We start from the raw sequence: 288358 nt of genomic DNA on the forward strand, positions 1-288358 counted from the left end.
TACAAGAATGCTTTATTGCAGCAAAGAAATTATTCTTCAGCAGAACACAGCAGCATCAGAGCAGCATTGGAGGACTAGCCTGTGAGCATCAAATCCATCTGGGTTTCACTTGGTGAGCTACAGACTACGGCAAGGCCAACTCAGTCAATTCACAGGCCACCATTAAAGGTCTCTGAAGGTTCCTGTCATCACCTGAACTCCACCTACACGAGTTCACCTGTCATGCATCTGGATAAAGGCACTACTGGCTCTTTACCCATCTCTAATCCAGTCCACATGCTGGCAGTAGGAATTGTTCTGCACTGACTCTGCCCCACCAGGGGATTCCCAAGCCCATGGAAGATCTCTCCCTTAGCAGTTTAGCCAGTTTTTCTGGTTTGCTCTGCACTGACATAGAGGTATGGAGCAGCTGGTGTGGCTCCTCTGGCTGACTGACTCTTACTCAGCTGCTTAGGAAAACTCTACAATGGAAGCAAACATGGACATGAAAAGATCAGATTCAGGAAGATTTGGCCTGGCTTGAGAAAAGCCAGAGAGCTGATGTTGGAAAGAGCTGGGCCAACATCCAGAAAAGCCCATGTGGCAGACGTTACCTCCTCCTCACAGGAGAAATTTCTAACCAGCATTTCAACATTTGATCTATCTGCCAGCCCAGGTGCTTTCATGGATCCCCTTAGCAGAAGATCTGTGCATTGCAAAGATATGCCTGCATCAGTGCTTTCCCTTGCCTTAGTTTCAAAGGTGGTAGTTGAAATACAGGCAAGATTTAATAAAGGAACAAAGACTCTAAAAGATCCTGCAGCAGAGTGGAGATGGCAGCTCAGCTGAGCTCCACTTCAGAACCCCCACCTGAAATCCACAACTGAGTGCCTGAGCACATGGACTAAATACCTACACATGGCATCCAGTCTGTGGACCCAAAAAAGAAAGAGTTCTCTCCACTCTTTCTGCTTGTAAACATAAGCAAACCCTGCATTCCTTACTATTAAAAGACATGAGCTGGTGAGTTACTGCATGGATACAGCCCCTGCAGGCAATCATCTCCCTTTGCTCTCTGAGACTTACTCTTGTTTACACCTGCAAATCTTTTCCCCCCTGACAGGTATCAAACATTACCAAGAGGTCTTCAGAGCTCTCAAGAGACCAGAGCTCCCAGCCTGCAAAGCCAGAAAACAAAGCAAATTTAACTCATGATCTTTGAAACCCTGGGGCTTCACACAACCCCTTATCCCATCTCCCACCTCCTAGCCACACACAGACTATTCCATGATCCTATTTGATGCATTTGACCAGCAGAAGACTAGTCTACCTCTCAAAGAGCTTGCTGGGCTAGCAGTGAACAGCTCAGAGAGAGGGCTGGCAAGCCCCAGAGCTCAGGAAGGGCCAGGAGACCACACAGCCTAGGGCACAGGTGGAAGGAAGGAGTAGAGTAAGCTAGGGATCTGTCCTAAATGAGCTCCTGGATTGTCCTTGGATGGGCTCTTGGGTTCTCCTGTGAGAGGATCCTGGACTGTGCTGGCAGGGGCTCTCCTCTCCCTTCAGCTGTTCTCCCTGTACATGGATAGACAGGCCAGATTTACCAGCCTGTGCCATTATTGCCATGCCAGGGGCAGGGATTTTCCCTCTCTAGCTGGGAACAGAATGGGAGGCAAGAAGCTGCATGCTTCAGGAGGAGCTTGCAGCCTGAATCTGATATGCAAAGTGACCCCAAAAGACATCAGAAAGTGTCCCCCAGCATCAGAAACAGCAATCCCAGAAAAATCTTTGCAGTCATAAGTTTCAAAATTATTTCTATCTGCATTGCAATGAATTTGCCACTGGCAGGAGTTAAAACTCAGGAATTCATGTAGTGCAGGTTTATGGTTCTGGCTTCTGGAGCCATAAGTCATGTTAATTGACAGGAGCTGTCTACACGGCTATGAAATATGCACGTCGTAGCTGCAAAACAGGAATCCCTGTGAGCATCACAAAACAAACAGTGCCTTTTGCTTCCAAGCACCATGATTGCTGCTCCTTCTCACATCAAATAAAAACTGGTAGTTACAGCCAGATCTGAAATGACGTGTGAATAGTCAAAGATGCATCTGCAGTAAACCAATCGAGCACAGGAGCTGCGAGAGGAATGTACGTGAGGAGCAGCAGAGTATTCCCATCCATGCCTCACTTTGATCACAAAACACACAGAACCACCAGTGAGCTCAGGGCAATGAAAATCATCAGGCAATTATCATTTGTGTCACCCATTTTCATCACTTCATTTTAAAATAGGAGCCTACGGGGGCAAACTGGCTTAGCTCCATTGACTTGAGCACAATCGTCCCCCTAAGATTAATCTGTTTGAAAAATGCATCTGTTCTGTGAATGATCTGCCTTTAATGGCTAAAGTGGACTTACAGCCTTACATATATATTTAGAAGAAGAAGCTCTGTTTCTTAATGAGGGAATTAGTGAGGGGATGTACCCAAGGATCTTTACTGGGGTTGCTGAGCCATGGATAAGTTTGTTAGAAATAAAGGTTTGTGATGTGAGATTTCAGATGCTGTATACAGAGGACTTCAAGGCAGCGAGGGAAACACCCTGAAAATCTTTAGTTTCTCAAAATGTGTCACCACATCAAAGCACAGCCATCCTGTGAAGACATTTGGGTTTGACAATGTATTTGTGGTATTTATATTCTCTGGAAGCTGGAAGAATCTATATCTTAGAGGAATGTAATGGTATGGTGTAGATTTCTTTTTAATGAACTTCTTGACCCAAACCCAGTAATGTTTAAAAATTCCATTTTAGGAGACCACTCTAAAACAGTTCTATCCTCCTCCTATGCAAAATGAAAACTATCTTTGAACCCATGAAAGCTGAAACAGAGTTATCTGCTTACATCAGTAGCTGTAGGGGACAATGCTAGAAAACCAATGAACCCAGCCAATGCCAGTCAATTCTCACTGCAGTTGTAATTAGAGAGGATTTTTCCCCTCATTCCCTTCCCTATTAATGCTATTGAACACTAATATCTTCAAGGAAATAAATTGGGAAGCAAAGTCTTCTTTCTAGATTATACACAGTGAATGTTTTTTATTCCACCACCAAACACATGGATACAAAACATGGCCTTTGGGAAGGAATGTTCGCCAGGTTTCTTGTCTTTTGGCAGTGATAAGAGACAACAACCCCACCTGGCCCCACCACCCATCTATCCATCACCATCCCCGAGACCTCTGAAACCCCCATTCCTAGAGGAGTTCAAGGTCACATTGGATGGGGTTCTGAGCAGCTTGGTCTGTGAAAGTGTCCCTGCCTATGCAGGTGGGTTAGAACAAGACCAGCTTCAAGGCCCCTTCCAGCCTGAGCCATTCTAAGGTTCTATGGATCCATGGCTTCCCCTTGGCTGTGTTCTCCTCCCAGCACAGGCTTCCATCTTCAGCAGAGCTCCCACCAAATAAGGTGCTGTGGAGCTCCAGGCTGGCAAAGCAAGGCCTGGGGAGATGTGGCTCGGGGCATCGCATGGATGGGGACAAGGCAGGAGGTGGTGCTGCTAAATCTGAGTGACTGCACAAGGTTCTACCAGGTTTTTTCCCTGAAATAAATCTTGACATAGCCTTGCCTAAATTTTTAGACCCAGGATCCAGGATATTGTACATTCCTTATGCATTGTGAGGAGCACAATGGAAGGGGCCTTGTTGTTCATTTCCTAAACTAATGGCAGGACTCTGCCAATCTCCTCCACATTGAGCAGTTCCTTACTCTCAAGAAGGGACTTGCTATATAAAACATGATCACCTGAGGTGCTGTCAGTGAGCTCAGTCAGTGGGATTCAGCCCAGACAGGACATCATGACTGAGCCCTAACTCATACCTTTTGTTAGCAGAGCTCTTCTGCTGGTTGGCTCATGTATGAGTAGTGAAGAAAGAAGTGAACCATGATTTCTTCCCCTAAAAGCCTGGAACTCCTGAGCCTGGCCCTGCAGTCATCACTCCCACAGCTCTTCCTTTACTTACACATCCACGTGTGGACGAGGTTGGAGGGTTTTTGGGATGAGACCTCAGGTAATCCTGACCTGACCTGACTCACAAAGCAAGAGGAAGGAGTTCACTCCAATTGGCTTGGGAGGCAGTGCACCTTGCCAGAGATACCTGATGCCAGTTTCTTTGAAAATAAAGAAATAATAATCTTTCTGATTAAGTTTAGATACTCTTAGATGGGCAAGGAGCAATGAGTCAAAGCTGAAGAAGTAGAAGAGGAAGATAGAGGTCAGGACAAATTGTTTTCATTTGGAAGCTCAGCTGAAAGAGGTTTTAAATTGCGGGAGGTCTGTGTTTGCAGCTAATGGCCTTGCTTGTGAAGCTTTCCTCTCCCACTCCAGCCCGGATGCTAAGTGAAAGCAAACAGGGCTCTTCACACTCTTTTTGAACCTGATCCTGCACTATTCACATCAGCCAGGCTTTGTTGTGAGCCTCATTCCCAGGTGGGGACAGAACATAGACCACAGTGCACTGCCTAGTCTGATGGCAGCAAAAAGAGCATATCTGAAATGTGTCAGCTAAAATATTTGAACAAGCAGGTTTTCAGATCCCAGTGTGGACAGAAGGAGCTGCTTTTTAGCAGGTGTTAGCAGGAAAAGATAAAGCTGCTCAGTTGAAAATATGTCATCTTTCATTTGGAAATGTGTCAGTACCAGCATGTTAGCACCTTTGTGCCAAGTCTGGACAAGCCCTGGAGGAGAAGAATGGCTGAACTAACAAGGAGAGGGAGGTGGAATATCTCTGGAGGCAGCTGCATGATGCAGTACTTTGGGTAGGAGAGAGAAAACATCTATCCTGTAATGGGAGCATTTTTAAAACCAAGGGATTTAGGAGGTCACAACTGCCAAGATTTTTACACTTTCCCCAAGCAAAGTCTGAGGATGCTGTTTGAGGCAGACCACATGGAGATCTTTCTGCATTAGGATTCCTGAGGCTGATGCTGCTATGGGCCCCACTGGGTTCTGCAGCAGTGGGACCACTGCAGGAGCCAGAGACAGAGAGGAAAGGGATCACCCCTCAAGAGCTCAAACTGGTCTCTGCCAGATGCTGCTGCTATAGCTCTTTTGGCATCCAAGCTGGCATTTTGCATCCTATACAACCATTGCAAAACCCAGCCCAGGCATCTTCATGTCCTGCATCAATATCCATAGCAGAACTTCAAGCACAGGGTTAGCTTGGCTGGATTTTCTCTCTGCTTATCCCCACTCACTTGGAACTTACCCAAGCAGCTGCTGATACAGCCCCGAAGAGACATAATAAAAAGGCAGGGGAAATGTACAAATTCTGCTTAATATGGAACAAGGGAGCAGTTAATCTGATCCCTGAGGAACTCAAATATATTTATTTTCATGACAGTGTTCCAAAAAAAGAGGTCTCCTACCTTGGATCCACACTCCCTCTGTGCAGACTTGCCTGAATACCCAAGCCAGCTCTCAACTTGCTGCTTGCAACCAGATTTTGTATATTTTGAGCTATCTTTCTCTGTGGCATAAAAAGATGGGTGTAATCCCAAGGTACAGAGACATCTAACAGCAGCAAAGACAATGTGAGTTGGGCTGCTCTGATTTCTGTTCTGTTTCCCATGGTTCCACTTCCATCACAACAAATCCAGTGCAACACATCAAGCAGGGGATTAAAAAACACATTCTTGAAGTCTGAATGGAGTTACAAGTAATAAATGGCTAAAGTCAATGCCCCAGTATCCAGGACAGATTTCTAGAGCTATATCCCAACCCACAGACACAAGAAGAAATATTTAATTTGAGTGCAGACTGAGCAGAACTCTGAGAATATTAGTCCTGATGGTCCTCTGATTATTAGTACAGCATTAATTACTGTCATGGCAGCTTTCAGTTCAGCTTGTCCCTCCAGGTCTGCACATTATCTCACAGTTTCCCAAGCAAAAGCATTGCAGCCTTCCCTGCTTTGCTGCACAGCACTGCCAGGTTTCCTAACCCTCCTCTCCATCCCCAGTGCCACGAGTATCCGGATCCTGCTGAGCTGACCCCACACTGGGGCAGCTGTAATTGTGTTGCCACAATATTGGATTAACAACAGGGTGGCTCTGAAGGTACAACTTGTTTTTAATTTCCTATTTGATTGAAAAATATTTGCTGAAATCAATTACTTTTTCATCATATTGAAGAGGGTGATCAAAGTTCTGTTACTGTGTGTGCCCAGAGCTACCTCCTCCTTGGATAAAACAGGAAAAAACAATTTCCTGCACAAATCCATTTGGGATACACAAGTTTCCTGAGCAGGGAATTCTAACAGCATGAAATGTCAGGGCCAATTGAATATGGTGTGCTAACATGATGCACAGCAGCCACTGGCACCTACACCAAAAACACATCCCAAGGGAAGCTCTCAACACCATGGCAGGCATGGCAGCAGGCCAAGAAATAAAAAACTAGGATTTGGCTGCTTCCTCAGGGTGAGGGAACTCAAAGACATTGCATCCACGAGCCTGCCTCAACCACTATCCTGAAGAAAAGCCTAAAGACGAAACCTCCAGCACAGGAGACAAGACCTCTTTGCAGCCAAGGGACCATCAAAGCAAGAGCAGGAAAGGAAGAGCTGCCTGCAGCCTCCTGACTGCAGCACTCAGCCCTGAAGAAAAGGAAAATCAAAATAGTTTTTAAAATCAGCCCTTTAGGAAATATAAGATATCCTCAACTCTGCTACGGTGGTTTTAATGGAATGACTCAGACAGACACCAAAAGCCCCTGAAATATTTTGTAAAGGTAATGCAGGGGACAGTTTTCAAAGAGCAGGTAGTGAGTGTACTGGGTGCTTAACCCTTTCAGAAGGTCTGATTTCCACTACTTTTAGGAGTAAAAAGTAGTTTTCAGAAGCAAATGAAGCGACTTCCAAAGAAAACCCTTCTTCCTGGGGCTGTGGAGGGCCAATTCAAACAGCTGCAATGGCAGCAGTGGCACTGCAGAGGCACAGCAGGGTGGCCATGGGGACCAGCAGAGCAGGGCCAGGCTGGCCATGCTGGCTTTCCTCTGCCCACAGCCCACAGCTGGCAAGGATCCCCTGAGAGCTCTGGACAGGCCATTGGTGTCACTGTGAAGGAGAGGAGAAAAAAGTCTGTGGTTACCCCTGAGCCAAAATTGCCTTTTCTCCACATAGAAAAAGTTCTCAGGACTTTTGGAGGAATGGTATAGGAGGATCATGCCAACAACTTGAGCCCAGATAAAAGAACACAGCAGTGCCAGCTCAGCCATGGATCCAGGCCAATCTGCAGGACCCTACAGAAGAGGGAGATTTGAGTCTGAGCACAGGTACCAACCTATCAATACATTCGTGATGACAAAAGACCCACACCACCTCCCTCCCAAGCACAAGGAGACACTCTGACCCCCTGCATTAGTACAGCATGTCCAGGCAGCCTCAAGCACACTGAATATATTCTCAGTAGAAGAGAGCCCCTGTTTTCAAGTTCTTCACTGAAATGCACCGTACAAAGGGTGAGCTTCACACCACAATCCATGGTGGGAGGTTAAGTTACTCAGCCCAAACACCAATCCCACACAGGAGGTCACATTGGTCCTCCAGAAGTCCAGTGACTCAAGCAGATAACAGGAGCTCCTTCCCCTGGGACAAGCAGTTCTTCTGAGCTATGCAGGGACAGATTTAAATATGTGCAGAGGGCCAAAGCCAGTGTTTCATCTCTGTGGCTCTGTGTCAAGGCAAAGCAGCTTGCCCACCACTCTGGGACCTGAGAAGGGGCAAACCCTGTTATCACACCAAGCCATCCTGGCTGCAGGATGAGCCTCAAAGGACATAACTGAGCAAGTTGTACCTCCCAGAGTAAAACAAGACCTTTGTGGCCTTTGTGTGGCTCAGTCCTTTCCAGTGTCCACGTGGTGGAAAGAAAGCAGGCAGATTAAGGGTCTTATTGCTGACAAGGCAAAGGAAACTTACAGGGGCTGAATGAGAAAAATGATGCAGCATGAGTTGTTTAAAGCAAGGATCATCCTTATCCTTTGCTGTACAGGGGGGCTGCAACTCCTGTGGGCAACAGTAATTCCATATGTACAGGGGACCACTGTTCCTGACGGGCAAATATAAATACTCATGCAATAAAATGAGAGTAGTAACAACCAGTATGGCCATTTTAAGGAAATAGAATTAAATATAACTCATTTAGACTGAATATCAGCTGCTGTCTTTACAGTTTCCTTAATAATGGAATAATTTGTCAAAGGAAATTAAAGAAGTCACATTTCAGAAGGTTTTATGGACACTGGATGAAAGAAGACAGAACATATATTAAATAAATTGTTGTATTAATAGAGGGGAATGGAGGTGTTATTTCTTTTTTCATGCCCGCTTTCTGTGCATGCTCAGCCTTTTACCCAGAGGGATTATCTCTCTCTTTCCATGTTAACATTAAAACTGCCTACTTCTCTGAAAGATAAAATTCAGTGAAACACAAAGTACTGAACTTAATACAGAAGTAAATGGATGAAGTTCTGTGACCTCTGTATTTTCAAGGGATGAGACTGGATGATCTAATTCACCCTCCTGGTCCTACTGACTGTAACTCCATCAATTAATTGCTTTTTAGAAGGGATTTTTATTTTTGGTTCCTCTGCAATTCTCTTTACATCTTTCCTAGGGGATATGAGATTTAGAGAGACCAAGCTGAATTAAAGATCCATATAACAAAAAATAAACAAATATGCAGTATTTTTGCTGACAAATTGAGGGTATCATGGATCAGCAGTTTTATTATAGTCTCAGAGAGAAAAGATCAAAAGACAAATCAATTCATCAGCTTTTAGTTGGTTTTAGATGGCATGCTAAGGGATTAAGAACTCAAAGGATTTCCCTTCAGTCTCAGAGAGTCTCCAGAACATGCAACAGTTTTAGGTCAAATTATAATAATTAACTTGAGCTAGTGTGTTGACTGGAGAGGAACTTCGCCAAAAACAGTTTTGCACATCACTAAATACTGACGTTCAAATTCAGAAGGGAAACTTGCCTTAGCTCTCCCACAAGTTTATACAGGTTCAACCATTAAAAGCGAAGTTGGTCTTTGCAAAAAACAAGAGCTGAAAGTTGTAACGATTCCTGAGTCAGATGGGGAGAAATCCCAAGAAGATAATATATAATGTAGCAGAAAGAATGTTTAAAAATACATGGGATCATGTTGCTGTATGGATATCCATGGCCTCTTAAAAGTCTGATAATTAATTAGCAGCATGATAGTTAATCAGTGCTTCTGTATTCTTTATAAGATCTTCAGGAAACAGGGAAATGTAAATTCCAGGGCTTATTTTTAGTAGGCAACTCATCTTTGATAATGAATAACTGGACATCTGGGAGGAAAAGAAAATACAATCTCAGCCCAAAGTTGAACTTCTACATTCTTATTGAAGACCTGATGTATATCAGCCAGGTGGAATGACCTGGCCACAGGATTCACTGGGTGATACCACACAACCTGCATTAGATAGGGAAATGGGCTCTATTAAGAGGACAAACAATTTTAAGGTCACAGGTAGCAGTTTTTTTAAATAGAAAATACCTTTTTCCTGTTGTTTCATACCCTAATGAGCAAGCACAGGGGAGGTCAGGTATCTGCATTGGCCAGACCTAACTTGATTCAATTTTATTTCAACCCACATTCCTCAAACTTCCAGCTGCCAATACGTCCTATCACCCCTTTAGAGGAGACGAGGCAGCTGGAGAAAGTAATTTCATTAAAATAAAATAAAAAAAAAAAAAACCCACAATAAAACCCACAAGAAACCAAGAAACAGGCTCCAGCTTGAAGAATTAGACAGTCCAACAATCGCTGGGTCAATTCACATTAAGCTGAACAAAGGGCGGACGGCCGCAAGAAGATGAGTTAAATGGCTCGGTGGCTGCTGCCTGTCCCTAATTCTCTGTTGACTTTGGGCAGTGCCTTGTCACGGGGGGCTGCAGCGTTTGACCCCCGTTCCCAGGCGCGGGCAGCGGGCTGGGGACACATGCGGCAGCGCTGAATAGGCGCCTCCGTCCCGCGTGCCCCGGCCCCGCCATGGGTGACTGCTCTCCCAAGTCAGCCTATCAGGAATTTATTGCCTCTTCTCCATCACCCGGCAAAGAAACTGTCTCACAGATGTTGGCATTGTAGCCCATTCAGTGTCACCGTGGGGTTCTCTGCCATTGTGTCCCGCACAAAGGGCGGCACTCAGGGCAGGGCACGGCGGAGCTAGGCTGGGCCGGGCCGTGCAGGGCTCTTTGTTGGGGCTCCGCGCCCGGGGTACCGCCTGCCCTCGCGCTCCCCTGCGCTGGAGGCGAGGCCCGGAGAGAGGCTGGCAGGAAGGAAGGATTTGCTGCCTTTTGTGGGCTCCTTCTGTGCTATTTTTGTTCTCCGGGACAGCTTTTGTTGCCCAAGGTAATGATCCTTGGCCCTTATTCATATCTCTGCTTTTGTCCGGGCGCCTTTGTGGGCGCTGGGGGTGAAACCCGGCAGACACAGCACCAGGGCCGGCCCCTGCGATGTATAGAGCTATAAATAACTGTCTGTGAGCTATCTGCTGGGAAAGCATCCTTGTCACAGCATCGGCAGCAGGTTGTGTGAAAGGTTCCACTGAAACACAGCAGATGCATCCCAGCTGAGGGGGGCATCCCCAAAACACACACCACTGACCCCAGAGGTGACCCCAAGGTGATGAGAGCATCCCAAAGGCTGTACCACAGCCATGGGCTGGTGTCCCCTGGGCTCCTTTGAGTGCAGGCACACTCCTATCTGTAGGGAATGAAAAAGCAGTTCCAGGAATGATGTAAACCAAAGCAAAATGCTGCCCTCAAATTTCTGCTGAACCCCCTGGGATTGCATTCTCACTCCTCCTAAGTGCTCCTCCCCTGGTGCCTGCAAAGGGATGAGATGGCAGGAAACACATACACACTGGTCTTCAGGCACATTCATATGTAAATCTATAAAATAAATATAAAAAAGTAAAACCAGCTTTAGTCTTTAAACAAGGAAGAGTCAAGGCCTCATCTTTCCTCTCCATGTCAGCACCATTTGCATCCTCACCACACTCAAATTAGAAGGGCAAAATGCAGGGGACACGCACTCCTCACTGGAGCCGCCCCAGATGCTCAGGGCCAGCATTGCTCTGGATCCCTGCACAGCTCTCAGAGCTCCCCCCAGGCTCCAGACCTGTGAACAGTTATTCAAGTTCTCACATGCATACTGTTAAGCATATTTGTTTTTATTTTTTCAGGTTCAAGGCCTCAGAGTGTAAGCTCCGGAGGGTAGGGAGGCTCTGCTGTTCAGACATCTAAGCCACCACACCCACCTGTGAGGAGGAGGGATTTTTTTTTTTTTTTAATATATATTTCTTCTTCTTCTTTTTTTTTTTTTAATCTCCCATCCATCAGCTCAACAGCAAAAATGGTGCCAAATGAACTCTTTCCACTCATGCAATTTTTGTGGTCTAAAATTTACCACGTGTTTAACCACGACTCCTCGGCCAGTCCCTGCAGCACCCAGGTTCCCAGGTGGTCCCCCAGCCCAGCACCAGCCAAGCCTGCAACTGTTTAGTTTCTAAGTTCAGGGCAGTCAGGCCAGAGTGGATACAGGCCAAATATAATATAGAGACACACAGGCCTATATTATATAAAATACATACACACACACACACACACACACATATTTTATGTATATGCATATACATATGTATATAAAAATATATAAACTCACACACAATGTGAGTGTTTATAATAGAAACCCCCAACCAGAAAATAAAATATTTTACTGCAAAGTGAATGGATTTTTTGAATGCTTAGAAAAACTGTTAAAATATAACTAGAACATTAATGAATCCCTGTTCAAATGCTGATGAAATACAGGGCTTCTTACTGACTGCGCAAAAAAAAAATTACTGGTTATTTATATCACTTCTAATAGGAAAATATAATTTGGAGTGAAATACTATACTTGCTACAGAATGGGCCTAATTCTTCATGGCTCATCAAGCTGTCCTCAGTAGCAAACCTGTGGCACAGAGGGTCCAGAAAACTCATGGCCTCACTCAGTGCAAGCTTGAAAATCAAAACTGAGCTGGAGCACACGAGGTTCACCCTCCTGGTGGGATCCTTTTGCCCTCATGAAACTGTGGAGCTGGGCAGTTTCCTCTGAGCCTGATCTGGGGGAAAGCTTTCCCTGCAGACCAGCACCTTTTTTCAAGCTTTCTCTTTGAGCAGGTGCCATCCACTAAGGGGAACTGCCTGGTGTGCCCAGAGGAAAGGTGACCTCCTGGAGTAAGGCACTTCTCTGGAGGTCCCAAGCTGCTGTCCATGATGCTTTTGTTGGACTGTGCTTAACAGACCCTGTCTGATGGACAGAGCCTGGTGGAGGTTGGTAACCCAGCCAGGAAAGGGTTCTTGGCACAGGTAGGCTTTGAGATCTCAGACCTTCAAACAAAAGCCACAGACTGTGTGGGCAGGTTTCCTGAATCACTACACCCTGTTATTAGGGCTTTCAGCTGGGAAGGGGAGAGACCTGGACTGCTCCACTGGCAATTTAATTATTTTATACAAATGGGAACATCTTTAAAAGTTTCACTCTGGGAGAGGTTTTGAGAGCTTTGTTTGGACATTTTTTTTTTTGGGAAAAGCAAGTTCAAGTCCCATCAAGCAAAGGAAAATCACTCATGGGAGTCTCCCATATCCCACATGGATACTTTATAGGTCTGGGCATGGGGAGGAGTGAGGAAAGCACAGCATTACTGCTTTCTCCAGCTCTTCAGTGGACAGAAATTATTAACTCTTCTTGTGCATCACAGACCAAGTCCAATCTTTGAGCATCCAGACATAACAGACACCTCTAGCCCTTGCAGAAGTAACTTCCAAAGGTGATGGCATACACTTCTCTGAGGCGGTGAGTGTGATAAGGGCTCCACTGAGCTTCCCATGTGGTCAGTGGCCAGAGAAGGGCTTCTCCAGAAGGCAAATACAACCACTGAAGGTACAAATTTCCCTCCAGAGGGGTGTGTCTCTCCTTACTGAAGGACAAAGGATTCCTGGCCACCAGAGTGCAAGTAACGTTCTCTGGTGCTGAAAAAAAGATTAATCAAATGGTTTTGGTTGGAAGTGAGCAATCTGGGCACCAAGTCTGAGTGTTTCCTCTACCCTTCCCCTCATGAAATTCATTAATATGACCCTGCACAATTCCCAGTGCAGCATGTGGATGTTTGGTTTTCCTGCATAAAGATTATTCACACACTGACCCGTAACTGGCCAGAGGAGAGCATTAACATATGGAAAGGAATGAGCCAAGCTCTTGGAAGCTAATGGGAAAGAAAACAAACTAATATGCTGACATAGTACTTTAATAAGGAGTAATCAAGAAAAAAAGCAATGTTAACATGGCTTGAACAATACATTAATTATGTAATGCTGACACTGAAATGTCTGGAAAATGGTGGGAGAAATCCCTTTTCCTCAGAGTTCAGAAGATGGTGCTCTGGACTAGCTGGGAGGGACAGCCTGCCAGGACAGGACAGGACAACAGAACCTTTCCAAGTCTGGTGAGTAATTCACCACTTCAACAAAGAAAGCTTTCAGCATGTAAGTACAAGGATGGCACAACCTGAGGAGATAAAAGGAGAAGCCCAGCATGAACAGTAGAAACAGGCCAGTCTGAGTCAATTTGTTATGGTGGATGTGATCTGAGATCAACCAAAGGTGATTTGGAGATTGCTTAGGTAATCTCAGGCAGCAAACCTAGCTAATGGCTGTGCTCTGGTTTTGTGTAAGTAATAATTGATTATCACAGCTGCATTGGGAGGAAAAATACATTAAAAATAATTTTGCTTTGTTAAACTTAATCTAGAACAGCAATGTAAATAGTGAGATTCACTGGGGGAGAAGTTTTTTAAGCAAATTTACTGATCACAGCTCACATCAGTTGGGTTCTCCTAGATCCCCAAGAAATCCAGGATCAGTAACTCAGGCTTTTCACCAGCAGCTCTTGCCAGGGACCAGCATGTGACCAAGGGTGCAAGGAGAGCAAAGGTGTCTCAGCCATCAGTGACTGGGTGACAGTCTCTCCATCAGGAACCAGAGCAAAGCCACTGAGTTACTGGAAAGAATCTCACTCACTTCAGTGGTCTTTGGATCCCATCCCAAAGGGAAAAACAATTTCCATCACAGAAATATGCCTGCCTCCAAGCTCATTTATTCCTGCTTTGTTAAATGTGTTGTAAAGACTCACATAATAAAGTTCCAGAAATCATCCAGTATCAACAGGTTTCAGCTGGAGTGATTAACCAAAGCACAGGAACTTGGAGAGCAAGTGTATTAATGTCTCCTGGCCACTAAATCTTTCTTGCCAAGAAATAAAGGAGCCAAAAAAAGATAAATAATTAGGAAGTCAGAACAATGACTCCAAATCCCAGAAGGGGTTCACTAATTGTTTACAGAAGATAGACTGCAATGAAGGGATGATTAGAAATATGTCAGCTGCAGGACTTCGATAGCAGCAAATCTGTCTTGGCAGGGGGTGGAATAGATTACAGAGAGGAACAACAACAGCAGTCAAACAGTCAGAGGGCAAAATCCACAGTCTCACAGATTTTGCAGTCCTGCAAGCATCTACTATATGGGTCTAAATGTAAGATGGCATTAGACATATGCCTGAAATTTTTCATAATGAGAAACAAATTAAAAAGAATTGGACACATCGTGGAGCCATGGTGTTGCCTTTCAAGCCAGCTGGGACCATCCATCCAGCTGATAAAGCACAGCCTCTCCTTGGGAGCAGCACTGCACACAGCTGCTGCTGCTGGAGCAAGTGCTGGGCAACAGGGACCCAGGGCAGCTTGTGCCAGTGCAGCCCTGGAAAATGAAAGCAGATTCTGGACCTTCTTGGTGTCTCTCATATCAAAGGGAAGGGGGCAAGCACAACATCTGGAGTGCTTTGATAGGTGTCACCTGTGACTACACAGTAAAGTCAATTTTTACAATAATTTTCACACCTTTGGGCCAGTGTAATATATCCACAGTGATGCTCCTCAGTCCCTTCTTTTGCCTGGCTGCAGCCCAGTGGTGTATTACCATGTGTTACTGTAGAGAGCTTTGCAGACCATTGCAAACTAAGCACAGGACAAGCTTACAGAAGCAGGTAGAGGGTGCAGGGTCACTTTACCCATCCAAAAGGTCAAGACCAACCAGAAGCAGTCTTGTCATGTGTGTTCCTCTGCCTGTTGCATCTCTCCAGCCCAGCTGTGCCGGGCACCATGTACAGAAGCTCAAGGCATCTATCAGAAGCACAGCCAAGCAAACACACACAAACGTCCCCATGCCAAGAAGCTGATAATGTTTCTTTCTTTCTCTTCCATGGCTTCCAGATCCAACTGGCTCTGTTTCTATGACCTTTATTTTTCTAATTTTCAACACTGCAAACCCTGCCTGAAGCCTGTTAAACTATTTCCATACATGCCAGGACTCAAGTGCTGGTCACAGCAGTAAAGTGTGGGCTCTCAGGAGGGAAAGAACACAGGGATGAGTTGTATTAAATTCTACCAGGGTGCTTCAAGGAGTCCTCTGGGCATGGATCCATGAAGCTTATTGCACCCCAGCCTGACCAACCCAGCTGGTGTGCCCCATCTTGGCCCCCCCCAGACTAAGCAGTCCCAGGCTCTCCAGTTAAACTGGCCAGACAAGGCATTTTGCTCTGTTGTAGCCCCTTCAGCCACACAAACCTCATAGCTGGTGCTGGGAATTTCTGCCAGGGACTTCAAAGAGAGCAGGATTCAACTCATCGTTTGAAGCCCAGCCCCGTTCCCTGTCCTTAGGCAAGCGGAGGAGCCATGAGAACAGCTCAGAAACCTCAGCTGCTTCAAAGCACATCTGCCTACCTTGGGAATTAAGAAGTGACCTACAAACACATCTCCCCCCTGCACCTGCAAAGCAGGAGACCCTGGGAGCTCTGCTGCCTGAGATGAGGTGAGTGCCCCTGCACTGTTTGCCAACTGCACAGTCCTCAGATGTCTGAGTCCCTCCGATTCCACATCCCATGGCAGCTCTTCCTACTGCATACTGCCACAAAAGCTGTGCCAGTCCAAAGGCTTTACCTGAATAAAGGCATAATCCTCTCCAGGATGCATGGCCTGATAGCTCAGCTTCCCTGAGAGCAGTGGTGGAAAAACAGCACAGAAATATTTTAGTAACATTATGGCAATCTCCTCTCAATTAATAGTTTATTGCAGTAATTTGGCCTGTTCTGCTACTTGCAGGTCGTCAGTATGAAGTCACTCGCCCCCAAAGGGGCTCGTAATTCAGATGTTTTCCCTTTGTGCTGTGTTCTCCTCACATCCTGTCCCACCCAAGCGTGAGGTCAAGCAGCATCCTCATTTCCCTGGGAAGTCCATGGGAGCATTTTACAAGTGAAGTGATCTGATGCCTAAAAATCCAAATAAAACAGGACAAGGGGCTGTCCTCCAGGCCTGGGCACACATGAGAGGCTGGACAAATGAATGTTCTCCTCATGCCAAGAGGATGAGTTTTGGGAACAGCTCTGTGCTTGTGTGTTCCCCAGATGGCTCGTGTGTTGCCCAGGAGATTCTCTTGGCGAGAGCGAGTTAATGCAGACCAATCTGTGCCAAGGCATTTGCTCACACTGAAGCTGTGGAGTGGTCACAGGCCAGGGCAAAGACCATGTGTTGGCCATTCATGTCCACCATGGAGTGGCCATGGAGCAGTGGGACCTGCCCGTGCTGACCTCATGCTGCCAGGTTAGCGCGTGACCCGTTTAAAGTCTAGAAAAGCAAAGGCACCACATTTTCTGAATGAAAAAGGCCCAAAGGGAAATTCTAAAGGAGTCTTGAGACACTTCATGACTCCTTGGAGAGCTGGTCCAGGATGCCAGTGCATGAGGCAGAATGTAGCCTTGGGGAAATCTCCCTTTTGTCTCTGGGATTCTGCTCCCCATCTGCCCAATGGGAAAAACCAGCACATTCCCTTCTCACAGGGGTTTTTAAGAACTGTACATCAAAGAGCACAAGGTGTCCAGGGACTGTGGGGATGGGAACCACGTGAGCACCCAACCTGAGGTGGAAACTCAAAGGCATTTTCAAGCAGAAATAATCCAAGTAATTTTTGTCATCTACAGCTTCAAAGATACAAGCTCCAATATTTTGTCTGCTTGGGAAGTGGAAAAACATTCTTCTTGCCCAATACAGATCCATGCCAACAGCAGGCAAAATTTTGGCCTATTGAATTAATTAACATAGTTTTTAATTAAGACTCCAAATTTCACCCAGCCTGGTTTAGGGCATGTCTGCACAGATGGGAGCAGACACACACGGGCTCCTCTGTCTGCCTTCCAAACCAGCTTGACTGAGCTGGCTTCAGCACCACCAAGCTTGCATGAGCTCTCTGGCTACTTGAAGAGGACTAAAACAGGCTCCTAACAGGCAGGGTGGAACATTTAAGCCCAGCACTGCATGAACATGGCTTCATGGCTTCTTGATGAAGCTGGCTTGTGCCCAGTTGGCTTGCAGAGCAAGAGATTTCACATCTGTTTGCATCCATACAGGCATGTCCTTGTATGCCCGTTTTCAAGTTTACTAAATATCTTTCTATTTGGCCACCCACTATTGGAAGTATTTTCATGACAGCTTTTAGGAATTGCAGTTTTCCATTTTACTTATTCTTTGTACTGTACAAAGCCAAATGATTGTGGTGTTCTCAATAATAGGAAAAAATCAGGAATAGAAGCATATATTATTATAACAGCATTAGATAGCAACAAATTAATTACATTTGTAAAATGTTTTTGTTTCTGATAATCACAGGTGTTGTTTACAACACAGGTTTTATTTCATATGGGGGTGTATGCAATGATCTGTTATTTTGTCCAATCCTTCTAAAAATAGGACATTCATCGATACTTACTTCAATAAAACAGAACCAGAGTCAAATGTACATGACATGGAAATATCCATGGAATGGATGTAGTCACAGGAAAACAAACCATTCCCATTTCATCTGTTTTAATGTTCAGCCAAGCTTTGGATAAACATGACAAATATACACACGAAACACAGCTGAAACAATCTCAGCATTTACTATGATTAGTTTTCAGCACAGGCCATGGGTTTGCTCAGAGTGAACCCAGTCATTGGGAAGGAATCCTCTGGACACAAAATAATAGGAAATACACAAAGTGTACAGAGGAAAAACCTTTACAGAGGAACACAAATAATTCAAAATTTGCAGGGACATAATTTACAATGAATGAAGTAATTTACTCAAGGAAGGAGGAAATTTGCAATAATTCATTTGAAGTGGCTTTCTTTGCAAGAACACTGTCCAAGATAAGGCTTATCAGAGGCATTCTTATAGCTTGTGTGTGCAATTGAAGTAGTCTGTGCAGTATAAGCTTGCAGTTATTCTGACAGAAAACATACAAGCAAATTAAATAGATTTAACCATTTGCTGTCCACTGCTGGAGTAATGTCAGTGTTCCTTGTGACTCTCAACCAAAGGTTTTGCTAAACACATTGATATTTTGATAATATTGCCAAGAAAATGCAAGATTATTGTTCTTACACAAATAACATTGTCACCAAAAAGAGAAATTATAAGGAGAAGTTTCTGGGAAAAAAAAAAAAGCCTAGAACATAAAACATGCCAAGTAGCACTATGACTTTCTTCTTGACAGCAGCATTTGCAGTCCTTTATTCAAGGCAGCCTCATAAATCCAAGCACACTGTCGTTCCCAGGGCACAGCAGCTCAGAGCTGTTTTGTAAGCAGGAGGTTGGGCAGGTTCACCAGTCAAATTGGAATGTTCTGCTGCTGGTGTCAGTGCCAGGGAGCAGCAATGTGCACATCCATTGGGGAGAGACATCAACCATCAACCTTCAGCCTTCACAGTAACACAAATAGGAGCTGCAACAGTGGATCAAAGCAACATCCAGCTGTTGAAATTAAACAGATGCTTCATAGAATGATAAACAGAACAAGCCCACCAAAACTCTCCTGCTTTATTTTCCTCTATAGCCTATTTCTCTGCTACATGCCTGTACTATTCAGCCTACCAAGACCCTCCAAAATCAGTTAGAACCGTGCAGAAGTGATCCTATTGGAGATCTCCCTCCATCCTCATATACTGTGTGGACAGATGTAGGAAAGGTTAATTGCTTGAGCATGTGTGTAGGGGCAGGAGGTGTTTCTGCACTACCAAGCCCTGACACAGCCCCCAGGCCCAGAAAGACAGGGAAAATGAGATTTACTCTTCTCTCACGTTTGCTATGGTTCATCTCTTGGAGCTTAATCCAAGGTCTTCAGGGCTCACAAAGAAATTAACAAGGCTGGACACTGCAGCTGCCAAAACAAAAGTTTATTCCACAGTCATGAGAATTAAAATTATTTATGGGCTGAGCCAAAATCTTCCCTAAACAGACAAATTTTCTGATCAGGAAAATACCCCAGTTATAGAGAGTACTGTAACTGAACAGTTATTCAGGTTTGGATGAAAGGATTTGGCCTGCAGAGAGTATTGATTCTTGTTTGGAGTTGATGTGCCTTACAAGACTGGGGGTTTGAAGGGCTGGGGGTGAAGATAAGCAAGAATACTTGAGACAGTTCAACCAACATTTTGAGAGCTGCTACACACACTGACAGAAGCTTAGTAATGCCTCTTACTGGGATATCCAATAGGTTTGATGAATTTCAGCTTTTGGCCTGGGACACAGAATAGAGGATGCAAGGGAATGAAAAGACACTTGCTTAAACTAATTTTTCCTTTGAGGAACCAACCCTATGGGTGTCTTCCGGGGACACTAAGTATTGGTGTATCTGTATTTTCATTATCTTCACTGTACCTTCAGTCATGTCCTGTATCAATCTTTCAGCTGGGCATCCTGTGCAGGCTGAAGCCCACACAAGCCCAAGCTCAGTCTTAATTGCACAGACTCCAGCTCACTATCAGGTTCAAGACAAGTTTTTGGGAGCAAAGATTCCAGTGTGTAACTACTCACAGCATAGGCAGCCCATACAGAGTCATATCAAATCCACATTTTATTCCTCCATCAGGGTTAATCAGTCTCAAGGACCTCAACAGCACCTGCCACTCAGATGACTAGAAAATACAAATTAATCTGTATTAAAACACAAGTTTTCAGACATTCAGGTCTTGTAGCTGCCATTTAGAGGTGCATTCTAAAACACAAGTTTTCAGACACTCAGGTCTTGTAGCTGCCATTTAGAGGTGCATTCCCAGATGAAGAAACAATCTGGGATTTGCTGATAATTTGTTCCCTGTACCAAAGGATGGTCTGGCCTGTCCTGCCTGCTCAAGGGACACAGATGCTCCTGTGATATTTGGGCTGTTGGACGCTTCCTGCTACATCATCTTTGTTCCTGTGGCCCAAGCAATGGGGCTGATCCAGACACACTCAACTCCTTTGTCACAGAAAGGGACATGAAAAAAGAAAAGCAGATAAAGTTGTTTCTGCAGCACTCCCATAAGCTTTTGCAAGAATATGCTGTGACTGTTAGTTCGGATTAGTTCATCAAAAGACCTTTGTAAGATGCCCATTCTTTGAACATTAAGAAAGAGTGGCAAGAGGTGGATTATTTTGATGCTGTACTTCTTTCTGAGTTTGATGTTTGTCCCCCATGAGCATGTAAAGTATGGCTTTTCCCACATTATAGGCAGGTGAGTAGGTATTTGTTGTCCACTATCACCCAACCCACAAATGCCTTTCCTTGCTGCCTCTCAGAAAACCACATCTGTGGCTTGTCTCCCTACAGTGTCTTGCAGTGATATCTCTGACACTCTCTGACTGCAGAAACAATTCTGTCCTTTCTGGAACTGAATGTGGCTCCACATCCACTGTCAAACTCTACACAAATCTTCCTCCAGGATTAATTACACTAGAAAATACTTGTTGGCAATTTTCTGTCTGCTGTCAAGCTTGGAAGTTTTACCATGGTTTTGTCAGGAAAGTCTTTTCCTTCCATCCATGGACTCTATCCATTGCCAGACACCCTGCCCTATCCCATCCAGGCAATCCTCTCCAGATCAGGAAAGATATACAATACTCACAACTGGAATACTTGAGGGTTTTTTAATGTTCCACAGTTGCCAAAATAAACTCTCCATGAGATAGAGTCAAAAAAATTACTAACAGAGTGAGTTATGCTCTGATTGCTGCATTCCTCTCATCTTTCCCTGGGGCTTGCTTGCTGCACAGCCCTTCGAGGAAGGGTTCTGCATGCTGAGTTTGTTTGTGTTCCCTTTTCAGGATTTAACTCTAGCAACACCTTAAGGCAGCTCAAGAATGAATGGGTGGATTAACGAATACAAAATATGAGCAAACAGTGTGCTCAGCACAGCTCCTGATTTGCTTTATCCCACACTTGTTGGGCCAGGCTGAGGGCAGGGGGATGTATTTGTGACCCACCAGACTCATCCTGCATGAAAGCATCCACACTCCTATGGGTTTTGAATTCCCCACCGCTTCATTTTACTGAGTCTTTCCTTACCTCTCTTTGCCAGCACTGAAAGGAAAACCAAAAGCTCTCTCAAAGTCATGATGTTCCCCTTTCTTCATCCTCCAGAGTCCCCTCAGCCCCTCTCCAAGGCACTTGGCCAGCACCCTGAGTTGTGGGCTATATGAGGCCACACTATTCATCCCACTCATATTTTCTTCCTTTAGTCTCCACCTCATTCCCTTCCCTTACCTCTAATTTGTTTTCCCAGCTGATGAAAACATGGACCAAAGCTTTTCCTCACCTGCAACTCTTTCTTGGTTAAAGCAGTCACTGAAAACAATTTACATTACCTGTTTTAACTAGAGCTTCCCATGTCATCATATTCAGCTTTTTCATTCCTGTGGCTTTAGTCACTTTTTCAATACCTGCTGCAGCTCTTTACATGTACAGAGACCTGGCTGACTGGTTCACTCATTCCCTAATCACATTAATGGGTTTTTTTAGGCTGTAGTGCAGTCTGGGCCACACTTTTCCTCTCTGGGGTGACATGGTGAAAGACCCACACAGTCTCACTGCTGCTGGCATCTTACTCAGCTCTCCTGGGAACTTCCAGCCATTCAGGGGCTTTTTGGACAATAAATTGTATTTTAGTGGCTTGAGAGGCCATCCTATGGAGAGATGTCCCAGGTGTTTCTCTCTTCTACAGGCCTAATGTCCTGTGCTGGACCAATCTTATGACTCTATATTCAATATATTTTATGGACATCTCTTACTAAACTCATGATTCAAAGCGTAAGGATTGAGGGCATATAACCACCACTCCCCTGTACCTTCAGCAGATTCAATACAGGTTTCAGGTTTATAAGACCAGTGCCCTAGCATCAAGCAAATACTAAAATCTGCTTTGTGCTGGGCAAGAATAGTGTGATACCACATGGATGTGACAATCACTCCCTTGTCATGGCAAGGTGACCTCTTCAGCACTCTAAAGCACCTAAATATGACACCATTCTTCTACAAACAACTTGTAAAACTCTCATATTAAATGAAAAGACACTGGATTATGCAAGCTTGGGAATATCCTGGATATCCAGTCACTACAGGGTTAATATGAATTGGAACCAAGATAAATTTTACCTGCTCTATCAAGACCAATCAAATGAACTCCTGAAATAATTCTGGGGTTTGAATATGGGATAATTAGAACCAAAGCAAGCATTTCATGCCTGAAAGCTCATTTTCTTCAGCCAACAGATTTTCTAAACCCAGAAGCAGTGTTGTACCTGCAGTGTCAGTGGCTTTGCTAATAGCAGTTGGGTTAATAATCCATTTCTTGAGAAAACAGCAAAAAATTTGAGCTGATAAAAGATTTTGAGCTGATTAAAAAAATCTCTGCTTATGAAAAAAAGCTCTTACCTTTGGCAATAGTAAAAGAAGCTCTGAAGATCAAAATAGTTGTTTAGGAGCATGATTGTGCTGAAGCAACTCTTTGAGTTGTCTGAGGATTATAAAATTTGCAAAGCTGAACTAATTGAGGTATGTGACAGCACAGAGAGCACAGAGACATTACAGACAGGCACACTGTCACTCCAGTGGGCACAGGGGGGTTACCTGAGGTGCTGAAATGCCTGAAACTGTCATTGGCAGAGCACAGGATACAGTTTACAACGCTGCATTTTTACCCATTAAATAGAACAGTCATGCTACTACCCTGGCTCTCTCTGGTTTGATAATTAGACTGTGATATTTGCTAGTGGACCTGAGTCAACAGGGAAAATACATCCCAAGTTTCCAGTTGTAACCATTTGCAGTCTGGGATCCAAGCAGGAGCCCCTTAGTAAAACATCTTCCTACAAATGGAGCAAGAATGCTCCCACCAAGTGTGTTTAACCAGTGTGCAGGGACTGTGTAAAAGGAAAATCAGAAACTTAACCAAGGCAAACAAAATGAATGGCAGATAGAAAATAAAAACAAATATGAAGGTCTAATTTTACGTATCACTGGAAAATTCCACCAGCTCAAATGTCAAGATCTGTTTATAAATTAAGTAGAAGCAACAAGGGGCTGATTTTCAAGGCTGCTCTTGCTGTTTTTACCATTGCCATTTGAGCATCTTTTATTGGGTTTAAAACTATGGCACTAAGAACACAATAAGTCCATGAAATTAATTCTGACTAGATTTGATACACTAGAAAATATACCTTTTTGCAGACATAAATCTGTTTTATTACAGCAGAAAGACAATTTTATTTTAATACACACACACTGAGCCTTGCTGAGCCCCAGGGCAGGAGGTGAGTTAGTGCCAGTTCTGATGCACCCAGGGACACAGGTTATTATACAACTTTTTTACACCAGGTGAACTAAATCACCAGTCACAGAATAGGTCATAGAAATTATTTAGTTTGGAAGGGGCCTTTAAAGATCATCTCCACCCCCAGAGATCTAATTCAGTTCTGTGTCTCTTCTTCTTTAGTGGCACACTACTGGTAGTCACAAAGCAAACTTTGGGGTTGGACTGACAGAAATGAGCTTTACCAGTGCCACAGGGCTGCCAGACCTCTCTGAGGCACCACAAACTAGTTCCTGTCTGAGATGCATCCAGAGAAGGAGTACAGGCACAGGGAAACTGGGTGAGAATTTCCTGGCATTAGTCTTTCTAATATAAATTACAACAATTTGAAAAATCCTGAGTAATTGATGCAATTCTCAAATCAGTTTGGCTCATGGAACTTGCTAGCTTTGCAGATCTAAAAATAAAATAATAAAATAAAACCTTCAAAAACTCACGAGGCCATAAAGAACAGCAACAAATAGCTCATTATATGGCTATATGAAGTGGCCCACACTTCAGATGTGTAAAACCAGCTGTGGCTGCTCTATCAACATTTATTGAAGAACTCACAGGAAGTAATAATGGGAGAAAAGTTTCCTATCTCTCATTCAATGCAGAGATTATTTTATAATATTTAATAATATTTAGCTTAAACAAGTTTATACACATTCATGTGGTTTTTCCCCAGTTTGAAAACAAGCCCAGAAAATTTCATCCCAAAAGCTGAAAATTGTAACAAATTGCTAGCCAAGTTAGAATGAAAACCATTATACAACTTTATCTTTGTTATGTTAATTTACAGCTACTATTCCCTTAGGCCTAGCAGAATGCCAGACTCTAATCTCTTATCAGTCTTTCCCCAGGACAAGAGGTTCCTGTGGTCCTTCATGTTTAGATATCATGCAAAAGTGATGCTGTGAATTTTGGTTCAATTTTGAAATCCTGTGTGTTCAGCTCCTCTTCCTGTAACATGGTTTAGAAGAGCAAGAGCCACCAGGCTGACATTCCATAAAATTTGTCTTTCCCTGAATTCATGAGTCTTGAATAGATGTGTAGGTACATCAAGGCATGGTTATGAGGAGCTGCAATACAGAGAGGAAAACTGCACCAGTCAGAAGCTTACAACACATTGTGGATCAGCGATATACTTTATATTAACATTTTAACAAATATGTTGTGACATGAACTGCAATGAGGGGAAAAAGGGAGCTGGTTAAATCTACCCAAGGTACCACGTTCATGGAGAAAAGCAAATTCTGGTTTATCACAACCCTACTGGTGCACTCCCAAAGGCTCATCCACATCACCGTTCCCTGAGGGAATGTTCCCATCCACATCTTCTGGACTACTCTTTCCTTGTCCACCAGGGGCTTCCTGTCCCACCTTTCCCTGGCAGCAGCAGGAGCACTTCACACCTCTAAGACTTGCTCCAGGTGGAGGGAGTAACAGGGATGCACAGCCCCCAGCTCCATCCTCAGCCCTTTGCCCACCATCTGACACCCAGCAGAGGCAAAATGCTCTGGGTTCGCTCTCTTGAAGGCATTTCTCCCCCAGAAGCTCCCACCAGGTGTTTCTAATCTCTTCCTTTCCTTGCTGTGCACGTTATATGCACACATTTGTATTCATGAAAAATGAATCAAAGCCTCTGTATCGAGCAAGGCATGGGTGAGAGGACGGGGAGTGGGGAGAGAAGGGCGAGTGTGGAGCAAGACTGCAGTGCCTCTCCATCCAAGGGGGCAGAGAGTGAGCAGTGATTGAACATCTGTTATTCAGCAGCGTGGCTTCCTCCTGAATCTGCAATTTACTTGGTGTTGTGTGGGAATTCCCACTGGACACATTTTGCAAGGGTTAGTGAACAAGTGTGAGCAGCTGTACATGCTCACTTTGAAAGGTTATCCTTTCCTCTCCAGGACTTTACACATATTTAGATTTAACTCTATGTCATCATCAACTCTCTGCTATATGGGCATCTCTCTCTGGCTTTAAAATAACCATTGGCTGTTACATAAACACTGGGTTGACTTTATGCAAGCAATTTAACTCATTTCCCCCCTCTTTTTCCCTACCATTTGAACACAAGAGAGTTACCCCCTATGTGCAGCTTCTCAGCAGGTGCCTGGCCCCTCCTGTTTGCAAACCCACAATCACAAAATCCAGCCCACATGCACTCAGCATTGCTCCAGCCAACACCTCATGCAGTCTCTCTGCTGAGTATTCCTTCCAGCTGCTCCCTCTTCCCTTAAGCTGAAGCAGAGCCTTTTTCTGCCCTTCACAAGGAGCTCTTGGACCTGCAAATGAAGTTTCTCCACCCAGTACTCAATGCCAGATGAAGGGTTGGGTTCTTTTATTTACCTTCATTTCAACGACCTACCCAGGACCACCAAATGACCTTCAGCTGTGATAATGCCACAACAGTGGCAGCATTTGGAACTACACACATCTTAAAAGGAAAGAAGACTTAAAATTGACTTAATTTTTTTCACACTGCTGTAATCATACATGTATCTCTGTGTGTCTGGGACTCAACAACAAATATCAAACCCTAGATATTTTGAATAGTATAGACTATTTCAATTGGAAGGGACCTTCAACAGCCATCTAGGTCAAGTGCCTGACCAATTCAGAGCTGATATCTGGTTGGGTGCTTCCTTTTTTTCCTTTAAAGCCACTCAAACAAAAATTACAGCACTGTACTCTCTACTACACTCTGATCTTGCAAATACTTCACAGCCAAGCCCAAGAACATTGCAATTCCCATTACCATTGAGCATGTGCTGTGCCCACAGTGGACTGAATTTCATACAATCATAGAATAATTTGGGTTGGAAGGGACCTTAAAGATTATCTATTACCCTGGACATGGGCAGAGACACCTTCCAGAAAAACAGGTTGCTCAAGTCTCCATCCAGCCTGGTCTTGAATACTTTCAGGGATGGAACATCCACATCTTCTCCATGCAACCCATTCCAGTGCCTTACCACCCTCACAATAAAGAATTTAATCTTAAAATCTAATCTAAACTTGCCCTTTGTCCTACCATGCCATGGCCTTGTCAAAAGCCCCTCTCCAGCTCTCCTGGAGACCCTTTAGGTACTGGAAGGTGCTGTAACATCTCCCCAGAGCCTTCTCCAGGCTGAACCACCCCAGCTCTCTCAGCCTGTGTCCATAGCAGAGGTGTTCCAGCCCTTGGAGCATCTTTGTGACCTCTTCTACAACTTGCACCAACAGCTCCACATCCTTCTTATGTTGGGGGGTGCCAGAGCTGGATCCTACCAAGATCCAGGTGGGAACTCAGCTGAGTGGAGTCAAGGGCAAGTGTGGGAATCCAGGGCTTCCCTCTGGCTGCCCTGGAAGGTCTGGGACCCTGGCAGGGGGTCAGGAACCCCCCTGTACAGAGCTCCCAGAGACACTGTCTGTGATCTCTGTCCAGGGAAAAGAGTTTTCAATCTTACAGGATGAATTACAAGCTCTGAGTGTTTGATATGAGTAATAATTAAGTGTGGCATGGGTGCAAAAGTAAAATTTTAGGATTCTAGATTAGGGGTCCAAAGGGAACAAGATGGAGGAAATTGGGTGTGTCTTGTCCTTTTTCTCCTCCTTCATGCCCTCCATGTTTCACTGTGGTGTTGGCATTTTTCTGTTGGTTCAGGCTGGGGACACACTGTCCAACGTAGGTGACAGATATTGGCACGTTATTGTAAATCCAGCCCAGGGAGTTTCTGGTATTTAATGTTTGTAACATCCCACTGAGGGCAGAGCCCCACACACTGCCCTGCAGGACAGAGCTGGGCAGGGCAGCAGAACATGTGAGAGATAAACAGAATAAACAACCTTGAAACCAGCACAGACCAATTATGACTTCTTCTTTGGCAGCGGGGCAGAAAGACAGAGACTTTCTACAATCTCAGAATCATCAATACCACAGATTCTGACAGGCAAGAATCAAATTGAGCTGTACATTGTATTGTGGACTTAAAACCAGCATTTTATAGGAACTGTGGAAGGTGAGAGCCTGGCAGAGGACAAACCTAGACATAGCGTTCCACATTTAATCCAATAGCTCCTGGTGTTAGGGGGCACAAAAAGAGATGTTTCACCAGAAATGCATTGTGGCTCCCAGGAATCCCAGACCTTTGGGGCTCCAGGGCACAGGTACAGGTGTAGCAGGGCACTGGGAATATCCTGCCCTGAAGCCCAGGATGTAACGTGAGATAAACATCACATAATCACAGTAATCCTGGGAATTTGTCCCAATTTACTCACATGAAGTGACTGGGCTGCACTTGCTGCAACTCCCCATAGCAGTGGTTTGAGCTCTTGATGAAAGGCCAGCCTGGGAACACCATGGTCTGTTGGTCTTTAATTTGTACACAACCCAGAGCCACGCAGCATGAGGAAGGAGAGTGGATCCGAGTGGCTGCCTGCCCCCATGAGAAAGGTCTGCCTTCCTGAGGAATAATCACATGAATACTCTCAAATTTTTAACCAAATTCTAAACAGGATTCATCCTGTCTCCCTCACACGCATCTATCATTCCACTTAATTTTTACTGTTTTTTCCTCTGCAAAATATACAATAAGGCAAAAAAGTTATAGAAAGAAGTTTTTCTTAAGAGACCAATTCCTAGATTGCATTATTTTCTTTCTCTGTCCTATTTCAGGGAAAGCCACATTCTTATCCCCACTGCTGCCAACCTCCTACTTACAAGAGAACGAATCCAAAATAAACTCATTAATTCCAGTGAAGATACATTGGAATTATTTCAATATAACTCCAAGAATAAATTTTCCCTGATACTCCTTAACCACTGCACGGATTCCTGTTATGTGCTCACATTTCAGTTTCAGCCTGTCCAGCACTCTTAGTAGCCCAATTTACGTCAAAAAACCTCAGTTATACTAGAATTTAAAGAAGGAACAAAGGCCTTGCACTGTCTTGTCTCAGTTAACAGTGGGTATTTGCCTGAAAGAAAGAAAGAAAGTGTAAGGCTTTTCTTTCCTTCAATTTTTTAATTTAAAAAGAAACAGTCATTAATTCATTAAAAAACTCAAACAAAAAAAAAAAATCCCAAAATTCCCTGAGGGAAACCTAACCAAAACAAACAAAGAAAGAAGATTCTCTAGAACAGCCTTAGATTTCAGCTTTATTTCCTAGCAAATGGCAGTGTGATGTGGGAAGATGCAGGCAACTGGACCAGGCTCATGTGAGGATAGTGAAAGAAACATTATTTTTTGAGATGTAAGTTCTACATTCTTGTATCCTCATTTTAAAATCATAGGTATAAAATAGAAATATTTCCATAACAGTCATATTCCCAACTAAGAGAATGCTAATTAAAGGCTTTAATTTATTTGTTTTAACCTTTATCATGAAAATACATTTTTAAAAAATCAAAGGCAATAATCCACATGACCATTCAATCTAATATATTTAATTTATACCGGTCTAAAATTTCCTGTAAGAATATTCAAATATGTTGTTAACTCCTGTGTTGGCACAGGGCTCTGAAGCCCTCATTTATTTCTCTTGTGTAAAATGTTAGGTACTGAAATTTGTCCCACTTTTTATTTATGAGCACACTGCACTGCAAAGCACACAGGATACCAGCAACAGCTGCATTTCAGCCACATATGATCCCTATGGAAATTGGGATTGCTTAGAAGGACGTGTACCAACACACAAAGAGGATTTTTTCTTTCTAATTACCCACCCGCATGCGGGAAGGCAGGGTGTGTATATCAGTAAATCTCTGAAGTTTGGAGGAGAGGTAATACCCAGGATTAAAACTATTACAGACACGTTATTTCTTGCCATACAGTGTGGAAATATCAAAGTTCACACCCTGTTTTTTGGAAGATCAAACCAAGTGGATGGCAGAACCTGCCTGGCTAAAAAGTGCCAGTTTGGGATTCATGCTCACTCACATGCTCACTACGCTGAAGAACTTGAACTGCTTTTTTAACACCAATTTTTAATTCTTCCGTATTATCTCTAGGCCATGAGCTAAGAAAACCCAGTAACTGCAAGGACACTGCACCTCAGTGAGGATGAGGAAAGTGAAAACATCCCTCTGAACAAGTCACCATAGTGAGGATGAGGAAGATGGAAACATCCTTCTGAATGAGTGATGGGTATTTTGGGACATGCCCCCAAAGCTCATTCCTGATGCTCCATTTCCAGCCCTGCTCCACCCAAATCCCACCCAAAGCCTGTGGACAGCTGAGCATCACACACAGCATTTCTGCATTGCACTGTGCAACCTTTCCCCACTCTCAGAGAGTTTTATTTCCTCTTCTTCCCCCAGCTCAGGACAGAAGAGCAGGGAGCAAGAACATGTGATCAATGGCCTCTTACCTCAAAATCTGTAAGCTTATGTCATTGAGGCCTTGGTGCATAAAAAGGTTCTTCCCAAAAGACTGTGGAGCCTGACTGACCACCACAGTGTGTTCCCAGAGCCACTGCTAGTCCTCTTGTTTTGCATTCATCATGGTGGCACACGTGATGAGCAGCTACACACACAGCTTTGGCTGGTTCGTCTGTCACCTATATCCATTCTCCACACTTTCCCTAAGATCCTGTGGGGAAGGTGAGCTTTAGTCCATAACACATGGCTGTGCAGAGAAATCCACATCCATAGAAGTGCTGGGTGTGGTGGTGGGAGCTCTCTGAAGCTCTCCTAAAGCACAGTCTCCCCACCTCGTTGTGACATGTCTCTGAAATATCTAAGAGCTTAGGTTGAGTGGGATGTCCAAATGTGAACATTAGTACTGATCCCTGTTTGAAACCATACTCCTGTCCCTGCCTGCTCTCACAATCTTGCCAGCTTTGCAGGAACACTGTGTCATGCAATCCGAATTCTAAGGGAGGCCCCCAATGCTGTCTGGGGTGAAGCTGTGGGATGGAGTTGCTCTGATGTGTCCAATCCTCCCAGGAAATAGACACCTTTATTTCTTTTAGTCTGGGGTATGTGTAGGGTTCTCTTGTCCTCCTCTTTCCCTTCCCAACCCACTGAACCTTCACTGGTGGGATAGGTCATGCTGCCACATCCCTTTTGTCTTCAGAGGTGTAGCAACCTTCTGGTGCTTCTGCATCTCCTGCATAGAACTGGATGTCTTTAAGGCGTTGGATAAACTGCTGTATCTAGGGTGGAAAAGAGAGATGGCAGAGCTTAGGGCAGGGATGGGAAAAGAAGTCACAGGGAGGCTTGTTGGCTCTTTCAGATGGCAAATATCAAACTGAGCAGCAGAAAAGGGCATTTGCCTTGCTGGATCTGCACCACCAGAATGGACTTTTGTGGGTGAGTCTGAGTTCAGGGCAAGGGTGAATAAAACTGGTGCTGGCCATGGCTTGATCTGCATCCCCTGCCTCAGCCTGCCTGGCTCCCACTCCTGCCAGGCAGGGACTCCTGCTCTACCTCCTCAGAAGAGAGGTTTTGTCTGGTGTGCCCTGCCCCTTCCCCCATGGCTGAGAGAGAGCCCCAGTGAAAAGGAAGGTGTCTGTGGGGTGTGTGGGCTCTCCCCTCCCTTGGGGCAGTGGAGACTCCTTGATGCTCCTCCTTCTGGCTTGGCTCTACCATGCTCAGCTGTCTGCAGCTGCTACACTCCGACACGTCCCACTCTGCTTGCAGCTGTGTGTTGGTGGACTGGAAAAGGTTGTGGATGGCCAGCTTGATAGTCCACAGCTTCCTAGTTTTCTTGGAGGTCCTGTCCTGGATGTCAGACCAGTGAGCCTCCTGGAAGGAGAGAGAACATGCAGCATGGAGACATGCCCTAGAAAAGGTCATGCTTCAGCACCAGAGACCCTGACTTGGAGGCCCTAAGTTCCATACTCCAGACTGGTCTACCATTCTTCCTTCTCCAACCCCACGGAGGGAGATGAAATTAGGAATCTCTTCCAATCCCAGAGAAAGTTACTGGACTCTGCTGTGACCCCATTGCTGAAGGATGAGCCATCAGCCAGTCTTGACAGAGCCAAGCTTGGTGATCTTCCCCTGCCCACCACACAATTCCTTACCCAGAGGGGGAGGTCACTTTGAGCCTGATAAAAACGTAGTTTGAGCTGCACCAGCTCAGTTTTGTACTGAAGCATCTCAGCTTCTTTCTGTGCTTTGTACTGCTCCAGCAACACCTTGTCTTGATCACTCAGTTGCTTGTGACCCTGTTGTGACTGCAGAAGGTCCTTCCATGTCCTCACAAGCAACTTGTACTGTGAAGTGACTTCTGAGATGTCCTCAAACTGCAGCACAGGGTTCCTGGTGTTAGTGACTCTGCCTTTTCCTCACCAGCTTGCAGCTCTCATGTCATTTGGCACCCTGCCCTTACCTGGGCCAACGCCCCTCCCTCCTGAGAGATCTTCCCACCTTCCCCAGCCCTAACTGTTCTGAGATTCTGTCCTTCCCATGAGACTATTGCCCCAGCTGGCTCCTGAGCATTGCTGCATTCCCGGTGTGGTGGCCTCCACTGTGCCACACCCACAGCTGTCACTGCCATAAGCAAGGGGATGTACTGCACCTTTTCTCCAGGCAAGCAGTGCTCTGATAAAGCACAAAGAACAACTGCACTGTCCAGAGCCACATCCCCAGGACTTGGGAGGCCACAGCTGGGGTAGTTGGAGTATGAGTGATGTCCTGACATCCTCCAGAGAGAGCACAGCTTTTTGGCAACTGCCTGGGGACACCTTCTGAGCAGCTTTTCATTTCTCGCAAGCAATTCATCTGACCTGAAACAGTGACACAAAGGTGTCCCCATTCCCCCCAGCCCTAAAATTTTCTGCCTTCTTATAGTTTTTCTTTGCTTTTCTCAATCTTCCACTTGCTGTTCCAATTCTCCTACTGTAACTCTGCTCCCTGTGGCTCACCTTGGTTGCAGGTTGGTTTTTCCATCCCATCTGAGGTCTCTGGGTTTGAGCAAATGTCCAGTGTCCTGGACTTGCCCTATCTTCTCTAGTTTTAGCATTTATCTAAGGCTCTCCCCAAGGCCATGATCTGTCTCACTTATGTCCAAACTCACCTGTGAGACCTCCACCACATCCTCCAGGTATTTCTTGAAGATGGAGTACTTCTGCACTTTTTTGCAGAGTTTCTGGTGGTTTTTTTTGAGGGTTTCCAGTTCCGCCTTGGCTCTCAAAAGCTCACCATCCTTTTTCATTTTCTCCTCTCTCTGTTTGCTGTTTATCTTCAGAGCTTGGATCCGTAACTCTTCATGTTTCTGGTGGTTTTCCCCAGCAGCACACATACAGAGAGAGGGGAAGGAAGGCTGGGTAAGATGGAGCTGGATTACTTACCAGCAGTGGTAGAACATATCTTCAGAGAGGAGAGATCAGTACTGGATCACCCTGGGAATATTTCCTCTCCCTGATTCACAGGGCCATCCCTCTTGCATTGACCCTTTAGTCCTGGAGACCAGTACCTGGGATGGCAGCCTGAATTTCATACCTGCTTGGATCTGCACCCTGGAGACATCTGGATATCAGCAGTGGGTGCAAGGCTAACACTCTTCCTGGGGGACATTTTGGGTCTGAAGGAGATCTCTCTGGTACAGGATAAGCTCTTTTCCACCCAAGACCTATCAGGGTTTTCCATATCTGTGATACAAAACCTTGTGCCCTGCCATTCCTGTTCCTCACAGCTCCAGTCTCAACAGAACAGGAGTGCAGGCCCAAGACCCCCTTCCCCAAGGGAGGGGAGGAGATGGTGGTGCAGCTCAAGGTCATTTGGTATACCTGTACAGCCCTTCCAGATCTCTCCACATGGGCTTTCAGCTGGGTCCTCTTGGCATGCAGGTCCCTCCACCGGTCAGCAATGACTTTCATCCTCTCCCTAAAGGCCTGGTAGCACCAGAGTGAGTGTGACATGGCTGTCTGCACCCAAAACCTGTCACCTGCCTCCCAAAAAAGCCTCCAAAAACCCACAAACCATCCCAACCATGCACCAGCACCCACCCATCTTTCTCACCTCTTCTTTCTCTGCCATGGCCTTTTCCATCTCTCGGGCTTCTTTCTTCTTCTTCAAGAGTTGAATAAGTGAAGATTGGGAGTCCTCCTCTGTCACTGTGAGTTCCCTGCCACAGGAGTTTTCCTTGAGGTTACACACTGAGTTGGGCTCCTTGGCAGGGTGCTGGGTTTCTCTGGATGTTGGACTGTGTCCCAGGTAGGGTGATGGGGCAGAGCCCCCCAGCACCATCTCAGATCACATCTGGCAGCATGGCATCCCCACCCTCCTTAGCAGGCATCCCCCTGGCAGAACAAGGAGGTGCTACAGGGAGGAACAGAGCTGGGGAAGAGGGTAGAAGAGGAGGCAGAAGTGATGGACATGATAAGGCATGGGAGTTTCCCATGGTGAGGGATGGGGGCATGGAGAAGGCAGGAGAAGAGAATGCAGGCTGGTGGATGAACCCCCTCACCTGAGGAAGGATGGGAGCTCCACCTTGCACATCCTGAGGAAATGGGCTGACATCTCCTCTTTTCTCCAGGTCTCCTCTTTGCTCCAGGTCTCCATCACTCCAACCACCAGCAGCAGAGAGCCCAGGTCCTGCTAGCCCTGCTTCCTTCCCAGCTCAGCTCAGGGGCTGCCCTCCAACCCTGGGGGCTCAGTGTGGGAGGCACCAGGCAGGGGATGAGCCCTGGCAGCCTCTTGCCTCCACTTTCCTGAGACCTTCCTTGACCTCTGCAGCCCCGTGGCTACCTCAGCCCTGGAGAGAGGCCCTAAGGCTACTGCAGCCACCATGAATGTTTACTGGGCAACTTAATAGTTGCTGGGCAACAGAACGTTTACTCTGAGTCAGGGGGACTGACCACTCTGTCCAGGACCAGGAGTTATTTCATTCCCTTCCTCACATTTTTTTGTGTTCTTCCTCTGCTAAAATTTGACCTCTGCTGGGTGTTTCAGTGCCCCTGACAGCCACATCTCACTGTCCCAGCCCTCAGAGCACTGGGCTTGTTCCTTCTCTTCCCAGCACCAGATGGAAACACCATTTACAGGCACATCCTTGGGGATGTTTGACCACTGTTCTGCCACGGTGCAGTGCCCTTCCCTTACGGCTCAGCTCACTGAGATCAGCTGCACAGCACTTCCCCTCTCCTAAGCAAAAACATCCTCTGGGCCCACCCTCTGTTGGGCCTGGCAGCTCCTGTGCACAGCTCTAAAAACACTGGCTGCTCACTTCATAAGACCAACAAATTTCTCCTGCCTGCTCCCAAATGGGTTATTTAAATCCTCCTAATCAAGCAGTGGCAAACTATCACTCCCTGAGGCTGGTTTTCACTTTCCTACTTCCCTTCTTCCCCTTCCTGAAGCCCAGGCCTTCCTGCAGGAGGGTGCCCAATGCTTGCCTGCCATGCATCAGGCACCAGGCACATTGATACAGCCAAATTAAACAGATTTAATGAGTCCTGCAGCCAAAGCACCAGGGCCATGTGCACGTGCTTCACTTCCAGAGTCTAACAAGGAGAATGTCTCTTCCATTCAAAAGGAATTCTTCCTCCTGTTATGTAAGATAAAAGCTCAAGCTGGAGATGAGCTACAGAGATTGGGCTGAATACTTGAAGGGCTGATAGTCAGATTAGAGAAGTTGCTTCAACAGGGAGGAACCTGGGAGGAACCAGCACAAACAGACTCTATTAGCCTGTCCTGCAAGCTCCTCTTGGTGGTTTTACTCTCACTCATCCCAGTGTAACATCTCTACAATTGTTAAGATTTGCTCCAGTGACAGGAAAAGATGTATTTGAGAAGACATAGGAACAGCCTTGGACATCATCTGGACTCCAGCACTCTGCTAAAAGTGCAGTTTCTAGCCTTTTTTCGCACTAGGGTTAGAGAAACTGGAAGAGGAAAATTAAGTCTTGGAAATCTTCAGAAATATTACAGGCTAAAGACCACACACCATCATGGTGTAGCTCCAGCCTCAGCATGGATGACTGGTAGGAATGACTTCAAGAAATTTTGACCAGTGTCATGGTTTTTAAAACTTAGAAGTCTATAAATCTTCTGCCTCCAAAACACCACTTTTGTCTATCAAATCCTTGCAAGCAGTCAGCAAAATTAAAAGGCATTGAAGAGACACAGAACATGACTGAGCTGCTGGTGTGTTCACCTCCATGTGAACATGATGGTCACTGGAATGGGATGTCCCATGATACCACTGGCTTTGCAAACTTCCCTAAACATCAGCTTGTCAGTTTGCTGATCCCATCTGTCCCGCAGGTATTGGATCCAGGCACTTTCCCCTGAGCTAAAGAAGCTGCCCTGTGCAGCACCCCAGGGCACCCTCAAAGGACACTTTCCAATTTAAGAAGAAACTTACTCCTTAAAGCTAAAAGCAAGCAAACAGCATCCCACAAGGTGCCCACAGAACCTCAGCCTATTTTATTACCTTCCTGACAATTTTGTCTGTGCTGAATAAATAAAAGCTCTCCTGACAAGTGGAAAGGGATCTGGATGGAGAGAGCAGGTCATTCCAAGGACCAGCTGATCCTCCAAGTCCTGGTTTTCTCTCCCATGCCCTCCAGCATCTCCCTGAGAAACTTCCCCAGGTGGGACACAGTATGCTCTGCCAGGGGCTGCAGGAGAAGCTGCTCACTTGCAGGTGGAGGCATGTCAGGAAAAATGCTAGACAAGGCATTAAGCAATGACCCACAAGCAAACAAGAGTGCAAAATGCCCACCAGCTGCAGCAGGAGCAGTGTTGAGGAGCCAGCTAATATCCTACATCTGCTGTGTGTTGCAGTAACCCCAGCTCCTCCTCTGCTTTCCTCTGCCCACATCTTACACCTCCATGGGGCTGTGGCTGGGATTTGGAAATCCTAGAGGTAGGAGTTTTGTCTTGGTTTGCTCTGGTGTGCTATCACAGGCCCCTGGGAATATTTGGCCACAAGCAATGACCAGCTACCCTTGCCTGACCCAACCTGTGGCTGGCAGGCAGCATGACAGCACATCACCTGGAGTAGTTCTCACCATCACAGCCTCTTCCTGTAGCCAAAATCTCAGCACTGGCAGAAACAATGGATGGAAACCAAGCTTATACATCCCAGACACATGGTCAAACAGGCTGGGACACCACACCATGGAGATCCGGGCATGGGGACAGGCTGAGTGGCCACAACTCTGCCCACAAGCTCATCCTCATGCTGTGACCTCTAAAGAGCACGAGTCTGAAATGGGGCAAACCAGGCCCTTCTCTAGTTTGAGTTCTGCTAAAGAGCAGATTGAGCCGGATTCAGTTGTTTCTGCCGTCTCTTCTCCACACCTTTTTTGGGAGGCACATGGACACTTCTAGGGCAGAGAGGAGACCATGGAGGTAGAGACTTGCTGTTACCATGCTTGGAGCTGAAAGTTAGAATGAAAAACTCCAGAGATCACTTCCAGCAGGTCCCCTAAATTATCCTACATTTCTAATAACTCCCCATTAGGTTTCCACCCCATACTGCCACCCTTGGCAGGAAAAGCCCAGCTCAGTGAGGACAGGGGCACTTGGCAGCCCTTTCCCCACAGTCTGGGCATATGAGGCAGGGCTTTCCTCTTAACCCCTGGTACTTCTAGAATTTCATTATTTTTTTTATCAAACTCTAATGATTTAATTCCTTCTCACATACATAGAAATCTTGCCATGAGTCTGAGCTTTTTGGGAGGGTTGTTTTGGTGGTTTTTTAACTTTATAATAATTTTAATTTTACAAGTTCATAAATCAGCTCTTCTTCCTTGCTCTGCTCTACACCTCCTGTCTAGGTGTGGCTCTAAACAAATGAGACCCTTGAATGAAAATTCACTTTTTTCTTTTTCTTTTTTTCTTCAAGAATTGTTCATGTCTCCTCAGCCTCAAATATTTAATGCAGGTTGTGCCATGTATTTCACAAGCTAAGCCAAGCAAAACACCGCCTTCCATATACACAGCAAAAAAAAATGTTTTTCAAGCTCAAAGCATTTCTGTCTTTGGCAGAATCTTTTCTCAAAGCATACCAAAGAAAAAGTATGGAAATGAAATACAAAGAGTGGTTAAAATAATATTTTGGGTAGAGATGAGCCCAAACCAAACCCCAGATTAGAGAGCCAGATACCCCCCTAGATACCATGCCTAAGATGAGGAGGTTTGTTGTGATACTTGAAGAACAACTGGAAAGCATTGCAGGACTCCCACTGAGTTTAATTTCCTAATTGAACTTATAAAAGACTTAACCCCTACCAGTCCTCACAGCTAACAGAGATCCTTTTATATTTATACCATAGATTATTTTTACCAGGCTGGTCCTGTTTGGATTAGATGTGGGTGGATGGGCTGTGGGGAGGCAGAGAGGGGTCTGGCATGGCAGAGAGGATCCACAAGGCCAAGGGGCTCTGCTGAACGTGGGCAGGGGACCCAAAGCTTCCCTGGATTTCAGTGTGGTTATTTCTGCTATTTGGATCCAGCCCATCACTGACGTGGGCACAAACTGCGGTGTAATTTGGGGTTTCAGACCCAGCATTTAGGACTGGATCCAAAACTCAAATGGAAGAAATTTGGGAAAGAGGCTTTTAAGAGTTTAATTTGAAACAGAAAACCCATGAAACTATTTTTGCCCTGGTCTTTAATTGAACTATTTTTTTAATCCCCTAGTATGCCTGGGCTCTTCGGTCATCCAGCAGCAATGTCTCAGTATTAAATAGGACACTTTGTGCTGTAGGAGCAATGGATGACTGACAAACTCTGCTCCCTGTGAACCTGCTGTTCTTAGAGGTGAACAAACAGCATCTTACAGCTCCATGTGTGCACTCAGCAGCAGCCATAAGAAAAGCTGACTTTAAGGAAAGCCTATCTTAACAGCAGATTTCAAGAGGATAATTGTACCTACCAATCTATAAATTCTCTCAGAATCTGATAATGCCAGTCTTAGAGGCATCTTTACTTTCTGTATCTCAACAGAGACTCCAGGTATGTGACTGTAAATAGGACAGTTTAATAAAGTGTGTTTTACTCTCTAGCTTAATATTTTTATAAATCTTAAAATAACCTTAAAAATATTTGTCCTAGTACTCAACAGGATTTGGACATGTTTTTCTATCAATTTAGTGGTTGTAACACAGGTCTTAAAATAGAGGAGGAGGGAGAGTGTTGTTTTGCTCCAGAAGCTGAGTGTGTACCCAGCACGTCAGCCCCATTGTACAGAGCTCCTGCCACCATGAGCCAAAAGGACATGCCCTGGGCTCTGCCCACTGCTCTGTTCCATCCTGCACTGTGCCAGGGCTGCTCCTGTCTGGTACCCACAGCACAGGCTCGTGCCCAGCCAAATCCTCCCCCATCATCCATAAGCCAGGTAGCTGCACCTCTGTTCCTCCACCCTAAAACCAGCACAGGACTTGGCTAAAATGCTGAATAGTCAGTGAAGCACCTGCTGCTAGGCAAAATGAAGCCTCTTGGGTATGAAGGGTCCACAGTGCAAGAGAAAAAACTTATTAAAAATCTTTTGTTTTTAATGTAAAATATCCTGTTTATAATGTTTCAGGCCGTTGAATCCTTGCCTGTCACAGCTTGACACTTGTTGTCTGCAGGGCTCACATCCCACCTTTAATGCATACAGCTCACCCAGCACAGTCCCAGCTCTGCCCCAGCAGTGGTGCCAGCATCTCCCTACTCCCCTCACGAGATTCTTGCTGCCACTGATTCACAGGGACAGCTTCCTGTTCCTCTCTGCCTTCCCAAGCAGTTTTGGGAACTGCAGGCACCCAGGCAAACTCTGGAAGGTAGTTTAGTAGCAGAGAATGTTCCTGGACTCCATCAGCAACATCATCAGACTCAGTCACCTTTCAAAAAGACAAACTCCATGAACGCTGCTCTCATATACATACATGCACACACAAAAACAGTTATTAGCTTAATAGAGTGAGTATCAAAATGCAACAATAAATTATCTGACATCTTTATTGCTTAGAATGACAGATTCAAACAAAGCTAACCCTTTAATTATGTTTATATAATGTAATTTGGCAGAAGTCATAAAGCACTCCTTTGGCAATGCCAGATTAAATATTTTACATTTGCTTGGGCAGCACATTACAAGACTGGAAGCAGCATTTCTGCCCAATGCTCTGGAGCAGTGACTACAGTAGTGTGGATAAGAATAAGGGCACAGAGGTTCTGGTCCTGAGATCAAGGAACCCCAACCCCATATCCCACTTTGTAGAGCTCCCCTTCCCACCCTCACATCCAGGAGAATGGCACCACTGACATTTGCCAAGACTAAAACAAAAGGCACTGCTGATGCCAAGGGCACCAGGGGTGCCTTTGTTGTTGCTGGTGGGGTTTCCTTGGCCCCTCACCTTCCTGCCCACTGCAGTTTCTCTGAGTCCTCCTTCTGTGTACAACAGGAGAAGGGGTCCCACTTTATGCCACAAACATTTTGGCTAATGGTCCTTCGTACCTGGGATTTCAAAGAGAGGATGAAGTGTGTCAAGCACATTTCTCTCCCTCTCAGGATTTTTCACAGAGGTGCACAGAGAGAAATGAAAGAGAAAACAATTTCTATTTCTGCTCCTTGTTTTTCCTATGTGGAATGTGTTTGGAGAATTGTTTACCTGAAGTGAGTGCTTGATTGGATTCTGGTGAGGATTGTTTGAGCCTGATGGCCAATCCAATCCACCTGGGGCTGGACTCTCGAGAGAGGGTCACGAGTTGTGTTAGAGTCAGAGAAAGTAATATGTAGCTTTAGTATCCTCCTTTTATATAGTATATTAATGTATTTTAGCATAGTTATAATAAAGAAATAATTCAGCCTTCTGAATTGAGTCAGACATTGTCATTTCTTCCCATTGGGTTCGCCTGCGTTTACAATAATGAAGCACCATGAGCTGTTCTGCAACAGGGCAGGGAACAGAGAGCAGCCTCAATGTCCAGATCACCAGAGCCCATTTTCCCATCACTCCTAAGTATCTTCCCAAGAAAAACTAGTTCCCACACCAGGCTTGGTGTCTGGGTTCCTTTGTAGGAAGCTCCCCAAGGATCTCACAGTTCAAGCTCCATGGCTCTGTTCTTCACTGTTGAACTAGAAATGTTTGTTGTCTGTTTCAAAAGGATGCAAATAAACACAGCCCTCACTCCCAGAACAGGTCCCATGAAACTTCCCCTCCATGGCCAGTACATCAGGAATGTAGATGGAGATGAAGGCAGAACAAAGCCCCTCGAGCTCCAGGATAGCCACTTTGCTGGCAACAGACTGGTTCCCCTTCCCAAGGGATTTTCCATGCGTCACCACCACCATGCTGGGAATCCCAGTTCACTCTCAGCCCTCTGAAATCCACATGCCTCCTCTGACTATGGCCACCTACTCCAACATATCTGAATCCTCCACTGCCAAGGACCACCCCGGCCTTGCAGGCCTAGAGAGGTTTCTCTGACTTGGTTCTGCTGCTACGGTGGTAGCACAAAATTGATTTTCATAAGCAATTACAGCACAGTAGAATTCAGTGCAGGGAAAATGTGGTTGTATCTTTCTGCAGCCAATGGGATGGAAAGCTGCGTTCACAGTGTGCTGGAGCAGCCAGAATAACTTACTGTAGCCCTACTACTTTGTTTAAGTTCAGACCATTTCACACACACACTTGGCCCAGCATATTCTTTGTATAATGTAAAGCAGGTATCAGCTTCAACTGCTCACTATGAACATTAATTTGGATGCTGTAAGAGGTACCTAAACCTCTCTTCACAGTTAAAATGAGGTGATGTTTGTGAAGATATCAATAATGAATGAGGATACAGGATACAGCCAACAGGAACTTGAACTTCTTCAGTAACATGTAGAGCCAGATGGTATAGACTAAGATTCAAAATTAAAAAAAAAAAGTCAACTTAAAAATAATTAAAGTCGTCCACAAAACAATGCATAATATCCAATTCAGTGCAGAACTTTGACTAATGTAAAGAGACAAGACCTTTGGAGCACTAAGCAGAGCAGTTTACCATTTCTGGAGTATGTCATGTTTGCATCAAAGTTTTAATTACAGAATGAATAAATCCATGCAGACAAAATTTCTTTGGTTTCTTCAAAGACAGACTTGACTGTTTTGCCAAAGCGCTTTCCCTTTTTTACCTTCATATAAATTACGGTGAGCAAAAAAATAAGTCAATTAAGAGAGAATAGGCATTATGAAATACTTCCCTTTGCATAAGCACACAGGCTTGCAAATCTCATTGAAATTCTGTCAAGTTGCATTGCCCACACAACTTGCAATCTTAGTGAAAGCCACACAAAAGGCTTCCCTCCCCATTGTTTACAGGAGCGTTTTGGGAACGGGGCATATATTGCTACGCAGGAAGGGAAACAGAGACAGGAGTGAAATGTAATTTGTTGAGCTAATAAAACAGCAAGCCTTCCATTTGTTTCCTTAGTCCTATAGAGCCATTCCTGTCTAAGACTTACACACTCCACTGTTTGCAGGGCTGGTGACAAGCATTTTCACTGCTGACTGTTAAAGTTTCTGGGCTGGTCATGTTTTAACTATGAGAATGTTTCCCAGCCATTATTAGTGGCTTAATTCATGATTTAAGAGGTTGATATATGACAACAAAGGGACAGAAAGCCCTAAAGAGACCTGCTGTACCTAACTGGCTAAACTCCTCAAGAGATTACTGCAATCCCAGAAAAACATGAAATTCATCTGAATTCAGGGGATTCTGAAGTTTGCAAGGCATTTGGCCAAAAGCAACCCAAATATTTTCATAATCCTTTACATAAAGTTACCAGTACTGCCTAATTACATGAGTAATAAGAGACAACAAAGTCTCCTTCTCACACATTCAGAACACTCTTTCATGCAGCAAGAAATGGTATATATAAAATAATTAAGATGGACATCAATGAAAGCAAGAAGGGGCATGAGCCTGGAAAATCTGCCAAACCATTGGGGCTTCTGGCAGAACACCCTGAATGCCTGGGATCTGCTTTTTCAAATGTGGGCATCAAACTTTTCCAGGGAGACAGCCCATGCAGGTCAGCAGTCACACAGACCACAGGACAGCAGCTGCCTCCTGCTGCCCTTGCAGGTGAACTTCCCACTTCAGCTCCAAGGCAGCTATGGCAGAGAAACTGAGCACAGAGGAGGCAAATTCTGTAACAAATAGCTCAGAAAAAAAGGTATCAGAGATTTCCATGCTCATGTCCCAGGAACTGGGGTTGCTCCAGCTCCATCCTGCCATTTCTAGGGGGAGCTACAAATCATTTCTGAAGACACAGCTATATACAGATGGAAAGAAAAGCCCAGGTGTGCAGAGGTTTATTGTTTCCCCCTACTCCAAATATTCAGATGAAGTGAAAGAGGAAAAATCTAACTTTACTTGTTTAGTGACCTCAGACCATCATGGCTGCAGCTGTGCAACACTGCTCCAACAATTTGCAATGCCAATTCTCTGAAGATTTTTGAAGGCAAAGGATACCTTCTGCTCAGCAGAAGGTCAGCTCCAAACTGCTTTTCTTGTCTTTTGGAAATGCTAGTTTAGTCCTTCACTTTTTTCAGTTTACTCCCTCACTTTGCTCCTGTTGAGGAGGAAAGAGAGAAGGGATAAAGAGATCAATCTAGACCTTCAGCTGATTTCAATAGGACAGTGATAATTTGCAAGAGGGGATAATGTCACCAACAGGTGAACTCTGGTTTTTCCCTGATTTACACTAGGGATGAGATTCAACATCAGCAGGTGCCCTACTCAATAACCAGGTGACTTCAGGGTAGTTTATTTCTGAACCCCACATTTACACCAGAGTAAGAGGAGAAGGTGTCCTCTTCTGCAAAACCTCATCTTTATGTGGTTGTGTACCTGGAGACTCAGTGAAGCTTCTTGAAGATTTTCAGGGGAAGACCTAAGAAAAGTTCTCCTTTCCACAGGAGCAAGACTTTGAACACAGCCCCAGGTAAAAGCAAGGCGTGTTGAATTCTGCAGCTGAGCTGGTGGAGGTCACAGGAGGAAACTGGGCCACTTCTTTGGGCTGTGCACTCACACACCAGCCTGGTCTTCCAATGCAGCCTCTGCAGAAAGACCTCCCATGCAGCAGTACTCAGAGCTCAGTGTCTGAACAAACTTATATTTTCTTTGTTCAGTCCTCAACTCGGTCAAACCTCCCTTCCCCTTCTTTTTCTTCACTAACTCCCACCGTGGGCCCAGCTGGTCTGGCTCAGGGCAGGCTCAGGTGGGTGGTCACCCTCTGCCTGAGGCTGTGGTTTGCTCCCATGCCTGCAGCCATGCCCAGCCTCAGCAGCTCTCTGACTATCAGGAAATCTGCAAACCAGAGGGATGAATTGTAGGACCTCTCCAGGGAAAGCATTTCTGGTGCACCCACATGCTCTTTATGCAGCTGGAATTAAAATCAGGTTTTATTTCCTCTCTGGGTCAAGCAGAGTAAATCATCAATTCCCTGGTAAGCACAGAGCCTGGGCCAGCAGTGCCCAGCAATGAGCCCTAGTGACAGGGATTTGTACCCACAGCAGTGAAAGATCTCCTTTCACTCACAGTGTGTTTTAGCCTGTCCCTTCTTCCCCCACCCCTGCATGTTTTCTGCCTATAGCAATTAATTGCTTCATTGCTGAAGGCAGCATTTAATCCTGCAAGCATAAATTCTCACGTACAGCGATGTGATCAGTGAGGCTTGTGGGATTAAGTCCTTGGGTCCACCAAAAGTTTTCACAGGGGTGTAATTATAATCAGACATGCAGCTACATGAGTGTTTCAAGAGAAGCACATGTGCAATTGCTTGTAATCTGTTGCAGTTTTTAAAATCAGAAAAATTGTTCAGGATCAAGCTGAGTTGCCTGGGCAGACATGCACAGAATAAAACTGTTTAGAGAAATCATTTTTAGGGTCCTGTTGGTCCTCTGTGTGCCTTCAGACCCCAGATCCTTTCTGAAGAAGTGCCTTTTCTCCACCAGGCTTTGCCTTGTTGCTTTCCTGACCTGAGCCCCTCCTGTCACCTTCTACATTAGCCCCAAACTTGAAGTTTCAGCCAAAGATGCTAAGATTTCTATCTGCACATCTCACTGTCTTTTCCTTGCAGCCCAAAGGGCAAATAAGCACAAACATGAAATTAAGGGTTTATTAATGGCAAGTGTGTTCAACTGAGACAGCCCATCAATGCTGAAATTGGGAAGTAAATATCTTTATGTTACCTCTGAGATGTCCTGCCTGGGACAGTGTTTCCTGTGGCTCAAGAAACAACTTCTTGTCCTCTCCTGAGGGCACATATCTCCCACACTTTGTTCAGATAACTTCTGATCCCTCTGCAGCTCTGGTGATACCCCAACCTGAAGCAGCTCACTGCTAACTACAGCCCAAACAAAAGGCAGTCATGGCAGGAGGGAATGCGCGGGAGGAATTCCCACCAATGATCTAGAGCTTTTCATACCAAGACCATTGAAGAAACCACTCATGAAAGATGTGTTCCTCACAGCAGACCCTTTTGCAGAACCTCTTCAGCCAGCCACTGTCCCTTGTTGCCCTCTGCATCCCCAGGAGTTGCTCCTGACATGCTACCCAGCTCTGCCACCAAAAACTTCCACATTAAACTTCCTACATCACTGTCACAACTCCTGTACTTACAAGAACCTGGCAGTGCCAGCCCACGCTGTGCCTGGCTGGGTGCCTAATGCTCAAACAACCTCCCAGATGCTTTTGATCTGCATTTGCAGCTGCTTTAGAGCATTTCCCATAAGGGCTGCTCTGCAAGAAGCAGCCCTGACTGCACCCCTGGGGCTCTGGGGTTTGGAGCTGAGCTTTCTCCAGGCAATTCCTGGATGGATGAGGATGAGACATTCCAGCTGGGTAGAGCCCCACTCTCTCTCTGCTGCAGCTCTGGTGAACACTTCCTGAGACCTGTGACTATTGCTCTGGGTTCTTCTTCAGCTTCACAGCAGGAACCAGACCCTTGGGGTCATTCTTTCCCCCTAACCCTGGCGTTGGACCATCAGATGTAAGCCATGGACTATGCAGTCTGTGTTCTGGTTCCCTGCACGAGGTCTCAAAAATAATCAGCTGTACCAAGTTATGCGAAAATCTCACTAATTGATGAGCTACTGCAAGTGGTGACTTCCAGGTAAGACAGACCTGAGAGGGGGTTGTAGTGAGATGGGTGTTGGTCTCTTCCCTCAGGTAACAAGTGACAGGATGAGAGAAAATGGCCTCAGGTTGTGCCAGGGGAGATTTAGATCAGATATTAGGAAAAACTTATTTACAGAAGCCTTGTGAAACATTGGAACAGGCTGTCCAGGGAGTCCTGGAATCACTGTCCCTGGAAGGGTTCAAAAAGCATTTGATGTGATACCTGGGAGCCTGTGTGAACAGCCAGCTGCAGATGGACTGAAACTATAATGGGAATAAGGGGAAACCTCCCTCCATCACACAGATTTTGCCCCCTCCTGGTGGTGTCACCATCAGCCTGTTTCATGGGCTATGGGTAAAATCTTTAAATCAGACAAGGAGCCAACTAAATTTGATTTAATAGCAAGCAATTTGCTTAATGAAACCGAGTGCCAAAGAAGGAAATATTAATTCTTCTTACAAGAAACACAATACTAATTAAAACTAGGGTAATGAAAGAGGGAAACATATATTTAATGTTTCTCCATCAGTCTAAAAAACACTTATTGTTTGGATGCTTTTAGAAATATTTGCTTCCTTCAGACCATGCTGGGTTTTAAATGAAAATGGACTGAGATAATCAGTATTTAAACCTCTATATAGAAAGTTTAATTCCAAACCCACAAAAATACACTTAAATATCACCTCTCCAGTAATGCAGTGCATAAAATTTTTCCTTTCTTAAAAATGGAATTATTTATTTCTGTACTGAGTGGCAGCTGCTTGCATAGTTGATTCTACTGAGAATTTATGCCTGGTCCAGGCAGAGGAAAGGAGCCTGGAATTAACCTCTTGCTCCCTGCTACTGGTAATTACCTTTGCCAGAGTAGAGAGCACCAGGAGCAGAGAATCCAGGCAGGGCCCTGCCATCAGCAGCAATGAAATAAATCTAGCTGTGACAGCATGAAGGGACAAATAAATCACCAGGAGAGAGGTGGCATGGGGAAGAACAAGAGCTATAAGCCATACAAGCAGATGAGTTTGTGGCCAATGCCAGCTGTGCAGGAGCTGCTTTGGTTGGCATCAGTTGAACATCTGGAGCTGGGCTGGAATTGAGGGACAACCTGTGCTTTGAGGACAGGAAAAATGAGACACAGAGAAATAAGATCTAGTTCCCAAGACCTCTGAGGGAGCAGAACACCCTGTCCTTTGTCTAAGCAAAGTTCCCACAGAGAGTTAGTACCTGATCTAGAGACAGTTCAAAGGCATCCCAGATCTTCCTCTTCTGGCACAGGAATGCACTTCATCCTTTACCATTCAAATAGATCAGAAATGTTTATACAGAAAAAACTTATTGTTGACCTTCTGCTGCATTCTTTGAAGAGAAAAAGAAGCCTGTATTAAGATGCATTACAGATACTAATAAGGAAATGTCCTAAGAGAAACTACTTGCTTGGAAAGCAACATAGAGAAGGGCTCTTGCACCTTGGTGTGGGGAAATAAAGAGAAAATCTGCTTTTGTGACTTTTTTTTGATTGGTTGGTGGGTTGGGTTGGTTTGATTTTTGTTGTTGTTGTTGTTATTTTCTTTTATTTGGAGGAAGAGAGAAGGAGCAGCAGAGAGGGATTTGGCTGTCAGGGTACCTCATAGCAGTAGGTGGTAAAGATGCCTCAGTGCTCCCTTGTGACATTTTGGTGAGATGACGTGTTTGGAAGGAAAGTGAAATGAATGTAGCTGCTTCCCAGAAATAATATCCCAAGGTTTTATCTTTAATCTCTTTCTGTCCATACAGCAACATGAACTACATGGAGAAAGCCCCAAGGTCAGCACAGCAGCCTTTGGCTGATGCCACAGTGTGCAACCACATCCCAGCCCCGCTCAGCAGAAGCATCTCCTTTCCTGCAGGGTCTGGAGCAGGCTCTGGCTTTACTCATGTCCTCCTTGCCATCAAGCCACGATGGAAACACCCACACTGGGCTGCAGGTTTCTCCAGCAGGGAGGACACAAGCCCAAGCCTGGGATATTTTAGCAGGAAGGGGCAGCTTGGTAGGTAGGGAAGAGAAATTCCTTCTTTTCTGGAAAAAGTGAACATGGGCTTGCTCAGCTCCTTTCCCCTTATCCCACCAAGGCAATGACTGGCTAGTTTTTTGTACCACCAAGATGTTTCTGGTTTGGTTTCTCATCAAGCACCTGAAGGCCAGGACACACCTGTGGTGAATAGCAAATACCAATGATCATGGCAAGGATAGAAGCCACATAAAACAGGGGAAGAAGAAACATGGCAGCAACTGAGTGAAGAAAACCCATTAAACATCTGGAGGACAACAGGGCCAGGATCCATTAAGAGGCCAACAGGGAGCCAACATAATGTAAAATATAAAACAAAAACAAATGAAACAACAACAAAAAACATTGAGTGTTTTGGGTAAGACTCTCACTTTAGTTTTGTGCCACAGGACTATTGAGATCAACAGCTCTTAAAGTCCTAAGCAGCATCCAATGATTTTGTCAGTATTAGGTCTTGAGAAGATTTTGTTAATCAGGAATGGGAGGAGAGGATGTTTTAAATTATTATTAGTTTTTTCTTGTAACTACTTTGAAGAACCCATCTCTAAGTCATAGAAGTCCCCTTGGAAGCTGGTATGAGCTAAGAACCTTAGGGCCAAAATCATAAGATGCTTCAGAAAACTGCCTGTGAGGGACACACACTTCCACACTGGAGAATACATCAGCCATTAATTATGGATAAAAGAGCATGCAGAAGTAAAGAAATCCATCTCACTGACCTGCTGCCCTGCTCCAGGAAAATATTTCTTACCCTCCCTCCAGCTGGCATTTTGGTTTTGTGGAATCAAAATCCTTCCAGACTCCAGCTTTCTATGCCCTTCCCCCTGGCTCTTTTGGAGAGAATTACAAAATGATGGGGTTAATAGAGCACAGAGCAGCTGCAGTCTATTTGGATTTCACTGAAGGGCTCAATACTGTCTCCTGAAATCTTATGCTCCAAATTAATTCAAGTTGGCTTGGGCAGGAAAGCACTGTCATGCTGGCCAGAAGCTGCCTGAGCAGACTGTAAACAGGGGCAGTGACAGGCAGCAATTCCCTTGCTGCAGCACCAAGGGGCTGAGAGCTGCCTGCTGCACTTCAGACATCCAGTGAAGGAAAAGGAGACTCCAAGGAGCACTGACAGAAAGTCCCAGATGCAGTTAAAACAAAAGGAGGTTGCATCCAATTGAGCAGAGGTCAAGGGAGTTAAGAAATGATGGTAAAACAAATCAACTTTTCCATGGGAAGAGGAGGGGGAGGAGGGTTGCATACCTGTGCTGGGATAGAACAGTTCATAAGTGTAACAGAGGGGAAAAAACCAGCAGGGAGCAGTGTTAATACCATTGCAGCCACCCAGCTGCCTGTCTTCCACAGTAATAGGCATTTTAGGGTGGAATAATTACTTTTCTCTTTCAGAGTGAAATAATTGCTCTGGAATACATTCCCTCAGTAGGGTTCAGAGAAGCAGAAACCCCAGAGCAGCTCTCTCAAAATAGAATATTCTGGGAAATTTTGGTAGACAAGACCCAAAATTCAAATACTCTTGATACACAGGCAGAAAATCCATGTGGGAACAAGGAAAAGGAGTTTTGTAGCTGATGCAATCAGTAGTCTGCTTTTCTTGGTGTCAAAATCTACTGATCCATTCCACTGCTCCTAAAGTCTAGGGAATTTTGCTGCTTTAATAGGAGGGGATTTGGTTATGGCCAGTTGTATGGTTTTTCAAGGGAAAGGAAGGCTTTTCATATGTTCTTATATGTTTTGTTTGTGTTCATCACACACAGCTTCCACATTCTCCAGCAGAAAATAAAACAACAAAAACTTCCCAGGCATAATCTGCACAATGTATTCCAGGCCATGTACAACAATCTCACCTTTGGATTTCCTGGTATTTCAGTTTTACAGTATCCCATGTGAAGTTCTTCATCTTCCTCCTACCCATCTTTTAGGAGAAAATCACTGCTGCTCTGGAGGAGCTGGTAACTTTTCCTGATCCTGATTTGAAATATTCACACAATGCAGTGACAGGCACTTCCCAAAGCACCCAGGTGGCTGAGGAAATCAATTGTTTAAACTGCTTTTTTTGTCAATCAGCCATTTGTGTTCTTCCAATAGGTTGTTAATAAATAAATTCTCAGCTCCATCACCTCCCTGGATTGAGCTGTGTGTCCTGGGAGGAGTTTTGGTCCCCTGTTCTGGGAGACTGCTGCCATCATTATTTCAAAGACTGAGCTTAAGCCTGTTTGAATTAACTGTAGGAGTAATTCCAGTTTCTCTTTCCAAATCCAGAAGCCTTCTACTGATACCAAGGTAAGAAATTTGGATGAGGCAGAGCTGGGATGCAGGGCAGAGTGGATGGCCCCTGGTGGGAAAAAAGCAACCTTAAAAAGGGCCTGATTTTGAGTTAATGCCAGCTCCATAACCAGCCAGTCACTGGGAATGTGAGACTCAGCCTTCATCTCTTCCTGCCTAATATGAAGCAGATGTCTTCTGTTAATGAACCATTTGCTAATTAGTAACCACTTCATTTTCCTTCCATCAGTTTTCTTCTCCAGCTCAGACACAGAGAGGGCAGGCTGTGTAAATAAGGCAGTTCCCATAGAAATGTTCTGCACATAGAGCAATTCAAAGGCACTGAGATAGGGAGTGAGCAGGACAGTTCCTCTTAAAAGATGGGATGCTTGACAGGGATGTGGGACATGTCATTCACTCCTCTGTATGTCTTTTGACTCACCAAGCTGCTTTAGCCTCTGTATTTTGAACTCAAATCCTTGCTCATGCCTTATCTGTCCACATCATAAATGCCAAAAAAGGGGCATGTCTCCAATTTCAGTGTTTAGCAGAAACAAACTGATATTTTCTACCACCAGTGAGACTAATAGGGCAAAGCTTTACAGCAGTGACTTTACAATCCTGTGACTCTGGATATAGGTGGTAAAACTCAGGCTCCAGAGATGAAAAATTATTCCCAGTAAATGTCCTTTTTTCCTGGTGAGGGTTGCAGTGCATCTGGGACAACCCCCAGAACGACAGGCTGCAGCCCCTGATCCTTCTGGCACAGGATCCTCATCCCTTTGCTCCCGAGATGCTCAAGTGGGAGTGGAGAGCACCCAGCAGCTGGGACCCACCATCCAGGCCCCCTGAACTTGGGACCTCTGAATTCCAGTCCAAAATGTTGCATCCCAGTTCAATCAAGAGATATTATTCTCCTCTGGGCTCTGCGTTAAAAACACAATGATGCTTATTAATTATTTATAGGAAAGGGATGACATTTAAATTCTGTCTGGGTCCCAGCCATCACATTGCATCTTTCTAATAGTTTCCCAACAGAAACAGATTCCTGTTCTGGCTGCCTTTCTCTCCTTTCCCCTTTCCCCTTGATACTAAAGGGTCTTAAAAAGCTTAAAAAGCTATAGCCATGCTAATTTTGTAATACACTGGAACTCTCCTTTTGCATCATCCTCAGGGGGACTTACTCTAATGTGGTTCTTGGAAATAACTTCTCCCCTCATAAAACACCCCAAACTGTAAACCTTCCAACAAACTCCTTACATTAAGGCATTTTAAAGTTTTATTTCAGTAATCATCATAATAAACAACTCCAGTCTTTATAGAGCTTTTCAATCCCAAGGATCCCAGAGTGCTTCAAGCCACTTCACATCAACTACAGGCAGGGATGAATCCACTGCCCTGTGAAAAAGTGGCTGTTCCCAGGGCTCCAGCCAGCCCTGCTGTGAGAGAGAAGCTTTGATGCATCTCTGCAGCTCAGCTGGTGCAGAAGTCCTGTTTGGATGCTCAAACCTTGCCAAAGCAGGAATGGTGCATGTCCTCCAATTCTGCAGCATGAAATAGAACCAGAGTCCAGTAGCTGGTCACCAGGAAACAAGCTATTGATTGTGGGATGTAATAAGTAACAGCTGACAGTATTGACCACCCCGTGACAGGAAAGTGGACACAAGTTGCAATGTGGGAAGTTACAATTAAATACCATTTCTTTAAAGTCTCTATAAAAGTGGTTAAAAGAGTTGTCCAGAGGGCTTGTGCAATCTTCATCCTGGAGCTGAGTCTTTGAATTCAGCTGAAGCCTTGAGCAACCTGGTCTTGCTGGAACCTGCTCTGTGCAGGGCACTGGATGAGAGAGGTCCCCTGGCCTCATCCCAAATTCTTCTGTAGTGTAGCCTGGCTCAATAACTTAAAGCATGAGTGGTGTTGGTTTAAATGAACACATCAACTGCTGAGTTGCAGCAGCTGCCACAGCTGTGAGCTACAGCCCCAGCAACCTCCAGCCAGCACCAGAAACTGAAATGCCTCAAGGTGTGCTGGTGAGTCTGTGGAAGCCCCACTGTTCTGGCAATTTCATTGAAAATGAAGATGATTGCTCTTGTCTCATCCCAGCAGCTGTTGAGGCGAATGGAGCACTGGGCCCCGTGCAGCAAACATTTCCAAATGCGGGTGTTCCCTGCCTCCAGTCCTGTATTTTCCACATTAAAGTCATTCAGTGCTATTCACTCTTCCTCACAGCAACCAACCATTTGTGATCCTCTTTAACCCAGGCCTGCTCCAGCTCACTGGGTCTGGGGCTGAGGAGCAATGCCCAAACCTGGCTTCAACACACTGTACTTCAGACCTCATCAACACCCAGTGTAGCCACCTGACGTTCCCCCCTTGCACAGCCCCCTAAATATCCTAGGCTAGCTCAGAGGTAAGCAGGCTGTGAGGGGAGGAATATCAGGAGATGGCAAAGATTTCCAAAAGAGGCTCTTACCCCAATATATTTTGGTTCAGCTCTCTTTATTCTCTCTCTTTATTCTGTGGTGTCCAAGGGGAGAGCGGGGCAAAGAGCACAAACAGGAAATGTCAGGCGTCTGTATAGACTTTGGACAGGGTGGGCTTCCCTGGCTCTCCACTAACCCCATTGGGGCAGGAAGGAGGGGTCCAGGGTTATCTTGATCAGAGTCACAGGGTCCCAGGGAAGGGGAAATAGAGTGCCCATGAGCTCACTGTAACAGCCACTCCCTTATCTCATATCCAGCTTCCCCAGGATAGGCCCCAAAAGCTCTTTTGGGGCAGACAAAGAGCAGCACACGGTCCCACTTGGATTAGAGTCTCCCACAGCTCCCAGATGTTTCCCCAGCATGCTGCAGCCTCACCAGCTGCTGCCTCCCCTAGGAATTTGTGTACTGGATCAAATCTTCTTGCTCACACCTTGCTGGTGGCAGGTTTGTGGTTAACTCCTGCACAGTAGCATTTCCTCCCCAGGGAGAGGAGGATTCCCCATGCAAGGAATGGCAGCTAGACCTCAGGTGGAAGACAGCAAGCAGGGAGACTCCACCTGGGGAGTCTGGGGGTTACTCCAATAGCTAACTTCCAGCTAAGCACTTTTCAGCTCACCCTGATACCCAGAAGGTTACAGCATGATGTAAGGGCTTGGTAGCCCAACAGCAGCTATGGGCAAAATCATTGCATAAACTGAGCCTTCCGGGGCTGGGAGCCAGGGAGTGTGGAACTCAATATGGAAGATATCATTGTATTTTTTGTTGATATCATTATGGTTTATATTCTGTTTCATTACAGTCTGAAAATACTTTTTAACCCACTGCTCTCACTGTGATCTGCAGTCACCCAATTGCATTGTGAAATTGCATTGAAAGAAATCTTCACTAGGATCCAGGCTTGTACTGGACTTTGTTCAAGGGTTTAGTAATTTTTTTATAACCTTTAGGTATCACTGGGAAGCAAACAACCCAACAGTCCCTATGGCTGTGAGCCCTTTTTAGCAAACTGATGCTCTGAACTATTGAGGCAACATTTAAATATCCTCTGTAGGACATAAACCTGAGGCAAACAGTGTTAAGTATCTATAGATCAAACAAAAACCCTGAAACCCACTGACTTTGGACAAAGGTCTGGCAAGTTCCAGCTCTGCTGCACAGCATTTTCTAAACTGAAGTTACCAGCTCTGATAAATACACTGAAAAATCTAGTTATAGTACACATCTAGAAAACAAGTAGCACAGAAATCAAAAGTGGAGAATGAATTGAAGAACAAGTCTTTTTTTAAAGTTTCACTCCATGTAGTGTAAATAGGGAACAGGTAATTTTTAACTTGTAAGATCAGTATGTACAAAAATCACATAAACTTTTAAACTTAAAACATATCATGGTGATAGGAATGTCATTACTGTTAATCATCATAGCAACTGAACACACACTACTGCTTAACAGAAATGGGGGGTGAAAAATAAAATTTCCCACCAGAAAGTAATGAAAATAAAGTTAATACAGGACTTCCAAAAAATAGTTTTTGGACTTCAGCCAGAAAGCTTTTTGCTTGGACCTGATTAAGTCTTCCTAAGGGAAGCATTATTTTTTTGATGCAGAGGCTCGTCTCTATTTTTAGAGCACATCATAGTCGATGAATTTAGCACTTTCACATTTGAACTAACAGTTTATTAATATTTTTTCAGGCCTTCTGTAACACCACATGGTAGTTTATTCACTTAATAATAATTTTGTAAATTGTCATGCCTGTCATTAAATGGGGTTTACCCCAAATAACCTCTTGGAATTGGCATGTAAGACTCAGTTATTCCACATTGTGCATTAACTGTGTGACCTCCTTGTTTCCTTTCAAGCCTTCCTGTTCAGTGGAGTGTTCAGCTCTGTGATCACAGCAATCCTGGTGTGGGAGGGGAGGGAGAGCTGCGTGTAGAGGAGCTCAACAGGCTGGAGAACTGGCTAATGGGAGCATCATGAAGTGCCACAAAGGTGACTGCAAAGCCCATCAGATGGGAGGAATGACCCCATGCCCCAGTACATGATGATCATTGAGCAGCCAGGCAGAATCTCTGCAGAAAAGTCCTGGTGGAAGTGGCCATGAGCTGGCAGTGAGCTCTGGCAGCAGGGAAGGCCAGCAGGTCCTTCCCTCAGCACTGGTAAGGCACAGCCTGAGTGGTGGGTCCAGCCCTGGGCTCCCCAGCACCAGCCAGAGGTGAACACACCAGGATGGACCCAGCAGAGGCCACCAGGGCTGGAGCACATGGAGAGAGGCTGGGCCACATGGGCCTGCCAGCCTGGAGAGGGGAAGGACTCAGGGGGACAGCCTGGATAAGGGAAGGGAAGGCTTCAGTGGATCCTGCTGCAATCTGCAATGAGAAGTTGTGGAGAAGATGGAGACAAATTCTTCCCCGAATTGCACAGAAATAGGACAAGATGCAGCAGACATAAGGTGCAACATAAAACACACCCACCAGCTTTTAGGAAAAAATCATCTCCCTGTAGGTAGTCAGACACAGGGTCCATAAATCTGTGTCATTGTCATCCCCAGAGACAAGCAAAACATGGCTGGACAAGGCAGGAGAAACCTGATCTAAATTTGGTCCTGCTCTGAGCAGAAAGTTCAATGACCTCAGGGATCTCTTCCACCCTGAATTATTCTGATTCTCTGATTCACACCTCTTCACCAAGCTATGGGTTTTTAACACATACCCAAGCCACTTGGAGCATTGCATCCAAGCCCCTGAATCACATCTGTGTAACCTACTCTAACCTGACTTATCATTTGATCCTAAAAGTGCCTTGTAGCAAAGAAAATAGAGTGGATTTTCAGTTTTTGCTGAATATTTATGGCACTGAGTATTTAATTTGTTAAGAAAAGAGCTCAATCTGCCTTTGCACAGGAGTGCTCACCGGCACTGCTGCTTTTACAGCAATGGGAAGGTGCCAAGCTCTGTGGGGAGATGCATATCCAGATTAACACTTTAATCCATCACAAATGGGATGGGTGTCTTCCTTGGGGCTTAGATGTCAGCACTCTATGTGGTGCTCTGCAGTCTGCTCTGCAGTCAGGGCAGACAAAACCCCACCAGGTACAAGTGAGCACTTGGCTCTCAGGACCAAAGGGTTAATAAGCAAATGCTATGCACTACCAGCACCGAGGGAAGGGCTCTGGGGAGGGCAGGACACAGGTCACTGATGACAGGGTCAGGAAAGTTTTGGAAGAGCTGAGCAGCTCTGGAGTTACCCACGGTAATACAGCCCATAGCAGCCCCACAAAGAAAACATTGTCAGGAGCTTTTCCACCAGCCAGATGAAGGCAATATAGAAATATTGAATAGAAACCAGTGTTAGACAAATTCACTAGAGACAGCTTGGCTTTTTGTTATTTGATTTTCCAAGGGTGGGGAGTCAATTTATTTTTATATTTTTAAAGACTTTTTCCCCTCCACAAGAAAACTTCCACAAACCACAGAGTGATAGCAATAGCACAATACATAAGCACAAGAGCTCCCCAATGGTTTGTGGTGGATTCCCTTTCACTGTCAGATTTTAAACTGAGTTTGGAGAATTTAGAACTGATGCTGTGTTTTAAAGAGGGGTTAATTCTGGGAAGTCCAGTGCCTGATTATACCAGGTCATTTGATCAGATAGCAAAGATTTATTCTGGTTCACAAGAAAAGGTTAGCTTGTTGACAGAGAGATGAAACATGGGAAGAGGGAGTGTGGGGGCACCAAGCACTGAGGCAGAAACAGCCACACACCCCCTTGAGAAAACAGAATCCTCAAGGGGAGGAATGAAGGATTTGAGAAACAAGACCTGGTATTTACAGCCAGAGAGCAAATCATGTGCTGGGCTGCAGCAGATGTGGTGTGGCCAGCAGAAAAGGGACCTGGTCCTGCCCCTCTACTCTGCTCTCATGAGCCCCCACCTGCAGTGTCCAGCTCCAGGGTCCTCGCCACAGGAAAGCCACGGACCTGCTGGAGCCCACAGGGACCACAGAGATGCTCGGAAGGCTGGAGCACCTCTGCTGTGGAGACAGACTAGAGAGCTGGGGTGTTCAGCCTGGAAAAGAGAAAGCTCCAGGGAGACTTTGGAGCACCTTCCAGTATCCAAATGAAGCTTATGAGAAAGAGTGAGACAGAATTTTCAGCAAGGCCTGCAGTGATGAGGGAAGGTGTAATCATTTTCAATTAAAAGAGAGTAGATTTCAATTAGACATAAAGTAGATTTTTAGCACTTATTGCTATGGTCTTGTTGAGAAAGTGATGACTGGTTAAAGGTTGTACTTGATGATCCTGTAAGTCTTTTCCTACATAAATGACTCTGATTCTGTGATACCAGGAGCATGGTGAAGCCCTGGAATGGGTTAACCAGGATGCTCCATCCCTGGAAGCGGTCAGGGCCAGGCTGGATGGGTGAGGCTGATCCTGCCCATGCAGGGGGGTCGGAATGAGGTGATCTTCAAGGTCCCTTCCAGCAAAACCATCCTGAGAGTGTGTGAAGCAGAGCCCGTGAGGGTCGGACAGGATCCTGGGGACGAAGGAGATGCGGGATCCGGGCGGGATGAGACGGATGGGATTAGACGGGCGGGATGTGGGGGGATGAGATAGGACCCGGGGACAGATCCGGGTGGGATCAGACAGGATCAGGGCAAGGATCCGGGCAGGATCAGATGGGATCCGGGCAGGGACCCAGGGGGGATCAGATGGGATCAGGGTGGGATCAGATGGGATCGGGGATCCGGGCAGGGACCCGGGAGGGATCAGACAGGACCTGGGCAGGGAGCCGGGTGGGATCAGACGGGATCGGGATCTGGGCGGGGACCTGAGTGGGATCAGATGGGACCCGGGTGGGATTGAACGGGATCCGGGCAGGGACCCGGGTGGGATCGGACGGGATCGGGGATCCGGGCGGGGACCCGGGGGGGATCGGCTGGGATCGGGGACCGGGCGGGGACCCGGGGGGGATCGGTGGGATCGGTGGGACCGATGGGGTCGGTGGGATCGGTGGGATCGGTGGGGTCGGTGGGATCTGCCGGGGTCGGTGGGATCGGTGGGATCGGTGGGGTCAGTGGGGTCGGTGGGGTCGGTGGGGTCGGTGGGGTCGGTGGGGTTGGTGGGGTCGGTGGGATCTGCCGGGGTCGGTGGGATCGGTGGGGTCGGTGGGGTCGGTGGGGTCGGTGGGGTTGGTGGGGTCGGTGGGATCTGCCGGGGTCGGTGGGATCTGCCGGGGTCGGTGGGATCGGTGGGGTCGGTGGGGTCGGTGGGGTCGGTGGGGTCGGTGGGGTCGGTGGGGTTGGTGGGGTCGGTGGGATCTGCCGGGGTCGGTGGGATCGGTGGGGTCGGTGGATCTGCCGGGGTCGGTGGATCTGCCGGGGTCGGTGGGATCGGTGGGATCGGTGGGATCTGCCGGGGTCGGTGGGATCGGTGGGATCTGCCGGGGTCGGTGGGGTCGGTGGGGTCGGTGGATCTGCCGGGGTCGGTGGGGTCGGTGGGGTCGGTGGGATCGGTGGGATCTGCGGGATCTGCCGGGGTCGGTGGGGTCGGTGGGGTCGGTGGGATCTGCGGGATCTGCCGGGGTCGGGCGCCGGGCGGGGACGCGCGGGGCGCTCCCGGCGGGCGGCGGGCGCCCCCCAGCGGCGCGGCGGGCGCGGCGGGATCCCGGCGGGACGCTGCTCCCGGGGTGAATTGAAATTGAAAGCCCAAACTTTAGATAGCCAAAAGGGTCTCGTTTTCAGAGTACAAAGGATTTTCTGGGAAGAAGATCCCAAGTGGTTCAGGTAAAATTCAACTTAAATCACACTGAACCACTTAGGGATGGCAGTGTTAGTTTAATCACAGAATTTGATGGTTGCAGAAGGCAGGTCTAAAAATAGTCACGCACATGGCTTCCTCTCAGTGTCACTCTTGATCTTGAAGACTCATCCTAGGAACGTATTGTGGCTTACACAGCTCCTGATGATAAGAGCAATGCAGGATTCAAAGGGAAGGATAAAAGCATCCTCCTCTTAGGAGCAGAGACTGCACAGGATCCATAGAGGAGCTGGCGTAGTTCTGACTGAGGAAGGTGAGAGCAGAGCTTGATGAAGGCTGCTGGTTACTGGAGTTTGCACAGACCAAGCTCTGAACGCACCCAGTGAGGAAGGTGTTCATTGGAATAATTAACATTTCAACTCCACTTCCACCAGGGCAAAGCCAGGTTCTGAGGAACTGATGTGCAGCTCCATATATCTTTTCTAATTGGTCCTGCATATTAAGTAAAGGATAGAGAAAAGGAAAAGGTTGGGGGATGGGAAGGATGGAGAAGAAACACACGCTGATTTGCTCACTACTTTGGGATTACATCTGTGGAAGAAAACACAAGTCTAGAGTAGGCTGCTAAGATTCCCAGGTTTTCTGCACAACAGGTTGTTACTTCCCATCTTTAGTAAAACTATTGAGACTTCTCTCTCTCTCTTTTTTTTTTTTTTTTTTTTTTTTGTAATTATCTTTTGTTGCTCATCTCCCAGTTGCCCTTCATCTCCTTGCTGAAGCTCTCTTTACAACAGAGTCTGAAAATCTTGCTTCATCAAGAACCTGAAAATGCAGTTAGAAAACACTATGAAAAAGCTTGGATGGCTTTTGGGCTGGAGCTAAGACAAATCAAGGGATGGAGAATCCAACATGCATGGAAGAGCTGACATCTCAAATTGCCGGCTGCAGCATTCCCTGGGACATAAATCAGGCCATTCATGAAGGGGCTGCTCTGCCAATATACATAGAGAGAAATACTAGACAGAAAGCAGCAAATCTGCATTAGATCCATCTCTAGCACAGCAGAAATCCTTTATGCCAGTTAGATGAGAGAAACTGATGTTTGCAAACCACAGAAGGTTTGGCAAGGGTAAAATTGTACATACTAATGAGCCCCCAAAGAATTTTGACCTGTGAAGGATATTTAACTACTGAGAAAGATTTATATCCAATAACACACAAAAGTGGAAGTGAACACAGCGTATAGGGAACTAGAAACATCCTCCTGCTCACATCAGCATTGAGAAATAATTCAAGAAAATACCAAATATATAAGCAGTGAGAAAAGTGAGAATCCTTAGCCTGAGAAACTCCTTAGTATAACCTGTCACTGTCTGTATGTGGTATTTAAAATCCTTATTGCTACAAAATGCTGTACTAGGTCCTTGCACAGACTCTGCTCTGGAGAACTTGTCTGCCCAGTCACTATCAAGGAGGTTTTATGTTACAGTGGCACAAGAGCCAAGTGATGTATTATTGATAGACTGGGCATTAACTGAACACAGATTTCTCAAGCCTCAGGTCGATGAAACAACCACAAGGCCATCAATCTCTCACCACCACTATGCAGATGTGTTCACCCTCTAAATGACATTTCACCAAAATAGTTTGCAATCAACCTTTCATATTAATCCTTTTCAGACAGCAATGTCATGAAGCCAAGAGGTTTTCCCAACCAGTTTTCCACCTGCCTGCAACACCAGCCTGGTGCAAAAGGAGATTCCATCCAGTGAAGTCACAGCAGTATGTTCATTACCCGCCATTAGAGCAGGCAGTTGCTGTTGCCTCTGTGCATATTTACAGACAATGCACAAATCCACATCTGTAATTGCATTGAGTCTGGCTGAGCTGGCCCTCACAGTGCTGTGCTTTGCCCTGCGAGCTGGAAAGGTGTTGCTAGCACACCCATGTTTTGGCTGCTGCTGAGCAGGGCTGGCACAGCACCAGCACTGTCTCACCATTCCCCCCATCAATGGGCTGGGAGTGGGCAAGGTCCTGGGAGGCTACAGCAATTAGCAAAGAAAATACCATTGTTCCAGAGCACACAATGTCAGCTCAGCTATACAGCCAAGGAAAGGAGGAGGGAGGAAGGACATTTGTTATTTACAATGTTTGCCTTCCAGAGCAACCCCCTCACCTGCTCAAGCCCTGCTTTACAGGAAGTGGCTGAACATCGCTTGATGATGGAGAGCAGAGAATAAATTTTTATTTTCCTCTTTGCTTGTGCATGCACAAACTTTTGCTGTTGCCTTAGTAAACTGCCTTATCTCAATCTACAAGCTGTCTTCATTTCCCCCTTAGATTTTAAGTTACACACAATTGTTATAAAAATGTCATAAATATTAATTAAAGAGTTTCATAACCAATCTATCTCAGCAAAGAGAACAGTGGATCCAGAAGTCAGCCTCTTTCCTGGGAGTTCAGTAAATATGATCAAGGACACTTGCCAGAGTCCACATTTAATTCACAAACTCAAACCCCAATTCCTCTGCTAGTCAGTTCGACCAGTGCTGCACACCACACCTGTTCACCCTAAATTAAGGGTCATTTAAGGAAATTCTTAAAGCAAAAGCTAAAAAGGAACAAGTTCTGCCACTTTTAAATCTTTTTATTTTGTATTTGGCTTTAAGCAGAAGGAAAAATTTGCAACACAACCTTGCTCATTGATTATTATTTTAAAAGCATGTCAAGGCAGAAGGTTGTCTTCAGCCACCTGTTGAAACACTTGACACTAGACAGCAGATTCAGCATTGGCATGTTCCCAAATCCTGTTCTAAAGCAGACAGGAGATTACTTTCATGGACACAGCTCATCAGCATCCAGCCCTGTGCCTGGCATCTCAACTGAAGAGCAATAAATTAATACTAAATAATCCAAACCAACAGAAAAATAATGGAGATATTAGGTTTAAAAATTATACTTTTATTGTAACTAAACAAAGGACACAAACTCCAATTAACATAAAAATTTTATACTGAGCTATGGCAAACACAGGACCAGTATGCTCAGAGCACAGACAAATGATTTTCAACTTAAATTTATAACACAGGCTGAAATTCATCAACTGAAAAGCAAAATTTGGAATACATACGAAGAACAGAATATGGGATTATTATTTTAATTAAGTATATCCAATTATTTGATATTAACAATTTAAAAGTATTTAAATACATGCTGAAGTAGCTAAAGTTAAAATTATTAGCAAGGTATGCAGATATAAAGTTACAAGAAGTATTTTGGAGTTGTATAAAAGATGTAACTTTTTCCCCCCGGACAAAGCCTACATTAGTGTAAGGTACTATCCTGGCAAAAGATATTCTCTACCTGCATGCAGTCCTGCTGACCAACTCCAGCTTGAACCAGCTTCCTGGCACTTAACCTGCAGGCAGATTGACTCTCACAGTATGCAGTCAGTGATGAAAATCTCTGTGAAAACCATCTTTTGGGCTAAGATGAAAAAGAAAAGTGTTTCAATAAAACAGCTCCTATAACAAGCTTGTTTTGAAGGGGGAAAAGAAATCACATCCTACTCTACTTCTCTTCCCTGTTGCTAAATGGATTTTTAAAAAAGCTTTTTGCATGTTTTACATTTTCCCCCTGAACAGTTTATAGTCAAAATTTATTTGAATCTGTAACAACCCCATCAATGCTCTTACCAGTCACCTAAGTCTGAGCTCAGAGGCTTTGCCTGTGTAAGTCACAAAGTCATCGAAATTTCACATATTCTTTAAATTATTTAAAGAAATATTTACATCTCCTGATTAAATATTCACTCAGGAATAAGTTCTGACCAGTTAATGTACATTTGTACACTCATCCTTCTCTGAATGTACTGCAGCTTCTGGTTTTTTTGGTCAACACCAAAGGCAACCAAGCACATTAGCTGGAGCCATTCCACTCTGCTGCAGTTGCCTGTATCACCAGTACAGAGCTGCTTGTGAGGTTCAAAGTTGGGTAAAAGTGGATCTCCAAGGGCCTCCTAATCTTTTAAAGCTTGCAGAACATGTGTTGTTCAAGTCCAGCTGTCATGGGTTTGCCTGCTTTCAACAGAAGGAAGGCATTCCCCATGAAAGTCCTTTCTGTGGTTGGTGTGCACGTCCTGTCATTGCTTTAGGTCACAGCAAAAAGTTGGCATTTCTGACTGGCATTTAAAAGAATTTAATGTAATCTGTAAAGAGGTCACAATATGCCCTATTTCATGCAAATACAAATGTATCCAGATTACTTAAATCAGAATATTCTTCATAAAACAAACAAAAAAAATCAGCTGTTTTTGGCTCCCTTCTTATTTAATCCACAGAAAATTTAAGTGAACAGTAAACACAGAACAGCAGCAAAGTGTTTTAAACTCCCAAATACTGCAATCAGTCAATTTACTTTCAGGACAGTTAAAGCTCTGTAAAACTTTAATCAATAAATATTTGAAAACAGATTTTTCTGCTACTTCCCTGGTTTAAATCTGCATGCATTCAAGTGCACACAATTCTTAGGTTTTTGATATTACATGAAAGGTAGCAGGCAATTTTAGAGTATCTTTACCATGTTTCAGGAATGTCAAGTAATATTCTTATACATTGTTTTAAAATTGAAAATATGCCACTGTAAAAACTGAGCGTACTTCAAAGCCCATAAATTCTAGCTGTAGATTATAAAATGGAAAATTAGTTTCTAGATTGTATTCTTGTGAAATCAGTTTTATTTTTGAATTTTCATCTAACACAAGCGTTGGTCTAAAAAAAAAAAAAGCACAGTGAAGTCGCATCTTCAAAAATCTATAAAGTGACTTCCTTGCCGAAATCTCCAAGGTAATCTTGATTTATGAGGAAGAGAACAGCCCCCTTGTTTTGGGATACATGAACCATAAAAATTGTACTGATTTGAAATTCCAGCTTCACCACCAGCAATTTTGCACTTCAGCTACAATTACAGTAATTCTCAGGAGGATCTTGCTGTAAGCAGCTTTCTTTGCAAACTGTACAGAATATGAACTCAATAGTTGAACTAGACACTGACTTTTTCTAGAACTGTACATCTCACTGTACATATTGCTTTGGAAACAACTAAATACAATGGTCCATATCATGCAAGCCATGAGACTGTCAAACTTCTTTTGTTCCACTAACTGCAAATAAGTTTGTACAAATAATTTAGCCAATCTAGATAAATACTGCACATGGAACTATGCTGAAATATGCTCGGGAGTTGGTATTTTCTACAAAATTATGCTACTATTACTAAAAGCATTATGTACTAACTGCCCACCTCAATACCATCATGTACAGTGCCATTGTCAGATGTGCTCTGTAATGTACACAAAATCAAGAATGGTCATATGTTTTATAATACTGGGTGAAAAAAAAACCAACAGAATAAAAACCCCAAACCACAACCCTGCTGGTTCAAGCCACACTACATGTATTTCATAATAGATTTTAAGAAAAGTGTAAAATTTAGGCTACCATGGATTATGGGACATCCCAGAGTTAGTACTTTAGTTTTAAAACTTTAAAATTTACTGCTAAGAAGAAATATTATTGAGAAAACCTTGACCTACTGCCAGTCACACGTTTAAAGACAGTGACTATAAACCAATAATGTAATCAAAGCACTGGCAATACCAAAAATGACTTGTTGACTGCACAGTAAACAAAGCCATGAGATGAACATATTTATGTACTCTGACTATACTTGGTTAATTACTTTATACCTGAGATGAAAATTGAGAAGTAAGAGAACTAGTTATGGTGTAAATAATTATCAGATGAGAAACAAGCACACAAAGGTAGCTACATTTTTAAAAATGTATATGCAAAAAGATCACAACTAACATTTTTCCCCTTTTGATTATTTTCATCCTGCTATTCAAACACTTTAACTCACTTTACCATGTGATATATTGTGTTCTGAAACTATTTTAAAGGCTCCTGTGATTCCAATGCTTCAATAATTCATGGAGTTTTGAGTAGAAGCCACATACTCTACTCTGTAGTCCTATGAAATTTAAGGCACCCATAAGAAGCAAACTTCATGCCAAGTTTCCATTCTAAGGAAAAATAAAACTGATTTTTTCCCTTCAACAGAAAATAATAATAACCAGGTATTCATAAAAGTGATCAGAATGCCACATTCTCTGTCAGTGAGGCAACAGCTTAGTGATATTTAGCTTAAAAACCCCTAAATCTATAGAGCTACTACTAGAAGCCATGGAATCTCTACTAGCAGATTAGAAAATGTGTAATATTGTGATGGAACAGAAAGATCGTATTACATTTTGAAAAAGCTAAAAGGTAGAAGCAGAGCAAGTTTGGGTCCCATGTAATGATGGAAGAAAATAAATGAGAAACATTTCTCCATGATAGATACTCTTAATTTATACAGCAAGCTTCCAAGTTTAATGGATCACTGTACCACAACGAGTGCAAATACATGTTTTTGTGGGCAGGAGCACTGCTACAGAAGCCTATTCTGTTTTCATCAGTATGGAATGACACTAAATCACTTCTTTGATGAACGGAAATTTCATTCCATATGTCAGAAAACTTATCTACGATTTATTACCAGAATCAGCTCAAAACACTTCCCATAATCACAAAGCTCAAGTAATATGTAGCCATTAGACACAGAAAAATATACAGGATTTTGGTTACAAATGTGATTAGCTTCAGATTCTGAAGCTTAATTCTTTGCTTCTGCAGCTTCCTTGTCATGCTTTTCCTTTGCTTTCTCTTTTTCCTCCAGTTTTTCTTCTTTTTGAAGCAGTGACATAATCTCAGCAACCTGGCTGGTGCCAATATCAATATCTTCTTTGTCAATCAATTCTACAACCTACATGAACACAAAAAGAAATTGAGAGTGCATTTAGGTTTTACATGATAGAGGTCTTTTCCTATAATAAATTTTGTTAAGATAACAAAATATTCAGTTCTCGTGTTCAAGAAAAACAGTATTTTTTCCTTACATGGAAGACAAATTCAAACCACAACCAGCATCTCAAACACATCCAGAGTACCAAAAAAACCCTAAAATGTACACTAAAAGACTTAGAATATTTTACCCTTGTGTGTGCAGCACACAAAGATACTTTAAAGCATTAGTAAAACAGACCCATGTATTTTATCTGTTTCAATGGAAAGCTGAGATTCAGTACCTGTTGAAAAAGTATTTAAGACAGTAATATAGTCTTAATAGGCTTTATAGACTTAATTTTATTTTAATATTATTTAAGATGACCTACTGTACCACTCAGACACAAATTTAGAAAAACTTAAAAGTAGAGGGGGTGGGCTTTTCAAAAAGCAAATTAAAAAAAAGTCTAGTAAATGATTCCAAATTCCTTTAAATAGCTTTTTGTACAAATGTATTCTTGGCATATCTGCTCAAGTTCCTAGACTTATTGTGCAATATATGCAGAATTTACAAGTACATTTTATCTGTGTTGCTAAATGTGCAACGGCTGTTTAGAGTAACATGGAAGATAATCACTGCTGCGGCAGCAGAGAGGAAAAATGTGTTTCAAAAGGCTGATACTGTATTTTCTACTTGGCCAGAGTTTAAATGCTATTTCTGTATCCAGTAGCAGAATGACTTGAGGGAACTAACTTTCAGGACAAATCTAAATTTACCAAGTGAAAAAGAAACAAGAAAATGAGGGTGAAAGGGAGGTAAAACCTGAGAATGTTCAGCAAAATGAGAAAAAGGACAAATCAGGCAGCAAACGTAACTTGTCTTTCAAGCACAGGAAATACAGATCTCAATTAAACATCTAAAGTATACAAATAGGCAAGAGAAGCTACTATTTTGTACTGATATGAAATATATCTATGGATGTTATGTCGAGACTTTCCCTAAGAGTGGTAGTTTTATCCCTCCCATTTTTAAGTAATGACAAAATTACTATATTTTGCAGAACTTGACAGAGACCTAGAGAAAACCCTACAGCTTTAAATGTAATCTAGTAACGGACATGGATTTACCCCTCTCCGCCCCTGCCAAAGAAAAAACCTCCCAGTCATACAGATTCTCAAGATGATGTTATATAAGATCTATTTACAATACAAACCAAAAACCTCTCTGGCATCAAGTAAAGACCCTTGCAAAAGACTGCACTATGAATTTATTCCCAAACAGGTGCAATGTTTGAGGGATGCTTAGCCTTATTTTCTTTAAGAAGTCCCTTGACTTACCTTAACAACATTATCTATATCAACTTGGCCATCCTTGTTTTCATCTAGTGCCTCTGCAATCTTTGTTAGCTTCTCCTCTGGAATCTTCTGAATTTGTTTCATTGCATTAATTAGCTCAGCAATGCTGATGAGATTCTTCCTGAAGAGAAAGCACAAACTCTACATGACAAGCAGTTACTCCAAAGGAATAAGGCTGACAAAAGGCAGAACTGGAAAATACTATACTGTAGGATGCTTGTAAAATTATAAATTAATTAATTAATTAATTATAATCCTGAACAGAATGCAAAAAAAACAAAAAGGAGTTACTGATCAGAAAGCAGATTTTTATCTTACCATTGAATCTCATTTTTCTAGTTTCCACATGTTTTACTGAACCAATATAAGTACCCAGAAGCATTTGAAATAAAGTTTTCTGTGCTTCCCAGACTGTTTATCTAATGCCCTTTGTCCCTTCACTCCCTATTTACCAAAGATATAGTGCCATGTTTCTGGCATCCTTTTACATACAGAGGCTAGCTGACAGAAAATCAATGAGTCACAGGAAAACAAAAGCTGAGAACTAATCACTTGAGCGATTGAGCTGTTTTGTTAAATCAGCTTCACTTGCTCCTGACAAGGACCAGACTCTGGGGGAGGAAGGACTACCAGGTTTCAGATGTTACTCCCTGCTCACTGATCCCATGATGTTCAAGTTGTCTGCTGCAACCTAAAGCCCTTCTTTGCCTATGTATTTTGCTACTTTGAAGAAACATCTTCCAGCACAGATCCAGCTGAAATGCAGGAGACAGTGAAGCCAATAAATACTAAACAGAAGGGCTTTATCAGTGTAGTCATAGCTCTTTTGGGCACAGACAGACTTTTATGCAAGGAGCATTTCTCATGCTGCTGCTAAATATCCTGGACATGGCTTGATAATGATTGCACCATCCTGAAGGTTAAAATACAAGCCTTTGACAACTAAGCAATATTTAAACTAGTAATTTTCCAATCGTCCACAATCACCTACAAAATTATCCAGAAAACCATCCATTACAAAGTATAATTACATTCAGTACAAGCAGATTCTACATTGTATTGTTAGTTTACAAATTCAGATGGTTTTGATCAACAACTTTTCTGTAGCACCATTCATATGGCTGCCTTATTGCACAAAATTTGCCACAAATGACCGTTTGGCCTGGGGACTGGAAAACACAGAGCTCAGAAGCAACAAAAGCAGAATACTTATTTCTGTTTAGTTATGCTCTTTGGGAGCTGGCATACTCTCTTAATGAATCACATAAAATGGTGCAAGCATAAACCAGATTAATACAGCATTCATGATAACAAACTATGAGAGTTTGTGTCACAGTTTCCAGGTATTTCAGTGTGTGCAACAAACAGTGTATAACCATTTAACACGGGATTGCCTGAAAGACTCTACAATAATATTAAGACCTGGATAAGTGTTGATAAATTAATTTTGTAACGAAACTATCAGGAAAGATCTTTCATAGAAAATCTGTGTGTTAAAAAATTGAAATTAAGTAAATCTCTTGGAAAGGGAGTGTGTAAAATGATCTCCTCACTTCCATTAGCCACATTTTCTCACTTGTCTCAAGACACCATAGATCCTTGCAATTTTTTCCTCACTAACATCTTTGTTATGAAATAACATAAAATATGGACACGCTTACACTGTTGTGCACCTTTTCAGTCAATGGCACCGGGCAAAATTACTGTGTGAGGAACATGACTAAGGGGATGATTTCACCTGCAATCCTGTTGGAGCCAAAGACATGGACAAGATGGTAAGATTCTAATCAACACTTTGACTTTCAGAACACCCTCAGGATCTGGGGAATTATACATCCTTTTTTCCTTCACCAGTTCAACTATATTTAGCCTTAGAAGAGAGAAAATCTGCAGCACAATTTTGTTAGTTTTAATGTTTTAAAATCAATTATATAAATTCTAAGCAACAAGTTATTCACCAATTCTTTTCTAACCACACATCAGATAAAAGCAAGAATGAAGGTGAACAGCCAGAGACACATCCAGTGCTCCCAGTCACTTACCCAGCAGGAGTATCCTCACCATCCAGCTTTGCATCTGCTGCCTTTTGACTGGTTTCTAATTCTACAATAATTTTGTCTATCTGACCAATCATTCGGTTCACTCTCTTTGTCAGTCGCTTGCTTGCCTTTGACTCTTCCACTGCCTCTTCCTCACCAGTTTTAGAAAGCTCCTTTATCTCTTGCAAATCCTAGAAGAAATGGTCAAGAGAGAGAAAAGCTTTTACTGGTGTGAATTTGCAACAGACACTACTGACTTCAACCAGCACTTCAAGACAGGAGCCATTTGTAGATGAAATACAAGTGAAGAGACATACAAAGGCAGATGGAATTAGAACAATAAATTCTAACACTGCTGCCTTTTTCATGCACCCCTTAAATGTTATTTCCTACACCTTTTATAAGACTGGATAAGGTTAATTTTACTTATCTTGGAAATTTCTGTAATACTGACACCTATACTTGCTGAGAAAGAACTGCAGCATGCAGCAGTGAGCTCCTGTTACCCCAGTCCCCTGGGAACAAGAGCAGGAGCAGGAATCTCATCTACTGGGAACTACTCTAGTGATAACAATTAGGCTAACAATTAGGATTTGAACATGTTACACAAATGAGGCTCTGCATTGTCACAGAAAAGTTCATTCACTCAGCTTCCAACTTCAGACAAACAGACAACCAAGAAATATAATCTTTAAACTTGTGCATCACTGTTAAAACTAAACATGAACAGAAAAAGAACTTCCATGACTCATTTTTCACCTCATTATACTCCTGGATATCATCCTTCAATTCCTCAAGCTCCTCCTTTTCCTTTGTTAGAGCTTTTTTCTGTTCCTGTAGCTTGGTGCAAGCATCACTCAGCACATCAATCTCCTCCTTGGTGATTTCCTCACCCTGTAACAGAAAACACAGACAAATTAGTCTTCTAGCAGAAAAAGCCTCAAGATTCTTTTTACATGTTTGGAATCACTACTATCACAGTGATTTTGAGACTAATACAAATATTTTAAATGGCAAGGCAATTAACTTGCTATGGTACTGTTTTTTGAAGTGCATCAGTAGTAAGTTCAGCTAATGTGATTGACACGTGAGTTTTTTAAATTCCATACCAAATCATTTAATTTAAGAATGCTTAACTTCATTACTGGGCTAAGCAATTAAAACCACTGAGAAACAATTCACTATGTAAGGAAAAGATAAATTACACCCCAAAAAAAGGTAAAGTTTGGGAAGTTGAGCTGCAGAAAAGTTATCTTCACTAAACTTTGTGAGAATGAGGATGAACATCCATAGGTTGTCAAGTACACCTGTCTCCTGAAAAACTGAGAATAAAATATGCACAGGCCCATTCCATCTACAGACAGTGCAAATGCCCCCCAAAACAGGTATATTAACTTCAGTAATGCAGATAAAGGATTATTTGTTCTGACTTCAGCTTCTGCATTGGTGAATTTTCAATCCACTAAGTGGTTGCTTTTAGCTGATAGAATATGATGAGAGGGTTAAAAGTGAAGGGCAGACAAGCAATTTATCTTGGTTCTCACATGAATGCTCTGAATCTTTACATTCAAAATTATGAAAATGTGTGGTTTACCTTAATGCCTTCCAGCACTGGTGCTGTATCTATCAGTGCCTCTGAATGCACTGCTGCACCTGCCCGTGCCAGTTCTGGTTCAGTGTCCATCACCACCTGGCTTTTTTTAGCTTGCAGAGCAGTTGCTTCAAGATCTGCTGCTGGTTCTGCTGCTTTCTAAATTTAAAACACCTCATTAGGTTGCATTTAAAAAAACCAAAACATTAGATATATTAGCATCAGTAAAGAATGACTTGTCGAAATAGAAATAGTTGCCAAAGTAGAAACACATTTTTATGAAAAGAGGTTAAAAAACTGCAATATATTAAGTGGTTTCACATTAACATACCCTCTTGTATTTAAAGAAATACTTCTGTGAGCTCCTGAGGCTTAATTTACTAATGAAGCAGGCCAGCAGCTTTTATAGTCAAATATTATAAAGCAATGTTATCAGCTTAATGACAAATAGAAAGAGCCAAAGATGAGAACATTTAAAGTGTGGGGTGCAGAAAATTAAGAAAAAACAAACAAAACCACCACCTTTACTACAGAAAAAGAGGTCTTCTCTTACTGCTTTAATTAAGAAGGAAGAGAAATCAAAGATAAGTAAGACTGAGCCAACATTTTACAGTAAACTTTTGTGTTGCAGGCAGTTTAAACATTCTCTCACATCTTCCATACATGGATTTAAAGTCCAGTTTCTTGCAGACAATACCCAGAGCAGAGGCAATAACTCATAACATGCTAGTTTTCACATCACTTGACATTTACTCCTCAGTAGTTGTGAGCAGAACTTACCATGGCTGCAATTTCAAGGGTTTCTTTGGCCTTCTCTGCAGCTTCAGACATTTTCTTTTCTTCATTTTCTTTTCTGATGGCTTCCTCTTCCTGAAGTGTTGCTTCCAGCCGCACTTTGTTATCTATTTTTTCACCTTCAACTTCTGCCACTTTCACTTGAGCCTCTTTGGCCTAAAAATAACAGAAGTAGTATAACGGAAGTGTGTATATCTACATACATAATGTAAGTTTAGATAGCCTGATTGAGATAGGTAGTACAGGTATGCTAATGAATAAAGTCAAAGCTCTCAAGTGTTACCCTATTTTTGCATTTCTCAGAAAAAGATGACCCTCTTTCCTGAGAAAGTTTTCCGTTTTGGTGGAAACATGAACTCTTCACCCTGAAATCATACATTCTCTTTCGCTCAAGACTACCAACAATTTACTCTGATAATTTCTCTGGCTGCATAACATCATTTATTTTAAAGTATTAATGTCTTTCTATGGCCCAAAGCATTCACTGTTTTTTTTGTATATGAAAGGTGTATTCTAAATCTTCTTATGCTATTACTGTCTGCAGTCATGTAATCCAATATTGCCCTGTATTTGCTTTATCCTCATATCTCTCCACATACAACACAACTTCTGTGTTTGAAGGTCACTCAAATAAACCTATCTGTGATTTAGTTATTCAAGGAAAAGCAAGGAACTGAGAAGAACATCTACTTGTCTGGATGGATTTTCAGTCATGACACTGAAAGTTAGTTACACACTATGTCCATCAATACTTACAACACTGTCTGGTAGCGTCTGAAGGGTTGTTTTGAGCTGATCAGCTGGAGAAAGGGTATCTGGAAGATACATGGCTCTGGATAAAATAAGCAATGAAGTAGGAATTTCCTGGTTCAGGTGCAGATCTAACCACTGTAAGTGCAATACAAAAAAATGAGTCTTTAATTTCAGGGTGTTTTATTCTTTCTTACAAATAAAATCAAGCAAAAGTAAATACAATTTTTTTTTAGCACTACTTATCAGTCAATATCCTAACATAGGAACTACAGACTATAAAAAGCTAAGAATTACAGCCATTTTAATGAAATATAGGAAGATGTATTTTGTTTGAAGAAGTATTTCAAGAAATACAAAATGACTATTTGAACAAGTGGTTTGTTTCCCATGCATCTTAAAATCACAGAAACATTTGGGTTGGGTTAAAGATTGTCCATCTAGTTCCAGCTCTGCCATGGGCAGAGACACCTTCCACTGAACTGTTACTCAGAGCTCCATTCAACCTGGCCTTCAACATCTCCAGGGATGGGGAGTCCACATCTCTGGGCAACCTGGTTGCCAGTGTCACACCACCCTCACAGAAAGTAATATCTTCCTAATATCTAATCTAAAGCTGCCCTCCTTCATCTTAAGGCCATTCCTCCTTGTCCTATCACTACATGTTCTTGTGAAAAGTCCCTCTCCAGCTTTCCTGTAAGGCCCCTTTAGGTACTGAAGGTGCTAGAAGATGTCCCTTGAGCTTTCTCTTTCCAGGCTGAACAACCCCAACTCTCTCAGTCCATCTTCATACAGGTGCTCCAAGCCCCTGTAATCAACTTAGTGGCCTCCTCTAGACACGTTCTAATAGAGCTTCCCCTAAACTAGGCAACAGCAGAGACAACTGATCTACTATGTGAAAACTTCCTTTAAGCAAGATAATAACTGACAAGACAAACTTTCAAAATTGCAAACATATTATGGATACGTTAAATGTGAAGTATCCATTTGTATCATCAAAGCATCATGGTCAAAAGGCAGCAATCCACAGCTACTGCATACTTACAAAGTACATGTGACAAAAGCTTATTAAGAAGGAGGACTGTTTTAACCAAGCCTTTAATGTGAACAGAATCAAAATGACTTCTCGGATTCATAACAAAAACCAGAGCATCAGAGCTAACAACTGGAATTAGGGTTGTGTATTCAGTCTTGCCAAACCATACCTGTTTAAGCTGTTCCTTGAGACGCTCTTCTGTCACACCAAGAGCTCTCATCCCTCGGGCACGACAAGCTGCCTGCAGTTCTTTAACAGTCAGGGTATCAACTCCCTCTTCAGCAATCATCTGCACAATGGAAAGGAAATCTGACCGTGTTAGAGCTCAAAACAGAGGCACAGCCAGCACAGCACAGCCACGTGTTACAACAGCCACTAGAGGCTGCTGCGCTAACACAAAACAGCCTCAGCTGCTCCCACAGCTCCAGCATGGCCACCCAACCCCTGCTACTTCTATTAGCTCCCTTATAGTTTCATACAAATGTTTTTGTTTGTGATAAAATTATTTTCATTTCAATTAATGGTAGATTAAAAAAATATCAGTTTTTTCTTAACAAATAAGGACATTTCTGATTTTAAGCTCTTCAAGCCTTTTTGTTAGAAGTTCTCAAAAACGAGACAATTAAAACAAAAAAGGGAAATGCCTAGAAAAACAAACATACATATATCCACACACACTCATTACTGTTATGTGTCAAAATTATTACCCAGTGCCTATTCAGAATGACTCACCTTGTCATCTGCTTTTATGCTCCTCAACCTCATTGTCAGCTGGAAGCGGAGAAAGTTGTTTGTCCCAATTGACTGAAGTTCCAACAATTTACAAAGTGCCACCAGCTGAGGCCTGGTCAGATTGTCCAGGGTCAACTCATCTTCAAACAGTTTAGAGAACCTCAAGATCTCCTCATTACTGGGTCTTTCACCAGTTTCCCTGATCTGTGAGAAAAAAACAAACACACACCAAGCTTTTAAAAACAAATGTTATGGTTGGGCATTATTTTGAATACAAACACCCTCCTCGTTTGTCAAGCTCTTTGCAACAGTTTTGGGATAAGAAATAGCACATAAGGAAGGAATGAAAAAACCTTTTAAATAAAGAAACAACTTACTTACTTTGGGCAAAAGAATTTATAGTGCTGACAGTTTCCAACAACACTGCATAATGTATTTAAGACAAAACTAGCAAAACAAAAATTAGATGTACCTGTACACTAAGAAGCAGGTCTAGCTGAATTGCACTGCCATGAGATACCTCAAGAAATACATATATATACCTCTGAGTTAATAAATAGTTGCTACAGGAGTCACGCTGGCAGATACTTGTATTGGTCCCATATTTACTAAACACAGAAACACATAAGATAAGGATGGGAAGATAAAGTAAGAAGTTCACCCAATGGCAAAAATTTTGCAATACTAGTGTCTCCGTGAAACACAGATTAGTACACTTAACTACCTACTTCTCTCCACCACCACATTTGTTACAATAGCCTTGCTTTCAATTCTGAGATGTTCTGCAGCATCTCAGTGCAAATGTTTTTGTACTTGAAGCTATTCCAAAGTATAGAGCACTGTTTGGAAAAGGACTCCTGCATCCTTTGTGATGGCAGGTTCTATGTAACTGCTTGCACAAATGCAAAGTTAAGCTCTTTAGTGACATGCTACTTCCCAATCATTAAATTAATGACTTCCCAATCATTAAATCCAATTGCTGGAAGCTGAAATAACAGTTCAAAACAGGAGAAAAATTTCCTAGTCTCATCAGGTCACAGATCAGGTCACAGTAAAGCATTATCACCTGTATAGATGTTGATTTTTTTTATTTTAAGTATGCCACCAAAAGCAACAAAAAACTACAGAACTTACAATTACATACTCCCAGTCTTAGTAAAGGAAACATAAAACTAGGTGATATCAAGTACAGTTTGAAAACCTAACATTATCTGTACTGCATGATTTATCATGCCTACCTGTTCTACCTGCAAACTCAAATATTTTAGTGAACAGCTACTGAGTACAGGAAAAGGTAAAAATCAAGAGACAAGATGGCCTTGAGCCCATTAACATCCAAGATACTTTTGTAGCAGAGAAACCATCTTGAAGAAAGAAAGGTCAAAGGCCCTGTTGTTCCACTTTGCCAGTGCCTTCACCACAGGAGCCAAAAATGGCACTTCAGAAACACAGGAAGTATTTTCTCCCTTGTTTAAAGATGAATTTTGACAGAGCCAAGCATGTGTTTCTTGAAAGTACCATCTGAAGCTTTCTGGTATATCTCTAGCTACAAAGCAACAGAGACAAATTCTGGAATTATGCAGCAGACATATTAAGCCTGTAATCAATGCTTCTTGCCGCATCAAATACTTCACCACAGAAGCTGCTGTTAAAGAATAGCAAAAAGGTGAGAACCATTGAAGCTGCTTCTTGTTCTGACATTTATTAGCCGGTGCAGCAAAATGAGATCAATGAAGTTTGTCTCTGTGGCACAAATGAGAAATATAAAGCTGTAAAAAGCACACCCACACACATGAAATACAGGGCTTGAAACTTCTTTTTTAGTCATCAGAGGAACTTGGGACTTCCTCCAGCAAATGTGGAGTGAAACATAATTTATTTCCATGAAAATTAACGGCCAAATGTAAATTCTCAGTAGCAGTTCTAGAGGAAAATGAAATGTTCTGAACATGAAGCAAGAGTGGGAAACTTCCCAGAGCCTGCAGGGCAGTGCCTCAGCCACTAACTGCTACACTAACCACTTAAAATGTTCTGCAGATTCAGAAGAACAGAAACAGATGACTGCAAAGAGGCTTCAAAGTAAAAGGACTTTGCAAGAAGTTACTGACCAGCAAAATTTGCCACTATGATTATGTGAGGTAATCTACGTGGCACTATCAATATCTTATCATCCCACACTTTATTCTTAGCCCTGACATGCAGGAAAATCTTAAGTTATTTGACAGGGCTTGTATGAAACTGCTGGATTTAAATGCAAATACACATTCTCTCCAAAGGAGACCACTGCCTTTCTCTCAACAAAGCACTTGGTGATGTTGTTGGCTCCACCTCTTATTCAACAGCCCCACAGTTAAGAGAAATCAGAGGTAAGTACTGTCCGGAGAAGACTTAAGAATGCAATTTTCATCTCTCCAAGGAGTATCTTACTCTCACCTACAGTTTGATGAAAGGAAATTCTTGGTGAAACCTAAAGGCCATTAATGTAGGAGGCAGATGTCTGACACTTAAGCCTCTGTCAGCCACTGAACTTAAATAGAAAAATTTTGCACAGCAACCACATTCTAGCTAAACCTCAGATTATACCACATTCTAGTCAGTATAGCAACTGTGCACTTAAAAACTGTTTTTACAAGCAGAATTAAATTTGACTAAAAGAATTTACTTCTCCCCCCATTAAGTTTCAATCAGTTAATTGGGAAGGAAGTCCTCTCACAGTATTCATACCCCATGTTGAAAAAAAAAAGAGGTCAAAACCAATATGAATAACCACTGAGCACACAATGTTTCATGTTAGAGTTAACTTATTAACAAACAACTTAACGAGAAACAAATGAGCAGAAATACAGTGCTTCTAGAATTAGAAAGCAAAAGCACCAGCTAGAACACCAAAGTTAGTAATAGGAAAATTTCATCACACTGACAAAAAAGAAACTTATTCTAAAAAAACTACTACATTCTGATTCTTCCAGTTCAAAAAAATAAAGGTATGTGATAATTACCATAGACCAAAAAAAAAAAAAACCAACACCAAAGTCTTTTTTTTTGTGTAGGAAGAGAAAAAATATTTTCCAAATTTTTTACCTTTTGAAAGAATGTTGAAAAATCTTTTGTAACATTTCCCTTGGCTGCTTTATTTTTTAAGGCCATCTCCTCAATGGTGTCTTGAAGGAATTTAGCCAATTCAAGCTTTACTCTCAATTCTTTCTTCAATCTTTCCTCCTGTTAAAAAAGTATTTGTTTTTAAAAGTTCCTGCCTGAAATACATGGACTAAACATCACTTCTGCCCCTAGACAAATTATATGGAGTAATTCTGGACTTCTGCTATAATACACACATTCCAAAGGGCAATTCACTCTTTACACTGAACAAGCTGAAGAACTCACTGTGTGCTCTGAAAGCAAAAACCTGTGGGACTCTTTTGGTGGATTTTTACAAAGCTCTAACAATTCTGAGAAAACATAACTAGTAGAAATACAGTTTAAGCTAAAAAAAGTGTAAGAAGCTATTTTAAAAATTAAGTATACATATGAAAAACCTTGTATCAAGGTTTAAGACTACAAATGTTACAATGTCTATTTCATACAAGCAGAAAAATAAAATAGCTTTATTTCTCCTTTGTAGGAGTCATAGCAAATAGAAATGAGGATGGCAGAAAAGATATGAAAGGCTTTCAACCCTGATAACTTGGCACCTGCACATACAAAAACCAGGATGGCACTGGTTCATTATTATATGTTAAAAAGCAACACCTTCAAAATAAGGAAGATAAAAGCATTACCCCAACACTGAAAAAAATTCCAACGTTTTTAGACTTTTTCTAATTTTTTACCAAGAAGTTTCTAATTTTTTAAAAAATACCACTGGATTACAAATTCAGACTTGCTTACCTTTTTAGACTTTGTCTCAAATGTAGAGGGAAGCATATTAGGGAACAACTTAAGAGCTACTGGTAGTAAAAACTCCATAAATGGGACAACAAGAAAAACCAAGAAAGGGACCAGGCGAAAAAGATCAGCACATATTCGAAGAAACTGGAAGGGAAAAAATATATCCATTAGCTAATATTTAAATGCTTATTTTAAAAATACTTTTTTTGATCACCTAATTGTCACTTAGACTCACATATATATATTCACTATGAAGAAATTTTAAAATAACAAAATAAAAAGATGTGACAAAGTCAGGTTTTAAGCTTTTTTTTTTTCAAGTTGCTACATACTAGAGTGCTGGAGTTTCCACCAGTTTTCAACACTACAGAAAGTATTTCAAAAGCCTCACTGTGTCTCAATAGGATTATTGAACAAGTATCTCATTTAAACCTCTTAAAAGCACCTGAAAACAGGAGGTGGTCATTTGTTGTCATTAAAGCTGCTTAACTTCTTTTATGCATCTTTATTTGTGCTCCACCACTTCTTACATGCATGAGCTACTATGGAATAAGTAATCAAGAACCAAATGAAAGATCCCTCCCCCTCTGCCTTACAACAATTGTAATGTACATTTAAATCCAGGGTAATGAGCCCAGCTTGGCAGATTTTTTTTTTTAAACCACTGCTTTTCCAGAGTAGTAATCCTCTGAAGCAGGCGGTGTTCATTACTGAATGAAATAAATACTGCATGAAATAAATACTGTCTCTGTCATTTCTGTACATTCACAACTATATATATTAGGCTATTATCAAATCTTTCAGTGATTGTTGAAAGCTTCATAACTCGGTTTTTATTGGGGAATGAAGATCTTGCTTGACTCTACCTCCTCCTACAAAGGAAAAAAATTGGTTGTTGGGAATCCCATCAGTTCCTTAATCAGAGATACACTCTGATACTCCACTGCCACTGCACTGTCATTCCACATCGAGATTAGATAAACACAGCTCTGAGTGGCAAAACCTGGCAACATCAACGCTACTACAACAGGAAACCCACGCTGCCCACTCCAGCCCCTCCCCACAATTCATGGCAACAAGGGGAACAGCAGCAACAACCAGCACAGATCCCATGTCCTCAGGGCTGATTTGCTAGAATACAAAACCTGTAAAACTTCATTCAGAACTTTCCTACCATAAAACCAGCCAAAATCTTAAGCACTACTGTATGTGGAAGGTACATGTACTACAGATTCAAAGTCTGGCATTTTTCTTTGATTATAAAAAAATTCAGTTTCCCAGAAGGGATGCTTTGGTCCATTGTTTACAGGCTCAAGGATTTTTCCATTCATTCCAACAATAGAAGGCAAATGACTACCATAGAGTTAAACAACAAAAAAGAGTAAGAAAGTTTGAAAGAAAATTTCAAAACTCAGAAGAAAAGTACATTTTCCCTAAAAGAAAAAACAAAACAAAAAACCCTCAAAAATTTCTGTAAACTACAGTGTTCCCATTTTTCCCCAGTCTCTACTCTCATACAGTGAGGGCAAGTATTTCTACAAAATCCATATCCAAGGAAGTTTTACCACCAGATTAAGCCAGCTTGATGCTAACCTGAGACAAGGTATAAGGAGCCATGAAGGTGCACTGGCAGCCACACCACTGATCCAGCTGAAACTGACCCATAAATACATATACAGACAAGGGAAAAAGGATCACTACAAACCAAGCGGGGGTGATGTGTGTCACTATTGGACACAAAATGAGTACACAGAAGTTTGGTAAGGTCAAAAAAGAAAAAGAGCTAATTTTATTTCTGACCTCACAATATATAGAATTTTAAAAGTGACAGTGGATTGAAGGATGAAATTGCTACCTCTCTAACTACACTGGTCAAACTAACAATCCATTAATTCTCTCCTCCCACAAAGAAGAATGCAAAACAATCATTGTTATCATGAACAAAGCATGAGAACTCTAGCAGAAATATGTAAACATCAGAAGGTATAGAAAACTTTTTTAAATAACTTTAAAACTTTGAAAATAACTATAAAAGAAAACAATTTTAAAAATCAGGGCAACAGGGAAACTTGATTAAGGGAAAACTTGATTTAAAGCACCAAGCTTTTTACAGCAGCACTGTCCCGGATCAGCTTTCACAAATCATGGAACTGCACCCTCGGCTACCTCAAGGAAAACAGCTTTATGCAGGAACCTAATACAATGGTGTACGATTACACACACAGTATTTGGCAGCACAGCACCAGAACCTTGTGACTACCCTGTATCTGCTACTACAGCTGGGTATTCCACTGTTCCCTCCTCTGCAGGGAACCGTTTGTAAAGCTGGTGGACTTGCCACAAACTCCCTTGAGTTTGCCACCTCACCATCACGTCCTGAACCACCCTGCTGCAGGAGCCAGCACTAGAGCAGTTAGTTTTTTAAAGTCAGTATCATGTTTTACTTCTTCCTGCCTTCTCTCTTAAGCGTAGATATGTGACCCTGCTGAATCCAAACCCTGCCAGCAACTGTAGGAGCAGAATTTTGGAATTGACTTTTAGTTTACATAAGCAATAGGTCCCTTTGCATTAGACATGCTGCAATTGCTTGTTCATGTGGTTAGATTACTTGGATAGCTTTCCATTATTGCCTCCAAAGAGGAAGGAAAGGGCAGGCAGAAATAACTCATTTGTCAGTCTGCATGAAGATAAGATTTCTCTAGGACTGTCAGCTCATGTGCAGCTTAATACTTTTAAAGCAGTATATACATCAATTTTTATTTTCTATTTTTTGAAGTTCAGGAGGTAATCACCACCAAAATGTTAGGACTTCTTTAAATCAGTCAGTATACTACAATTTAAGGTTGAACTGATAAAAAAACTGAGCTGTGTTGAAACAAACTTGAACTAAGGTTTAAAAAAAACCCCAAAAGGGTTTTTTCAGCTGCAGCCTGGTTTGCTTTCCAACTACCCCAGGTTCTGAGCCTACCATGCCCTCAACTCCAGAGACACAATGTCTTCTTCCTCCAAATACAGAAAACATAAAACCTAGATTGACAAACTAATATTACTGTAGTTATTAAAACTATTTTCTCTGTATCTCCTACACTGGATTTGCATGCATATAAACACATACATACATCATTAGATGAGAGACAGGCTACACCAATGTAAACATTAATTTATATCTTAAATCAAATAAGTGGCCATTTCATTTAAAAAGAGAATTAATACTGAAAATTAACATTTGCACAAAAAAACAAATCTAGGAAGGCCAAATGCTAGATCACTACTTAAACATGAGCAAGACAGCTCTATCATCACTAGATTACAAAATCAAAAAGTAATCAAATGAATAAATCCATCAATTGATTGAATATTATTTCTGTTTATATAATTTCTCAGAAATATGGCTCAGTAAACATGAAAGAGGCAGGAAAATCAATGGTTCCAATCTTCCCCCTGGAGAATTTCCCATTCTGTTTTAAACCATAAATTAATCTGTCTCGCTCAGCTTTCCAAGTTCTCCAAAGCTCTCAATAACCCAGTATAAGCCAGAACTGCTACTTCAAGAAGTCCTGCAGTCCTCACCTTCCCCTATCCTCAGTTACCCTTTCTGGCACTACATAATCCCCTCTCACGTCAGCACAGACTGTTTTATTTATTGCTCAGGCCCATCTCAGCTGCCAAGCATTCTCTTGTAGCAGCCAAGGAAGATGGCAAAACTACAGGAGCCCGAAGATGCTGAGACCATCAAGCAGAGGAGTCTGACAGGAAACCACACCTACCCAGAGACAGCAACTGCTACACGTGCCTGTAACAATTTTTGTTACTTGTCTAACCTTGTGAATCTAGGAAGAATTTTCATACTGCATTTAAGATGTGATGGGTGAGGTTTTAATTACACACCAAATTGTTCAAATGTGACCAACTTTTATCAGGAAATTTTAAAAATGAGCAGATACTTGTATTTTTGATCATTTACTGGAAGTTTTGAGGGCAGAGATGTGAACTCAGCACATTGTGTGTGCAGTTGTACAGACTGCAGAGAGCCACACAGCCCACAGGCAGCACTGTGCACTCCTGCCCCAGAGCACAAACACCTTCTGCTCTCCAGCTCTTCTTCTAGAACATCTTTCCAGCAACAGCTGAAATGCTTTCTTTTTATAAAGGCAGGAAGACAGACTAGAATCTTTAATCTCTTATAAACTGCTTAAACAGCTAGTCCTTGAAAACAGTAAAAATGAGAACTGTCAAATCATCATGTTTGATATTTTGCCAGTGAACTGAAGTTGAATATCAATGCATTCTTTACAAAAAAAAAAATTAAGTATACCAGCTTATCTTTTCATACATGAACTCACACCTAATGTATTTAAATACCCATATAATTTTCCATTCTAATTAAATATGCCTATTTCATCCAAAACCTGAAATTACTATTGAAATACATATATATTATCCAAATTTGAAAGCACTCACATTTTGCACTCCAGATTTCATTTCCCTTTTCTTTAAAATTATCAGTTGCATTTTTAGTTTCATAAATGTAAGTAACATGCCATAAATAAAGGAAATATATCTGGGATAAAATTATTTCAGATATATTAATAACTGAGATAGTACATCATCAAGCATGCATTTCAGCCTGCAGCTTTTATCCCATTCAAAAGAATCCCATTAAGCAACAAATGGGAACTGAACTGGCACAGATACAACCTTTATTAGCAGTATTTACTAGCAGTGTTTCCTGTTACTTTTCCAGCTGGAGTGAAAAAGCAGAGAAAATGACTGTACATGGCACATGGCTGGGAACTTGAGAACAAACCCCAATTGCTGCCCATGTGACAAAGCAGAAGAATCCTCTGCTGCTTCAACAAGAAAATAACAAATATATCTTCAATAATGGGGACCACAGGAAAAAAGTGCTGGGGTAATACCCAAAAATTTTAGCATCCATGTAGTGAGGAGGAAGGAAGCACACTGAGGAATTTTAATTCTAGGAACAGAAGACAACAGAAACAACTAACTCAGTTCTAATAAAACAGAGAACTCACTGAGGACACCCAGAGGAAATTGGTCTTTACTCAGTACCTGTCTCCGTTCCCGACGAGACAAAGTGTTTCCGTGCAGGATTCTCCAGAGCATCCTCGCAGCTATTTTTGTGTCAATCCACAGCAATCGAAACCCGTGGTAATAGTGCTTCAGTTCATCCACAATCCTCTGCCCAATAGATTTTTTTACAACTTCCACTTCTGTTGGACTATATACAGGACCTCCTTCTTCCAGCTTCTTGTTTTTGTCCTTTAAGGACTTGAGTGACTTTTCAACTATGGAGTCATCTTGAAGGGGACGTGAAGAATGCCACCACCTAACTGGAAGATACTGGGGACCTAAAACACCCACGGTTGCCAGTGGCGTCCATGAGCCAGAAGAGCTCGTAAGAGTGAAGTGTATTTGCTCAGATCCTTTAGTCCAACAACAATAATGAGCTTTTTTGGAGTAGGCGTAAACAGGAGGGACACTAGTGCAATATTTAAAGTGTACAGTCCTTCAAAAGAAAAAAACATTTAAGAATTAGCAGCAGATCATTGGCTATTTATATATATATATTTACACAGATATTTATGTATTTATAAACCACAAAATTTGAGAAATACCAACTGCATATTTAAGGGGAAATAATTTTTGATTATTAAAACCAATGTCTACATGAAAGGAACATTTGGTTTTACTTTATGACAAAAAAAAAAAAAAAATAACCTGCAGGGAATTTTCCATGATACGACTTTGAAAAGGTAGTTTACTCCAATTAAATAAAAAGCACCCACCACATGTGCTTTCCATTTAGAAAGCTACACTTGAAAACCAATATGTAAATTCATAAGTAACATGAAGTCTCTTCTATTACTTCTCCTGTTTGTGCAAAACACTCGAGACAAAAAAAATGTAAGTTGTATACTTGGGGATAGCTGCTGAGTCAGAGATTTAGTACCAGAGGAATCCAATTTCATTAGAGTTCCTCTCTCACTATCTCCATGCATCCAGTTTTCCTTATTCAGCAGAACCTTTTGTAAACCTTCCATCACGGTACTGAGCTGAGACAGAGAGAACCAACACTCTTCTACCTTGCTCAGAACTTTGTTCTTTTCTTTAATTAAATGTAAGCTGAAGTTAGCAGGGAAGCACTGCTCAAACACCACTAGCACTCCTTATATACACCAAAGAACCACTTGTTACACAAAAGTAGGATTGTACATGCTTTTAATAAAAGATGGGACAAAAATAAAACAGTAGATAAAATATTTCATATAAATGAGGTCCATTAGTGTCCCTCAAACTGAAATACAAGTAGTAAGACATTTACAGGACAGAACCGACTGAGGTGTTTTTTTCATGGATACAGTGTACTACCAAAACAAACTCAGAATGTATTTTTGTCTTCAGTCAATGAACATAAAATAGGTGCAAGTGGCTTTATGGGTCTTAGTAACATTTTAAGGAAAAAAAGGTTTATCATACACTTAAAAATTATAGCCTCACTCAATTTTCAGACAGAAACACTTTTTAAATTTAATTTTTACATGCTCAAATGAGTTTTAATTTACTTAAATGGTTCTGTCTACCCAATGTTATTCAAATAGAGCTTTGTATAAAAAAAAAAAAAAAGATGGAAGTTATTACTTTTTAAAGACACACTATTTTCTAGTTTAAACTGAAGTTTTAGCATCTGACCATTCAGTGGTCAGAGAACTGCTGGGACATATATAATTACACAAAACAGTCTCCTGGCTAGCTAGAAAACTACAGCTTTGCACAGATATTAACTAATAAGAATTGCAGTTTAATTACTTTATGAAAAAAATTTTATCTTCAAAACCAGATTAAAACATCTGCATAAATCAATCCACCCTGACTCCAAGGCATCTCCCAAAAGGAGAGTTCCAGGCCTACAAGCCAAGTTCCACCTACATACATTGACACTCTTCTGCATGCAGAGAGGAAGAAAGCTCTGACAGCAGAACTGGTTCTGAGTCTGCAGGGAATAAAAATATTGCAAGAAACGTGCCTCTCCAAACATACTTTCATAAGAAGGATGTCAGACACACAACTCCTATCCCACCTGTCCTCAGTACTTATCACTAGAATCCCCTGCATTCAGATCTGTGTCATGTGGAGTGTGGGCATTAGTTTGTTATATTTTAAGCCTCAACATTATATTAATAGCAACTTTGGTTAGGGAAAAAAAAACAAAAACAAAAAAACCCTAAACCAAAACAAACAAAAAATCCAACCCCAAACTTTCTCAATAGAATAAGACTTTCTGTCCCAATATTCTGCTGCTCATACCATCAAAGAATCATAGAATGCTTTGGGTTGGAAGGGGCCTAAAGACCACACAGTTCCAAGTCCCCTGCCCCAAGGCAGGGACACCTTGCACTTTACCAGGTTGCTCAGAGCCTTGCTCAGAGCCCCATCCAGGCTGGCCTTGAACACTTCCATGGATGGAGCATCCACAAATTCTCTCAGCAACCTGTTTCAGTGCCTCACCAGCACAGAGCAAAGAATTTTTTCCTTATATCTAATCTAAACCTACTTTCTTTCATTTAAAGCTGTTCCCCCTTGCCTTGTCACTCCATTCCATTGACTAAAGTCCCTCTTCAGCTCCCTTGGAACCCATTTAGTACTGGAAGGTGCTGCAAGGCTTCTCTGGAGCCTTCTCTTCTCCATGCTGAAGAACCCCAAATTTCTCAGTCTGCCTTCATTGGAGAGGTGCTCTAGCCTAACAGGTTTTAAACCATAATTTTCCAGCTTCCTAAAAAAGGTCTTATACACTAACATGCTAAAAATAGATACTTGAAAAGGTTTTATGTATTAAAAATTAATCATCATTAATTCTACAGGAAGTGATATGGAACTAACATGTCTAAAAAAGAATTGGTTTGTTTTGTATTAGAGGGTTGTGTCTAGAGACACATCCTTATGTTAAAATGAAAACTCAGGAAATCAAAGAATAGTCCCTGTATCCTGAGCAGTTAGTTTATAAATGAACTACAGAACAGTATGGCAACATTCCAAGGAAAGGTGTTAGGAAATTCTTATCTACAAGTATGTCTCGTGAGCCAAGTCAGGAACAGAGAATGGATTCTGCCAATATTCAACTCCTTCAGCTCCATAAGGAGACACAACAGTTGGATTTGTTTTCAGAAGAGGATGCCATCATCCAAGGCTGCAACATACAATAAACTCCTTTCTTTGGTTTAACAGAGATCCCACACAGATGCTCTACATTCTTATCTGTCAGCTGTGATTTTCAACTAGCTGCAACTGAATGTTTCCTCTATGGAACTCCATGGAGAAAGTGTGCAAAAAGCTTATCAGATCCTGTTATGACACCTGGAATCACCTAAGATAGACATTAATATTCTACTGCTTTCACAACAGAAGTAAAACAAAACAGAGGAAGTAGGCAAAAAGGGGAAGATTTCACTTTCTTTCTCCCACACACAACCAACCAGGTGAAACAAGTAAGACTCAAGCTTCCTTTAATCTGTCATTAACACAAGATGGAGCTAACATTTTAGCACTTTGTCTAGATTTCAACCTACATTCTATGACATTATACTAACTGATAGCTCAGAAAAATGTTCATATTTACTCACAGTTTGTTTGCCAGCCTCAGGGATGTACAGCTAAGACACACCCGATCTCCCAGGTTACCTAGAAAAATACCAATAATTAGCAGCAATTCTGAAATTCAGGAGAACATTTATCCATTTAGTGAACTGCACACAAATATAAGAGTAATAAGATTGATCTTTACATAGAAATGGCTACTTCTGAATGCACAGAAAAGATGTTGCTTAACACAGAGTTGAACTCTGTGGATGTGTGAGGTTGGTTTGCTTTTCTTCAACTATCTGAAGGTTTCCAAGTCACTCAGGCAAGAAACTATATTGCAGAGGAAATTCACTGAAAGCAAATGTAATTTTTTAACAGCTCTATAACAACAGAGTATCAGATTATCCAAATGGAGCCCCTGCCAAGTGTTTAGGATTAAAATGGCTTTTTGTTTTGTTTTAAGCTAAACAAATAAAACATAAGCAAGAAACTGAAGAGGCTTCACTAGAGAGATGGAACCATGACACTGTTTCAATATATTGCTGCCCATTTTGATTAGCACCTGGTAAAAATAGCTCTACCCCATGATCTCTCTGCAAAGGAGAGATACAAATTGTCTTGAAGGGAGGGGTGAGAGCCTGATCCAAAACATGTGGAAAGTTAACTTTCCAGAAAACACTGTATCCCTCAACATTAATTTACTTGAAACACTATATCAGAATCAGTCCTAATAAAGCCCAAAAGAAGGGCTGACACCTATAGACAAGCACCCTCTATCCAAGTACACAAGACAAACAGCATCCATTCTGGAAATAAATTGAGAAATCATCAAATCATAAATCATCTAAGTCACATGCTGCAGTAAAGGGTTGTGTCTGAAAGTCTTCCAACCACAGAAGAAGCATAAACAACATAAAATGCTACCAATCTACAATCACTGAAAGTTATCCCTGATCCCACTAGAAAGGAATTAATCTTCCTAAAGCAACTTAAAAAAATAAATCTTGTATTCACACCTTGCTACAGTAACTCAATAGGTACCTACTGCCAAGAGCAAAAAGACTTCTGGACAGATCATAAAAAAAAAATCACACAAGCAAGACTTCAAACATGTTGACTCTTTTTGGCCAATCTTTTCAGAATTCACTGTAACCAAAATAAAATTGGAAGGCTGGATGGAGTAGGCATACTGTAGTTTGTTTCTCCCACCTGGAACCTAGCACTTCTGGTGAATCCTAAGAGACAGCAGGATACAAAGGTCATTTGAGTGGTCCATGGTACCCCTTCCTACCACCAAAACCAAGACAGAGCCTATGACAGAACCTAAAATAGACACCTGTATCATCTATGAGATGTATCACCTGTATGACACAGGTGAGAAAACACAGCATCCAATGCTGATGTCCAAAAGCCCTCCCCAACAAAATACCCTAATTATTTGGGGAAAATAGATGCTGCCAAAATCAGATGGGACAATCGGAAGGTATACAAGATAAGTCAACTTATCCGAGGAAAATCTTGATAATCAAGTCATGTCCCAGGCTCTGAAGAAATTACAACAAAAGCTGTGGCATTATCAAGTCAAAGGATTTACCAACGTCAAGTTGTATCAAATTCTAACACTCACTGCCATGGCAAATGGAGCCAGGGAAAACTTGTCTCTGGCTCAAAAAGCAAGTCCTGAGAATTTGTGATACTCTCCAATATTTACAGAAAGAACAGTAGCTAAATTACTTAACCCAAGAGGCCATGCCAGAAGGACATCCCTGACCTCAAGGAGCAGCTGAGCAAAGCAGAGAAGTACTGGAGAGATAAGTCACAGCACAGTAATCTGTCTCATCCAAGTGCCAGGAAGCCCATAAAGCCTTACATGCTTAAAGCAAGGGTCCTAACTAGGAGAGCACATTGCCTGCTATGGACAGTGTCCCTAGAACTAGGAGGGATGAAACTGGCTTGGAGTTTCTTAGATAAAACTTTATAGCAGCAAGTCACTTTCACTTCACTTACCTTCTTCCCAACCAGGCTCATTAAATGTTAAGGAAGGGGTCAAAGAACAAAATTCCAAGGTTACCATATGAAAACATGCTAAGTTCATTGTTGTACAGCATGTTCAGAGTGTGAACAGGCTAACAGAAAATGTGAATTCCAGCTTTGCCAGATCTGATAAGAGCTCTTTAGGTTTTGAAGTGTTTCTTATAACCATGTACCTAGGAGTAAACCAGCCCTGAAATAAAATATATACTTCCTTCAAAAAGGGGCAAAGTCCATAATCCTTGCTTCTGGGATAATACAGATATCCAAAAGCATCTGAATAAGGTGAATGTTGCTGAACCATACTCACTACTGCTTCTTAAGAAACCTACATTGGCTTAAAGAAAAGAAGGGCAGTAGTGCTCGAGAAGCTGTATGTCAACATGTTCTTCATGGAAAAGTAGTCATAGGAAACTTTATGCTTGAACTTAATGAAGCATCAAACCCAAAGTTTTTAATGTAGAATAGCCATACTGTTACTAAGTTTAGAATTTTTAAAAATAAAATGCTATCATGAAGTCCCTAGAGAAGTGTAAGCTTGCAGTACTTAACAGTCTGATCTTCACAGGAATAACATTTAGGATTCTTAGAAGCACTTAGCTTTAACTTAATCTTAGACTACTTACACGCACAGCAAAGAAGATGAGCTAAGTAAAGCAAAACAATACAAAAAAATACAACATACAAGAATGTGTTAATAATAGATTAACACCCCAAATGTAAGTATTAGTTGTATCATAACCACAGTGCACCACAGCACACTAATTATTAGATTCTATCACAGCATTTCAGCCTAGGTTGTCTAAGATTTATAACAACCAAAATTGCAGCGATCATTAGCAGTACTTTTTACGCTATGCCACAAGAATAATCAAAGCTCCCATCTAATTTGAAGGTACAAGGATGTGCTTTTCCCCCATTTTAAACAAATTGGGTGGTTAGGATACCCCAGTTTTTGTTCAGGACACTGTCCAGGCTTAACCTAAATAATGACTCTGCAACAGTAGCTCACAAAACCCATCAGTGAGAGGAAGATTCCACACTTGAGTGACTATTGGTAAGCAAGAGGACAGCTGTTCTTTGCAATGAACAAGCATCCCTACAGCTCATCATGGATGTGAGCGTGCAGCTGCCTTGCTCTCAGTGACAGCACTCCCATGACAAGTCGAGGCCCTGTGTCAGGGACAGCAATTCCTCCTTCGCCCCCTGCCATTCCAGCTCAGGGCCCTGTGTCAGGGACAGCAATTCCTCCTTCGCCCCCTGCCATTCCAGCTCAGGGCCCTGTGTCAGGGACAGCAATTCCTCCTTCGCCCCCTGCCATTCCAGCTCAGGGCCCTGTGTCAGGGACAGCAATTCCTCCTTCGCCCCCTGCCATTCCAGCTCAGGGCCCTGTGTCAGGGACAGCAATTCCTCCTTCGCCCCCTGCCATTCCAGCTCAGGGCCCTGTGTCAGGGACAGCAATTCCTCCTTCACCCCTGCCATTCCAGCTCAGGGCCCTGTGTCAGGGACAGCAATTCCACGTTCACCCCTGCCATTCCAGCTCAGGGCCCTGTGTCAGGGACAGCAATTCCTCCTTCGCCCCCTGCCATTCCAGCTCAGGGCCCTGTGTCAGGGACAGCAATTCCTCCTTCGCCCCCTGCCATTCCAGCTCAGGGCCCTGTGTCAGGGACAGCAATTCCTCCTTCGCCCCTGCCATTCCAACTCAGGATGTAAAGAGCAGCCACAGGCCTCGCGTACCTCACAAGTTATCAATTGTTTCATATCACAAACCTTCAGCAATCAGAGATATTTAAACTGCCAAATTATCTTCACTATTAATCATTATCACACAATGTGCTTCCTTTTCATCTTCACAAGTTTTCAAAGCCACTTGGAAAAAGGCAAATTCATGTTTTGTCCCTAACATAAGACTATGAAAACACCCCCTTGTGCTTTCATAGAGAGAATAAGCACATGCCTAGTGACAACCCCACTTCGCAGCCAAGCCACGCCGAGATCAAGGCAGTCAGGACCGAGACGTAGTAACGCGTTCCTGCACTTTAACAAAAAACACGTGTTCCTCCGTTGCCCAGCCAGCCGGCATCCAGGAGACACGCGTGTCCCACCGCCCCTAGGGTAAGCCATCCCCTCCAGCCAGGCTGCCGCGGAAGCACATGGAGGAGGCCGCGGCCGCCGGCGCCCAGCGTGGGCCGGGCCGGGAGCAGCGCCAGCCCCGGCAGACGGAGCGGCGGGGACTCGGCCGCGGCCCTCCCCTCCCGCAGCGGCCTCTCCGCCCCCGCCCGGAGCCCCCGGCCGCCCCCGGCCGCCCTCCCTCCCTGCTGCCCTCCCGGCCAGGCCCGCGGGCCGCAGCCGGCGGGCGGCCCGCGGGGAGCCTCACCGGGCTGCGGCGGGCGGCGCAGCGCTCGGGGCAGGCGGCAGGCGCGCCGCCCGCAGCTCTGCAGCAGCATGGACGCCATAGCGGCGCTCGGTGGGCCGGCGGGCGGCTCCGGCCCCGCTCCTGTCCCGCCGCCCGGGCCGCGGCGATCCCCAGACGCCCAGCAGCGCCCGGAGCCGCGTTCGCCCGGCACCGCCCCGCAGCGCCGGGCACGCCGGGAGCCGTAGTCCGGGAGCGCACGGTGAGAGCGGCGATGGCGGCGGGGATGGCGTCACCACGGGGCGGGCGCGGCTGCGGCTCTTGCCCGCAGCCGCCCGAGGGGAGCGGCAGGAGCTGCGGTGGCGCTGGGGGCTGTGCCTGTGCTGGGGTTTCTTTCTCCGAGCGTGGCTCGCTTGCAGCCCCCGGTCCCCGCCCCGCCGGGAAGGCCACGGGCCGTGCCCGCTGTGGAGGGCTGGCGCCGGTGCCGCACGGAGCCGCCCCGGGCGCCGTGGCCACACATAACCCCGGCGCAAAGTACAGCGCTCCAGCGGCGCACGGTGCCTTCCTCCTTGGCAGAGGTTGGGTTGGATGATGCCCAGAGGTCCCTTCTAGCCATGAGGACCCGACCCGGTGATCCTGCGGTGGGTGCGGCCGTGCTCCTGCACGCCAAGGTTGGCGGCAGGCGTTCTGCTGCACACACGTGTTTGCTTGTGGATCTCGGGATGTGACAGAAAAAAATGGCTTTCTGGTGGAGCTGCGATGGTTTTGATAGGAAATAGCACATAAATCGGTCGTTGGTTAGATGTGCCACACTAGTGCTGGTTGATAGTTGGACTATAAACTGCATGATATTCTTCACATGCTAGCAGAGTCCTGGCCAGCAGTAGGATCTCTTATCAAATACTTCAGTACTCAGTTAATGCAGTATTATGTGGTACTTTCTTTATTTTTAACTGTATTGACAGATGCAGTGAAAAATGAGAATCAAACTGCAGAAATTATTAATTTAATCCGAGAATAGTGACAATTTTACAAACTGCGTACGTGAGGTTTGGGTGTTAATGCCTTCCTTATTCCAGAAAAAATGGGGGAAGAGCTGCTGGGACTGTCTGTGGACAAGATGGCTGCCAGCCCTGCCAACAAGATGGCTGCCCCAAGGACAGGGCTCCAGGGGCACGAGGGAGCTGTGGCATCAGACCTCTCTGACTCACAGGTAACTCACAACACCAGGCACTTGCTCACCTCTACACCTGCCTCAACCCCAAAGAAAATACATGTTACTTAACCTGATATATATAAGGGGTAGCAGAAGCGTTCAGGTTTGACCCAAAACGTGACTGAAAACAGTGCCTCATAGCAATAAAAAGCAAGTGAGTTTGCAGTTTATCTCTTCATGCTTAGGACTAGGCAAATGCAGGAAATTAGTTGGTAATTTTATGGAGTTCTTTTATTTATTTAAAGAAAATGTTCAGGGTTTCTCCGAAGTACAAAAAATTTTAGATAAAATTTGTATTACTTATATTTTAAATTCAAAAGTATTCGTGAAGATGGAATATGTGATTGTCTGAACATTAAAAAAATCACAACACTTTTCTCACTATGGCTAAAGAAATGCTAGTGTTGTTTACATGTAGTGATAATTAACAAATTAATGGGTATTACTATTTATATCCTTATTAGAGCTGCTTTAAAATGTTAGGCTCTCAAATGGACTGCAAGATTTTTTAGCCAGCTATGTTTTTTTACAAGTATTTAAATACGTACTGCATTTAAATGGTTAAAATTATTTAAAATGTGCAACTTGACAATAGTGCTTTACATTAATGGCATGAAAAAAACCAACCAAACAACATCTTCCCAATCTACACATCTCTCACTAGACTGCGTTTGTATCTTTCTCTTGTTATTCTTTTTTTCTTTCTGGTTGGCTGATAACAAAACCAAATGAAATGGAGCAATTAATGGCAGTTCCTCTAACAAAGCTGCTTAATTATGTAGAAACATTATATGAAGCCTATACAAGAAGAATAATATGCTCTGAAGTCATTAAACTATTGACAAGAGGTTTCAGACAGCAAACAGATGATTACAGAGGTCTCAATACATTTATGCAGACAAGTAAGCAGCCTTTCAATAGTTTCATTAAATTCATTAGTATTCAGGGTGGCAGACAATGTAGATGCATGGGTCTTTTCAGAGCTGAATTCGTTATGTTTTTGTACAGTCTTTTGTTCCAGATTTGTTTATACCTGGAAGTTACAGGGTTTGCTACTGTATATGAAAAGGATTGATTATACACTCTGTGAAAATTTCCCAAATAGATACAGTTTAAAAATACTAATTTATTGTGTTCCTTTAGCAAGTATTGTGAAGTAATGCTTAAGACAACACTAAGAATTTAAAATCTTCAAGTATTTGTACAAATTGCTCCCACAGAAAAAAACTGAGTGACTATAGGAGGCACATGGGGTTTCCACAGGAGTCAGTTTTTGTTTTAAAGAAAAACATCTTCTACTCCAGCCAGAGCAACAGCCTGTGAGCTCACAGAGAAAACACTCATCCCCAGAATATAACACAATACACATAGTTACTAGGGTTTTGGGGTTTTGTAAAAAAAAAAAAAAAAAATGAACTGCTACATAGCCATTTTAGATCTGGTTCTTAAAGCAACCATGTTGTCTGGAAAAGTTGTCAGCCATCTTGCTGAAAAATCTGTTTTCCAGCAGGAATAGGATAAGAGAGACTAAAAGGAAGAAATACAAAGCCTTCTTTCTAGATGGATATAATAGGGATCTGAGAATCATTAAAATAAATGCAATATTTGAACAAAACGAAGATTATTATTTCATGTTAAATGTCTCTTTTTTCCCCTGGATATTAAATAGAAGCAAAAGCAAGGCAGGAGTTGTCTAAGCCAATTCAAAACGACCTCCAAATAAAAAGAAAATGTTCGTGGTTGTTACAGGATGTGTGAATACTGAAATATGTATTTTATTGCTGTATGAGCAGAGCCCAGTGATATCACAAAGCCAGGACTGTTTCACTTGTCTGAAGGAGGTATGGTGCATAAGACCTATAAAAGCACAGAACAACCCTAGGGCTCTGCACTGATTGCACAGACATGACAAAGGAGCAGATGAATCTATAATTCTTATTGAGGAAGTTTAGAAATCTAGAAATTAGGGGGCAAATGTTTATATGAACAAGGAGGAGAACTGTAAGTCAGTCACCCCTCCCCTGAAGACATGGCCCGGGAAGCTCTCCTGCATCCCACTGATGTTTTTGAGGATTCATAGCAGCTCCCCCCACTCCCAGCCTGAGGTGCCCTGTAGCTTGTGACAGTGGCTGTGTGACAGGACCAAATCTGTGACACTCGTGCCAGAGACACAGACACGGCCTGGGTTCCCCAGTACGCCCTGAGGACAAACGGAGCTGGCAGGAAGGGCCGGGAAGATGGGATTCAGGACATGGAGGGGGAGGGATGCAGTGTTTAATACTCTGGGCTCTAAGTGGGAGGAGGTGGGGGCGTAATTAACATCTGATGAGCTGGGAGTTACCTTTGCCATTTCACTGCTGCAACATCGTGTTTGTGTACACAGTGTGACTCGATAAGCTACGTATCAGTACAGGTCCATTGCCAGTCCCTAAGAGTAGAATTATGCTTTTAGGCTGTAGAATCTGTTTCCATGGAAACCTCCAGGTTGTCTCCTTGAATAGGTTGAACAAAAAGGGATTAACCTCATCTTTATTCACCAGTGTTAAGCGTAAATGTGAAGAAAAAGGGGGAAAAAAAGACGTTACTGTGTAGCAAGTTGCATTAAGTTTCTACTCCAGGGAGAAAACCAACGGATTATTAGTAGTTTTTTTTTTTAAAATACTTCCATTCATTATCAGGGATTTTTAGGAGAGATTCATGGGACACTGAAGCCTGTTGCTCTGTCAATGTTACACCCAAAGGTAAAAGTTCAAGTGGTGGCTGGATTACAGATTTGCTGCATGTACGTCCAGGTCACAAGTTCACTTCTGTCTGTAAATGTGCCAAAAATAAGCAGCACTGGCTACACATTAGCACAGAAACAGGCTGCCCTGGGTGCCTATTCAAACACTGCCCTGAAAAACCATGCAGAGAGTGCCTGGATGGCAATAATGTGCTGCAAACAGTCATTCCCCATCCAAGGATAATTAGCTACCTGCTCAAATTCAAGTCAAAAAGTGGTATTTTAAAAGATTGCATAGGCTTGACCCAAATTAGCAGCACAAAATGCCATACAAATAACATATTAGGTTGTCATTAGTTAAATTTGGCATGCAGGTGGGCAAGAGCACAGCCAGGGGAGCAGAAACAGGTAATTTTGAAAATCTTTCCAAATTGAGGGAAAAGCATTTGCAGTTCAGAATGAAAACCACCGAGGTTCTCCCTTTTCCCAGCAGATGGAGCTTATGTGAAACAGGAGAAGCTGCACAAAGAGAGATTGGGGCACTGGAGGAACACATGGGGATAAATCCACAAGGTTCTGGCCAAGGCAGGATCAAGCAGAGGGAGGGCAAGCAGTGTTCAGGCTATGTGCACAACCAAAAAAATAGGTGAATGTAGCTATAAAAAGCAAATTGATTTAGACTTTGAGAACTGCAGAGAGAGGGGGGAAAAAAAGGAGTCTCTAGTGTTACAAACACACCTGTTAGCTCCAGCTGATATGAGAAAGACTGAGATTTTGCTGCAGAATCATCAGTGCTGTATTTAAGTAACCTGTTGTGTCTCCAAATGAATCAGTTTGATTTTATGAATGACAGGCTCTAAAACTATGCATTTAGAGTTATTATTGGTCTCCAGGATTTTTTAGGCTGTAGTGTTTGCAAGTTCCTGTCTGTAATCAGAAATGCAGAAAGCCAACAATCTTATGTCATTATCTGCCTCTCAGAGTTAGGTCTTTAAGAAAACACTAAATGTTGTGTTACCATCAATAAAAGCCCTAAATCTGCCACCACTGCTTTTATGTACCCATCAGAAAGCAAGACAGGAAATGCATGCAAGAGGCTCTCTTCCACCCCATCCCAGATTTTGTAGACCTGTTCCTGCATTTCTTGTATATCACAAAATTCTTGGTGAAGTCAAGCAGTGTTATAGGAGTACTGGAAAGACAGGAGGTCCCTGCAAAACAGATACCTTTCAGTCTGTGTCCATTAAAGAAACAGCAGAAGGTTAGCACACCATTTTAAGAGAATTTTTACCTTTGTATTCTAAAAAGGAGAAAAATGTGCTACTTCCAAGGACCATTTTAATGGCAGCAATGTAACTTTAGCAATTTTGCAAGGCTGAGGCTTTTTATGGTAAGTACTGGTTTGGAGGGGAGCAGGTTACAGCCAGCACATGCACACAGCTGTATATGACTTGGTGCAGGCAAAATGCAGCATTGTCCCGTTATCCCAATGGCATATTTGTGTTTTCTCAGCCTTAGAGGAGGTGAGCAGAGCTAAGCATTTCTGTTAAAAGAGAAAATGAAAAATATTGAAGATGGATATGTTCGTTTGCTGAAGCCTGATGCTTAAAATTCCTGTGTAGAATTTAGCCCCCTTGGGCCTCTGCTGTCATTACCTCTTTCTTGCTGGTTTTGCTGATGATCTTATCAGTCCTGGCTCATATTTTCCCTTACATTCAGCCTGAATAACCCTACCAGAATGTGTCTTTCCAACCTTTGAATTCACTCTCTCTTATTTACCTTTCAGCTTTAAACCTTCTACCTCTCATAATCCAGACCAAGCCTGTAACACAGATCTCACACTTTTTCATCCTGTTCTCCTTGACCTGACTGACACTCCTATCTTCTGTGCTGCTGTACAATGACCTCCCCATTCCAGCATGCAAGCCCACAGACCCTCCTTTATTCAAGTCAAAGAGCTGCTTTTCTCAAGAGGCCTCCCCACAGAGATAATGAAAAGCAGATTAAGAGATTTTAAAAAGGAGTTGGTTCCTTTGGAATGGTCAGTGCACTTTCTCTTTCTACAACCATCCTCTATACTGTAAATTTTCCAAATCAGTGTTTGTCTGTATCTCTGCACCTTGACCTCAGCAGGACCTAAGCTGTTGGGCCCCAATTCTAACAGGCATATGCATGCCATGTCCCTTTACTATCAGAGGCATTCACACAGAGTGGTAAAGGATCAGTGCAGTTATGTACTTGTAACATCAAATCCTATTTCGTGCCAGATAGCATCATAAAAGTCTTGGACAGAGATAAAAATTAACATTTTCATCTTTATTTTTGTGAGACAGAAAGAATGGTAATCTCCAAGTCAAGTGAAATGGCAGATCTGTTGACAACACTTGATTTGTAGCTATATGAGAATCTTGAGGGGAAATACCTGTTAAAATGTGATGTGAAGCTATAGAAATACAACAAAGAGCCATCAGCACAAGTACATCCCAGTGGTGCTTTGCCAGTATCCTGCCTTTTTCTTGTGCGGCTGAATTTCAGGCACCAGAAACAGAAGACGCTTTGTCTGGGCTTTCCCATGTAATCAGCAACCTCTCTCCAGCCTGTCTTAGGCCTCTATTCACTTTATTATTATTATAGTATCCCCTAGAGACAGACTTGGGAGGCATTCACCCCAAAACATCCTGTTACCTTCAAGCAATTAGGTATTTTCTCAGTAACACGTTATATGCTTTAATCCAGGTTGCATGTGTGTATAAAGCGTGGCTAACAAGTCATGTATGTAAGAAAATACAAAGTTGACATAAAAGAGCTTTACCATTGCATTTGATCAGTATCCAGGGGAAGTGCAGTCCCCCAGAGCAGGCGCTCTCCTCTGAAAACAATTTCAAGAGGGAGTTTTGTGTACAAACAAGTCTTAGCTGGGGTCTACAGATACCTAGCAGTTCATCAGCTGGATAGAGCGAGAGGAGCTCATTGAGACTAATCTGCAGCAGGTAAAAGTGAGCCATCCAGCCTGCTCATCAGTCAGGGCGGCAAGCCTCACACTCATTCCTATATGACACACATCAGTCATTTTCTTTTCTAATCACTAATCCAACAGTTGAAAAAGGAAATATGCCCAACAGATATCAACAATAAGCTGGCTTAGCCAGCAGAGCTTCCCTGTTGTGCCAAGGGAACAACGTTCTCCCCTCTGCGAGGCCTCTCCTCCCAGGAACAGACATCTAACTCTCCCTGAGCGGGAAGCCTCTTTCAGCATGCCAGCTGGGAATCAGGGCCCTGGGCACAATCCCAGCACCTGTGCCTAGTTTTCTTATAGAGCACAGCCAGCTGCTCTGCTAGGTCTGCAAATGTCCTATATACCCTATTTCTTTTCTGTGGATTGCTTTGGATAAGCAACGCAAATGTCTTTCTTTTATTTGGATTTTTGCAAATTCATTGCTTTACATTTACCTTTACCTGATTTGTTTAAGGATCATATCAGGCCACTGCTAACTGAAGTCATGCCATGTTTTTAATAATTATTAAACCAGGGTTATTGAATCAGTAGTACCCAGAACCCCCTGTATTTTTGAGGGAATTTGAAGGTAAGCAGGATGTAATCACAGGCCACTTAGGAAACTGTGACATGGAGTCTGGGAGGAAGAGGTGTTTTTGATGGCTGGTGTTTGTCAGCAAACTTTTCTGGCATTGCACATGGTAGCAGAGACTATATTTGACCCAAGGGTTCACAGGCATTAGATAATTGTTTTGGCTCTTACTTAGTTCATGGTATTTTAGACTAGTCATTTCTATCTGTGACACCAAACTATCAACTGCAAACTTCCTGTGTGGAAATAATTATGCATCTTTTCCAAGTTCACATTATGTTCTCCTGTATACAACAGTTCTTAAGCACAAAGGCAAGGTTAGGCTTAAGACCACTTTCACTGCTCAGAGCTTGATTCTGAAAAGACTTCATATTATTCAAAAATCCTAGTATAAGTGGAGCCAGAGTGGGGTTAGAATTCTGCACTGCAACAGGAAGGGGATATACAGAGGTCTGGAAAATAATGAAGGTGGGAGGAAAGTGAATAAAAAATGGTTTTTATTGCTGCTCATAAATGCCATATTAATTAAACCAGTTTATCTGGGAGCAGGGTTTAAAAAAGAACAGAAGGAAATATATTTTCATATAAACTCATTGCCACAGGATGTTCTCAAAATATAAAGAAATAGGCTCAACAAGAAACTAGATACACTCAAGGGAGCTGGGCTTAATGAAGTCCCTGACACATGCTTGTCTAGCTGCAGTGTCCTCTTTGGAAATCAGGAAATCCCTGAACTACTGATTTTCAGAAGCAGGAATGACACAAATGAGTAGGAGCTACTTTTCCTATGATCTGTTTCCAATTCTAAGCATCCATTACTACTTCCTTTCTTGGTTTCCCTTGAGGAAAGGACATGCCTAAGCCTGCTTTGAATGTTAAAAGCTTCCTCTCTTCTGCACAAATAGAGGTGAGAGTAAGAGGCCATAAATGATTACCCATGGGCAGCCAGTAAAAGCTGTGAGATGGAAGTCCTAACCTGGAACCAAGGAGGTGTTTGAGGTGGACCAAAGGGTCACTGTCAGGGCTCTCAAGGCACTTGACTGAGTCATGCATGGCTCACCCCATGCTGGGGGCCTATGGCAGTGTAGTCCTAACAAGCACTACAGCACTACACTGTTTCTGCCACCCTTAAACTCCACGTGTTCCTCTCACCAACAGAACAAACAGGTTAATAAGGGTGGGGATTTTTTGTGTAGGAATATAATGAAAGCCAGGTCAGAAAGAGAAGCGATCTCAGTCCGCTTGGTAACTTACACAGAACAAAACTCCACCAAGGAAAGGAACCTCTATCTTCTCTTGCTTTCTTACCACAGGGTTTCCTCTTTGCACTTTATGAAGTCTAACTTCTGCCATAATCCACCTGGCAACAAGTTACAGTCGATCTCCCTCTAGTGGGTAATTAATTACCCATAAAAGCCACAGCAAGACTGAGATGTGTTAAAAATCTGCCTTGCACTTACCTTCCTTCATCTCCTTTTTTCAGCTGGCTTTCTTCTTCCTTCATCTGTGATCCTTCTCACACATGCATTACGTGTTTTCTTCATACCCTCCCTGAACTTTGTATCTGGTCTGTCTCCATTCTTGTGCTCTGTGAAGAGTTGGGCTGTTTGAGGGGTTTCTGTTTGACTTTGATGTAAGTGGAAATGAAAGTAAAGAAGCGCCAAAGAATGAATTTAAAGTGAAATATTCTAGAGATTAGTGGTATTTGCACAGAGGCACAGGGTATGCAACCTTCAATATGCCAAAGGTGTAGACTACCTCAAGTTTGTAATTTTTTTTTATCAGGAGAAAGTCAAAGGAAATTTACATTTGGGGTTTCTTATGCTTAAAGTTGATTTATTTGGGTTGAAAATCTTCTGATTTCTGCTTAGTAGTTTGCTCCCCTTGCATTTGTTGTTCCATTACCAAAACTATTAACAAAACACATAAGCCAGCTGTGTTCAATCTGAAGTTAGCTCTCTAACAGCAACAGTTAATTACCAAAGAGTATTCCCAGAACAGAGCTGACGTTAATTGAGAAGAATAGTGCTCTGAAATATGTGGAGACAAGATGCTATAGAAATTGATTTAACCAGACCATGCCTTTTGTGTATGGAACTGTATTTCTCTCCTTGCAGAGCATATAGGCTGGATACTATGGCTGTTACTCCATTTAGATTAATGGAAATATATTAGGGATGATTCTCAAAGGTATCTCCTTTCTCTGACTACTCTGGCATTTTTTTTTTGTGTGTGTGTGGTAAAGCACATTTCAAACAAAAAGATGAACAAGTCAGTATTGTCCAAATGAAAAATGACAGATCTGGTTGAAAGAAATTTTTAGGACAGGCTTTGATAATATATTCCTTCAGTGATAGAAGGCATCAGATTAATCATTATATGTTACCTTTTTGTTTAAATCTTTGAATTATCTAAATAAACCAACATGAAATACATTGTGCACAAATCCAAGTATTTTCCAGGTTCCTGGAGGCACTAACCTTTATCTCAAATCACTGTGGTAAATGGTGTTCCAGAAAAATCACTAATTAGAACCCCAAGAGTATTTATTATGGCAAACTTAGGTATCACAAAGCAAATTAATAAAATGAAGATAAACTGGAATTTTACTGAAACAAAATAAGATCACAGCTCATTTATTGTGAGCAAATTCTGTGCCTAGAAACACCTATGCAATTCATATATTTACATTATTTTGTGAAACAGTATCATACAAAAATAATTTTTCTATGCAGCATATCAGGATTATCAAGTTATTTTACTAACGGGTATAAAAATATTGCAGCTTTTGCTCCCTTCAAAACTGAGTTGTCAATATAACTAATTTCATTTCACTGTAATAACAATGAAATTAATTCCAATCTTTCTCCTATATCAGTTACAATATAATTTTATTCAGCTGAACATTTCATAAACCTGCTGAAGGTAGGAATTGCAGACGGTGCTGAGGCAGGGAAGAGCTACTGCAGAAGAAATTTACAGGTTTTGTCTCCAAAGCTTTCTTTGCATTGATGTGCAGGACAAAAAGAATTCAGTGACTATCAGTTTTCAAGACCAGCTTGTAGAGCTGACAGTAAGAGAATGTTCTTTTGCATCCCAATTGAGTACATTTGTTCTAGAATTTATTAAGACACTGTAAACAAAGAAACTAACAGTGCCACATCCTGTTCTTTATTTAGGTTAGATGAAGGCTTCATTTGGCATCATGGAAACTAGAATGACTACACTGGGCTAAACCAAAAGCCTGTGAGTCCCTTTATCCAATCTCTGGTCATAGTCAGAAATGAGTGCCTAAGGAAGGAGTATGAGGAGTAGGGTGAGCGCAGAGCGTTGCTGCCTGCAGCAGTGACTTGTATTTCATCGCTGCTGATAAACACACAGAGAACGGAGTCTGGGGGTCTGAGCACAGAGCAGGGAGCTGTGAATTCGCTGTTTCAGTCCTTCCTCTGTCACCAAGGTTACTTGTGCATCGCTGTGTCCCAGCTCCTGTGTGCTGGTGGCAAACCTGCCTTCAAGCCTCTGCACTGCAGAGACACACGCAACCCATGCTCAGATAGCCACACTCACATTCAGGCTGATTTTGATCAAGTCTTGTATTATGGAGAGATTTGTTCCTTCCTAATGAGCTGCTTAACATCTGTGATTGTTTCCTGAAGAGCTGCATAATATCCCAGTACACTTCTTATTGTGCCCCTTTATTTCTTCCCTATTCCTTCTGGCTCCTCTGTTTTTCACATGGCTATCATCACTGGCCTTTGTGGTCCTTGTGCTTTGTCCTAAGCTTGTCATCCCTCAGTTCCTATAATCAGGAACAGCAGGCTCGGTGCAAGGTAAAAACTGCAAATATTTTCCCTGTGTAGCCCAAGTCCAGGTCAAGGTAGCACAGAGAAGCCAACTCTTTCAAATGTTCCTGCTGAAGCTGCTAGTTAAAAGGGGATGCTGTTAAATTTCCAGTAAAACCAGAAAGATAACATTGAAGACACCTCCTTAAAAACTCCTGTTAAAAATTTTGTTTAAAAGCTATGTTTCACATTGCTTCAGGGCTACCTGCAATTCCCAGCATGATGGATGATCCTGAATGGATCCTCAGAAATTGAATCCATCAGCTGCAGGCCCCCTTCTGGTGAGTTCACAGTTTCATCATTGATCCTGGAAGTCTGTCACCTCCTCCTCCACAACCATCGTTCCCACCTCCATTGATGGTGTTTCCATCTCTTCAGAAACACCAAGTGGAGGAGGACTGCAAGCTCCACACTCAGGGCACTACTCAGAACATCACAATTCATGCAGGTAAATAAGGAATTGTCAGAATTCCCTTTTCCATTTTTAACCTTGCAATGCAGAACCTTTACCAGTGTGGTACTATTGGGGGTTTCTACAAGCTGACTCAAGCTGCTGGATTGAAGGCCAGGTTTGAGGAACTTCTCCCCAGATCCTTGCATCTCAGGTTGAGCAGAACCCTGGAGAGCTCCTACTCCTCCTCCTCCTCCTCCTCCTCCTCCCTGTGGCCTCCAGCTGCACTTCTGCACAGGGCAGGGGTGCACAGGAACTGGAGGAAGCCACATGGAAGTCAGGGCTGAGTGGTAACCAAATATGTCTAACCCAGGGGGAAGCTGGTGGGAGTGCAAAGCTAGTCAAAGGGAAGGGAGCAAATAGACTGGAACATACAAGCCCTGGAATATTGGCATGTCAGTGGAGGGCTGTGTATAGTAAATAAATAGACATATGCATATTTTAACAATTTCCCCAGGGTAAAGTGAGTGGGAGTGTGTTCAAAGAGTAGTATTTCCTTTATACTATCCCGTGAGCACAGATTCAATATATACATTAGGAAGTACATATAGGGTGTATGTTTGATCAAGGAATTTAGACAATAACCTGAGTAATTGGCAGCATACAGCAAATTCCATCAGTCTGATTCCAACGCCAAGTTCTTTCTCAGTATTTCAATTCTGCAAGCAATCAAAATGGCTACATAGCTACATTATGTTATTAGAAGCAACATCACTTGTCAATATTTTAAGCAGGAAAAGTGATATTAGTTATTGTGCATTATTACCCAGGTAAAAAACACACCCCCGTGTTAAGCATGCACAACAATATACCATTAACCTGTTTATCATGATAAAAGAGTGGTGTATTTTGCTTTTACATTTCTACTACAAGTCCTCTGTTATTACTTTGCACATTAATTTTTTTTCTGCTATACAGAGGATTCAATGATTTTGTAAACCAGTCTCATCCCTAGAATGCTATAATTTGACAATTTCAAGGCTTTTCAACTCAGACCCTTGCATATATGTCATATATCGCATTGCAGATTTCATCCAATGGTTGAAAATGTACTCTGAATACAGTATCATCTTATCAGCATTCCAGCACCATAAGCTTTCTCACTGCAAGCAGGGGACTGTTCATTACAATGAAACTGAAAATGGAATAACTGAAGGATTGATTTATATGACCTTCACTCAGGAATGTTCTAATTCTGACATAATCCCTCTGACTGAAATACTAAACACTGTATAATTTTGATTTATTACCCTTAGAAGAAGGAGCCTGGATCTATAGATAACAGAATACCTGGTATGAAAAAGAATGGTGCAAAAGCTCAGGAAGACTGCAAGAAAATGCAGATTGATCATGTGACTTTACTCCAAACACTGTCTCAGCCAGCAAATCCATGAACGGAGCTGAAAGCAAGTGGAAAAACATTATGCGGATGTTTTCACAAATCCACTCTGTCACTCGGAAATCTCTCATGATTATATACATTTTATAGCAAAGATAAGAGCATGTTAGAAAGTTCAAGCATGAAACAGTCTGTTTACTGAAGGCTGCTGGGAATGTTTATTAAACCAGCTAATTTATGGCAAAACAGGGCCAGAACTTGATATACTCCACAAAAAGCAGCTTTACCAGGCAGCTGTTTCTCTCCCACACCGACAGTATAACCCACTCCATGCTACTCTGTCCTCACATCTGCTGCCATGGGAGCCAGGAGAAGGCTTGTATGAGGGCACGCTGGACCTGACTGCTCACAGGTGAAAGCTAGAGCAACCCTTCAGTGTGCTGCTTAAATTTAACAGCTGATATCTTTAAAGCAAAGCAGCTGGATCCAAATCAGGTAGAATCTTCTTATATTGAAAGGTGAATCAGGCTGGTTGTAACTTGGGTTTTTTTGGTGAGGTAAAGAGAGTAGTTAGAAGGAAGAACAGATAGTAACTATTCACAACAGGCTGGTTGATAAATTAAGCCCACTGAACACAGTCTTAATGCCCTGCAGGAACTGAAATCAACAGGTCAATTTAAAGCAGAGTAACAAAAAGAAACCTGCTCTCCACCCATGTTTTTTTCTGTTCTTAATGTTTGGTGAAATGAATGCTTGCCTCCTTTCCTCCCACACACTCAGCTCACAGTTCCCACTTAGCCATTTCCCAGTCCTATTTTAGACAAATCTTTATCTTATCATGCTTCTCCTGCAAATCCTTCTCCTCTAGAGCACTTACATCCTCTTCTTTCATAAAATTTACCTTTTACAAGTGATACCTAATCAGTCTTATTTTATCCTAGCCAGAAAAAGGAGGGGTTTATTTTGGAAAAAAAATTATTGTTATTCAGTGAATTTTGTGGCTAGTATGAATGGTTTTATTCTACCAGATGGTAGCCTCCTCTATGCAGGAACATTTGTCTGCTTCACTGTACTGCACAATGCATATTATTCTCACGTATGAATGGGCCTGTTCCTTATTACTTCCAAAGATCAAACATTACACAATTCCTCCAGTATGGAGCTACAATCTGAGCTACAGCTACTGCAGCCACTGTAAAAACACTACAGCCTCAGAAAGATTATTCCTTCCTTCCTGAATACGTTAGAGTTGCTATACCAGGAACTAAATTTGTGCTTAGGGATAGCAGGAAGTGCTTGATTCTTTTTATGTACTTGCAGAAAGGGAGGGGAAAAAAGGAGAAAAAAAAGGGGGAAAGGAGGAGATAAAAAAAGAAGATAAAATAATAAAAAATAAAAAGAGAGGCTTGGGTGGAATAATATTTAGGACATTTATTCCCTGAACTATATATGGACAATTTTCAAAGTAAAACAATAAAGTATTTGTATCAAAAACTCTGTTCTATTAGAATGACATAAAGCCTTGTAAGTGGAAGACAAAAGAGAAAAAAAATAAATATTATATCTGTTATCAATTAGCATATCAACATGTAGTAATACAAGGCAGATAATATTTGATTCTTTGGACTAGAAAACTTAACTTAAAGCCCAGTTCTGCAAACCAGTCCTGGCATACTTTATTTTCAGCATGAGCCGTTTATTGAATTCTCAAATGAATGTATTTATCGTTAGGAAAATCAAAATAGCAGAGGAAGTAATATAGTCTTAGATTTCCCAATGGTGAATTAATTAGCGGAGTCAATTCTGCCCTCAGCCTGGTATCTCATCCACCAGACAACACTCACTTCCCACTGTAATGACAGATGATTGTAAAAGCTTAACAGTGTTTTGCCAGTGCTGGTAAAGCTGATAGGGATGGGAGTGAAGGACAGTTTGGTATCTTCCTCAACCAATAGCAAACTATTCAGTATGAGAGGTTAAGAACTACTTTATTAGGATGATTATCATTACCCTCAACAACAACTATAAAAAGCTCCAAGTCAAATGGTTCTGACTCACTTGTTGAAGGATAATACCATCTGTGGAGGAAATTCTGGGTATGGGCTGTCACCAGTGGCTAATCCCCCTGGAACAGGTGCACAGCAGTTTGCCAGTCCCACATCACAGCAGGGCTGGGAGCCAGGGCATCCAGCTCACAAAGTGGATGCCCACTGGAAAGGAGGTGGAACAAAAGAAGAAAAGGCCTGTCTTCATGTTTCTCCCAAGTGGCTTCCTCTTATAAAGTTTTGGTGACTAGAAAAATTTGGGAGCCATTCTCCATCCAGTGTTCATCACCACTGATACCCTACTGCATTAGTAGGGTATTTGTGCATCACCACTAATACCTTACTTCTTCACTAGCAAGCTCTCCTGGGCCACTGCAGCAGCTCTAGAGTGAAATACTTTTGCAAACATGTATGTTTGCAATTGGAAATTCAGCAGGTTCTAAACTGGTGACTGTTAATATAAAATATTTTACAATAAAATGCCTAAGTACCACATCAGTCCATCCTGGCTAAGGTCAAAAAACATTTGTTGAGTCCTATCAGGACAAAAGGCAGAAATATTCCAAAATTTCCTTTTAAATGAATGAGCAAGGAATACAGACTCAAAAGCTCAACTCTGGCAGACCCTGAAGTCGGTGTCATTTGATCTGCAGTAGCACTTGGGTGTCTGAGTAGGTCTGCTGAAACAGAAGGAAACCTTTCCCAAAAAGATTGTTCAGCTAGTGCAAACTGGTTGCTTTTGAGTAAAAGGAAGACATTTTCTTACATTATAAGGAATGTAAGAAATAAAATAACATAGTCTTTTCAGTGAATAAGATACACCTATTAAAAATTACATATTGGAAAGTTAGAAAGGACCCTATAATAAGACCTGCACTAGACAGACAAAAGGACTTCTTAAAGGGATATTTTTTTCAATCAGTAATACAACACACCTTTCAATATAATAATTCCGTCCAATTAAAATTATTCTATTAATGATTAGTCGATCATAGTTTTATGATCATTACAATTTATTGTAAATTTATTGTATTCATTACTAACCTCAGCTGTAAAAAATGTAAATACTAGTAATTATTAAATTTGAAAACAATGCAAAAAAAGAAAAAAAATAGCAAAAAAGAGGGAAATTAAGCTGATTAAATGTCTGGTTCCCATTGATTGCCAGTAGCTGCTAGTGTTAAATTAAGAGGTTATTTTATTGTCCCCTACAGCCAAGCTCAGCCATGTTTCATTCAATAACCAATAATTTATGTCTTTGAGTTAATAATAATTACAATAAAAATATTCCCCATTTTCTAGCATGCTGTGTTTATTTTAGGATATTAACACAGCAATCCAAATACAACACATAAAACTCCCTCAGGGTTTTCTGTCTCACATCCCAGACCTTCTGTTTCTTTATAAGCTTTAACAGCCACAGTTAGAAGAGATATAAATAGTCTGAAGCACAAGAGAATCTCTCTTCCCTGACAGAATCTTTATTTACAAGCTGTACAAACCCAAGCAGGTCAAACAGTCCCTTGCTGGCAGGTTAATAAGGCCCACCTGCCAAAGAAACCCACCAGTGAACTCCACAGGGCCTACATAAATCCAAAGCGCTTGCAACAAGATTTTCTCCCTAGGAATCATACTGAGATGGGAGGCTTATAGTTCAAAAGGGCTCATCTTTCAAACTCCAGAGTGTTTGTCTGCCTGGCATATGCACATGAGTGTTCAAAAGGTTTGCAAAAACCACAGCTCTTACCTTCAGAAGGTATCATTATTTAACATTTATATGTTAATATTGCTTACAGGACACCCACATGCTGAGGTCTCCTCTGCTCATTCCATATGAACATGTAAAGGCTTGTAAGTCTCTGCCCTTTGGACTTTTTTTAAAGGGCAAGTATAGTTGGGTCATAAATTAAATCTTTAAAATTATCCAAGACTTAACATACAATGCAATGAAAATATAATTAATAAATATGGTAACTGGTTATTTAAATGAACCTAGAAAGTAATTCTCAGATGCCAAAATAAGTTTTTTAATGAATATTGACAATTGTCAAAGTGGAATTCCATTCTGAGACCTAAGCTGCTCAAACACAACTCTTGGGTAAATGTTTCCCATTGAATCAATGACTTCTTTATGTTCTTTCCTGAATCAGCTAGGCCCAGCAACTATCCAAGTGTGGGCATATCCACAGACTTCTAAAGAGGCCCTCTCACTGTGTTTATATTGCATTGCAAAAAGCATCTCCAAAGCATCCTTCAGATTTCTGCTTGCTGTTCATACAGTCAGCAAAGCGGTAAATTCTGAGCACGTGCCTCACAACTTATTAGGATGGCCCCAGGCAGATGAATGCAGACAATGGATCATAGCTGGCCAACAGAAGCTCTCTGGTTCAAAACACTAGAGCAGAACTCATGATCCACTCATGAAGGGAACTGGTTTTCCTTTGCACACCTGGCTGTGAACTGCAGGAATGCCTGAAATGATTCACAAACAGATATATGCCCCAGCCTTAGAGGTGACAAAGGTAATGTGGAAGGGCAATATGCCACTGGAGAGGCAGCATGTGTGTCCTGGGCAGGGATAACAGGTCCCACTCTAATGAGCCATTGAACATCTGACGAAGTTCTTTAGTTTACTGTGAGGGACATGTCCATATCAGGCCTACGGGCTGCTTGCCTGTAAAAATCCTTGAGGACAGGTTACAGACAGATCAGGGAAAGCATAAAAAGCCTTGCAGCTCTTGGTTTCTGCACTAGATCAGAGTCCCCACAGGCACTGGGCATTACAGCTGTGTCAGAGCATACATGATTGGGGCTGCAGATTAGTTATTGATAAGTACAGCTATTTGCCAGAGTCATTCCAATACAAGTCAAATGTAACAGTTTTACAAGCATAGGTGGAGTAAGGAACACATGTAGAACATATATTTAAGACAGTATGTTGTGGCAAAGCACTTGGTGGCACTTTGAAGGCTTAGAATGTCAGATTACCAGAGGGAATGCTCAGTTTCAGGATCCTGGTACTGCTGCTCTTGGTGATGTTATCAGTGGTGTACTTTTACTAAGACGCAAAAGTACCTCTTCTGGGGGTACTTTTGGGGCGAGACAGAAGTTGGGGCTTTGAATCACAGACCTCTTGATCCTGAATGCCATTCAAGTGCCTATCACATCCTGTGGAACCAGTGCAAACAGCTTTGAAGAACCAGCTCAGACCCAGCAGATGCATGTAACATCAGCCCTTCAGCAAGCACTACATGCCCAGTTGCTGTAGCAATTGCAAAAGGAGTGTTCAACTCCCAGTGGTTTGTGTCCATGGGAATGATGCTATTCTTAACACAGCAGTACCACAGCCATGCCCAGCTTCAGCATGAGACAACAGAGAGTGAGTGAATCTTCATGTAGGCAGTGTCCTACACCCTGGCCAAGCCCAGCACCTTTCTTCTCTGCTGGGTACATTCTTCATTTAAATCATGGTTTAATTCAGCTGCTGTAAATGCAGCTGAGACAGCTCAGTGTTGTCCTGCTATTTGTGAGCTGGATGCAGATTTGGCACTGGAGGCAGACGTGCCTCTGCGGGGTCAGTGCTGTGTGCAGGGCTGAGCTGCTGTCACTGGAGCAGTGTGACTGCTGCAGGCAGCCCAGCAGCCCCTGCTCCCTCCAGGGCTGCCTCACCAAGCAGGAGCCTCTCAGTGCTGCACGCCTGGCACTGCACACGCTCTGGCTCATTAGCAGTGACTGACACGAGCAAACAGAGCTTACAGCAGTGAGCACATCCAGCTCGAGTGCAAGAACATTGTAAAACGTGCAAGAAACACATCCCACACCTTTCAGTTTTCACAGCACTGACAGCATAGGTGGTAATTTAGCAGATAGGCCTGCATTTGCAAACCTGCTCATCCTGGCCTTACATCCAGTTGTTTCAGCCCTCATTCGTCAAGTACTTTTCCATATACTGTACACCAATGTAAAACAAGTGCTAAGCATCTTCTATAAAGTGTCCAACCAGATCTTGAAATTAGTGGCAATTTCTGAAAATGCCTGTCAGTGAGCATTTTTCTTAAGGCATATACTCAGAGTAAATAGGATATGACCACAACTACAATTTCTCAGTACAGGAAATTGCCAGTCACCAAAGTAATTAGAAACAGTTCATGTGATCAAATTAATCATTCAAAAAAGAGCAATTACTGTTAACAGAATAATGGTATGCCTTAAAAAAGAATGAAATTACCCTTTAGGACCAACATAGTTACCCTCACCACTCTGTACTGAGGCAGCAAAGATCAATACATATGCAAAATAAAACACTGCATTAGCATCTGCTGAAAACAGTAGTAGCATTATCTATCTGGCCTATTCAACCCTTAACAAACTTTATTCTTCAGCCCTGGCAGAGAGTGAAAATATCAATAGTCACTTCTCTGCCAAAATGAAAAAAACCCCACTCTTCAAGGTTTCCATTGCTATACAACTTACCACATTGTGATTATCGCTAACCAATAATTACATGAAGATTAAACGTAAGTCAGCAATTTGAAATGAAGAAGAATTTAATGTTCAAACCTACATTACAGCTCCTCAAAAGCTAAGACTTGGCTGGTTAAGGCTAAAGCTTAAATCTGTAAATCTTAAATATGCCAAACATATTGCAAAAGACTATATTTTTGCTCTGTTGTGCTAAACATGAATTCTGATTATAAATGTATTTTGAAATTTATACTTCTAAGTGAGATTAAGTTTATGTTTAAAAACACAGAAATACTATAATATCAATAGATAGCAGAGTTAATAGGTTTGGAATCCTCCAGCTGTGTGTTTCTACATAGATTAGATTTATTTTATTCTGAATGTCAGCAATGTTTAAATTAAGTCATACTGATGGGGAAGATAATTAGAGACATATAACTTCTATAGATAAATTTATTGATTCACTGAAGTTACTTATACCAAGCTGAAGCACATTAGCTGCTGAGAATTGGTATACAGCTGGTTTTTATCATCCCAACACTGGAAAACAGCAGGGACATGATTCTCAATTTTCCTTTCTCGTGGCCTCTGTCTTGCCCTGAAGATGTATCTTACTCCCTCATGTGTTCAACTTTCCTCTTCCTTTTGCTCCCTCAATTACACTTCCCTTTATTCTGCTCAACACAAATGATGCAAACACAAATAAGTATTTGCAACAAAAGTGACATTTACTCCATTCTTCTCCTATCTGAAAATGTACCTGGTAAGCAGGCTGGTGTAACTTGTAGTATGAAGAAGATTTACATTTAACTATTTTTCATCAGGTAATCATATTTTACTCTGATCAGTATTTAAGCCCTAATTTAGACAGAGACTAATTCTATTTAAAATTCTTTAAGTAGATTATTTTTTCTCAAGGAATCAACTTTTTATTAAAAAATACCATTACTCCATTTTTATATATCAGTGCAAAGGTGATGCCAGCATGAAAGTGTCATGGTAATAGTAGGGATAACACTAAACAGGTATCTCTGCATCAGTGCTACATCAAATCAGGACAATGGGCAGCATTAACTTTACCAGTGTATTTATGGTTTGAACTGTTAATGCCTTCAGTGTTCATCCCTAATACATGGAAAAGTCTGTGAAACAAGAAAAAACTACATCTGCAGATTCTATATGGCCTATTACAGTACTTATTCAACACCTTAGTACAATAAACACTGCAAACATGCTGTGCTGTTCTGCTAATTTGGGAATATCTGATTAACACATGGACTACACTCATGTAACTTCACCTTAGCACTACTTTGAGTTAACATTGCCAGCAAGAAAACCTGCATGCAGGAAAATATACACTAGACAGGTTCTTATATAAAATCCTAAAACAAAAGCAAAAATGGGTACAAGAAAGGATTTTAGAAAGCAATCCTTAGCATCCACATAGAAGAGAAACATAGACAGAAGGCTCCTGTCATGGAGATCTACCTACAAGATTAAATGTGCTCATGAACTGCACTGTCTTTGTTATTTGCCTTTGCCAGGGGAATGGCAAAGCTTCAGCACAGGGACTGCTGGTCCCCATCACGTCTAATGGCAACAAGTACCCCAAAATGTGCCCCATCCCCTTATCAACAGCACTGACCCAGCTCTCCAAGAAGGGAGCTCTGCACTGAGTAATGCCACACACGCTGCCTGCTCCTGACCTCTGTCTAACACAGTGGAACTCCAGCAAATGCAGCACAAGGCCTCGGCTTGTCCAGCACTCACTGTCCCAGCTGCAGCAACAAATAAAACTTCCTTCACCTTCACAATTCCAGCACATGCCTAAAGCCAGGGGCACTGAATTCAGTTACTGCTGAATACGTGATCTTGAAAAAGTGCCTGAAATGAAATTATCTTTTGGCCGAGTAACTAATTGATAATATCCAAAATATTTAAATCTTTCTAGGACAGCATGCTACCACTACATCTATTAAATGCCTTTGAGTTGAAAGAGGGATACTAATTGTGATACTGTGTTACACAATAAGTAACAAGTAATAAAATTTTAGACACCAAATGAAGCAGGAATCACTAATAAATGAATACTTTTATTTGCTCTAGTTGTGCATATTTGATATTTCTTTGATAGGCCATTGAAACCAAAACTGCTAAAAAATATTGACTAATTAAAAAACACAAGGAAATACAATGAAAGAACAAAATCTCCAAGACGTTCAGCCTGGGAAATTGTAGCTACTAGAAAGTGATTAGAGGATGTTTCCTTCAACTCCTTCAAAGCTATTGCTCAAGTGTAATGCAGCATGCCTGTGATTTGTCAGCACAAGCTTACTCTGCACTGCATATGCATTTACACCTTGAGAAGTTACAGCTTTTTTGAACTCAGTTTTCAGAAGTGTCATGTAACTATACCCCCTTGCAAAGGACCAACCTCTTTGTGTACTTCAGTGGAAAAATGAGGTATCCACAATAAGAGCTCAAGGAAATGTCCGATTGTTTTGAAAATTAAAAAGCCTGCAAGCACAATTTTTATTTAAAGGGTCAAGACATTGGACAAGTTTACACCATTGCCTATCTACAATATAAACTGGTAGTATTCCAGTTAAAGGTGTTAAGTCCCAGCATAAGCTTTCCTGGAAATCTGCATGGTGGGTTTATCAGGAGGTAATTACATGGTTGCAAATCTTGATCTCGCAGACAAGGCCAGTGATCTACAGGAATTGTAAGGACTAAGGAAGATTTGTCACCTTGACCATGATAACAAAATCCTTCCACTTACACCTTAAAGACCTGGCACCGATGTCAAACATAGGAACTGTGTTATCTGTAGGATATTATGCATTAGTGATAAGTACAAAATTAAAATATTTTTCTCTTTTTAAGTCATACAAAAAGATAAATTTATAGCATTGGGCCTGCACAAAGTTTATTCCTAAGAGAAAGTAGATAAAGTATTTGTATCATGCAAATTTTTGATAATGTTTTTTTATGGAAGTTGGGGTGGGTTTTGGGGGAGGGGAACAGAAAACACTCCCAAATACATGGTATGCTTTGTACTTTTAGTATGTTATTGTTCGACTATGAAGAAAAGCAAGCCTGTCTATTCCCTTAAACAACAGGATTCATATCCTTGCACTTCTATTTATTTGTATTGATACTGGTGTCTCTATTTTTAATTAGAAAAGATCTTTAGCTTCTCTGTGACTGCATTTAACTGAACTTCAGAAAGGAAGCTGGATAAAATTTTCACGACTCCTAATCCAAATTAGCTATTTTAAAATGCAATGGCACTTTATCTTTAGTGCTGTAAACATTGACATTCTGAAACTAAATCTTGTTTGTCTAACACCTTAAAGATAATGTATTTTCTTTTTCACAGAAAGGTTGTAAAACAAGTTAAAGTACCTTTATCACTGCAGACAGATCTCCTCCAGCCACCTTCAGCCAAAGGTTTTAATCAGCTAATGATTAAGATTTTCACTACTAAGTACTTAGCACTAAATTTGCACTGTTCAACTGCTAACTGCCGTGCAGCCACCATTAAACACTCACGTAAAAACATCAACAAACTTTAACATATGAAAGTAAAATAACGATCACGTAAAAAAAATAAACAGTCTGAGCCTTTCTGTAACAGATGGCCTAATTTCACCATTATCCATGAAGTATGATGCTGGTGTGTTCCCCTCCCTCAATTATCATGTTTACCTTTGGCAGGAGTTGCGACAGGTCGTTAGCTGCCAGGTTAATACAGTATCCATAGCACCGAGGATCTCTATTCTCTGCCTGGTACACAAACACAGCTTCTCAGTGCTCCATAAATCCTTTATTAAACCATTGAAAGCTTGAAAAACCTGGCCATTACCTGCTTTATATTATCTGGCGCAACGGTTCATGAGAATATTTGTTCCTATTGTAACATGATGGCTATTTAACGATTTGACCTAAAAAAAAAAAAAAAAAAAAAAAAAAAAAAAAAAAAAGCTGTGTTTTCAATTGGCAAATTACAAGCACATGCACTTATTTTGATGCAAGCTTATAAAAAAAAAAGCAACCCAGTCCATACTTCCAGAAGAGACAGCCCGGATAATTCGCAGCCAGGCACACTCCGGCTCTTACAACCATTCGACAGCCTCCAAATTGTGTGCAGTTGTACGGAAAGTCAAAACATTTGGCTTAAATCAGGATTTTCAGAAAGCGCACGTGTACGGTGGCTCAGGCCAGCGGTGAGGAGAGCACTTTTCAGCCGGCCAGGAGAGAAATAATAATATAAAGATATTTAAAAGTAAACCTTTTTCACCAACCCCTGTATATTCCTTTCCGTGAGGGAAGGGTGGGTTCAACACGTTCTTGCGCACCTGGGGACGGCTCACGGCCACATCCCCGTATCCCAGGGAAGAGAAATAAAAACAACAAAAAGATGTTTTAAAAGAAAGCGTTTCCCACCGGGGTGGGCGGGCTCTGAACGCGCTCTCGCCCACCTGGGGGCGGCGAGCCAGGCTCCCCCGAGCGGGTCTGGCTCCCCCGAGCGGGTCTGGCCCCACCTCGCCCCGTGGCCTCCCCTCCCCTGGCTCCCGGCCCCGCTCCCGGCCCCGCTCCCGGCCCCGCTCGCGGCCCCGCTCCCGGCGGGCGCCGCTCCCGGCGGCCGCGCGTGCGGGCGGCTCCGCGCGGGGGGATTTGAAACGGCCGCTCCGGGGGCCGCGCGGCGGCGGCGGCCAATCAGCGCCGCCGATTTTTCGCGCTGGTTCTGGCCGGAGGAGGGGGCGGGGCCGCCGCGCAGGACCCGCCGGAGCCGCCGCCGCCGCTGTGTCGCCTCGGCTCCCGCCGCTCCCCGGCACCGTGATACCGCCGCCGCCTCGCCCGGCTTCCCGGGGAGAAGGATGCGCTAGGGCACAGGTCGGTAGGCCGGCAGCGCGGCTGGCTCTCCCCCGCGGGAAGGGAGGAGGCACCCGGGGCACGTTCCCGCAGGCCCCGGGCGGGAGGCGGGAGCGGCGGCGAGGCTCGCCCGCCCGCCCGCTCGCGAGGATGCTGCCGCCCGGCCGCGCGCCTTGCCGCGGGCACCGGGAGCCCCCTCCCGGGCCGGGACCGCGAGCCCTGCCCGGCAGAAACGTAGCGGAGGCGGCGTGGGGGACGGGGGGTTCCGTGGCGGGGCATCCGCGGCCCCCCTCCCGCCCCGGCGCTTCTCCCGGGGACTCCCCCTCCGCCGAGACTCCGCTCCCTTCAAACTTACCGTCTCCATCTGCCCGGGCAGCCCGCAGCTCCCGTTTCCCCCTTCCCTGGAGGAGGGCTTTTTGTTCGCTCCCCCCTCCTCCCCCCGCTACCTGGCCCTCGCTGCGGGGCCGCGGGTCCCCCGCCTGCCCCTCGTCCCCCCCCAGGCTGCCGCAGGATTTGTGCCGCTGCCTGGGCCTGACTCCTGGGTGGCGGAGGAGCGGAAAGGAGCGATGCCTAGCCGGAGTCCCGGCTGTTGCAGCTTCATCCTTTCCCCCCGACCGCCTCCTCCTCCTCGTCGGCGCTGCGGGAGGTCGGGGGCAGCATAAAGGGGTAAAGGAGAGGTGCCCACCCGTCCCACCTTCCTCCCGGGCAATGGGGGATCAATCAGTGCAAATCAGAAAGAAAACCGGAGCGGGGGGCACGACCGATGGGAAGGGAGAAAAAAACCCTCCCCAGGATTTAAACCGCCCCCTTAAGGGGTAGTGAGGCTGCAAATGTCCCCCCGTGGCGGTGGGGGGAGGTGGAGGCTGCTCCTGCCCCTTCCCGCCGGGTAGGACTGAGATTGTACGGCAGCAGGAGTGAATGTAACTCTGGAAATGTATGGAGGGGGAAGCCATGTTTGATTTATTCCTCCACTAAACACTGGTGTGATGATCCTTCTACTTACACCCTTCTGCAGTCCATCCTGGACCGGCATGGGAGGAGAGCCTTGTTAGGAAAATGGAAAGAAAACATTCCTGCGAAGGCGTGCGGGCTCATTGGCTCAATATTCATTAAGTATAAGGGGACAGGGCTCTTGTAACTTGAATTGATATTTGTGTGGTAAAAGAGCCTGGGGAACTTGTATTCCCAAGGCCATAGTTACAGCTCATCTGCTGTGGCTTTACCGCTCTGGGGGTGGAGAAGGGAATTTGCCATACTTCTTGAACGTATTTATACTTGCTTTTTGGTTTTGGCTTTTTTTAAATATGTCGGCTGAAAGGAGGAGTAAACACTAGTAGAAGTACAGAGACAGTAAACACCATATTTAAACACATTTCAGAGAAAAATGGGCTTCTTGCTAACAGACATAAGGCAAGTAAGAGGCTGGTACCAGTCATTGCCCGTGTATTTTATGTGCGTGAGTATTTTCATATTGGCATTTACATTAAAATTGGTTTGTAATGGTTGTTAAATTTAGGAGCTAGTGTACCCCACACTGAGTAAGCTAAATAGGTCTGCTTAAAAAAAAAGAAAAAGGAAGATATGTTTGGCTTTTAGCCTTTGCATACATTCAAGGAAGGTAAACACTGGGGTGGAAGTGAAGTTTGTAATAGATTTTGCCAAGAGTCCTTGCTAGTGACTTAAGCAGACATATATTTATATATATATATATATATATATACACACATATATATAAGGTTACTAACATTCCTTACACATGGAATGTGTGGCTTCAGCTGCAAGAATAAATTGGTTCTTCACCGAAATGTTGGTATGTTAGTTGAATATCTGCAAACTTATTGCTGAAGCTATTATTTGCTTGTTTGCTGTGGGAATTTCGCTTGGGAAATGCAGCGTATCAACGTTAATAAACTCCTCAGTTTCACAGTGTGGTGAATTTGACTGTGGATTATTTGACTGTTGGATGAAATAATTGAATTAAACCACTGTTTTGCAGGGCTACTCAGGGCTCAGTACTTAAAGTATATGCAATTTTTGGTTGCTTCAGTAACTATCTATATCCTGTATATTAAATCATACAGTGATTTTTGTCCAGTATGCAACCATCAGAAAATCTGACCCTTTTTTTTCTGTATGTAATAAAAAATGCTCTTAAATATTACTGGAGACAGTGTGAAGCTTATAGGACTGTCCACCCTCATGCATGCTTGGAAAAATCCAGATATTAAAAGTACAGTAAAACCTACTACTTTATCAACTATTATTTTAAAATGCCCAAAGAAACTGGGTCATTATACTTTAAGGGTCTAGATTTAAAGTAGTTTAGAAGATGGAAAATAAAAATAAAATACATTTTTTTTAGCTCAATATGAATCCAACAAATGGCTGGTAGGAATTAAAAAAAAAGTGTTTTATTGTCTGTAGAGCTATGTGCCTTTTCTGAAGCCAGTGGTAGTTTTGCAGGTGAGATTATTGCATGTAAATTACTGCCTGCATGCAATAGACTGGATATTACAGCAAAACCAACCCTGCTTGGGTTTAGACTGGAAGCAAAAATGACTGTTGATGGGTGGCTTTCTAATATTTGGGTGGTGCATGTACACATACATGTGAATTTGTGTCCAAAACACTGCACTAATAAAATAGCAAAGGAGTGGCAAGAAGAGATTCCTTTTCAGTGTCCTGTTGTTTGTGGCCCTTTCACCTCTCACTGTTGCACTGAGCCTGCTTTTTGTTCCACCAGTGTCAGTGCATTTCCCCAGCGAGGTCTTGTTTCTGCAGCCTGATAAATGTGTTTCCTTGTGGTCGATCCAAGCCTATTGACTGCATTGGGGCTCCATGTGCATAAATGTTCACCTGCTCTGCTCCAGATTCCTGTGTCAAGGATCTGGTGTGTGATGAGTAGAAGATGCAAAACAAGAATTCTCACAGTGATTTGGTTACTGCTGGTCATCCCTGCTTATATAACCACACACCATTTCTTAGGTTTTAAGCATAGAAGATGGTTTAATGCATGAAAATTATTTCCTGTACAGAGCAAGGTGAAGGGCCAGGCCTTTTCTAGGAAAAAAAAATTAAACCTCTCCTCAAGCGCAGTGTGCTGCACAGTGAGAAGCATCCATTAAGTGGAATTGCTGAAAACAACAGATTCCCTAACAGTCGGTAATCAGGCATGATAAAGAACTGCTTGGGTGGGACTAATAATAATGCTGTGGATGATGACTGCATGTTTTAGTGCTGTGTTTGTGGCTATACTATTTGAGCTCTTTCATTACTTTCCTGCTAAGAGAATTGAAATGGTCTTATGGCTGAGTAGATGTGATAGATCTGGTATAATTATCAAATCCGGCCTTGGGATGAAGAAAGAATGGAAATCACAGAATGGTGTAGGTAAGAAAGAACCTTAAAGATCATCTAGTTTCACCCCCCTGCCGTGGGCAGAGACACCTTTCACTAGGGCAGGTTGCTCAGAGCCCCATCTCAAGTGGATCAGTAAGTCCCATGTTTCTAGGGAACATCACTTCCCAGTTGCTGTAGCTTTGAGAAATGGCTTCACCTAGGATGTACTAGAATCTTGGTGGTAAATGAGAAGTGGAGATGGAACATGGCACCAGTATAAGTGCTCAGGTGGTGAAGTGAAGAGAGAAAATAATTTCTCATCAGAGCTTGACATGTGAGTCCAAATTTGCTTTGGTGCATAATTGCAGAGAACTTGGGAGAAGAGTGGGCTAGTAAGGACAGCCTTGTTGATGTGCCAGTAGTCACCCTGCTGGTTGTAAAATCACATAGTTTGAATGGGTCAGTCAGCTATTTTATACAGTTAATATAGTCACTTGGAAGGTTTTGATTCTGAGAACATTTCTGAAGGAAGAGAGAGGAACTTCTCTCTACTTTAGAGGAACCTAAATTTTCTGCCTTCATTGCACCTTGAAATTAGCTTCTCTATGACCTGCAGTCATTGGAGGTAGCTGTATAAATGTATTTGCCTTTTTCCTGTCACTGACAGAAATTATTAAAATGACACATCAGGTGCTTTTTTTTTTTATATTTTAGCCAAGTTTGTTAACATCTCTAATAGTTAATTTATATTTTCTAGCATCAGCAGGAAGAGAAGTTTTTGGAATCTGTAGAAGGAAAATGTAGACCATATTCCTTTCTGGTGCCCTTTTGATTGAATAGCAAGCTACAAAAATACTCAAAGTTCATGGTGAGCAGGAATATATACTACTGTATATTCATACCTTGTGATGATAAGTAGTGCATGATGGACTATGCATTAACCTTCCTGACAAGCAACTCTAAACTTTAGCACCAGGTAATCTGTTGACTCTCTGGTACATTCAACAAGCAACTTCTGTCCAAAGCATATAGTAGATTATAACATAAATGGAATTTTTAAAAATGCATGTTGTGTGCAATAAACAAATACCTGTGAATCATGGTTGAACTAAAAGCAAGATTTGTACTATCCTTGCTAATAAGAAAGGAAATTTCTTATTAAGAAATTATACCATTAAGAAATAATACCATTGCATGGAAGTTGTTCTTAGGGTACCATGGTGTGGAAAGCAGGTGTTTGAAAATGCATTTGAATGTTTCACAGCAATCAGATTGCACTTACTGAGTATGGAAGAGTGAAGTACTAACCTAATGTACTTCACAGTTTTCATATGTTGGGCAAAATGACTTTGCCCTGGGGCACCACTGATCTCGTATATGACTTATTGTGAAACTAGTGAAGTATATAAGAGACTTAAAGCATGTTTTAAATTGCAAGGATTGCTCAACAGGTGATGGCTCTGTTTCTAGTTTTGTTCCCATTCTTTTAGCTTGTCCTTTTTTCATCTTGGTGCAAGATAGGAATTTGATCTTCTTTTGAACTTTGGTATTCAGCTTCCCAGCACAAATTGGAGCTATTTGGGCTGAGGATACATAAGTGGCAAATGACTGGAAAACTGCAGTATGATGTGCTATTGAACTTGATTTTCATGGATGCTTTACCATTTTTCCTCTGCTGTCTGTGAAGGATACTGTGTCTCTTTGGAGAAGCACAAGGATGTCTTGTTTGTTGGCTGACAGAGAACACCATTTAACTGTCTTTGTGACATCTCTTTGGCATGTGGCTTATACAAAATATTAAAATACTAGCATCTCTTTAACACATCCATGCTAAAATACACATTTAAAATGCATTTTATATAGAATCATAGAGTATTCTGAGTTGGAAGGGACCCCCAAGGACCATTGAGTCCAGCACTGAGGTGAGTGGCCTGTACAGGGACTGATGTTAATAACCCCACGATGCTGGGATTATTAACACCGTGCTCCAACCAGCTGATCCAGACTCAGGGTATACAAATAATCTTCAAATGTATTTGGCCTTGAGGGCTAAGATCAGAATTCCATGTTTTCTTTGCCAAAGTCAAAGAACATAACAGGAATGAGTTCTGTTCTCTGAGTTCTGCCATGGTAAACAAGAGATACACAAAGGAGCAGATGAGATATTCTGTGACAAAAATATCTTTAAGAGAAAAGGAAGGCTGAGGTTAGGGAAGATCTCGTTAGAAATGTGATTTAAATGGAATTTGAAATATTTTGAAAAGCTACTGATTAAAGAATAAAAGAAACATTAGAAAGAATATGTAGTAATGCAGCCTTCTGTCATGGTGTTTGGGAACCATTTCACATATTTACTCATTCTCATAAGCAGAAGTGCAAATGTTCATGCTGTGGCATGGGTTAGTCTCCAGAGCTGAGGTTCCCAAGATCACATATCAGATAAATTAATTGTGCAACTTGCCAATCTTTTGGTGGGAGATTCCATTGGAGCAGAGATCCTGACTGCACTGGCATGAAACATCTGAACTGGGGAGTTAGTTATCTCTGCAATAAAGAATACCTAGATTCTAGTCTGATGATAAAGTCAGAGGGATTTAAGCCAAAGTATGAACCTTGTAGAACAATGTAGGGTAAAAGATGTGAATATGGATCATTTCCCTATATGAAGTGGTTGCCACCAACTTTCAAGGAAATACTTCAGAATGAAATTAATGTTGTGATTTTTCTGTGAGTGCAGAATGCAGGCTATCAAATGCTGCTTTGTAGTAGCACTCCTGAGCAAACTAGAAACAAATGCTGGGATTAAATGTGGAATGTGACTGAAATTCAGCAGCAAAAAAACAAGTTCCAGTCATAAAATGTGTAGCTGAAAGTGCATGTGCAGTATTTATTCATCAGGTGAAAGCCTGGCTCAAAATGGTAGTGATAGCTGAGCCTTCAGAAACTGCAAGTAAGGAGAACAACTACAATTTCTTAACACTAATTTCTACAGTCAGAACTCGATTTTCCCATGAGAAGTATGTACAACAGAATTTGTCCAACAAACTAAATTTGATAAGACAGTGAAGTAATGCACAAAGCTAGTACTGTGCTGAAAGGAAAGCAAAAAATTGCAGGAGATACCCACTGCAAACCTCTACACAGAAGTTTTGGAAAGTGGACAGGAAGGAATTGGTTTGTTAGACAGGGAAGTGTTATATCTTTCTGTCTTCAAGTGGAATGGATGAGGTACACTATATCTACAGAAACTTAAAGCTCAAATTCCAGACCTTTTACCTCTAACAGTTACATTAATAAATTGCTGAGAGATTTTTGATGTAGATGTAGCAAAAGAAATAAGAAAGGAATTAAGAACTCTGAGAATTATGGTAATGCATTTTGACAGGAGCATGGTAAAGCTCCAGCACAGAGAAATAGTTCAAGTAATGTCCAAACCAGAAAGGCCACTTCATAGGAAGTATTTGGATTTGTTTGAAGAGTGTCTAATGTTTGAAGTCTCAGGCCTTGCTTGAGTGTTCCTGGCATACATCTGCCAGTTCCCTCTGTGTGTTTTGCCCCAAGGTAATACATTGATAGAATTATTAATGTAGTTGCATGTAAATGGTTATGGTCTGTGTTAAGTAGATCAGAATTAGCACAGTATGGCCAGGATCACATTATAGTCAGTTATGTTCAGATGTGGGTATGTGCAGTTTTTAGTGAATGGTGCATAACTGTGAGTTAAACTCCAGCTGTAGAGTCAGGATTAATTACCTGTGACCTTCACCCTCCAAATCTTTTCCTAATGCTATGAGATGTGAAGCTGAATGTACTGGGTGAAAGAGATCAGCTATTTGTACACATTACCTGTCCACATCAGAGAGGTGCATTATGAGTGCAATGTGTTGCTGCTTCTGTAAACAGAAGATGTGGCCAAATGCTGCTCTAGGATTATTTTACCCTCTCTACAGCTGGGCCCTCGTAGTGTTGGCAAAGCCTCACATATCTCCAGTGTCACTGCCACTTCCTAGAATGATTCCAGTGCATCAAGTGTGCTTCTGGCATTTAAATGCACCCACTTGGATGAACAAGTTTTAATGCTGTGATAGACAGAGATAGCACACTTGTCAGGGTCTAAACAAAATGGTTGTAGCCTCTGGATTAGAGTTAGCTGCTGTCTGGTCAGATCTGGGAAACACTGATTTCTGTAGAGGTGTAGCAGATAACATCTTGTTAACATTGGCGTTTGATTCACTGCCTTTAATATTTTGTGGTGTTATCCCAGGTTTGATCTTCCCTTCCTTGAATTCCCTCAGAATTCGAATGATCAGAAATTTTCATGATTCTCTTGGTGAAGCTTCAGGCAATTGCAGTGCTGTCACAATTACATATGGGAGTAAGAGCAGAATCACTGGCCACAGTAAAGAGGAAGCAGATTATAGTGTGTTTATCTGCTGCAGTGAATATTATGTAAGCCAGAGGATCCAGATCCTGAAAGTGTGGTGCAAGGAGTAGAGGTGGGATGCTGACAAAATAAAGGCAGTGGGATGGGATTAAAAAAGGTATGGGAAATTAAAGTAATGTTAGACCAGGTGAAAAAGCAGTATAAATAAGGAACTCTGCACTGAAGTGCTGTGCTATTTGAGATTGATTGATTGTATTTGGTTCTTTGTTCCCAAGCTATGTAGATGCCAGATGCACAACTTTGGCCTACCTGAAAGATAGGAAAAGACATTATTTCATTAGTGAGCAAAGATATAAACTGAGCAAGTACTAAATTGTTGAGTCCTATTTTGCTAGAGAGGGACCATTCCCTTTGGAGCTCTCCAGGACACAGAAGAGTCTTCGGTTTGGGAGCTGCCTTTTTGTATTTATTAAATATTGCTGGTATATTCACTAGTTCCTACCATTTTAGGCACCAGTGTTCCTCCCTGCTTATGTGCAGAGGAGAAGCCTTTCTTTTCTGTTTGATCTGTGGTCCCACCACAGTGGTATGTGTAGTCTCTCTTCAGACAGAATTACAACATCTTAGAAGAATTTGATTTTACTCAAATATATCTCATTGCTTCACCCACCTCCAGCAGCATGAGTGGAACTGACAACATTAAATTTCTGCAGCAGTGGAAAAGAATATTTCTGTAATTTTATGTAAAGGAACTCATGCAGAGGAATCCCCTTAGAGGATCTTCTAGCCTTGTCCACAAAAAAGGGTTGGTTGCAAAAGCTTTTCCCAAGGAAGAACAAGAAAGCAAGTCCATCCATTTTGTAAGCTTGCTTTCTGCAGTAGAAAGTGACATTTAATGGGAAGAAATTTCTTTCTATTCTACAGCTGCTAATTGTACTTGATAAAAAGGCAGTAAATACTTGTTTTGGTTCATGAAAATAGCCTGTGACATTGAATTTAGAAATTTTATCCATCAGGGGAAAAAAAGCAAATCCAAAACAAATTTTAAAAGATGGATACTTTCTTTTTCCCCCTCAAAAAATTTGGTGACAAGTAGTATTAGGTAGTAAGTGCAATTGTAAGTACACTAACTTCTTTCACAGAGTTTTCAAAATGTACTTTTTCTTGTTATATCTACTGCAAGATTAATAAAGTCTTCAGGTGCTTTTACATTAAAAATAATCTCCTTTGGATAAACGGTTTTTTTTCAGAAATTTTCCTAAGACTCATAAATTTTTAGAACAGTTTGGTATATTTATTTTCAATTTTATCTCAGCTACTACAGTAGTACAGAAAACCTACTACTACTATAGGTTTTCTTCATGAGTGATGCTGCTTTTAAATTTTCTGGCTAGAACTGTTTGTGACAACTTTTGGCCAATCCTGCAGTGCAATTTTTAGTTGTGTTTTCTTCTAAAATAAAATTCTGTTTAGATCCTGTATTAATTTTTCATTGTTTTAATGCAGGGAAGAACAGTTAACAGTGTACTACACTACAGTAAATATTCATCTACTCCTATTTGATATTTTAGGAGTTTTATACAAGATAATATGAATAAGTATACTCAAGTTTTCAAATGTATTAGCAAAAAAGTTTTGTAACATGTTTAATCTCATTAAATATTTTCTCTGATTCTGATCTGAAAATACCAATAACCTTTTGTCTTAAAATTGATGAGACAATGGAGAACACTTCTCAGAAAGCAATCTTAATGCAAAAAAGCAGCAGCCATCTATTAGCTTATTAGTGCCAGCTGAAAGCCTGATTTGTAGGTAATAAAAATAGCTTTTGTGGATAAAGTTCTCTTACTGTGAATTTGTATTGAGGTGTGTCATTCTCCCCTTCTTTCTCCCACCTTCCTGTGCCTTCCCCAAGTAATTCACCAGAGTAAAAACGCTTGGATGAAACAAAAGTGATATTTAATAGAGATACTTGTTGATAATTACTTACTCAGTTCCCTCCCTTTGGCAGAATTGAAAGGAATGGAGTACTCCATTCTTTCTGACACACCAGAAAAGCATCTCTGAAATTACAGCAGATGTGGAAGAAATAGCTAATAAATATCACATAAAAGGTAGTGGCTTGGACAGTGGAGGAGGAATCTGACATGCACAGTAACTGTATTTGACTCATGACTCCTGTCAGATGATGAAGTTTCAAGTAATTAATGCATGATTTAAAATGTCTGCAAGATAGTTTGCCTTATATAGAACCTGTTATTTTAGTATGAAAATGTGTACAAAGCCATTGCAAGGATTGTCTAGTTGACATTGTTTAAATTAAAAATTCTAGAGACCGTCATCTGATAAAAAATCTTCTCTTCCATACTGAAAGCTATTTGTTCACAAGACAAAATACCATGTTTATTCAGCAGACTCCTGGTTATAATTTTTTTCCCCTTTGTTAGTGAAAATGGTACTTGTTGGGTCACCAGACATTCAGTATGGGACGATACTGGCTTAAGCTCATTAGCTGCTACTAGCGTGAGATGCTTTTGTCCCCTTCTTTTCCCTGCCCTCCCCCTACTTTCCTTTTCAATAGATACAGAGTCATCTAGAAAAAGATAGGGGATTGCTTTTGCTTCTGTGTGATGCTGTGGTCCAGCATGAATGCACTTGATTTTAGCTACCAAATCTAATTGTATGCTCAGCTGCTTCAGGACCTTATTCTTACAACCTGAATCAACCAGATCTTGTCTGTGATCTATCTTATTTCATTCTTTCATGTCTTCTAGATCTCCTTGCATTAATTCTAAACTCACAGCAGCACTGCTTGGTTGGTGGTTATTTTCTCCTTGCCCCTTCTTTTCTGCTCTGTGTCCTCCTCTCACAAAGGGCCTGGTCCTTTTTCTTCTTTTTCTTATAGTGTTACTGTGAAGTTATGTATAGTTAAGGTGGTGCAAAATGTACCTGGCTTCAATTTTGATCTTTCCTGAAACCCTTTTTGGTACTCCCATGTGTAGATTTTTCTAACTTCTTTATTTTACCCAGACCCCACAATGTAGCTTATTTTTTGCAAGGAGGACTGAGATGTGTATCACTGATACCCATCCCACTGGTTGTCCTAGAGATGGTGACTAACCTGCAAATTGCTGTCTACATGTCTCATCTCCCCATGGGATTATATTTTCTGTTCAGTAATCACATCTGTTATCTTAGCCTATTATTCTGCCTCTTACTTTAAGCCTCTACTTATTTGGTTCCATTAAATCTTTGTACAAACATGGTCTATTTTCCATGTTTTATAATCTGTATCTCCTTGTTCTGATACCTTACAGTTTCAAATTACTGCCTTTGTCTTCATTTCCCCATTTACGATTGTTGTGGGAACATTAACTTCCTTTTACCAGTATTACTCCTGGATTTGTTGTCTCTAGGCTCCAGTGATTTGAGGAGCCTTTTTCAGTACTTTCAGCTGTTTTTAGTGACCTGTATTAGTGAGAATCATTAACTGAACCTTCACTCACTGAAGTTCTTGAAATCTGTATTTTCAGATGGATCGGGCAAATCAAGGTAGCTGCTAAAAGGTTCAGGGTCTTTAATTTATTGTTCTTTTTGTTTTGAGGTGGTTTTTTTTGTTTGGTTGGTTTGGTTTGGCTTTTTTGTTGGTTGGCTTGGTTTGGTTTTGTTTTTTGTGATATGGAGCGCATACTATTAGTTGTATTAGCTAGAAAGAGAATAGCACATTTTTTTTTTTAGCTGTAGCTTTTAACTTGGTTATCTATGAGTCATTGTTCAGATGAAGCTTTGAGAAGTTTGATCTGTAAGAGGTTGGAATAGATGATCTGAGGAAATCCCTTCCAGCTTAAGTTATTCTGTGGCTATGGCGACTTTTATGTTTTGACGTTCTTAAGATACCCATCCTAATTCATCAGTGTCCTGAAATTGAGTGCACCAGTAACACAGACTAACTGATTATCTACTGCTTTTTGGAGGTGTGCCTCCAGCTTGATGGCTTTGTACCTTCCAGACGTATGCGACGAGAGTAAGAGTTGTAATTCAGCAGCACAGAACGCGGCGGATGAGGAAATGCAGAGATCCTCGCCCTGCGCCGCGCAGGTCGCGGAGCCGGCCCAGAACCGCGCCTGGGCCGGGGCGGCCGCGCCGAGCCCGGCGCCCGCTGGAGGGCGCTGCGGCCGCGCGGGCCGCTCTGCCCAGCGGGACCCGGGAGCCTCCGTGCCCGAATCCAGCTCTGCTTCTTTGCTCCGTGCGCAGTCCCTGCTAGGAGCTGCGCACTCAGCAGCAGCGCGCTGTTTTGGTTGCTCTGTTCTTGGTTTTGGCGGTTTTTCTAAGGAATTTTGCACTAAGTAACTGTGTGAAATGCTTCCCAGCAGGTTTGCCTTTTGCCCAGGGATTTATAGAATTTGTTACTAGTTGTTGCTTAAGAGAAATATGATTTCAGTTAAATCTGCTGAATCACAGCTTAAAACACTCTCATGTTATTAATTGGGTTGAGAGTTTGTCTCATGTCCATGTTTTCAGAGAAGGTATTGTGAAAGGTTCTCTTTAGGTTTAGTCATTTATTCTGTTCTTGTTGAGTTTTGAGTTTCCTTTTATCTCTGATTCCTCTTAAGAAGAGTTAATATAGTTGGCTGCTTTCTACTAATTTTATCAGAGACTTTATTAGTCATTCAGACTTCATCTGGCTAAAGAAAAATTAGAAATTTTATTCTTGCAGATTCACTTGGAGTTCAGGTACATTTGCTGTCCCTGCCTTGTTTAATGCCAGATTTTCAGCCTGGAGTGAAAAAGGTTTTCATCTCTCAAATGAGTTTATACAGCTTGTGTAGAAGGATACCGTTTTATCTTGTAGATATTTTAGAGCAGGCTGTTGGGGAGATGGGAGCATTTGCTAAGGAGTGATGGAGTTATGATTTGTAATTTTTTTTCCTGCATCTTTGTAAATGAAAAGGTTTCATGTTCGTCAGCTGCTTTGAATTCAAGCTTGACATCCTTAAGAAGCTTTGCCAGGCTACAGCAGTGCTCAGTTATGAACGTGTTTACGTTGCCACTCCTGATATTGAGCTATCAAAAATGCAAGTTGGAGGAATATGCCAGGTGTAAGCATTGTAACCGTGTGCTTTAATAAACAAAGTGGGATTCAGAAATTATTTCTACCATAGCAACTGATAATTCAATAGTTATTCATCATGGTTTTTACTGCACTTTTTTGGAAGCACATGAGACTAGATTTGATGAAATTTTGATTCGATGTGTTAGTCCTTGGACTTAATCATATATGAAATTGGTTACCTTGAGCATGGATATGATGATTATTGTGCTGAGCTTTCATAATATTTATGATAGTGTATTTTTCTATATCATGTATATACCGGACCTGGTAATATGAAGAATATATGCATGTGAATTGTAAAAATTGAAACCATCATATTGCCTGGTCTAGGAGCACAAAGGAATCATTCTGCCAGATTGATTTGTTTGCTACAGTGATATGATGCTGAAATAGGCAGGGTTAGTTTTTAGAATCCTTGGAGAAGCTGTTAAAGGCAGAAAATAGTGCAGTTTTAGCTTGTTGCATATTTGCAAATTTCTGTATGAAAAGTGGGTGTAAGAGGATATTGTTGCCATGAAAAATCTAAAATTCCAGGAGTTGCTTTGATTATTTAAATTTGTCCAGTATGGTCACTGGCCTGGAGCATTAGCTGTTTCCCAGTGGGCTGGTGGCTGACCCAAAAGACTCACTCTTTAGTCATTCTTACAGCCAGAATGCTTTGGGAAATGTGTGGAGACTGTCTGAGCTGTAGTGTTTCTGCAGGGGGTGTGTTCTGATGGATGACTGGAGGTCTGTTTGTAGAGTGAGGAGGGGAAGTTTGTGATGCTGCTGTCCTTAGTGTAGGTGCTATAGGAACACAGCTGTGGGGTTTCTGTGCTGGCACAGCCTCTTGGAGAGAAACTCATCTGGTTTATGTTGTTACTAATGGTATTATCTTAGGTCTAATCTCTTACTTGTTTTATATAGTGCAATACCTTTGTGTAATTATTGTAGGCAACACTCATGCTATAGATGGTTAACAAATGGTTAAAAAGAAAGCTGTGATTTTGCTTTCCACTTTCGCTTTAATAAAATTGATGATTCATAGATCTGTTTTTCTCGAATTTTTTTTGTAATGCATATTAACAGATACTGAGGCATTTTGCCTCTGAAGATTGTAAACAAAGCTTTTTTTAGTAAAACTAATGAAGTACATTGAGTTTTACATTAGTGCTGATGTCTATCTGAATACTTAATAGCTTTTGACATTTCTTATTAAAAATATTTTTTGTCTTAATATAGCAGTGTAAGACTGGAAACATCTGGGCTGAATGGACTTTAGCATCAAAAGAAGTTCTCAACTGTTAACTCAAAAAATTAACTGCATCAAAATGAAGCAGGTACCAGAGATCCTTGGAAATACCAATGGGAAACCTCAGAATTGTGAAGTGAATCGTGAATGTTCTGTCTACTTGGGCAAAGCACAACTTTCTGCCACTCTACAGGAAGGTGTCATGCAAAAATATAATGGCCACGAGACTCTTCCATTTATTCCAGCTGATAAATTGAAAGATCTGACCTCTCGGGTGTTTAATGGCGAGTCCGGGGCCCAAGATGCCAAGCTGCGCTTTGAACCTCAGGAAATAAAGGGAGTTGGAACACCCCCCAACACTACTCCTATCAAGAATGGCTCTCCAGAAATAAAGCTGAAAATCACTAAAACCTACATGAATGGGAAACCTCTATTTGAATCCTCCATTTGTGGAGACAATGGTGCAGATGTGTCTCAGTCGGAGGAAAATGAACAAAAGCCAGTAAACAAGGAGAGGAGAAGCAGAAAAAGAAGCATAAAATATGACTCCTTACTTGAGCAGGGTCTTGTTGAAACAGCGTTAGTATCAAAGACTTCAAGCACCACTGAAAAGAAGGTAGTACCTTTTAAATGTTTTCTGTGTTTTGTGAAATTGGTTAATCATACAGTAATTTCAGTGTTTGCTCATCTTCAGGCGTTTAGTAGGTGCCCTCACAAACAGGAGTAATTTTCTATGCCTCTCTTTGTCTCAACAAAGGACAGATGCACTCTAGTTCTGGTACCTGTTTCTTCCCCAGGATAGGAATACCCCATAAATTCAGCTTCCATATCAGTAAATTAAGTCTCCAGAGCAAATCAGGGCATGTGGAAGTGCAGGATGCATGAAACAGAAACTTCCTCTAGACATGTAGCCTAGACCAAGTCAGGATGTGCATCCGAGCAAGGGAGCTCAGGACACCTCTACATTTAGAGATTGTCTTTAACTCCTGGAGAATGAGGTATTTTGGCTTCTTAATGAGCAGATGTTTCAGAAAAAAAAAAACCAAAACCCTACCTTTTTTTTCTATTTCTGGTTCTGAACTAAAACAAAAATGTACTCAGCAGTCAGTTGGCTGATCAGCCAGCCTCTTTGCCATCAGATTTTGGTGATTGGAATGTAGTCCCTATGCCTATTTGTCATCTGAAAAGAGCTGTTTTTGCTTGCTATAATCCAGTGACTTGTTTTAATTTAAAATATCTTGGTCTTGTATTTGGTGTCATTAATTTTGTGGTCAAGCTCTTTGGTTTTTTACTTCTTTTAAACATTGACATAAATGTTAATTTTTTTTTTTTTAATTTGCCTTACCAAGCTGTAAATAAGAATGCTGCTGGGAGCCCTTTCCCCCCTTTATTTAGCTTTTGTTGCTAGACTCCATTTAAAGGAATGTGGTTTGCAATAACTTTATCTCAGAGGAAAAACCCTACATAGCAGGCATACTTCTATGTATATTAAGTTTCTCAGTGAATAATTCAGAATGGTGTTGTATAACAATGGTGAATGTTGATGAATGCTTTGGATTGTTAAAAGGTCCTGGTTTTGCACACCTTAAACACGGAACGTATGTTACGGTTTTCTGTCAGCTGCAATTAATCATGGAATCGTGGGCTGAAAAATACCTCCGAGACCATCCAGTCCTACCATTAACACAGCCCTGTTGATTGTTACTTTCTTTCAAGGTTGCAGGTACAGAGAAGAAACACAGCGTCTGTATTGCTGATTTTATTTACAGTTCTTTTCAATAGAACTAATAAATGAGTACACAGAACTGTGTAAATGTGTTTCTGGGTATCAGAAATATTTATCATTTGTTTATGGTTTGAATGTATAATTTATCCTAAAATTATCAATACTCAGGTGTCAGGAATGTTGTTCAAGAGTTTGTTTTCCTTAATTTAGTTAAGGAGAATGTTTTAATGCTAACTGGTTCAGGCTTTTCTGAATCATTACTCAGAGGTAAAAGGTATGGCCAGCGTCAATATTTCGAGTAATTCTTTGTCCAGCTCATTGTTAATAAGGACAAATTGGACTAAAAGGTGGCATGTTTAATAGCATTGACAACTGGAGCATATTTGTGTGAGTTTGTTAGTTTGTTTTTTTTTGTTGGTTTTTTTGTTGGTTTTTTTCAGAAAGAGGAGGTGATATTTAATGTGTCCACCAATGCATTTGTTCTGAAGCCTTTTACACTGGTTGTCCATTGACAGTGGCCTTTAATTTTTCCTACTGCGCAGTTAATTTAAAATGAAAAGAAAGGTTTGTCTGGCTTCTTTGAGTTGTCTTTTGGGCAGAAATGATCAAGAGAAAACCACATCAACACTGTTTCCCAGAGTGGTTGGGGCTCAGTGGCTGCTGAGTGATAGGGTTATTTTCTCCTGTGCCAAACCCCTGAGTTACCAAACCACCTGCTTGATCTCAGACCTTGCAGTATTGCAGCCCTGTTCTTTTCAGAGGGTTTGAAACAGAGAGTCACATTTCTGCCTTCTTTTTTTCCTAGCATGGTGCACTGTAAAGCACAAAGGTCAAAAGGAGAAGCATTTAAAGGTTGCAAGATGTTATAAAATAACTCCTTGATTGTAAAAAACCCGGGGCTTTTCTTTCTCGCATAGGAAGGGTTTTGCAACTGTGCAGGTTTAAAATAAGGAAAAACAAATACGAGGGAGCATGTGAAGGAGATTTTTCAAATGTTTGTCCACATGTACTTGTCAGGCTTGTGACATACATGTGTTTTCTGTGATAATAACTGTAATGTCTTAGTATCAGTGTTCTTTGGTTTCAGGCTCTAGCTGTTACTCCATGGCCAGCATCCAAAGCCTTACTGTTAGCGCATCATACTGTGGTTTCATGTAGCTGATTGTGGCTGCAAAGTGGAAGTTGGGTAGATATCCTTTGAGTAAAAGCTGATTAATTTTGCTCTCAGGTACCTGTTTATTGTAGGTTACAAGTTAATGCAGAACCTGTTTGGTTTTATTTTTCAGCTGGTTTCTCTCTCAATTTCATGTTGTCCAGCCTATTACCCTTTTGATTTAGCAAAAATCACCATGTTTCAAATGCTGCCTTTTGTGTAGGGTAATTATATCTCTCTCTGGTGGACACAGCAGATTACTATTGCACTGAGGTGAGAGGCATATCATGTAACAAATGTTCCAGTGCTCTGCTGTTGGTGTTCTTCTCATTTGGGCATTTTTTGTTAACAGAAGTGAAAGCTATTTAAAACACTGTCTGCGAGTCAGTTTTCAGCTGGGGATAAATGCGATCTGCCCAGCTCTGACGTGAGTTAGATTTCTGTTGATAACCACCCGCTTTTCCAGGCCTCTGAGGAACAGCTGTAATGCTTTCATTTTCCCAAGGTGAAGGAGATGAAGTGGGAAAACCTGTGCCTCTTCCCTCCTCCCCTCCCTCTTTTCACCCTTCTTCCCTCCACCCCAGTATCTCTCCCCCTGAGGAGTTTACTTTAAAATCCAGGCCTCTGGTGATAAGGCTTGGTTTCACAGCTTTAAAGCCAAGGCAGTGCACCCCTGGCTGTTCTATGTTATGGGTGGTGGGTATCCCATGTTAGAGGTTCGAATCAGTGCCAGAATTCTGGGCTCCTGTAGCTGCTCATGTGCCAGGGTGCCCTGGGACTGGGATTTGTTCTGACTGCTTTTCCAGTCAGTTTCCACTACCAGTAAGGAATGAGATTTTCTTACTCATTGCTTGTATTAGAAGTGAAGCAATCCTGTTTGCATTGCAGAGGTTTATTTCATATATTAATGTGAAGTAATCCCAGTATGATCCCTCGAGCAATGCAGAGTTTCTGTACAGGACACAGAGAGTACATACATGTGCAGCTCTCATGCTGGGGGTCCCAGGGTAGGTCAATGCTCTCTGTCCATGGGAGCAGCCCAGTCTGTGATCCTGGCACATCTGAGCTTGTTCTGCAGAAGCTGGGATGGGCCTACAAGTGGCAGTTTGCCCTTTTGGCTGGGCTTCCTGGCCTGGCTTCCCAGCACGGGTGCAGTAGTTCACAAAAGCAGCAGCACTATGTCCAGGACAAACCTGGAAGTCCACACTCTGCTCTGCTTGCTAGTTTGAGGTTTCCAGCTGTGTGATACATGTACATGATTCAGAAACTATACCTTCCACATAGCTTCCTATCCACTTTTCTTGTAGTTCTTTTCTAGTATTGTACCAGAAACTTGGCAGGTTTTTGCTCTCTCTCTGCAGGATATGGCCTATAACGACCTTGCAGTAGCTACATGGGGAGAAATTGCAAATTGCTGGAGAAATTCCACTAGTCCTTGTCATATGTTTATGTTGCCATTTCATCTTCATAGAGAAAAACTTTCTGGCTAGCTGCATTATATCCAATACCTACATACTGGCAAAGATTTAAAAACCCAGTAAGGGTAGAACTGAAACAGTTTGAGGATGATCTAATTGTGTCTGTGGTAACTAAATACAGGAAGTTGGGGACCAATGAAGGTGATGATATTTCTCTGATGTTTGCATCTAAGCAGTAGAGGCCAGCACAAAGCAACAAGTTCCCTTTGTTATATTAGAGAATGGAATTCATTGAATGTTTTATTATCCCATTGCAGATGGTACAGATAGATCCCAAGATTGCTCATTTTGTCTTAATTTAAAAAATAAAAAGAAAACCAAGTAAAATAAGTATGTGTTTTCAGGGGAAGGACTTGATTGTTTCTTATCATCAGTTGTTAGGAATTCCAGGTAAATTACAGTTACTGTACTTGTTACAGAATGTGCAGCTAAGCTACCACAGGAGTCAGGATCTGTAGTTGTAGGATAAAATGAACTCAGTTATGTTTTCCTTTTTAATAGACTGTCTTGGGGTATCAGATCCTGACTTCAGGCGAGTGATAACACAGGCTGTCTGGCTGATGTCACCAGGATCCTAAAGGAGAAGGAGTAATTGTAAAAAATCTCTTCTGGGTGATCCCTTCAGGAACAAGAAAAATAACTTCTCATCCTTTTTGGAAGAGTTTCTGAAACACTGTTTTGCATTAGCCCTTAGTAAAGGATTAAATTTAGCTAAGCCTTGAGAACTTGTTAGTGCTAAGCAGCTCATGATGTGCAACAGTAATTGTTACTTCAGTACTTTAAATTGTTTTTTTCTTAATGCCTCATTGGAAAAGTATCTTAAAGAACCACTTGTTCTTTAAGAAGCATTAAAAAGCATCCAGCATTATAGTGGTTTGAGGGGAGATTAGAAGCTGTGAGTATTCCCAGAGTAGCTACAAAATTAATTGCAGAAAACCTGAGTATTTGTTCAAGCTTTCCATACCAGACTTCCTGTTCTTGTGTGTAAAAGTGGCCGAATTAAGTGCACTTTTTACGTAAAACTGTTGTCTCAATCAGTGTTACCTAAATAGTTTTTGTGCTCTCTCTTCATAAACATACTGGTGGGAGAATCCAAATCGAGTATGAAATAATACCTTGAAGTGTTGACAAAAATACTATCTAAGAAGAGCACTACCAGGTTGGATCAAGGAGCCATTTAATTCAGCACCTCAGCTCGGGGTAGGGTTCAGTGGGGGAGGCATAATGGAGAGTACAGATATCACAAATCATAGAGGGATGCTCCTTTTGGATATACTCAGCCTCCAGCAGTTTGTGACTCAGAAGTTTCTGGAATTGGTCATTTTGTATTTAATGGCTGTGGGTGGCTAAATTCATGGAAGGAGACCTCGGGTTCTTTTTGAACCAGTGTGAGCTTTTTGCATCCTGTACATGAAGTAACAGGGCAATAAGGCACCTCTTTCACCTTTTCAATTTGCTACCTACTTATTTTGCTAGATTCTCTCATATTAATAGAAACAGGGGTCATGGGCTTCTGTTACTGGTCATTGTGTAGTTTTCTCACAAACCTGCTCTGTTTTGAATTCCAGCTTGTCCAGTACTAGTGTGTAGTTCCATATATTATAGAAACAATTCCAGAATGCTGCTTTGTGTTATCCTTTTTCTGCACTGTGCTGCCCTTTGGGTTCTGCTGTCTTGTGGTGTTTGTTTAGAATAAGGAACCAGAACAGTAGAGGACATTCAAAATATAAATGTCGTGTGAATGCATACAGTGGCATGTTAATGATTTTCTATATTGTTCTCAATTTCATTATTTTTCATTATGAATGACACTTAGGATATGATTGATTTCTGACTGCTGCTGAACATTGAGCCAGCTTGAAAAGAGCTGTGGAAAAGAGCTGACCAAGTCAAATTGAAAGAATGTCAGCATCTCTTGCATTTTTTCACATTTATCATTGGTTTGTGCATTCCAGATATTTTTCTATTTTATTTTGGTCTTTTGGGCATTATGGTGGACATGACAGATGAAGTAAAGTGGTGAGTAAGCCACCTTTTGAAGAACTAACTTCCCTTTACATGTCAGCAGCAGATGGTGTTGAGAGATTAATGGCAGTTTCTGGTTTTATAAGCTGACCAGATTTATTCTCAGTTGTTGCACAGGTAATATCATTATTTAAATGATTTAAAATCTCGGCTTTTCCTTTTCCTCCAGCTGTATTGACCACTATGGGTTTGTTTGGCAAGGAATTTGCTGCTTGTTTCACAGTTTTTGTTGTTTTTTTTTTTTTTTGTCTGAGATATGGCAGAGCCTTTCTGTTGCTCTGCTCAGTGTTCTGCTTAACCAAAATAATGCATGTCTAAGTCTCACATGTAGCAAGGAGTTAGATCTGCAGTTCAGGGTTATGTTATTTGGATGGATTTACAGGCAGATATTTGGGAAACATTAGTGATCTGTACCAGATGTAATTTCTGGCCCTTACAGCCCCCCTTCTGTCAAGAAAGAAAGATATTTTGTAGTAACCCTTAGGCAAAGTAGCAAAAGCAAAATATTTTGATCTGTCTTGGAGCAGTGGATTCAAACTCCTTTACAAGTTTCCTTGTTTTAGAGTAGATTTTATGTAGGGCAGATGAACTTTAGGTTCTCCAAAAGTGGTCTTTGTCCACAGACACTAATTTTATGTATGTCTGTTACCATCTTTCATCATCTATATTATAAATAAAGAGATCCAACTGGGCTAACTTATATTTTTGCTTTTTGTGAATACCTAAAGAACCTACAGGAGTTGTGCTCCCATGCATCATAAAATACTAGTAGCTAAAAATGTATGTTATCAATAATCAGAAATTAATTCCCTTTTCAGAAGGACTGTTTTTAGAAATTACTATTTTGAAAGCTTACTGGAAGAGGGAAAACTGAGTCTTGTATATATTTTTGTTAAACAAGCCCTGCTGTGCTTGTGTGAGGAAGGGAATTTGTGACCTCATAGCAGCAACTAATGCTATAAAAGCTTGATTTTGTTTATTTTTTGCTGTTTTGTTTGTTTGGTAAATAAATGCCAGCTTAAGTGTATGTTGTGAATGCTTGTGATAAAATGAAACTGTTTGAGATCTTAGTTCTGGTGGAATTGGCAGCACTTTGGTTACATGCATCATGATTTTGCACTGCAAAGATTGCCCTGTTTTAATATTCATATGGGGTTGGGGTTTCCCAGGTTTTCTGTACATTTTTACTGCTGCAAATAAGGGATGTTTCAGAAATAAGCTTCAGCATTGCCAAGTTAAGGTAACATCTGTTCAGGATTTTCTTGGTTGTCTTCCCCCACCTCTCTTAGTCTTAGAAGAGCAGGACCTGCCAGGTGAATCTAAGAGCAGAATTTGTGAAACTTCTTGTGCCTGCCTTTAGGTATGGGAATTCATTTGAAAGGTCTGATCTCTAAAGCAAGGTAATACTTGGATTATGTCAAAATATTAGTTAACTAACAGAGTCCTTTTATGCCAAGTAATTGTTCTGTTTAAGCTTAATCAGCTGCCTTCAGAAGTGTTCTTGTTTAAAACAAACAAAAAAAAAAGATAGAGATAAGTCTCTGCCTTCATCAGAAAACAGTGTCCTGTAAATCTAGTGGCCTTTTGGCAGTGCTGTCTGGACTTGGGTTTTTCATTATTTTAGCAATATTAGGATTCAGAGTATATACCCATGCTGTCCTGGATGTTTGTGAGCTGCCAAGAGGAGGGATACCTGTTCAGAAAGTGTCTTGGAAAAACTGTAAGGGTGTAGAAGAGTGCTAAAGTCCTGTTACAGATTCTTAAAGAATGTGAAACATGGTACATACAGATAACAAGCTACATATGGATATGGCATTCTGAAAATCTGTAGGTATGCTGAGATGATTTAGCTTTCACTCTGTTATCCTGTGTGAAGTTCATATGGAAATTGTTCAGAAATAATCATTTCTCATGCCAGAGTTCCTCATGGCTCTACAGTTATGTTTTTACAGGTTTCTGTAGCATCTTGTATCCACACTGTCTTATATACCCAGATACCACATCAAAAGTTTAAACCTGTGAGGGTGAGTGAAGGTTAGATACACAGGATATAGACAAAAATCTTTTTCTAATACTCAGTATAAAAGGTGGGCACACTCATTATGATCAAACATTATCTAGTTTAAATTTCTGAAACATGGAACCTTTCATTAATAAGCCAGTAACTTAAAATTTAGGAGGTCATCTAAATGAAAATGCAGAAATTCTGTAAAACAGCTGAAAGAAACTAATCTCCATATTTTTAAGAAAGACCGAGGATTGGGAAGTGCTCCAGATCTCACATTTTATTGAATCTGTGAGCGATTGAATCTGTTTCTCTTCAGCTCCTTACTCTGAAAGAAGAGTTGTGTTCTAGTTACTAAAATACCATGTTAAGTTTATGTCTGAAATACTTGCTTATGTAGTGTTTGGGTAAAGGAAGACTGCTGATTTGAGTAGACAGATTTGCTTTTAAATGAAATTTTCTCATCTGCTAAAGATTTGCTAATGAGGGAACCAAAGCCAGAAAAAAAAGAAAAAGCTGAAATGGAACCAGGAGTTTACTGCTTGATTTGAAAGACAAATTTGAACTTCTGTCTTGTTTTAAAATCCACAACCTACATTCTGAATCCCTGTCTAAATTTATATGAATTTTATTGTCTTTTGTTTGCTTTCCCTCCTGGAGAGAAGGGTCCTGCATGGTGATACTCAACCTGCTGTTCACAAACTGCTTTAGATGAGACAGTGGAAAGAAACTGAGGAAACAAACCCATTGTGATAAAACTTAATATGTGCTTCAAACAGCCTCAGCCAGCACAGAAGAGTTTTCAGATCTGTAATGGTTTTCTTCAGCTTGTTTGACAGTATTTTATAGCTTGGCATCTAAGCATGTTGAGGGGGAAAAAGTAATCTGGGTTGTGGCAGGAAGATAAGAATATACTGTCTTCTGCAAACATAATTTTTCACACTGTCAGATTTGACCCCCTTTTAGTGATAGAAGAAATTAAGTGGTTAGTAATAGAAGAAAGTGAAAGATAACTTGATGAAATACATTTAATGTCATTGTTCTCAAAATTTAATTTCGAAGATTTTAGTTAAATCTCTAGTTCAGTATAAAACAATTACAAATCTGAAACACTTAACAAGCCAATTCAGAATAGAGTTTGTTTGCTTTTCTGTTTAATGTAGTCATTTCATGTCCTTTTCCCCCTCAGTAGTCTTTACCTCCCTGTATATTTTATGAGGTTGTTGCAGATTTAATTGTGCAGATATGGATGCAATGGCCTTTTGGGAGCTGCAGTCTTCTGAAAGTTCTGTTGTAGTGTCCTCTTCTGTTTTACTGAAGATGGAACATAAAACTTTGCCAGTTCACGGCATCTTTTTTTGTTTCCTCATCCTTCTCCATTTTGTAGTAATAATTCCACGTTTTTTCCTTAATCATGTGAGGTTCTGGTTTACTCTTTACTCTTCTGCCTGAAACATTCTCTCTGTAGGCAGTGGTTTGCAAGTGTGTAATTGCACAGCATTCTTCCAATACAAATTGAACACAATATAACAAGTGAAAAGCACTTCAGTTTTATTCTTAATGTGTTCAGTTATTTGTCATTTACTATTTAAATATATTCCTCTACATCCTAGAAGGTGGGAGATACTTGGACAAACTTAGGGCCTCTCAGGCCCTTTGGGGATAAACAGATTCACTATAGTGTCTGAATTATAATCTTAAAAAAATTAAAACCACTTAGGCAGCTAGGGTTGTGAGGCTACTGTATTTTTATAGGCAGAATCACATAGAATGAGCTCTGGCCATTTCTTAACAGACTTAAGTGGCCACTTTCTATTTGAAGCAATAGTACATAGAGGGGAGTTTGCACTGCTTTTGATCAGCTGTAGTTGTAGTTTTGGGTTTTGAAGTGATTTGATTTAATGAGACTTTTGTCACGAGAAGCAGCCATTTCTCTGTGGAATGACAGGGCATCACTCTTGGGGACAGTACCTGCATCCCTGGGTGCCTTTGGCTGAAGACTGAATGTGGATTTGTCTTTTGGCATATAAAATTACTGAATTTTTCACAGAACAAGAGCTCTTCTAAGAACATAATTATTCTAGTGGTTTTCTGAGGAAGGAAGGCATGGGGTTGTTATCCTGTTACTTTGTTTTTTCGTGTTTTTAGGTCATGATGTCCTTTGTCATTGGGGAATTCAAGCTGTAAAATATTACAAAAATAATATTTTCTGTTCTGTTGCTCCCTTCTCCAGACACACCAACCACATCTCCTAAATCTCTGAAAGGAATGAAGTTTTTTCTACTACCATTTCCTTAGCTCTCTATCTGTGCTGATAGACAGGGAAAACAAAACAAAACATTTTCACTTTTATTTTCATTACACAGGTCCATGAGGGACAATAGGAGTTTAGCTGACAAAGCACAGCACAAGTAGATAGCAGGAAGAGAAAAATAATGTGTGTTTGGTCAGCAACCAATCTTAGCTTTTTCCATAGGAAATAAATAGGTTTGACTTAAGTTTGTGTGTTCTAACTTCAATTCAAAATACATTTTAATTGTGTATATTCTGTTTAGGGGCCTTGATTATTTTGGCTTAGTTTCTTTGTAATGTGAGGAGCTTGGTTTTTATCCTGGTTTGCAGCTGGACCTCCAGCAGTCTGTGTTTGTAGCAGGGCCTTCTGTTATAGTGAAAGTGGAAGTTGTTTGGAACAGAGTGAAACTCAGTTGAAAATGAAAATGGAAATACCAGATATATGCAGCGTAAGCTGTTCAATATGTACTTCCTAGTTAACATTACACAGAAAAGAACATTTACTGTCTTCACTTGTCTTAATGGTTCATACTTTTTTTGTTCAATATTAAATTCTTATGATGTTGTGAAGAGTTGAGAACTTCACCAGTTATCAACATTGTTCTTTGTATAATCCCATTGTGACAATTAGCAATGTTTTTTTATTGTTATTGTTATTTCTATAGCTTTTCACATTTATAGTGAAATAGTAGCTCTTTGATGCTCAAGGTAATTTGCAATAATTTTGAAGGGTTATAATTCCTTGCATATGTGTGCACATGAGCATATACACACAAAATAGTTGAAATACAGACAAAACATCACTGTGTCTTTCAAAAGAGTTAAAGTAATCTCAATCTGACACCACCTAATACGCCTTCTAGGTATTTTTTAAAAAATTACCTTACTCATCATGGTGTCTTCATAGCAGAGTCTACAACAAACCTAAAGCTCTCAATGGAGTAAAGATGCTGTCCTTAAATGAGTTTGGTTTTGGTCAATTTAAGATACTTTTAAGCTTTGAAATTACATATTATTCATTATGTGTTCTTGTCTCATCATAGTCATGCAGATTAGAACTAAACAAAAGTTGACTGAATTCTTTAGAGCAAGTGTAGCCAAAGTTAATTAAATAGTAGTGTTTTCTATGGCCAAGCCACTTCTTTGGGCTGGTAGAATGCTGACAGCAGTGTTGTGAATTCTTGTCAATCTGCCTGTCACTCATTGCATGTGAAAGTGCTGAGAGAATGACAAACAAATCTGTCATATGTTAAGGAAATAGGAAAGGCATGTTAAATTTTATTTTATTTTTCACTCCTTCTCAGCCTATTGCAGCTGCTGGCCCAGATGAGTTTTTGAGGATGCTGCTTCTCCGCAAGTTATAATTTCTCAAAGGAAAACTCAGTTGCTGTAAAGAAATTACTCAATTTTCACACTCCACATCCTCCTGGACAAAATTAATTTGAAATTCATCTAGCTGCCTTTCCAAGCAATTGTTTCATTACTCCAGAAAGTCAGGAATTTCAGTGTCTGCCATCCTGAGTAGTGCAAAGCCAGTGGAATGGTTTGTGTATCCAGTGTTAGGATTAGTCTGCGTGGCGTCATCACCTCCCCCTCAGCACTGCCCATCTTTGTAAATTCTCTGCAGTCTCATGTTTGAAAGGGGAACAAAATCCTCAAATTCCTTAAAGCAGAAAAGTAATCTGATCCCAAGTTGTTTCCTTGTGATGTTTAGTGTGACTGGTTTCATGTTTGGAGCTATGGTGACTGAGTTGGGAGTTCCTCAGGCTGCAGCGCTTGCCTATAATTAAAGATGGAGAGGTGAAGGAAATTGTATAATTAAATGGTTTTAATTCTGGGAAAACTGCAGTTAAAGGTAATGGGATGCTGCATGTGTAGGGCAGTCCAGACTTAGCAGTGGCAGAACCAGAGGGTGTTCTGTGCTCCTCTGCAGCACAGGAAGCCTGTTGACATTAATGGATAGGAGATCTAATTACAAGTGAGAACAATTTCAAGAAAAGAGAAGTCATGAAAAAGACACAAAGGAGCCACAATTTAAGGGGAAGGTATTTTAAAACAGTTTGATTTTGTGTGGTCTTCCCTTTCTTTACAGTTGGGCTCTAAACCAGGAGTTTCCCATCTTAATTTGTTTGCTTAAGTATCATCTCAGGAAGAACTGGTCAGGCTTGGCAGGAGATGTTCCCTGCATTCACACAGCCCACAGGACTGTGCTTCTAGTCCTGCCTCTCCATCTTCATGGGTGCAGTCAGATGCCCTGTGCTGACTGACCACATATTGTTATGAGTTCAGACTTCCCTAATCAACAATTTCTGTTTCCTTTGGGAGGAAAAAGAAACTGTAGGACGAATTACTTTTCTTCTATATCATTTTGTAACTTGAGATTGATCTCCTGTTCTTTAAAAATGCGGAGAATACAAGTGTCTTATAAAGGAGCTTCAGTCCTCAGAGGAGATAGCATGAGGGGATTGGGTGGCAAATTTGTTTGGAAATTATTTCTTTCCCCCCCCTCGTATTAGTAATTAAAATAACCCTACCTGGATACTGAAGTAAAATCTATACATGTAACTGCATTTGTTTTGCAAAAATGTTTCTGAGAGGAAGTATTGAATAAGCTGCATGTCCAGGAATTGCACCTCATTGTTTTCTGTTGAGATACCTATTTAACACATCAGGGCAATTCCCAGAATAAGAAAATCAAACTAAAGCAGAATGGTGCAGGAAAGTAAGATGGAAGTGAGAAAGTGGTGATATTTTCTATAGACTTCTTAAAAATCTAATATGAGAGCTCCATGGATATAAAATGCTGTGCTGTATTTTGCCATTCTTTTCAAGTATGAATGTTTTATCAATAGAAAAAAAAACATAAGTACTTCAAGCCCACTACAGATAAATCTAGCAGGTTTTGTCAGAGTCTGTCATATTCAAGTTTTTTATCATGATCCAGTATAGTAAGAGAATTCTGGACATTTCTAAAATTTTGTGAAGTGCTTGTAGACACATTGGAATGCAAAATTCACCCCTGTACTTGCCACCCTTTTATATTATACTGCAGTTAGAAGCACTGCTAGAGCCTTTTCATTATTCCAGCCAGCTCCCTCTCAGACTAGAGTCATAAATCTTTGTAGCTTACTTGCACTTTCTGAAGAATGCAGGGAGTCATAAATTAAAAGTGAATTTCAGGCTTCTGATTAACTTTCACATTTCTGAAAAGTTGACTTATTGAAAAAAGATTCCAATGTATCTCTTCAGCTGAAATGCTGAAGTTGGTTTGTTGTGCTAGGATTAATGTTTTTCCAGACCTGCCCCTGACATATGGGCTTCTTAATTTTTGCCTTTTAAGCATAACTTTTCACATCATGTTTAATTGCCAGAAAGAGCATTTGATTTTTCACAGCTGCTTGGAATCTTTTAGGTCTGTTAAGAGTGATGGACTTGTGGCAAGCTTGCAGGAAGGGTTCTCTGACAGTCTTAGATCCTTAGAGAGCCAAAAACCTTGAGACATGAGAATGTAGCTCCTCCTGGAGTCACATGAACCAAGTCTGTATTCATCAGAAAAGTTGAATCACTACATGAGTAATTGTCCCTAGCAATAAGAGGACATGCCTTCATGTATATTTACCAAGTAGAGTTTTAAAAGCTTTGAGAATGGATTTCTGAGTACATTGAGTTTTAGGGATTTTGACTGGTTGTGCCTCTCTGTGTTTGCAAGTAAATCTCTATGCAGTTGCAGCACATGAAAGATTTTAGTTGTTTGTGTTTGGAATATAATGTGTAATTATTTATGGGAGCATTTTCTGGATTTGTAAATCTATACAATGTGAAGGGACTTACTCTGACTCAGTGTAATGCTCCAAGTACTTGTTTCTAAAATATCGATTTCTACTTTCTTAACTGTCTCCTTTCTTTCTTTCCTCTTGCCTCTTGTCATTAATTTTAAGTGCCTTCTGAATGATGAGCTGGTACTGTACAAGATGAATGACAAATGTTGCATATAAATTTAGTACTAGAAAATCAAAAAGGAGGTTCAGAATGCGTGATTTTATAAAATACGTGATATGTCTTTAATAAGACACCTTCTGTGCTTTTTTACAGTTAGTGCTTACCTAGATAAAGGTGCACTCTATTTATATTAAATAGAACAGATGAAGCCAAAGAGACAAAATGCAGCTAACTCTGTGAAATGGTTTAATGGTTTTATTTGGTAAATAGATGTCTGTGTTGCTGAACTTTGTTATGATGTAGTAAAAATATGTCTGTCATAGGGAAACATGAAACACCCTTGTAGCTAAATCTGTCCCTTGAAGTGGAAATAGTTCTGTAATCATTTTCCAATAGCTAAAATAGCTTTACAGCATCAATGGAGCACTCACAAACTTTTACTGATAGAGCTGGAACATAAAAAAAATCTCAGAAAAGTTATGTGGGGAATGGTTCATGTTTACAAGTTCTCTGTATGTGAAAAAACAGCTGAAAGATGGAGGGCTTGGGGTTTTAAAACTGTTTATTTTTGTAGTTTCTATTCAGACATAAAGACAGTATTTCAGTCTGTTCTAGTCTGGAGATTTTGTTTGGTTTTGGTTTTTTATGTTGTTGGGTTTTTTTTTTAATCTGATAGTACATTTGTGTGTATAGCACTTAACTGGATTAATAATACTCAATACAGAGGGAGGTTGACTTTTCCACATCTACATCCAGTGCTCAGGTAATGTATTTGAAATCAAATTAAGCCTTCCTGATGGTCTCTCAGAAGTTATTTGAAAAGATAAAGGTAAACCACAGCTTACTTGCTAATATTTCAGATTAAAACAAAACTGTAACTGCAGTGTGGATTTTTTTCACTGTTAGAGAACAAAAGCTATGACTTAAAGTTTGAAGTTTTCATGACACATGAAATGCAATTATTGTTTGCAAACATGACAGCATTTTATTCTTATGTACTATTTCTTATTTTCCTCCTTCTATTACCACTGGTGCATATCTGAATAAAAGATGATGATCAGTTTGGCTTTTCTTTTTTTCTTTTTAAGGCTCCTGCTAAGAGAGATCCAGCTCAAAGTACCATCAAAGAGGAAAAAGTCCATCTGTTGAAGTATAATATAGGAGATCTAGTTTGGTCAAAAGTGTCTGGCTTCCCATGGTGGCCGTGTATGGTTTCTGCTGATCCTGTTCTCCATGCCTACACTAAACTAAAAGGTATGTCATTCAGATTTCTTCAGGTGATAATAATAATAATAAATAATAAATAATAATGATAATAGGATTCTGTGGGCCAAAAAATTAAGTTTCCTTATGTAACAACCAATAATGAATGCCATTATTTTATCAAGGAGCACTGGTACAAATTGAGCTCTCAGAGGATACCTGAAGATTCACCACTAGGTTCAGTGACTCTAGTGGCAGCACTAAGTCTCCTTAATTAGGCAATTACAGCTGTCCAGCAGCACAGTGCAGAAGGAGCACAGTGCCTGTCTGCTTGGCAAATGGGCTCTTGGCAGATCTTTAAGGAGGTTGGAAATGTAGGCTCTGGCATCTCTGTATGCAGCCAGGCATCCTGGTAAAATAGATTAAGTCAGAGATTAAGTCAGAAGAGCTCTGTAGTCACTACTTAAACATTTTCTTGATGAGCCCAAAGTAATTGCTGAGCAAGAGAATTGATCCTGGCTACACAACACTGGAACATATGTTAGACTACAGATTGGATGTGTGATGGTTACAATCCCAAGACTTTCCCTCTGCCCTTCCTCTAGATTCTCATATCTGATCTCAGATGAGTCATTATAGTTCTTTCAGCTCTCATAGATGTTATTATATATAGTGTAAGTTTGTAATTGTTACAAAACATTACATGTATATGTTAAAATTTTTGCCCATACCTTTAATTAGGTTGATTTCATATTACCCTTCCAGAAGCCATATTTTACAACAAGATTAATCCCCCTATTAAAGTAATCACCATTATTGGCTGAATCACCATGAAAAGAAAGTTCTTTCTAACTCTAGAAACTCCAAAAATGGAGTATGAAGCCATCAGCTAGATCTGTTTGGTGACTAAGTCTAAGATATGCAGTGTATTAATAACCTAATGGAATCTAGACCTAGTTTGAAGTCACCTGTAACAGAATTGTGGCTGTTATTTGTACCTGCTGGGTGTCCATCCTGACCTGAGTTTGTCCAGTCTATGTGTTGGACAAAGTGGTGTGGTGACACTGGGGGGGAACCACAGGTACTGTAGGGAGCATATTTGATCTAGCAGGATTGAATTGGCAAACACAGAAGTGCAGGTTAAAACCTTTCCTGTTTCTAAACAAGACCATAATTTGAACACTTAGCAAACCTACAAGTTCATTGAACAAGGTGTTGGAGGACATCTTAAGTGTGATCTCTTACCCTCTACCTTTTAGAAATTCATTGTTAACTATGAACCCTTTGAGTTTTGAAAGTGGTTTCTATCTCCATCTCTGTCGAATAGCTGAGACCTTTGGAAGGCAAAGGTTATATGCCTGTATTGTGCCACAGTGAGACAATATTCCTCCTGTTTTTCTAGGGGAAAAAAGGGAATATTTTTAGTTTTAGAAGAAAAAGATGTTTCATATTTAGATGTCAAAATGGTAGTCTTCATTCCATTCTCCCTTCTGCCAGACAAATCCTTTAGTGATTTCTTTGATTCCTGAAAAATCTTGATTACTATGAAGCTTTGAATGCAGAGGTTAAAACCAGATGAAGTATGAGTCTCTGTTTAAGAATATTAAAAATAAAGTTTAGGAGACTTAGAGAGGAAGCTGAGTGCAAAAGCTCTCCCAGCTGTGGAACTTTCTCAGTGTTCATTGAGAAATTAATACTAAATTCATTTTCAGAAACACCCAGACCTACATGTAAAGTTAATATACTTGGAAAACTGGCAGGTGATTGTAACCTCGAATTAATTTAGCCAAACATGTTCTTGCTGGGAATGAAACCATTGAGATTTTGGGTCAGACTTCATACATTATATCTTAGAGACTTTCAGGCTGGTTTAAGTGGGTTTTTGAAAGGTTATCTAGTTTTATTGTGCTTTTGTTATGGCAACTGTAGCAGCTTACAGACTTCAAGTCTGAAAGTGCAGAGGCTTACCAGAGTCTGCATCTTAAATACATGTGGTTTTTTTAATTTTCAGGACAGAAAAAGAGTTTTCGTCAGTATCACGTTCAGTTTTTCGGAGATGCCCCAGAGCGAGCCTGGATATTTGAGAAGAGCCTGGTGCCCTTCAAAGAAAAAGACCAGTTTGAACAATTATGCCAAGATAGTGCAAGACAAGCCCTCAATAAAGCAGAGAAAATAAAGGTAAGAGGTTATCAAATCAGACAAGATTTGGAGCTTTTTATTTTAACATTACGGTATCTACAGCTTTAACAGATATAAACAGGTATTATAAAAAGCTTAAAAACAGCTTGTTTTACAGGGGTCTTACATTTCATTTGCAGATGCAAAGGATGGGGTGATTTACCACTGGTTGTTATTCAGCAAACATTAGTACTCTTCTGCTTTGTCTTGGATTCATCTGTGGTATTAGAGTTATCAAATACAGCTCCATTTGAACTCTGAATTACAGATCTGCATGACAATTAGTCTCCTGGGGGTTTGTTTGATGTTACTGTCAACATTTTGAAATCACAAGTGGGCAGATTGTTCACGGAGCTGTCTCCTCTTGCAGATGCTGAAGCCGGTGTCGGGGAAGCTGCGGCCGCAGTGGGAGATGGGTGTGAAGCAAGCCAGTGAAGCGGTGGCCATGCCAGTGGAGGAGCGCAAGGCCAAGTACACCTTCATCTATGTCAGGGACAGGCCTCATCTGAATCCTCGAGTGGCAAAGGAGGTTGGCATTGCTGTGGAACCCTTGGAGGAGATGGATGAGTCGTGCTATTCAAGTGAAGAAACCACTCCCAGTCTGAAATCAATGAAGGAGTCTGGCATTCCTAGCAAGAGGAGGAGAAGGACATCAAAACTCTCTGCTGCTGATGATACGCAAGAGAGCAGTCAGTTGCAGGATAAGAATACTACTCCTCAAAAGTCATCTGAACAGGCAGAATCCAAAAGAGGGATAGGCTCCCCTCTCAATAGAAAGAAAACGCCAGCATCTACTCCACGAAGCAGAAAGGGCGATGCAGTATCTCAGTTTTTGGTCTTTTGTCAGAAGTACAGAGATGAGGTTAGTCTCTTTTAGCTGTTACTATTGTTGATTGCCTCTTCTCATTTCTGTACTTGAAGAAACTACTTTACTTTGGTAAACAAAAATTAAGTATTACTGCACAATCCATAATATTCTGGGTCTGACTAGTTAAGCCTGCATCAAATCTTACTCTAGACAGAAATGGAGAAAGAAGGGAATGCAAGTGAGCAATATAAACAAGATGGTGATAACTGCCTTTGTATTTCAAGCGAAAGTTATGTTAGTATCTTCCCACATAAACCAGTAGTCCTTTGTATTAGCCATATTTTGTCTTTAATGTATGTACAATATAATACATACACATACATATATGCTCAGGCAAATATAACAAAGATTATGCTGTTCATGGCAATCTGCTTGTAGGTAGCTTTTACATTCTTTCCGAGGACATGGCTCAGTTGATTCTGTGTGTTTCCTTATCTTTGAACACCTCAAAACTTAATTTACTTATCCAGAACCTTTTGCTGAGCTTCGAAAGAAGCTGCTTACCAAAGCTTGTAAAAATCACTGTCAGTGTGTACAATCTTCTGGGACAAAAACTAGGTCCTCTTGAGGCACTTATACTCCAATACAATATAGAATAAATAAATATCTTATTATCAACACTTTCTAGGAAGACTTAAAAGTGTAAAAGCACTACTGCTTGTGTAGCTCATTACTTTAAAATCAGGACTTACCATTTTTCTTCCTTACAACCTTTTGCTCCATTTACAGTACTGTTCCATGATCTGAAACTAGTTTGATAGCTTATGTTTTCTTGTACTTGTACTATTACACATTGTTCAGAGAAGGATCAGGAAGTTAGTGCTGACTTTGTCATACTCTTTAGCTACTGAATGGTTGACATCATTGTAGCATATTTGTATTAGAAAAGAATTGATAGATGTAAACTTTATGAAGAAATACTGGAAAGCAGATTCTGTTGGATGGAGGTCAATTAGTTGTGGTTCAACTTGGGATCTTATTAGATCATTGAAACTTAAGGTAATATTGAGAATGAAAATGAGCACAGTGTTAAATAAACCTTTTAGTGGCTTTGGAGAAAAGTATAGGTGTTGCAGTTTGCTGGCTATGGAAAGGAAATAGTTTTGTAGCCATACCATTAAATACAGGTTTTGACATATTAATTATGAAAAGCTGTGTGGGTAAATCATCTGTCTCATGTTGGAGACACGTGAGTTCTATTCACAGTTCCTCTGTAAGTGACATTGCAAGGAGGAATTTCCTTGGCCTTCAATGTAAGTAGCAAGAAGTCTTTTGCAATATTTAGGGAGGTACAATTGCTTCTCTGGAAGAAATGAGATTATGATGGCTGGCTTTATGGACTCTTAGCCAAACACACCTGGCAGAGAAGAGATATGCTGAATCTCTGATATTTCTATTTTCTGTGCCAGTTGTCAGGCTTTGTTCCCTACTGTGGTTATACTGTAATTCTCAAATTAATAGCTGGAAAATATGAAGACTATTCAAATATATGAAATTGAGGAAATACTTTTTCTTTAGTGTAATTTCAGGAAATTGAAAAACTTTCTTAAACTTGAAATTCTCACTGATGATAGTGGCCAATGTTGCACAAAGTTTAAGTAGAACGGAATAAGTTTAAAAATATTACATATTTTTAGAGAGGGGTCATCCTACCATTTCTGCCTAGAATACCTTTTAATAAGATCTGTCATGAAAACCCAAATCTGCCTGAATGTGTGATCCATTCTAACAGGTACAGAAACACTTCTGTGGGTAGAACAGAACTAGGTTGTGAAAGCTGCAGATAACTCTAACTGATCATGAGAAGAAACTGTCTTCCCTTTGTCTTAATTGGAACTTGACTGGCAAAGTGAAGAAATATCAACTTAGATATTTATGCTTTTGGCCTTTCGTGTTGTTTTTAAAATGGCAGGTTCATGCCATTGGTGGAAGGTGGAGATTGTATCCAATCTAGTATTTGGAGTGCCCCTTCCTTTAGGCTTATCTGGTTCAACTTGCATGACTTTCACCAAGAGTTTGTTTTGCTGTCTTGTAGATGTTCTGATGCTTTGGAAAGAGTGAAAATGTTGGCTAAAAAACAAGCCTGGTTTTGAGCTGCTTGTAGTGGTAGCATTGGAGAGTTTAGTGTATGGCTTTCTTAGGATATGCATGTAGAGACTGGGAAAAAAGGAACATTACAGATCCAGAAGAGGCTCTTTGTCCCCAGCCTTGGGAAGGGATGGAAGTGAAGGGGGTGGCTGAAGACTCACTCCTCTTGTGGGGCCTCTAATAATAACAATCTCTCTTAAAAGTAGAGCCATTTCTGTAGTGTTTTGCTTGGAGTCTTGCTTTGTGTGGTAGTGATATTCATATATTTTGATTTTATTATTATTTAACTGGATAATGTTTTTAATTATTTAAGAGACACACTTCCCACATCCCTGAGGGAGGTGCTGAAAGCTTGGAGCACTTTAGTGGTTGTAGTGATGCATTAAGTATTTTGTGCTGTTACCAAAGGAGTAAAGATGTATTTTGTACTATTGTATTGTGTGCTTCCCCTGTGAAAAAATACAAGGCTAGTAAGCATTGGAAGGAAGTGTCTGAGTGGAGATAAAAGTATCATTCAAATGAGAGGCAGAGAGCTACACTGTTTACATTAATTGATTTGGGCCTTGAGTCTGTTGTGAGGAAAATTAAAGAATAATTTCATTAACATGGAGACTGGAAAAGATTGCTGAGCATTTTTCTTGGAGGCCTTACTTTCAAGGGTCCCTTCACCATTAAGAATTCTGAGTGTCTTTTCCTTGTCATTTCACAGTACTGCTAGTCAGCTGAAAGTTATTTTTATTCTTATTTTGTTGAGACTGGAGGTTATGATAATGTGTATCTCATTTCTCCAAATAAATCTAGTTATTTCTTGGAGAATTAAATGGCTCTGTGCCCTTATTGAGCACAATGACCTGTACATTTGTGACAACAGTGAAAATTTATGCTAATTTCATGTTCTGAAGAAGTGAGATTTGTGGAAGGGAGGTGTCTTGTGGGTTTATGTTCCTCCCTTTCATTAATGTGAATCCAGTTGTTGAATTTTAATCAAATTTTGAGTAGAGGCTTTTAAAGCTAGTTGTACTCCTCAAGCTTTATGCAGATGGATTATGCCAGATAGAAGAAGCAAGACAATTCTTAGTACTCCGCATGGATTTCCATACTAAACACTGACCAATGGAAGGGAGATACTGCAACTATTTTAACACCTGGGAAAGCAACAGTCACACTTGCATCCTGTTTGATAACAGGAAATGTAATTTCAATACCCTAAATTCTATGAAATTAGGTTTAATCATTTCACCTTACCAGAAAAATTGTTTTTGTGTTCTGTTGAATGGTGTTACTCTTTGAACAAATGGCTTTCTTGACTTACTTCTTACTTTGCTCTGTGTTTTTGTGGTATCAGTTGCATCACTTAGATAGGATTCTGGAGAATGCTCGTAATGAGATGAGGACTGTTTTTAAACTTACCGTTTCACTTCTGTAAAAGCGTAGATTTTTTTTTTTACTTGTATGATTAATCAAATCTGATTTCCTTTAAGTAGAAGTCAGAGTATGCTGAAGGAGTTTGGGAGGATTTTTTCTTTCTTTTTAATACTGGATTTTTTTGTTGTTGTTGTTGAATATACTCCTAGAAACTCAATTATAAACTCCATGTTGATGGATATTATGTGTCCTCCTTATAACATTAAAAAAGATGCACAGCTTGTGTGTTCCTAGTGTTCATATGCCTAATACAAAAATGATGAATCAATACAGGAAAATGTTGCATCAGATGCTAACTTTGTAAATCTCTCTGCTGAGTTAGGTGTACTGAGTTCTATGATTAATGAGTTTTGCTCTGAATTGATGGGGCAAACGTATATTCCAGTATTGCTAACCTGTTGTTTGTGGGTCTATATTTAAACTTCATTGAGAAACAATACCTGGGTTTTTTTAGTGACCACAGGACAAGATTTATACTTACTCCACTTACTCCATTTTTTGAATGGTAAAAGGCAAATAGATACTTCCAAAATTAGTCTTAATACCTCTGAATAAGCTAGTTAATTTTTTTTAAAGACACAGAGAGAGAAGTGGTTATTCAAAGCAAAACTGGATGCAGTAGGTTTTATTCTAGTTCTGTCTACAGCAGAAATACTAGATATCATATCACTTTCCAAAATGATGGAAGTGTGTACACCATTCTTTCCAATGGTCACTCTTTTTTAATTGAACCCTATTTCTGCATGTATAGGTGGTTGCTGAACATCCAGATGCTTCAAGTGAGGAGATTGAAGAGCTGCTCGAATCGCAGTGGAACATGCTTAGTGAAAAACAGAAAGCTCGCTATAACACAAAGTTTGCCATAGTGACCTCTCCCAAATCTGAAGAAGACTCTGGTAAACGTAAAACTGTGCTAGTGTACTCTAACTAAATTTGATATACATAGTGGCGTTAAACTAAGCACATATTTGAGACCCTGTAGGGAAAACAGCTTTCACTGTTTTCCAGTTTTAATTCTTGGTGTTTGTGCCAATAGCAAAGGAATGCCAATGGTTACAATAAACGCAACCCACGAAGTCTACATTTCTTGCTCATTGTTCTGAAAAGTTGTTATATGTAAACCTTCTGCTGTTTAGACATTGCTGATTTCTCATTCTTCTTCTGCCCATAAGCAGCTGCCATTGCATCCACTGCTTGTTACAAGTGGATGGTGGGAAGGGAAGATGAAATGTTAACTGCTAGTAAAATTTGAGATGTTGTTTTTATAGAACAGTTAGAAATGGTTTAAAAAATTTAATCAGTGCTACACCTTTTCTTCATATAAGCCTAAAGTGTATTACTTCACATCATCATGAACTCAGGAAGAACTATTCCAAACTTTATTCTGTACCCTTCAGCCATTTGGCATTTTACTGTGCTACTCAAAGTTTTTAGGACTTTGTGAAAGTTTGCAGATACTTTATTTTTTTCTCCTTGTATTTTTGTTGCTTTTTTCTGGTGTTTGTTTTTGATGAACAGTCTCAATTATTTTCCAAAATATATGAGAGGATTTGGAGTCGCTTACTTGAGAAAGGAGGAGGAAGAAGATAGTTTTCCATTTGCATGAACTTTATCAAATTTAACTAGCTATCATTTTTCAAATTTAAATAGCTTTACAGCACTGTAAGAGGACTTACTATGGAAGTATTAGAAGCCAACAGGTGCTGCTTTGGGCAATGACAAGAATGAGAGGGAGTGTTTGAAAGTTTGTGAGATCTGGAAAAACTTGTATAAAATGGCAGTCAGTTTTGTTAACTATCTCTGTGTGTGTGTGTGTGTGAAATAACATCATTTTGTGGAAAATTGAAAAGTTTTTAACTTTAAAATTTAAGTGTTAAATATTTGGATATCAGTTTAAAAAAAAACCACGTTCTGTATCTCTCAAGGTTCATCATTGAAGAATATTGGAGAGGCCAAACGTAAAGTGTTTCAAGACTCACCTAAAAGGAGATCAAGATCCAGAAGTAATTGAAATTTGTGTTCTGTGCAAATAGCTCATCATTATAAGTAGCTGTTGAGTGTATTTTTTTATGTAATCGCCCACGTATCATAATCTCTTTATTTTATCTCAGATGTTGTCTTCCTTGACGTTAGAACTTCAATGGATCCCAAATTAAATATCTTAACACTGTAGTGCTGAATTTTGTTCACCTTCCTCAGTGTCATATTGCAAGAAATGTAATTGAAATTGTACCTGTACCAGGTGTTTCTAGTACATATATTGTGTAAATTTATAGTTACCTACAGATGAAAATATGTCAGTTCACTTGTTCCCCATCTCAAATCCTCTTGTCTTAAACTTGGAAGAATGTTGTGGGATTTCTTTTGCTGGCTTTTTGTAAATAGCAGGTTCTCCTGGAGCCATTTCAGTCTCCTTTGTGGATTTAGTTGGTTCATAGAATATTTCTTAGATTGTTTAGATAAGAACATTAATTTGAAAATTATTCATATTTTCAAGTTTCTTTATTTTTGATATTTACAGACATTTTTTCCCATTGGAAGAGAATGCTTGTAGATGTAGGGCAATTTTCAGTTAACATATTTGTGCCCATGGAGCTTGCAGTTTTCATACTAATAATACTCTGTAGCTTCATAAACTAGAGAGTACTGGAGAGTCTAATTATGTTGTCAATTCATCTTGATGAAACAGACCACTTCCCAAACCCTCATCTATCTTTTTGAGGTGCAGACAATAGTGGAACATGTGGCAGGGTTATGTAGATTACTCACTGACCTTTTGTATTTAGCAGCTGCTTGAACTTTACAGTGAACAGCCATCTAAATACATGAATAACTTTGTTGTCTAAAATGGCCAGTGTGGTTCTGTTCATAGGATTCTGGTCCATAAAGGCAAGGGATCTTATGGTCTCATGTAAAATAAAATCAGCTTGTTAGAGTCTGGAATTGCCATACCAGAAAGAGAATTAATCTGTACAGTTGGTGATATCTTTTTAGAGGCCCCTTAATAGATGTCACCACTTAAAGTAGGCTTTAGGAGCAGACTTAGAAAGTAATTTTAGTGGTAAGAACTGTCACAAAGTGGCAGGAGAGTTAAAAGCTGCATAGCTCAGTCACATGCAGTCTGATGATACATAATAAATGTTGGGCAGTAGCATTCAGATCTTAAACTAGTGTTCCTATAGGTAGACTCATCTTTGTAAAATAACTTGAGTATGAAGCAGTTGATTTAGATTTGTTCTAGACTTAGTCTTCAGCATCAGAAACCGGACCCTAAGCATTAAGAGGTCATCAAACTGTGTTAATGTTTAACCATGTTTTAAAAATAATGACTGAAAGAAAAGTACCTTAAATAACTAGATCAGTTCAAATAATTTCAAAATGGGTTTTAGATTATTTTTCATATGAGTTTCCCCCATCCCCCATCCCAAGGTAATTTACATGGAAATAAAAGAAACCAAAAAAAGAGGACAAAGGAGCCTACAGAAGATTTTGAAGTTCAGGAGGCACCTAGGAAAAGACTCAGGATGGATAAACAGAATAATCGGAAGGTAATTATGTCGTTGGTTTGTTGGGGTCGATTTATAGCAGCACCAGTCACATTGCTGTAGTTAAGTTTGTCAGCATTTCCATTTTCAGGATTAAAAAAGAAATGTCCATATATCATACCAAACTGTTGTCAGTATTCAGAGATCCATGTGAGCTTACCACTGTGGTATTTTTTCCTTTGATTCTGAGGATGGAGGTATGACAAGTTCCACTTGCTACTTAAACTATTTCCCAAAGGAATGTGCAGAGGGAGGCATGACCTCTCTGCATTGTTATGCTCTGTAGTTATTTTTCTTTCCTCCTGATGTGGAGTTAGTTTTGCCAGACTGTGAAAGAAATACCTTTAGTCAATAGTTACTTTAGACAAAAGTCAGAAGAGAGGAAAGCAATTAAAACAAATCAGAAAAACTACTTTCCACAAACAGGAAGGCTATAGGACGCGTTAGAGTGGCATGCTGACCATTTTCTTGGGTTAGGAGACTGCAGTATATTTATATTTCTGCAGTAAAAGTATGTTTATCACACAAATTGCAGGCTCCTTTTCTGGTTAGCTTGCTTGTGAGAATGAGAATTGCCCTTACATACGTCACTGTGTATGCAGACACAGCACAAACCTTGTGGAGACTCGGGCACAGGTTTATGGTCATGCATGTAGAGCAGAGAATTTCATGGGTTTTACTTGTGTAAAGCTTAGCTCACACATGTGTTCAGATGTGTTAGTTGAGTACCATACTGTAGTGTGAGTACCATAGATCTAAGCTCAGAACTTCAGTGGTGCAGTAATCAAAAGAAACAACCTAATAGAATGAAAGGTAGTAGATTTATATTTTAAATAAGTTGTGGAGGACTTATTTGTAAGTGTCAGTTTGTTTGGTGGGCTGGTTATTTTGCTACTTCTGTTGATATTGTAGATATTAAGATAACTTTTTGTCTTAGAGTTTAATATTTAAAAAAAACCCCAGAATTTCAGATAGGCTTAATGAGCTGATTAGCAAGGGACAGAAATAATTCTTAATGTTGTTACCTCTGCAGACAGAAGGGCCAAAACTGGTTTTTGCACTTCTTGCTGGAATGGGTTAGTCATTGCATATTCATGTGCAGTTTTTCAAACATTTTAAAACTTGTCTAATTGATCTGAATATATTATAATACACTAGATGCATGGAATAATGAAGTTTACTTATAATTAATTTCTCCTATAAAGTCCTTGATTTGACTGTTCTGAAGGTACTTTCCTGTCCCACCAGCATTTGCACACTACAGTTAGCCTACATTCTCAGAAGTAGGATGAAAGGTGGTTGCAGTATAGTTCATGCTTGAGAGGTTCTGGTATCTTTGGTGCTGTGACTCAATGTGACTATACCAGCAGGAAAATAAATAACTAAATGAGATTAATGATCCCCATAATATTTATGGCACTAATGGTGCTGACTTTATAATGTGCATTTTAAAAATGTTGTTCTCTCCCTGGTCAGTTTATCAGAACTTCTTACAAGGGGTTTGTTGAGTGTATATATTAGGTAGTTTGGAAACTCCTAATTGCATATAGCAGGGTTGTGCTCCACCGAAAGGTCACACTTTGGTGTGACCTTTATGGTTTACACTTTGTTTTAGGAATTCTTTCTTAGTCTTTTTCCTGCCTTCAAAATCCCAAGGCACTTCCAGGTATATATGCTGCTGCTTAGTAGAACATTCAGTGAATGACAGTGAAAATATCTATGTAATGATTCAAAAAGGCAAACACTAACCAGACATCTTCTTTCTGCTGTTCCCAGTTACCTGCAGGTTTTTGTTACAATCATTTGGATAGGAGGAGCTTTAATTTCATGACATTTTAATTCTTGCACAAGAGTTGTGGGTTATACTCCCTTTGTCCTTAATTGTTATTTACAAGATCAGAATGTTTTCATATTAAGTAACCAAGCCATAAGTACCCATATGGAAGTTTTGAAAAACTAATTTATTCGTTGTTGCTTTGATGATGTATATAAAATGCACATTAACAAAATGGGGGTTCTGTAAAGTGTGCTTTAAGAATGAACTATCCTGTACATTTTCACAGAATCACAGAATCCTTAGGATTGGAAGGGGCCTCTGGAAATCATCCAGTCCAATCCCCCTGCCAAGACAGGGTCATCTAGAGCAGGTTACACAGGAATGTGTCCAGGTGGGTTTGGAATGTCTCCAGAGATGGAGACTCCACGACCTCTGTGGGCAACTGTTCCAATGCTCTGCCACCCCAAAGTAAAGAAATCTTCTCATGTTGAGGTGGAGCTTTGTGTGTTTTAGTTTATGGCCATTGCTCCTTGTCTTGTCACTGGGCACCACAGAAAAGAGTCTGGCACCATCCTCTTGACATCCTCTTTTCTTTCATTTCTGCCCAGAAGTGTAACAGCAATCTTAGCAAACCCATACTGGTGGCATTGGTGGTAGGGCAGCTTAGAGCTCAGTAAAAGCACAGCATGGCACATCTGTAGCCATTTGTGTTTATTTTTACAAAGGAAATCAGTTCCCTGGCCTTTGAGGTGTTCACCTGCACATCTTTGGTAAAATTGATTGTCAGATGAAGACTGTGAAAAAGCATGTAAAGCATTGGAAATGTGTGTAAAGCTTTCTGTTCAGTAGAGTTGTGCTTATTAATCAGGTGAGCATGTGTCAGGGTTAAGTATTCTAAGCTACAGTTTTAGTAATTTGAATGAATTTGTAATGTAAGAAATGGAAAAAAGTGGCATGTGTAAGGAGCAGCGTTTTAATTTTGACAAAGATTTGATGAAAGCTTCCCCAGTTTTTTGCCTTAACTTTTAATAATGAATTCTCAATCTGGAGCAAATTTAGGTGCTGTTCATTCTCCCTTGAAAATAGTGGTTTTATTTTGGAAATGCTGAAACAATCTTAACCATAGTAATTTAAAAAATGGCACTGCTATAAGCTGTAGAGTTGGAAGCAAGCCTCTTTGAGACTTAGATTTCTGCACAGGGTTTGCTATCAAATTTCTATACTAATTCTGCAATTTACCTTTAGTAATTAAAGGTTTTAATTTGACCAGTTTGTACAAAGAGCAGTAAGGATAATTTACAAGTTTTGTGTTTAGCACGCCCCCTTTTGATATGCTGAATTTGGGATGGATAAGTGGGATGCTGAAGTACTGTGTTCTTTAATATTTCTAATTTGTTTATGGGTTTGTACCCTGTGCTGTAAATGAGTTTAACTAAATTACCATTCAGATATTTGTAGAAACACTTTCTTTTTAATAACATAAATCCAGAACTAATTGCCAGTTGTATCCAACCACTCATAAATTAGGAGTTTTTTTATTTTTTCATATTTTTTTTTGTGACAGAGGGAGACAAGCAATGACAAAACAGCAAAAACAAACTCTTCTAAGGTCACAGAAACCTCCTCTTCACAAAAGAACCAGTCAGGTAATGTGGTCAGAATAAGTTTTAATGTAACTTTCAATTAAATAATTTTAAAATGCCCAGGTTGTCTGAGGCAGACAGCTAAATTCTGCTGACTCAGTGAGCAGCTGCAGGCACTGTGCCACAGCTGGGGGGGAGCCCTGTTCTGCACTGCCCTCCTGCAGCTCCTGGACTGAAGTTGTGCATTGCTGGCTGGGAGCAGCAGTTCACAAGTTCCCCGTGGGATGGCACCAGATTAAAGCTGGTGCCCAGAGATCTTGGTGAGCAGGGAACGAACCCTGCTGCTCCTGCTTGCCCACTGCACTGCCCCAGTAAAACAAGTGCAGTGGCCATCAGTGTCATCTGGTACTTTGGGGTTTTAGTCCTTCGAAATGGTGCTTGATGGGAGGCAGTGTGGAGCATGAGAGGGAATTCTGTAGAACCTTGGATCAAAACACCAAAGTCAGACTTGTTAATGATGCTCAAGTTGAAGGTAACTGCTATCAGAGCATGTCTCTGCAGGTGTTACAGTGATTTGCCAAAGATAAGCGAGCTTCAGCAAGTCCTGCACGGTGTAGAAGTGGTGATGTGCTACAGCTCATGTGTGGTACTTGGCTCCTGCATATAAATTTTCTCTTAAAAAGTGTTAGTGCTACTCAGATTGTGATGAGCTCACGTAGGCCTTCTCATATAACTGCTACCTCTGCTTTAAAGAGGTCTTAAGTCACAAGATACTTTGATTTTAATAGAAATGAGACTATAAAAAATGGGAAAACATTTCTTAGCACATACTTGATTAATGAAAACCTTTATTTTTAAAATCAAGCCAAAATACATGGCTTCAGAAGCTTCATGTTCACTCAGTCCTATGTAGGTGCCCAGAAGATGTACCTAAATAATTCCTTCCTTATCCGAAGGAATATTTTAAATGGCTTCAGGGAGATAACATTTTAAAGATCCAAACTTCACTTTGTAAACCAAAATTATTTTACAGCAACGAAAAATCTGTCTGATGCATGTAAACCTCTGAAGAAGCGAAATCGGGCTTCAGCAGCAGAATCTTCAACTCTTGCTTTTAGCAAGAGTTCATCTCCTTCAGCTTCCTTAACTGAGAATGAGGTAAAAAAAAAGTGGTGTTTGCACACAGCCATTTAATTACCGAAATTATCAGGTGTGAATCTTGTTTAAAAAAAAAAACAAAAAAGCAAAAATCAAAGGCGAATTCTCTAACGTTGGTGCTCTAGACAAGTTACAGTTTTGGCCTCTGTGAAACCTGTTACCATGTGCATTGCAATCATTTATTGTAACACAAACGTCTGATTTGGGGACGTCGAGATATTATTGTGGTTTTTAATGTATTTACCAACAACGTTTTAGAATTGTAACCTTCTATTAGAGGCAAAGTAAAATGCCAGTGTGTTCTGTATATTCTTCTACAGACTTTTATGTAAGTGTACTACATTAGTTACATTATGTAACTCAATATTGTCATGTTGCCATAGCTTTTATATCGAAGCAAATTTCCTAATCCTCTGTTTGATCTAGAACTGGACAGTTTTCTGAGCAGAGCCCCTTTTAACTCAGTTTTCAGGCTGTTTTAGTGCTATTTCTCTGTGATGCAAATAGCTCCAACCCCAGTAGAGTTAAACAGGCAGTGAAAGATGGATCTTTTTGATACTTGCTAATCATAGTCTTAGCTCTGCATATTTGGAACTGTAATTCTTCTCAGTTGACATACAATAAATGAAATGTAGGTACCAGAAGTGCATTCATACAATCCATTAAACCATTCCCCAAGTCATCTACACTGTTAAAACCAATCAGCCAAAGAGTGGCAGCATGAGGGTGAAGTATGCATGCTGTTTTGCAGGTGGGTTTGGATCCATAGTTGGTAGGATTTAGTAAAATAGCCATAGACGAACAGCTTCACCCAATCTGTGTTACAAAAACTGTAGAGAAAATACTTGCCTGCTAACAAGGGATTAGGGCTTCCAGCTCTCCTAGAGACTTTCATCTCCCCTAACAAATGCATGAGGTGCTGTAATGAATGCAGTTAAAATATCTAGGCAATGTTCAGTAAACAGTTTACCTTTGGGTAGGGGAAAAAGATTGCATGTTAATGGCTGTATATCTTAACTGTAACTGGAAAAACATTTTAACTAAAAAACCTCAATAAATACTCCCTCCTGTACCCCAATAAAACAAGCAAAGGAGGTCCTACAGGAAATAATGTCCATAGCAGCAGCCAAATAAAGTAATGCTTACTTTGTTTTCTCAATTGAGAGACTCCCATCTTTTGGCTTACCAGCTTCTGCTGGATTGCTTTTGCTGGTAGGACTTGCTGTGTAATGGTCTATTTGGGACTCTCTATTCAACCAGAGTAGTTTAAGGAAAAATCAGGGGGGTTTTGACTCAAAATATGCATCTCTATATATTGTGCACTCAGGAGAAAGATTCTTCTCTTTCTCGAGATTGTGATTATAAAATGAATTATCCAGAAGTCTTTCTTAACAAAAGACTGTTTTTTCTAGGATTGTGGGTTGTAACATAATGGTTCATATGTAAGCAAGGATATGGTTGTATCTTACATATGGCTGAGATGGAAATTCTAAAACTTAGCACTAATTTACCCAGCTACTGCTGAACAGTAAAAGGTCTGAGAAAAATTACCTTTATACACTGCTTGCAGAACACAGATAAACAAACTAGAAAGTGAATTTAATTGTTTTCAAAGGGTTAAAATTAAAAAAAAAAAAAAAAAACAAGTCCCAAACAGCATAACAGAAAATACACCTTGTTAAATAATTTTTGGGGACTGGGTGCAGGGGGAAGTAGATTAATGGACTAAATCCTTGGATTGGTTAAAGCTACACTGACCTGAACTTGGACCAGCTAAGGATTGGGCCCAGTTTGTTTCCTATATTAGCTATATTTTTGCTGTTAAATAAAACAAAAATGTCAGGCATGTGTTTCAGAAATTAATATTGACCTGCTCTACAAAGCAAGGAAAGACAGGAATTCTGGATTGTGTGGGTGGCTCTTAAAAGTTTTTTTTCCCTTTTGTATTTTTATTTAGCACTTGTCTAAACAGCTAAATATGTGTGTGTCCTGAGAGCATTCATCTGGAGAGAAACTTTCCCAGTACTAAGGGGAAGTTTTTTAAAAATAAACACAGTCAGGTAATGATGAAAGCCTTGCACAGCTGATTGAGTAGGATGTAATTCTTCTCAACTTTAAATAGATTTAATGATTAACTTTCACATTTCTGTGTTCACTATAATACATCTAAGTGTTGGTTTAGGTGCTCTCTTAACAAGTATAGGAAAAATTCTCTGTATTCTTCATGAACATACATCTCCATAAGGTGTATATATGAGGATCCTGGTCTTTTTTTTCCCCTTCTCCTTTCTTTTTCTTCCATACTCTTTGTGAACAGCTTGTTCCAGAATGGAACCTGGATGTGACTGTTATTTGGCAAGAACTGTTGTTAGCTACACATCTCTTAAATGTCTGTCCTTTACAACCAGGTTCTAGGAAAGATGTGCTCAGTTCTTTCTTGTTTGAAAGATGCATCTTATTTGACATTTTAAAAAATATTTTTAACAATTTTTGTTGTTATAAGGGGATATTTTTAAAATGGAGTTTATTTGAAATACTATAAAATCAGACAAGGCCAAATTTTCAGTTGATAAATTACTTTGGGAAGGGAGATAAGAGTGGGAGTGTGGACTTGTTCAAACAGATTTATAGATGTGACATATTAGAGATTAAAGGTTCACTCCCTTAAAAAAATTGGGCTTTGAAGTTGTTTTAAGAGGGGTGGACAGAAGCAGTGAAGTGTTTATACAGGAATAAATGAATTTCATACGTACATTTAATTTTGAAACAAAATAATTTACTTCTAGGCACTTGACTCAAATCAGTTATGTGAAATATGATTTTGTTGAAATATAATTCTTAATGAGAAACTGGTAGGGCCAGATGTGAAAAAGATACTCAACACTTTGGAGTCTGCAAAAGCTGGGAGTAGTTTTTTACTGGCTATGTAAGACTTGATGTAAGCATCCAAAAGCACATATTTGTGAGAAGAGATGCAGGTGGTGTATTTTAATTTCTTTTTTAACCTTGGCCCTCCACCCCCCCAATAATGTAGTAGGTGCCAGTAAGAGTGTCACCAGTATTTTTTTAATAAATAAAAAAGACTTTACATTACCATTACTCCTGGATTATTGGCACACTTGGTGTGTTTGCATGAAACATATCTGCTTTAGCTTTTCAATCAATTTTTGTGATTATTGTCTGGCTTCATTAAACTGGATGAATCTGTTGACAGCAGATAAGTGTCAAAGTATAGTGCAGACCGTAGGTGCTGCTTACAAACTTTGTCAAAGAAACTGTAATCTTTTCCTAAGAGAGGACAAAATAAAGCACATGTAATACTCTCTAAGTTAGCCAGCCTGTCGTTCATCACACCCTAGAGTCTGAGCTGACCAGCAGATGGCAGCTTAAAGAAGCCTGGGAAAGATTTGAAGAGGTGCTTTTATTTTAATTTCATCACATCTTCCTTAGAGGAATTCTTTCTTCCTTCTGTAACAACCAGTGTCAAAACAAGCTCAGTTCCTGGTTATAGCTACAAATTCTTGTGTTTCCAAGGCCTAACAATGCAAATTACAATAATGCAAGCCTTTATGCTCTTTTTCTGCACATTAAACAGTGGATTTTTTTCTCATTAGTGATTTGAGACAGATTTCATTTATCTGCATTTTTAATGGACATTAGTATGTATACACAAAGGAGAAAACACGTACAGCTCTTAAAAGGTAAGGTGTTTGCTTGAGGAGGCAGTCATGAGACATACACAGCTTGCAACTCAAAAAGTTCATCAGCTCCATTTGTCAGCCCTGGAGTCTAGTTGTCCTAGAATATGCAGCTAAAAACTCCTACTGAAGGTGAAAATAACTGACTTTTTGGTCCTAAGAACAGGAAGGAAGGAAGAAGGGAATTCATGTTATTTTAAGCAAACTATTGATCTAAAGAAAAAGCAGTTGCTGTTGACCTTGCAAGTTGTTAAACAAAATCACTGTGCTTCTAGCATTTCATTCAAGCTTCCTGCAAATATAATTCTCTTTTCTAACCATTGCTTAAGGATAACTTAATATATAGTGCCACCTTACATCCTGTGACTTAGCAGACAGTTGTTTCCTGTGTTTGTTTCTGTATGCGTATGATTTTTTCCCCCTTTTTTTGAAAGCACCAGTAAGCAGTCAGGTGTACATTTTTATGGAACACTGCAAGTAGTTGGACTTGTTACTTGCTAAACCTCTGCTAAAGCCTCTGCCATTTTACATGACCTGCATCACCCACCAGACCATACAGTTTTGTTACAATGGTTCTATTTTCACATGGAAAAAAGTTCAAAGCTTCACTTTTGTTCTTTGACAGCACATTCTGTGTAGAAAATTAATTTTCTTGTGTTATTCTCCTCTTGTGTGTTACTTAGGCTTCAGAGTGCAGAGAATCTGTTAACTGAATGTTTACATGATTTAGGTTTTTATTCTGCATCCCCTACCAAAATATCATGAGTATCTGTAGGCCATTTTATACTGTTTTAAAATGTTCTCATAGTTTTAATTAACTTTCCAGGCAAATTCAGAAATGCTTAATATCCTTATCTGAAACGTCTAACTCCTGCTAATAATAAAAATGAAACTTGTCCCAGGCTGTCTTTTTTTTGCTATTATAGTACTGTGTACACTGTGGCACCGCATACTTAAAGAATTTATCTAGTCTAGCAGTATGGGCCAAAATATCACTCTTCATTCAGTTCAGGAATTCTTATATGAAATAAAGGAAATGTTAACTGTAACTCAATTGGCTCTGTCAGTTTTTCTGTCTCTGTGTGGGTGCACGATAGATTGTCTTTTGAATACAGCCTGACCTGTTTGTATGTTGCTTATTGACTTACTCTTACATAAGTTGTTCTTAGGGTAAAAAAAAAAAAAAAAAGAAAACAAGAAAAACCCAACCCTCTAGCTGTTCAGCTTTTGTTAATAAGAAAAAAATACGTAGTTGGGTTTTATCTGTTGGAAAGGTGGAAAAGTTTATTTATCAGAACATATATAATCCAAGCTTTATAGAGAGAGCTCTTAGCCAGCCCAGCCCACTTCCTTCTGGGTGACTGTGGTGTAGAAATCACTGACTCTAAAGCCTTGTCAGGAAGTCTGAGATTGTAGCTGTGTCCTGAGTATTAAGGAAAGTGAAACTTAGTGGGCAAGAGCATTCAGAGCTCATGAAGATGTGCCTCTTTAATTGCCTGTGAAAAGATGCTGTGTATCTTTTGCATATGATATGTTAATATCATATGATGGTAATATATATAATGGCAAGTGACCTGAGATAGGATGCTGCTTAAGACATCCCTGTAAAAGGTGCAGGTCACTCTTTGTGGGCCCTTTCTTTTATGGATCCTGCTGCTCCTGCACTGGAGGAGACTTGCCTGCCAAGCAAGCATGAGGAAATAATTTCCTGCCATGCTTTGTTTTCATTTTATATACCCCTAGCTTTAAGATGAGTGTACATAGTGGGGTGTGTTTCCTTTTGATGTCCTACAGCCTGCATTATAAAGCAAGTGATGCTCAAGTAAACCAGTGGGAAGTGGGAGGGTCTTTGGATCTCAGAAAATTTGCCCTTTAGTTGTTTTTGTTACTGCTTAAACAGAACGTGACAGAAGAACATCGTTGTCTTGAATGACTAAGACCAAAGCTTGTATTCTTAAGGCTTAAGAAGGCTGCTGCACAAGCATATGTGAGTAATACAAGAAGGGCTTTTATTAGACAGAATGAATTGATAAAGTGAGTTTTCTGAAGAAGAAATATTTTTGAACAAAAATTACACTTTGGTAGCTGGAAAAGTCTAAAGAGGCGTGTGACTAGTGGGGTAGCAACTGTTGAAGTCTGTTCCAGTGTAGGCACCATAGATGCTCAAATGGTAACAACTTCTTCAATCTAAATTTCCAAATTCATTTTGAGCCTTCAAGCATGGCAGGAAAGCCTTGTCAGAATTGGATCTAGGAGAGGGGAAGTCCCAGGGAAGCTGATGAGCACAGAAGTGTTGTTGTTCATTCTGCAATTGCCAACACACAGTGAATAATATTTGGGACTTGATTCTGCTCCATGAGACAGAAGTTTTTGCCTTAGCAAATACTGATGCTGGTCCTTGAGGACAGCCTTTAGCTAGGAAGTAAGTACTTCAAGGGAAGGAAAAAAGACACACCATGACCCCCTCCCCACCTCCTAGGATAACACTGAGCCAGTAAGGATGCTTTCTTTGATCAGCTATTTAAAATGAAGACTTAATCCGAAATCTAAAACAAAAGGCACATTTAATAGCCATGTCACCAGCTGATCAAGCAGAATGTTTGAATTCTTTTGTTCTTACTGTCATAACTTCTTAAATTCCCAGGCTCCAGATTGCATGAGTACAGACATTTTATTTTCAGACCTAGAATTTCTGAACCTTTTTTCTTTGAAATTACAGAGCAGTGATTTTGCTGGCTCTGGTGTTTACTCTGATTTTGGAGCTGTCGGAAAGAAGGAGACAACTATAAGTGGAAAAAAAAAATATTCAAGTGGGTGGAGCAAATGTCTACATGAGTATTTGACTTCATCTGCTTCTTTGAACCACAGCATGATTTAATTTTTAAATTCTAGTCTATCCTTTCACAGCTTATATCATGTATCAATATGATTGGATGCCAGCTGAGAATATATCACTTAGCTTTTTTTTTTTTTTCCTAAATAAGTGACATTTCAGCCACCCAGATATGGAAGGAACAATGCCACTTGCAAAGTTCACCCACGTGGTTTTAGAAATATGCAAGCTGTGTGTACATACCAGCTAGCATTTAACTCTTCCTTGTAAAAAGCCAGAGAGAACGAAGAATTGCCTTGCATTTTTGCTGAGGTGTGTGGCTGAGACTGGAATCAGGTACCTGGTTGTAAAAAATGCTTTAAAAATTATAGTGGAACTGGATTCAGTATTTAGAGGTACTGTGAGAAATGTTTCCCTATGTCAGTGCTTGTCCTTTCACCTTTAGTTGGTGGTGCAGTGAGCTGTGCAGTTAACTCAGACTCAGTGTTGCAGCTGCAGGACTCGTGTCACAGCTGGAGGAAGTCTTGCAGGAGAAAAACATTGAGAAGTGATTTTGTACACAAAATTAGTGTATAGAGTCTTCTGTCAAATTGACTTCCTGCCTGCCCCCCCGTAATCATTTTATAGTGCTTCAGACAAAAGATAAAATTAAGAATATAAACATATAAACTCAGAAAATGCACATAGCTGACTCAGTTTAATTCCTTTCAGTGCTCTAGTGTGTTTTCTTATTGTAACTATTGTGTAGAGTTGCAGACATTTCCTCCTCTAAGCCTGCTTGGCAACCTGTGTGAAAACCAAACACTTATTTACTCTATATAATCATGCCAAGGAAACTCCATTATTCCACCAACAGTCCTTGCATCCGTATGCACATGTAGGTCCCTTTTGCACATAACAGGTAAAAGTAGTCCAGGAAGCAGGAAGAAAAAGTAAATCTCATCCTTGTGTTTAGCAATTAAACAGTTACCCAGTGTTCAGCAACGCTTGCTGATGTAATCTGGCTTTGTACAGCAAATATTGCAGTATGCAAAGCATGTTCACTCAGTTATGAATTAATGCTGAAGATGGCTTTTGCAAGCATTGTTACATAGTCTTTCTAAAAATAGGTTGACATTTGTCAGAAAGAATCCTTTGAGCACTTCTTTTGGTTATTGTGAACAAGGAATTTTAGCATATAGTTCAAAAGAAAATTAAAAATACTTTAGGGGATTTGAAGTCCTTAGATGCTGATCCCTGTACTGTTGTGGACCTGAGTAACTGTTCCAGAAATACAGTAGTAGTATAAAATGCATGCTCAAAATGGCTTGAGTTGAGTAAACCCAGTTGTTTAATGACCCATTGCTACAATTTCTGTCTTTTGATGGGTAAAAATACAATACTGAACACAAAGAATTTACAGAGATGCCAAAACTTTGTCCCGGTTTGACTCAGTAGTTAAGTATTTTTTTCAATAATAAAGCTATGGGGAACTTGGAACAATGCAGTAATGTGTCCCTACATGTTCCCTTTTGAGTTTTATATGTGTAAGTAGTGAATAATGACTGAGACACATGGGAAAGGAAGGATTGCCTTGGGAGCCTGATGGGAAATTGGTCATTTCTGTGAGTGGTAATGCTATTTGGAACCTCACTAACCCCTGAAGTCAGTTCTGGCCTGCCCCACGTGAAGAGCATTAATTGGTTTTTAGGCTGTTCTCCTCCCTTTTTCTCACTTGTGTATGCAGGCGCAGAGTTTCCAGTAGAAAGAGCTGCATTTGATTTCTAAAATACCACTCTGCTCAGTGTTCAGGCAGTGAAGTGTGAAAGCCTCTGCAGGTGAGTCCTCACAAAATCATGTTGGTGTTCAGTAACTGAAGGAAGTGAGAAGGAAAGCCTGACTGATGTGCAGTGATGGCTGATGGTGCTTGCACTGATCCTCACTTCAGCAGAGGCAGGGTGGCTTCCATGTCACAGCAGCAGTAACTGCTAAAGAGGAGATGGTGGCATAGTTCAGGTACAATTTCAGTTGTACAAGTACAATTGACACTTGCTAAACGTCTGAAGTGAATAGCCTTGGCTTTTTTCCCTGCCTAAATTTATGCTCTTTAAAACAGTCCTTTGCCTTTATGAGAAATAAGAAATTACTCCAAATGTAAAGCAGGATAAAATGGCTACAGATTGCCAATTAATACATTTTGCCACTATTCCAAAGGTTGATTACTTTGAACTTCAGCCTGAATTTCAGAAGAGTTAATTATATACCATTTTCTTTGCTAGGAGGATTATATTACAAAAATAAGGACAAGACAAGCTCTGGTATGATTACAAGGGAAAGATGTATATTTGTAACTTAACAAGAAAAGTAACAAGCCCCCCAAACCTGTCCAGATTTGTATTGAAGGCTGTTTTGGGCTCTGGTATGTGAACTGTTAAAAACTTCCACAGAAGTGTTATGTTTCATTGCAGAGGTGGCTGTGTCACGTCAGCATGAGCTGATTTCTAGCAATCTTCTTGTAAATCATCTTTCCTTAGTGACTGTTTCAATCGACACGTATTTTAATTGCCAAACTCAGCCCCCCAGATGAATCAGAACCTGTTAGGGCTGCTACAGCTTGCTGGGGGTACAAATACAGTTTTCCCAACCACCTCGTGCTGTTCCTCTCTTAGGTTCTGGGTCATTTCTGAGGAACACTGGCTGAAGGGTTGTCTCAGCCTCTTCTCCACAGGCCTCAAGGAACAGATGCTCTTTTACTTCCCTGATATTTCCATTGGCTGCTCTGGGATTACTGCAGGAGCTGAGGTGTTGAATTCCAGTTCTCTTCATAGAGGGAGCTTTACTTAAAGATGCCTGCTAGACAGCGTGCCACCTTCTGCAAGATACAAATAAGGGTATCCTAAAGAAATGCATCCCTTTCTTACGACAGGAAATCTGCTAGTCTTCCCTTTCATTAGGGCCCTAAGCTGTGAAATGAGCTGGTGGAGTGTGTGTGAGCTGTGTGTGGATTCTGCCTGGTGGAGAGGATGGTAAAACCTCTGGTCATGGTGGCAGGGATGAAGAGGTTCTGCAGCCTGCACCAGCCCACAGGGCTGTATCACTGAGCTGCTTGTGCATGGAGTGACTCACAGGAGTAGAGAGAGCCAGGAGCAGGTATCTGGTCTTATCTGTGTAATACAAAACTGGTGCTTGATAGAGCATTTGATTTGTAAAGTGTGTGAGACTCCGACAGCTGTAAAGGAGAGATTTTGAGAGATACTCTCAGCCTGGTAGCCATTCAGTTGATGAACTGAGGGTACTTTGTTCATGCTCCATGTGTCGGTATTTGTGCTTGAAACCTGGCAATAATCTCTAGGTGGAAGTAAATTGCCAAGTTTTCTCTTGAAATGGGCTGATAGAATTTGGCTTTTGTGGTTGCATTTGTGATGTCGGGTTTGATTCTTGCCAGCACTGCTCCTTTTTTTGGCTCAGCAACCATTTAATTTAAATAAAGGGCTGATGCATTCATTCTGAGGCAGTAAAATCTCCATTCTGTAGGAAAATTGATATCAGCCTGAGGTTCACAAAGGCTGAGATTTTGTCAGCCATATCTAGGGGGATTCTGAAAAACTGCCTTCTGCCAATAGGGTTCCCTTTCCATATAGAGGCCTGCGTCTTTTGGTTGAATAGAGTGTACAAACCAAGGAAAATCTTGGGATACATTGCTTTGACTCATTCTCTTAACTAAATATATTTATCACTGGGTATGTTCTGTTTCTCTGCTCTGTTTCCAAAAGCAGTGAGCAGAGGGAAGAGGAGCACCTTCCTCAAGGGCCAGGCTCTGCAGCTCTTGCTGCTGGAATACTGTGTTAACTCAAGAGGTGCTGCACAAATGGCCTTTCTCTGGGTTTAGGTATTTTTTAGGGGAAAGGTGGGAAGCTCAGTGTCAGGCTACAGCAACACTGCTTGTTTTGCTTTGCTTTGTTTTGTTCTGTTTTGTTTTTAAGTGGAAAACAAATGCAGATCTAAGACCTTCCAGCTTATTTTTCCTCTTTTCTTTTCTAACCATGACTAATTCTGGCTAGTTCAAACAAGAATATAATGAGGTACTAAAAATGTTAGAGCAGTGCGCTGCTTCCACTAATTAATGTTTCTGTGGGAATAGTTTAAACAGAAATGAACATGTGTGTAAGTTTACTTAAACCATGAGGGAAATTGGGTTTGTCTTTCTGCCATGCTCCCACACTGCCTTCCTTTATCTGCCCCTCTCCAGCAAGAATTTTGCAGTTCCCTATTTCACAGCTCCTTCCAGGAGACAGAGATTTCCTGGTACCTAAACAAAGCAATGATTTTACCTGCAGTTTCTTTTAACCACTTATGGAATGGTCAGGCAGAATCTCCAAATCACTCCAGTTGTAGAAATTTTCATAGGTGAAGTGGGGGTATGAATTTTCACAGAGGAAATGAATTTATACCTTTGCAAGTAATGTGGGGAAAAAAACCCACCAACCAACCAACTACTGTCTGATTCTATTTATAAAATATTTTTAGACATGATCAAGGAAAGCAAATGTTAAATGGAGGAATGCAAGTTAGCTGGCAGCAGCAGTGAGAATTAATCACTCAAAACCAGTGTTTCTAAAGGGGTTTTATAAAAACTAAATCTAGACCTGGTTTGGTCTTACATTTTTCTTTCTGATTTCAAAATAATCATCTCTAATAAATTTGCACATTACATGGATTGGTTGATAAGGAGATTGCATGTAGCTGTCTCCAGCATGTAGCTGAGCCATTTTTAGGAAAAGGTAGTTTACTGTAGATAAATATGAGATTCTGTGTCTGAAAATAGAGAGTAAATTCTTCATATAAAGTGAGGTGTCTGTGTCCTGACAGATGGCTATTGGCAAAAATGATCTCTAAATAGCACAGCAAGTCAGAGTGACTTTCAGTGCCGTATTGAAGAGGCTTGGGGAGATTCTTGCACAGCAGAAGTGGAGAAGAGTGGTATCATGTTGGCTTGCTTTGGATATGGTACTTACAAGGCTTGTAATGGGTTATTGCCTCCAGTTCTCATGCTTGATTTTTCAACAACCTTTTTAAAGCACAGGAAAGGTTTAGAGAAACCCCACTAAAATGCTCTAGATGCTGGAAAAAGTCCCCTAGGGAGAAAATTAGAGGGCGGAACAAAAAGGATTGAAACAGGCTTAATTGCAGCATGCTTCCACAGGAGGAAAATGTTGGCTTCCAAGGGGCTTTTAATGTAGCTGAAATGCCTGGAGAAGGCATCATCCACTGTGAGCTGCAGTTAGACAGCCCAGAAGGGACAGGAGGCAGTATTTTTGATGGTATGTGTGAATAACCATTAGAATGAGCTCAGTGAGAAATGAAGGCATCCTTTTGCCATTCCAAATTGTGATCCTCTCCTGGAGAATGTATTTAGTGAGGCACAAGTCACTGAGTATCATCTGGGGGCAACAGCATGAAATTCTGCATCTTCTGGTGTAATGTGAGATGAGACAAATGACTTGGTTGTCCATTAACCTCCTTAAATTCTATTGAACTGAAAACTACCCTGTATTTTCTTTTAAATATGTTACTTAGGATGGGTTTTCTTAAAGTAAATTACAACTATTTTTAAAAACACCCCATGTTTACTACGTCTAGATCTGTTATATGAGATTTATCCCTAACAGGACTATCTTCTGTAGTATTTTGAGTTTATTGTTGACTGTAATGTTCCTTAAACATATTGTGAGCTGCTTGTTCTTTTCTTCCTCTCTTCTATACGCTGTTCACATTTCCTTGGAGAATATTTGGGTCAGAGACTTTTATATACAGCTTGGAATTTACCAAGTTTCTTTTTAAAAATTGACTGTTACTCTCTCATAAATCACACGCTCAGACTTTAATCAAGGGATTTGAAGATATCCCTGTGTTATGGCTAGGAACTTCTTGCTAACTGTATTCTAGAACTGAGTATAAATAAAATGCCATATTGCAAAGTTTTGGTGTTCTGTTTTGGCTGCCGGTGAGGGGGATTGTTGTATAATCCTTTTGATGAGACTTCCACAAATGCATATTCTGGTTTTAATCAAGGTGGTTTTTTTGAAGGTGGGGGAAACGAAACCAGAAGAGCGTGCCTAAATCTGCTAGTCTGAGTTGCAGTGTGTGTACTTCCATCAGTTCTGATGCTGTGCAAAAATCTGTGCCTGCTTTCTCTAACACCTGTGTTTAATCTCCAGATCTCTGATGGCCAAGGAGATGAACGCTCAGAGTCCCCCTATGAAAGTGCTGATGAGGCTCAGACTGAAGTGTCTATATCATCCAAAAAATCTGAGCGAGGAGTGGGAACAAAAAAAGAATATGTGTGTCAGGTGAGAGACGTTAGCTGGGCTGTGTTTCCCGAGCTTTCCTAGGAAAGGTCTTTTTAAATATGAAAATGACAATATTAGGCCAGAAACAGGTTTGTCATGTGTGTCTGAGATGTCTGTTAGTGATGAGGTTGCCATGGCAGTAAATGGGATTCTTAATACCTAATTATTTTTTCTTGACCTCCAGTAAATGACTTAGCCTTTCTGCTTGAGTTTCCAGGTCTGTAAGATAAGCATAATTTGTAGCTCAGAAGAAGCACAGGAGTGTTGCCAGGTGACTGGCCGGGTGATGCAGAAGAGCTGCTGGTTTCTGTGTTAGCACAGAGGAGAAGCCCAGCCCAGTGGGGTTTGTGCTCTGTGTACAGCAGAGATGGCAGCACTGCCCTGCTGTGGTGTGTGGCCAGGGAGCCACTGAAAGCAGAAGCCTTTCCTCAAACTGTTCTAGAAGGGCTCTCAGGCTATGAAATAACACAGTCCGGATCAAATTTGTTTCTATGAGAACAAGCAAGCAGTTACATTTCCATTTTTTGTATATAGTAGGAATAAGGTTGTATCTGTCTATAAATATTGGGTAATCCTCAAATTCTGCCAGCACTGTTGTTCAGTTCATTTTTAGTTATGCATGTGTCACTGCTAACCACTCAGACACAGAGGCATCATTGTGCCAACTGGTCTGATTGCCTTTTGCCAAAGAAAAGGAAAGGAAGGATGCTTTTTAACCCTACTCAGATGCATCAGTGTGCTCAGGGAATATTTCTTACAGCTTTTTTTCTATTCCTTTTTTTCTGTCAGATTGTATTTACTCCTGAAGCATGGTCTGAGAGGAATATTTCTTGTAGGTTAATGATTCTGTTACCTGTTTCAGCTTGAAGCTAGGGCATGTGACGATGCTTGTAAAATTATCTTTCACTTGATAAATTTGATTTCAACACTGGGAAAAGATATTTTGAGAAGCAGTATATGAAAAGGAATAAAGAAAACAGGTTTTTTCCACGTATGAACTTTTCTTTAACATTCAATGCCTTTGTGTTGTAAAAGCTGTGTGAAAAAACAGGTGATCTCCTGCTGTGTGAAGGACTTTGCTATCGAGCTTTTCATGTAAGCTGCCTTGGGCTCTCTGGAAGACCAGCAGGAAAATTCATTTGTAGTGAATGTACATCAGGCAAGTTTGTCCCTTTCTATTAATTTTAAAAAAAAGTTATGCTTTTTACACACATTGTTCTAGGACATCCTCCTGGACAGAGTATGTATCCTCAGAGAACCCTTTCTTATCCCTTGGGACATGACAGGGTGGGAGTCCATGGAGTACCGCTAAGTGTGCCACGTTTTACAGAGTTCACTCTTGTTTTCAGTGAGAACTCTCTTGCAACATGGCTAATTTAATCAGAATTCCATTGCCTTGATAACTGCAGATTATTTGCTTTCTGAGTGCAATTAGAGATGAGGTTTAAAGTCTATCACAATGACTTAAGAATTGTAGAAAAAAGAGCAGCGAGTGGAACATTTTAAGTTCTTTTTCAGTCTTTTGTGTGTCTGTATCAGTCTTTTGCTTTTCCTGTTAAAAGACTACCTTATTGCTATTAATTTCATTTGCTTTTAATCCTGTAATAACTTCTTCGAAGTTCTTAATTTCAAAACTTTACATAAGGTTTGTGTTCTTGCTCATAAGCTAATTTCAGTACATGCAGTAAACCTTGTTGGAACTGCTGTTTCAAAATGAAGCTTTTCCAACTAGTCCAGAAAAAAGATTAGAAGATGGTCGTCTTTGGTTTGTGGTCCTGCTTCAAATTTCAGAGGACCACAGACAAGACAATCATTCTGTTCCATTGGTTTAAAAAAATTTGAAAATTAAAAATTCCTACTTGTCCTGGCATACTGAGGCTTATAAATAAGAACATAAAATCAGATTGGTGAGGCTTTGGGTGTTGTTGTGTATGCTTCAGCTGCAAATGGGTTTGCTTTATTTTATGTGTATCTGAGCAGATCAGTATTTAATACTAAAGAGCTAAAGTAAATAGATTGCTGCATCAAGTAATGCAATTGAGTTGTTGAAAAAAACCTCCTCCACACTACAAAAGCAATTCCCTCATACATAACATAAATGCATGAGAGAGGTGTTTTAAATTCATGTGTTTGCATATTACATTCTGTTTATCATTTTGCCACTAGGTGTGCACACCTGTTTCGTGTGTAAGGAGAGAAAGGCAGATGTGAAACGCTGTGTTGTGTCTCACTGTGGCAAATTCTACCACGAAGCTTGTGTGAAAAAATTTCATCTCACTGTGTTTGAGAACAGGGGGTTTCGATGTCCTCTCCACAGCTGCCTCAGTTGTCATGTTAGTAACCCCTCACATCCACGAATTTCAAAAGGTAGTTTCATTTTATGTTTTTATGACTGATGAATTCATTTTATTTATGGTATGTTAAGGTAAAGAATGTGTCCATTTGAGAGCTGCTAGCTGCATTTTTGTTAGGCAGAAATGGACTATCAATTCAGAATTTTTAATTTAAAAAGTTGTAATAGAGTAGGTTTTAGTCAGCTTTAATATTTACCTTGTTTGTGCTCTTTTTTTAACTAGCTTTCAGTTAACCGTAGTTAACCATGTTTTCTTCTCAAGAGAGAATGAAATCTAGAATGTATAGGTGATGAGGAGAGAGGCAAAGCAGTGAGGGCAGGACCTGAGAATGTAAAAACACTGCAGCAAGGCTTGATGAACACGGAGACACTTTGATTCTGTGTGCAGTTTTTAGCTTTGGGCAACATTTGCAGACAAAATCGCATGACTCAGGAAGACCTGATCTACCCTGATGTGCATAATTAAAGCTTTAAATTGGGCGTAGGACTCTCTAAAAACCTTTATAAATTCAGTATTGTTGCAAACACAATGGCTGGGGTTTTGTGTGCGTGCATGTAGGGTGTCTCAGCATTTTTTTGCCCAAATGAGGAGTCAGTTTTGTGGCAGAGCAGCTGAGCAGCGCTGTGCTGGGCCAGCTGTGGCCCAGGGTGACGTGTGAGCCGTCTTTGCAGGGAAGATGATGCGCTGCGTGCGCTGCCCCGTCGCGTACCACACCGGCGACGTCTGCATCGCCGCGGGATGCGCCGTCATCGCCTCCAACAGCATCGTGTGCACCAACCACTTCACTGCCATGAAGGGGAAAAGCCACCACGCCCACGTCAATGTCAGCTGGTGCTTTGTGTGCTCCAAAGGTAAACGGCCGGGGAGGGAACTCCTGCAGAAGTGCGGCATCAAAGCGCTTCGTTCCTCAGCCCAAGTGTTGTTTTCCTAACCTGTTCATAGCAAATAGTCACAAACGTGGCACGTTAAGTTAGGCTTTGTTAGGTTATGCTATAATGTGAAGTTGGCTTATGCTGCTTCAGGGTTTTAAATATCCTTTTTTTTCAGAAATAATTTATTAAAGTATGTTTTTACTTGGGCTTTACCCAACACCAGAAGCCCAATTAATTTTTACAAGAGACACCTAGTAAGTATTTTTCTGTTCTTTCCCCTGTGTTCAATGTACTAAAATGCTTTTTGTGTTTCTTTATTGCTAATATGTAATATTACACCATAAATATTTGAAGAGTTGCTTTTAGTTTAACAGCAGACTGCAAATTGAATCAGTATTAGTTGTTGCTGCATTTGCCACTAATTAAGAGTGTTTTGTTTTATCTTGTACAATAAATCTGTTCCTTATTGACAGCCACAAAATTCATAGTGCTGATTAAACTTGTAGCAGTGAAACTACCTGATTTGTTAACAAATTAGCATGCAGCATAGCAGCTTTTAAGCTGCAGCCAACTTTCCATTTGATAATTCATGGAACAAACTAACAGCCTTATTCCTTCTGCCCCCTGAGGGGGGGCAAAAAAAACCCCAAAATCATAAGAGAAATCTGTTGTGGTTACAAATTTTCTTACATATAAATGTTAATATATATTAAAACTATGTTAAACATATTTTAGTCATTAAAGTACAGCAGAGTAATTATAATTTGTGCATTATTCTGGCATTTTTATCACTAGCTTGCTTGTTACTTTGCATGTGTTACTAACCTGAGCCTGCCAGGCATTCAGATTAGTGAGGACCTTTTGGCTGGTGTACCCAACTAAGTGATGCGTGTGTTAGTTGCTGAGGGTCAGTGTGTTTTAACCATTTATTTTCTAATTGAACCTACCACGTGTATCATTTCTAAGCTGTCTGGAATGCCAAATTTACACTCTGATCTTGATGTTTTCCAACCTTTTTTCCTTTTTCTGTGTCTGTGCAGGTGGAAGTTTGCTGTGCTGCGAGTCCTGCCCAGCAGCCTTTCACCCTGACTGCTTAAATATCGAAATGCCAGATGGGAGCTGGTACTGCAATGACTGCAGGGCGGGCAAGAAGCTCCATTTCCAGGATATTATTTGGGTTAAGCTGGGAAATTACAGGTCTGATTGAAGGAATTTGTGTTGTTTTACAGTACTGCCATGTTTAACTAAGGATAGTACAACTGGTTGCTCCCGTAGGCCAGCTGCACACTGATTTCTGACTCCCCTCTGAATGCACCTTGCTGCATATTGATTTCTGACTCCCCACCTCCTTGCAATATTCATATTCAAAGCTTGCAGCTTTGCTGTTGCTCCTGGCCAAGGCATTACCCACACAGGACCCTTCGAGTCTTCTGACTTCTGCCTCCAGTGTATGAAACTTCAACCCCTGTTTGTGTCAGAGATGTCTGCCAATAAATTGGTATAGCTGGTAACTGGCTAAATTACTCCCTGGCAGGCTGAGACATCAGTCACTCAGGTTGTTGGTGTTTCACACTTGGATGGGATTTAAGTGAGATAGAGGTAGCTGGGGGTTATCCTTGAAACATTAATAGGAGTTATCAGCCTTTGCTTGATCTTTGACAATTGCAAGATTGGCAGGTCTTATAAAGAGGATGGTTTTGCTACCCAGACACAGGGAGTCCTGTGTTTGTGATTACCTTGCAGGCAGGTGAAGTCCCACAGATCTGAGTGTCAGGCTTTACTTGTCTAGTCTTCTCTCACTCTCTACTAAGAGAGGGGACAAAAGGATTTTAAATCCTCTTGGATCTTGGAAATAATTATCAGTTACTGCTGTTTCAAGTGATTTTGTTAAACCGTCTCTTGCAGAAAAAGCTTGACTAAAATGCTGTATTTTTTTATTTGTACTTCTGTGCTAGATGGTGGCCTGCAGAAGTTTGCCATCCGAAAAACGTTCCCCCAAATATCCAGAAAATGAAGCATGAAATCGGAGAATTTCCTGTGTTTTTCTTTGGTTCTAAGGATTACTATTGGACGCACCAAGCACGGGTGTTCCCTTACATGGAGGGAGACAGAGGGAGTAGATACCAAGGGATCAAAGGAATTGGAAAAGTCTTCAAAAATGGTACACAGCTAAAAGTAAACAAATTTAATCCTGGGATATGCATGCTTTGTTTCTTCACACATAGCCTTGGTTTTGAAATTCTGTTTTATAATATTGAATTAACGAAATTTGTGGTGTCCTGGGCAACAGTCACTATTACTGTCTTTGCATGAAAACATTATTTTAATGTCTTGTAAAAGGCTGGCATCAACCTGAAATTTGATGTGATGATTTTTACTTTCTGGAAAGCTAAAAAAAAAGGACTAAGAGAGTAAATTGTTTCAGACTAGGAGACTGAAAGAGTAGAATTAATAGATCTATTAAGAACAGTAACATTCCAGAAGCATTGTTTGGAAGAAAATTAAATGGTGGGACTAAGAAGTAGACAATGCTTTGTTTTAACAAACATGGGAATGAGCAAGTGAGTTTGAGGGGAGTAATCCTCTTTCTGGCATTTCTGTTGATTCTGCAATCTTTTTCAGCATTGCAAGAAGCTGAAACTCGATTTCGAGAAATAAAACTACAGCGAGAAGCCAAAGAAACCCAGGAGAGTGAACGTAAACCTCCCCCATACAAGCATATTAAGGTAAAGTTTGAAGAAGTGGGTACACAAAGGTTTGAGCTGAGCAGTGAGATAGGGTCAGGTTGTAATGATGATGGGAACTGCTTTTACAGTCATCAGATGGTAAAATTTTGCTTTCATTGGAGCATCTAGTAGTGCAAAACCAAATCAGCCACCACTGTGTAGCACTTGCAGTAACACTAACTGTTCTAAAGTCACATTTGCTCTATTTTAATGTATTCGTCAGGTGAATAAACCTTGTGGCAAAGTGCAGATATACACTGCTGACATATCTGAGATCCCCAAGTGCAACTGCAAGCCCACGGATGAAAACCCCTGTGGCTTTGACTCGGAGTGCCTCAATCGGATGCTGATGTACGAGTGCCACCCGCAGGTGTGCCCGGCGGGGGAGCGCTGCCAGAACCAGTGCTTCACCAAGCGCCAGTACCCCGAGACAAAGATCATCAAAACTGATGGCAAGGGCTGGGGACTGGTTGCCAAGAGGGACATTAAAAAGGTAGGAATTGTCCTTACCCTGCAGAGAGTCGGTGATCTGCCATGCCGTTTGTGGGTTTGGGATATACTTCACTAGTGATCCTTGGTGTCTTGCAGGGGGAGTTTGTCAATGAGTATGTGGGAGAGCTGATTGATGAAGAGGAGTGTATGGCAAGAATCAAATATGCACATGAAAATGACATCACCCACTTCTATATGCTTACTATTGATAAGGTAGAGTACTTGATGGTTTTTGCCATAATTTACATACAGCCTTATTTTGATCTCTTCTTCTGTTGAGCACCTTGGCAGGGCACTCTGCTACCTTTGACAGTCTGCAGTTTCACATATTCGCAGGGTTGCATCTTCTGTGCCTGCTCTCTCCATTCTACATGTTCATAATTAATCTCCTTAGTTCTGTGTTATGTAATAAATTACATATTAAGGTTTATAAGGTTGTGCTTTGTTGCTTGAAATAAAGTACAGTGCTTACCTGTACCTGTAAGTACAAAGTACTTACCTGCCTAGTCTTAAAATGAAGGAAAATTTTAAACATATGGGAGAAAAGTAGTGATACAGTGGAAGGAATTGCTGTTAACAATCCTTTTACTAAAATTTCAGCAACAAACAATAAGATTCTCACTTGAGAGAATGTGGAATAGAATTGTGAGGCTGTGTTCTATATAGAGCATTTTTTTTTTTTGCAGCCATCTGTCCCTAGCATTGTTTATGGCAAAACTAGGCTTGTGCTTTTGTAGAAACTCTTTTCCAAAAGCACTCTCTGTTAGTAGCCAGCCAACCCTCCACAGATTGATTCACAGCAAATTATTACAGCACATTAATGAACGCACCAAAGTAATTCAGCACCTGTGCCTCTGTGCACACCTCTGAGTATTTTCTTCCTCAGGAGAAGAAGAAAGTGAAGAACCTGGACAGCAGGAGTTAAAGATTTTCTATATTATATTGCTTCAGTCCCCAGACAGCTAGTTAGGAGAAAAACAAGAGCTGGCTGCCAGTCCTGCAATTTTTTCATCCCAACCATCATTCTTTTTCCCAAGGCTCTTGCTCTGTATTTCCACAGCTACTGTTTTCATGAGTCCTGTAACTGAGGAGTTCCTGCACAGGATGCACCACCACAGAATGGTGAAACCACATTCTCTCCTCTACTAGATTGACATACAACATCAGTGTGTTAAATATCTGAACTGAACATGTATTTGACTCTATTGTCATGAATAAATGCTCATTGTGGGTCTGTCTTGCCAAAACTGCCATTACTGGCTGAGCTGGCCATGCAGTGAAATGTGTGCACATAGGCATGACAGTCACACATGTGCATTATAAAAATGAGCTAGAAGGAAACTGAAATAATACTTCATAAATAAGCAAAGCCTTCTCAAGCAGCTCTGCAAAGAAACAGCTCTGGCAGTTTCAAGCTTTGTCTTGTTTTGTTAATGTCTGGTATATTTGGTGGAGATAGAAATTTAAGAGCAGTTGTTAGTAGGAATGGGATGTTTTTAGCTTACCAAGGGCTTGTTTTCATTTAAACTAGGCTGATTTGGGGAAAGAAATCTGGTGAGAAACTGCTAATCCCTGCAAGTAATCATGCATTTGGTAAATACCATAAAGTACTTGCAGATTCCTCACAGCTCCATGAATGCAGAGTAAATGGTGAAGGACTGAGGCTGAGTTTTGAAACTTCCTGGGGAAGGGGGTTCCTTAACATGCCCACCAGGATGCTCACAAGAACACTTGTCCTGCCCTGTGGCTGTGGTGGGTGCTGGAAAAACGTGAGCTAGAGCATGAGTATTGCTTTGGGAGTGTCACACTCCAGGCCATGTGGGACACTACAGTTTCCAATACAACATGTACCAGCAGTTGGCTGTGTGCTCTGAATGCAACTATTGAAATCAATCAGTTATGGATGATTTTAATATTTTTTTTGTGAGGGGGGAGAGAAAAGCCCTTCATCCTGTTGCTGGTTTGTTCTCCAGGACCGTATTATTGATGCTGGCCCCAAAGGAAACTACTCCCGGTTTATGAACCACAGCTGCCAACCAAATTGTGAAACTCTGAAGTGGACAGTGAATGGAGACACTCGTGTTGGGCTCTTTGCTGTGTGTGACATTCCTGCAGGTACCTCAGCTCGGGCTGGCTTTGGTTTCATTCTCTAAGTTAAACCTTTTGTGCATTTGTTAGTGGGACAGTCATGGTTTAACTGATCCAGTACAAATATTTTTGTAGAGGACTCGGCACACAGAGGAGATGTTTAGTGATCTGCCTTTTACTTTAGTGTTTCTTAATTGTGAATCTCATGACTGCTTCTTGTTATTTGCTTCTAGGGCAAGTATCCCTAGTAAGTTTTTGTTTTGGAGCTCTCAAATGTATCTTTTCCAAGAACATAATAAGCAGGAGGGGTGAATGTAGGAGGCTGTTCAGAAATATCTGTTTTCTGGTTTGTGCCACGCACATGCTCACACACATACCTATCTATCTATAGCTGTATCTAGCTGGATAGATGGATGGATATAATACGTGTGAAGGTCAGACACAAGCACAGTTTTGTGAAGTCAAACAAATTTATTTTAAAATGTAATTGCAAAAGACATCATGATATATTGGCATCTAGTTAATCATTGTCAGTGCTTATAAGCAGTAAAGAGAGGGAACATCCTGTGACAATGCACCAACAAGCAGGTCCCAAACCAGCAGGCAGATAGCAACAGCTGGATTTGTTTGCAATCATTTTGATAGAAGTTGTTACCTTGTCCTTTTTACACCCAGGGACAGAGCTGACTTTTAATTACAACCTTGACTGTCTGGGCAATGAAAAAACAGTCTGCAAATGTGGTGCCCCAAACTGCAGTGGATTTCTTGGGGACAGACCAAAGGTAAGTAATATATCAAGTAATACATCAAGAGATTTTGACAGTCTTGTCAGGGGAAGGGTTGTAGAAGCTTCAAACTGACTAAGAATGTGCCTGACTGTGGTCAGTGAGATTATTCTGACATTCTAGTTCATGCTTCCCCATTTAAACCTTACAGTATGATTATTTTGCTAAGATTAATTTTAAAAAAAGAGTTGAACTAAAGAATAAAAAATGTGAGTTTTGAATGTGGAAAAGAATCATAGTATATCAAGAAATGATCTGTATGATTCCTGTCCAGGTTAGTTTGGAACTTGTAATCTAGTAGAAGTTGATGGAGCTTCCTGAAGGGCTGGCACAGGAGTGTGGGGGAAGGCACAAGTACCACCTATGGATGTTGAAAAGCTGCACTTTCCTCTGGTCCTTCACGCTGCTCAGTACCAGCCACTTCAGAGGCTGGACTGGGAATCTTCAGAACCCACACAGCTGGTGTTTGTTAAGAGATGGACTTAAATGAAGTTTCACATAAGCTTGTGAACATTTACACAGACAACCATGAAGAAATTAAATGTTTCAGTTTCGTTTTTTGGAGCTGTCTGCATTGGTAGAAAGAATGGGCTAATTTAAAATAAAATAGATAGTGATTACTGGGGTTAGAGGGAGGGAGTGATGGTAGGGATGTTGAAAAATCATCCAAAATTTTTATATTATTTGGTGAAGAAGAGTTAAAGTGCATGCAGAATTTGAAAGCTGCTTCTGTGCATACAGCACAGAATTTAAGTCAGTTTAAAATAGGGATAAAGTTTGGTATATTCTTTCTGTCGTTAACTACACTTCCTGAAGTACTGCTGTTTGTTCCTCAAAGAAAAATGGGGGCAGGTTTTAGTAATTCCAGCTTGAGTATTCACAACTGGAAGACAAAAATGGATATTGAAGTGATTGGTGGTGCAAGTACATAATGAGGGTAAATTAGCCACAAGTAGATTAGACTGGATATTGGAAGGCCTTTTGTCAGTGACAAGAAAATGAAGGGTTTTTTCAGTAGGAAGGTCCTGCAGGGAGAAATTCTGGTTTCAGGATAACTTTTCTCAAGGGTCAGTGTGGGTTTTTTCTCAACACAGATCAGTACAGTGAAGCACTGGGCAGGTCTGCCCCGAGTCAGGTTCTTGGCTCCATGCACGGTCTGCCAGGTGTGCCAACAGCTTGGCAGGGTTGTGTAACATTTTTCCTTTGCAAAACTGGCATTTACAGATTTATATCTTACTCTTTTAGAATTCTTCCACTAATGCCTCAGAAGAAAAAGGCAAAAAGACCAAAAAGAGAACACGGAGACGCAGAACGAAAAATGAAGGGAAGAAAGAATCTGAAGATGATTGTTTCCGTTGTGGTGATGGAGGCCAGCTGGTGTTGTGTGACAGGAAATCTTGTACTAAAGCCTATCATCTCTCCTGCCTTGGTTTGGTGAAACGTCCTTTTGGTGAGTCAGCCATGTCTTACACTGGTATAAATAACTTGTGCAGGTACCTCACTTATTGCACTGAAACTCGTCTGGGGTGTCATCCTGAAAACACTGGGTTTGCATGGCATGAATTTTATTTGTGCATCATGTGGGAGCAGCTCCTCTTGGATTTGAAGATAAAATGGTGGCCTCCTCCTGCCTCTCTGGCAAAATTAGTCATTTGTTTTACAGATGTAGGTAATTGAGCACATCACCTGGTGGGAGCACCATGGCCCTGCCACAGGAAAGTTGATTATATCTAAGACATGCATGAAGCCCTTTGAGTTCAAGCCAGAAGAACAGCAGCAGCTTCTGAAAAAAGGCAAGTAGGGAAATTAGGAGCAGCAGACATCAGGTTGCAGTTCCAGATATCACAGGAGTTACCTGGTTGCAGTCAGCCATGTCAGGTGAGATGTGAGGAAGGGAAGCAGGCAAAGCCTGTTATCCCAGAAACAAGTAAAACAAGGACTGGTAAAGCATGCTGGGGCAAAAGAGCAGCTGTAAGTGAAGCACACCAGATATTCCTGAGCAAGACTGGCAACAGAGAGGACAGCTGACCGGATGTTTGGATGCTCTGCCAGCCTGCAAATTCTGTAAAATGCTATTGAGTGAAGCCTGAGTCATTTCTTCTAGCTGGAGCTGAGTGCTGTATTTGAATGAGAAGTGTCAAGTCTGCTCCTTGCAGCTGCCAGCTGAGCTTTAGAAGTATGATGTAGCATTCTGAGTGTTGAGAACAGCCCCGGTAGTTGCTGTCATTTGCTTTGTCAGGAAACTTGTGCCTTGTTCAGCTGCTACAACACAAAGCTCCTTTAGGAGATGATGCTGTGTTTTACTCCCCACTAATGGGCTCTTTGGTTTTGATTGCAGGGAAGTGGGAGTGTCCTTGGCACCACTGTGATGTTTGTGGCAAACCTTCTGTTTCTTTCTGCCACTTCTGCCCAAACTCTTTCTGCAAGGAGCACCAAGACAGGACAGTGCTAAATTCCACGTTGAACGGACAGTTGTGCTGCTCTGAACATGTTCTCGGGGTGGATTCTGTTGAAACTCAGAAGACTGAGAAACCCCGCAAAAAACTGAACAAGTTCAAGCCCAGGAGAAAGAGGAACAGATGGATGAGAGCTGAATGCAAATAGTCATGGACTGCAGTTTCTACTGCTAACACTATCTTGTAGATAAGTTGTGAATATGACCAGGGAAGGACACAATTTTACATATATTCTGTAAAGGTTACAATGCGGGGGGGGGGGGATTTTTTTGTTTTGTTTTTTATAAATCCACTGAGCCAACTACAGCAGTCTTCTGCTGCTTCTGCACTGATAACGAACTGCATAGTTCAGCAAACTTCAGGACAAACCAAACTTATTACTCAGCATTACAGTTACACTTGAATTGTTACGAATGTAAAATGTTCCCTCCAAAATACTTGCAGGTTGGAGGTAGGTTAAAATCAAACCAGGTAGGCGTAAACATAGTTTTTTGAGCTAGTGTTTGTCAACCAACAGATGTTTAAAATAGTATATCCTTGAAAGAAGTTGTTAGTTCTCAAGTCCTTTTGAGTAAGAAATGGCTTGGTCTGTGGTCCCAATGAGATTTGCTTGCCTTGTGTGTTTTTGAGCAAGTGCTTGAATGCCAATCATGATCCAGGTGTGTCTCTCACTACAGCCACACACACAGCAATTGGTTTGTGCTCTTCAAAAATTGTTCTTAAACAATCATGATCATAAATATCCTTCCACCAAGAAATGTGGTGCATGCTGGGAAAGGCACGCCCTGTACCAGAGAGGAGGAATCTGACTTTGTAGATTTTTTTCTATACTGTTTTTTCCTGTATTTCATCCCATATGAAATTATTTGATCTTGCAGAGCTGTACAGGTCAGGACTTAAAGGGATATTGTCTTGCAATCTAGGCCAAATACTTTAGGATTTTTATGTCTTAATAAAAAGAAATCTTTCAAAAGCTATTACTTGGAAAAAATTACTTGGGTTATTTTTTTATTTTTTCAATGGCAGGTAAAATGCAGAGGAAAACTTTCCTTTGGAATGCTTGGAGTCCAAGCATTTCAACTTTGTGATAATGCAAGAAATGCCCAACAAGGAGCAAAACCACCCCCATGAATGAAACAGAAAGTGAAATTTGATTGGAGTGCAAAAAGTAAATTCAAAACAAGTAAAAGTGAAATGGGTTTTTGAAGCAGCATGCAAGAATTTTGATGTGAAATTTAGCCTTGCTCTGTTCCTTTGCACAAAGTTTGTATAAAACTGGCTACTTGGTTTTCTTTGTTACATTTCTAGGAGCTCTGCTCTTGACTATCCTGTCACCACTGTGTTGTGTCAGCAAAGCTCTTTTGAATTCCTCATCCCCATTAGCATTAGGTCCTCACTAATTCACAGTCAGGTGAATATACAAGACTTAGTATTGACAGAAATAATACTAGAACTAGGAAAAAACTGTAAAGAAAAACATCTGTGGCAGTTTTCTTCCCAGTGCACATCCTTGGTGTGTGATTAGGCAGCGTTCCAAGCACATTTGGATTTTTGCAATTGTGACCCACCCTCCGTAAGCACCATGTGCACCTCCATGTCCACTGAGCCATTTCTGAATGTTCTAGCTTAGTTTGCCCTTAATAGTGCAGGAATTCTGTGTATCCCTTTTGAAAATGAAGCCTTGCTATATCATGGTTTTTCCCCAAAGTGTTTCTTCAGGATTTGATTTAGTTCATGGAATTGCCAAAACCCCCATTCATTCCCAGCACGTAAAAAGTTTGGTTTTATTAGAAGATACTAATTGAAAGAGGTTATAAATGTTGCATTGCCCTATGCTGAACACTTTGGTTTCTGTTTTGTGACCAAAATGCTTTGTTTTTTATATCAGTTTTTATAAACACTGTTGGAAGATTAATTTTTTTTTCCATATAATTTTGAAGAAATAGCAGAGTTCAAATCAGGGGAAGTGTTACATGTTTGCATTGTTTAAAATGGTATGCCAAGCCTTGCACTCAAGTTAAAATTCAAGATTCTTTAATTGATTTTGAGGGAAATTTTTCTCTGCCATGGGGCTGAAGAACAGTCCTGTGCATAAAATCAAAACTAAAAAATGGTATTATGAATGTTTCTTTAATATTGGGTTTCAAGGGAAGGAAAATGAGTTCAGGTAGTTAAACAGAAATAGTTTCCTCATTGCTTTAAAACAAAATGAAGGAATTTGATGTCATTGGGACCAGTCTTTGAATACTAAACCGTGTAAGGAAGGCTTTGTAAGAATACCTTTAAATAAGTTATTATAAAATTTTTCCTTTACATTCCATTGCTTTCATAATTTGTTCTTTATTTTTTGGGGGGGGTGTTGTTTTTTTTTTAGTTGTTTTGTTGCCTTTTCCTCTTCACGTGTAACAGCTCTGTCCCTGTGGATGCCCCAGGTCCCGAGGCAGATCCCAGCTGAGCAGGCGCCGTGTGTCCTGGCAGGCAGCGCTGCAGTGCCAGCGCCCCGGCTTTGGGCACGGCAGCTGCAGGCCAGGCACAGGGGGACCCTTTGTTCACACAGCAGATTTGAGCTTCTGCTTCCTTCTGCCTCTCCCTGCCATTCCCTGCTCCTGCTGAGGCTCCCTGGGAGTCCCCTCCTGCTGCTGGGCACGGCTGCACTGAGCTGAGCAGTGTGGATCAAGCTCCCCTTGCTGCCTGCGTGAGCCCAGCCCAGGCACTCAGCTGTGATGTGGGAGAATTTTTGGTTTCTGTGCCAGGACAGGTGGGGTTTAGGTGCTCTGTGATGAAGGCTTCTGTACCTTGCTCTGCAGCCTGGGAAAACAGGCTAAAGTTTTGTTTAGAAAAGAAGACAGAAGAGTTGTGACATTGTTTTCCTTCTCCCACTGTTCAAATACAAGGTAAAACAATCCTTAAGACTTGAACTTTCTCATGATGCAACTCAATACCTTTTACCATTCAGCAGCTTGAAGGATTTTCTGTTATAAATTAATCTAAACAACATTAACTGTGGCATATTATGTGGCCTTAAATGATGTTCTTTGTGTCTTGCCCATCAAAGTAGCAAAATGTCTTTCCTTTTCTAACAAAAAGCTGATACATGACTGCCAGTTTCAGAATTTGTTGTTCTTTTATCACATGAGCAAGCATGGAAACAATTTTCAGTTGAGTATGTTAGATGTATTTTCATACAACCTAGGAAAAATAATCAGAGTAAATGTCTGTTTTGTTCAATAGCTTTGTATTTATGGTCAGGTTTTAGGAGGCTTTTTATTTGAATTACTTGGAAAAGCAAAATATCTTGAAAGACATATTAATGGGGTTTTTCCACATTGTTGAGTCTCATTATTCCATGTCTGACTGCTTGAGAAACTTCAATGTCTTATTAAATGTTGAATTTTATTCCTAGTTATTTAAGAAGTTGCTAAGTCTCTTTTGTAAAACAGCTCTATATATTTACTTTGGCACCTTTTTTTTTTTTTCTTTAAAGAAAAAAGTAGAATTGATACATACTAAGCAAGCATGATTTAGCAGTGAGGGAACAGGGTTTTTTCTCTCATAGGGAAAACTTAACTTCAGGCCTTCCTAGAGATGCCCTGGAAATACTGTTTTATGTTTCCACAGAGGAGATAATGATCCTGCTGTGGCTTGTTTTCACACTGTAGCTTATCACAGAACTTCTGACATTTCTTGCAGTCCAGTTTTTCCAGTGCTGCTCTCTTGCTCATAATTTTACAGTCATTTGTGACACTGAGCTGGGGCTATCCAGCCCAGCTCCCTCAGGGTCCTTTTGGTGTTTTCACAATGCTGGTCCTGCTTGGTCAGGTCTGAGTTTGACTGACTTTTTCAGACAGGTTTTCTGAGTCTGGTTTGGCTTCATGTGTGAAGTCTCCCACATGTGACAGCAGCTACATTTTTTAAAAAAGCATTTCAGAGATTTGCTTTTATACTGGTGGCTGATACTTCTGCTGAGGTCAGCTGGTGCTGTGCATCAGGATTGTGTCCCTCTGCTGCTCTGAGGAAAACCACAGCCTTGGGCCAGAGAGAAACTTCATGTCTCTCCTAAGTCAGCAGTGGGAGAGACTGCACGGAGCTCTGCCCATGCTGGTAGGTAACATCCCTGCTGCTGCTGATCCAAATTAGAATCACAGATGGTTTGGAGTGGAAGGGACCTTAAAGACCATCCACTTCCATTCCCCTGCCATGGGCAGGGACACCTTCCCCTAGACCAGGCTGCTGCAAGCCCCATCCCACCTGGCCTTGAAAACTGCCAGGGATGAGGCAGCCACAGCTTCTCTGGGCAACCTGTGTGCCCAATGGCTGATGTACCACTCCTGCACCCAGTTACTCATCTGACAGAGCTGAGACACATCAGAGAACTGATTTATTTTATTAATCCTTTTAAACACTTTCAACACCTTCCCTGGGGAGAGGAGAATGAGCAGGAACCACTTAACCCCCCCCCAGCTGGGTTCCTTCAGCCATCTCTGCTGCTGCAAGATTAAGTGAGAGGAGGCAACACCTGCTACCACCTCTGTGCAGAGTCATTTAAAATCACAGCTCTTTTGATAGAGATTGTGTTTTTACTGGCCACTGAGAGCTGGTGAAGCACAGCACTGACACAAAGGGTCACAGCTGGCTGGGCTGGGTTTACACAGCACCTGTGTGGGAATGTCACTGCAGGAGGAAAAGGAAAACAAGGTGGGAAGGTTAAGAGGCCACAGGTACTCGTTTCATGGAGCAATTGACACTGGCTCCAGTACAGGTGATGGGCATTTCTAACTGCCTGGAATGCTGGCTAAGCATTGCCCAGAGAAAAACATAATGGGGGACATAGAGCAAACAACAAAAGTCAACCAGGCACACACAGGAATCATCTCTGGAAAATACAAATCCCATTAGTTTAACGAGATGGTTAAACTGGGCTGGGTGCACAGAAGAGGGCTTGGAGTGCCACAGCAAATGGATACAAACCACTTGTGCTGCTCTCCTGGATGGGGGGTGCAGTGTCCAGCATCAGGGGTCAGTGTCCAGGATCAGGGACAGAACTTTGCCCAGGCATTTAGGCAGTGGGTCTCCTATAGCCCCTCTCCCCAGCATCAGAAAGGTGCAAGGCATCTTCTGTGCCTGCACCATGCTGCTCCCTTGTAGCTCCACTCTGAAACACCACCTGACAGCAGGAAACAAAAGGGACATTTGTCCAGGAATCAACCATTCCTTTAGTTGCAAATGTTTGCCCACAGCTGAAAGGAAGGGGAGAGTTTTAGGATCCCTTCCTTTGATTTGTGCTTATGCTAAAACTTTGAGAATGGGGGAACAAAATAAAAAATTGCATATTATTAAAAGGAGGTATATTCATGTTAGTTTGTGCTTGGGTGGAAGTGAGTGTAGTATCAGAGGGACCTCAATAACTGGAGCAGTCACTCCCACTCTGTTGAGCGGACTACTAAAATTGAGAAACAGATAGGATTGATTGCTTTTTGGAGGGTTTTTTTCCCCCTGAATAAAGGAGAAAAGTATTTACTTGTGAAGGAAGACAAGAACTGGAAGGGGAAGACTTCTCCCATCAGCCCAGTGCAGCAGAGCAAGGAGCTGGGTTGGTTTGCACAAGTAGCCACAACTCAAAAACTGGATTTTATTCCCCACCTGATTTTAGCTATACAGAAATAAGTTGCTCATGGTTAAAGACCTTGCCCAGAGCCACATCTGTGTTGCCCCAGGGGAAGAGAGGCTGCTGGCCATGGCCTGTGCTACCAGCCAGCATAGACTGGCTCTGTGTGCTCCGTGCCCCCGTAGGTGGCGTGTCCCGAGCCCCGGGGCAGCAACAGCGACTTCAAGGATTTCGTGCCATGTTCTTGTCGCCTTCTCAGAATTATTAGGAAGACAACAAAGATTCCACCTGGAAGGAAAAGAATGGTAGTTATTCCCAGAGGGGAAGGTAAAGTGTCAGGTGATGTTTAAGGCTTCTCAACTCAGGTATTCTCTTCTGATAAAATAAGGGGCTTTTTCTCCTACATATTCTGTCCCTCTCCAAAATAGAGGGGGGAAAAAAGGTTCCACTAGCACTAATAACACTCAGCTTCAGCAGTTCAGCTTAACTCTGCAAGGAATAACAAGTTTTAATGAAATCATTCAGTAACTTGCTTTCCTATTCCCATTTACACTCTACTCTCTGGAACTGTTTTTCACTTGGCATCTTATTCACTGCAGACCCCACCAAAAGGATCTTGTTGAGAAATTAGTTTCCTCTGTGCAGCACTCACACTAAAGCACAAGATGTAACTAAGCTAGATTAACTCTGAGTCTAGACTGAGATCAGAGCTGTCAGGAAAAATTACTTTTGGATTGGGCATAGACTTGGAAGTAATTGGCAAATCTCAAGTAGTGCGACATTCTGTTCGTTTGTTTCTGGCAGAAGCACCATCAGAGAAAATTGATCTGAACAGAAGAGCACAAATCTGTCGCTGTGATGCAATATGGCCAGACAAATACACCCAAATTTCAGTTGTGTGAGCAGACAGCCTCATGGTAAACACTTCATCTGTGAGACCAGCCGTGAAAAACTCACGGGTTCCTGCATGGGCTGTTTCCTTTCCTCCTCTTTGCAGCAAGCTCTGGGAGAGGCAGCAATGCTGTTCCCTGACCCTCAGACTTGTTTGTCACAAATGCTGGTTAATGGGCCATTGTCCCTTCTCTGGGCAGTCTTTTCATACCCTTCAGTTTAATCTACTTTTTCAAATTAATACTCGCTTCAGATGGCATCTGTTTTGGCAGATTTTTGGACAACAGCCTGGCATGAGGGGATGGGGGTCAGTGGAGGACCTTTCTCATGGCTCCAAGCCACAGCTTGTGAGAACAACCCTCATCTGCTCCCCCCAGGCACTCCAGCCCCATGGAGACAGCAGTCAGAGTGCTGCTAGAGCTCCTGCAGACCCTGCTGTCCTTGTCCCCTCCTCAGCTGCCAGGACACAAGTGTGATGAGAACACTGCTTCTTGCTGGAGAAGCAGCTTTGCTGTCTCTTGTTCACTGTGGGGAGTAACACATGCATTTAATCTTTCCTCCCTCTCCTTTTAACAGCAGCCAGCCAAGTGGAGAATGGGTCTTCAGGAAGTACTTAAAATACACTTGAAACACAGCAACTGTGAATATGAGCCTTGTTGGATATTCTTTATCCTCTGATGGCTTACTCATCTCTATGACTTAGCTCTCTTGACACAAGATTCTCATCTCAGGTAGTGTAAGTGGCACTTAGGGATTCCTCTTCATCTCTCTGGGCACAGGAGACAGATTCCTCCTCCCAGCTTCCTCATCTGCCCTTTTTGCAATCCACAGCACCAATAGTTGCTCATTTTCATCATAACTCTCTGATTAAACCTCCCCCCAACTTTGATTAAAAATGAAGTAACTCTGTTTTTCCCTTTCCTAAGACTAAAAATGCATATTCATTGTTTTGGAATGATTATTCATGGTGCAGCTTCCCAGTTGAAAAGCTCATCCACTCATTAGCTTACCCTAGTGAGCTAATTTACAGCAGGTGGCATCTGGAGGGATGCTCCCCACACTCAGCAGCTCCTGACTCTCGGATACAAGGAACATTTGGCATCAATGCCACCAACACTGCATGAGCCAGCAGCTCCCCATTCTGCTGTGGCATGACTTAAGGCAGGAATGCTTTCAGGAAACAAAGTCTCATAGCAAAAGGAAATTGTCCTTTTTCTTACTTCTGTGCAGCTAAGGAATCCCTGTTTGAGGGTCCCTACACATCCCTGCTTCCCAGGGACAAACAAGAAGCATTCAGCACTGTGCCACCTTCCTTCAGAGCAGGGAAAGGACTGTCACTGGCAATGAAAGCAGCCAGAAGGACTTTCATTAGAAATCCTGCTTTCCAGAAGCACAGAATACACCACCCAGAGAGTGCTTGGTTCAAAACAGCTGCAGAGGGGTTTTAGCAGAGGACAGAGAGGAGCCAGACTGACCTGCTGAGAAGGTGGCCAGGACAATGACGGTGGCAGGGGTCAGCTGGCAGGACTCCCCTGCCTTGTACAGGAAGAGCTCCATGCAGTAGGAGGGCTCCACGCTGCCCCTGGGGCAGAAGGCATCAGGAGGGCACTTCACTGGCTTCACATCTGGGCTCTGCCCAAGAGAAGAAGTAACTCAGCACCAGCAAAATGCAGAAAGCAACCAGGGCAAAGGGAGGTAACATTTCACCATTAGGGGGGAAAAATAAATAAAGGAATAAGCCTGCCATTATTAAATACAGCCTCATCCACCCCTGCAGTGTTAGAGGGTGGGGAAGAGCAGAAGGTGTTACACAGCAAGTCCCTACCTCAAACCCCCTCATTAATGCACAGACCATCCCCTCGTGCCCCAGTTAGAGTAGGCAGAAACCACAACCCAGGCACAAAGCCACACTCCTGGAGTCATTTTAATCATCTCCCTGCATCACAGCCCTGCCTATGTTTAAGAGAAAGGAAGCTCAGATTACAAGAAAAAATAAAGCGTTAATTGAAGTGTATTTGGCTTGTCATGGGACAGCTCTGGCTAGCACAGGCTGTCCCTAGCTGGTGGGGACTCACAGGGCAGTAGTGGTTTTCTGGGCACAGCTCACAGCTCTCCTTGCCCCGCTGTAGCTGGTACTCTCCTGTCCTGCAGGCCTTGCATCTGTTGTCACTGGGGCCTTTGAATGTACCTAAATAGAAATAAGCACAATTTAGTCTGAGACTAAACCCCAGGATTGTTGCAATTGTATATGGATGGATCAGCTTTCAAAGCCACGGGGAGAAAGAGCATCAAGTGCTCATGTGCATAACAAAAGCTGAGCCTGGACTTTGGTCCTGGTTCGGTGGCAAAGGGTCAGAACAGAACAAACAGGGATAGAGGGACTAAAGAACATTTGGGGTCAGACCGTGGCAAAAAGAGTAGTGTGAGTAGGAGTACGTGGGAGAGGGGTGTAGCAGTGAGTTCTGACTTCAGTGTAGGGGAAAATGGGAGCTGGAGGTCAGCAGTGTTTCATCCTCTCCAATTCTGGATTCAAACACCTTTTCCAGCTGTTTGAAACTCACTGAGCAGACTTCAAAGCACAGCTCAGTTTCCCGAGCTTTGTGGGAGAGACAGGTCACAGAAGTTCCAAGTCTCAAAGTAGTAAAATGCTTTCCTGCACGTTTAAAATGCAGCTTGGCTGTGAGACACGCCTGGGGCTGTGTCCAGACCGGAGGCTGGTCCCTGCCATGGAGCGCCGTGCCCAGCCCAGCCGGCTCAGCTGCGGCAGCCTGGCTTGTGTCGGACAGCAGGGCCCTGTCCCTCGCATCCCTGCCCGTGTCCCTCTGCCCCAGGCTGCTCCTGCAGAACATCCACCTCTGGCAGCAAGGCTGTGCTTTCCTCAGCAAAGTCACCACCACCGACAAAGCTGAGGATCTGGGCTCCCTGGCATGCTGGGGACCAGCACAGCTCCAAGGTATTAACCAGCCTGGCGGGAAGGTCTGGCACAGCACCCAGCCAAACCTCCCGGCACTATCCCTCCCTGCCAGGGCACAGCTCTGCTCTGCAGGGCACCTGCAGCCCCGGGGCCAGGTGAGGAGTCTGCAGTGAGCTGGAGCTGGAGCTGTGCTCAGCCTCGTCCCGCTGCAGTTACCTGGCGGGCAGGACTCGCAGCCCTCCGACGCCTCCCGAGGAGCCTCCTGCCCGCCGGGGCAGGACTGACAGGCCGAGCAGCTGCTGGTGCTGGCAGGGGAGAGGAGGCAGGACACGCTGTAGGATGAGCATTTCCAAGACCAGCCCAGCCCACCAAAGTCAGCTCTTAACAAACTCGAGTCTCCAGGAACCTTTGCCATTTTGTGGGTGTGTTTCTCCACCGCAGCTTCTCACACAGAACCACAGAATGGTCTGGGTTGGAAGGGACCTTAAAGATCATCTCACTCCAACCCCCCTGCCATGGTCAGGGACACTTGACCAGGTTGCTTCAAGCCCCAGCCCACAGCTGAAATGGCAGGTGACTTGTCTTGGGGCACTACACTGGTGGTTCCAGCTCAGTGGCTAAAAGGAACGTCCCCATCCCTGCCCATCTGAGATCCTGCACCCCAGGAGGCTCCTTACTTGCAAAATGATCCTGGCTGGCAAGGCAGACAAAAAGCTGCATTTTGCTTGGAGCTAAAATAGCCTGAAAAAGAAAGAGAAGGGTAAGGCTTCAGGATCCTACCTCCACATCTTGCCCCACATCACTGTGAATGTGCTCATGTACATTTTACAAACAACCAAACAACTCCCCACAAAATGCTTCAAGTGGCATTTCAGGGCATTTGGGGCTATATTTGTCAAAAGCTCTGAAAGAGCAATGGAAGTTCCCTGCTGTCCTCTGCCATGTTGAGGGATGCATGGAGGGCTCTGGCAGATTCCCCTGGTGAATCTCACATCACTCAAAACCATGCCACGGAGACAGAGAAACTGTCACCCTTCCCAGCACCACAGGCTGAACTGGAATGAAGCTGGAACAGGTGATTCCAGTGCCAGCTCCCAAGTTATTCAGCTGGAGCAGGTCTCTGGCCAGGAGAAACTTCTCTGTTCACCCCAGTCCTTCCAGGCCTTCCCCCACCCCAGGAAGTCTGGGGTGCATCTTCTTCCCTGCAAAAGGAAGGACACAAGACCCACCAGCCAAGATGCAGCAGAGCCTCCCTCCCTGCACCACAAGGAGCAGGATGGGCAGGAGGACATGTACAGACCCTTCCCAAAGCACAAAAAGGAGTGAAGTGCCCCAAAGTGCCCAGGGGCCAGCAAGACCCAACTTGTGAGTCCCACTACACCACTAGGAAAGCTGAGAGAGCAGCACTTGGGAATCCAGGTGGGTTTGGAGGTGCCTGATGATGCACAATGTGGTCAGAGTTAAGGTTCAGAGAGGAGTTGGACGTGATGTGGGTTAAGATCTGCCTCAAACCTGGGTTTGCACCGGGCAGGAGAGGCTGTGGCACAGCAGGATGAAACCAAACCCACCTCCCCTCTCCCTGAAAGCAAAAAAGAACTTTTTACATTTATACTTGCAGGATTTAGGGGCCAACCCCACAGAGTCCCCTGTTGTCTAACACAGTGTTTAAATCTGCTGAGTAAAGGGACTGACAGACCCCATCGCTGTCACCAGTTAGATTTTGTTCCCAAACTCAGCAAGTGACAGCCAAGGTGAGGTACAGCCCAGCAGCTCAGTGGGTGGATTTTCAAAAGAACAGTTGTGCATGTTCAAGCAGGACCCCACTTTGGGTGCAGAGGAGCTGCTGCACTGCATGTGTTAATTAGGGTTTTGCATAGGTAAGTGCTATTGTGTTCTGCACATGCTGTTACCCCACCTGCAAACACATTACACCAGGCTTGAGTGGCATTAGCCAGGTGCAAAGCAGCTCCTTTTCAAAACCCCAGTTTTAATGTGTGGAAAATAAGGAGAGTATTACACTTAATATTCAGACTGCAGAAGATTGTCTAAATGAAAACAAAGATGCTTTAGACTCATTTTTGCTATCAGAAATAGAGAATATTTTGTTTCCTGACAACGCTTCCCCCTTGTGCTAAAACTGAATGTCATAAAACTTTTTTCCTGACTTCCATTGCAGTTAGCATTAACTTGTTGCAAAAACAAGCATGGCTGAGATCTGCTCTTTTCATTTTAATAACAACAGAATAGGGAAGAGATCTGCTGGGCTATTTTTAGCCTGTTTACCCTTCAGTGCTTTTAAGTTACCTGGTAATTGCATCTGCCCCTGGGAAAAAGCATCATGTGATGAAAATGCATTTGGGTTAAACACAGACCAAAGCCTACCTCGCTCACAGGCTCTGCAGGCTGCAGCCCCAGACTCATTAGCAAAATGTCCTGGTGGGCAGGGAAGACACACAGTGCTCCCTGGGAAGCTGGGAGGGAAGGGAGCAGAGTGGAACACAATTTTAGGTCACCCAAGCCTCTATCCATTTGGAGAAGACAGAGCAGAACATGACACTGACTAGTCTAGAAATAGAGAAATTATGAAAAAAGAGTTCAGGCAGAAAAACATTGGTTTGAACTCACCTGAATGTTAAATGTTCACTAAAAACCTGAAGTTTTCTGTATTATTAACATTAGAGATGCCCTTTGCCTGTGGGCAATATGGAAAGGGACCGTCTGAATTGAAGATCTTGAAAAATACGCTGTGGTCAGACTTAAAACCCTTGGCTTAAGTCAGACTCTTAAATTCACTCTTGAAAATGGAATAGGGAAGGTGTTTGCTGTTCAGCATCCGTTTCAAAAGGAGCTGCTCCATTGCTGGGAATCAGGAGCTGAAAAAAGGACCTAAACCACAGGCAGTGACCTGTGAGAGCCCTGACCTTAAATAGCAGGGCCTGTGGGAAAAGGGGGGCAATATGTCAGACCTCCAGGAGGAGGGGGAGGAAATGAGGCAAAGGCAGGGAAAGTGGAAGCTCTTACATTCATCACTAACAGAGCCAAATCCCCCTCAATTCCTTATCAAAGGAATTTGATAAAATACTCAGAGATGCTTTGGAGGAAAACAAGGACATACTCTCTAATTCCTTCAGTAAGGCTGCATGAGATTTGCAGGAAAAAAAAAAAACAACACCAAAAACCAACAAATCAAAACCCCAAAACCAACTGGAAACATAGCAAATGCTTTGCTGAAAACAAACCAACACAGGGCCTGCACCAGCCAGAGCTGCTCAAAGCTGCAGGGAGGCCAAATTCTCCAAATACCACAGAAATGTTAAATGGTCCCATCGAAGCCCTGAGGCCCAGGCAGCCACCAGGAGATGGCCAGGCACACACTGCACCCCCAAGGTCCCCTCCAGTTCTCCCCACTTTTGGTCCTGCTCTGGCACACACCAGCCCAGCACTGCTGCCTGAGCCTCTCTGCTCCCTGGCCCTCTCCCCCATGCCAAGAGCAGCAGCTCTGTGTGCCCTGGAGACTGCTCCTGGCTGCTTTTTAAAGCAATTTGGGGGTACATTTTTAAGTCAAGTCCTCACAGCACAAACTGCAAGGGCAGAGCACAGAGGGGAGCACAGAGGAGGATCCTGCTGGCACCTCAAACTCAGGGGCTGCTGCAAACAAACTGCACAGCCAGGTCGCCCTTCCTACAGCCCAGGACTGATCCAAATGGAGCTGCCCTGCAATGGACACAGTCCTGAGGGGCTCTCCTCACCCCTCCTGTCCTTGCCACCTCACAAAGGACACAGCCCACCGTTTTCAGACATGGATACAGCAAGATAAAATCTGATAGGAGTGGAGAGAGCCGCACATGCACATGTCCCCACAGCCAGAGGACACTTGTACAGCATCCCTGGATCAGAGAGCCTGGTAGAATTGCAAGACTGGGCTCCTGGCTGGGATGTCTTGTCAGCTTTTCCACACTACATCAGCTGAGGGTATTGCTTTAGATGTCAGCAACGCAAATGTAATGAGATGTCTTGGGGGCAAGAAAACGGGGATTGAGAAAGTAATTGGGCAAAGCAGGGAGATGGAGCCTGTTTGTCAGACACATCCTAGAGAAAAGGCATGAGGGCAAAAAAGGGAAGCCCACAGAGGAGCAGCCCTCAGCACAAGCATATCCACACCAAGCTTTCCTGATGAGGAGAATTTAGCCTCTGAGAAACAGCCCTGGCAGCACTTCTCCTACAGCCCAAAGGAAGAGATTTTTCTGGCTGGGAAGTGTTTTGTGGTTTAGCACCCAGTCCCCATGCTCAGGGGCTCAGTCACTCACCTGGTGTAATACCCCTGTGAGCAGGGCAGGCAGGATGGTTGCCCACTTTGGGGCTGGTAGTGGCCAGGTGGGCAGGGGCTGCAGGCACTGGGGCCAATGCACGAGCCCCCCGCGCAGCACGAACAGCTCAAGGTGCCTAAATTAGGACAAAAATTCAGGGTCAGGATTGCAAAACTTGACTGAAACCCCTGTGTCTGCAAGGACAGGTCACTGCCACAAAGGCAGAAGCTTTGGGATGCAGCTCCTCTGGCAAGGCACTCCTGAAGTGTAGAAACTGCAATGTTCATGCTAATTAGGCTGCTGCCCACTGTTAGCAAACTGCAGAGAAGCCATAAGATGATCTAGGGAGTCAAGGCTATCAGTGTGGATCTCCAGTAATTTAGCTGACTGCTTTTTCCTTCTTTAAGTTGAGGGGCCAGGAAAATTTTCCTTGTTTTCCCTCCAACACACACAAAAAAAGAGACATGCAAAAAAAGAAGAAACCAATATAGTTCTTTAGATTACTGATAATTTAAGCTTGTAGGAAGCAGAACTGATGAGTAAAGGCCCAAAGTCAAGGATCTGCCTTAAGCAGCAACAGCTTTTCTTTGTGCACAGGTACCATGGCATTCCCAGCAGGCAAGTTCTACCCCTCTCTGCTCCACAAAACCAGTCCCAGCCACACAGAGGAACTGGGTGGGATTTATTGCAGCTGCACCACCAATACAGACAAGAGGAGAAGGCCCTGTCAAAGATCCTTCACAAAAGGGAAGTGGAAGATAACTCCTGTCCTCTGCAGATTCACCCTAAACCATCAGAGCAACTTTTTAGAAGTGCCCTGCAGTGAAGGGAATAAGCAAAAAGTGTGTAGCTTGTATTCTGGAGAAATATTTTATTTTTTTGAGATTTTTTTTTTTTTTTGGCAACTGAGTGGTGGTGTTTGAAATCAGAACTCAACCATGTTACAACAAGTAACTTCTGGGAAAAGGTTATATTATGCACTGCTGACCACAACAGAGGTTGATCAAGTATTTTCTCAAGGCCATGGAAATAGGCTGTCTCTATAGCAGAGATTCTCTTTCAAACATTTGAGACAGCTGGAAATTGACCTTGTATTTGGCCCTGGAGCCCAAAATTATGTTCTGCTAATAAATCAAACTGTACTCGCCTTACGCTTTGTGCCACAATCCAACTACTTTGTCACCCCACTGGGGAAGCCTCAGAAGGATCAAAACACAGCACAAGGCCAGGAAAGACCAAGTCTTTGATTTCAGAAGGGTGAAATGAATTAAATCCCTCTCCTGCTGCCCGTCCAAGCTTCCAACACAAGAACAAGTGCTGGCTCCACCTCCCCTGATAAATCCCTTTTCCTCTAACACAGAAGGAGGGAGCAGGGACCCTTACCTTGGGTGGGGACAGTCCCTGGGAGGCAGGGGGCACAGGCTGTCACATTCACTCTGCTGCAGTTGGAGGGCTGGGGGGTGCTGGGGAGCCCAGGGGATGTGGTCACTCCTGGAGGGGACACTGGGGCACTGCTGGATGTGGCCGTCACTGCTGAAGATGCCTGAGAGGTGGCCCTGCTGCCAGAGGTGGGGACGGTCCCCGTGGTGGGGGGCAGAGTCTGGGCAGGGTTTTTCGTGCTTGGATCAGCAGATGGAGCTGCTGTGGATGCAGCAGGGTTTGCAGTGGTTGGTGTCAGTCCAGCTGAGAGTGTTGCAGGAGCAGTTGGGGGAGAAGAGGCCGTAGCAGTGGTTGCACTGGGAGGTGCTGGGGTGGATGCAATGGGAACCTCAGTGCTGGTTGCACTGGCAGGTGCTGGGGTGGATGTAACTGGGACCTCAGTGCTGGTTGTCTGGCCAAAAGCAATACCTAAGAGAAGAAAAAACAATTAGTGGCTGAATTATTGTTCTCCCTTTAATAATGTTTTCTCATTTAGGTCTTTATCAACTGTTTAAACCATGTATCCTTGTTTGATGTCCACAAACTCCCCTCTGCTCTGTGTTCCACTACAGAGCAAAGATCTGAAGCAGCATCTGAGCATGTCTGGCACATGAGAGACTTACCAAAGAAATAAATTAGTGTGTCCACGAGGCCACAAATAAGTAAATGCCAATGTCTGGGAGGTCTGACTCGTGGGTGTGAGAATTGCCTGAAACAGTCAGTTTTGTTAGCTCCTTGAGACTGTTTGCTCTGAGATCTCATGACAATCTGATTTAAGATGTTAAGTAGCTGACTCCTTTATCCCATCTCCCTTAAACAGATCAGCCAAAAAAAAGACATGGGCTCAGGGCTTTTTAAAGCTGTTCTGGTAGTACATCCAGTAACCAGAAAGGAATCTGTGGGCCAAGACTTGCTTTAATTCTAGAATCCCTCATCAGAGTGAGGATTGCTGAAATCTGTAGAGAAAGGAGGTGTTACTGCAGCTCAGGTGGTTTTGCTGTGATACAGGGTGGACTGGGATATCATCTGCTGATGGAAAGCAGCAGGTTATTTTTTATTTAGCAGTGTACTACCAAGCAAAGGAAGAAAAGCAAAACCAAAGCAGGCAGCTCCTGCCCCAGCAGCTGTGCCACCAGCTGGATTCAGGAACTCGGGGAGGGCAGGGATTTCCTCAGTATTTACTGCAACTTCTGAAAACACCCAACCTTATACAGCTCCAGTAGGCAGCTGCAGCTGAAACTGTGGGGTGTAAATGCTCTCTCAAGGAGCACACACCTGCTAACCCCCCTTGCCAATCCATGCCCAGTGGCACAGAAAACACAAGGACTCCTAAGAAATTGGTTTACGGTTTTCCAGGAGGTCAAAGAGCGCAGCTGACACCCAATAGTAGGATGTAGGTGAGGAAGGACAGGGCAGGGTGACAGCACAAGCTGTCAGGTCTGAGACCCACATCCCTGCAGGCTTTCCCTCAGCCCTGATTCACCCCCAGCCTTTAATTTCTCTCTTAATTTTGTACCCACGACGCAAAGCTAGGCACTGTGGGCACCAGTGCTCAGCACTACCATGGTACAAACATCAACATGCAGACCAAGCTGATGGCAGCTCCTGCTGGAAATTCTGCACCAGGACCAGGACACTAGATAAAAGAGTCTTTATAAGGTTGTGATCACATGGAAACAGTTTGCTGGGAGTGCTCCCTCCTGTTGTTGACTGCCTGCTTTGTGCCAAAATCCATCTTGGTGTAACTACTGAGTAGATGAGCACCTAGCCATCTTGCTTTAATACCTGCCCAGGTTTTAAAGAATTTACAGAGCAGTCTGAATTGGAAGGGACCCAGAGAATCATGGGCTTCAGCTCTTAAAGAGAATAGCCCATATGTGGATCAAACCCACAACCTTGGCACTATTACCTGTGCCAATAATGTTCATCACCAACTGAACATATCTCATTTTCTTGCTGTGGCCCTAAAACAGAGACACCAAATCTAACAGTGATCATTTTGTAACACACTGATTTGCCCCAGGCTCAAATTCAAGGGACAGAGGTGCCAGCATTGGTCCAAGGCAGGGAGAGCAGCTCCATGGTGCCCACACAGAACACTGCTACTGTGGCCAAGCCTCCACCCAGCACCAAGATGCACAATTCCCCTCCTCTGACTCCTGTGCCTGAAGGGTTGAAGCCAGTCTGCTGGCTTTTTCCTCACCTCTGGCAACAGAGTCAGTCCTGGGATCCATTAAATGAATCCTAATGTAAACACTAGAAGTAAGGTGAGGGCAATGCCAAATTCCTAGGGAAAACCTTTCAGAAGGACCTCTGAGATCAAAGTCTGATCTCCCACAGCTCCCTCCTGACCCCAACAGATCAACTCTGCCAGCCAGGGTTTCAACAACTTGGACTGTCCATTAGTGGATGAATTTTGCTGTTGTTAGGTTTTTATAGCTGAATATGTTTCATTGGTTTTTTGGTTCTAATGTCAAATGGTGGTGCTCTTAAGAAGAATTTTTTAAAATGGAAAGTAGTTTTCCACAAAGCATTAACCAAAAATAGTAAAGTTGGTCCCAAAACTTCAGTAGCCATCAATAACCTTTGGTAGCCAGTATTTCTTAATAATTCAAACAACTTCTGGAGGAAAAAAAGAAGCCAGAAGGCTGAAAAAAATAGTGTTTGTGTATTCTACCAGTCATAGTCAGTCACAGATGTCACAAAACAGTACTCAAACAACCTCAGCTTCATTAGACAAAGCATTTTCTCTCCTGCACTTACACTGTCTGTCATGGAACAGCGATTTTGCTTTCTAGAGCCTTTTTCGTGCTTTTGGGGGGGATTTTTTTTTTTTTTTCCTTCAAGGAGCACTGTGAATCACCTGAAGTATCTCCAGGGGAACTTGAAGGATGTGTTATTTTGCATGTGACACCTTGGTACGAACAGGAGCCTCGAGGAAGTCAGGGAAGGACAGAGAGCTGATCTTTCCCGACCCACCAACAGGCATCCTGCTCCTTGGGCTTTAAGATAAAGCCTCTGCAAATCCTCGCTATGCAGAGTAATACAACTCTATTTTTTTTCTTTTCTTCCTGTAAAAGCAAATGTTTGTATTTACCAACACCGCCCGTGTTTGATCACTTCCCTCCTTCCCCCAGCCCTGCCCACAGCCGCACCCACGGCGGAGCCCAGCGCTCCTCAGTGCCATGGGGAGCGCGTTCACTGTGCTCAGCCAGGGAACAGAAACGCTCTGCCGGGAGGCCTTACCTGCTAAACACACCGCGGTGAAGCTGCACAGCACAGGACAGAGCCAGGCGCTCATTTTCCCCCGAGGAGCAGCAGAGCCTGTGCAGAGGCAGGAAAGCAGCCGGCGCCCTCGCCCCGCCGCTCATTCTCCTCGCTCTGGTGCCCAGCTGTCACCTGACGGATCATGCGGCTCAGCCGGGTCATCTCGGCCCAACAAAGCGGGGTTTATGTCGGGAGGCTGCAGCAGCTCCGAGGACGGGCTCCTAGAGCAGAGCAGAGCAGCCAGAGGAGCCGCCCAGAGCTGCAGAAATCCTGTGAGGAGTGCCCGAGGATGTGATGGGCTCCCGGGCAGGCACTGCCAGAGCAGCATGGCAGCCCAGCCTGGCTGCGGGCCAGCCCCCCGTGACCTCGTCAAGTGAGAGGATTTCATTTCTTACACCCACGAGATTTCCTGAGAGAGGAGAAACAAGAAGAACAACCCCAAAGACTTCCCATTTTAACTGGGGCCAGCCACGCTGCAGCCTCTGGTGAGCACAGAGCTTTCCCAACCAGCGTTTCACTCCCCCTCCCTCGCCCACTGCCCCACCGTGTCCAGCTTGATGCATCAAGTTGTTATCAGGATCAAGCTCACAGATCCTGATGATGATTTTGAGGAGAGAGCATTAAGTTTAATGGGGCCCCACTCCATTTTCCATGTGTTCCAGTGTCTGTACTGCCTGCTGGGTCACACGAGGACACAGATGTCCCCATGTTTTCCTTACCTTGCAGCCCTGCTTTGAAAGATTCCCCCCTTTCCATCTGCCCCCACTGTTCAGCGATCAGCATTGTCAGGCCCCCACTGTGAGAGGATTTCCTTTAGCATTCAGCTGAATGCCACATCTTACATGTCACCTCCTTGCCCAAATTGAGGGAACAGAGGGCAACTCATACAGGATTGTGGATGCTCCACACGCAGCCCCCACAGCTGTGCATTCAGGTCCTCTCATGCACTGTTCGTGCCCCTTGTGCTCCAGGATCCTCAATAGGGCCCAACATGATGAGCCAAAAGTAGCCTGCTCTAACACAAACCCTCAGGCTTTCCTCACAGTGGCCCAGGTGGGGTCAATTTGGAGACAGGGACAATTTCTTGTCCTCCTGTCTCTGGCAGTGACAATCCGCCTAACCATCCTGCTTCATGGTAGCTGCATGGAGACAGGGCAGCCTCCTTCACTCTGCTATCACCAGTTTGGGTGGGTGCAGGTCCGACTGTGACCAGCTGGCTCCTAACACTGTCAGAGCGAGCCTTAACCTGAACTGATGACTGCCAAGTGATCGCAAGCAAGCATCAGGCTCAGCCCTGGCAGCCCCTCAGAGACGCTGCCCAGCAGCTCAGGACAAGGCAGGGGTGGGTTCAGTGCTGCCCCTTCCCTCAGGCAGGAGAGCTCTGAACGTCACACTGCTCTGCTTGGCTTTACAGGTTGTGCAAACCTTTGCACAGGATGTTTGATCTCAGTCTGTGTGAAGAACCTGTTCCACCCAGAGCAGTGCAGGGCCATCCACTCCCCAGTGGGCTGAGGTTCTGCAGTGAGAGACAATTTCTGCAGGAGCAACATTTGAGGCTGGAGCAGCTCTGGGCACTGGTAAAACACTGCCAGCAATTACCCAGTAAGACTGATCCTGCTAGGGAAGCTGGCAGCAGACCAGTCCCCTCCATCCCACAAGCTGCAGCCCCTGGTTAGTGGGGAGCTTTCACACACTCCCCAGTCCCAGAACCACATCACACCTTGGCTGAGCAGCTACAGCACTCACGTACACACTGGGAAAACAGTTCAGAACTGGATGTGGCAGCACTTTCACTGTCAGTTTCAGCCTCACACATGGAAGAGAAAGGGAAATTGTGCATTAAAACCCTTCCTGTGCCCTCAGAGCTCCCTTTCTGGGTGAGCTACCAGAGCTCAGGTGAGAGATGAGATAGGCTGCTTTCTTCTCAGCTGTTTTAGCAACAGGGCAAGCTGGAAATACACTTCTGATGGGGAAAATCTAATGCCACTTCAGGGCAGAAAAGTACAAACAGACAAATTCATAAACTCCTGACCTGCCTGGGCCTGTCTCCATTGAGATTAAATGCTTTTGCTAGTTGGCTCACAGAGAACAAAAAGCAGTGCCACGGTTTATCAAAAGTGATGTCCTAGGCTGGCCCAGGGCCCTGATCTTGTCAGTTCTGTTGCTCTTCCATAGTTGACAGACCTTGTGTCCCCAAACAAACCAGACAGTGCCCTCCACCCGCAAAGCATACAAAGCAGAGACAGGAACAAGGATGCTTCTCCCCAGAACACAGCATCCTGTGCAAACACTCCTGCAGCTTGTGCCAACTCCCTGGCTTTGCCCAGCCTGGAAAGGACAGCTCTTGTCCAAGGCTGTCCTGATCCATCCCAGCTGAGCAAGCAAAGGATGTGCCATAAGAGGTTTTGTATGTTGAGGGCAGACTTGGATTTCTGAGCTTCCCAGGCTTTAGAAACCCAAGGACCACCACAGTGCTCTGCATTAACTGCCTGCAAGTCCCCTGGGTGTTAGATATCCAAGTGAGCTGTTTACAAGCAGAGCTGCCTGCTTAGTCAGAAACACTGAGCAGGAAGACTCTCAAACACCAGCATTCTTTGCAGTGTCACCTGTGACCTGCTGCTGCCTCAGCTTAGTCAGCTGGGATGTGACTAAGTGCTGTGGGGGTGAAAATCCCCAGGTGAGGTCCCACCTGCAGTGGGGACAGTGCAAAGGAGAGGAGTGTGTGAGCTCACAGCAGACTGTCCCATCCATAAGCCTGGAAATGGTAGGTCACCAGGTGAAGGTCAGGAAGGTGTTAACTACAAGCAGAGGAGAGCAGAGTGGTTTGGCTTGACAGGCACTGCTAAATATCATCTTCTTTCAACCTCTGCCATGGATAGGGACACCTACTAGACCAGGCTGCTTCAAGACTGATCCAACCTTGAACACTTCCAGGGATGGTGCAGCCACAGGTTCTTTGGGTAACCACTTCCAGTGCTTCACCATCCTCACAGTTAAGATTTTACTTCCCTAATAACCAATATAATCCTGTACCTTTTCAGTTCAAAGCCATTCACCCTTGTCCTATCACCATGTGTCCTTGTGTCCCTCTCCAGCTCTTTTATAGCCCCTTGAGGTAGCAGAAGGTGCTGTAAAGTCTGCCTGGAGCCGCCCCTTCTCCAGTCTAAACAACCCCAATTCTCCCAGCCTGCCCTCATAGCAGAGGTGCTCCAGGCCTCTGAGGACCTTCCTGGCCCTCCTCTGGACTCAGATAATTTTATCCTTGTATTCTTAGGCTCTGTGCAGTTATCCACCACTCCACTGCACTGCTGGTGTCCTAGGCTTAGCAGACACCTGTTGGAGTAGCAAATGACTATCATGCTCCAAGGCCAGCAAGGTGCAGCAAAGCTGTCGTGTTTCCATGACTCTGGAACAATGTGGTTCCTGGTGTGCTGTATCCAGCCATTTGAAAGGACTGTGGTCCTTTGGCAGTGTTGCTGAGCTAGAAAATGGGGGTGGACCGAGCTGCTGCTGTTGCTGGGAAAAAGCAACATATTCAGGCAAAGTGCAAGCTGGATTCTGACAAGGGCTTTTTCTTGGAAAAGACTTGTCTTCAAGCAATATAGGTTGTGATTCCTACCCAAATCTAGCTGTGTGTAGAAGAGGTACCAGCTGCAGGTATCACTTGCTCCTCCACAGACAAAAAAGCAGAAGAACTCCTGACACTGCTGGGATGCACCAACCCAAGGGCTGTGCTGGGAAGCCACAGTGAATCCAGAGCCCTTTTAGGTGCAAGGTTATTCCAAGGTATATCCACTGACTCCCATCAAACAGGACAGGTGGCCAGACTTCAGGGATGCAGGTCTAACAAGCAGTCAACAGCTTTGCGCCCAAGAGGGGGCCAGGACACTCCTACAGAGGTGAGAAGAAAAAAAACAACAAAGCAGCACCACTGTTCCCAGAGGAACACACAGGGGTTTGTGCTCTGGACGGTGAAACCTCTTCGTGAGAGAACGGCCACGCGATGGCACCACAGCGCTGGGCAGGGGACCAAAACCACCTCACCCAAAATCTGCCTTTGGGAGCGGCTCTTCCCAATCTGCACCCGCAGAAACCTCCGGCAGCAGTGGCTGATGTGGAGGTGGAATAACGAAACCCACAAAAGGGAGCTGGAGGAACTTAAGTAAAAAAAAAAAAAAGTTATTACAGTCAGTTTGAAATAAAAACCTCACACTTTTTTTTTTTTTAAATGTGTTTTTTTCTGTGTCTGGGTTTAGAAGGAATAATAATAAAGAAAGCAGAGCTAGCCAAGGGAAGGGTGTACTGCAGCAAGGAGCTGATGGCTTAGCCAGCCATAATCATATACAGAGACTAGAAGTTTATTTTCTCACAAGCAGCACAAAACATTTTATTTTTATTTAGTTCCCCCATCAGTTAAAAAGGTGGTCTTAAATGGACCAGTGTGATTTGGGTGTCAGTCAGTTCTAAGAACACAGGTCAAACCCAGCTGGTGCTTTAGGCAGAAGAAGTGCAGGGAGTGTTGCCTGTGCTGTTCATGACTGCAGCATTTGGGGAGGGAAGGAGGAAACACCTTCCATTGACCACAGCTTGTTCCCCCCTAGACAACAGCTCTGTATCAATGGATCAAAAGCCAAAATTCTAGCACAAGAGCAGCTTGTCTTGCCAATTCTTCTATCTCAGGAAACAGCCAATTTAAAAAAAAAAATAATTGAAAGATGAAAATGAAAAAGGAGAGAGACTATGGATTTCAGTGACACCAAATGGGGCAGGCACTAGAGCCAGGCTTACATGCTAGTGAGGGGTTCAAGCAACTATTCAGAGAAAACAACTGCTTTCTGTTTTCATTAAATTTTTACCAGGAAGGAATAAGTATATTATAAAACCAAATACACAGGAACCACATTCTGAAAGCCAAATAAAGGAATCTCCCCAAGTTCCTCAGGAAAAGGTCACAGAATCTCAGAATGTTTTCAGTTGGAAAGGACCTTAAAGATCATTCAGTTCCAACCCCCTTTCATGGGCAGGGACACCTTCCACTAGACCAGGTTGCTCCAAGCCCCATCCAACCTGGCCTTGAGCAATTCCAGGGATAGTACAAGTACCTTGAAACACAGCACATCCTGGAAACAGTCACCTCATTTCCTTTAGAACAGTCAGGTTTTGCTTCTTGCCTCATTTTCCCTTTCCTGGTCTCAGGAGAGCCTGTACACACACCTGCGTGGCAGGGAGAGGAGTGGGGGCTGAGATGTCCAAGCTCTGTCTAAAAGGCACTTGGAACACAGGACAGCATCTGGCACAGGTTTGTCCAGGTAGGGAAGATGTTTGGTCCATCATCAGCCTTAAGGGCTAGCACTAGAGCAACATCCTAAACATTAAATCCCCTACAGTCTTGTACCAGCTAAGCCTCTCCAAAGTGTCAGGAGCACAGAGATTGCTAAAAACAGCTGGGTCTGGTCTGCCCAGGCCAGCCTCAGCAGGCAGGTGAAGTGGCACAATCTTGTTCATGTGGAGTGTATCAGGGTCTAGGCACCAGGAAATCTCAGAGAGCAAGTCCCCTATGAAATAACAAATAAAGTGTGGATCTCAGCCTCTCCTAAAGCTTTTGTCCTAAGCATCCTACCAGAGCATCTGACCTGGAACAGAATTCCCTTCCTGGCTATTTGATAAGGTCAACTTGACACAGAAAAGAAAAACTTCTGACTATGTCTGGCACCGCCCCAGCACAGGCAAGTGGAACAGAGCCATTACATACAGCTGCACATAGGGAAATTGGGATAAGGCCAGCCACACGTCTCCACATAACAATATAAGATAAACCTTCGTGCTTATCACAGAACCAGACCCTAGGAACAGTACATGAGCATGAAAACAGTTGCTAAACACCCACAACAAACCCCACACTAAAAACCACCAATGCCAAAATACACTCACCTTCTGCAGCACTCGAACTGAGAGAAGCCACCATTCCTCCAATTCAGATAAAGGTGGCATTGGAGAACAGGGTTTATTTCACTCTTCCATACCCATCCACAGAACCTGGGCAGATGTTCTCACACCATCAGATCTCAGCACAGGCACACCCACACACTGCAGACACAGCACCCAGGGCTCACCAGCTTTCAGTGAACCCACACACAGAGCAGAAGCAGGTATTGCATTAAATCTACTCACAAATATCCTGAACCAGCAAAACCAGCACTTGTCAGCTTTGAAATGCTAACTCTGAAATGCACCTACAGAAACAATGCTACAAATCTGAAAGATACACAACATCAGGCAGTTTGGCTGTTTGGTCTCAGGCTGGTGGTACCACCGTTATACAATGAACAACTTGATTATTAAGAAGAGCATCAGTCAACTTCCTTAGAAAATCTAAATTTTTTATTATACATACTGTATTACACTGAAAATACGTACCCAAAGACAGAATATTTTGAATTTACATCTGTACAAAAAAAAACCAAACAAAAACCAATAGAAAACATACGGGCTATGCTATAGATGTGACATTTTACAAAATGACAGTTTTTGTTAAAGGCACCAGATTCCCAGAGGACTCTGGCTTAACATTTTTTAGTCTTTTTTCCAGTCAGATCTTACTATGAAAATGTGAATCACTCGTAAATCATATGATGTCAAAGTCTCAAGATTCTTTTATCTAGACAAGTGGTCTGCACTTTGAAAGAACTTAGTGAGAGAAGTGACCAATTCCACATGGAGATGTCAAACAACTACCAGAGGCTCCTCTCCACTGTATCCAGGATCCTATGGTATGGAACTGAAAGATTCAATGGCAAAGCCAGCACTGAAAATCAGGTTAACCCACAAAATATCAGCCCAATACTAGAGTGTTAACTGTACTAAGCCTAGACTGGATTGTATGGAGGTAACTACAAAGCATTAGAGTAGCAAAAGAATGAACAGAAAGATGGAATCTGTGATCTCAGCATCCTTCTTGGGCTCTCTTCATTACACTCATTTCACTCTTTCTGGTCCTCACAGCACACATGAAAGAAAACGGAGCCTTCAGAAACCCAGCACTTCATATAGGACAAGCTGTTGAAGAACCCTGGGTAAGATGAATGTGCTCTTTCTCCCCTAAAAACAAAGTCTGGACAGGACAGGGAAAACACACACCACTTTCACTGCTTCTTTCTCCAGTATTTCATACTCAAATCAAAGAACCTAATTCACATCGTGCCTAGGCTTGCACAGACAGGAGCTTCTCTACAAGAAAGGGCAAGAGAGACTGGGACATCCCCCTTGATGAGGTGTAGTTCAAGCCAAAAGTTCTTAAATTTGGGCTTGCTATTTCCTAAAACTTCATGCTTGGATGAAGGCATGAGGAAAGGACAAAAGCAAAGCTTTAAGAAAACTCTGAATTAATTCTTTGGTCAACTCAGTACATCTGCAAATCATTCTAGAATAAAGAAATGCTTTTGTTTAACCTTACAGCACACACTGAGCCTCACTGAATAGCTTCACATCCAAGTGACTGAGTATTCAAGACAAAAAAAGTCAAGTTCCAAGGCCAGATTTTGTTCTGTATGTAACAACTCCAATATATTGGCATTTCAATTTGAAGTTCCCCTTTCTGATTTGTCTGGCATTATTCCTACTTTCAGACCACAGATTTGATGATTTCATTCAATGAACTAAAGAACTGCATGTAGTTTCATTTCTCACTGTATCATTTTAACAATGTTGCAGAAACTTCCCCTTCTTTAGGCATTTAAACACTTTATACATTCACAGATCAAGTTGAAGCAATCCTCTGGTATTGAGGGTCATAGAGTGACTTAAAAAAATTAATTTTGCAGTGTTATATTGTCTTCTCCTAATGAGTTAACAGAATTAAAAATATACTATAGTTCTACTTTAAATTTCCATTTATTGCCTATGACTGACTTTAGACAAACAGGCCTGGAGATGGGCTGCACTATGCAGCAATTACAAACAGCAGCACAGTTAAGCTTCCTACATACTACTGCACTCAAATTACTCCACTGCATTCTAGAAGGGCTTCTTGAAGAGCAGAGGGACAGCTATCTCCTCCCAAAAACTGGTCTGAAATGCAGACTAATGTGGCCGCAGAAAGTTTAGTGAGGGACCAACCATTAATCTCAAGGAAGTCAAAAGAGCCACCACACAGCAGCTCCTGACCATGACTGAACTGCACAGGTCTGGCATCAGCAGTTTACAATACATGACAGTACACGCCCCTCAAGCCAGCCAATTCTCTAAATGCTCATTTTTAACAACTGTATCTGATACTTGCAGCTCATCTAGCAAGCAGGAACAGTTAAGGCAGAAGTATCATACATGTGTACCAAAAACTGGTCATCACAAGGAAACTTTAAAATCTGAATGCAGACAACAAAAGGAATGTCACTTTTCTTTAAACCTTTTTCCTAGAAGATGAATACTTTCATGTCCTATAATTAGCCCTCACTGTGTAACACTCTAAAACCAAATAAGTTATAACCATAACACATTCTACTAAACTCTAAAAACTAAAACTCACTACTCACCCTCACTTGTCAAGCTGTTTTCTAGTTGTTTAAAAAGAAAAGTTGGAATCAAAATTGCAATCTACATTGTTTCTGAAATGGGTAATTCTGGGGAGGACAGCCCCAATCTGACAGTAATATGTGAGCAACTTTCACACTAAGACATGTACAACACTCTGTAACAGCAGCAGTTACCATCAAATACCCTGCCTGTTACAGGAGCTAGAACATTCTGTGTATTTGCTTAAATAAAGTTAAGAAATCTACACTTTTGGTCACATCTTAAAACACTGCAGAATACAGGGCATTTTTAAAAATAATATTTATACTTGCCCTGTCCTGTTGGGTAGTTTGATTGAAAAACAAAGATTAAAATGCAATAAAAATTTTCCCAATAAAAAAAGATTCTAACCAGACATCTAAATGTCTTTATAAGTATACAAGTGTACTATGGGATTTGGTCTGCTTTTCAGAAAAAAAGGAACCAAAAAAAGCCTCATTTAGTCCTAAAAGTTCCACTTCAACATGAATCTTTAAGTCAGCCTGAGGTACCTCCTCAACACATCACCACTCTTTTCCTCATCTTTGAATTTCTTCTAAGTAGCATTCCCAACCAAACACAGCTCCACACACATGTACTGGCAGAAACCAGACACTGAATTCAAGACTCCTTCAAATGATGAAGCTAAGTCTCCCAAGAAGGAATCCTGACTTATGTACATAAATCCTCTCAGTAAATGCCAGCTTTGCTTGTAGCATTAAAGCCAGATTACACCAGTGGTATGAACACAATTACAAAGATAAAAATGTGCTTCTACCAGCAGGGGACAAGTACAAGGCACATTTATATGCCAAAATAATTGTGGTCACATTAGTAATTATACTGATAAAACTACACTGGTAAGAACCACAGCTACAGTCTTTAAAAACTTTTTGGGTCAGGGTTTGGCAATCAAGCAGCTTTTGACTGCTCAACCAAACATACATTAAGAGTTCCTCAAGACAACAAAACTAGCTCTATTCAGATGTGTCTCAACCATTTCTGGGGCCATTTTTAATTTAAGCTCCAACTAGTTTTGAGATGTAGTTGCTTCCCTTCCTCCAGGTAAGTTATGCTGTGCAAAGGGCTTCTTATGCAAAAGCCATAGATCAGCTTCTACCCCAAAACTCCTACGGCAAGAAACTATCATTTCCAGGCAGCAACAAGCCACAGTTACTTTTATAAATTTGATGGACTTTTTTCCCATGAAGTTATGATATTCAGTTTCTGTCTGTCTGAAATAATGCCAAATAAAGATTAACTTGTGTTGGACATGTACATTGACAATACAGAGAGGTAACAAGATGCAGGCTATGGGGCAATAATTACTAAGTGGTTAAGGCTTATGCTCCCCAGAAGGCCCCATGGCAAAGGCAGAGCTGCAGGCTGGAGGGGTGGGAGCAGTCAGGGTGAGGAGAGTCACTGAGTGACAGCTGGAAGGGAGGGTGTGATTGGCTGGGGAACGCGCGGACAGCGTGTGAGCAGGAAGCTGATTGGATGACCGGGCGCGTGGGCAGCAGCACGGCAGCTGAGCCAGCCAATGGGTGCCTTCGTCCTGTTCAGCTCTGCTAGGTCTCAGTTTGGTTTCACTTATGCCAGGTTTAAAGGTTAAAGAGATTAAAGGTTTAAAAGGATGCAATTTCTACAATAAAGCGATCTCCGTTGAACACGTACCCCACTGCTGGCTGGCCCAAACAGGGACCTATAAAGGTGATGCAGGGTGTGCAGCCCATTCCGGTAGCAGCTCCCACTAGGTCAAGGAACCGGCCAGGCAGGATCTGGGAAGACTTTGGAAAGGAACTTGGGAATTTAAAGTATGCACACCCCACTGGGAGGAGAAAGTATGGGAGGTGGAATATCAGGGGAACAAAGCAGGAGCTTAGGCCAGGCCAGGCAGCTCCTACTTCAGCAATCTATTAATATGGCTGATGTGAAATTAAGCACCCTGCTGGACTGAGTGTGTAATAAAGTTAAAGATTTTCCCTTTAGTGGGCCCCTTTGATCAGAAACCTGGCAGGCAACAGGGCAGAGACTTTTTGATATCACCAGGGACTGCAATGCTGAAGCTTGTGAGCACGTTGCTACATGGGGACAATCATGGCAGCTATCAAAAGAAGTCACACAAATGTCAGCCATTACACGGCTTCAGAAGTCAATTCTCCTGAACCCTCAGCACCACCAGAACCCATACACAACCCCAAGATGGACCCAAACCTCAAAGAATTCCCTTATCCCAAGCCCCACGGAACTGCCTTACCCCAATAAAAAACCTTGTGTCTGGACGCTTGGGCGCAGCATTCCCACATCGCGAGCGGGCGGCAGATTCATCTCCTGCCCAAGATGGCGACGCAGTAGTCCAGCACTGGCAAAAACGCGGGAGGCCACCATGAAGGAGGGCGACTTGGCAGTCGCTTTGGCCTGCCCAGTAATATAATACAGACACTGAACCAACATCCAGTGTGCTGAGAGCTGGACTACAAAGTAAGTAAAGAACTGAGAGCGCTAGTAAAAGAAAGCAGCATATCCTCCCATTGCGCTCTAAGCTACCTCAAGTCTATCAGTACCGCGTATGTCCTCACACCCCACGGCTGGAAAAGTTCCAGGAAAATGATTCTAACGGTGACTCAGTTTGCAGTCTGGCTCACCAATTGCAGAGAGCTGTGTACAACCCAGGCAGAAGCGCTGCAGGACAGAAATGCACCAGTTGCCATTGTGCAGCTGACCAGTAGAGGGTCCCTTTGCAGTCCCTGCAGCTCAGGCAGGCTACCTGCCTGATGGATGTAATATCATCACTCACCTAGCCCTGCAGCAACTCCCAGGGATGGGTATCAATTCTAGTATGTATTTTGCTAAAATTTTACAGAGTCCAGTGGAGTCCTTTGTGCAGTTCCTGGACAGACTGCATGCCACGCTCTCCTGGCAAGTTGACACTGATGAGGCCAGAGTCATTCTGTTGCAGCAGCTTGCACTTACAAATGCTAATGAAGACTGTAGAAAAGCGCTGCTTGCTGTTCATAACCCACATATTTGTGATAGAGCAGATATGGTTATAGCCAAAACATGGGAACTACTGCTCATAATACTAACTCTCTGGCAGAGGCTTGAGCCACGTCCAGGTTTTGGACACATATGTGGGGGGTCCTGGCTGGGTGTGGGTTGGGGTGGGCCTGGTGGGCACACTGATGGTGCTCAGCTCACTGCAGGTGGTCTGTTGGCCAGCCACAGGCACATCAGGGACTGCCAGCCCATCAAGTATGGAAACATCATGCACAAAGCATGGCCCAGCGACAACAGCACAGCTAGCCCAGTGGCTGTCACCAGAACACTTGTCTCATACATTCACCAAGAAGTGGCAGTGAGGGCATGGGGCCACCAACAGCAGAAGCAGCCAAGGGGCATGGGCTGCACTCTTCTGGGGCACAGGGCTGCCAGCAGTAAGCAGGTGGCTCCCATGGCATGGGCACTGCCACGCTGCAGATGTCTCTGAGTGGCCTGAGTGAAATGGCACAGATATCTCTACTGTGGCTGGATAAACTCATGGGGCTGTGCAGCGGCACAGCCACGCAGCCCTTACACAGAGCCCAGCATTATTGCTGCTAGCCACTGGGACCTTGTACCTCTGCCTTGCCTCCTCAGATAAGCAAGCCTGCCTGGCGCCTGTAGGTTTGGCTGAGACAAAGAGATGCTTCCTTTGACAGTTTTGAATTCGTTTGTGACAAAAAGGTAAATAAATGGTACTTTCAAAGGAGTTGTATATATATGTACACAGTTATATTTACAAGTTATTTATGACAAAGCTGGCTGTTCTGTGAGTTATCATGGAAGATTTCTTTTAATCATATGATAGGAATGTCTTCCCAGTCTAAGCCTTAGCTCTGGCCAAGCTATGGCCTTGACTGGCAAGGAAAAGTTTGCTACCAAACCCAGGTGTTTCTGTACAAAAAAAAAGATTCACTGATTTAGCTTTGCAAAAGCTAGACCACATTCCTTTGAGGTAAACATAGAAGCCTCATCTGGAAGAGGCCTTCCAAGTCCTCATTTGTGAAAAGAAGGCTCCTTAGCAGACCCTGGGTGATAGCAAAACATATAGGCAGTTGTAAGTTTCACCTTATAAATTTCATTCAAATAATGAATGAATAATTGAATAATGTTCCTGTTAAGTGTTACTGCTCACACAGGAGAAGTCTATGTTACAGTTTTTGAAAAGTTGTTATTATTGTCACCGTTACTAATGTCTTAGGAATTGTTTAGGCTTTTCCTAGTAGGCTTTTGCTGCTTAATAAAAAAGAGGGGGGATATGTAGGCTATAGGGCAATAATTACGAAGTGGTTAAGGCTTATGCTCCCCAGAAGGCCCCATGGCAAAGGCAGAGCTGCAGGCTGGAGGGGTGGGAGCAGTCAGGGTGAGGAGAGTCACTGAGTGACAGCTGGAAGGGAGGGTGTGATTGGCTGGGGAACGCACGGACAGCGTGTGAGCAGGAAGCTGATTGGATGACCGGGCGCGTGGGCAGCAGCATGGCAGCTGAGCCAGCCAATGGGTGCCTTCGTCCTGTTCAGCTCTGCTAGGTCTCAGTTTGGTTTCAGTTATGTCAGGTTGAGATTAAAGGTTTAAAAGGATGCAATTTCTACAATAAAGCCTTTGGATGCATAAAGGGGTCCATGTTGCTTTGTTCCCACTGCTAAAACAAAGCTGCTCAATTTCATCCTATGACCCAAGCATAAATAAGCTAAACATACAGTGGGTACCTTTAGACAATGACAAATACCATCTGCAATAGTTATACTGCAGCTGAAATACAAAATTATCAAGTACTGACCTGTGGTGCTTCAAATATCGATTCTTATGACAGAACTCACGTTGCCAAAGACAATGTTTTTATGATAAAGATCTGTGCCCTCAGTTAACAGTAAACCGTGAGTGACTGTGCAGTAGTCTTCTCTTCTGTAGTTAGCAGTGAACTACTCTCACCTGTAACCTTTCAGCTGTGATCTCCTTTTTCAGCATCCTGAACTTCCAACACATCATCCTGAATAAAAACACACCAACAATGTACCCCCAGCCCCCCCCCAGGATCATCTTTCCCTCTCCCAAGATTAATAAAAAAAATTTAAGTGAGTTTGACACCATCAAACACTTCTGTGTTCACTGAGCTCAGTTTGGTTGAAGAGCACAGCTTCTACTCTGGAGGGTAATAAGAAATGTACACATGAATGCCATTTTGTACAGCTGACATACTCTATGAGCTGGTTGACTCTAAACTTGATTTGGTCCAGTCTGCTGCTGCTGCATCTCTTAGGAAACATTAGTTATAGGTTTGTATTTCTTGAATCTGGTCCATTCACCAGTAGCATAGTTCATTTCAAAGACTGTGTCAACCAACATAGTGGTGCTGCCTGTGCCATCTGCCTTTGGTAAATCTTCTGTATGTTCACTCAGTTTAATTTGGATGATATCACCTTGCTCTTGGCAAGGATTCTCTGCAGAAACAAGAAGAGACACACATTATACATTTCAACAGTATATTACTATATACAACAGTATATTAGACAAAATTAATTAAATTATATATTAGTGTATATATATTAGTACATTACACAAAAACAGTTTAAAAAAACTCCACAAAATACAAACAAGTCTCAAACACAAAGCTGCGCAAACCACAAAGATTTTCCTCTCTCCATACTCCTAAAACTAAGTTTTAAAAATAACAAAACCAGACTCCAACAGACAAAGCTCAAGGCTAACATAATTGGAAGAACAATAAAAGTGGGAGTAAAGCCTGCCAGCGTAATTTCTCTCTACCTCAAGAGTCAGAAGAGAAGATTATATTTAAATTAAGTTGGTAAACTTGAACTACTAGAGTTACTTTAGTTGGGAGACATTTTGTAAATGCCTCAAGAAATTTTAGCTGTTAAGGAAGCCTGGAAAGCTTCACTGATGTTTGACCCAGACTCAGGCCCATGCCAGTAGAAGTTTTAAATGTTACCCTTCAAGGTACTGGAATGGTAAGTTTTAAACGTTACACTTCAAGGTACTCAAGTTGGCAGTTATTTATCCAACCTTCAGAAGGTGCTGACATTATTACTAAAAGAATTCATATTAATATTTACTTTACTATATATGTATACGTGAATCTATATCACACACACTTTCAAATAATATTTTACCTTGCATTAGAGAAAGCTGTCTGTGTAGATATTGAAGTACAGCCTCCCAGTGCAATTTGAAGTAGCATTGAGTACTGAGAATGCCGTCATTAATGCAAGATGCACCAAACTTAAAAGCTCAGGGATCACCACAGTAACTCTGCTCTGGTCATTCTCACCAGTGTATTGCATTACTCCAAATGCATGAGCCACACTTAGGCTGCAGGACTCTGGTGGTAAGATCCCCCAAATACCAAATTAGAAACCACAGCTAGTGCAGATGATGGAGTTCATTTAAGGACTCTTAAGCCCTGTCTCATCTTACATCCAATAATCTTCTAGGTAAAACAGCTTTGGTCTATCAAGGCCAGCACATAACAGTATCCAGCTATGAGACAGCTTATCTCCCTGTGATTCACAGCACCAGCTGTTATCTAAAGTCTCTGAGATAACAATTGCCAGTTTCCAAAGCAAGGAATTAGCAAAAAGGTTCTGTACCACCTGACTGGTACATCAACTGGCCACAGAAAAGTTTACATTCCTTGGTCCTCTAGGCAGAGCAGTAGCACCCAACCATTTTATTCATGGCTTACCAGCTGCTTTGTTTCTCTTCAACCCTAAGCCATGATCCTACAGTGAGTTAAGTTATATTGTGGTCAGCAGCTTTTCTTATAGACCAGTGGAAATGGACCCTAAAGACCCATTTCCAGGTAGTTAGAACTATAATTTGTAAAAGTATGTAGAGCCCAGTGTAAAGCAGAGTCCAACACATACAGACAAAGCTAAAGCAATGGACACTCATATGCACATTTAGAAATGCTGGGCTGTATTTCAGATTTGTGTATTCAGAAGCAAACTAAATTAACATCAATACATACCTCTGGATCCTGCCATGAATCCAAGTATAAGAGCCTTTTCTGGCCTTGTAACTTTGTTTGCAGTCTTGAACATTTCCTGTGCAGCATACATTTGCTCCCTCTGTAACAGACACAAGAAATGTCAATTCAGTTGAGAAAAACTCTGCTAACAGGGACCACATTAATACCACAGATAAGTAAAAGAATAAGGTGAAAGTTTGTAGGACCTACAAAAAGTTAACAAAAAAGGCATCCTAACCTCAAGGCTTCTCCTCTGCAATATTTATACCCAACATGCACAGCAGTGACAACTGAACTCAGGACATTGAAAAAAACACCCCACCTTCAACTAGTTACAGAAACATGTGAGAGGCTTAATGTTTGTGTTACCCATTTTGTGTCCTTTATGACATTATGGAAAAAAGAAAATAATCCAATGCTTTCTCTACAATCTAATAAACCCAGGCTTGCAATAATTTCAGAGTATTTCTTTTCCTTTAATAAATGCAGTAGAGGTACTGAAAAGAAGTCATCCAGCTTGCAAAAGTTCAGATCTTGCAAGCCAGGCTTACACATCTGCTTAGCAAAATTTTCTGGTCAGCTGCATCTTGAACTCCAAGCATGCACATAATACATACCAAAGCAGCAGGAATAGGAAGCTTCAAGATATATCCCCACTTTCAGGCTTTGAAAAATGTGTAATTGGGGGATGAGGTGGATCAGAAATAAAATCTTTTACCTTAAAATATTGACGTATTTTCCCCTACTATAGCCATGTCAGGATAATTTAAACCAATTTATATTGGTTTAAAGGAAGACAATTATATTGGTTTAAAGGAAAACAATTTATATTATGTGCAATTTCTGCTGGAAATACACCCTTCTCCCAAAATTCTTTATAACGAGCAACACATTCTTTTACATAACAAACAGCATTAAGCAACAACATCTTACTGCAACATTAACACTGCACAACTAAAAATATTGTGAATAGCATTAAGACAGCAATGCTAAACCACAAAGTATTTTTGCAATCTTTGGTTATAAAAATGCAGCCTCAACCACTCCATAATCCAAAGGCCAAGAAATGCCAACATATAAACGAGATCCAATCAGCATCAAAACCATCAGTCAAAAAGAATATGTTTTTACTTACTGTGAGAGAGAGGCTTTTCTTCGGTGGTGGCTGTTGCTGAGTTTGGGCGGCCACTTGTGGTGCCTGTGCCGCAGGGGAGATGGCAGGAGGTGTGGTGGGTGTTAGGGGTGAGGTAGGTGTAGCTGCAGGGGGATTAGAGTTACTGTTGTACATGGGTGTTCTTTGTTTGAACTGTGCAGGGAGAGTCGTAGTAGCATTTGGAGCTGCAGGCTCTTCTGTCTGCCTGTTGGTCTGCAAGGCCTCTCGTGCAGAACCAGCTGCAAAAACCAGTCAGGACAGTTAAAACATTATAATCTACAAACAGGGATTAGCATCACCAGTGGCCTTTAAAGAAAACTAAAATCTCTGATGAATCCATTTGAGCACCCCGATTCGATATGCCATCCAATATCTGTATGAAAAAGCTAAGAGCTAATGCTCTTTCCACTCCATTATCTTTAGAAATAATTAGACAACAGAGTAACTAGCTGTTCCATATGGATACACTATATTTAGCATCAAATCTAATGTTTAGTCAATATCCAATTTATTAAATGGAAACTGTAATACTTACTTTTCAGTTTCTATAGCTATAACAACTGCACTCTGATCCTACCAGGATAGTTCTATACTATTACATAGAGCAAGTAAAAAAATATTTCATCAGTTTTATCTAATGTAGCAGCAGCTTTCAAAGCAAGTGCCTTTAAGATACTAAAAATACAAATATACTTTAACAGATGTCAGAATTAAACACAGTCTTCACAAATCACATGCAATTTAAACACTAACTGCTAGAAGTTAAAATGCCACAAGGCTTAACTGTTCTTTCTCAAAGCTGATCCATTCACCTGCAGTAAGGAACTTGTACTATTCCAAACCTGGCTGCAGTTGGAGGCAACTCATGAAATCACAGCAGCCTGACCACACAAGTTACCATCTGTCCAGCCAGTGGTAATTACCCAGTGGACACTATCTAGGTTTTTTTGCAGCTCTTGGACAGAGGCACAGCTGCTCAAGCACCCTTCACAAACCTCATGAGCTTTAATCTGACCTGTTCACACCATGTTCATAGAAGACTACAGGCAGACACGGATCAGAGCTATATTGCCCCTTAGAGCAGATTTGAAGAAATGAGGCATCTATGGTTCTCCACCTTGACACAGACACAGCAATGGTTTTGGCAATACTAGTATTTTTCATTAGATGTGGAACAATTGAGAGAATAAACAGTTGCAGTATGAGTTATTCCTTACTCCTTTACAAGTTTCATTACTGGCTTTGTTTCTTGTCAGAATAACTGACTTTCATGAAGTAATGTCTTAATTATGCAACCTAAGATTATGTGAGGCCAAGTCTGTGGATCTTTTGTGTGCATCTTATATCAACCAGTTTTATGTTCCTGGTCCCTAAGAAAAGCTATATACTCCTAAAGGAAAGCATACAGAATAGAGAATTTTAAACTAGACCTTTCCTGCTGCTGAACACAATGCCAATACTCTGGAAAATAGTACTACAGCTGCTGACACTGCTGTGTTCTTGGCTGCATTCCTTCTGGAGATGCCAATTTTCTGCCAGAGAAAGATGTGCATACACCTTCAGAGAGATTCTGAACAAGTAAAAATAATGTGTTAAACTGAAATGTTGGTTCTCTGTTAGTGGACAGATCTGGTAATGAATCCCAGTCACGCACATCTGTTAGCACAAACTGATACATTCCTTTAAAGACTTCACACACAACAGGGAAGGAAAAATAAAATCAATCTGGTTAAAATAAAACTGTAGGAAAAAAGGAATTGTACAAACTATTTTTCCTATTGGCAATTTTCTAGAATTGAAAATAACAGCACTTTTCAAAATATGCAGTAAGTCAGCTATTATTTTTTTTATACAAAAGTAGAAGAAAAATGGATGGCTTAATCCCAAACTGTGTGAAAAGTAATATGCACTTGCCTCTAGCAATAAAATTGACTTCTGAAAGCAACTGTTTTGTATCTGCATGGAATATATACTTCAGACTTATTCTCATTACTCTTTGGGGATTAAAAAGCTGGATTTTCTATTACTGTGTAAGGAAAAAAAAATGGTTTCACTTCCTTGACTAACCTAGCAGTCACTCTAAAAATTTAGAGCCAACAATTATTTTCTTTATTTAGGTTAAATGATATGTCTGGTTTCCTCAAACTCAAAGGCTGGAGTCTTGCAATGGATATATTGCTAAGGTGGAGTTTCACTCAAGTTGAGGGACAGTAGGTTTGTAAATAAAAGAGCAGCCAGAACAGTAAAACTGTACAGAATTGCAGTTATCAGCAAGAGCAAAGAAGTGTCTGTTACCTGGCTGTGTTTCAGAGCTTGGGATATAGGAGGAAGACGGCACCACACTGGGGGTAGCAGGTAAATAACTTGTAGAAGGTAGTGCAGGCTCATTGTTCAACGAGCCAAGTTTCTACAGAACAGAAAAGAAAGTATTAAAGCCACACTGCAAGTATTCATGGGCTGTTTTTACATTTTAAATACAACTTCAAGATTAGTTTTACTAAGATATTCCTTTTGGGAACTTAACTGCAGACTCCTCTGTTAGGAGTCCTAACACTGACTTTCTAGTTCAAACATCAGAAATTTGTGCAGAGGGCACTCTATGAAGAATTGCACTCTAGGGCTAAGTCATCTGCCAGAGGAAACATGCTCTTCACCACTAGCATGCAGAACCATGTTCATCCATGAGCATAAGGCCTACTAGGGTATCACCCAGGAGAACCCAAAGACCTCTGGGACATAGGCTAGCAGAAGGCAGCAGTAACAGCACAGGCAAAAATGTCATTCCTACTGAAACAGGCAGCCAACACCAACATGACTGGTGCCATCTAGGATGATTAGGTACAGAAGAAGCCTCATTGTGTACCTAATTATACATGACACTGCATACACAGCATGAAGACAGCAGCATGGTTGATGATTTAACTGCCTGATCCAGCCTTTGAACATAAGGGAGTGAGAGAGGAAAGAATTCTGGGGGAGGAATGTCTAACAGACAAATCATTTAAGGCAGCCCTGCTATATAAAAGATGGACATTCTGTAAAATGTGGAACCTTACTAAAACAAAGATTCTCTTAGCAGAATCTGAAAGAAAGAGAGGCAATGACCTTCACTCCTGACTCTGGCCTACCACAATCTGCCTGTATGTTTGCCTTGGCTTGTCAAACATGCCCAACAGACAGTTTCTCACTCAAAAACAAGGGCAGGACATTCTTGTAGAACTTACATCCTGACTGAGGAGACAAAGCTGCACCATAGTTTCTAATATGCTGTATCTGAAATAGGAGAAAAAAGGCCTACACATGACTGGTTCTTCCTCTCCCTATCTAAATGACTTCTAGCAACAGGTTTGCTTTTTCTTTGGTGAAAATATAACGGAATTTAAAAAAAAAATGTAAAAAAATTTTACATAAAGAGATATGTTTCAACAAGTAAGCAAAATATCATTACAGTGTTTAAGTGATTTAGAATAGGACATGTCAAGACTATTTTTTTTTGACTGGCTGGTTTTTGTTTGATTTATTTTGCTTGGTTTTACCTGTGTAGATACAAGGCCAGCAGCATAATCTGGGGTAGCATTTTCTACTACTGTTTCTTCTTTGGCTTGCTTTTCCACAACTTCCGTATCTATTGCATAAAAACACAAGTGAGTCCAAACATTTTTTGAGAGATATTGAATATACTTTTTAAACAAAGATATAAAAATGCACTTCTCAAAGTGTGCTGAAACATGCTTGAAGAGGTATATGCTGAAATAGATACAGTAATCTCCAAACATAGTTTTATAATTAAACAAATAATGAACTGAACAACAATGTACAGGATACATAATTGAGTAATCTGACACTAGAAAGCATGAAAGCCCAAGCACATTTTAATTGCAATTATGATTTTGTTCTGAGGTGGTATTCTCTTTTGTGACAAACACAAAAAATTGTTTTACGACAAATATATTGAATAGTTTATCTTCTTGATATGGTTAAGTAGGGCACTACCCTGTCACTTGCCTTAAAAGCAGGTATCATTCACTTGAATATCAGATATTATTCACTTGAAAAGACCTCTCAGTCAAAATTTTGAACATTGCTATAAATTTTTTCAATATTACTTTCACCTAATTTACATGGCCATACAGCCAGTAGAAGTGAGCAGATGAAAATAACTCAGAAAAATTCCAGTACTGAAGCCAGCCACACATCTATGGGCTGCCAAAAACACAACTGATTAGCTCAATCCTTTCACACGATTGAGTTATATTACCTAGGCCAAGGCAATATGAGTAGGAGTACTGAAACAAGTGAAAATGCTCCTTGAAAACCTATTTGGGTTGCTTGGTATCACATCCCCTAATTTTTTAAAGTTTAGCTCAGGCTAAGTTTTAGTAAATTAAGAACAAAATGGTACTACAAATTTTGATCCTATTTGCAGGTGTACTGACAGCTTTCATTAGTAGAATGCTGTACCAACCTAATGTCTTTCTTCTTCTCTTTGCTTCACGGCCAGCACCTACCATATCCAGCTCAGAGATATCTAGAAGCTAAAAAGAAAGACCACAGAGAACTTAATAATCATTGCTAAGTGCACGTAGTTTATCTCTAAATATCATCCTCTGTTTTTTTTTTTTCCTTTAATATATTGATTCAAAGCAGCAGCAGAAATTCACTTTAGGTGAGAGAAGAGTCCTGAGCAGAAAAACAAGGAGTGCACCTACCTTTACTCCTCTTTCTTTGCGTAAAGGTGTTCTTGAAGGAGGAATAGGAGTTCTGTTTCCAGAAGGACTAAAAACACTGGGAGCTGAAGTACTCCTGAAGGGAGCTTGTTTTGGTATTCCTTTGAGTGGTGCTTAGGGAAGAGCAAAGAAAGCAACAACTGAAATATGTATTTAACTGGTTTTGAAAAATGCTTTAATGAGTTTTTCAGCTCTTCCCCTTCTTAATGCACACACTACTTGCCCTTTAAATTAAAATCTTTATTATAAACATTAATATTCTAATGTGGAATTGGCTATAATACTACATGTCCCTCAAAGGTCAGATTAGGTTTTACTTTTCAAAAAAGGTGTAAGAGCCAATCTCTGACCAATGCTTGCAACCAAATTCTACATGAAGTAATCAAACAGGTGCACTGCTAACAAAGTCTGCTTTTCCTATACACACAGATGCTTTCCTTACTTGTAAAAAATAAACTCTGAATATGTAAAACAGTATAGGATGTAGATCTTTTGAATCCAATTATTGCCAAAGTTGCTCTTTGATTTTCACAATCAAATTACTTGATAAAACTGTATTTAGCCAAAAATCTTAGGCAAGCTTCTTCAGGGCTAAGGGCTTGTGATGCACTGCAAATGTTTTCACCATAGGACTATGCTCTGACCCATGTGAGTACCTTTCAGTGAACAAACCTCAGTGGATCTCCAACTTTTTTAGAGCCAACTGGCTCTAAAGGCCAGGTCTAACAACTGGCCTTTAGCAATTCAACAGCAACACAGAATGAGTTTCCTTTTCTATAATGGAAAAATTTTAGTTCAAATTATAACTAGACCTTTTGCATTTCCTGAAGGAACACAAGGCCAAACTTCAGTTGTCAAAGTGACATCCTAAATAGCATCAACACAAAGTACTTAATAATACTTCATAGCTTCTAGCTACAACACCAAGAAATCACTCAAAGGTTCACACCTCACAATCAGGAATGTGGCCAGGAATGTTATACCTGTGCAGTGACTTAAGAGTATGTAACCTGTGCAGTGACTTAAGAGTATGTAACTAATTTTAAACCCTCTTCAGCAAACAGCTGAAATGCATTAATACAAAGCTGAAGGATCATTCCACATGTTTGCCGTATCGAATTCAATGCTCAGCCTCGGCTGCAGAGAACCCACTGTCCCCTCTTCTTTCTCCAGACAGGATTATACAAACACAATATAGTTTCAATCTACTTCACAGCATTTCAAAGAGCACAGCAGACTACTGTGATCAACTCTGCTCTCTTTTGGAGCAACATGGCTTAGTCAGGAGTTATTCCTGGAGTGATGCAAATTAAATTCCTACCAAAGTCTAGAGGCATGATTTAGCTGCATACACTTTAGAAGCATGGCAGATATACTTGCCATTTGAAAATCCCCACACACTGTTGTTCTTTCTGACAAGACATGTCAGAAATATTTAAGTATCAGAAGAGAGGGAGGCAGAAAGGGAGAAATCCTTTGCTTCAAAAAAAATTTAAAGCTTTCAAAAAAACAGATGGTAATTTTATTCTTCATCAAGGCTACTTTATCAGGTTTTCTTTCTGAGAACTGATGAAAGTGAGCCATACTTGTTGTATCTATCTTCTTGACCAGTCCCCTGCCTTTGGCATGGAAAGGCACTCCTGCAGTCTTCTTGAGCTGTTGCGCAGTTTCTGTTGCTAAAAAGAAAAATGGCATTAGTACCTGTGCTGAAAATATACAACACATTGCTCCTTACATAAAATGTTATTAACTAATACATAAAGAGATAGGAATACCAGCAAATAAAGAATTATATTTTAATTAAAACCCAGGTCATTTATGTGAACTAACCAAAGTATTTGGAGAAAATGCAAAATCAATATGAATATGTAATGGACAAGGTGGCCTAAGCTAAAAGAAATTACCAGAATAGGCAATTTACTCAATGGAAATGTAAATAATTTTTTAAAGTTATATGACACATTATGAAAAGTTCCATGCTTTGCATTTAACCAGACCAACTCAAGTTACATGCAAGAAAGCAGCAAGCTGCTGCAACAGAACAGCAGCTGCAGCAAACTATTTTGAGATCACTTATTTCAACCAGCTACCAATACATACATGTACACATACTGCCTTTTGTTAAGGGAGAACTCTCTTGGTTTTATACAGCCATACTGAGTGAAAAAAAGCATTAATTAGCAACCCTTACTCTCTGCTCCAAAAGCACATGGCAAAATAAAACTCTTCTGATTTTACTTTTGCTCCAGGAGCTTTAGCCAAAGCTGTGCTCAGAAGTCTTCCCAACTGACTCTTACATATACTCAGGAGAGGACCTATTTGTACTTTATGAAGCTACAGCTCTTTGTATGCCTTGAAATCTGAACAGCATTTAAATCAATACTAGCATTTTAATGCAATCCTGGCTGGAATGACCTGCACCTGCTCTTCCACACATCAGTCCATCCTCATCCAGGAAAGCTCTTGTAATAGAAAATTTTAATGTGGATCACAATTCTGGAGAGTAAGACTGAATATACTGAATACAATTTGTCCTTTCATAATTTAATTTGTACACAATCTTAATACTACTTACACTTCTGCAAGAGTTCAGCTCTGAGAGTGGCACTTTTAGGTTTCCTTTTCAGCTGGAAATGTTTCACTGGGGGAGTAAGTGGCCCAGCTAGTGTTGTCAAGGCATTTTTGTTTAAGTATTGGCATTCCAACGGCAACATAGCTGAAGTTTCACATTCACTTACTGCATAAAGAGTTAACACAGTACACAGGGGTATTAGCACCTCTTGGCAGCTAATGACAAAACATTTTACAACTAGACTGTACAGGTGGTTTTAAATTTTAGATTACTTGTATTAACAACAAGAGCAATTTAATTCCAATTATTACACAATATATAACCAGTTATTAGTATGTTTGGTTTTCCCATTAGCTTCACAAAAGCTTCCATTTTAATTATACCTAGTCAAATTATAGGTATCTTAAGTACACTGCTGTGTCAAAAAACAGATAAAAATATTGAATTCTCAGATTCCTTAAAAATTACACATGAAAACCGAACTACTGAATCAAAATCCAACTCAGAAGTGTGGAGAGACAAGTGGCATTTGTTTATAGAAAGAAAACAAAGTGTTTCCACCTCCAAGTAATTTAATTATTGTTTGCTGCAATCTCCAGCCTCGAGATTGCATCTGTCCATGGATGCCTGAGGGCTTTTTCTAGACAATGTGCTAAAATAAACCCACTGGAGTAGGAGTAGTTTTGCATCACCATTTACTGCTTGAAGCAGCAACTGTGCAAGTGCCTGACCCCATATTTTCAGCTGCTGGGCAATCTCTAGCTACTTGGCCAGCAGCAGCACAACTCTTCCCGAGATCAGCCTCCCTCCAGCACCTGCTGTCCAGACACTTCCAGCAGAGGCAGCCCCTGCCCAGGACAGTGGTGGTGCTTCCACACAAGACAGACTTGCTGTAATCTTGAGTACCACAAATGGGAGACAGAGCAACATAGAAAAAGCCTTTACTGACCAAGCTGCAGCACAGCCTGTGATACTAATGAGTCCACACAAACTTTTGCGCTGCTCTTCACACTCTGGGCGATAACTGACATTAAATTCTGATGATAAGTGAAAAGATAATTTAAGAAGCTACCATTCTCAAATACCACAGTTCCCAGTCCAGTAACATTCCAGGTCACGAACTGTGGTATTTCAGAGACACAACAGTGCTTGTTCTTGTATCTCTACTTTAGGACAGCAAGGCTGCCAGTGAAATGGCAGGTTATTCCTTAAAAAAAGGCACTACATTGCTGCAATTTTCACCAACATAAAAGGCTTACCTTTCTCTCTAAGTTCTCCTAAAATATCTTGAACATTGGGATTCTGTTCTTCAAGATCAAGGTTAAGGGAGCCAGTATCTGGAAAGGATTTTAAAATATCAGCTACCATTAAGACCCAGGGGTCTGAATCCAAGGTAGCGAGCTGGATAATTTCAGTCAGTGCCCCTTTCATCTAACAAAAAAAGAAAAAGAAAATCAACCAATTGGAAACAGTTTTAAACAGGTTATAGTTGGATTAATTTTAAAAAGATACAAACATGCACAATATTTTACTACTGGGGGAGGGAAGAGGGAAACTGTTTCCATACAGTTATACATTAACTCTAGAACCAAGCAAAGAATGAAACAAGGTAGTTTTTTTATACTGCTTTCAGCCAATCTAACCGAAGTTTTGTTTTCAGCTTTTGGAAGCTCAAAGCTTTGTTTAGCACTGGGCATTTTTAAAAGCAGCAGCAAGTTTTATATTACTGTCTCCTTCTGTTTTACATTCATACTTTCTGTGGACCCACTCCTTCTATTCAGTGATGGGAATATGCAAATACAAGTTATTTAGAACAGGCATCTAAATGAAGATGTGTCCCTTGCCAGCCTACAGCATAATTACACAGACAGATTGTATCTGCATCATAATTGTCTTCAAAATATTACTTAAGCTGAGGCCAAAACAACGTAATCAATACTCTATTGTTTGACAAAAAAATATGTATTATAGAAGTAAACACAGCCCTCTTAACATGCCCCAAGCAACAAGAATTTCCATCTACCCAAAGTAGCCAGAAAAAAAGTTATTTTTCTATTTTGAAAAGTGCAAAAAATTAAGTGAAATAAATTTTAAGTTTCATCTTAACAGCATTTTTTTAATTACTGACCAACATATCTGTTGGCACTGGTACGAAAATCAAAGGTGACTACAGTCAGGGGTTTACTTCATTCACAAGTAAGTGTAAACCCCCCAAGACTGAACTTTCTTTTTTACTAAGTAAATTTTCATGTAAGCGTGACAGCATTAGCTTCAGCAAACTAAGATGTTTGAGATATTCAGCATGTCTAACAAGCCACAAAACACAACAGTAAAATCACATAAAGTAGTTTACCATACTCTATCTGCATTGTATTAACACTGAAGAATGTACAAGCAAGTATAAGGAAATACGTTCATTTTGATTTTTCACCACCCATTGTGGCACATATAGCTTAGTTACAGTCATGTTTCTGAGCACAGGAAAACAAGCAAGAGACTCATCTTCACCTTCATGCTGTTTCTTTTCCTTTATTTATTTATTTTAAGCACTCTTACATGAAAAGGTTTAAAAAAATAAACTTACTCTATGCATACAACTCTAAATAAAAGAAATAAAAATTAAAATTCTGCTCCCCATTCCTCTCCCATCCACTTTTAAAGCTCAGAGGCAAACAAACATTGACATTTCTCAAGTCCTTTCATCTGCACAATGTTATTGCCCTCTCACTTTGAAAGAGTTTACAAGTCCACTCCAAAGTCAGTTTGTCCTTTACCCCCTGCATGTTTTAGGGCTCACACATTATGTGCTTGTGAAACAAACTGCATCAGTCCATCTGACCCAAAATGAGCACCTCCGTAGCTTTAAGCTTGACCAGCTCCTTAGAGTGAGTGACTGCAGTCACACAAACACCAGAACCACAGAGAGGAGCAGAAATAGGACACTACATGGGCCAGTTCCCATCCCACAGTGCCATTGATTTGCTTTGGATTAAACTGAGCACATAACCAGGAGCACACACTGTGTAATGTCCTGTCAAATTTAACCAATGCTTACCCAGTGGAAAGAATCAATTTCTGAGGTTCTACTCTTTGCTGATTCTCCATTGCTCATTTATTCCTCAATAAACATAACCCCACCACAACCTCCACACACTCATCCACCTCTTTATTCTAACCATGAACTCCTTAACAAAAGTCACTTAGGCAGTGGATGAGGATGACTATGAACACTATCAAAGCAAAGTCTTTTGTTCTTTTATCTATCCTAAAGGAATCAAGGTACTGATTTACAAAAAACACCTAAAACATCCCAGAAGAGCTGATGAATGCATAGCTTTTACAAGCTTTTCTGTGGACACCACTAATGCAGGCAAATGTACAGAAAGTCATTTCCTTCATCAAAGCAAAGTCAGGCAATAGCTAGAGGAAAAATGTCTCTTGCATCCTCACAATTTACCCTTCGTATCTACTTCACAAAACTCCTATTTGTACCAAAAATTCACATAGCTACATGCCTATACTATGAAAGTTCCTATGGAACGCTGGTGTGGGCACATTGCATCCCCTCTGCTCTCAGGGTTAAAGTTCAGGCAGCCTATTTATGCCCAAACCCACTGCTTAACAAGCTTTTAGTTCTTTCAAGAAAGCAGCCCAGAAACAATTTGTTTGCCTAGCATGGGGCAAATAACATTATCACAAGGCCTCATGACAGAAAGAACATGGTGAAATAGCAGTCACTATCACACACAGGGAAGCAAAGCACACTAACAAGTACTATGAGCTAACCAGAGACCTTGCCTGAATATGGGTTTGAATTTAACAAGCCTGGATTCGAGTTCTGACTTGGGTTTGTCTTCAAATGGATATTTAAATACATGTCCCCACTTCACTGTTCAACTGGCAGCTGAAAATAAACATTTTATTTATGCTTTGAGAATGCATAAAATGCAACTCATCAGGGAATCCTAAATGCAGTTTTCCTGTTACTTTACAGGGCACAGCCATAATCCCTAATTCTTAATTGCCTATGATTTCAACACTGGGTCATTAAGACTCTCATCAGTTCCAACCAGCATCTTGTTAAGCATGAATGTCAAGATCTGACGTAACATGTTCCAACGTCTTTCTCATCTAAAACTTAAGGATCTTAAGTATTTTATCAGCTTGCTAGCACACAAGGAAAAGCATAGGCCATGACTAGAAACATCTAGCAAATAGGGATCAGGCAGAATGGGAAGTGTCTGGGACACAGGCAGATTAATAATGGCTGTGCAGGAAGGACAAACAGGACTGTGGGAAGGTATTTAAAAGGAAGTGTTACAAGTAGCACACAATGTGACAGCTCCAAGATGATTATTTGCAAATATTTCACATTTATTTGTTTTGTATTCTGTCTAAGTTAATGTGTATGAAAATACTTTTAGACAGCTGTATCAACAGTTGGCTAATAAACCAAATGAAGCTTTAATCTTTCTGAGGCTATAGAAAAGATGATATTTAATAGGTAGCTGCTCATTATAGAGCATTTTCATGAAACTAAAAGCACTGGATTGAAAACACAGTATTAATATTTACACAATACAAACCCATGACAGGTTGGTACCACCACACTATTGTATGCATTTAAAGAATGAAAAAGAGCTAAAGTGGCCAAGGGAACTATTGGATTAAAATATACCATTTTACATCACAGAATAATTATGAACCCTAAGTGCAGGCCAGAAAGGTGCACAGCAGCCTGTGTGCTCTCAAGACAGAGGGAAATGCAAGTGTCATGTCCCCTCTTATTCCTTTGCACAGTACAAAGACACAGTTTTGATTTCTACTGTAATAAACAGGCAAGTCCCTGCTGGGCTAGGAATCCTCCTCTCAAGACAATTCAGAGAGCACAGAAGCACAGTCCTTGTTCCAGACTTGGTTGTAACATCACAGTCTAACCCTGAACAAATAAATTAACACTGGCATAAAAAGAAAATTTGCACTTGCCATTGTGAATCAGGTTAACAAGAATATGCAAAATAAACAGAAATAACAGTTCTGCCAAATTCACAACTGAAACTCTGGTCAGCACTATACTGAGCTTTAGGCATCATTTCAAATAAGTGCAATTATCTAGAAAAATATTAGCAGATGAAAAGCCATAAGATTCAAGAGTTTGCAAGTCCTTCCCAGAGAATTACAGTGGGAAAGGAATTTTTGATAACTGCCTACAAGACACAATTTAAAATGAAAATGAAAGCCAATTATTCTTATTAGTCAGCAGGAACAAACATGCAGCAATGAGGTTCACAGCATGATAAAAAATTAGTTTTATTACCTGTCCCACAAGAGTATTATGAGGATTAAGTCACTTATATCTATATAGTATTTGGAGTGTTGAATGAAAACATTATGAAAATTGAAAGAGCATAAAACTATTTAAGCGAAGAACTGAGCTTTCAAGAGGGGTCACTGAAGATTCACTTGTCTAGACTGAAGCTTTCACAGAGATTTAGAAAGGACCAGGAGCAATTAAATCCCTTTTAAAGCAAATACCACCAGTTTCCTTGATTCCCACATTGTTTTACTCAAATGTCTGCTCCCAAATAGTTTCCGCGTTATTCTAAGCTTTCGTGAAAATACTTCTATACAGAAAACAGAAAATAATTTATTTTGAAGAGAAAATAACTCAGTTTAATCTGTTATCTAGAGAGGGGAATATCTTTTAACAGGTAACATATCCTGTAGCTGCTATTGAGATTCCCAAAGCTCTACAAAGCTGATGCAATACATTTTCCAATACAATTAGGCTTCCAAATGCCAGCTCGGTGCTTCTCGCACTCGATCGATACAGACACAGGCACATGGCATGGCAAAGACATATGACTTTCCAAAGAGAATAATTAAGCACTCTCATAGTTCAGTTTAATCATTTTCAGACATGGGGGTGACTTCCAACACACAAGCAAAGGCTGCTGCAGAGAGATGTGCACAGCACAGCCATTCTGGACACAGACATATTTATCTATCTGCTGGATATTGTGTGCAAGGTACTCTCTGACAATTAAAACACTGAATATTTTGATACTAAGTTAGGTGACAAATTTGCACAAATAAAACTATCTTAGCAAACTAACCACAAATGATGAGCATCTGATAAGACAACAGTCCTTTCTGTCAGCAGTTTGGTTACATCAGCTATTTTTACCATCTATAGAAGGAAGCCTGTAATAATAATAACAGGCCTACCAACAATGTTAAGGGTTTCTGCCTCAGGAGTTTTACTATTTTAACCTTTATTTAAGGCCCTTCACCCAGTTTAAGGCAAAAAAATCTCATGTTCCTGAAACAATTAAAGATGCTAAGGGTAGATCTCAATCAATCATCATCAGTTTACAATAAAAGATTAAGCTTATGATTGAATTCATTAACTCTACCAAACTGAAAAATCCCACAGTATTTTCTTACAGCAGGAACAAGAGCTTTACATTTGGAACACAACAGATCACTTTAAGTACACAGTAAAAGGCACACTGACTGGCTTTTCTCTACACACACTTCATCTCCACGGCTAACACAATCACAGATCCAGGAAAGCTGCAGGCAGCTCTTCCTCGGGTTTGGTTTAAAACGTTCACCTAGTGAACACTCTTGAAGCATCTCAAATTATTTCAGTTTGTTTGTTTGAATGCTGCTCCCTCAAAGAGTTGCCATGAGTGCTATTTATGAAAGTCCTTAAGCTCTTTGAAGCTCTTTTCAATCTAAAAACACCACTGATTTTTCTAAACACTGCCATACTAATTTGCTACTTGGATGTTCACACTAAGGTCACAAGAATTTTGCAAACTCACAAGTTCACACGAGCTCCCATCCCCCTTTCTGGCCTTGATTATTTTGTTTGTCCAGAACACAACCCCATTTATCACCCACAAGGATGACAGCTTGTTCACTGGACAGGCACTAAACATGACTATCATATTTTAAAAATTAGCATAAACATGCTGAACTAGATTTTTTTTTTAAAGTGACACCAGTGTACCACAGTTAAGAATCATACAGATACATGTGGCAAGACAAACACTGTCATACACTAAATTATTTATTGAAGGTGATGCTTGCCCATTTTCAGCCTAGAAGTGCACAAAAACTGAGCGCACATCAATCCAAGTTACATACTACACCCTGCCTGGTATACATGTATATTAAGCTTAAGCAGCAGCTGTATCTTAGCCAAGAAAGAGACTGGTGAAAGCACAGCTGAGGATACTCTACAGAGGAAGGTGAAAACTAACCCCACACCACTTCCATGATCGTCACAAGGAAATACTACTTTACATGATGGAAGCAGGAGAGGAATTCCTCCAATCCGGCTAAAGAAACCTGAGATTTTCAGACATTCTCCAGCTATTGCCCCAAACATCTGCAGCTGCCTACCGGTAAGAATAAGCCAGGTGCAGATGAGGTATGGTCCAGGGCCAAGTGAAAAGCCTGCAGAGCCAGCTCAGATTCGAGCCAGCCAGTTTATTAACTGGGGTAGGACAACAGAGGAAAGCACCAACTGTTCCCAAAAAGGTAAAGGGAGGGAAACAAAAAGCATGGCAATTTTCCCCAATCAAGACCTGACTGCAGCAGGGTGGGGAAAAGCACTGCTCAGTGCAGACCCCAGATCTTCCACTCCCAAAGTTTCAGCACTTGCTGCTGTCCTCCCTGAAGCGAGATGCTCGACCTGTGACACCTGCACAGCTGCCAGTACTAAGGAAGGAGTGGAGGAAGCTGAACACATACACGACTGCTCCTACACGATCCTGCCTCTCTCCCAGCCACCGCACAGCCACTGCCTCAGAAAAGCCCTCTTCCCTTAAAGGCACCCCAAACACAGCCCTACAATGAGTCCCTGTGGGTCGCACAGTGGGTTTCATGTCCAAACTGCTTTCAAAAACCTAGTGCCAACCAGGGAATCCCCGAAGAGCAGGAAGAGGAGGAGCAGCAGCAAAGCTCCCACTCCACTCACTCCCTTATCGCGGGGAATCTCGGCGCTCTTCCTCGCACCGAGGAAGCGAGTCGGGAGACCTTCTTCACTTACTCCTGCCCCTGCAAGGAAGGCTGCGAGGGAGCGGCGGGGAAGGCTGTGGGGACCAGCGCTACCCCACGCCCCTGCCCTGAGGGGCTGCGGCCGCTCGGCTTCGCCCCGCGGGCAGCCCGGGGCTCGCCCTCCCCGCAGCGCCGTGTGGAAAATAAAGGGCGGGCGGGGGACTTGTGCCGGCACTGCCCCCCTTTCTCCCCTCACGCCATCCCCGACCTCTCCCCCTCACACACACGCGCGCCCCGCTTCGCTGCGACTCCCCCCCGGCTCTCACCTCATCCACCGCCCGGCGGGGCAGGTGCAGCATCCCCAGGAGCAGCTTGAGCTTGACGGCCGAGGAAAGGCCGTGGAAACAGAGACGGATGTTGTCGATGACCGAGGCCGTGAGCAGCGAGGCGATGCTCGGCGGCGCCCACAGCTCGTCCGTGGAGCCCAGTTTGTTGTGCAGCCACAGGCCGGTGTCGCTCTCCCGCATCGACGCCATCTTGGGAGCGGGGCGAAAAAAGAGGGGATTCTCGACGGGCATTTTATGAAGGCACCTAAAGGGAGGAAGGGAGGGGGTGAGGACCCCTGCGGGTCGCCGTCTTGTTCGTAAGCCAAAATGGCGGCGCCCAATGAGGTTGCGCTTGGGAAGGCGGAGGCTATGCCGTAACCTAAAATGGCGGCGCCCAGGAGGCGGAATGCAATAAGGCGCGTCTCATCTCTCGGCCAAATGCAAAATGGCGCCCGCCATAGCTTTCCGTCCGTAAAGCAAGATGGCGCCGCTTCACTGTAGAGAAGCTCCTCTGTCAGCCCCAACTCATTGTCCCTCACAGTCCGCCCTGACTCCTCCTGGGCAGAAATGGGAGGAGAACCGCTTGCGGGCCGCCGAGCCGCGGCGGGGTTGGAGGCAGGGCTTCCTGCCCGAGGTGGGCTGGCCCCCGCGCCTCCCGGCGCAGCGCTCCCCGGAGCACCACGTCTGCTTCCCTCACAGCCCCGAGCCCCGGCGGGGCGGCCGGCCCGCGCTCCCGCCCAGCGCCGCTCCCCGGCGCTAATGCCCGCTTAAAAAGCTTTCAGCCAGGGCTTCCGAGAGAGCCGCCAGCCCTGCCCGCCCGGAGGAGCCCGGAGGAGGGGCCGAGTATCTCCTCCATGGTTTCCCCGGAGATTGGCGTGCTGGGTGCCGCAGCCATGGCGGGCTTCCCTCGGTGGCTGCAGCGCCGGGGGTAGGCGCGCAGAAACCCGCACCGCATGCATTCGTATTCCCTAGCGACTCGGCTCGTTGTTATTTAAATATGAAAAAAATGAATCAATTTCCTAAATCCCCGAAGATTCAGGGGGCTTTCAAGTGCAGCATAAACGGTTCGTTTTAGCGCTTCTCTGGTTGAAACTAAAGTACAGGAGTTGCAAGAGTGCGGAGCATATTCTGCTGATCTTTCTCCTACGCTTTAGAATGAAAACGTTTTCTTTACAACATTCCGCCGTTAAAAGACATTGTTTACAACCTGATTTCTCTGGGAGAACAGAGCAATAGTTGCCGAGGTGCTCTATGTTTTCTCATAGAATCACATAATCCTTCAGGTTGGAAAAGATCTCGAAGATCACCGAATTCAAACATCAACCCGGCCACCGCTAAACCATGTCACCAAATGCCACATCTCCAGACTTTTGAACACTTCCAGGAATGGCGATTCTACCGCTTCCCTGGGCAGTCTTTCCAATGCTTAACGACCTTTTCAGTGAAAATGTTTTTCTTACTATTCAATCTAAATGTACATCATGGAGTCTTTTTTTGTTCATGCTACTGAGTGACTGCAGCTCTTGGGTGCTATAACTTCTGTCAGTGTGGAAGTATTTTGAGGCAAAGAGTTTCTGTGTGAATAAATTCTATATTAGTACATTATGACTTTTTCCATACCTAATAATGCATTTTTTTTGTACCATCAAACAATTTATACTCAAATCTGACTTAAGACAGAACTTTTGTATGGAGTGAGCTGATATTTTAGAACAGCAAAATCAAAGCTGAGGCAGTGTAGCACATAAATATCCAGAATTTCTGTTGATTTCTCAATATGTAAGTTCACTATGTAGCTGGGGGGGGAATTACTTCTCCACAAATACCTATGTATCTGTTGGTTTGAACAGAAAAAACATTGTATCTAAGACGCTGAGCTAAATTACTAAATTTGCTACAGAATATTTATATAAAGGAATATAACCTCATATAACAGGAAAGTAATTAAAGCAAAAGGTTTAAAAGTAGCTGTAAAGGAATTGCATTCACTTAGTCATATAATCAACATGTAATTATCACTAGTAACCTTTGCTCTCCATTAATTACATATAGCTGTTAAAGGTAGGCACCAGTATTGGTAAGTCTTGGGTACAATCTTATCTATCGGGTAAAATCCATGAGATAGTATAAAAAATCTAATTAAGCAAGGAAAACTAGTGATTATCTCATCTTTTAATTGTGCAAGAAAGTAACCAACCCCTTTTAAAATTGTTTTGGGGGAGGTAAATCAGAACATGTTTGCACAGCTGGTTGTCTTCAAGCAGTGGCTGTAACAGAGTTAACCTGGTTCTGTGAGATGACACAAACTCCACCAGTTCAGATGGCTGGACTGGCTGTCTTTGAAAGGGTAGCTCTGATTCCCTAAAGTTATTCAAGTTATTCTGGGATTTGGTGCTGCTTTTCTCAGGAGAGCCAAACTGCAGGCTGATGGAAGCTAAGGAAGGTTATTACACACACACCGTTCCTGTGCTTTCCTCGAGGCATCTGTTTTTAGACACTGTCAGTGTTAAGGCACTGAGCCACATGGCCATCTAGTCTGAGCTGCTGTGATGACTTTTGTGCTTTTATCTGAAGTGTGACTTGAGAAGGGAGCCTATTCTGTGATGTGTGGATTTGCATGGTCAGTTTGGCTCCAGCCCTATCACCTGCAGATTTGTCCCTCTGGCTCTTACCTGAAGAGGTATCAGACACTCTGGAGATTAAGACAAAGTGCCAGCCTCCTGTAAGAGCTTTTGTTGTGCCAGCTACTTGTACCTTAAATTTCTGTTGGAATTAAGTGCTTTTTTTTTTTTTTTTTTTTTTTTTAAACCTAAATTTTGTTTAGCTTGGGTAGTGATTTTCAGAGTGATATGCCAAATATAAAAAGGCTCATTCCTCAGGGATTTCTGGAGCTGGAAAAGGGGTACTTGATTTCTCTGGAATGTTTTGTATCCCTCAAGATGTTGCATTGCACAGATAACTGTCTGCAGATGTTTTTTCCTGTAAGTTGCAGGTCCCTATTTCAAAGGAGGTGATGTTGAATATGAAATTGTTGAGAAAAGTTGGGAGTGGAGTGTGCCACAAAATTGACCAGGGGGACACCCTGGAGTCATTCACTCACCCAGTCATGACAGTATTGAAAAAAGAGCCAGGCACAGGCAAGAGTTAATTTCTTTGAATCTGCTTTATAATACTTTTAACAAAGGTGAAGCTTTGTCTCACACCAAAACCAGTGCTCCATGAATTTCCCAACCTGCAGTTTTAGCTTGTTACCTGTTGAAATATTATCTATCTAGCCCTGTGCTATCCAGAGCAGAGTGCTGTGTCAGATTCAACATCATTACTTGTACCCAGCAGGATGTTGAGGGGTAGAGCCTGGAGTTCTCCTGGCTCGAGGGAAAGCAGCACAGCATCTGGTACACTCATGGGCAGAGCTTTCAGTTTGTGTTGGCTCTGATCTCTCAGTGAACAAGAAGCTGCTTTGCTGTTTTTAAGGAAGTGCTGAGGCATGTGCAGTAAACACGGCGTTGGCATGAGCAGTGGCACTGCATTCCCACTGGCACCTCATCCTGCAATGGCAAGTATGGTAGTGTCTGAGCCAGCAGGGCTTTAGGCTGTGATTCATGCCATGCTCACAGGGGCCAGCCCAGGAAGGGAGACAGAGCAGTAGATTGTGTATTATCATATAATTTATCCTTCTGCTCCCCCAGCATTGCCATCAGGACTGAATAACAGCTTTTCTGTGAACTTTTATATTTGTATCTTGAGTTCTAAATACCGCATCTTTTCAATAGGCTTTTAAAGCACTGTTTCCTATGTTTTCAAAGCAGAAAAAGGAGATAAATTTTATCCTTTGATATCAGGCTGGCATATAAGTTTACTGTGGGGTTAAGCATTTAGAGGTATCAGGGGCACTAATGGAGTAACTGGTAGTAGTACAAGTCTAATATCCTTTATGGTAACTGACAACAGAGGTTTCTCAGTGGGTCTAAGGTACACAGTTAATTGTTATTAAGCAGGAGATGATTTTATAAAATGGTATTTAATATCAGTTTAAAGACAGTTATAATTCAGTTTGTAAAATGCTGCTTATTATGGGTTAATGCAATTGTGTGGGTGCATCATTTTGTGTGGGAGTTTTATTTGACCCATTTTAAGACTGCTGTAGCAATGTGATCTGAAACAACACATGGGCTGAGAATTTACTCAAATAAAACCAGATTATCTGACTTCCTCAAGTCTAAGGCAAAGCTTCATTGTGGGAACCTCCTCTGTTAGCTGTGACACAGTCAGCTCCTTTCTCTGGGAGGCAAAGCCTCCAGCAGAAATAAAGATAAAAGCTACAAAAAATGTCCTGGTACTTCTTGTTGTGTGAATTGGCATGGCATGATGGGCAGTAATTGTTTCAATGTTTTTTTCAATGCTGCTCCATCCAGCTGCCTGTGTCCAGGATTATGCTTACATTGCTGTCATACCCTCTTGCAGCACAAGACATATAGTCACATGATTTTATGATTATTTTCCCTCTGAAATAAACTTCAAAATGATGCAGTGACTTAAAGCCAATGATGAAAAAGGCCCATGAAGAGGAAGAGGTTGAAATCAAGACTACTTTTCCTTCTGTCTTGCTCTAGAGCAGTTAAACTTGGTACACTCCTGCTCTGGGCTCTGATGTGTGGCTGATGGGGCCTGAACACTGAGGGTCAGCAGTGATAAAATAATTTCATTAAGGTCTCTGTACCTGAGACACCTACCTGAGAGGTCCCATCCTTGAGGAAACACCCATCTGTTTGGTTGCCTCTGCCACCTCTTCCATTGTCTTTCTTTTACTCTTGATTTTAGTAAGATTTAAGATAGATTAATATAACAAAAGGAAGAATTAAAATTGTTATTTAAAACATGAAACTATGAATGCAGAGCTCAATTAAGTTCTCAATTACTTCTAATAAATAAGAACACCATCACTGTGAACAGTCCAAATACCATTAATTAGACCTAACAATGTGTGAAATTAAAGACCATTAGAGGTTTTGAAAAACCCCTAGGACCTAAAACACAAAGTGTTGCACACAAATAAATTTGTTGTTTTAAATCCATATATTTGCCCATGCACTGTGCTTCAAATTGTCTCTGCTTGTGATGATATGGCCAAGTGGTAGAAAGGCCTTGCATTGGATCATCTGTTACTTGACATCTCATGGTATAGAATGTGTAAAGCATCCTATTCTTATTTTGCTGGAGGCATAATGCTTTCAGTAGCTGTCATAATGCAATTGTGCTGAAATGAGGGGTATTACAGGTTGTGACATAGGGCACATTGAGACAATGCTGTGATCTTCCACAAGGAAGTCATGAAGTTTTCAAGGAAGAATGCTTCCCTTTTCATAACCCCCTGGGACTTTGTTTGCCAATACCCATAAGTTTATTTCCTTTTTTCTCTCCCTCTTTATTATCTTTCAGAAACTATTCTTCATCTTATTTCATTTTTTTATCACTCTTCATGCATGTGGAATTCAGGAATGTAGGACTGGATGAGATGTCCTACGTGACCACTTGCTGTCATGTGCCATGTTATTACATCAGTCTTTTTATGAGCTATTAAACTCCATGTTGCAACTGGCTTGACTGTTTTATCCTGCTGCTGAAGGCAGAAGAGTATTTCAGAAACTCGGTGCTCTGGCAAGGATTGCTACCTTCTAATTTCCCAGCTAGACTACACCCGTTTTTATGAACAGCTTCTTCTCTTCTTTCTTTGCAAAGTGGATGAATTTTGAATTAAAGTAGAATTTTTCAGCCTCTGTAACAATTTCTTTGCTCCTCATTTATCTGTTTTAATGATATTTAATACTTTCCTTGCCACATCTCTTGATGGAGTCCAGGGTGCAGTTTGAATTATTTACAGTGAGAATGCACTGTTGGCCCAAATGGGCTTGTGCTCAGCCTGACATTAGCGTGATCCCTTGGTCCTTCTGTTGGGCTGATGCTCAGCCAGTTTCCTGCCTGTCCTCATGCCTGGGGTTTTCCATCAAGCCTGAGGTGTCTCTTGGCCTAGTCCTCAAATTTATCAAGATCTTTCTGGGTTAAGTTCTGCCAGTCCTCATGTCAACACTCCTTAATTTGGCATCCCTAAATGTGCTCAGGGTGCCCTCTGTGTCATCATCTGACACACACTGTTCTTCATTAGCTGCATGTCAGCCATTCCTTAAGCCAGTTTTCAAACCATCTGACAGACTGGCTGCCCAGCCCTTGCTCTCTTAAAAAAGGCTTTTTTTTGTGTCATTGTATAAATAAAAGTAGAAGATAACTGGGAGGTAGAAGAAGATAACTTCCATATAACTTTTTCTTTGTTAGGTTTTTTTTTTTTTTTTTTTTTTTTTTTTTTGTCATAGATCCCACACTGAGCACTTGAAGGGAGTTTAAAGCCCAGGAGCACAGAAAGGACACACTAAAATATCTGGATAGGAATTACTTTATCTATGTCTTAACCATACAGCATTGTGTTACATATGACCTTTTCCACTGTTTGAGACACTCCATGTGTGATACAGCTGGATGTTCCAGGTATGATTTGGGAGATGTAGGTATCTGGGCCTGAAACAATATGAGTCAGTGGAGAACTTGGATTTCACAGCCCATCTCTGCCTGCTCTGAATCCTGGTCAACAGTGGTAGCAACACAAGATAGAAGTACTCAAATTTAGAAGTTGTGAACTCTCATAGACAAAATTTCCTGCTTTTAATGGTAGCTTCTGACCCAGTGAGCTTTCCAGAGCTACTGCTGATGTATTTCTTACCCTAATAATTAAAAGAGAGATTCCTTAAGATGGTATTTGCTTGAGTTCCAAGCATAAAGTCAAAGAATCTCTCATACACACAAAATTTGATGCAAATCATTAATCAAAATATTGTAAAAATTTCACCCTGCTCTCCAGCTTGTCTGAATAAGCCATAAATACCAGTTAGTACCTGACAGTTAAGATCTCTGGTGTTAGTTCTCTGCTATGACAAGTGGAATCTTTTTTGAAAAACACAGATTACAGTAAGGAAAAAAATGCAGACATGTCCAATAAAATGACAAGATAAACGTATCTGAGGAATCTGGCTGAAATCAAAACATCTGTCATAGTTTAAGGGATACTATGAACTTGAACTATAGTCCCTTAAAGATAAATGAACTGAAAGCCTTTCAAGGTTTTTTATGCCAGTGAATTCTCTCCACCTATTTTTGTTTTAGCAATAACACTTAAAAGTGTTTTATTTTTGCTCTTTTCATTGCTATGAGAAAAATCCAAATAAGCAGGGGAAGATTACTAGCCTATGCCACAACTTAATAGGTATGTAGAGAACAATGTAAATTATAAATCTTTTAATCTTTTCTCACTTGTAATTTATTTTAAGCTTTATTTGCTTTATTGTACAAATGTTTCTTGCAAGTGTTTTACTTTTAAAGTAATACTTCTGTAATCTGTAAGAAAGGTTATGTTTATAGCAAAACATATTTTATCAGATGTAATTGGAAAAATAAACAATCTTGCAGGCTTACACTCCTTGTATTTGGTCTGTTTTCATCTAATAAAACATATTACCTCTCCTTCCAAACTCTTTTTTCTAGCACAGATTTTCTCAGCATGGCTGGATTTCCTCCAGAACTGAAATAAAGAATAACAAAATTGCAGCTTTTGGAGGCAGACTTAGAATATTTGTATGTGGTTGTTCATGAATTATTGAGACATTGCTACTCTCAGAACATACTGATATTGCATATCCATTATATGGATACTCAGATTAGTATGATGTGCTGAGAATTTTCTTTCTTTTTAGAAAAAGTTATGATTTCAGCAAGACTTTTTTGTATTCTAGTAACTGAGGAGGCATCCTGATGAACACATTACAGGGATCTTCAGATGGCGTAAATTTAGTTTACATGTACTATTGGTATCCTTTGGTGTGGTTCTGCTTGCCAGTGGATTGTATAGACTCAATCCCTGATAAAAATTCTTCTCACCATTTTATGAGATTTGTACATGTGTTACCCTGTTTAACAAAGAGGCAGCAAAGGAACAGGGTAGAGGAAATTCTGTGCTTAGGTCCAGGTAAGACAATTAGATGAGGCAGGTCTTTAATTCGATTCTCCAGCATCTCATTGGTGTTTTTTACTGAAGAATGACAGGATGATAGAATGGTTTGGGTTGGAAGGGACATTCCAGATCATCTTGTTCCAACCCACTGCCATGGGCAGCCTTCCACTAGACCAGGGTGATCAGAGCCCCATCCAGCCTGGCCTTGAACGCTGCCAGGGACAGAACATCCCCAAATTCCCTGGAAAACCTCTCCCAGTGCCTCATCACCCTCTGGAATTTAACTCTTCTGAAAGAGAGAGAGAGAAACTGGGTAAACCAAGGAGGAGAAAGCTGGAGATAAAAATAATGTTGCGCTCTTCCCAATTTACAGTTGTGTTAATGAGGAGGATGTTTCAATCCAGTTTAGTGTGTTAATCCGTTTTTTAGTGTTGGGTGATGTAGCTTGCAGGAAAATGTTCTGGAGTGGATTGAATTGACATTTACACAGAAGAGTTTTTGATCTAAAGCTCTTAACACCCTTTTCCAAGGTGACATCATGGACTTAGCTTTTCCAGCTGATGGAGGAGGGGAGTGAGAAGAGTGAAAGAGGAAAGAGAAAATGAGAAAAATTAAAATCCTTAGTAATTAAAAAAAAAAAGTAAATATTTTGTAAAATGTAATTATATAAATTTTTCATATTATTTTTTAAAGTAACTTCAAATCCTGCTTAGGAGACCATCATTAGGAGGTCAGGCATAGTAGGGAGGCACTAAACAGGGAGCAATCTGGTTGTCAGATACAACAGATTCACTGGCACTGAACTGTGTCATAGGGGGACAAAAATAATATAAAAGCTTTTAAGGCTGTGAAGTCAAACATTCTGCAGTTAAAAAATTGCCAGGATTTGTGTTGTTTTCAGAACTTTGATTTGCCTTCTGTTGTATTTGATTGCAAGGCAGTCATTAATGACAGGAGCTCATTAGTGGCCAGAGAGGACAGTAGTCACTTAATGAGCCATTCTTCAATATTTTGTTCTCTTTTTGAAGCTTGATATGGGACTCCATGCCTTACTACTTACTGTTCAAATTCTGCTGTGAAAGCAGAGTTACCAGTTTTGTTATGCATTTTTCAGTGATATACAGGAGGGTAGGAGCTGAGAGCTTCACAAATGGAATTCAGTGTATTTTGATAACATCCTCATAAATTAGGGAGAAAATAGCATTACAGCATTAATTACATTACATTGTGGCTACATTTTTAGCCATAAAAGCAGAAGATTAGAATTTAGGCTTTCAGCAAAACCCTGTACCCAGTTCATGTCCAGCCATGAAAAATGGGTTTTTAAGTGGCTAATTCAGTAGTCTGTGAGAAGGATAAAAATAGAATCCAGTCCTTCTGAGCTGCATACAAATGCCTTAGCCTGGAACCACTTTTTTCCTCCTGCAATCGTAGTGTTCACTGTCTGCAAAAACAAGCCAGGATTCTCTGGACACGATCTGATGCATCACACAATCCTGACTCATCTCCATACCATGGTCCATTCTGTTCACTGAGTTGCTAAAGACAGCTCTATGCCAACAAGCTAGATATGCTTCCCTAAGCACGATGGAAAAGTGGTAGAGGGAGAAAAAGAAAAAAAAAAAGAAGATAAAAAAGACCACTCCTGCAAATTTTTCTAGCAGTCCCAATGGTCCTGGTATTCCTCTGCCTCTACACTGATGTGGCTTCAGTGTGTGTCTGTGCACATGTAGGTTAAATATATAAAAACCCCTTTATTTGAAAGATAGGTTAAAAACGGCTCATGAGGTGTTTGGAAGACAAGTGCTGAGGTGGAGAGGAGGAATTCTGGTTGCCAAGAGGCTTAGGGGAATTTGCTGGTAGGAAAAGGAGGCCTCGTTTAGCTCTGGAAGGATGTCTTGCTGTTTCCCATCACTGGTCCAGATGGTTAATGTGATCCTGACCTGTGAAAGATAACGGGATGCCCCTCACCCTGAGAGATTAAGCACTGTAATTCATTGCACCACTTCCCTCCTTAAAAAGAGCAAGATAAAATCAGTTCTTATCCTTTTCCTGATGTGTGATGGAGCTAAACCCCTTGAAGAAGTGATAACACATAGGGGAGGGATTGCTTTGCCTTTCAATTCCTATCAACAGACTTCTTGTAGGTCTCCTTCAGCTTCTTGGTCTCTATATGTGAGTGTCTGGAAGCTGTTGAGTGGCTTTGCTGGGACTCTCTGTGGGTGATGAGTGCATAAACAAGATAATTCCTTGTGGTTTTCTCATGTCTGTAATCCTCTGGGTACTCTTCCAAATGGCAGGAGAGCCTGGAACTCCTCAAGATTAGCCTGGAACACCTCAAGGTGCAGCAGAACAGTGGGGGATGTGCAGCAGACAGGGTAGGGAGGCACCATTAGTGTATTACAGGTCTGCAAGTCTCTGCTGGGACAGGGACATCTTGCATGAGCACCCGTGTGTGAAGTGTAACAACGGCCTGAGGTGGCAGCAGGGCCAGGTTTGGGTCTGCTGCACAGCTCTGCTCTGCTTGAGTGGCTGCAGCTGCTCCAGGTGGGCATTACAGGCCACTACACAGCGTTGGTAGTGGAGAGAGAATTCCTGTTCCTTCTGCATACAGGCAGACAGGATCCCCCTTGACATTACCCTCATGTCAGGAGAAGAGACTGAGCACTCAGTGCCAGCATTGAGAAAGGAGAAGTCACATGCTTGATGGATTTTTGTGCATGAGGATGCAGCATGCTCAGTGCATCTATACGTGCAGAAAATGTAAAGAGCCTCTGGCTTACAGGAGCAGAAAGTAATAGAACATTCATGGACTTGAACTCACAAGCTCCCCTAAGTTTTTACAGAACACTTTTAAACTGAGGCTGTCACAGGCTCATCACTTGGCCCAAATTTGTACAGTGACTCATAGGAGAAGTGAGAAGCTCATCCCTGATACAGAGAATTTCCCTGGAAAAGTTTGAGGCTCTGTATCAAACTAGAGGTGTACAAACATTTTAACAGAGCAGCCTTGCATTCCTTTTATTAAGATGGCCATTCTGTAACCTTTTATTCTCATAAACAGCTCAACCAATCTTTTAATCAACAAGCAAACAAAATACACTTCAGGTCCTCAGCAGTCAGCCAGCACAGAAAATCTCATTCAAACAGTTAAGGCTGAATTTTTAAAGTACTGATGACAAACCTAGTAATGAAAGTGTCAGAAGTCATGACATGCAATCACTTATTTTTACAAGCTACTAATTCATGAGATCTTGTACCTTCTATTTCTTGCAGCTATGTTCCTCAAATCAGTTTAGTGATGGAAAGGGTTAGTTTTAGGTGAGAGAACTCAAGCCTTTATGTTTTAAATTAGATAAATTATTAATTATTGTTTGATAATTATTAATTAGTTCAAGCAAGACTGAAAAAAGGTAAAATAGGTGAGCTAAGCTTGTAGCAACAGTTTAGAACATGAAGGGATACATCTTGCAAGATCTGGCCTTTCAGGCTGTTTTATTACAGAAGATAAGCATAGATGTCTTAATTCCTCCTTGAGAGATCTGCCCATATCATACCTGTTCTCATTTCTGTAACCAAAAGGTGGCAGCATATTGTCTCCTTTCCCTTTCCATCCATACCAGCTCTGAGCTCCTGAATAACCTTACTTGCTCAGTTTGTTGGAATGCCAGGAAGTCCAGAACAATCATGCTGACTCAGGAACACCGATGAGATCTTATGTAAAATCAACTCTTTATCACCTTTAAATAGAAGCAGGAATAGATCAAGGTCTGGTGATTTTATTCCATTGTTTCAATGACAGCCTGATTGACTTTTGGAAATGAGAAAAGTGTTAAATTTCAGCTCAGTGGTGTAACTTCAGAAGGGACATTCTACATATAGAGCTGAACACTTTTGTTAACATTAATGATAGTTAAAAACTCTGAGGCAGATAATGTTGGTATGTGACATATACTATTGCTGTGTCAGACTTTAACTCAGTTTTGTTCCTACTTAGGTACTTCCTGCTTTGGTAAATACACAGAAGGCCAGTGGGCATCCAAAGGTGAGCAAAGGTGAGGCACATACTCTATGCAATGCAAATACCAAGGTGAAAAGTACATGAATGTACCCATTGAGTTTTGCTGCATGAAGGCATGAGTTCAGAGGCTCCTGGAAAGATGCCCAGAGACACCCATTTCCCATTTGGCTGGTAAAGAGATCTGGAGGTGGAGGAAAGCATTCTGAAACACAAGCTGCTCTCAGATCTACAGGGGTGCTGTGTACTTGGCACAATGCCCCATGTCCTCAGGAAACACAACTGCTACAGAGCTCTGCAGTGTGTGTCCTCAACTCAAACATCCCAGTGCAGGTCAAACTCATTCCTGCTCTCTGCACTGGTTTCCCATGCTCAAATTCCAGGTCTCAGTCATTATTTTCCTGCTGCTCTGTGGCTTGGCAAGAGAAGTGTGGGTGACACTCTCTGGGGTGTTGGGTGGAATTAACAGTGCCTGAAGCACTGGGTAGCTTTTTACCACAAGGGTAAACAAAGCCCTTCAGCTTGAGAGAATTCAGAACTTCTGTTAGCCCCAGTTGAAGAACAGGTGTACAGGAAGGAGAAGAAAATTTCTGGTAATTACAGAAAACTTGAGGGTCACTTTCAATCTCCAACTCTGTAGATGCCTATAAAAGAAAATCCCATGAGTACAAGCCTCAGCAGCCGTTCATCTGAGGCCAGAAGCTTTTCTGAAGTTATGTGATACACTCAGTTCATCAGGTTGCTGCAGCTGGCAAGTGTGGGGTGTGGTAAGCAGCAATCCCACATGGCATTGTTCCTCCTGTCCTTGCTGTCCCCACTAGAGATCAGAGCTGGATGGAGGTCTGAGGAGAATGATGTGGAAGCTGGTGCTGACAAGCGAGATGCAGATGCAGAGGGGGTTGCTTAGGTGGCTGAGAACAAGGGCTCCTTTTTTCCAGTCATAATTGCCAGTGTAGATGCATTTTGGGGAGTAGCTCACAGGCTGAGGACACAACTATTGCAGAAGTTAAGGGTCATTCCTCCAAATGGAAGATAGTCTTTGGGCATCATTCATTTAACTAAGAAAGCTCTCCAAATGTCACATTCTCCTCCCTAAGAGTAGAAGAGGAATAACAATGCTTAATGTGATGTTAGCCCAGCACATGAATGCAAAGTACTAATATAAACTTAGCAATGAGGCCGTATAAAAGCACACGTGGAGGAGGATTTCCAGGCAGTAGTCTGGCTCTGTCATAAGCAGAGATGCCTTTGAGGGAGGCTGGTGGATTTTGGTATGGTTGTTGTATCCAGCTGCTCCTCAGCAGCACAGCACTGGGTGGGTGGTTTGATGTGCAGAAATTCTTGTTGTTGGCTGCTGTGTGACAGCTGCTCCTGGCTGGACAGTGCCTGGAGCTTGCCTTCCTATTTAATCTATCCTCAATTCAGCCACCTTTCCACAATGTCAGCATTGGCTCTGGAAAGAGATGATAACCAACAAAAAGTGGCACACATTGTCCCTGCCCACAGCAAGGGGGTTGGAACTAAGTCATCTCTAGGGTCCCTTCCAACCCAACCCATTCTGTGATTCTGTGGTGAGCCCCAGCCACTGCAAGTCTGTTACTCAGATGAGGGATGCCTCTCACCAGTCACACTTGGTTTTATGTCTATCATCAGAGAGACAGAAAAAGGATAGTATCATTAATATTCTTGTATGTACTTAGAAATGCACAGGTGGGGAAATCCTCTGTGAATTGTCTTATATTTTACATGCTGTCAGCCAGGTGATGTGTTAATACAATTCATCCATACCAATATGAGCAGATTTCAAAGTTGTTTGTCCATTGTTCCCTTTATTTCCCACCTCTTGTTGAACAGCTGGTCTCTAGAAACAGAGGAGTTATTTCTGTTTGGAGGTTTCAAAACCAGCTTTAAAGATAAAGAGCAGAGAGCACCTCATTATGTTCTCTCTCTCTCTCGTTAGCACAGCTGGAAAATTGTCTGTATTACTGTAAATCTCAGGGGTTTATTGGAATAGACATTCAGCAGAGGTTCTGTATTGAATGAGAATCTGTTTTCCTCTATGCTATATTTTAAAAACATCTGTACTTCACAGCTATGATCAAAACTGAAAAGTCTGCATGTCAAATGGAAATGTCAACATAGTATGGTATGATATGAACAGTGTCCAAACATTTTCTTATGGCTTTTATTTTTGCTGGTGCAATAAAGGTATTTTTTAACATTTGTCTGTCTCAGAAGATAGGGTCTTAAAGTGTTATTTTCTTTATTCTGGAAAGTTAGCATTTCTGCTGCCTTTATACCCTTCTCCTTTTCTCCAATGACATTTGTAATTTAACACTGGTTAGAAGAGCCATAATTCATGGGTTGAGAAACATCCCCAACCACAATATCTAGCCTCTTTTCCACCTAGATAGAAAATGCTAGCCAAAAAAAGTGCAGCCTGCATAAAATTTAAATAGCTGATCTCAAGATAACAGATGAGTCATGGTATAATCAATCTTCAAAGGCCATTCTTATGGAAAAGGTGACAGTTTAATCCTCTGGTAATTTCAGTGTTTGGAAAGTGGCAATTTTCAACTCCATTTTGGAAGAAATTAATTGCCAATTAGGACATTCTACAGCATGAAGATGAGATGTCTAAGTGCAGTATGTGCCTCCACTCTCTAATATACTTTTACGCTTATATCTAGACCTGGTCTATAAAAATACACTTGTTTTGGTATTTGCTATTAGTTAATGAGAAGCAGCAGGATTTTTGAATAATCTAATGACTCCTGACAGTGCTTAATTACAGCCTTTAAAAACATACATCTGACATTTTCTCTAATAAATAAAATAGTTGACTAAGTAGAAACAGTCCAACTAATAAAATAATTGATAGCAAAACAGCAAATATTTTCTTCTCTGTCATAATTTTAAAATTCCAGAATATGCACACGCTTTAATTTTTTTATCTTTCTTTTTTTTTTTTTTTTTCTTCTTTTTAAGAAAAGAAAAGAGCAGCAAAGCAGCTTGGCAGGTCTAAGTGAGGGGAATGAGGAGAATAATGAGGAGAAGCACTCCTGAGGTTCAGGATAAGGAGGGCTGTACTGTTTGTCTGGAACCAGGCAATCCAGGGAAGCAAGGTCCCACAGCTGGTTGGATGATGGGAGGTTCTTTGCCTGGAAAGCAACAGCTCTTGCTGAGCTCATAACTCCATTTAAGCCAGGAGCTGACAGCCTCCCAAATTCCTCTGTAAGGGGCTGTGGCTCCTGGCCCTGCTGCACTGTTGGCTGCCATGGGTGTCCCACACCACCAATCTGTCTCCTAAACCATGCATAAAGCCCCTCCAGTAGCATCAGTGCAACGGGGCAGTGAATCAAATTGTGCACATCAAGGGAAAAATGTTAAATACTTCTAGCTTTAAAACTGCCAAACGGATGCTCTTTGGTTTTGACTCAAAACCATTCAAGTTTAAATACAAAAGCAGCTGAGCCAAGTGGGAGCATTCAGACTCAAAAAACCCACTGGAACGAATAGGGAATGGTAGGCTTGTTTTGTTCTCACACCAGTACATAAATTTTTTTAAAGTGCTTTCTCTGAATTAATTTCTGTTCCAGGACAGTGTATGAGAGGTTAAGTGAGGATCACAATAAAAGTTGTAATTCAGCTTTAACAGCCCAGGATGCTGCAGCCATGTTGCATAGTGCATGCTTTTTGAAACCCTTTAGAAAGCCTTGGTACCTCTGTCAAAAGGATACTTCATCTAATGTTACTAGAAAATCTTTCTCAGCTGTATTGTAAAGATTATACAAATCCATGAGAATTCTCTTCTTTTTTTTTTTTTTTTGTCTTGAGAAACTATTTATTTCTAATTGCTTATTAAAAAATCTCCTCATATGACAGCCCCATTCCCTGGATGTGGACCCATTACCCCACAGAGATTCTGGGTCAATAACTCTGGAGAGGTGGCTGCCCATGGTAGCAACACCAGCCTATCACAAGGGCACTGTTAGCACAGCCATTGCAGGAATTTATGCTTTGAAAAATTGGGTCTTTTAAATCTCACATAATCTCCTTTTCTTTGTCCTGATGCTATTTCCAGAATGTAGTGGGAAATGAAGTTAAAGATATCTTTTTTCTGTGGAGAGGACCCTGCTCTCAGGGATAAAAATGCAGGATGCTGGTTCAGAGAAGATTCCTTGTCGATAGAAGAATATTTATGCAACCAAGAGCTCTCCCTTGCTCTTTCCATTTTTGGGATGTGGACATGAGAAGTAGCTTGTGCATTATCTTGAATTCAAACAGCACTTAAAATAATGTGGCAGGGTACTGTGGACTGCTCACATTTCTGGGGATAGGATGGTCTTCCCTATTGCAGACTCCTCACCCAGGAGAAATGAAGATAAATAACCAGGTGGTTACTGCCTTTTCTTTCCCATATCCCTAAAATTAAGTGGAAAGTTCTAGAAAAGGCAAGATGGGATTCAGTGTGAAAAAGACCGAGAACCTCTAGAGAGGCCATTTCCAGCACTTGTACAGCCTCCTGTTCACCTTGGAGCCAGCTGTTATTTTTGGGAGATGGATTGGGCAGCTTTTTCTCTCAGCCCTCCCCTGCCTATAACATTCTCCTTTTAAAAGACGCATGTTTGTGTCTTGCTGTAGCCAAATATCTGATAAACACTGGCTGAGCACAGGCCCAGCACCCATACTGAATTACTGACTGATCTCAGGGAACCTGTGCCACTCACTAGTTCAGTATTTTCAGAGGTTCCCAGGCGTGTTTGGAGTTCTCAGGGTGGTTGTGTGACTTTTAAGAACAGGAGTCTCCCTTTGTTCTACATTCACCTCAGTGTTTGCAGCCTGCTTGGCTGTAGCTGTGTTAGGAGCTGATGATGCTGGTTCTGGCAGGTGGGACAAGTGCAGTGGCACTCCAGTGCCCTTTGCAATGCACCCTGTGGTCCCTTGTGCCAGACTTAAGGGGATAAGGAGCCAATGTGCTTCTTCAGCCATCTTTCTAGAGAACAGCAGTGTTTTGGCAGAGGGATAAGGCAGGGGAGATGTGCAGAAGTAACTATTTCTTTGCAGGGTTGGTAAAATGCACTCAGAGAGCTGAGTGCCCAAACATGGATCAGCATTCAAACACTGCAGCTGAGCACTGGAGAATAACAGAGCCTGAGAGACAAAAGATGTCAAATGGGGACAAGGAACTAAAAGCTAGAGAGAATGAGTAATTGCAGCAGAAGTTATCTAAGAGACAAGAGCAGTATATGAAAGGAGCAGAGGCTAAGTAAGAAAAGGAAATGCTCAGCTGAGACACTTCTTTCTTTTTCTCTCAAATACCATGCTGTCCTGGGCACATCTCTGAGCACCTGGTAAAATATCTTCTGTGAGTTCTCTTCCTCCTCACCTTGAGAATTTGGCTGCACTGTAGACAGCCCATTCCTGATCTTAAGCATAAGCATTGTTTCAAACTATTAAAATTGTATAAGCTCCTGTCCAACTCCCACGCAGGCAGTGCTGAATTTTGGAAGAGGTGTTTGGCTGCTTTGGCAAGCAGACTCACCTTTCAGACAGAGCTGCTTACAGTATCCTGACAGCTCTGGGTTCCACCACAAAATCACCTTTTTCTTTATTTGCTAAGGTCTAAATTTCTAAAACCAGTAATTTAAAGAAATTATGGTAATGGGACATGACAAAGTGAGCAAGACTTTGTAGTTCATGGGAGCACAGAATCAAGTAGTTGAAAGGTGCCTTTAAAAGCCAAACCCCCTGCAATGAGCAGGGACATTTCCACTAGATCAGTCTGCTCAGAGCTCTGTCCAGCCTGACCTTGAATGTTTCCAGGGATGAGGCATCTACCACTTCCCTGGATAACTTTTTCCAGTGTTTCACCATCCACCTTTTCTTCCTTATATCTAAGTGAAGGCTATACTTTTTTAGTTTTAAACCATTACCCCTTATCACAGCAGGCCCTGTTAAAAATTTTGTCCCCCTCTTTCTTGCAAGCCCCCTTCACATACTGCCATCTGTTTTAGAGTTTTTCAGTACACCTCTCAGCATGGCATATTTGTTTGTTTTCCTTCTGCATCCTCAACTCCTTAAAAAAGCACCTACCCTCCTCCGCCCCCTCCATAATAGGGACTTCTGTTGCTTTTTAAGTGGGCAGATGTGAAGATGAGAAATTCAAGAGGAAAAGAAACATTTCAATGGAAAATTTCAGCATTTCAACCTCCCAGGAGGTTGCCAAGTATTGAAAGGCTTTTATTAAGAGGAAGATTTTGCAGCATTTTCTAATTCTGGTCAGACTCTGCATTCACCATATTTCTTCTGAAGCTACTCATGCAGACAACTGTCCTGAGCAAGACTGATTTGTCCTCAGCTCTCTTAAAGTACATTCTGCATAATCTCAGAGCTGCAGGATTGTGTTCTGTAAGATGAATTTGATACTGCTGGGGCATGAGATACTTAAGTGCCACTCTTTCTACATACACTCACGTGGGTTACAACCATGTGCAGTGAAACCCAATAATAACAAAACTGGGAGCATGAGTGTGGAAGAAAGCTGAGATATTCCCCTGGGTGATAGGAATGAAAGGACACATTGCTTAGAAACTGAGTCTGGGTGTCAGAGCACAGAAGGCATCAGCTGCTGTGTGGGACATGCCCTGCAGGCCATTTGGACACCACTGGGAGTTCTAACACAGGTCAACAGTAGTTGCTGCTACAAACTGTAGCTTAGTAAATAAGACTGACATAGGATTCTTCACAATCTCAACATTATCTGTTGTTTTGAGGGTTGTAGACCTACATTTTTTGGCCAACAGTTGGAAATTAAGTTCTCTAGGGAACAAGTAACCCATCCTGCCCTAGTGACCACCACTGTGTATCCCTCCAGAATGACAGCCAGATGAGTTTGAGGATTTGGGGATTGTAATCTAATATTGAGTGTGTGTTAGAACTTGATCCCTGCCTAGACCTAGTTCTGGACCTCCTAAGGATGGGAATCTGTCCCAGCTCTGATCACTGATTCTTGACTCAGTTACTTAGACTCCAACTAACCATGCTTTTAACATTGATGGTTCTTGTCTGTTTTTCTGGATTTCAGCCAAGATTATGGCCACTATAGTGATACTTACAAAATTTTAATTGCTTATTTGCCTTTGGCTTCAGTCTAAAAACATCCCAGGATCACAAATGAGGAATTAATTTACAAGGTATTTTAAAGGCAGACATGAGTAAGCTTTTAGCTGAAAACTGTGCAGTCACAGCTAGTGCAACATCAGGATAGTACTGCACTATCCACCTTGCAATTTCTAGCACTGTCATTCTAGAAAGGAGGAAAAAATGCATAAAGGAGAAGCTACATCCATCAGCTTGCAAATACCTTGTAAATATGAAATCAAGTTAGAGATGCAGTTTTCAAACACAAATGTGAGCGTACATCCATCTTTAAGCTATTAAATCATCGAGATTATAATGTCAGAATTATTGATTCTCAATGAGATCCAAGTATTGGTGTCATAAAAATCATCCTGAATCAGTCTCTTGGCTGTGAAAGAGCTGATTCATAAAGCAGAGAATGGATCTGGAGCCCTGTGAATGTGGGTGTTCTGATTCCTGGAGTTTGAGAGCCCTGATGCAGACTGTGGATAATAAACACCTTTTTGAAGGAAAAAAAGGTCATCAATAAACTTACAATTTTAGCAATTTCACTTTAGTTTCCTCAATTGTTCGTTCTCCAAGAAGCCTTTGCAAGGAAAGTGGCACTGTTTGTCAGCTGAGAGATCTCTCCAGTGTTAGAAGAGGCTCCTGGACTCTGAAGTCTGGTTCCAGGCTGGGAAGCTTGGGAGGTAAGAGGTTTGTTCCCCTCTAGTTCAAAGCCCATTCAAGTGCCTGCATATTTAATTGCTGCAGAGTACTCAAGACATCCCTGTGGAATTTGCAAACAAGTCAAAGTTGCAAGTCCTATATACCCTGAAATAGCTCCAGCATAGCTTTATTCCCCAGAGATGTGTGTGCAGGAGGGTGCACAGGGAGAGTGCAAGCCAAGGATGTCTCAGTTAATGATAACCCTTCCTGAATATCGCCATGGGATTTTTAGATGCTTCTCAGCTCCCAGAGAGATGTAGGAAGATATAACCCCAATTTAGCATCTCATCCAAAAAGCAGTAAGTAGTTCTGACAGTGCAGGTCTCCCTAAGATCTGTGTGGGAAAGTCAGACTTGGATGTGAGCCCAGCCTTAGGGTTGTGCTGAAACTCAAGATTTTTGGATCCTAGAATGACTTCAGGTGATCTATACTCTGACAGATAGGGACTGTGGGATTTGGATTTAGTGACAAGGAAATTGTTCCTAAAATTACTGGTGGGGAAAATGGAAGAAGGAACAATTGCAATTATTTGCTGCTACCAAGATAGGTGAGACCTGTTCAGGGAACAAAGGCAGGCTTTGCTTCTTAATTCGGTCACTCTGACACATCCTGAGAGCTTTACACTGGAAGGAAAAGAATCAGAGGCTTGCTCTGTGAATAGCTCATATATCAGAGTGCTGGAGAATTAGACCAGCTTGAGGTAATTTGACTTTATTACACTTCACACGTGCCTGCAGCCCTCTATCACCACTCCAGCCTTGTGGTGCTGTACCAACAAGAGCAAACACGGCCCCTGCCCTTGAGATAGCACAGCCAGGACTGAGGGGGTGACAGGGGTGACAGCCAGAGGTGTGGGGCAGGGACATCCTGCTATGACAAACACGTTTGCATGGCATCCACAGCCCCAGCCACATTCATCCCCAGGCTTTCCTTTGTGGGATTCATGGCAGAGGTAAAGCATAAAAGTGTGCTTGATAGAAGACAAGATGGTACCTTGTGGGGAGATTTTTTGCCATGATTTAGGGGGCAGGCTATGAGAAAACATAAAAGTGTCTCCAGGAGAAATGACAGAATCTGTTTTCTTTAGTGAGGGAGAAAGTTTTCTGTAGTGACAGGATATTAGATTTAAGAGCCAAGGAGAGACCAAGCAGTGAAGAGGCTTAGAGGTAAAGGCTTGAGCTTTTCTTCCAATCCCACAGACATATTTATAGTATCAAGACATGTGCTATCAAGATGAAAAAATGAAATCTCAGTAACAGTGCTTTGATGTTTCTTAGCTGGTGGGGATCTTTAAAAAAAATTCTATTGTGTTCAACTTCATTATAGAAAAGAAGCTATAAATTCTCTCTGCTTTCCTCATGGAAAGCAGCTCTGGAGTCAAGTTTTCCAGCTTTCACACAAATGTCACTTTTCACACTCAACCCATGGTGCCTCATGAGCACCACTGCAATTTTGGGCACATCAGTGAAATCACCACTGAGGGTGTTGTGCAGGTGCTGAATAGTTCCAGTCCTGGTCTGTACTTCCAGTTTTCAGGTGTCCTTGGGCTAGCACATCTGTGGCCTGTGCTTTTTGCATGAGGGATATAAGAGAAGGAAAGCTTTCGTTGGGTTTACAATGTTCTGTTGGGGTTGTGCCCCAATAACTTTAACATGAGAACTGTTCCTACTCTGCACTTCCATGAACAGACCATGCAATGAATATTTATTGTGTTAATCTTAGTTTATAAAACAAATAATTCTGAATCAGAAAGGCAGAAATTATCAAAATTTGAAAATTATCAGAATAATATTTTTAAAAACATTTTCCAAATAAAAATTTGAAAACCACAGAATTTTTCAGTGTGTCCTGGCAGCCAGGAGAGCCAACCATGTCCTGGGGGCATCGGGCCCAGCATCTCCAGCCAGGCAAGGGAGGGGATTGTCCTGCTGAGCTCTGGACCGGCCTCACCCCAGTGCTGGGGCAGCTCTGGGGGCCACAATGTCAGAAAAACATTAAACTATCAGAGAGTGCCCAAAGGAGGGCATGAGGATGGTGAGGGGCCTTGAGGGGAAGCCGTGAGAGGAGAGGCTGAGGGCACTTGGTCTGCTCAGCCTGGAGGAGACTGAGGGGAGACCTCAGTGCAGTTACAAATTCCTGAGAGGGGAAGAGGAGGGACAGACACTGATCTCTGCTCTCTGGTGACAGGGACAGGACCCAAGGAATGGCCTGAAGCTGTGCCAGGGGAGGTTTGTGCTGGAGATCAGGAAAAGGTTCTTCCCCCAGAGGGTGGCTGGGCACTGAACAGGCTCCCCAGGGCAGTGGGCACAGCACCAGCCTGGCAGAGCTCAGGGGGTGTTTGGACAAAGCTCTGGGGCACAGGGGGACTCCTGGGGATGGTGCTGTGCAGGGCCAGGAGCTGCACTGGATCATCCTTGTGGGTCCCTTCCAACTCAGAATGTTCTATGACTCTATGAAAAATGTCCTGAAATGGAATCTCTACCTCCTTTCTATATGGAAGATCTCCTCCTTGGTAAATTGATATTTTCCACTTAAGAAAATTTTAGCTTCAGTAGAGAGAAAAAGTGGTGCTTAACAGAGTGCAGAGTGGAGAGAAGTGAATAAAGAGGAAATGTATTTAAAAAACTGAAATTAAAGTTGTTCCTTGAAGGATAAATAGATCTAAGGCAAGGCTAAAGAAGAAACATTGCAATACTTGGTATGGGATGCTTAGAGCAAGCAATTTAGCATCTCAATGGCAGAAACAGATTTTTTAAAGTTTATTTAGTGGAATTGGAAGCCCATTGCATGGGTCTAGAAGAATGAATCAGTGATAACACCCAAGGTACCAGGACTGGCTGCTTGGTGTTACTGTTGTGATAGAGGAAACACGGGATTCAGGAGAACATATTTACTGGGAACGATCAGGCTAAGAAAATCCATATATGGGGAGGGAGGCAGGTGGTGTATGTGTGTCTATATGAATATCTATGTTATTTATCAGGAAGACAGGCCAAGGCATGAGATTAGGGAGTGGAGAGTGATCATGAATAAAGTTTAGCATTCGTAATTTATGTATAGGGAAATACTAAATCAGACCAAATGGCTATCTCTGCAATGCTAAATCCTGTTTTCCCAAAAGAACAGTCTCTAAAAATTATTTTCCCCTGATTTCTGTTTTTGTGATTTATAAAGATGGCACTACTATAATGAATCCCCTCTTGAGTCTGCTCATGTATGCTGTAACATCATACAGCAGCACAGTTACACACTGAACAAGCTGAGATTTTAGCTTCTTACTTACTTACCAGAATTAATGGGAGCAAGCCATTCCTCTTGGGCTATACAGGACAGACAGGTTATATAGAGCAAGTTGAAAAGAAAAATGTTAGCCAGCAATTCACTCATAATTCTGAGGAGTTTCTCCTCATGAAAAAAAAAGGTTGTGTGCCTGACCTTTCTGGGCACAGAATGCCCCCAACCTTCACCATGAAATTATTGAAGATTGAATCTCCACTGAACCAGCTAAAGCAAACACAGTGCACAGTCCTTTTGATAGTCTGTGCATGCTCCTCAGTGCTGTGCCTGCCCTCAGCTGGGTTCATTCTCCCTGAAACAAGCACTGCTAGTGTCCAATTTGTGATGGGAAATATGGTTTTCGGGGGATGATGCAATCCCTGAACTTAGCTTTAATTTGACAAAATCACTTTTATCATCTTCATGCCATTGCCTTATTGCACACAGAACAAGTGCAGTCAGCATTGTCCTGGAGTGCAGCTCACAGGGCACTGAAAGGGGATAGAAGTGCAGGCTGGAAAAGAAGGGTTCTGAGTTTGGGCTCAAGCTCCCACTCAGTTTTAGTGGCTGCAGCTGCTCCTGGCAGCCCTGGGACTAGAATCACAGAAACACCTGGGAAAGCAGGCATGAGTGCTTATGCCCCCTGTAAGTCAGAACCACTCAAATGGCAGGCAGTGCACTGAGCAACTCCTGAGTGCAATCCCTGCTCTCTCCTCCTCTCCCATAAAGCAGATGTAGTTTGTTGTGGTTATTTTTGAGCTCTAGGGAAGCAAGTTGCTGGAACCAGGTGCCCCATCCAGCTGCTCAGACTTCAGGAAAACCACTCAGCAGACTTCAAGAGAGATTAATCAAATGGCCTGGCTTTAAAAACCTTACCCAGAGCAGGTGAGTCACTGCTGGATCTCGCATGTCAGAGCAGGAACATCCTTTCCCAGACATGGGCTGCACAGCCGTGCCTCTTTAAATCTGCGCTGCGTGCTGCAGTGCTCTGCATTGTTGCCATGGCAGAAATCTCCCCATAGTAATAACCTCTTTCAGAGAAGGTTAAAAAGAGACAGTGCACATGCTCAGAAATGCTGCACTTGTTCTCGTAGCAGTTTGCAGCGGCCATTTCAAAGAAACCATCACAAAGACAAGAGAAAGATCAGGTACTGATATTTTTTCCTTTGTTAAAGGGGGTGACTTTTCTCTTTCTTAGAAGTCCATGCATAGATCTGTCTCTGTTCCCAGCTGCACGGCAGAGAGCGACCACCCTTGAAGCCTGTCGTGATTATTCCTTGCAAATTCCCATGCAATAACTAAGAGGCAGGAGTTAGGTGTGATTTAAGATGATTGCTGCCCTAGAGGAGCAGTTGTTTTGTAGTGGGGCTCACGTACGAAGCTGAGCTGACTCTGGGGTGGGTGATGGGTAAGGCACCCAAAGAAAGTTTAACAGTGTGTCTGTTTTGTTTAGCTGAACCTTTATTGTACTCATAGTCAACCATGAGAATAGCCTCTGCTCCTACTGACCAGAGGCTTCTTCATCAGGTGCTTCCAAAAGAGGCTGGTGGTGTCCTAATTTACTATTACTTGGAGACACTCTGCTGCATCCTATTGCAAAGACTGGTATTTTTGATTGTACTTGTTTTGATTGCAGGTTACCGTTAATTAAAACAGAAAACCAAGCCACTTGTAGTGATTTTAATCCCTTTATTTTAGGGATGGTAAAGATTAAAAAAAAAAAAAAATCACATCAGCTCTGAATAGTGGGTGCAACAGGAATCCCATTATGAGGGTATAGAAATTATATTACCGTATCTTTTTGTTGCCTTGGGCTCAAGTATATCTGTGACTCTACTTGTACACGGTTATCTCTTGCTTCTGAACCATTCCCCACTCTTGTGTTTAGGTTGAGGTGCACAGGAAGGGGATGGGTATAATGTTGCTCCTTCCCTGGCTGAATTGCTGGTTTGCACATGCTGCAAGGGTTCGTGCAGAATTTGCAGCTTCACTTTAGCTGTGTCTGAAAAGGTGGATTGCACATATTGAAGAACAGTTTTGTTCTGTGTTTGTGGCAAAATGGGGAAAACCTTTCCCTTTCCTGTCTCCCTCTACTGCCTTTCTAAATGTGAAATACAATCTGTTCTGGGGAGTGCTGTACTCTTGCATTCAGTACATGCAGATCTAATGCTCTTATGCAACATCTTTTGCTCAGTAAGCACCAACTTGAAAATCCAAAAGAGGCAGGATGCTGTCTTGCTTTACCACAGTTAGGTGAATGGATTTTTTATGTGGATTTTATTGTATTGCCCTTACTTTAGTCTGTATTTCTTCCATTTTGATATACAGGAATGAAAGGTAAACTTGGCTGAGCTAAGGACCTGCCTAGCAGTGTGCCAGAGTCCTTAAGGCTTGGATTGAAGTCTCTAACAAGTGGCTGCAATCTGTTGGGCCAAGAGAATACTTAATTTAAAATTTATAAAAAAAACTTGCCTCTGTGTGAAGGGAAACTGTTGCTGGACCAAGCTGTACCAAGGTCTGGGCATGGTGTGGCCTGGCTGTGGTGTTCAAGAATAAATGGATGGCTGCAAATATTGGCCTGAAGCCCAGATTAGGAGGGGAAACAGAAGGCCAAAGAGTTTTGATGGATTTACCATTAGAAATTCTACCTATGAATTTGTGGAGGTTTAACAAAAGTCTTTTCCTTCAAATACTTTCATAAAGGAGTTTTTATAATTAGCATGCTGTGTAATGCTAGTGGTTACCTTTTGTTATTATACTTGTGAGAAGATGATGCAGTAAAGCAAGCCAGAGGCCAAAGACCTTGTTTCCAGGTTCTGTTTCAGCCAGCTCTGTAATCCCTGAAGTTTTGATCTCAAAGTATAATAGTGAACCAGCTCTCCAGATTCATGTCTGTAACTGTATAGTTAGAAAAAATTTATAGATCAGGCAAAGCTGCTGGCATCCTTACCTTCAAATGAAACCAAGGACACTCTAGGGACTTCTTATCTAGTGTAGGGATGTTCTCTCACAGTTGAGTTTTATGTACACTCTGGAAATGTGCAGAGAACTTTTCTCCATGCTCTAAACCTTCTGGTATTTTGTTGTCTTTCAGAGGAAGACTGACAATGCTTTAGTCATCGGGGACATTAAAATCTTTGTAAAAAAACCCTTGTGTATCTGTAGTGTTCCTTCACTAACATGTTTATGTCCCTTGACAAGGAGAGAAGCACCCCTTCCCAAGATGCTGTCACCCTGCCTTCTGAGGAGAGCCATCCTTACAGTTCCTTTTGTTTTTGTGGTTGCACTACTGGTCACGGAGCCTGTCAGAGCTGACCAAGAAGCAGGAACAGCCATACCAGCTGAAAGTATGTACCACCCTGCAGTCCTCTGCCACAGCCCCTACTGCAGTTCTCATGTTGCAGCACCCTGAAGTTTGCCCAACTAATTCAAACTATTTTGGATATGTCTTGCCTACATTGTTTTAAAACCACAACCTGATAATCTACCAGTGCTGTTTTGCTCCTGCATCCAAAGCTCTTCACTCTCTGCTTGTTGCTGAAATCTGCCACTGTTCTGCACCTTTTCTTCTGCCCATTGTGTTAGCCCTTTCTGTACCAGCAATCACCATGTTTGCTTTTCAGAGACCTTACTGAGGCTTGTTCTTTTTCAACTGACATTCTCTGTTCATTATATTTTGTTCTTGAGAATGTTTGCTGTTTTAAAGTCATGAATTTTTAGTAGAAAAAATTCACGATGAAGATGCCAAGAAAGCATTTTTTCAACACCTAGTCTTGGGGCCTTCAACCATCTAATTCTCCGTTGTTGATCTGTGTTGAGTTTATTTTACTTTATAAGCATAATGACTGGCCCTTGCAGCAAGTTGTTGATGTGAAAAATTACTGTCCTTTCTTTTGTCCAGTGTAGATACAGTAGCACTGAAGTTGGGTGATGGTACAGCAATGATGGAGCTGGTCTTTAATACTGTTTAGTGTGGGGGTTTTATCTCTTTTTCTTTTTTTTTTTTTTTTTTTTCTTAGCCAGTTAAAGAATTTGTCAGGCTCCCTTTCTCCAGCAGGCAGAATTCCTGGCTGCTGGTTAGCACTCAGATCACTGGAAGCTCATTGTCCAGCATGTCAGAGGCATGTACAGTCCAACATCAAGCGTTGGCAAAATAGGCTTACAGACAGGACACAGGCACAGCAGCATTTTCCAACATTAGCCTGGATTCCATCCTTTCATTCACACCAGACCCCAAAGAGCAAACTAAACCTGGGCTCAGAATTTCTCTGTTGTGCAGTATCTCTGGTGAGGCTGTCAGCCAGGCACAGGCACGAGAGGCAAACGAGGGCAGATGAGCCTGATGAGTTCAAGGTGTTTGGTGCTGTCTGCATTTGCTGCCTGCTGGGGCACAGATCTGTGTTCTGTGGTGATCAAGGCAAAGCAAGCCTTGTGCCCTTCAGTCTGAGTGTCTTGATCTGGGAACACTCCAGTAAATCCAGGTTGCAGCAGTTCTGCTTACCAGCAATGCCTGCTGACAGCTTGGGCAAAGCTGTATCGTATTCAAAGCTAGAGGCTGAAGTAGTCTGTCTTTATGATATTGTCAGTTTTATTCCATTAGTTTTCTTTTTAGAGCTCACATTTGTTAGATCAGGAGACAAGATTTCTCTAGGGAACAGGTTCATGTTTTCAGACAAAATTTCTGAAAAATCTGATGATAAAATCGAAAATTTAAAGTTGAAAATTTGATTATAAAGTTGAAAAACCCAGGGTTAGTGGAGCAAAATGAAAGGCTCAAGTTAAGGGTTTAATGTTTCCATACAATGAGCTGTGGAAGGAAGAGAGGAACAGCAATATAGCAGGAAGAAAAATATTAATGTAAATTTGAAGTAATTCTTTTATAATTGACAGACTGGGTGGACCATCACAGTGAACCAGTTAAAATTATCTGTGCTGTTCAGGAGTACCAACATCAGTACTTACCATGTGGACTCTTTTCTGTAGCTCTTTCTGATACTCAAAATCACTGTTTAATCCTTCTAGTTAATTCTTCATGCCATATAGTCATGATTCTCTGCTGAATGCTCTCCTAGGCCGCCCCTGTGTTGATTGCCATGCCTTCGAGTTCATGCAGAGAGCTCTGCAGGATTTAAAGAAGACAGCATATAATCTAGACACAAGGGTAAGGAAACAGTAAATGTCTTTTTTTTTTTTTCTTCAATGTAAAAGAAAATTCTTGGATAAAAGTAGATAAGGTGGATAGATTTTGCACACTTGGTGAACTGTGCTGTCCTGTGTTCTAAGGTGAGGCTGTTTAATTACATTTCTCCTCTCTATGAAATAATCCATGGAATTCTTCTGCTTTGGGGTATCAGGGACAATACAAAGTATAGGAAAGTGTGAACTAACTACCCTTCTCTTGCCAAATTAGAGCCATTAGTGCTGCTTTTCTCACTCCAAATGCTGAGCACACACCTTTGGTTTCATGTCAAGGGGCATAAGGTGAGAGTATAATTTATATTTATTACCCAAAAGGAAAGCCTACTAAAATAAAATATTCCCCTGCACATACTTTTATCTCTGGGGAGAAGCTAAGGGAGGAAACCTCATCCATAGAGAGCTTTTACATTTTTCTGATTACATAATGATGAAAAATGCCACAAAGTAGAACAGCATAGGGGATGAAACTTGTTTGGCTGCAGTCAGTGTGCAGAATCTGCCAGGCGTGGTACCTGCCCTCTGTGGGGGATGTTGAATCTGTCTCTTGCTGCTGCAGCTGCAATCTGTGCCTGCCTGTGTCCAGCTGCTGTCAGATGGAGGTGTCCCAGGAGGGTGGCTTTGTCCCCACCTCCTGTGTGCCCTTTAGCTGAAGGGCTATAGATGCATTCCTGCACAGATTGCTCAACAGAAGGCACTGAAACTTTTCTGCTTTTCTGATTTATGGTCAAGGTTGTTAACAGGTCAAAGGCTGTGAACTGTTGTCTTTGAGGAACGGTTTGAGGTTACTTCAAGAGGGTCCTTGATGTTTAGTGAAAATACAAATGCATTAATGAAGAGGCTTTGAATTGTGACCTACTACAACAAATAAACAAACATTCCAGCAGAACCAGATTGGTATGTAGCACATTTAGAGCTAAACAAAATCTGTTCAATAATTACAGGTCAAATATATTTTGGGCTTCATGAAGAAATCTTGCTAATGAATCTGCTGAGCACTTTTTGCAGCCCAAACAAGATGTTCAGATTGTGCTGTAAAGTGGTTCTAGCATGCCTCTTCTTTCTACAAACCTTTGAACTTCTCATTAGAACTTCTACATCTTGATGCAAAATCTCCTGAAGTTTTCTCTGGGTGTCTGGCTATGGCAGTGACCTTTATGAAACTTTCAGCTTGCAGACCAAGAGAAAAACTTTATAAAACACAGATGTCCAAAACAGAAGTAGCAACAAGAACCCCAAAGATAGCAACTGTGTTTTAATACTTTTCAAAAACTAAAAATAAAAGCCAAAGAGATAAAATGACGCTAGAAAAAGTCAGCTGAGATTAATATCCTATTATTGGCTTTCACACTTGTAGACTTGACAGCAAGCCTGAAAATGTGATATATTCCCATGAAAACAAACCTATCACTTTAAAATCTAAATAATTAAATTAATATAGAAGTCCTTCAGCTCCCCATGACTGGAACAGACCTATTCCAGTCACTAAACTAGGAATTCTGCCTATGTCCTCAAAAGACATGGAAATGTTTAACAGCTGAGGACTTCTTGGAACTGTCTTCTAGGGTGTTTTAATTCTTACTTTTATTATTCAGCTGTGGCACAATTTAATGCAAACTGATGGTTTTAGGACCACTGCTTTCAGCTACATATATTTCACATTTGACTATTTTAGTCTGTTTTGCTGCTTTGTGGGGTAAATATTCCTGTCCCTGAAAATACAATTCCCTTTGTTAATATTCCCACTGGAGACATTAATTTCCTTGAAAAACTCTCCTTTGTTTGCAGGCAAGATTGTTAGATGATGACTAAGCAGCTCCTAACTGTGTTGGAGGGGGAGGGATTCCCAAAAGCTTAGAGAGGAAATTCTCATTTAATTCCTCCTGCACATCTTACCCTGCAGTTCTGTACAGGGGAAGCCTGTATATAATTTTATTGCACAAGAATATTACTCAAGAGCTTTCACACTTCATTTGGCCCTGGGTTGATCTACATGGTGTCTCACAGCAAACTGACTCTGGCATAGGTCACAGACCCTTTCATGAAGGCCATAGTCTGGATCTCCTTCCCTTTCCAAACTGGCTGTGTTTGTGACCTGCCCTGGTGTGATGGTCCCTCACTAATTGTCAGGCTGGCTGCATCAGAAGGGTCACAGACCTCTTCTGACAGGCTGATTTCTACATTCAGATCTGTTTACCCCTCTCTGTCCTGCTTTTTGTTGCTGCTGGTCCCTCAGAGCAGACTGGAATAGTTGCTTTGGCAGTGAGAATTAACTCTGGGCAGTATTTTCTGGGAATATCTGTGGTTCACCACTCAGCCAAAGTGCCCTATGTGATCATGAACTGGGGAGAGGAGCCTTGTGCTGCTGGGAGGGAGCTGATCCCACCACAACCACTGCTCTTTATTGCTTTACAAACTGTCTGTGGTTCTTTAGAATGCTTAAAGCACAGTAAGCTAGATGTGTCCCTGAAATAAAAAGAAAGGCTTGAAAACATTATTAAAGATATATAAGATGGTAAGCAGCCTTGCGGCTCAGCTCAAAAAATGTTGGCATGCTGTCAACCTCCTTTATTCAAACCATGGCAAATGATGTCAGTGAGGTGGTGACAAGGTGGTGATTGAATGTCTTTTCAATGATTAGCAAACTCTGATCAGATCTTTTCAGCTTTGCAGGGCAGCTGAAACAATCAAAAGTGATACCTGATTTAATATAAAACCACAGGGTTGTGTTTTTTTTTTCCTGAGATTTATCATCTGGGGAAAAAAAAAGAAGCCTGAGCAGCAGATGGCTTTTCCTGCACTAAGAAGGCAAGTGCAGAGCAGGATGCTTCAGCCCAGCTCTGCTCTAAGTGCCTTTAGCTGATGTGGGCCAATGGATAACACAGCTTTTAAAACACAGCCTTTGATCACCTGGCAACTCCATCTCACACAGAAATTGCAAGTCAGGCAGATTAAGGATGGGTTTGATTGGCATTTAGAGCTGGTAGTCTTCATAATGCCTTTTTTTTTATTTTCATGTGTAGCTGGTTCCACCAGTGGGGGTTAATTTGGGGAGTGGACTTCCCACAGCTACTGGGGAAGTCCCAGTATTGTCCCATGACAATAAAGGGGGAATTCTCTTGGAACAGCCTGATTTTCAGGTACAGCTTCAGCTCATGATAGACAAACTGAGGTGAAGATATGATGTTGATGTCAAACATATCTGCTGCATCATGCTGCTACTGAAGCAACAAGTGCTCCAGACAGCCAGGAAAACCCAAGTGTGTGTGTATGTGCTAGACATGAAGGATTCCCAAATTTCTTTATGTACCCTGCTGTCCCCTCTCTGGTCCCCAACCCTCTCTCACTAGGGAAGGCTGAGAGCGTGCAGCCTTGCAGATCATGCCCAGCTCCAGCTCTCAGAAGTTCCCAAACCACCCTCGTTGCTTCAGAACCAGGGATCTGTGGGCAACAGAGATCTCCTGATATTGATGAACCTCTGTTGAACCCAGAGACTTCTGCTTTCACCAGTTTGGGACCCCTTTCCTTAAAGAAGCCAGGAATCTCATCTCGTGTTTGAATTGTGATAGCTCCATGCCAGCTCAGCACCTCTCATCTGTTTTAGGCTCCAAAGCATGTTATCAGCAACTACTGAAGTTTTGTATTATCAGGAGAAAGTTAAACAGGAGAAGTTAATTTCTTCAATGACAGTCACAGTCTAATTTTAAATTTGGAGTCTGTTTTTAAATAAAATAAAACTTCTGACATTATTTGGGAGGGGTGGGGAGGGGGCTTAAGCCTCTAATGAATTTCTGAGCAGTTTGTGCTGTTGAAATAAGATTATAAGAAAGAAAAATAATTCTCCATGTCAAAGGAAGTAATGCTATGTTGGTATGCCAATTAATACCACAAAAGCAAAATCATTTTGTAGAGCAGTAAACAATAAGTCTGATTGTTACCCCAAAATTCACCTCATACCACTAGTTCCAAATTGTAGAATAGAAATAAAATTGAATTTTCTTTGGGAGCTAATTATTTTTACAATGCTGACATTTGTTTTTTGATTATGTTGTTCCTCCCTCTTATAGACAGAAACTCTGCTTCTTCAGGTGGAAAAGAGAAATCTGTGTGACTGCGTAGCTGCCAATCTGCTGAACTGAATCCTGGAGACCCCTGGGGAGGCTCACCTGTCCAGCAGTTTTTAAAATGCAGCTGTATAAAATACAGCTTTATGGAGTTCATGTGGCAAGCATGTATGCCCCAATGTACTGAAACTGGGGCCTGTGTCTGATGTATTTGTCTGTTCTGTATATTTTTTTTAAAAGTACCCTCTTTTCACATCTGCTGGATTGCCAGTAAGGGCTCAATTCAGCAAATCTGTTACTTGATATTGGGGTGGGGGGGGGATGTACCTGCTTTGATTTTTAAATCAGAATTTGCCAAGTGTATCTACTGGAGATAATTTTGGAGGACAGTGCCCTAGACACACGTGCAGCTGTTTTTTGTCTTTAATATGAACATATGTCTGTGGCAACTTACCCAATTACACTGAGACATGACACTGTAGTCTCTGTAGGCTTTGCCTGTGCATTAAAGAGGATGAAGTCCTTTCTGTTTGTTGTCTGTGCTGTCCCACCTTCAGGCACGTTGTAGTTCTGTCAGCTGTAATGGGGTGTGTGTCATGAGGAGCTACACATCTGCTGCCCTTGGGCCAAAACAGTTTAAATCTCACTGCTGAGCCCTCTGTTGTCCTGCAGAAGAGTATTGTGTTCTTTAATTAAAATGTTTGGTTCTTCCCCTCCTTCCCTGAACACCCCATTCACACACCTAGTGAATTTCTGACTACCTTTATTTTAACAGGTCAAATGGACAGCATAAAAAGGAGAATCAGGGTATGACTAGGCAGCCTGGCCAGTTCCAGCTGTGCCAAATGCTGCCACCTGCAACTGCTCAGCATCACATTGAAGGACAGCTCTGTGCAGTGCCAAGAAGTTTCTTTGTGAGACTTGTGTTTTATTTTGCTTCAAGTGAAACACAGAGATTAGGTCACACGTATTCAGTCCATCCTATGATGGACTGAATTCCGAAAGTTTTTGTTTTCCCTTGTAGCTGCCTTTGGAAACTGCTCCTTCTGTTTCAGCCATGAAGAACAACTGTTGTACCTGAAAGCTGAGATTGTTTCATCCTCACGTCTCTCCCTTTATTGTAAGATACTGTGTCCACACACAAGTCTGAAATAGGCTGAGTGCTGTGAGAAGGTGCTTGGCATTTGTCTGATGTGATTTAGAGCTGTCTCAAATTATTCCAACATTGAGACTTGGCTTGGGAATGGGTGGGACATCTGAAGGTAAAACTCTCTTCAGCTGAATTTGGAAGAAAGTTCCTGCCTGTGGCTGTGCTTCTGTAAAGAAATTGGTGTGACTTTGCTGGAAATGGATGGGAGAGGAAGCACAACTACTGCTCTGCAGCTGTAGGTATGGTAACAGCAGCTGGGGGAGCAGGGGAACACCACAGGGACCTGAGTGCCTTCCCAAACCTGTCCAGAGCTGGGAAAACCAATCCCTGTACACTGAGAAGTGCAGTATGCCCTTCTGTGTGTGACAGGACACAGGCCAGCACAGAAGCCCAGTCTGAATGGGAGAGTGGATGCTGATGATATTGTCCCACATTCCCTCAGGGAGCAGCTGTGCTGTGTTTGTCACAAAGACGGTTCACACAGCATGGGAGCACTGGCACTGCTCATTTTGGGCTGCTTGGCAAAGTCAGTCAGTGCAAGCCTCACCTGCAGCTCCCCTCCCAGAGAGGGGGAAGGGGCAGCAGTCCTTATCCATGGCACAGCACTCTCAGCATTTCTGGGAGCAAAGCCTCCTTTGGAGGGCTTCGTCCTGCCCTGGCTGCAGCACAATTGCTTCTCAGAGCTCCTTGGCTTTTGCTGCACTTGGCTTGTCCCCATCTTATTCTAGCTTGGCTTTGTTCCCCTGCTTTGCTCTGAACCTGTCTTCTCTCTTCTCCCTTTCAACCTCAGTTCCCTCTTCCATTCTGGCACTGCCCTCCCCCTAATCCCAGGGATTTCTCAGGGCACTCCAGGCCCCTCAGTCTGGTGCCTCTGCAGGTGAGGCTGGTGAGGCTGACACTCCTCGGGTCAGCAGCCCCTTTAGTCCAGCTGGCAGCACTGCCAGAGCAATGAGTGACACCAATTTACCATGGGGTGAGTGACTATGGTGTGAGCAACATCAGCATCTCATTCCCAGGGAAGAGGAACTTGCCTGTGCAGGGAAGACATTGTATGGAAGGACCCCTTTTTACCTAAAAATTAACATTCCTGTTGCAGATCTTGGAGAAAGTCCCAGAACAGCTCAGTTTCAGATGAATTATTCTGTGGGCTGTCCCCCAGCCTGGCATAATCTCACTGGCTTGTTACAGGTGTGGACAAGAACCCAGCCATGTTTGCCAGATGGAAACACCTATAGATTTTAATGAATGTTTCCCTTGGTGATTGTTCAGACATTGGCTTGAACAAAAGAAAACCTGACCATTTGGAATTCCTTCAGTCATTTTGCTGCACCTCTACTTCATGATTCACTTTGTTGGAACTGGGAAAGTGAAACACGGGACAGAATTGGGCTGTTTATCCAGCCAGGATGGGGATACATGGGGAAAGGGGAATAACTTTCTCATTTTCTTCCTCAGAATCTGAAAAACTTAAGATTCCTTTCAGTCTGAAGAAGCTCCAATACAAGCAGGATTTTCCTAGTGGAGATTTTTGCATGCTCTTTTGAAGTTCACCTTAGCTATTCTCTTTTAATTCAATTGCTGTTCTGTATTAATTCTTGTTCAAAACCACCCAAATGACAGGAGAGCAGCAAATATGCCACCAGCGCTGAAAAAGCATCGGCAGGGAGGTGTGGGAATTGCACCCAACAACTAGAATATCTGTTCTGGGCAAGTGCAAATGGAAACTTTTGGAGAATCTGAGTATGTAAAATCAGGTTTAATATGACAGAGTGGCAAGACTCAAGACCATTTTTATAGAGAAAAAGAATACAGCAGAACCATATAAAGTGCTGACAAAAGAGCTAGGATAAACAGAAGCAGTGTACAGACTGGGAACCTTCAGTCTAGTCAAGAGATGGCTGAAGAGGGTGACAGAAGCTTATAAACCATAAGTGACCAGAGAATGGCTGTTTGCTGTCCCTTTGCAAACAAGCAGTGGGATGCATTGAACAAAACCTGCTGGAGGCAGGATCAGAGCAAACATGAGAGTGATGCTCTTGACCTACTGTGAGTTCCAGGTGCTGGAAATCTGCTGCTGTGCCTCCTACAAGATGTGCATTTTTTAATCTGCAAAATTCAAAAGGTTCCTGTTAAATCCAAACTGTTGCACACAAATATAATGTGGTCATCAGAACACTCATGAATCCTTCTAGCTGTAAACCCTGTCCTGTTTTATTCCCTGTTCTACATTATGTGGTGCCTCTTGCTTTGTGACTGCACTGAAAGCTGTCTGGGGCAGAGAAATTATGTCAATTGTACTTTCAGGTGGCCATCACACTTTCAGGTATTGTCAGCTTATTAAATAAAAATCACAATGTAAAACATTTTGGCCTGTTGCTCCAGTTTCAAGCATAGAATTCATTTATATGTGTTTGCAGTTGAATCTCCATGTAGATATTCCTTAACCTTCCAACTCCATCTTGCTGCTCCAGCTGTGGCTTTGTAGAGTTGGGAAGTGGCAGAGATGATATTTTCAAGACCTCTAAACACCTGAAGTTTAAAAAGTGACTTAAAGCGTAAGAACAAGAGTTCCAGGCATGGATGCCATGAGAGAAGAAATGCAAATATCTGCAGATATTTTATTCTTACATTGATCTGCTTGCAGTTTTCCTTCCAGTCAGGGCTGTCATCATTTGATTCCTGCTCTGAACCATGAACTTTCTGAAAACCTGCTAAGACATCGGCTTGTCTTCATTAGCCTTGAGCACCTTTTGCTGTTTAAATCAAAGCAAGTGACACTGCACTTTTCTGAAAAATTTAAGTGACAAAACTATAGATTGTTCTCTTCGTCAAGAGAGTCTAAAAATGGGGCAGGACTGGCAACCCTCCCATTATTCTTCATATCTTCACTTTTCTTTGAGAGTCCAAATCAGCTGGAAAGACTGGTGATGCAAGTTAGACCATTCCACAGAATAAGAAGGATGCAGATTTCAAGGGAGAACAATGTTCAATTTCTTGTTTAGATGTGGAGGGATCTGAATATTCTCTGTGTGTGCATTAATAGCTGCACTTAATGTTCATGCTCAGGCAAACAGAATGGTAGCCTCAGCCCCAAGCTACATCTAATTGTTAGATGGTTTCTAAGAATTGATGCTTTTCTTTTAAAACTTTATTTTTACCCAATTCTTTTATTTTATTTCTAAAGTCTATAAAGTATTTGGCTATGCAAAAGCAACGCAGGCAGAAAATGTGGGCAACACAGAGACACAAATGAAGGAATCCCAGCACAGGGATTTTTGTGCAGTTAGGGACCCATATGAATTGTTAAAGAGAAAAACACAGCAACTATCTAGCTTTAAGTGCTTAAAGTGTTTATAACATGACATTTTGATCTATATAAGGATATTAATCTATGAGAGTTTTCTACAAAATAGAAAGTGTAGGAACGTTTCTTTATAAGAGAGCTTCATCTTGTCCAAATTAACGGACAGATCTGCTAACAGAAAGTAGCCTTTAATACTAATCTGCACTTACTTTTGTGAAGTTGATTTAGGCAACTATGGCTAATAAAATCTGTTATTTTGTGTGGCTCCTGCACTGAACCAGATTAAACTTAGCATCTTCCTTAGCATTAATTCCAGCAGGCTTTAAAGTCCACAGGTTTAGTGAGGTTGTATCTATTAATCTTTTGACTGCAACCTATAAAGATGAGCATGCAGTTTCACCTGGCAATTTGAGTTTAATATGGGGTCTGGGGAGAGACACAAACTCCAGGACAAAGCCCAGGAGTTACCAATGTTTGTGACTGCCTAAAGTCCAGGCTTTCATGGGGGTCATCTGCAGTCCTAAAACTGTCTCCTAAAGTTCTGGGCATTGTGGGCTATTTTTTTTCCTCGGTTAAAGAGCAGAACTTCATCCATGCACTAAATTTGTTACACAAGGCTTCTTGCCTAAGCAGCTCTTGCATTCATCCTGAACTATATATACACTGTGACACAGCATGCAGCCTGTGAACCGTGTCTGGTTTCAGCCAACAGCACTAAATTTAACTAATGCACAATTCCACAATTTGGGCTTGCACCGAAGCAGGACCTGAACAATGTTTAAATGCCTTTTGACAGCTGGTATGTTGCACATTTGTTTTATGTACAGTTTTACACCACATCCTAGGAAGTCAATAGTTTTCCTAAGCTATAATAAACCCTCCCCACCTGCCCTTTCTGTAAGCACAGACAGGCTGTGCAGAGAGCTGCCAGTCTTTAGGCACTCCAGTTTTGGTAGCTATGGAATAACCTGCCCAAATCCCAGCACTTAAAATACCAACCAACAGCTTCTTCCCAAACACATAAATTCAAGGAAGGATTTTTACACACAAGGCAAGCAAGTAAATAATGACACGCCTATGTCTTCTTAGACATGGATAAGATTGGCAATTGCAAGGGAAATACTTCAGCTTCATCCCTGGTGGCATTCAGAGCACACAGCCCTTGCCTATGCTGTAAATTGATCTCATGTCCAGCACACTGATGCCTGCTGGATTTCCAGCAGTCCAGTGGAAACCTCACAAATAAGCTAGGAAATATGGTATTTGGCCAGTGGTTCTTACTTTTTCTTGGAACCAAAAGTCAGTACTGACCTTAATTTCACAACAGCATGACACAACACCTCCTGCATAGCTGAAAGTGTTCTAAGCTTTTGAAAGTGTTTAAAGATGCTTGTCACACTTGGCTTTAATTGATTTTTGGAGAGCTGATCAAGCCTGGCTGCTTTCCCACATCTCACACTGTGGTGAAAGAGGCCTCTTGGAGTGGACTTGTTCCCACGCTGGAGGATCTTGGTGCTAAGTCTCCATCACACTCCCTGTTTGCAGCCACATCCCTGTTTGGCAGTGTCACGTGAACTTTGTTGGGACAGCTTCAGTGTCTCAAAGCCTTGCAGTCTGACCAAGCTTCAGCTTGTGGTCAGACTCTTGAAGGGTTTTCCAGGAAGTTCTAAAATAAGGAACTTGTCAAGCAATGATGCCAAGAACAAATTGATCATTTCACGAGGGAGATTTTTCCCCTTGCCAAACCTCTGACTTAGTGTTTAAGGAAAATCCTGAGCCATCAAGCAAAGGTGAATCATTCTCTCATACCATGAGGGAGAAGGTAAGTATAAGGTAATTTTATTTTCAGTCCTTCTCAGGCTTGAGAAGGCTGTCAGAAAAAAAAGACAATATAATTTATTCTGTTTATGGGCTAAAATGTCAAATAGTGCACCAGCCTCTCACCTCTCAATTTATTGGCAAGGTTGTGGTTTACTTGTTTAAAGGCAGATTAAGAAACTGTGGGCCCTGCCAGCTGCCCTGCAGCCAAATGTCTCTGAATTGCCTTATCAGTGACCCATCCCAGAATGGGAATGTTCTGATTTCATGCTTGTTTAAATGAGAAAAAAACATTTCCTTTGCTCTGATAACTGAAGAAGGAGAAATAATTAGTCTGAATTTCAGATGCTGCACAAGGGCAATGAATTTCTCTCAGGGGTATCTGTGTTTGTGCTGGAATTACAACACAGAGAACTGGAGTGACTGCCTGGGGAACAAAATTATTCTTAATCACAGAATTAGGAGAGAAGGGAAAGGGAAAAGTATCAATAAGAAATTGCTCAGTTCTTCCCTTGTCTTTATGCAGGGCCACTATCCCAATGCTATTCCCAAGTGATGTCTAATTTATACCTGCAGGCTTAAATATTCCCCTGTCTTCTGCAGGAAATCCATCCCAGTGCCATCCTCATTATTATGAAGTTTTCCAGGAGCTTTGGCTGTGCTTCCTGGATGCCATATAAATGTGGTTATTTCTGCTGCTGTTGGTGTATCTGACAGTTCCTAGTACTGCAATGACCAAACCAGACCCAGCACTGCAGCTCAGGCCTTGTGCTGAAGTCAGCCTAAGCTCTTGCTCTTATTTTTTGTATGTCCCAGTATAATTGTATTTTTGGGGGGAATGACAGAATATTATAAACCAATTTCAGCTTGTGACTCCCTAGCTTCACTACACAAGTGCCACTTAATGGGCCATTCCCCATCCCAAATATGAGCTGTTGATCAATCCTGATGAAGTGTAGCACCTCGTTCTCATTTTTATAAAAGTTCATTTGATTTTTAGACCATTTTTACTAGCTTGTCTGCCTGGTTTAGAATTCTAGTCCTCTCCCCCAGGCTTGCTTATAACCTCCAGGCTGATGTTACATCTTTAATAATCACTTTGCTTATTAATTATCCAGTTGTTTTATGAAATTCTGAGTAACCCCTGATCTGAGTCTTTGCAGTCCTGATGTGATACATCTCCCCATGGGGACAGTGACCCACTGCTAACTCCCAGCACTGACCCAGCCAGTTTTGCTGGCCTCAAAGGTTTTCTTTAGTTTGCTTCTGACAATGCTGTGTGACACAGCCCTGAAATTGATTAAATTTGGCTTTCCTTATCTGCAAGGCCTGTTACCCTGTCACAAAAGGGCACCAAACTAGCTTGGCTTGATTCTTGACAAATAGCTCTTATTTGCAATTCCAGTTATTGTTTTTCAAACACTTACAAAATGTTGGTGGGATTATTGCTTCAAAAACATTCTCAGGGGTGGATGGTAAATTGGTTTGTGTGTAGTTTTTCAGTTCTCTTCCTCATTTTAAACAAAGCCACTTCACTTATCCTTTTCCAAGACTGGCATAAGTCACATCTTCCCTGAGCTCTCAGCAGTAACTGCCAATGGTGGCTGTTGTAGGTTCTTCTTTCAATCTCCTGTGGTACGTCTAGTGATAGCCCTGAGTAAAGAGAGCTTCAGGCAGATCAAAACGTAGAAAATGGACTATCACAAACCTACAGACATCAGTAAACAAAGTAAATTTCTGCTAAATGCTTTTCCCTAAAACATTTTCAGGGGTATTAGTTGTGTGATGCTAGCTAGCTTGCCTTATTTTCATTGGTAGATAAAAGAGATGCTTAGCTCTGTACCACTTTTCAAGGCATCAACTTGATTAACTTTCCTCTTCTGCTGAACAGAGAAGAAACTCTTCCCTTGGGTTTTGTCTTCCTTATTTTACTCCCCTTGTACCCCTTTAGGTGGTGGATACAGAATGCCCTACTGCAGATATCACAGTAGTTATAATTTTAGAAAAGACTACATTGATAGCTTGAAAAAATATTAGAACAAACATTGCTTTCTACCTCATCAAAGGTTATTGCACCTGTAGGTAATTCCTTCCTGTCCCTTTCTTGAAACTCATGTATGAAAAGTAGGTTATAGCTATGGGACCATAACGAGGGTACAGGAAAGAAACCCATATACCAGGGTGAATGGAAGTGTGAGGGTTTGGATTTTGTGCCAGAATTTCCATTTGATGTTATTTGAAACTGAAGATCATGGCTAGACAGTGTGATCAGCTCTATAATGTTTGTTTATGCCCTGGCTCTTGTGGAGCTCCTCCTTTAACAGGCCAGGGAGGCCTGGGATGAGACAAACAATGTAAAACTGGTCCATCTCACACAGCTTCACTCCAGGCATCCAGCAGCAGAGCTTGGATTAGGAGTCTCAGCTTCTCATAAAGCCAGTGGAGACATTTTGGTGGATATGTGTGCCCAGACTCACCTGATGAAGATCCCAGTGACTGAGACCTTTTTCTGGACCTTCCATGCAAAGGAATTTGAGTTTCAGTTGCACTGTGGGTTAAAAATTTGCCAGTGTGTCATTCTTGTGGGAATTACTTCCATAACTCTGGGCTGCCCCCCTAGCAAGAGAGCATGTCCACTTTGCCAGAAAGTCCTTAGAGAGGGTTTTTAAACTAACCTGATCCAAAAGGACAAGCACTGAAGGCAGGGCTGTAAGAGGTGATTCTGAAGAAGTCACAGGAACAAGTGAAATAGAAGCAGAGGGCAGTGCTGGTGAGAGTCTCTAGGGCTGAAGAAAGTCAAGGATAAACTATATCTGTGTCTGAGAGACTGATCCTTCCACAGCTTGGCAGGGTGGCTATTCTGTAGAAGCCAGGAAGGCTGGAGCCTCTCCTTGGTGAGAGGAGATGGAGAGTCCTTCTGTGAGAGCAACAGAGCCATGAATTGAACAGTTATGTTGCAAAATGAGCCTTTAATCGTGCTCTGGGGCAAGCAGGTAGGTGTTAGAGAACCTCTTTCTCTTTTCCAAAAGGTATCACCTCCCCTGTCTGAATGCTTGGTGCTTACACAGAATACCTGTCCAGGAAGCTTCCTGCTTTAACTTTGTCAGGACACAATAAATAGATAAAGAAATAAACAAATAAATAAAGATCCCAGATCAAAAGTTGAGCTTGAAGAGAGCATCCTTAAACTTTTGCAGTGAGTAGGTTTTGGCTGGGTTCTTATCATGGTTACCCTAATGTGATGCTGTGCAGGATCTGTTTTTGTGGTTGGTCCACGTGCCAGGGGTGCTGTTGTCCCCAAGGCCTCATTTTTATTGTAGTTAAACAAAGACCATAATGGACTCTTCCTCAAAATACAGGGTACCATCAGCAGGCCCTGCAGCTTCATCTATCCAAGCAAACTTCTGAGTTTTTCTCTCATTTGATGCCTCGCAGAATGAAATCTCACTTTAAGTGAATTACAGCTGAAGCAAGGGATGAGAGCTGTGTATTTCAGCACAGTCCCTTCGGGAATCACAGCAGCAAACACAAAAATTGCCCAAAACCCTCTTACGCGGGTGGCAGCAGCCAGTGTCTGCTGAGGAGATGCCACGTCCTTTGGGAGCAGAGGAGGAGCGCAGCAGTGACCATCCATCACACCGTGGTCCCTTTAAATCTTCTTCTCCGCTTGGCAGCTCCAATTTTTCCGTGTTGCTATAGCAAATCTCCATGGCAATGACCCCAGTCAGGGAAGGGGGATGCTGGAGGGGCGCATGCTCCCAGGGGCTGCTGGAGCCGTGCCTGCTCCCCAGAGCTGCTCCGAGGGTTTGGCACGGCGAGGACCAGGCTCAGGTACGGGCGAGCCGCTGCTGGGGCAGCGCTGCGTGCGAGCGGGCTGTGCGTGCGCGGGCTCTGGGCTTACCGCATCTCCTCCAGCTCCTTGTGAGGAGCGTGCAGGGAGCAGGCTGCCGGGTGTTCACCGCTTCTCCTCGTTGCAGGCGGGGAAGACCGCTGGAATTGCCGATGAGAGCGATGGCGCTGCCGCCCTGGAGCGAGGCGCGCGTGGGGATGCTGCTCCTGTCGCTGCTCGGCCTGCTCGTGGGCGCCGGCCGGGACCCCGGCGGTGCCATCCCCGCAGAACGTAGGTACCTGCTGCCCCCTGCCCTGCTGCCCTCCCCCGCCGGCCCCAGCACCCCTCTGCTCTGGGGGAGCCCGGGTTAACGAGGGACTGATGATGGGTTTGTGCCACGGCAGCAAAGCACGTGAAAACAACGCCACAGCAGCAGCGTGCAAGCAAAGGATTAGTAGTTATTTAAGGAAAAAAAATGCTAACTGCATACTCCTAATTTTCATTTGAACTTGTGCTCATGCTCTTTGTTTGTAGGTCTTTTAGATCTCCTTCTTGAGAGTTTCATTTCAATAGATAATTTTAATTGATAACCACGGATTTGCACAATACCTATGATGTCCTTACTACTCTGAGAATTGTTAGAAGAAAATGTCTGCATTTCTGCTGGGGCATTGCATCTTGTTTATTTTAGTATTTGGTTGGAACAATAGGTCAAGTTCAACTTTCTTGTAGCTGCTACAAATCAACACAGGGATTGTTTACCCAAACAGTACATTTGGAAAGCAAACATAAATTTCTGAAATCCTGCAAACCTAAAAAATAAATAAATATGACCGACTGGATTGAGCACACCACAGAGCTGGGAGCTCTTGAATTTGGATGACAGCTCTATATGAGCTTCTTCTGTCATTTTCAGTAAGTCTCTAAACTCTCTCAGCTCCAAAATGAGACAATAGTTCAAAGTTATTAGAGAATGGAGTCAATGTTCTCTTGGTGACAGCAAGTGGGAAATAGACACTCATTAGAAACATAAAATGTCCTCAGGGGAAAAAAAACACAAAACAACAAAGAAAGATAATTGCATAAAAACAAATCTCTAGTTCTTAGTCATGCTTACCTTGTATCACAGCTATCTTTTTATATGATTATCAAAATATTTAATATGAAGTCTTATTTAGTCACTGCATTTTATTCTCAATTAATTCCATTAGATGGAACTAATGGAACTTAGATGTTGAATTTCCTTCTTCTTCCATTCTTTTTTTTTTATTAGGGCTAAGTTTTGGTCAGTTCTAAACCAGATCTCACTGCTATTTTGTGTGTCTGTTTCCTAGGAATTCATTAATTCTAACGGGTTTTGTGATGAGTAGTCCATTTTATCTCCTCAAAGAGAAAATCAGGCTTGGAAAATAAATTGTATGTACTCTCTGTGTCAGCACAGGCAAGTTGACACATTTGGGAAAATGTATACAAAGGTTTCTTGTTCTACTTGTGTAGTGAAAACTCCCATTTGAGCTGTAGAACAAAACTCTTGGCCAGGATTTCTGACCCAAGTCTCACAGAATTATAAAACCATAGAAAGTGGGAAGGGCCCTTTAGAGCTCATCTAGTCCAACCCCCTGCCATGGGCAGGGACATCTTCAACTTGGTCAGGTTGCTCAGAGTCAAGTTCAACCTGACCTTAAACATTTCCTGGGATGGGGCTTCTACCACCTCTCTGGGCAGCCCATGCCAGTCCCTCACCACTCTCACTGTAAAAAACTTCTTCCTTAACTAATTTAAATGGACCCTCTTTTATTTCAAAACCATTACCCCTTGACCTGTCACAACAGGCCCCACAAAAAAGACTGTCCCATCCTTCCTACAGTATCAAGGAGTCTTTTTACCATCTTGTTACCACCCTCTAATGGGGCTATGGAGTCCCCTGAACAGCCCCTGAGGAAGATTCCTTCTCTTGTCTTACTCCTGAACGTAAGAGTGTGGAGTGAAGGGCAGGTCAGAGAGTTTCTGTGGCAGTGCTAACATGGCCCCATCCCAAGGAACAGAGGCTGTGAGCACTGCTACAAAAGCTAAATGCTCTTTCTGTCTGAGACCAGGCCAGGAGCTGTCAGCTGATCAGTGAATTGAAAATTGTTTTGGGCTGCTGCAGGGACAGTTTTAAAGCCACAAGGAACTCCTGATACTTCTCATCAGCCACTTGTTTGGAGAGTGTTGCATAGCTGCTAAGTGCTCCAGACACTTTCTTTTGCCTGTCAAGTTAACCTGATGAAACTCTTCCTGCTGGTTAACCTGTGAAACTCTTCCCTTAGGACATTGTGGATGCTGAATGTTCATGTGAGGTTGCAGAACCAGTTGGTTAAATTCAAGGGAAAAAAAAAATCCTAGAAAGGGCTGTTAGATACAGTGGCATTTCTTCTGGCTCAGCATATTCCTGAGACCTGGCAGGGTCTTTGGGAATGCATCCCTCCAGACTTGTCCTGTTCTCATGCTTTTCCAAGGCACCCATTGCTGCCATGAAGGTCTCACCTATAACAGTGCCCAGGAATGCCCTGGCACGGGGACCTGGCTGTACCAGTAACCTGCTAGGATGGAGCCTGGCACACTTGTGTCCATGATAGGAGGCCAATTGTCTGGAAGACAGAGCTGACTGTTCCAGAGTGGAGCTATCCCATGCCCTTGAGGCTTGGGAATGCTCCCAGACTTTCAATATTCCTCCAGAGATGTAGATCATGGGAGACTGGACACTGGGTCAGGCCCTCACTTTGGTGTGATCTGGCACAGACACTCCTGGATCCTTTCCTTCTTGATGCTCCAGTGGCTACATCTGCTAAGGAGCTGATCCCCGTGGGCACTGCCCCTTTCAGAGGGCACAGCACGAGCACACACTGTCCCTGTGGCTGGCACTTACATCCTTACTGCTGCCTGTGGGACCCTGGGTGGCCCCGAGGGGAAAGGAGTCTCCAGTGCATGTTCCCAACAGGGATGTAGGATGGACATGGCCATATTTAGTGTCCTCCTGCAGGGCAGAGCAGTGCTCGATGCTTTTCTCTGTTCCCAGGTGTGTGAATGGCACTGGCAGCACGCCCTTAGCGCGGCATTCCCGCATGGAGCACAGAGCCTCTCCCCACCCGGCACGGGGACTGTGTCCCTGCTGCAGCATCGTGAGCAGGACAGCGGCAGCAATGCTCCCCACCGTGTGGGAGGTGCAGAAGTCACAGGAGAGGAGCGTGAGAGTGAGTCACAGATCTCTTCAGCAGTGCAGAGATCCTGTCCTGTGTGAGGCACCGAGACCTGCCTCAGACACCATCCCCTGCTCCCTGCCAGTCACACAGCCAGGCACAGCTCTTTATGCATCATTCTAATTAGCAGTGATTAATTGTGTCCTTATACTTTATTCACAGCACTTAGCATATGCAAAACACTGTTCAAGTTTGAAGTGGTGCTGCTAATACTCATAGATTATTTTCTTTAAATTCTCTGCAAACCACTAGGGAAAAAAAAAAAAGTTATTTCCCCAACCTCCCATTGTATTTATAGCCCAGATCACCCACTGTGAAAGCTAAAATATGGGATGTGAAGACCAGAAGCTGGTCAGCCTGTTTTCATTAGGCAAGGTGCATGAAATACAAAGAATAAACACCAAGTGTATGCAAGAGAAAGTAAATTAGACTTACACAGTGCTTTCAGTCCCAGATCTTCCCCAAGAAGAAGCCAAGAAACATATTTTTTCTCTTCCCCCACTTCTCCCAAAACACAAAGACACATACAGTCTTTGTGCTGACAGGACCCATTTTAAGAGTTATAGCTGACTCTTGGTAATTCTCATTATGTTAATCCACAGACCTGTTAAGTCTCCCTATGAATGATAGTCTGTTTCCAGCTGTCAGCAAGGAATTAATAGCACTCTGCTATACTTCGCTGTTATGTGACTTAAGATTTGGTTTCATGACTGCTTTAAGCTGATGTAAGCCTGTGCTGCCTCTTCCCTTCTCCTCTCCATAACCTGTTCTCCTCTTCTTGCACTGTTTCTTGTCCTGGCCCCAGAATTTGGGCATTCAGGATCTGCTCTGAGGGAAAAGTCAGTGATCCAGCTGATGGAGGAGCTGCATTGTCACTCCTGCTGTGAGCAAGTGGAAGTGTGAGATGCCATAACCAAAGACAGAAAGCACAGTGGGATTGCTCCTATTGGCAATAACACATATTTGGATTTTTTTTTTTTTTTGGCAAAACAGCTGCTTAGACATATTTCTGTTGGGGAAATGTCCATGGGCACCATTGCTGAAAATATTGTGGGCATGAAGAGAGATCAAATCCATCTAGATAAGTTAGCTTAGCAGCTCAGCTCTTCATTCTGGAAAGCAGACCAAGGCAGAGAGTGATGGAGAACATCAAAGTCATAAGTGGGACAAAGGTGGTGATTATTTAATAACTGTCTCTTCCACTGCAAAAATTAGAGGCAGGAAATGAAAGCAGCAATGTCAACTTCAGAGCAGACAGGAATGGTATTTTGTTCACTCCGTGAATAGCTGAGCTGTGGAACTCATTGCCACAGGATGTTCCAGATGACAAAAGTTTTCATGGATTCAGGAAGCAACAGTGCAAATTAATGTGAGAAAAATTCATGGAGGGCTTATCAGTTGTAGAAACCCCAGACAGACACAGGATATCCTCCAGCCCCCTGGTAGGCTAGAAGAACATTTTTAGACACTTACTCTTCTATCTTCCTCAAGTATCTCCCATTGGCTACAGGCTCCCAGCAGGCAGGGATGGTGACCTGACCCACAGACCCAGAGAAGGACCCTCCACCACGGAGCACAGCCCAAGAAATTACATTAAAGAGTGAATAAGCTGTTACGTGGTGAAACTGGCTGCATGTGCACTCTGACTTTGGAGGGCAGTGCTGTGTTAGGAGCTTTGCAGGTGCTGATTCAGAGCTATGCAGGCAGGCAGAAGATGCTTTAATATCAGGGCAGCTGCTCTCCCAGGACTGGCAGAAGTGAAATAACCACTTGGCATGGTCATGCCATTCCACTAGGACCTCCCTGTCCACACAGGAGCACTTGGCTGTCATACATACCAGTGAATGATCCCACCCAACCCTCCCATCACAGCTTTCACAAAGCCCTGGGAAGACTTCCTGCATGACAATCAGTGACAGATTATGCATGGCTCTCCTCAAAAGTGCTTTCTCCCCACTGCAGAAGCAGGAGACATTAATTTATCACCTGATTTTTTTTTTTTTTTTTCTCCTTGAGGTTCTGATTTTGAGAACATTTTGGTGCTTGTCAGCACTTCAGGGCATGCAGCACCTCCTCGAGGTGGAGCCAGGGCAAACCAGAGCGAGGGGAGGGAGCAGAGCATGACACTGAGCGAATGATGGATTTGCTGACAGCAGTCTGAGCATGCAGGTTCTTTCTAAGGGCTCTGTTTCATGCTCTGAAGTGGAAACAATTAAATTACTGCAATACTGAAATCAGGAGGAGGTTGAGTATCTTTAAGCATGCTCAAAACCATCCTGCCACTACTCCTGTGCCTGGAGAGGCAGAGTCTTTGTGAGCAGTGCTGTTGTGATGGAGGCTGGGAATTTGCATCTCCTCACAGCTTGGGAATTAAATCCCTAGCTTGATCCCCAGGTCTCCCTGAGGTGTCACTTGCATGGAGGGGAGATGGAGAAGGACAGGTGGGAGAAAAATTCCTCCTGAATAAATAAAACCCCTCAGAGGCTTGGTGAGGGCTGACAAGCACTCTGGCTGCTCCCTCCTCCAGGTACAGCTCAGAAGGCAGTGCTGGCAGCAGAGTGCCAGGCACAGATGGGTGCTGCAGGGCTGCTCAGCAGGTCCCTGGCTCCAGGCAGCTCCCCAGCCATCTCAGCAGCAGCTCTGCACCCTCTTTGCTTTGCTAGAGCAGCACAGGTGGCTGCCTGAGGACAAGGATTTCAACACTCCCCCCACCATGGGAGCTCTGTGATCAGTAAATGTCATCTTTCCCCATTCTCCCGGCATCTCCTCCAGGGTCTGCAATTTCTTCTTCTGAAAACTCGCACATCATTAACTTCAAACTGTCAGAGACTGGTGCAGGGTGAATCCTGGCAGAGCAGAAATGCCCAGGTTCAGAAGTGAGCCATTTTAGTTGTCAATTCCCCTCCTCCTGCACTCTCTGCCTTTTCCCTGCCCTGCCCCTCTGTGCACACACACTGGCAGCAGCTGCAGAGCCAGTGGGATGCTTTGCATTCCTGGCAGAGAAAAATTACAGCAGCAGGTGAAAGGAAGCAAATACAGATCTGGCATTGTCCCTTGCCAAGCTGCTCTGTAAGAGCTCCTGTGAAAACAGACCTGCCTGTCTGGATCCTGAACCACTGCAAACTGCTATTTCCAGTGTATCTGTTGAGAATTAACCCATATCTGAGAAGGGGTAAGGATTTCGGTTTGGAGGGGAGGGCTGGGGGCTGAAGCAGCAGGCAGAGTCAAGCGTGGGCCACGTTCAGAAAAGCGCACGCAGCAAGGTGCTCCTCTGGCATTTGCACAGAGACAGATACGGGCAGCCCCAACCTGGCACACATGCAGGTGTGGTGGTGGGAGTGGAGCGTGTCCTGGCCAGCCGAGTGCTGCTGCCGTGTGCTGCTGAGCGCCGTGTCCCGCTGTGACAGCGATGTCCCCCGGCTGTCCCCGCAGGCCGGCCCTGCGTTGACTGCCACGCGTTCGAGTTCATGCAGAGAGCGTTGCAGGACCTGCGGAGGACGGCGCGCAGCCTGGACACGCGGGTACGTGTTCCGCGGGATGCTCTCCCTCCCTCCCCTCCCTCCCCTCCATCTCCCGGCGGCCAGGCCCGCCTGACTGCCTGCAGCAGACCTGACATCCCTGCTGACTCACTCCCATCCCGGCAAAAGGGTTTACACCAAGCACAGGTTATTTTTCACAGTCTGCAGAGGTTCGGGAATGATGGTCTAGTCTGACTGCTTGCATAACAGCCCAAGGAATCACCTCAGACATTCTCTGCAAAGGGAAAAGGAAAGAAAATGTACAAAGGAGAGGCAGACAAGACAGATAATTTGTTCTCTGCCTCACAACGCCGCTCCCAAGCTGTGGGCTGACCATTGGCTGGGCAGGGGAGAGAGAAGGCGGCAGGCAGGGCAGGCAGAGGAAAGGGAAACGCACACCCCCCTACTCCTGGATGGATGCTGTGCAGAAAAGGGAGAAGCACATTTCTTCATGCGTTTGTCACAGCACACAGGGGATTGTGCCACTTCATAGTTTCCAAAAGTCTCAGTGAGCAAAATGAGGGTGTGTTAAATCCCCCCATTTTGGTAATTCATACAAGTGTGGGTTTGTAAATACGTGCAAACTGGCTGGGATAGGATTTACCACAGTGGTTCTGCTGTTGAAGTTTGCAAGAGGCAGGAGGTCTCTCTCCTCCAATAAAGCCCCTCCATGCATGTCTTGTCCCGCCTCTCCTTCCTTTGAGCAGGACCATCCCTCTTGGCAGGTGAGAGGGCTCCTTGCTCCTCTAGAGTCACACTCAGCTCAAATTGTCATTCCCAGCAAAGCCAAGCAAAGGGACATAAACCAATGATGTGTCTCAAACCATAAGGCAATTATACAGCTTTGCCTTTGTTTCCTTGTGACCTTGGGCAGCCGTGTCAGGCCCTACACAATAAACTCGGAATGACTTCAGCTTTCTTGAGCTATCAATAGCAACCTGATTAGGACAAAGTTCTGAGTGTGGGTTACATTCCAAAAGTTTCCCATGCACTTGAGTAATAATAAATAACTCTTAAGTGGTAAAGTGTCAGTAGAGGATCTTTACCTACAGCAGCTGTGCTGGGCACTTCTTGTGCATAGCAGAGTTCCACTTGTTTGGATTAGGGTCAACTGAAATGTTTTGTACTTGCACATGACATGTCAAGACCAGGTGCAATTGCAGCTGTGCTGGTTCTTATACTGCCAACAGTATAGTTAACTTCCCAACTGGGAAGTTAAGGATTTTTTTGAATGCAATGGAGGCAGCACAATTCCTCAGTCCCACCCACAGAGCTATTCAGATGTGTCTGTGATGTCTGTTCTATCTGGGGAGTGGACTGAGGGTGCAGCCCACCAGAGAGCTGCGCTGTGGTGAGGTGAGGCAGAATATAAGGGGAGGAGCTGGTGCTGCGGTGCCACAAGATGAATTTCTGTTTCTGTGAGGACCTGGACAGGCCTGGCATGCCAAGGCACTGCCTGAGACAGCTCCCAGTGTTACAGAGCAAGGGGCATAGGAGCAGTGCATCACAAAACCAAACAGAACTTGTTGTTTGTAAGATCACCCATCCTTGGACAATTGAACTTAACACTACTAGTAAATAAAGGCTGTATTACTGTACACCTTTCCCAGACTTTGGATTGATACTCCAAAGGGCTTTCTATCAGAGATGCTTTGGTTAAACAGAAATTATTGAGAGATGTGGAGATATTAAAGTCAAATATAGCAACCAAGGTCCTATAAATGGCACACTATGGCCTTCTATACTCTGACAGGTAGAGCTTCCATATCCTTACTCCACTGCTGTTGCTTGGCTCAGCTATAATTTCTCAAGTTTGACACAAAAATAACTTCGCTGAATTACTCCTGAGTCTTGGAAATTGTTGCTACAAGGGCAAGCCCCATGCAGGATTGCTCCTGCATATCAGGGACTTTCTAAGCCAATGCCATCAAGGCCACAATTAATTTTTGTAATTGATATCTCTCTTTCACAGTCTTTCAGTTTGCAATTGAGTGCTCCCAGAGCTGCTCTTGCTGCCTGTAAATAGTCCTGAGTGACGCCCAGGCAGAGTTTGTGGTAGCAGTGGCAGCTTGTTGGCATTACTGTGAAATCCAATAAGCCTGTTTGATGTTCAGATGATTCTATGATTTCTCCTGGGCTCCCAACAATGGGAGCATTCACTCATCCAGGATTTCATTGTGCAAGCGGGGAGCAGTGCTGAGCAGTGCCTGCTGTTGCTCTAAGCTGATAAGTGAAAGCAGGCAAGGAATGTGAACAAGCCCTCTTTAATGCAAAGGTGGATGTCAAAAGTTTGAGATGAGGAGGATATAGGGCTGTGGGGGAGGGAAAGCTGTTCTGAAACAGCCTGTCCTGCACAAGCTGGCAGTCTGAGAAGAGAAATGAATGACAGAGAGTGGGCACTGCTGGGGGACAGGGGGACTGCTGGCCCAGCCAGGCAGGAGGGGAGCAGGAGCCACACAGGGGTGCCCAGCTTCTCCTCTGGGAAATGCCTTGGTTAATTAGCCCTTTGCTGTGTCTAATGTGTCAGGAGGTATCAGGACAGAGGAGCACCAGCAGGCTGAAGACCTGGTTGTTTCACAGAGCTTTCAGATAATTTTTTAACAAGTGGTTTCAACCTCTAATGGGTTTTTGCATTAGAAACTCATTCACAGTGAATTTCAGCCCACTAAATTAATTTTTTATCTCCTCAAGAAACTCTTCAAAGCCAGTCTTCAAACTGTTTGAGGGACCACAGGGTGAAAACCACAAGATATGCTCAGGAAGAAGTTTCTCTTCAGTCACAATTGCACTTGCTGATGTGAATTCCTTGCACCAACAATCTTGAGACTCATGAGAAATTGGCTTCTGAATGGTGCCATGCAAAAGATTCAGCTTTTTTTTCTCCAAAAATGTGACAAGAATCCACAAAATATTTAAGTTATTTTATCACAATTAACTAAATGATACTTGAATATTTTTAAAGATCTAAAATTATTTTCCCCCCTGTATGCAGAGGAAAAAAAGCTTGGAAATGCTTTTCCACTAAGGAGCTCCAAATACAACAGCAAGTAATTTTAAATTATGTATATTGGAAATGGTTTTCGATGTTTTGCTTGAGTACTGATAATAAAGCAACTGTCAGTAATTTAACTCAGATTGAAATAGGAACCACACACTCAGAATTAGATCTGCCTTGAAAGATGAGTTTCAGACAACTGGGTTAGACTGACAGCTGGATTCAACTCAGAGTTGTCCTAGAGAAACAGCTCTCAGTGTAACTGAGAGCACAACTGGCTCTTCAGCACTTGCTGTCTGGTGCAATTAAATGATACAGGACTGAAGGCATCATCAACAGGAAGCCATCAATCACCACGAAGGAATTCAGAGCAGTGCAGTTGAAAGTAGAATCTGTCGCAGTGCTTATAAAGGACACTTTAATAATTTTGACAGCCTACTCCCTAGAAGTTAACCGTGAAAATGAAAACATTCAAACTATAAAAATACTCTCCCTGCATCTCAGTTTTGAATATACTCATTTCATCTCTTTTTCTGGATGAAAACCAGCACTAACTACTATGATTTTTCACTCAGCAGAGCACCTTGGCTACTGCTGTGCAGAGGGATTAGATCTAATCAATTATATACTCTTTTAAAGCAATATATTCAGTTCTTTGATTTCATGGGTTTTTGTTTGGTTTTTTTTTCAGACAGAAACCCTCCTCCTGAGAGCAGAAAAGAGAGGCCTGTGTGATTGCTTCCATGCAATACACTGAAATGAGCACTGCGATTTGGCCAATGGACATATATTCATTTTTAATATGCTGTTCAGTAAATTACAGGAAGATACAGAGTGCAAGTTGTGTCCCACCATAAGGAAAAGTATTTCTATCAAAACAGGTATAGCTCAGATTATTTTTGCTTTGTTGTGGTTTGTCATAAGTCTATGTGATATTGCATCAGCTGAAATGCAAGGAGAAGAAACAGTGCCGAAATCTTGCTTTTGGGTTTTATGCAATGATAGCATCCTGCTTTTTGGTTATTTCATGCCAAAAATTGTCCTTGGACTCTCAGGCGAACCTCTTGGCTTATGTGAATTGGCATAGATCTGTGAAAGCCAGTGAAGTCAATTTTTTTAATGTATTTATA

The 288358-nt window shown here is 42.1% G+C and overlaps 7 protein-coding genes across 16 annotated transcripts in view; 3 read left to right on the forward strand and 4 right to left on the reverse strand.

The window, feature by feature from the left end:
- Positions 1–30838: 30838 nt before the first annotated feature.
- On the reverse strand, positions 30839–41028 carry LOC110473264 (coiled-coil domain-containing protein 42). Its single transcript, XM_077782556.1, is given in 8 exon segments — positions 30839–30946; positions 31347–31538; positions 31820–32041; positions 32815–33012; positions 33527–33631; positions 33759–33923; positions 33926–34023; positions 40866–41028. Coding segments are annotated over 8 exon segments (1251 nt in total).
- Positions 41029–61346: 20318 nt separating this feature from the next.
- On the reverse strand, positions 61347–90607 carry LETM1 (leucine zipper and EF-hand containing transmembrane protein 1). The gene is made up of 14 exons (XM_077782720.1): positions 90487–90607; positions 86120–86177; positions 82551–83007; positions 77478–77621; positions 76671–76808; positions 73590–73793; positions 73027–73146; positions 71828–71959; positions 71057–71227; positions 70280–70435; positions 69445–69579; positions 68689–68876; positions 66629–66767; positions 61347–65270 (listed from the first exon to the last, which is right to left on the reverse strand). The coding sequence occupies exons 1-14, from the start codon at positions 90563–90565 to the stop codon at positions 65121–65123; spliced, it is 2271 nt and encodes a 756-aa protein (XP_077638846.1). The 5' UTR covers positions 90566–90607; the 3' UTR covers positions 61347–65120.
- NSD2 (nuclear receptor binding SET domain protein 2) lies at positions 90608–186464 on the forward strand. 9 transcript variants are annotated; one of them, XM_077782714.1, is made up of 25 exons: positions 90608–90724; positions 91542–91675; positions 129064–129689; positions 144780–144945; positions 146906–147072; positions 147443–147934; positions 152205–152349; positions 153379–153456; positions 154883–155001; positions 157062–157166; positions 158340–158421; positions 159392–159516; positions 172245–172376; positions 173412–173535; positions 174543–174743; positions 175402–175581; positions 176643–176799; positions 177558–177763; positions 178225–178328; positions 178552–178821; positions 178917–179033; positions 180794–180935; positions 181584–181690; positions 182939–183143; positions 184032–186464. In XM_077782714.1, the coding sequence occupies exons 3-25, from the start codon at positions 129093–129095 to the stop codon at positions 184295–184297; spliced, it is 4287 nt and encodes a 1428-aa protein (XP_077638840.1). In that variant the 5' UTR covers positions 90608–90724; positions 91542–91675; positions 129064–129092; the 3' UTR covers positions 184298–186464. The 9 variants fall into 9 exon arrangements, 8 of the variants coding, with proteins under 8 accessions (XP_077638840.1, XP_077638841.1, XP_021391336.2 ...); XM_077782715.1 differs by having other exon boundaries at positions 129067–129689; XM_021535661.2 differs by lacking the exons at positions 90608–90724; positions 91542–91675 and adding an exon at positions 114892–115027.
- Positions 186465–188514: 2050 nt separating this feature from the next.
- Positions 188515–202918, reverse strand: LOC110473270 (uncharacterized). Its single transcript, XM_077782721.1, has 9 exons — positions 202532–202918; positions 199250–199714; positions 197867–198002; positions 195942–196030; positions 194237–194300; positions 193776–193864; positions 192721–192833; positions 192121–192277; positions 188515–190042 (listed from the first exon to the last, which is right to left on the reverse strand). Exons 1-9 carry the CDS (start codon positions 202584–202586, stop codon positions 189894–189896), a joined length of 1317 nt encoding a protein of 438 aa, XP_077638847.1. The 5' UTR covers positions 202587–202918; the 3' UTR covers positions 188515–189893.
- A 5993-nt stretch (positions 202919–208911) lies between these two features.
- NELFA (negative elongation factor complex member A) lies at positions 208912–235454 on the reverse strand. Its single transcript, XM_021535660.2, has 11 exons — positions 234915–235454; positions 227838–228009; positions 226582–226743; positions 225593–225682; positions 223989–224119; positions 223745–223814; positions 222816–222904; positions 221575–221686; positions 219262–219518; positions 218127–218226; positions 208912–216579 (listed from the first exon to the last, which is right to left on the reverse strand). The coding sequence occupies exons 1-11, from the start codon at positions 235164–235166 to the stop codon at positions 216395–216397; spliced, it is 1620 nt and encodes a 539-aa protein (XP_021391335.1). The 5' UTR covers positions 235167–235454; the 3' UTR covers positions 208912–216394.
- A 23715-nt stretch (positions 235455–259169) lies between these two features.
- LOC116183539 (NELL2-interacting cell ontogeny regulator 1-like) lies at positions 259170–267898 on the forward strand. Its single transcript, XM_031504591.2, has 4 exons — positions 259170–259263; positions 261317–261462; positions 263188–263276; positions 267379–267898. The coding sequence occupies exons 2-4, from the start codon at positions 261339–261341 to the stop codon at positions 267448–267450; spliced, it is 285 nt and encodes a 94-aa protein (XP_031360451.1). The 5' UTR covers positions 259170–259263; positions 261317–261338; the 3' UTR covers positions 267451–267898.
- A 9399-nt stretch (positions 267899–277297) lies between these two features.
- Positions 277298–288358, forward strand: part of NICOL1 (NELL2 interacting cell ontogeny regulator 1) — a 12897-nt gene continuing 1836 nt past the window's right edge. Inside the window, exons 1-4 of one of the 2 annotated variants that reach the window (XM_021535659.3) lie at positions 277298–277478; positions 277625–277767; positions 284148–284236; positions 287920–288358. The exon at positions 287920–288358 is cut by the window's right edge and continues 1836 nt beyond it. In XM_021535659.3, the coding sequence (XP_021391334.1) occupies positions 277650–277767; positions 284148–284236; positions 287920–287985 (273 nt within the window). In that variant the 5' untranslated portion in view covers positions 277298–277478; positions 277625–277649 and the 3' untranslated portion in view covers positions 287986–288358. The other variant, XM_021535657.3, reaches the window with a different exon arrangement.

This window comes from Lonchura striata, chromosome 4 (genome assembly GCF_046129695.1).
Source record: "Lonchura striata isolate bLonStr1 chromosome 4, bLonStr1.mat, whole genome shotgun sequence".
Taxonomy (NCBI): Eukaryota; Metazoa; Chordata; class Aves; order Passeriformes; family Estrildidae; genus Lonchura; species Lonchura striata.

Excerpts from the sequence above, each read along its gene's own strand:
- LETM1 (XM_077782720.1), bottom strand. The coding sequence starts at position 90,565 with ATGGCGTCCATGCTGCTGCAGAGCTGCGGGCGGCGCGCCTGCCGCCTG. Across the intron at positions 77,622-82,550 it reads CTCGTCGGGAACGGAGACAG|TTTCTTCGAATATGTGCTGA; the intron begins GTACTGAGTAAA and ends TTTCCCTTCCAG. Across the intron at positions 71,960-73,026 it reads TCAAGGAACAGCTTAAACAG|TGGTTAGATCTGCACCTGAA; the intron begins GTATGGTTTGGC and ends TTGCACTTACAG.
- NSD2 (XM_077782714.1), top strand. The coding sequence starts at position 129,093 with ATGGACTTTAGCATCAAAAGAAGTTCTCAACTGTTAACTCAAAAAATT. Across the intron at positions 159,517-172,244 it reads CTTCCTTAACTGAGAATGAG|ATCTCTGATGGCCAAGGAGA; the intron begins GTAAAAAAAAAG and ends TTTAATCTCCAG. Across the intron at positions 180,936-181,583 it reads TGTGTGTGACATTCCTGCAG|GGACAGAGCTGACTTTTAAT; the intron begins GTACCTCAGCTC and ends TTTTACACCCAG.
- LOC110473270 (XM_077782721.1), bottom strand. The coding sequence starts at position 202,586 with ATGAGCGCCTGGCTCTGTCCTGTGCTGTGCAGCTTCACCGCGGTGTGT. Across the intron at positions 199,715-202,531 it reads CACCGCGGTGTGTTTAGCAG|GTATTGCTTTTGGCCAGACA; the intron begins GTAAGGCCTCCC and ends TTCTTCTCTTAG. Across the intron at positions 192,278-192,720 it reads CAGAAAACCACTACTGCCCT|AGCCCAGATGTGAAGCCAGT; the intron begins GTGAGTCCCCAC and ends TCTCTTGGGCAG.
- NELFA (XM_021535660.2), bottom strand. The coding sequence starts at position 235,166 with ATGCCCGTCGAGAATCCCCTCTTTTTTCGCCCCGCTCCCAAGATGGCG. Across the intron at positions 224,120-225,592 it reads CAAGAAGATAGATACAACAA|CACCACTCAAAGGAATACCA; the intron begins GTATGGCTCACT and ends CTCTTCCCTAAG. Across the intron at positions 219,519-221,574 it reads AAGCTCTGAAACACAGCCAG|CTGGTTCTGCACGAGAGGCC; the intron begins GTAACAGACACT and ends TGGTTTTTGCAG.
- LOC116183539 (XM_031504591.2), top strand. The coding sequence starts at position 261,339 with ATGCTGTCACCCTGCCTTCTGAGGAGAGCCATCCTTACAGTTCCTTTT. Across the intron at positions 261,463-263,187 it reads AACAGCCATACCAGCTGAAA|GCCGCCCCTGTGTTGATTGC; the intron begins GTATGTACCACC and ends ATGCTCTCCTAG. Across the intron at positions 263,277-267,378 it reads CATATAATCTAGACACAAGG|ACAGAAACTCTGCTTCTTCA; the intron begins GTAAGGAAACAG and ends TCCCTCTTATAG.